We start from the raw sequence: 288,358 nt of genomic DNA, 5'->3' as shown, positions 1-288,358 counted from the left end.
AGGGGAGTATTACTTGCTTTCTAAGCACTTAGAGTGTTTGAAAGTTGTTTGCGTATCTGAAGCATTCTCTCTGTGATTCTATGTTTCATAGCTACAATTCAGTTGTAGGGGAAATGATCAGAGATTTTTAATAGCTCAGTCTGACTTAATTAACTTGTCAGGCAATTAAAGGTATTTAATTGCCTCAAATTTGTAATTTATAATACATTGCTAGGAAGTTAAATTTAAGCATTAACAGCCTTGGTTCTCCTTCTCTCTGCCCTTACAAGACACAATTCTCCGTGACCGAAGGGGAGACTGATGCAGAGGCTCCCACCAGAAGAAGGGGAACTCAACGCCCGCTCAGCACTTTCTGTGTGTCACTTCCAGTGACAATGGTGACAAATAATTAAATGTATAGTGACTTTCTGGTATTTGATAGTCTTTTAGAAAGCTTCAATTCTTACTTATGATAGAAATATTTAGATGCTTTCATCTTTTTTGATGTTCTATATTGATGCATTTTTAAACCTTTTTTAAATTTTAAAATTCAATACAATAAATATATATTATCCATGCCATGAATTTCATAGGTTCACATGTTTCTGCTCCAGATATCATTGATTCCCTTGGAAAAGTATACACCTCTAAAATGTAGATAATTTAGAGAAATATTTGATTTGTTAAACCTTTGCCACTAGTCAAAACTTCTGTAAAAATAAAGACATTTCAGGGAAAGAAATTGTTTTTATATTTCTGATTGTTGGCTTTGGACTTCGAAACGTAAAAAGCTGATTCTATGCAATTAACAACTGGGAGAGAACTAATAATGAAATACCCGTTCACACATATTGAGTCCAACTCTTAGCAATGCACTACCTTTCTTAAGCTTTATCTCACTTCACTTTCACAGGTGGGAAAATCTATTATGTCTTTCCACCTACCTACTTACCTGCTACTCCCCAACCCCCGTTTTACAATACAATACAGTGTTATCAACTATAACCACCATGTTTTACATTATATCCTTAGAACTATTCATCTTATTGCTGAAAATTTGTACACTTTTACTACCCTCTCCCTACTCTCCCCTCCCCCCAACCCTTGAAAAACCACTCTTCCAATCATTATTTCTAAGAGCTTGACTGTTATTGTTTTTAATTCCACATATAAGTGATACTATGCAGTATTTGTCTTTCTTAGTCTGGTTTATTTCACTTAAGCTGCTGCTTTTATAATTATGACTTAACAGATGAAGAACCTGAGGCTCAAATAATTTAATAACTTGCCTAAGCTCAGATAGCTTATAAATGGAAGATAGGGAAATCAAATGAGGTCTATTGACTCCAAAGTGCAAATTCCAACCTATATCCATTATATCATACTTATTTTTTTCATTTATCCTACACATATGATATTCTTCCTAATCAGGGTTCATTGGAGCTATTTGATGGTTTAGGTATTATTATAATTTATTACTATAGCATTATTATAGTTAGGTATTGTTATGGGTAGTTAAGTTGTGTTCTGTAGTTAAAGCTTTTACCTACTTCTACCCCAGCACTAAGCCACCTCCATAAAAATTATTGCTCTGCCATTTCCAAAATGTTTTTGTTTCCATTATGAGGAGACACTTTGAAGAATAAAATATACTCATGCTAAGTGATAACAACAGCTTTTCATTGTCATTGAGCACATAATTGAATTGTATTTTAGCTCTAACTTAAAAAAAAAATTATTGATTTCAGCAAGGAAGGGAGAGGGAGAGAGAGATAGAATCACCAATGATGAGAGAGAATCATTGATCGGCTGCCTCCTGCACGCCCCCTACTGGGGTCAGAGCCCTCAACCCAGGCATGTGCCCCTGACCAGAATCAAACCTGGGACCCTTCAATCCACAGGCCAACGCTCTATCCACTGAGCCAAACTATAACTTTTAAAAATCCTTTGTGTCCATCTCCAATTGTATGATGCCTATGTGTCCAGCAGAGGGTGATGTTTCTCTACAAACTTCCAATGAGACTTCTGACCTGCTTTGAGAAGATAACCATTTAGAAACCAAATTTCTTAATGTAGAGTCAGAGTGTTAGTTGCTTAAGTGCTTTAGGAGGAAAATGTTTCTTCTAAATATTATGTAGAGAAGAGAAACATTTTCTTTCTCAACCCCCTTATTTTAATATAAGTTGTTCTTTCAACTGGAAGTCAAATATTCTATTGAAGTTCAGATTGTAGGGGAATATTTCAGAATCAGTTCATACTTCAGTTACAAGTCTATATAATCCAAAGAGAAGAATGTAGGCTTTGTGTTAGACAAACCTGAGTTTGAATGCTGTCCCTACTACATCCTAAGCTCTGTGACTTCTGACAAATTGCTTGGTTGCTAGAGGCCTCAATTTCCTTGCATGCAAATTAGATGAAGAGCCTAATTACAGACATTTGCTCAATAAAGGGCAATATTCTAAATTTCTGAATCAGCAGCCAATCTGAGTAAAACTATATGAAATCTGCCTTTAGGATGAGCCTTGCCATTTCTATTGTGTTGCATAAAACACAGTGCTTGGCACATACTACATATTCAATAAATTTTGTTGAATAAAATATTTTAAAATATGAAAAGAAACCAGGAAGCTCAAGATAAAACTAATATTGGAGTATAACAGGTGTATTTCCTTTCCTTTCCTTTCTTTTCCCTGCTAAAAAATGAGTCAGTTCCCTCCTTTCTTCTTTGAGTGGGGATAGTGAATTTGACCAAGTAAGAGTAAGGTTTGGGGAATGAAAGAAGGGAAAAGGAAGTAAAGGAGGAGCACAGGTGCCCAGATCTGGGCAGGAGTGAGGCACTCCTGGTTGGGCTATCCAACTCAACTCCCACCACGGAGACATGGAGGTGAAGGGGAACGAAAAGGCATGTGAGCCACAACATCAGAGATTTAGATTAAATGCTTCATTTAGAGCCCCACGGGAAAATAATATCAGGAGAATTCCTTCAGAATAAAACTGGAAATAAAGAGCTCCTGTGACTCTCTATGCAAAGGCCACCTGAGCAAAATCTGACCATGGTTGGGTTTACCAAATGCATTTTCCTCCCTGTTGTCCTATCTTATTCCAAAGTTCCTACCTACTCGGCCTGAACCACCAGAAACTATGTATCCGATTCACTGGGTCCCATCAAGGAATACCCTTCAAGAATTTTCTGAAAACCAGGGTTTGGAGAGAGTCTAAATATAAAGAAACAAACCTGAGTTGTTGTTTTTTAAATTTAGAAACAAGGTGGAATATTGTTTTATTCTTTTGTATAAGTCTGAGCCAGGTCCCAGTCTTATGAGCTAGGTGCTCCAATTATTTCAATTTGAAATTCCATGCAATAGCTTTATTTTGTTCATTCCTTTGTCTGAGTACCTGCACACCGGCTGACTAGGTAAACATGTTGATTCAATGAATGAAGTTAAGCAATATGCATAAGCCACACCATTGGTTAGAGGTGAAGCTGGGGTCACACCTAGGCTGGCCTAACTCCAGAGACTGAATTCTAGACAGTGCCCAATCTATTCCAAAGTGAACAGAGTTTGCATCTCTCTGTGTGATTAGCATCAAGCAGCCTGTGTTGGTTGAAAAGATTCATTACCTGGAGAACTTAAAAGGCAGGATGGACAACTTCAATTTAGATCATTGTTGGATGTGATGGAGTGCTCTTCAAATGGGTTTGCATGGAGTGAGGGCAGGGGTGGGGAGAAGCACCATCCACTAAGCCCTGGAAAAGTGCTCAAAACCCAAGGCAACAAATACCTAAGTGGAGGAAGCAAGACATATGGGATCAGAAGCCCTGAGTTTCAGTTCAGGCTCCATTACTACCTGAGTAGCCTCAGGCAAAATCACTCAGTGTCTTTGAGGTCAGTTTTGTCATTGGTGAAAGTGGCAATGACCATGCCTAACATTCAGGTTGTAAGGATGCAGTGAGATGGCTGAGGATGCCTTGTAAGTGCTCTGTACAAGTCTTAGAATCATCATCATCATCATCATCACTACACAAGGTTCAACAGTCTTACAGAACCTGAAGTTAGTACAATCTTGAGGGCCCCTTAAAGGAAAGAATATAAAAGTATAAATAACAATTCAGTATACTGTTTGAAAGGGCTTTGTTGGGTCCATAGCAAATGCACCTCTGCCTCCGTGAGAAGTGGTGTAACAGTTGTCAGGAGCATGGACTCAGGGAGGCACACTACCTGGGTTCAAATCCTGATTTAGCTGTGGGACCTTGAGCAAGCTACTAAACCAATCTGTGCCTTAGTTTTTTATCTGTAAAAAGGGTTGCCATGAGGATTAAATAACATATGTAGTGGTGTTGGCACATAGTATGAAATATATGTGCTTACAGCCATCATTTTTTCCAACCTCTTTTCAAGGATCATTTCACCTGGAAGAATGCAGAGTGTAGTGAGAGCTGTAAGGAAGTACAAACCTTGAGTTCTGGGCAGAGGAGAAGTTATATCTGCTTGGACAAATTAGGAAAGACTTCATCAAAGACAAACAGGGAAGGTTTCAAGAGGCAGCACATTTGAGGCAGGGAAGTAGCCCCTACACCAGTGATGGCGAACCTTTTGAGCTCAGCGTGTCAGCATTTTGAAAAACCCTAACTTAACTCTGGTGCCGTGTCACATATAGAAATTTTTTGATATTTGCAACCATAGTAAAACAAAGACTTATATTTTCGATATTTATTTTATATATTTAAATGCCATTTAACAAAGAAAAATCAACCAAAAAAATGAGTTCGCATCACCTCTGACACGCATGTCATAGGTTCACCATCACTGCCCTACACAGACTTGGAGGCAAGACTTGGTTGACCTATTTGGAACAACAAAGGTCTACACTCACAGATGAGGGAAGAAGTGAGATGAACCTGGAAGTTAGTACAATCTTGAGGGCCCCTTAAAGGAAAGAATATAAAATTTTAAATAACAATTTGAAGCCAAACTAATGATCTAAAATTATTCATTTCTTTAATAATCACTCTCCCCTGCCCTGTATCAGTTATCTATTGCCACATAACAAATTACTTTGAAACTTAGCAGCTTAGAATAACAAGCATTTATTAACTCACCCTTTTTGTGGGTCAGGAATCCAGGTGTCACACATCAGGGTGCCTCTAACTTAAGGTATCTCCTGAGGTAGCAGCAGGTGTCAGCTGGGGCTGCAGGCTCATCTGAAGGCTCAACTGAATGATTATTTGCTTCCGAACTTTAGGTAGGATTCCATTCCTCATGGGCTGTTAGTGGAGAGCCTCAGCTCCTCCCTGGCTGTTGGCCAGAGACCTCCCTCAATTACCACATGGTCTCTGCATAGAGCAGGTCACCATGGCAGCTGGCTTTCCCCAGAGTGAGCACCTGAGACAGCAAGACCAGAAAGCCCAGTGCAGAAGCCCCAAATACATTGTGTAACCTAATCTTGGAAGTGACATCCCATTACTTTTGCCATGTTCTATTCATCAGAAGCAAGTCAAAAAGTCCAGCCCACACTCAAACCTCTTTTCAAGGATCCTTGAGAAGAGATTACAAAAGGGTGTGCCCATCCAGAGACTGAAACCACTGGATCCATTTTAGGGTTGCCTCTCACATATCACATGCCCCAAATTAAAACTGCATCTTCAAGACACTTAGGTGAAATAACTCTAGAGGTCAGGTTATTATCCTTCGGTTTTTAAGGAAAAACGGGGGCGGGGGGGGGGGGGGGGAATTGTAAAGCAAAGAGGACTATTCATCCAAAAATTATAACTGGCAGCTTGTTTGATATTTTGAAAGCATTGTGCAAAGTGGACACGTCTCCCAGAGGGATCGCTCTGTGATTCTGCCATCCATCTCTCCCTCTCCTCAGAGCATGCTAATTTCATCATTTTTTTCCCTTTCCATCTGAACTGAAAGTCTTGCCTTCCAGACAGCACGAGTGAATGGCACTGCCTGCATGTCAGAAATTGCTACTGACATTTCAATTTTGCTTAATTTTTTTTTCTTTCTTTGAAAGTATTATGGAGAAAATTTACATTTGAATAAAAAGCAAATAGTGCATGTCAGAGTAAGCATCAGGGAATGTCAAATTGTTTTTTTCCAATTACAACTCTATTTCAAATAGGGTAATGCAATTAAAGGATAATTACTAGAAGCACAAAGCCAAGGTTACGATCAGAAATGGTTACCCTTTCACTTTAAGTCCTGTCTTGCTAAATAAAATATTCCTGAGGGGCAAGTTACTGTTTGAAACTAGAATACACTCATCCAGGAACAACCAAACACTTGGCAGTGTTGACCAAAACACGTATTTGTGCATAAATACGAGTGCTTTAAAGAGATGAAAAGACAAAAGGTGAGCTGCATTTCCCTTGGCTTTATCGCTCTGATTAATAATGTGATAAACTAGCTGTAGGATGCAATATTAATTAACAGTATATTAGTTGCATTTTATTGCCAATAACATAACAAGCTCTGAAATAGTAGTCAGACTAAACTGCTGACGTGGGCTCTTCTGCAAACTGAGCTGTAGTTTGATTTCTCGTTTGTCCAAGTGAAGCATCAGCAACTGAGCAAAACCAATTACCTCCAAACCCACCAAGCCCTGGGCAGCAACTTAGTGCATCTGAGCTTTGCCCAAATGTTATTGCTTTCGAATTAGAGCCCGGTCTGAGATGGGGCACTGAAGAATTTCTACGGCTGAAAATAATTCAATACGGCAGTCTAGTTGTGCAACACTTCGCAGAGGCAAATAGAAAGCGAAGACGCCCTCCCACTTCCAGACATTTTGAAGCCAAGTGTGTCCACTTCTGGAAGGCAAGCCTGGAGGCACAGAAGTCAGATATGAAAAGAGGGGCGTTTTGCTGACTCCCTCAAGTCACACTGTTGTAGGAGAATTTCCAGGTTGTAGTGTTCATTTCTGAGGGGAAGTCCTGGGTTTGGGTGGGGACACTTTAGGAAAAAGATGCGAGGCCAGGAATGGAAAGGAATGAGGAGGCTCAGATAACTAGGTAGTGAGAACCTCTATAGCACAAACATTCAGGTAAAGAGAGAAATAATTGTGCTAACATACGGTCTGAGTAATTAAAACATGGCAAGGTGCATTATAGGTTCCTGGAGAAATCCCTATTTGTTTATTTATTTACTCCTCTCCCCAAGATCCCTTTATTTCTCAGCTTCGCTCTGTCTCTCCCTCTCGCTCTGCCTCTCACGCTTACACACGTAGAGTCATTTTCTATCCCCTTATCTTGCTCAGTTTCTTTCATAGCACTTACCACTCTCCTAAATTACATTTCAGATAGTTTATTTCTTTTTTTTTTTTTTTTTAATTTAAATCTTTATTGTTCAGATTATTACATTTGTTCCTCTTTTTTCCCCCCATAACTCCCCTCCTTCCAGCTCCCACCCCACCCTCCACCCTCACTCCCCACCCACTGTGTTCATCCATAGGTGCATGATTTTTGTCCAGTCACTTCCCGCATCTCCCACACCCCTTTTTCCCCCAAGAATAGTCAGTCTATTCCCTTTCTATGTCCCTGATTCTATTATAATCACCAGTTCATTCTGTACATCAGGTTATTTATTCACTTGATTCTTAGATTCATTTGTTGATAGATGCATGTTTGTTGTTCATAATTTGTATCTTTACCTTTTTCTTCTTCTTCCTCTTCTTAAAGGATACCTTTCAGCATTTCATATAATACTGGTTTGGCGGTGATGAACTCCTTTAGCTTTTCCTTATCTGTGAAGCTCTTTATCTGACCTTCAATTCTGAATGATAGCTTTGCTGGATAAAGTAATCTTGGTTGTAGGTTCTTGGTATTCAGCACTTTGAATATTTCTTGCCATTCCCTTCTGGCCTGCAAAGTTTCTGTTGAGAAATCAGCTGACAGTCGTATGGGTATTCCCTTGTAGGTAATTGAGCCTCTTTCTCTTGCTGCTTTTAAGATTTTCTCTTTGTCTTTTGCTCTTGGCATTTTAATGATGATGTGTCTTGGTGTGGTCCTCTTTGGATTCCTTTTGTTTGGGGTTCTCTGCGCTTCTTGGACCTGTAAGTCCATTTCTTTCACCAGGTGGGGGAAGTTTTCTGCCATTATTTCTTGAAATAGGTTTTCAATATCTTGCTGTCTCTCATCTTCTGGCACTCCAATGACTCTGATATTAGACCGCTTAAAGCTGTCCCAGAGGCTCCTTACACTATCTTCACACTTTCGGATTCTTTTTTCATTTTGCTTTTCCAATTGGGTGTTTTTTGTCGAATCTTTTGTTTGATTATTGTACTCCTCTGGTCTGCTATTGGGTATAATATTCTTTATTTCAGTCCGTGTATGCTTACTTTCTAATTTCTTTATCGTAGCATCGAGGGTCTCATTAGTTTTCGTGAGGCTCTGCACAAATTTATGGCAAGCCCTCAAAATTGCGATTCTTAGCTCCATATCCTCCATTTCTGTCATGTTTTTTTGTCTCCGCATCTTTTATGCTTTCTTGGTGCACCCCCTTGTGGTCTCTGTGCGCAGTCTTGTTCTAGCCAAGCCTTAATTGTTGTAGTTAACACTAGAGGGATTTGACCCCCAGGCCGACTGGCTATAGGAATCAGCTGTAAGGAAAACGTCTGCCTTCTGGGGAGGCGCTAATCCAGCCTTTGCCTGAGGCGATCGGCAAATGGCTGTGCGCAGGGTTTGGGCGGGGCGGGATCAACAGGGCGGGCGGAGGGAGCAGTTATGGCCACGCTCAGTCCCGTTCCCGGAGGCTCTGCTTCTCAGAACCCTGGCAGCCGCTGCAAACCTCGGAGAGAAAGCTGACCTCAGGTTCCAACTGATGCCGGATAATCCCGCTTCTCCCGTTTGAGTCTGGGTCCCTAGAGACTCGCCCGGATCTGGAGCCCAGAGTCTGAGACTCACTCCCGACAGAAAACGACAACCGCGCCCTCAGCCACCAGCCCGCTTTGCGCGCGCACCTCGGTACCTTTGTATTTTCCACACTGCGCCGCCTCTGAGCCTCGATTTGCTGTTCTCTTTCCTTCTAGTTGTAGAGTCTCTCTTCAGCCAGCCTTCCTGTGGTTCTGGGTGATGTCCGTTCAGTCTTTTAGTTGTATTTTTGAAATGGTTGTTTGCGGCAGCGGTCTCCGGTGTTTACCTACGCCGCCATCTTGGTCTCTCGATAGTTTATTTCTTCACTTACTTGTTTATTGCCTGGGTCTCCATCAAACTATACGGTACACTCCATGAGGTCAGGGATGGGTCTGCCTGTGCGTTGCAGAACAGTGCCTGGCACATGCTAGGCACAGAACTAGTGGAACCAAAGAATGAACCCATTCACTGAACTTACATGTACCAAATACCCAGCTCTGGGTGCAAAGGATTCCAAGATGATGCTAATCATAGCTAATCATTCGCTGAAGTTTACTAAGTGCCCTCATGAGCTCAAAGCTTTACATACAGTATCCTATGTAATCTCACAGCAACTCTGCAAAGCATGTGTTTCTATTATCCTTTTAAAATTATTTTTAATGTATTTTTATTATTGAAAGTATTGCAGATATCCCCTTTGTTGTTTTTTTTTCCCCATTGACCTCCTCCAGCCCCACCCATTATTTTAAATTCAATTTTTTTTTCAAATAAGAACATAGAGGCTCAGAGAGCCTGGTTTACTTAGTGCAGCCGTGGGCAAACTATGGCCCTCGGGCCGGATCCGGCCCGTTTGAAATGAATAAAACTAAAAATAAAAAAGACCGTACCCTTTTATGTAATGATGTTTACTTTGAATTTATATTAGTTCACACAAACACTCCATCCATGCTTTTGTTCCGGCCCTCCGGTCCAGTTTAAGAACCCATTGTGGCCCTCGAGTCAAAAAGTTTGCCCACCCCTGACTTAGTGCCACTCAGCTAGAAAAAGGTACATCCATGAATTAAATGGTGTTTGCCACTCCGACTCCAGGCATTGTATTCCAAGATGAATATGATACAAACATCCTCCCTGACAATCTCACAGTCCTATACAGTGGGGCCTTGATTTACCAGTTTAATTCGTTCCAAGACCAGGCTCGTTAAGGAGCTCATTAAGGAGCTCGTTAACTCAAATTACTCTGTCAACTCAATGCAAAAAATCTTCCTAGAGACGGCTGGTATCTCAAAAAACTCGTTAGTCGGACACTCGTAAGTCAAGGCCCCACTGTACTTTGTCTTAGAAGCATCTTTGCCTTGCATGGCCAAGGGGAGAATGCAGTCCTGAATCCCAAAAAACTGGACATGGACCTTTGCCATCTGGGAGCTCCAGGAAGGTCCCCGCTTCCAGCAGGACCTGATGTTCCACGCTGTTTTTCCTGGGTGAGGTCAGATGCTGCTAGAGGCTCGTGAGAGCAGCCTACATCCTCACCTCCTGCTTCCAGGTCTGTGTGTGAGCCCAGCAGCTGTCAGGGATCCTATTTACTTTTAGTAAAATCTAACAAATGGAGGATAAATAAGTGATGAGTCTTCTGCCTCAGAGAATCCAGCAGGGGCAGGACCCAGCCAGGTGCCTGGGAAGCCAAACTCTTTTCCAGCATTTATAGCTGAATTCCAAACAGCCGATACTGGTTCAGACTGCGAAGTTTCTATGTATTTTACAGGTCACAAAACCATTCCTCTCTCTGGTCCTCTGGAATAAAGAAAGTCCCTCAGCCTAGTCATCCTACGTATTTTTTTCTCAAAAAGATTGAAAAAGGCCTCCCTCGGTTACAATGTTGTTCATGTCCTTTGACCAGAAAGACTTAGAGAAAAACTTCAGGATTGATCTGAGGGACGCAGAGCCCAGGTTCCATTAAAGTATATTAATGCCAAGGTCTGTGCAATTAGTGAAAAGTCAATTCCCATTACTAGTTAACACTATTGAATATCTGCTTTCTTTAATAAAAAGCCATGTCCAGCACAAAGAGAATAGATCAATAGGTTGGCTGCATTTAGATCTATTCTGCCTTCTTCGAAAATGCACAGAGAAACTCCCTGTCAGAGCTCCACTGTCTGTCTGCCAAGCTGGGGCTGTGAGCTGGCAGCCAGCCCTGCCGCCTTTGCCTGGAGTCTTTCATTAGCACGATCTCACCTTAGCTCTCCTTTCTCTAATCAGAAGAGTTGAGTTTTACCCTGTGCTTAAAAAAATCCTTTGTGTGAGCTTAACCTTGATCTGCCTCTGATTTGGACTTGTTCAGAAAACAAGCCATCGGCAGCTATGGATATACTTCTAGACCCCAGCTAGCATCAGCCCTTCCTCAGGCGAGGAGAGTGTGGGGTGGACACAACCTCCTACAAGAGGCCAAAGAATCCTTTGCAGTTGTTCTCAACCTTCCTAATGCCGCGACCCTTTAATACAGTTCCTCATGTTGTGGTGACCCCCAATTTCATTGTTACAAATTGAACATAATTAAAGCATAGTGATTCATCACAAAAACAATATGTAATTATTTGTGTGTTTTCCGATGGTCTTAGGCGACCCCTGTGAAAGGGTCGCGACCCACAGGTTGAGAACCACTGCTTTAGGGTGTCCCTTCAGGCACACCCTTTCCATTGTTTTACATCTGGAGAGCCCTATCCACTGCCAATTTTGGAGGCAGCTGGAATGTTCCAGATTTTCAGTTGCCAAGAGAAAAAAGAGATACACCTGCCCCTTGAAGTTTCCAAGTCCTGTTTCCAGGACCTCAAGCAAAGTATGGACATTCACCCTCTACCATGGAGACTGCCCCTCTGTAGCTACGCCTGGCTATCCCTCTTCTTCCGTGTGGCCCACGAGAAGGGGGAAGCTGCTCATTATAATACTTAGTTTATTACAGATCACAAGGACCCTTGAACTCCACTGTCTCTCATGTCCTTGATGATTATATGTAAGTTACCCTTAAGTTGGTACATTGTATTTCCATGAAAGTGAATCACATTTCCCCAAATCATTTTATTTTGTTTACTAGAATGCTCAGGTTTTTATTGAAAGGGGATTAATATCATTTTCTTCAGCTCAGATTTACTGTGCAGAATTATTTGGTATTCTTTCTGTATCATTTGGTCCTTATTTTTATCTGTTGGTCTGTATGCACTGGTTCAATACTTCCACACCCATTCTCCCTCCCAGAGCATGTGTTTGCAGGGGTTAGTAGGCTTAGTAGTGATACTAGTTTTTGTCATGGTTTCAGTGAAAGAAACTATTTGAATCTCATTCCTTTCAAGATTCAGCAAATCAGTATAGATTGCTCTAGGTTTCTCAATTGCTTCAGGCCTATTATTTCTCCACCGAAGAAGGTAGACATATCTGAAGGAGTGAGAGCTGGCTGAACCTATATCTGCTTGTTCCCGCTGCAGGGACCCCCCTGGCCCCATTTATCATCCTCAGGTTTGGTCTGCCATGCCAATCAGCACAAACCAGATGCTACACCGTGAAACCAAAGAATGAGCCACACTCCTGTTGTGGATGCTTCCAGAAGCCACTGAAGTCATCCACTGTGGTTGGAGAATTAAGGGGATGGATTTCCTGTGCCATCTCATGGAGCAGCTTGTGGGGTAAAAGTAACTGGAGCAAACAGTGGCAATTCATACCACGCTAATACAAGGAGGGGAAGTGTTCGAGCATGAGGAGGCATTTATGGCTACGCAAATAGCTAGTTTTCCTTCGTAATCAAGGTGATAGATTTTGAAAAGGCAGGTTTATTAGGTGACAAGGCAAGATCAGACAGCATGGCAGAGTGTTCCCAATAGTTCCGATGCGTCTGCCAAAGGGATGCTGCCTAAGGAACAGGTGATTGGATCTTTGTCATCCGAAGTAGATGAAGACTGTCTACTTGGCCGGAAGCAGTGACTGAATTCCCATTTTGGGGTGGAGTTCACAAAGTGATAAGCAGGCATTATCAAGAAATGAATACAGGATGAAGTATGGTAATTAATGTTGGGAAATGAATAAATGCAGTCCCAAGCATTCTGTCTGTATAATGTTTATATAGGAAAACTGCCTGTTATGGGTTTGGCAGCTGTCTTTGGTCCTTTAGCAAATCCCCCTGAGATGACACTGCAGTGAATAGCAGGAGGCAGAATTGGATTAAACAATTTCACTTTTGCAAAATATAAAGAGATGTTTTAAAACTTCAAAATTCACAGAATTGTCTCAAATGCTGCAAACCGTATGAAACATCAAGCAGTTGACCTTTCTTGCCTTCAAGACAGTGTGTGTTGGGGGGGGAGGTGTTGAGGGGGGCTGCGAAGGCTGTGAGAGAGGTTCCCCACTCTGTAGCGCTCATCTTTGCAGGAGGCTCAAGTTGCCAAGCCAGAGCTGGCAGAAGAGTGGCCCTATAAAATAGCACAGAACGGAATGCACTCTCACCTTTGAGTTCAAGTGCATGTTGAGATTTTTATCTGAAATGAATTCTGATTAATATCAACTTGGACTGAAGGGGAAAAACATTCAAGCATGTGTTTATACTTGTTGATATGCATAAAGGATATACCTTAAATCTGAGTCATAACCTGGAAGAAAAGACTGTTGAGAAATGCATATCACAGATACCGTCTTACCAAGAAAGTCAGTCTGCCATATCCTATAAGAGAAGGGAAATTTGTTTCCATGACATGTGTAATCTCCCTGCAACCATAAGAGCAAGCTATGGTTGAGGATCCTCAACCCTCCTTACAACACTTGGTTCTTTTCAGTTATTGATTCAGTTCCGCACTCTAATACTTCATTTTCCAATCATTTTGGAAATGGACATACCTTCCATGGATGTTTTAAGCCTTGTTGCTAATACAGAGAGAGGAGAGAGGGCTGAGTTCCATGTTCTGAAGAGAGCATTCATCCATGACCATGGACATCACACCCACAAACAAGAGGACAGTAAAACAAACCCACCTATGGTTGATGATAGCAGATTCATACAATCTTCTCTCTTTATTAAACCTGAGCCTTTGCCTTCAGCCAAGTTAGATCTCTCAGTGGAGATAAGATGGAATTTCCAAACTGGCAAGATTTGGAGCTTGGCTGGATAAGCCAAGAAGAAATAAGTTGTTTCTACTTCTTCACTCTTAGCTTACAGTTTTCATTCCTTGGATAGATAATCTTACATCATCTATTCCTCTTTCCATGGTTTTTTTTACCAGAAATTATTTTAAAAGCTACAAATGAATGGTTTCCCATCTCACTCAGAGTAAAAGAAAAGTCTCTATAAGGACCTCATCATCAAGCCACCAGCCAACCCCTCACCCACCTGCATCATTCCTTTTCCAACCTCCAGGCACCATGCCCTATGTGTTAGTTCTTGAACATTTAGTGCATGTTTCTGTCTCAGGGCCTTTGCACTTGTTATTTCCTCTGTCTGAGTTGCTCTCGCTGCAGGGTACACATGGTGAAGTCAAGTCCTAATTGTAACTTTCTCAGTGGAGACATCCTGAGCTACATTACCTAAAATTTTTACCTTCCCCACCTCCCAAGAAATTCCTATCCTCTTTTCTGACACACCATATAATTTACTTTTTCACTCTTATTTAGTCTGGCTCCCCAATGGAATGAAGACAGTGTTTTATTCATATCTATGTCCTTGGTGCCTAGAACAAAGCCTGGTATGTAGTAAGAGCTCAATAAATATGTATTAAATTAGTGAATGAATATCAATAATTTACCTTGGAGATTTCCATCTCTTCTTCATTCACATGTAAAGGCCAGGTCTTTTCATTGGAGACTAATAGCATCAACACCATGGACTTCATCGCAAATGACTACTAGCTCTTACTATGTGCCAAGCCTTATGTGAAATGCCATACATCAGTTATCTTATTTAATCTTAACAACCAACCCCTGAGCTGAGTGTGATCATCCCTGCTTTAGAATGAATAAATAATGAGCCAAGGAGATCAAGTAACCTGCCAACGTTAGCATATTAGTATGAGGAGGAGCTCAAATACAAGTTGAAGTTAGTTTAACACGAAAGGGTCTCAACGAGAGGGTAATTGTGCACCCTTCCCTGGACATTTGGTAATGTCTAGATTTATTTTTCACTGTCACAATGGGGGAGTTGCTATTGGCAACTAATGGGCGCATATCAGAGATGCTGCTAAACTCCCACAATGCACAGGGCCATCTCTCCCACAGTGAAGAATTATCCAGCCCCAAAGGCCAATTGTGCTGAGGTTGAGAAACCCTGGTGTAACTCCATAAACTGTGTTTGTTCACTTTGCAGTTTTGCTTGATTAGTTGCTAGTGGGAGTGAAAATAGCACCAACCCATTTGTAAAGCAATATGACAGTATTTCTTGAGGGTACCGAATGTTTTCATATCTTCTGACGCTGCAACCCTATTTCTGTAATTGTGGCCTCAGGAAATAATATGAAATGTGGGAAATGCCCACAAATATTTATCATGACATTATTTGTAAGAGCAAAAATCAAACCACCTAATGTCTGGCAATCAAGGAATCATTAAGTAAACTCTGGGATACCTATTTGTTGGAATATTAAGCAGCTATTAAAATTATATTTTTAAAAGTTTGTAAAGAGATGGAAAAATGCTTAGAAATGGTAAATTTAAAAAATTAGGTTTCAAAATTACCTATGCAGTATGATTGTTAAAAATGACAAAAATTATACATACAAAAGAAGTGAAGCAGAAATATACCCAGTGGTCGGCAAACTTCGGCTCGAGAGCCACATGCAGCTCTTTGGACCCTTGAGTGTGGCTCTTCCACAAAATACCACGTGCGGGCGCGCACGTACAGTGCGATTGAAACTTCCTGGCCCATGCACAGAAGTCGGTATTTTATGGAAGAGCCACACTCAAGGGGCCAAAGAGCCGCGTGTGGCTCGCGAACCGCAGTTTGCCGACCGCTGCAAACTATTAACAGTATGGTAAGACAAAGGCTGGTTAATTTCTTCCTTTTATCTTTCAGTACTTCCAAAATGTTCTCTAGTAATAATATACTCATTTTATAATGGGGAAAATATCATTTCAAAAAAGTAAGGGTTTTTTTGTGTTGTTTTGTTGTGTTTTTTTTTTTTGTAAAAAGAAAGAGAGGTAAAGAGAACAGCATAGTACCTAAAGTGAACTTCAGACCTGTCATGGTGGATTTGGCTCTTATATGGGTTTATTAACTGTGTTTAATTAGTGTGTGTTATTATTCATTATTTCTTTTAAGTAATAAAAGGAAGAAAGGCATGTTAGTTATGTTGTGGTAGCTGGAATTAGCTTCATCATTGCCAGCTTAGAGCTACCGAAAACATTGTACTCGCTTACCTGGCATTTGTTTTGTAATGTTTTAAAAACATTTGATTCCATTAAATCAAAGAATTCCAGTCTGAGAACCAGGACTGCTTTTGGGGCAGTTCTCTTTGGGGTCCAAAGGAGCATGTGGAGGGGAGGATGTGCCTGGTTAACCTCCTTGTGTGGACATCTGAAACCGAGAGCTATGAGTCAGGTGGCTAAGAGCGTGAGCTCTGGACTCCAACAGACCTTCACTCAAATCCCAGCCCCATGCTCCCCAGAGTGTCCCTGAGTGAGTTCCTAACCCTTCTGTGCCCTCTCTGGATCCCAGGCCTATGTTTAAAACCTCTAGGAAATGCTGTAATACCTAACACACTCTATGCTCTTTGAATGCTGTGACTTGGACCGATCACTTGAAAGCTGTCCTACAACCAGCCTAGTTCTTCATCCTCATCCTTCACCCCACTTTCCAGAGATGCCTTTAATCTCAAGAAAACTGGAGGCTTAACACACAGAAAACATGACACCACCTCTGAAAGCCTCATCCAGCGTGCTTTACCTTTTAGACTTTGTTTTCAATTCAACCTGCCTGCATCCTGTGGACTGATGGGGGTAAGGCTTGGCTCTCTGGTCAACTACAGGCTGAAGCCTAGAAGGAATAAGAAGAACAGACAAAGCAGCCACAGGGACGGCATCCTCACTCACTCAGACACTCTTTGGGAAATGAAAGAACAGAGAACTCAGTTATTTAATTAACCCTCAGAGTCTCTGGAATGTAAATATTTTCTTTGTAAAGCCCCGAGATCTCTCTTGTTTTCAACCCACAGGCCTTTATTTCTGCCTCTCCTTCTATTCTCTCTGCTCTTGACATCTCCCCTGTCCCCTGTAATGCATTGTTAGATGACTTGCTTGTACAGAGGGACAGGATTTCCCCCCCTCCACCACCCCCAAATTCTTTAGGCGTTAGAAATTTTCTCCCTTATCAATTTTCCATGGACTGGCCCTCTATTCCCTAATGGCACTGGATTGGTACACACCGCAGACACTGGCCCAGAAACAAAAGGAAAAGCAAGAAGATAGAGATACACACAGCCAGCCTCCCTGGCTATTCCCAGTGTGTCCCACTGACAATGCTATGTGGAAGGGAAATTGTTCTATCAGCGACTGTGTTAGATTCATGACCCCACCACAACCTTGAATTGGCCTTTAGTTGTCGCTGATGGGAACTGAAGAACAGCGCCTGTCGACATGATTGCTACTCTCCAATGAATCAGAACATACAGGGCGAGGAGCAGCACATTAAACCAGCTACAGAAATATATCACTGTACTTTTATATAGATGTATTGCTTTTGCCCAAGCATATAAATGATTGGGCCAGCCACTTATTTTTTTTTCAAGGACTATAAATTTAAAATAAGCTAAGGGTTTTAAAATTATGTTCTTTTTAAAAAATCAAGGTAGCTATTTTAAGGCAACAGTCAAATATTTAAAGATCATCTTATATGGATATTTCAGCCACTGTCACTGGGAGGAAAATGAGCACTTGCCACGGGCACTCAGGTTACTTAACACGCAGGCACCGACTGATCATGCCTTGTCATTTGCTAATTGATCTTTTAAAAAAGTAAATGTTTCCCATATTTACTTCCCTACCTGCTTACTGGAGAAAGTATAGTTCACAAATTTAAGCTGTGATTTCAATGGACAGCGAGCATATCTACCAGCCTAGAACAAGGTGCTGTAAGAGTCAAGGCATTCAGAGAAAGCTAAGAGCTGGCAATCAATGATTCTTAAATGTGGAGGTTAAAGGGTCCTCTTGAGACTGAAGCCAATGGACCCTCTTCCCAGAAGTGCGCTTGTATGCTTTCACTTATAAGCAAAATTTTTCATTTTACTTCAGGGTCTCACAAACTTTCTGAAGCCCCTCCCTGGAGCCCAGGTTGAGATGCCCTGCCTCTTGAGATTATTTTATAAAACTACTAGAGGCTTGATGAACAAAATTCATGTAAGAGTAGGCCTTCCTTCCCCTGGCTGCTGGCACCAGCTTCACTCTGGCACCCGGGACCTGGGCTTTGTCCAGAAGGTCGTCCGGAAGGAGGTCCGGTCTAATTAGCATATTATAGATAAAGTTGGGGCATACTGTGATGAGGTGATCAGCTGTAAAACATGGCTCAAGGGGTTGATAACTACTAATAGGTAAAGTATAGATGCTTGCAAATGGTTTACTTTGCAGAAGTATGTACAGGTGAGAAGATGCAAAGGTTTACCTATAACTGCATCAGTCTCACTAGTCACCATCAGTAATAAGACCTTACGTGGTCTAACTCCTGCCTACTTCCCTCACATTACCTCTGAACTCTTCTCCTCACTCCAAAAGTGCCACATGACCTCCTTACTAATTTCTGGCTCACTAAGTTTTTTCCTGCCTCGGGTTATTTTTACTGCTGGGCAAGCATTTTTAATGTTCTAGGCACAGTTTGAACAAGACCACAATATCCCTCTTTTGTGGATCTCATATTCTGTGGAGGGAAACAGACAAGAGATGCATGAATAAATCTATACGTTTGATCATTTCAAATGTTAGGAAGCAATTAAAGTAGGATGATGACGGGATGGATAGTGACTGATGAGTAGCCACATAATGCCTTTTTGAGGAGATTTTAGCTGAAATGGGAGAAATGAGGAACCGCTGCAGATTAAAGAAACCATTTTGCTGTAGCAAGTGCAAACGCCCTGAGGCTGGAAAGAACCTCATAGTTTGGAAGGTCAGAAAGGAGGCCATGCGGCACCTGATACGCTCTCTCAAGGAGAAACTTAAAATCTATGCTGTTGCCCAACTCCTTGGCATGCCATAAGCAGTTGTGGTAATTACAAATTCAGTGCTTTATTTCCCTGCAATAATTTTGAGTTTTTGTTAGAGTCTGGATTTGGAAATTGAGGTAATTCAAGACATAATTTGAGACAGAGTGACATGAGGCCCAGAGTGGTTAAGTAATTTGCCCAAAGTCACACAGCTAGTTAAGGAGTTAGCTTAGTGGAAGAGACCAAAGGAAAACCCTGGCTTCTACATTTGCAGGGTAATGTTCTCACACCAAACCACTCTGCCTCCCAATCATCTTCATATAATTTATCAAAGTTGCTTTTTCCTGAAAACCAGCCTGGAACTGGGTTCCATATGCAGCTATGGCCCTGAGACACACCATCATTACATGGTTTTTAACTTTTATGAAATTTTGTTAAAATCTAGCTCAGGGTTCCTGATTTTGTGACTTTACCTGTAGCTATAAATCAGCTAAAAATCCCTCACCCCTAAAGGAAGCCAAACAGCACCATCACTCTGGGCCAGGCATTATGATCAATGAGACTATTGCAGGTTCTGAGTTCTCACGGGCCCCTGCTTGGGCCTGCAATAGAGACAGATGGCCTCCCAGTACTGGGTGTCCATGTCAAAGAGGGTGACCATCCCCCCACCCTCCTTTGTCCCACTGAGCTCCAAACAGTAACTGACCTGACAGCAGTCTTGATTCTCAACAAGCGTGGGAATTTTCTGATCTAGTGGAATCAAATTATTTTTAAAATGTTAAAATATGGAGATGGATGAGTGAAATATTTTGGGTAGCTATAAACTGGCAAAAACAGAGCTTAATTCCAGTCACTACTATACAATTAACCATTTTTTGTACCAGTACTGAGTTCTTGCATGAAAAAATGCTAAGAAAGGTTCTAGTCCAGTTCAATACTGTATTGAAATGCCCTTTGGGTAACAAAATGTTAAGAAAAATGAACTCTTCTCTAGTGCTTCTGATAAAGTTTAGGTTCACAGTCCTCTCCTTCAGCATCTGAAATCTATTCTCTCTCTCCAGCCAATTTCTCTCTCCATTTTTACCCTGCTGGTGGGAATGTAAATGAGCCGTTCCTCCACAGCCACAATTTGGCTAGTGGATATCAGGAAACTCTAAAACACTCTGTGGACTTTGACCCAACAATTGTACTTCTAAGATTTGATCATAAGGAAACCAGAGATGCCTACACAATAACATGGCAAGATTTATATGGCAAGATAGTTACAGCAGCTTTATTTATGACTAGAGGCCCATTGCAGGAAGATTCCTGCAAGAATAGGGCTTCCTGAGGCCAGAGAGAAGCAGAGAAGGGAGCAAAGCCCACCTCGCTCCCTCCTGTCTCCACTGCCTCACTCCCTCCCTTCTCCGCCACTTTGCTCCCTCCCGTCTCTGCTGCCTCGCTCTCTCCCATGTCTGTTGCCTCAGCTCCGCTCCTGTCTCTGCTACCTCAGCTCTGTTCCCTTCTCCATCACTTCGCTCCCTTCTGCAGCGCTTGGCTTCCTTCTACGCTGTCTTCAGTCTTCGCTCCGGGCCTCTGTATGCAAATTAACCATCATCTTTGTTGGGTTAATTTGCATATCACTCTGATTGGCTGGTGGGCATAGCGGAGGGATGGTCAATTTGCATGTTTCTCTTTTATTAGTGTAGATAGTGAAAATAATCTAAAGGAGATTGGAATATCACAAAATATGTTATGTAGGGAGAAACCAAGATGGCGGCATAAGTAAACACGGGAGTTTGCTGCCTCGAACAACCACGTCAAAAATACAACTAAAAGACGGAACGGACATCATCCAGAACCACAAGAAAGCTGGCTGAGTGGAAGTTCTACAACTAGGAGGAAAGAGAAAAGCATACCGAGGCTCAGAGGAGGCGCAGTGCTGAAGTAAAATACTAAGGTTCGGAGTGCATGCGGAGCGGGCTGGAGGCTGAGGGCGCGGTTGTCGTTTTCAATCCGGAGGGAGTCTCAGGCTCTGAGCTCCAGTTCCAGGCGAGTCTCTAAGGACCCACACTCATACGGGAGAAGTGGGACTGTCTGGCATCGCTCAGAACCCTAGGGCAGCTTTCTCTCCGTGGGGCTTGCAGCGACTACTGGGACACTGAGAAGCAGAGCCTCTGAGGGCAAGACTGAGAGCAGCCATAATTGCTAATCCCGCCCTATTGATCCCATGGGACCCGCCCCGCCCAAGCCCTGCAGGGAGGCTTTTGCTGGATAGCCTCAGGCAAAGGCTAGATTAGCACCTTCCTAGAGATCCAGGAGCCAGGAAGCCCAGAGGTCAGAGTGGGACCATCCAGTTTGCAGCTCCCTGGAACCATAAAAGACACACTCAGGGGGCAGACTCAGTGAGCACCAAAGCCCCATTGAAGCAAGTCTAGCCCCAGAGGTGTGTCTCCAGCACAGAAGTTCTCCCACCGCAGACACAGCTGATTCCCACAGCCAATTGGCCTGGAGGTCAATTCCTCACAGTGATAACTACAACAATCAAGGCTTAACCACAACAAGACTGTGCACAAAGCCCACAAGGGGGTGCACCAAGAGTGTCTACCTCAGGTAATTGGGACACTTAGCACAGAAAGGCACTCTTTCGACACAGCGAAGCATAAAAAATGCCGAGACAAAGAAATAGAACACAAACGACAGAATTGGAGGAAAGCAAACTGTTGGATATAGAGTTCAAAACCACACTTTTAAGGTCTTTAAAGAACTGTCTAGAAGCCGCCGATAAATGTAGTGAGATCTTCAAGAAGACTGGTGAAACCCTCGATGTTGTGATAAAGAACCAACTAGAAATTAAGCATACACTGACTGAAATAAAGAATATTATACAGACTCCCAACAGCAGACCAGAGGATCACAAGAATCAAGTCAAAGATTTGAAATACGAAAAAGCAAAAAACACCCAACCGGAAAAGCAAAATGAAAAAAGAATCCAAAAATACGAAGATAGTGTCAGGAGCCTCTGGGACAGCTTCAAGCGTACCAACATCAGAATTATAGGGGTGCCAGAAGAAGAGAGAGAGCAAGATATTGAAAACCTATTTGAAGAAATAATGACAGAAAACTTCCCCTACCTGGTGAAAGAAATAGACTTCCAAGTCCAAGAAGCGCATAGGACCCCAAACAAAAGGAACCCAAAGAGGACCACACCAAGACACATCATAATTAAAATGCCAAGAGCAAAAGACAAAGAGAGAATCTTAAAAGCAGCAAGAGAAAGAAAATCAGTTACCTACAAGGGAGTACCCATACGACTGTCAGCTGACTTCTCAACAGAAACTTTTCAGGCCAGAAGGGAGTGGCAAGAAATATTTAAAGTGATGAATACCAAGAACCTACAACCAAGATTACTTTATCCAGCAAAGCTATCATTCAGAAGTGAAGGCCAGATAAAGAGCTTCACAGATAAGAAAAAGCTAAAGGAGTTCATCACCACCAAACCAGTATTATATGAAATGCTGAAAGGTATCCTTTAAGAAGAGGAAGAAGAAGAAAAAGGTAAAGATACAAATTATGAACAACAAATACACATCTATCAACAAGTGAATCTAAAAATCAAATGAATAAATAATCTGATGAACAGTATGAACTGGTGATTGTAATAGAATCAGGGACATAGAATGGGAATGGACTGACTATTCTTGGCGGGGGGGGGGGGGGGATGTGGGAGGTGAGGGAAGAGATTGGACAATAATCGTGCACCTATGGATTAGGACACTGGGTGGGGAGTGAGGGCGGTGGGTGGGGTGGGAACTGGGTGGAGGGGAGTTATGGTGGGAAAAAAGAGTAACTAATATAATAATCTGAACAATAAAGATTTAATTAAAAAAAAATGTTATGTAGAAACTGGTCTCCTAATAGTCTACACACACACACACACACACACACACACACACACACACAATTGTTTAATTAAAAATATTTGAGATAAACATACTATAGCCCTCTTTTGAGGAGTTACAGACATATTAGCAAGAATTTTCTCTATATAATTTCTGCAATAAAGAAATCTAACAATGGTTGAATTTACTGTTTCTCAAATTCATTTGGTCATGGAGCCTCTTTAACATAACATTTCATGATATGCCCTGCAAAACATACATCAGGAACTGCTAGGTTAAATGAATTTCTATACCTGTATTATGGAATGCTTTGCTTCTATTGAAAACAATGTTAAAGAAGATTGATTCTATGGGATAAGTGCTGATGATGTATTGTTGAGTGGGGGGGGGGGGGGGGAAGTAGATCACATAACATGAATATTTGATCAGTCTAATTTTAGAAAGAAGATGAAGGTGTATGTAATTATAGCAGATTTGATCTCTCAGTGATGGAATTACTGATGGTTTTATTTTTCTTTGTGCTTTTCTAAATGTTCCCAATTTTCTATAATTAATAGGTGTTAATTTTCCTAAGAGAAAAATATTATAGACCTTTAAAGTTTTTATTTTGAAATAATTTTAAGAGTTACAGCTATAAATTGAATGTCTGTATCCTTCCAAAATTCTTATGTTGAAACATAATCTGAGCTGTGATGGTATTTGGAGGTGAAGCCTTTTGGAGATGATTAGGTTGTAAGAATGGAGCCCTCACGAATGGAATTAATGCCCTTATAAAAGAGGCCCCAAAGGTCCCCTTACCCCTTTCTCCATATAAGAATACAACAAAAAGACAGCATCTATAAACCAGGAAGTGGGCTCTCACCAAGTCTGCTTGCACCTTGAACTTGAATTCCCCAGTCTCCAAAACTGTGAGAAATAAACTTATATTGCTTATAAGCCACCAGGTTTATGGTTTTTTTGTCACATTCTGTGACAGTTTTTCAGTCTTTTTTTGTCTTTGATGAACCTGATTTTTTAGAGTCCTGCCGAGTTATTTGTAGGATGTTCCTCAACTTGAGTTTGTGAGAGTGCTTTCAGGCTGTGTTCATGTATTTCTGACATTTTGGCAAACAGTATCATGGAAGTTATGGTGTGTCCCTGTCAGCGCATCATATCAGAAGTTACATGATGTGGATCTATTTTATACTGCTCTTGTTAACCTTGGTCACTTAATCAGTATCTATGGGAAGATAGTTTGAAATGATGAAAATCCTGTTTCTCATCACACTTTCACCTACTAATTTTAGTATCCATCATACTGTTTGTCTATAAAAGTTATCACTGTTGTGTTTTCTTAATGGTGATTTTTCTATTTTTATTATTCCACATTTGCTAATCAGGAATCTACTGTAAGAAAGAGTTGTCCCTTTGCCTCCATTTATGTACTCAATTATTTTATGTAGGTATAGACTAATGATTAGTTATTTTGTTCATTACTATGATATTTTTCTCAAATGAGACCAGAGTTGACCATTCAGAGCCCCTTCAAGTTCATTTCTGTGTCCTTTTAACATGCCCCCATCCTTTTTTAGTATTTATTTACATCCTGGCACACAAAATATTCCAGAAGTATTTTGTGCTTTCCTTTCCCAACCCTTGAATCAAATATTTGTCTAAAGAAAAACCAAGATCTGGGCACAAGATATGCCTGTTGCGACCAGGGTATCATTGCTTCCAGGCCCTATCGGTGGACAGAACTTGAAAATATACAAAGTGTTCTCACACATGCAATCATAAATATCTTCATTTTCAAGTCTACTGTGTATCTATCTATCTATCTATCTATCTATCTATCTATCTATCTAATCTATCTTATCTATCTATCTATCTATCTATCTATCTATCTATCTATCTATCTATCATCTATTACCATGACTTCATGCTGATACCTGATTCTAATCAAGCTCTAAAATATTCATTCTGGTTTTCCCCCTTTTCTGTTTTAGAACCATTTTCTCCCACAGTGAGAGACCTGGCTCTCATTAACCACAATCCATTTATTTATTTGTTTAAGCATAGAATATATGTAAAGAGTTTCAGAATTGCCAGCTCATATACCCCTGTGAGAAAATTAAATTTGCCAACTGAAATACAGTATCTGTATAGAATTATTTTTGTCTTTAGCTGAATAATAACCCAGTACTGCTTTCCAAAGTTACCTTGGTTCTTCTCTTCTCTCTTTTTCAGTATATATATTATTATTTGTCATACAGATAGGTTCATTTTTATTATTTGTATTCCATTGGGGATCTACTCACATCCTGGTTGATTTTAACTTTTTAAATTTATTTTGGGGATATGCTAAATATAACAGAGCTATTTATTTAAAAACTAGAGGCCCGATGCATGAAATTTGTGCAAGAGGCTCAGCCCTCACAGCCACGGCTTTGTCTGGAATTTTGTCTGGAAGGATGTCCAGAAGGTTGTTCGGCTGTCCAGTCTAACTAGCATATTATGCTTTTATTATTATAGATACACCCAGAGAAGTATTACTCTCCTCCACCCCAGCTACCCCTTTCCCATTATCCCATTCTTTCTATCCTCTTGCCACCCACCACCTCTCGGTAACTAATTCAATTGATTTCTAATTTTGCCTTTCTGTATTTCTTTTGCACAAATGAGCAGATGCATACATATATATTACTATAAATACCCTTTATAATTTGATTTTTTAAATTTAACAACATATTCCAGAAGATAATCCAATTCTTTTTTTTTTCATGGTTATATAGTGAATGTGCCAGCTCCATATGTATGAGCATTTAAGTTCTTTATGATATTTTGCAATTACAAGTAATGAGGACATAGATGACCTTATGAATATGTATTTATAAATTGCTGGACATATATATTCAGTATAAATTCCTAGAAATAAAATTGCTGTATCAAAAAATAAGTACATAGATAGATTTGTTAGGCATTGCCAAGTTATACTTAAGAATGGTTGTACCAATTTGGATTCCCATCAGTAATTTATATGAGTGCTTGTTTCTCCATAGTCTTGGCAACGGGATGTATTGTCTACTGGTTAATTTCACCAATCTAATAGGCAAAAAAATGTATGTAAGATGAATGTTAGTTTAATTTGCACTTCTCTAATAGTGATTGGTGGGTATTTTTTTTTATGTTTAAAAGCCATTCTATATCTATGTTTTATTTTGCATTGTTGCATCATACATTTTATTCTTTTATCCTTAACATTTTAAGAGTTCTTTATGTTCTTAAGTGGATTAACCCATGTGGTATATATTGCAAATATTTCTTTCCCAGTTTGTAAGTTATTTTTTGACCTTTTAAAAAAGTGTTTCTTGACTTGAGAATTTTAAATTTAATTTTATGTGGTCAAATTTACCAAACTTTTTTTGCCTCTAAATTTTATTATATACAAGTAGAGTCCTGGTGCACAAAATTTGTTCACAGTGTGTGTGTGTGTGTCCCTCAGCCCAACCTGCACCCTCTCCAATCTGGGACCCCTCGAGGGATGTCTGACTGCCCTTCCCTGCAGGTCTGGTCCCCCCAACTACCCTCTCTTTCAGGCCTGGTCCCCCAACTGTCCTCCCCTGCAGGCCTGATCGCCTCCAACTACCCTCCCCTGCTGGCCATCTTGTGGTGGCATCTTGTTTCTACATGGGGGTGGCCATCTTTGACCACATGTGGCTGGCCATCTTGTGTGTTGGAGTGATGGTCAATTTGCATATTACTCTTTTATTAGATAGGATTTCAGTGCCAAGGAAAGTAAGAACTTACTCTAGGACATTTTACACCTGAGAGAGAGTAGGGAAATGGAAGACTCAAACACTATGTAATCATGGATTCTATTCCTGATAAAATGCTCATACATATGGAGCTGGCACATTCACTATATACCCATCATTTTAGCTGTCAGATCTTTAACAAAGTATTTAGCCTTTTGGAGCCTAGTTTTTCTCATCTGTAAAATGGGATGGTAATATGTACCTTTTACTGCCATGAGGATTTGAAACACTTAATTCATTGCTTGGTACTAAGGAGACATTATCATTATCATCATCATCATCATCATCATCATCCTTCTAATTCTGATATTTTGTTCTCAACATTATCTTTTCAAAACTCCACCCCTCCATTACCTTAGAGATTTTCACCCATCCACCTGTATGTTCATTTAAATTGTTCTCTTCCCTTCCTGAAATACTTTATCTTTTGAAACGCTCTCATGTCTTATTCTATAATAAATTTAGAGAAAGTTCTGAGGATGAATGAGTTAACATCCATGAGGCACTCTGAGCTGGGAGATAATAGCATCAAAATGAGTTCCATAAAGAATCCTAATTAACCCAATTTATTATCACCTTATCTCTCCAAAGCCCTTTCCTGGCCTCCAGCGCCAAGTTCAAAGTTTTGTGGTCATTCCCGAAGGACACATAATCCAAAGAACCAGGAATCGTCAGCTGACTCTGGTTATTGTCAGTACCATAAAGATACTCATTGGAATTCCTATGGTCAAATGCACTCTTCCTTAACAGGCAATTCCTTTTCAGTTTCCCTGTGAAACAAAACAGATGCCCACAGGGAAGTCTGATGACACCTTTGTTTTCAATACCATTCGAAGCAAACACAACCAAGACTATTCCCTTAATCCTTTGGCAGCTGCTTCTAAATTATTTGAACATGATGAAGTTCCCATCTACCAATAAGTTAAGTAGGTGGAGGTGCTTCCTTATAGAACACAGATGTCTTACAGGAAAACAAAAATGTCTAAGGGCCCTGTGGGTGAGAATGGATTTTCTTTTAGTTAACTGATGTTTGCTTTTCTCATTGCCTTATTCTCAAGGCGGTTATTTGGACATAGTTGTCTTTCCACCCTTTTGTAAGTCCTCAGTGCATGCAAATGATGGAGGGAAACTAGAGTGGAAGTGACAAATGAAAGGTAACTAACTTTACACCTTTGCTATAATCTAGGCACTACACAAAAGATGTATTATTTCAGTGGTTCTTATTCAAAGAAATACTACCCCTAAGTGACATCTGGAAAATATGTGGAGCCACTTTTTGTTGTCATAATAATTGAAGAGTGCTATTGACAGTTACAGGATGGTATAATAAAATGTAAATATTTGTTCTTTGCCCAAGTTTCCTGGCACAGAGACCCTAAAATCCTTGGATTCTTCAGAGTAATGAGTGTCTTTTATGTTCTAATGAGATAGGTCTTAGGCGAGAGAGTGGGGGATGAGGTGGGGGTATGGTCCCTAGATAGCTTTAGAATGGATTCTAGTCACCAGAAAGGCAAGCCATAATTAGAGAATTAGAATTTTCAGCCCCATTCTGTATCCCAATTCTACCCCCACCTCTGGGGAGAGGGGAGGGGCTAGAGTTTAAGGTCAATTACTCGTGGCCAATGATAAAATTATTCATGCCTAAGTAATTGTTAACATAAAAAAAACATTGAAACCTGTAAACAATTTTTGTGAGTTTATTTGAGCAGAACTGTCGACATATGCCGGGAAGCAGAACCTCAATGAATTGAGATAATGCTCCAGAGAATGGCGGGTTACATCTTTGACTACAATGTATTATACATTGTAGTCAAAGGAGGGATGTAGGTGAGTTACATGAAATTCATTGGTGATAGATTAAGGAGATGGAAGAAAGCAAAGTGGGGAAACCCCTGGGATTGGGTAAAATGATGGACACTTACTTAGGTGGGTGCAGGAATAAGTAACATGATAATGAAGGAATTTGTGGTATCTGTCCTGGTGCCCAGCACATTTGGTTGTGCCCTACAGGGGTTCCAGAAAAAGGGAAGTTACAAGTTACCCAGACATTTCAAGGGTATGTTATCATAGATGCAAAAAGACAGTGTCAGTGAAGATACCGGCCCAGGACATAACTGCCCACCATAACTGCTTTTAAAGTTTAATTTCAGACCATCCTTTGTGGTTACTTTAGGTCTCTGAGTTTGCAAGACTCTCATGCAGGCCTCCCCTGAGCTTGTCAGGTCAGCATGTGGCCCCTTTCATCCACATAATGAAACCCCTAAACAATGGGATTTGGAGAGCTTCTGAGTTGGTGAACACATTTCCATCCAAAGGGGTGGCATGTCCAGAAATGGCATGGAAGTTGTGCACCTTCCTCCACCCCATACTTTGCCATATTTCTCTCTTCTATTTGGCTGTTCCTAAGTTGCATCCTTTATAATAAATCTTTAATAGGAATTAGTATAGCACTTTCCTGAGTTCTGTGAGTCATTCTGTCAAATTATTGAAGTTGGGGTGGGGTGATAGTAGTGACTCCCAAATTTTGATGGTTGAGAAAGATGGAATTATCTTTCTCTTCTTTCCTTAGAAAATACTACAAAGTCATTGTCAAAGAGTTGTTTAGAATATTGATTCAAACAATGTAAGAATAAAATGTATCAGAGAGGCGCCCTGGTCCGTGTTGCTCAGTGGTTAGAGTGTTGGCCCGCACACTGAAGGGTCGTGGGTTTGATTCCCAGTCAAGAGCATATGCCTGGGTTGTGGGTTACATCCCTGTCCCTGGTCAGGATGCATGCAGGGGCAACCAATGAATGTCTCTCTCACATCAATGTTTTTCTCTCTCTCTCTCCCTCCTTTCTACTCTCTCTAAAAATCAGTGGAAAAATATCGTTGGGTGAGGATTAACAACAACAATAATTAATAAGTAAATAAATAAATAAAATGTATCAGAGAGGTAAAGGTTGTAAGCATCCAATTACAATGTGTGGCAGTGGGATTTCCTCCCACAAAGCAATTCTTGTACACCAGCTGGGTGTCTACAATTCAATCCCATTCTGACACTGTACCTACAGATAGCATCAGATCCCACAGGCTAAATCCCACAAGACTGCCTCACTCCCCTTCAAACACCACTGGCAAGTCCAGGATATTAGATAGGCTTCTCACAGACCAGCTACAGCCTGGAGCTTCCCATGACCCCCTCCTTAGGTTCTATTAACTTGCTAAAGAGACTCACAGAACTCAAACATTTTAGTTACTAGATCACCAGTTTATTATATAAGGATATAACTCAAGAACAGCCAGATGAAAGAGATGCATAGGACAGGATATGTGGAAAGGGTGGAGAGCACAGCACTTCCCCAAATTTCCACAGGTTCACCAACCCTATGTTGTGGGGTTTTTTTATGGAGGCTTCATTCCATAAGCAACATTGATTAAATCATTGGCCATTGGCATTGATTCAACCTTCAGCACCTCTAGTCTCCCCAAAGGTGTGTCTTGAGGGGGGTTTTGGGATTGGGGATTATGGACTGAAAATTCCAACTCTCTAATCATGAGGTTGGTTCTCCTAGCAACTGGCCCCCATCCTTAATTGCAGTCCAAAGTCACCTCATTAACATAACAGAAGACACCTTTATTATTATCATCACTTAGAGGAAATTCCAAGGGATTTAGGAGCCTTGTGCCAGGAAGGGGAGGAAGATCTAATATATTTTTCTTTTTTTTTTAAAAAAAATATCTTTATTGATTTCAGAGAGGAAGGGAGAGGGGAGAGAGAGATAGAAATATCAATGATGAGAGAGAATTATTGATCAGTTGCTTCCTACATGCACCCTACTGGGGATAGAGCCTGCAACCCAGGCATGTGCCCTTGACTGGAATCAAACCCAGGATGCTTCAGTCCTTAGGCCAACTCTCTATCCACTGAGCCAAACCAGGTAGGGCTAATACTAGTATATATTTCTTTTTCTTTTTTTTTTTTTTAATAATTTTTATTTCTTAAAGTATTACAAAGAGTATTACATATGTCTCCTTTTTCCCCCCCCCTTGACATTCCCCCCGCCCCTACCCCCCGCCCCCCCGCCCCGTGTCTTGTGTCCATTGGTTAATCTTATATGCATGCATAAAAGTCCTTCAGTTGGTCTCTTAATCCCCCCCCCCAACCTTCCCCAGGCTTCCCACTGTAGTTTAACATTCTGTTCAATGTTGCTCTGCTTCTGTATCTACCCCTGTTCATCAGTCCATACTGGTCCCCTTTATTTGTCCCAACCTCACTGGAGTAGTCTCAACCTCACCAGGGCCGTCTGAGCCTCACCAGGGCCGTTTCAACCTCACCGGGGCCGTCCCTACCTCACGGGGGCCGTTTCAACCTCACCGGGGTCGTCCCTACCTCACGGGGGCTGTTTCAACCTCACTGGGTTCGTCCCTACCTCACGGGGGCCGTTTCAACCTCACCAGGGTCGTCCCTACCTCACGGGGGCCGTTTCAACCTCACCGGGGTTGTCCCTACCACACCGGGGCTGTTTCAACCTGACCGGGGTTGTCCCTACCACACCGGGGCCGTTTCGACCTGACCACGGTCGTCCCTACCTCACGGGGGCCGTTTCAACCTCACCGGGGTCGTCCCTACCACACCGGGGCCGTTTCGACCTGACCAGGGTCGTCCCTACCTCACGGGGGCCGTATATTTCTTAATATAAATCACAATGTCACAGAGGTGTGTTGGACAAATAATTAATAAAATTATGATTTCTTTTCTGGAGTTTGTGATATTTTGGACTAGTGTCAGCTTTTTAAGATGTATATTTGTTGTGATTTCTTTTCTTATTCAAAATAAATATTTACTTTTGTACCTCACTTTGTATTAGTAATTTTATGTCTTTTTTCTTACAGAGGCCTCTCAAACTGTATAAACTTCAGGTTTCACAAAACTTGGATTCATCCCTGCTTAGGAAGCCTGAGTTAGCTATTTTCAAAGTGCTATCAGGCAAATATGGTTTGTTTCATATGGTACTAGAACTTTAATTAATGATGGGAGCTACGAGGCAGACTTCAGGTCAATTTAAGAAAAAACAATTTAATATTCAAAGCCTTCCAAAGATGAAGAGGGAAATTATGTGGAGAAGTGTGTTCCATGACAGTGGAACCATTTAAGTAAGTTTCATAATCATTTGGCATGGCCATTGTCATGTGGGCCCAAGCTTCGCAGGCTGGTTAGGTGTAATGAGCTTTCAGATATACCTTGATGCAGAGTCTGTGCTTCGTCTTGTCTGTGTACCTTGGACCCCTCCTCATGCCCCCAACTTGGCTCTCACAATAGACTCTCAGGGAGTAGTGAGACAGGTCAGAGTAATGAGGGCAGAAAACAAGGAACACAGCAAACACAACAATCATTTTACGAAGAAGAACGGAAGTGAGCTTAATGGCGTGGCAGATTCAGCAGCTGAGAGAGAATCCACAGCAGACAGTGTCTAGAAACACCTCCTACCAGCTTCCCAAAGACCTAATCGCGTCCTAAGGGAAAGGCCCAGTTTCTCACTAACAGTGAAGGCAGTTGCTTTGCCATTAACCTTTTCAAGGGGTCATTGCCACACCATGAGCTCAACATGCCACCCAGAAAATGTAACTGAACATCAGTTTTGCTGTTCCTCTTGCTTAACTGTTTTAAATGTCCTTGAACTGCATTTCTCCACCAGGCTTAATTTTATGGATTGTGGATTACATTTACTGCTCAGCACTTCTTGCTCAACCCTGGACAATCGCAGGCCTACTGAGTTGTTAACTCACATGGTCAGCATTAATGGCTGAGACTAGTTATACCAAATGACTGCAGCATAGCGTCATTAACACCTGGCCTTAGAGCATCCCAATGAAATCAGCACTTTGGTTCTTCTTTTTCACCCAGCAAAACCCCAAGAGATGTGTATAGGAGTAATGACTTGGGGTTAACTGTGCTTATCTTCCAAGAGTTCAAATTTCTACCCGAGCCTTACTAGCAGTCTTATCTTGGAAAATTGTATTTGAAAGCTGCAGGGAAGCCACTTTTTCCATCTTCTGGGCTAGTTATAGAATTCCAGAGACATATGTGACTTCACTGTCCATGGAAATTCAGTAGGTTATCCTGCTCCATTTGTTTTTTCCACTGGCTCAAATCACATGGTTAGAATTCCAAAAAGTTATTGTGGAAGCTACACAAAGCTTTAGGATAATATAATTTTATTTTTTTATTAGAGGCCCAGTGCACAAAATTTGTATATGGGGGGGGGGGGGGGAGGAGGGTCCTTCAGCCTGGCCTGCACCCTCTCACAATCCGGGACCCCTCGGACATCCCTCTTGCAATCCAGGACTGCTGGTTCCTAACTGCTCGCCTGCCTGCTTGCCTGATTGCCCCTAACCACTCTGCCTGCCTACCTGATCACCCCTAACCACTCACCTCCCTGCCTAATCGCCCCTAACCAGTCTGCCTGCCTGCCTGATCGCCCCTAACTGCTTGCCTGCCTGACTGCCTGATCACCCTTAACTGCCTCTGCATCAGCCCCCGCCATGGCGGCTTTGTCCAGAAGGACGTCAGACATCCAGAAGGTCATTCGGCTGTCTGGTCTAATTAGCATATTATGCTTTTATTATTATAGATTTGTGTTGATCCTCACCCAAGGATATTTTTTCATTGATTTTTTAAGAAAGAGTGGAAGAGAGAGGAAAAGACAGAAAAATATTTATGTGAGAGAAACACATCAATTGGTTGCCTCCTGCACGAGCTCTGACCAGGGCCCGGGCCAGGGAGGAGCCTACAACAGAGGCACGGAATTGAACCAGGACCAGTCCACACGTCGATGCTCTATCTACTGAGTCAAACCGACTGTGGCAGGATGATAGAATTTTAAAGTTGAAAAGAACCTTAAAAGGAATTTATTATTTGCATTGCTAGGTCTGAAACATCTCAAATAAAGGTGACTCAAACCTGCGCATATATGACCTACAGCCTAAACCACCATATCTACAGATCAGGATGAACACCCCACTCCTGTCAGATGAATGAGCCCAGGAGAGCATAGTGCAGTGAGCATAACTCGTCTCTGAAGGGCATTTGAAATCATTACTAAAGGGCTCCCAGTTCAGTGCTAATAACTTTGTCAACTTTTCCAGGTCTTTTTCTCATTTTGTCAGTCCCATTCAGAGGAGATTGTTGTTCTGTGAAAGGCTGACATGTGTCGGGATGCTCAGGTTAACGGTGTCTGCAATTCTATTTAGGAGGAGAGCGATGTGCAGCTGCTGAGTGGCGAGTGGGGAGAGAATCCTGAAACGTTCTCTCCTGGTTCACTCAACCATCCCTCCCACTGCTCCCGTGAAGGGGAGGTTGACAAATTCCTGATATCAAAACCAGCTGTCAGGACAACACAGCCTAATAGCTGTCCTTGTCAAATGCACCAATTAATTCACCTGACTGTCAATGCTAGGATAATTGATAGACTGCACAATCTGGCTGAGTAATGAAAGTTGAAGGCATTACTAAGTCCATTTTACCTCCTAACAGGTCTTGTGGTAGAACTGGGGCTGTCAGAACTGGACCAAGAAACCTGTGTAAAAGTGTGTGTGTAGGCAGTGAGGGGAACTATAACTATGTGATTAGTTCCCCCAAAATATTGCCAGAAAATGCTCAAAGGAAAATATGGCAAATAAGTAAACATTCTACTGCTTTATTCTAAAGTTTGCATATAGACACATCACTGCTTGGGGATGCCATTAAACACTGCAGTTGCCCGGGCTTTCTGCACTCTTTACTCACTTTGCCAGAAGTAGAAAAGAGAAATCTGGATCAACAGAAGTCTAGCCAAGGGATTTGGTAGGAAATATTCTTTATTCTTATGACAGGATAATTCAATGACTAACATGCAATGAGAACACTCTCATGGCTAGAGAGTTTTGCTGAATATATGAATGAATATACATATAGCTAATATGCAAAGTGTCCCCTCAGGAGTTCAACTGGGAGATCAGAGTTTGATCACTCGCTATGACGTGTGCTGACCACCAGGGGGTGGCGCAGAATGAAGGAAGGCCCTGGATGGTAGACAGAAGGCCCCAATCGGCCCCGATTGCCAGCCAGGCCTAGGGACTCTACCCATGCACGAATTTTGTGTACTGGGCCTCCAGTATAATATAAAACATTGTGGAATTCCAGGGTGACAGTCCCTATTACAAAGTTCTGGCAGGGAGGATAAGAACTATCTGATCTGGTAGACTCCCTAGTTCTGGTAAAGTTCCTAGGAGAGCAAAGGGTCATTTCCAATGAGATCAGCTAAGAAAGGGCAAGTAATATAAGCATAACCAATGGACACAGACACTAGGGGGTTGAGGGCATGTGCTGGGGGTGGGAGTGGATGGGGAGAGGTCAATGGGGGAAAAAATGAGACATATGTAATACTTTAATCAATAAAGAATAATAAAAAAAGAAAGGGAAAGTAGGTACAGTAGGTCTAAGCAGGCAAAATGTTGAATGTAAGGGTCCCAAGATTCTAACTTTGCTACATGTTTCTTATACTAATTTATACTATTTGCTGAATATGGACCATCCTCAACCCAAAGGTGATAGTAATAACAATAATGTGATTTATTGAGCATTCACTACATTCAGGAACTTTGCTTAGATTTTATATACATAATCTCATTTTATTCTCACAACAAACTTATGAAGTAGATGTAAGTAAATAAACATTTTTAATCTTCCCAGACTTCTAGCTCAAAAGAAAGACACCTGTGATCTCCATCTCAATTTTCTCCCTATTTCTCCTTCCCAAAGAAGAGGGATTCTTCCTTGCTAGCAGATGGGCTAAACACTAATCGAATCAATTAAATTCTTATAGAGGAGAAAGGTGGAAGAATGCCTTGTTGATGGTTTTGAGGGGTGTAGTGTTTAATTTTTCAGAAGTATCTGAGGAGAGAGGCTTGGAGCAGCTGCAGGAAGTAGATTAAGTGGGAGGGAGAGTGTAAGAATTGAATAAATATTGCTGTAATCCAAGTATTTAAATCATCTATAATGTCCTTTGAAGGATGCCAACAAAAACTAAAATAAATTTTCAACTCCTTTTGGGCTGTTGAAATCAGGGCTTATTATATGTGACATCACTCTGAGATAGAACTCCATGATCTCTGAGTTCATGAGGATTAGGGCATAAATATATGTCTACCCATCGAAAGACAAGGATATTGAAACTCAGAGGAATATCATAACTCACCCAAAGCTTTCAGTACCTTTGTGAAACTGCGATTTAGCAGCACAGATGAAAATACCCCTTTTTACATTTTTCCCGGTGTTATTCTGAAACAGCCCCATATTCAACGATTTTACTTGGCCTCAAAGCCTCAACTCAGAATTTAACTGCTTTTCTCTCAGTAATAATACTTTTACACGTTGAGTACTTACTATGTGACAGGCTATCCCAAATACTTGACTTGTATTTTCTCACACAGTCCCCTGAAGTGGTTATTATCTCTGATAGACAGAAGGGAAACTGAGGCTGCGAGAGATTATGTACCTTGCTCAAGGCTGCACAGCTCCAGTAGCCAGTGGTCGGCAAACTGCGGCTCGTGGGCCACATGCAGCTCTTTGGCCCCTTGAGTGTGGCTCTTCCACAAAATACCACGTGCGGGCGCGCATGTACAGTGCGATTGAAACTTCGTGGCCCACGCGCAGAAGTCGGTATTCATATGGACCCAGCTCTGCATAACTGCAAGCCCCTGTTCCCTCTCCTGCTTTAGGAACATTGTGATGCTCCAAGGAAATGCAAATCCTTACTCTTGGGAGTGACAGGATCTTGAATCTTGCCCAGAAACACTCTAGGCATCCTTCTCACCTTGGCCTGTTTTCTTTGTGATTGTTTGAGTTGCCAGTTGGTCTAAAATGGCCACATAATTGGAATAACTTGTGTACACAGAGGAGGGGAATGTCCAGCAGGGGATCTGGCCCTGGGGATTAGCTTCCTTGGAGGAGCCTGATGGATAAGCCGGGATTTGTGTAGGCAGGCAGTCTTCAATTTGGATTTGTCAGGATCAGGAGGACTTGTTTCTTTTCCAGCAGTAATGTGAGGCTTGGGGTGAGTTCAGTGTAATGTTTATTCACCTTGACTATGATCTTTAAAATCATGACCATATTTCTCAAGCCATCCACTTAAGAAAACACAGGCATAGATTTGTGTAGTGTTCCAGTGGAAAGTTTTTCTTGAAAAGTAAAACATTTTTCTTCTTACACTTCATGTTGAATGAAGTTATTTAATGAGGGGGAAAAAAGGAAGCAAGGTCCTGTCTTGATTTTCGCCCTAAGGATCATGACTATGAGGTCTCCTAATTGTACCAAGGTTCTTGCACTAGTGAAAAATAGATATTTAATGCCCAATAAATTTGTCCTTCCTCTTCTCACCCACCATTCCAATTCAGGAGGCTTTCATTTCATTTCATTTCATTTCATTTCATTTCATTTCATTTCATTTCATTTTTACATTGGCCAACTGAAGCTGTCATGTTTGAGAGCTAAATGTGTTGTCCTGCGTAGGCATCGCATCCATCAATTAATGTTTCTGCCTTCTGTGCTACAGGAATTATCTCCAAGTTCATCTTGATGAATTTTTCTCTCTACCTCATTACCCAAGCTAGCTACAGCAGAGACTTGTCATGTTTAATGGCGACTATCTTACACACATTCTGATTCTTTTGAATGAACACATGCCTGTTTTATGGAGGCCCATGAGCAACTCACTGGCTATTTTTGCATTAAAAACACTTAAATTGCAACAGCCATCCAAGACCCTTGTAAAATGAAATAAAAAAATTATAGAAGTGTTGTTGTTTTAAGTGAAAGCCCTTGAATAGAATTTCTTCTGAATGCACAACTGAGAATCGAATCACACTATATTTATACTAAGGACCTTTGATTTTTAACTTACTTTTTAAAAAAATCTGAATATATAGTGGTAAAACGAACATTAATAACTACTAAGCCCCTAACATTTTCAGAATGCATTTAAGTTTTATAGCACATTCACACTTAATTCTTAATTGCTCCTCAGATGGACCTAAGAGATCTTATTAGAGGAGACCCTCAGACACTAAGATTCCTAAGGTAAATTCCTTATATGTTTCTTTGTGTTTACTTGCCTATTTTCTGGGTCTCTCAGTAGAATGCAAACTTCATGAAGGCAAGGGGTCCTGTCTATATCACTGTTTCCCCTGGTATATAGTAAGTGGTCAAAAATATTTGTGTACAATAAATAATTTATTCTAAGTAGCTCTATTTTCTGGATAATTAACAGTGTGGATTTAAAAAATCTAAATGAATTTATTGCTGAGATGTACAAAAGGCTTTCTTGCCTTTTAAAATATAGCATATTGTTCATAATCTAGCTATTTCTTGGGTGTACAAATTATTGTTGAATTATTACCAATTACCTTGTTATATATTTTACCACCATGATTTTAGGGTTCAAGACATATCAGGGTCTTTGCCTCTACCTTAACTGACCTAGACATTTATTTAATTTTTTTAATTCTTGCGTTTTCTGACTTTAATAGTCAGTGGCAGTTGGTAGCATCGATTTTATTTCAGTAACATATATTGAGTGCCTCTTATTTGCTAGATGTCATAATGGTAAAAGACAAAATAAACAAACAGACAAACAACAAAACAAAGACACAGTTCCAATGCACAGGGATCGTGTAATTGTGTATCCTTGATGTCAGTGCCCAGGAATTCTCATTTAAATCGGCTTCGACTCAGTAATGAATGTTATGTACTGAGTTTGGGAATTAATAACCAAGTGTGTTGGCAATGTGTGTAAAGTATGAGAAAGCAGGTTTAGAAATAAGGTGCCTTCTATTTGTCCTGTTAGGAGATTTTGTGTGTGGAGTGGATGCTAATATCTAGCCTGGTGTTTATGGAGGACTTTGTTTAATAGCATCTGATTCTCAACCATGTTTAGGAGTCCATGTTCTTTTTATTTTTATTTATTATTTAGTTTTGTTAATCCTAACCCATGGATATTTTTTCCATAGATTTTTTTTAGAGAGAGATAAACGTCAATTTGAGAGAGACACATTGATTGGTTGCCTCCCACACTCGCCACTACCAGAGCCGGGGATAGAGCCTGCAACCAAGGTACATGGCCTTGACCAGAATCAAACCCAAGACACCCACTGAGCCAAACCAGCTAGGGCGAGACCATGTTCTTTTTAGAAGAGGAGACCCATATGGTAGAAATGAAACTGAAACCTGAAAGAATAAATATCTTGTCTGACTTTACATTGCTAATTAGAAGCAGGGCCACAACCAAACTTTACCTTTCTTGATTGCTAATTCTATATATTCCCTACCAGATCACAGAATCACAAGAATTTGTTACGAAATGACAAGGCACATGAGTAAGCCTTGTGTGCATCTCTGTGTAATACGCCCAGTAGCTTTCCAAAATAGGGGATAAGAGTCACTTGTCTTTTTCTTCATTAAGCAGCTGTCTTATGTGAATCTGTTAATATCAAATCACATAAGAACAAAGAGTTGAGGCAAAGTTTTTCAATGTGTGTTAAAGGGACAAGGACTAAGGATAAACAGTAACAGACATGGTAGCCAATTCAAAAGATAGTCAGGTGTAATCTCTTGCTATTCTCAAATCTTAAGCTTTTATAGTTGCCCTAGGTATTTGTTTAGGTGGAGCAAAAGCCCCAAGTTTGGAGAGAATGCAATGTCAATATAGCTTCACTTCATGTGACCTTGTGCTCAACACAGGCCTTTCTTGGGCTTCTTGTTCATATCTGTTTCTGGAGTTGGGTCTCTCATGGCTCAGTCTCCTATTGCCCTGCTTTCTGACTTTTCATGGTAAGTGTTGGCATTTATGTTGATGGATGTTGTGCTGGCTCTTCAGGCAAGTGCACTGTTGCTGGACACAGTAGCCAGAGGATCTGCCCAACATACAAATCAAATCATGTCATTAGACTACTTAAAACCTGCCACTGTCTTCCTGCAGAAATCAGAATAAAATGCTAAACTGGAATTTGCTGTGTGAGTAGAACTTACATGTTTTCCACAACATATATATATATATATATATATATATATATATATATATATATATATATATTTGATGTATAGATATATATATATAGATAAATATGAGGTGATGGATGTGTTAATTAGTTAGGTGAAAGGAGTTCTTTCACCTTGTAAGATGTATATCAAATCATCATGATGTACAGTTTGAATATCTTACAATTTTATGTGTCAATTAAAACTAAATAAAGCTGGAAAAAAAGGAATGAAATCCTAAGTCTAACCAGGGCTGCAAGGACTGGGATGATTTGGCACTTGCTCATTTCCCTGCCTCTCTCCTCCCCCACCATGCTCTGGCCTCGTGGGCCTTCCTTTCTCCCTCTTCATTACTGGGAGCTCTGCACTTGTTGGCTCCTCTGCCTGAGCCCTTTTCTTCTACATCTTCATGTGGCTGCCTCATTCTCATCACTTATGTCTTCACTCAATGTTCTCTCATCAGAGATGTTTTCTTTGGCTACTTTCCTTAATATCACCCACCCACCCTACCCAGTCCCACCCTTCTACTTCTTACTTGGTATTTTCTTCATAGGGTTTATCACAATTTGAAATCAGTTTTTAAATTTGCATTTTATTGTCGTTCTTCCCCAAAGGAATGTGAATTCCACAGGGGCAAGGACTTTTAAATTCTTATTTTCTGCTGTTTTCCCAAAGCCTAGAACAGTGCCTAGCTCATAGCAAGGGCTCAAAATTTGGCTGTTGAATAAATGAACAGAACACAATTTAAATCACCTTCCTGAACTTCAGTAACTCTCGTCACTGCGAATCCTTTGTCTTGCTCTTGAGCTCTTGATCTCATTCACAAGTCTAGCCCTTCTGATTGTGTGCTGAACTTATAGTCCTTTGTTCTTGCTCACACTCATACCAGTAGGATCATTATTAAAAAACATACTAATAAATGTATTTATAGGTCACACGTAATAACAGTAAAAACAATCACCATCATCAATTGAGCACGTGCTAAATGCTGGACTCTACACCCGTCTCACATTTATTTCTAACCGTCACCACAGTCCTGCTAAGTAAGTGATAGAATCCATGTCTTGTGGCCACATATTCATTATATCTCCAAAGTATGTGTAGGCTGCTATGTTCCTCCAGCATGCTTATCAATGCTTATCAATAAACTCCTATTCTGAGCAGCTATTCTGTCAGGGACTGAGGACAAAAGAGGCTCTCATTGGAGGGATAGGAAGTGAGAGTGGCCTCAGTGCTCTGACCACATGGAACTAGAGAGGCACTGTCACCATGCTCTGCTCCAACCAGAAAAGGAGCTGAGCAATGGGCTTGGGAGGGGGTGGGAATGACCCCCATTGCAACCATAACTAATTTCCTGTTTTGGGAGCTTGCTAAGAATTCTTTGGATCCTACAGTGCACAATTCTATCTCCTCTCTTGTTTCAACAGAGGCCTATCTGCAACAGGAATTTCCATGGTGCCCCCCTTCTTTACAGCCCTCCTCCACTCCACTGCACTCTACCCTGTGACAGCCAATACCCAGACCTGGCCCTTTCAGGGTTCAGAGGTAGGGACCGGGGGAGGGACGGCCAGGTCTTGTCCTTGGCAGATGCCTGTCATTGATGTGGGGGAGGGCTTTGTGGAAAGAAGATGGGAGCCTGGGTGTGCCCAGCTGGAAGCCGCCAGTAATTTAACACTCACAGATGGAGACTGAGGGTGATATGATACCCCCAGCTGTCTGCTACTGCTGCCTTCAAGGCCCCCCTCGGCTGCCTGGGACTCGGGATGCTTTGGGAAGGGCCCGGTGCGGGTGGGGGCAGTCTAATAAAGCAGCTGGTCTATTAGAAGATAAGCTTTGTGGAGAATCACACAATCATTCCGAATCCCCCTAATCCCAAACTTTATTGCCCTAGATAATAAGCTTTGGTGGCGACGCTCCATTGAAATATGGAATTGTCTGCAGGCTGGAGGCACCTGCTGTGTCACTCAGCTTTGGGCCGGCAACTGCCACGCACAATTCAGGGGCAGGTGCACCTCGCCTGCCTCAGCTCCGGAGGGACAGAGGACAGCCAAGTGGGCCGGCTATGCTCCCACGAAGGGCTCCACTCTGTACCCAGGAGGCCTGACCAGGGCTTGAGAATGCTCTCTCTGTGACTCATGTATTGAGCTGTTTTGAGAAATTGGGAGAAAAGGAGCAAGAGGGAGCATTTTGGGACCCTAGGGCTTAGAAACCAGTTCTGTCTGCAGACAGGCCTCCATGGTCAGGGACTGATGGGTGTCGCCCTTCCCCCAACTCCTTCTTGCTGCTGCTTTAGGGCCACCTTGGCTCAGGCTGTTAGCTCTTCCTGCCGGGTCCTCCCCTGCCCTCTACCTGCATGTCCACCCGGGGAGATTCCCTGTCCCTTCCTCTGTGAGGCCTCTGTGCCCCCACGCAGATTTATGTGTCTTCTGCTATGTGCCTCTCTAGTTTTTGATTCATGTCAGGATTGTTGCTCACATGACATAATTAATCAAATCATCAATTAAATGCTTCTATTCCTGTCTCCTCCACTAGACTAGGAAGTCTTTGAGAGCAAGGACCATATCTGATTCAACTTTTTATCCACAGTACCTTGAAGATTTAAAAAGAAAAAAAAGATCAGAAGCAACCTAAATGCATATAATGGAAATCCTAAGTGGCCACTGAAAATAATGAGGCAGATCTACACAGTCACAGGGAATGAGGTCCAAAGCATATTGTTAAGGGAAAGTAATGCAAAGAGCCAAACCACTGTAAGCATGTTATCTTATGTGAAAACCAATAATAATGACAATATGTTAGTAATAGTTGCCTCTGGGCAGGGCACTAGAAAAGGGGTTATGATGGGTGGAAGGGAGATGACTTTTAAACTTTCAACCTATTTGTGAGATGGAAACTTTTAGCATGTGTGAATATTACCTTTTAAAGAGGTGGAAACAAATCCACTTGCATATGTAGAAAGGTATTTGTTGAATGGAAACATAAACACACCTTATGGTCAGGTTGCTTGGTCTTACTCCTCTTATGCATTGTCCAAACGTGATCTAGAACAATGGGATGTGTCCAGCCAAAGGTATTTGCAACAGATAAAGGAGATGTATGATATGAGTTCCTTCAATGCAGATGAACATTTGGAGCTGGAACAGGAATTTGTCAGTTACCGTCAATCAGCTAAGAAGCAATGGGTGAGAAGCTTGAACGGTGCAATGCAAGAGCTGCCGAGATGCTTTGGGGAGGCCCTGATGCTACCTGCTCCTGAATGGACAACTACGGGAGGGAAGAAACCAAAGGGGCATTTAATGAACCTCAATTTGAGGAATGCTAAATCTGGCAAGAAACATCTGTAAAGAAAACTGTCAGAGATCAACTGAAGGACTTGTATGCATGCATATAAGCATAACCAATGGACACAAGACACTGGGGGGTAGGGGAGGCCGGGGAATGTCAAGGGGGGAAAAAAAGGAGACATATGAAATATTCTTTGTAATACTTTAAGCAATAAAACAAAATTAAAAAAAAAACTGTCAGCTTTTCCTAATTGCTCTGGTTAGGATAAAAATGTTTAAGTTCCCCTTATTAATATATTCTCACTTCTCCTTCTCTCAACTACAGTTATAGATGCCCTTTCTAGAATGTCTGCCCTCCCTCAGATGAACATGACCTAAATTATTTGGCTCCCTCTCGGATGGTGTATTGATTACTTCCCCATTCCCATAAACAACCTCTCAGCACCTCTCCAGGAGACTGGCTGTACTAGGTTAAATTAAGAGCAATCTTGGCTTTTAACAGAATCTCTCCACCAAGCAGTTGCCTTCCAGGAGTAATTCGTGAGTTTAATTTATGATCATAACAACCTCTGGCAAGGCTGACCCCTTCCTCTAACATAGCCTTTAGTTATAGAGACTGGATTTGAAGACCCTTGGTTAAGGTTGGGTACATTCCCCAATCCAAGAGATAGAATACAAGTGAATTTGTGAATTTCTAATTTCCCACTCGAGTTCAAATAAGAAATTCAACAATATTTTTTGAGTGCTGGCATGTAGTGAGGATGTCCCTCACCAAATGTGTGGTCACCCGCAGAACCAAATTGAGAGCTCCATTGAGGCAGAAGTGGCGAATCCTTTTCTTTGCAAATGGCATCATGGGGGTTGCCTATCCTCTACGGGTTAATGTGGCAATGAGTACTTTGTGGGCCCCTGCTAAGCTGCCGTGTGAAATTTGCTTCTATGTTTTCTTTTTTTTTTTAAATATATTTTATTGATTTTTTACAGAGAGGAAGGGAGAGAGATAGAGAGTTAGAAACATCGATGAGAGAGAAACATCGATCAGCTGCCTCCTGCACACCCCTCATTGGGGATGTGCCCGCAACCCCGGTACATGCCCTTAACCGGAATTGAACCTGGGACCCCTCAGTCTGCAGGCCGATGCTCTATCCACTGAGCCAAACCGGTTTCGGCTGCTTCTATGTTTTCATAAAATATGTGGCATGTAGCTGTGGTCATGATTCTAATGGGCAGAAATTCAGGAACTCCCTGCTTCCTGTCTTCAGGTGGGATTTGGTTTTAAAATAATTCTCAGTTAGCTAATGAAGAATTCAGTAAGTCTTAATGGCTTCACTAATGTATCCCATTAGGCACCGTGCCTCCACATTCCCCTGTTTTTCTAGAAAGTCCCCTATTGTTTTTCTATGGACTGCCTACTGAGTTTAGTTGCCTTTTCCTGCTTCAAGGAGCTTCCAAGAGGGTGAGTCAGTTACTTTTCAGTAACTGACTTGAGTAGATAGGGCACCCTTAGTTTTAGCAACTCCACGGCTTACCTTTTCCCCAAGGGCAGGATAATAACACAACCAGAGTTTGGGACATTGGAGTAGAAGTTAATCCATCAGCACACAAAAAATGTGCAAGCTATTCAAGATCTTCATGGGCCCCAGATCGCCTACCTTTTGGAAAGAACATCCCAGATCATTGATTCAGGCCTGATGGTGCACATTAAGCATATCTGTATATTAAGTGTTGAAATGCAAGCAATTAGTTGGAATACTATTTGCAGATATGCAACTAAATATTCATTAATTTTGATTTTCAGCACTCTTTGAAAATACTTTCCAGACCTCAAACATTGTAGTCTGGGTGCCTTGCCTATGCTGCCCAAAGGATTAAAGAGTCCTGAAACCATTCTTTGTTCTCTGGCGGAGTTTATGGTAATGAGGCAGGATTCAGAGAACATAATTTTCATTGAGTGCATTGGGGCAGCCTGTGAAGTGTGCCACAGAGGTGTGTCTGCTGAGTATGCACCCTCACATTGCTCTGAACTTCAAAGGAACACTTCCAGTTCGTCTTTGCTCTACAACAGACTGTCCCAAAATGTGGCTTAAAACAATGATTTTCATTATTTTTCACGTTCTGTAAATTGGCTCCAATTTTGCTCTGCCAGATTTGCCTGCATTCACTCAAGCAGTAGCATCTAGGTGGAGGATCAGCTGGACTCAAAGGTTGAGACGGTGGCATGTGTGGGAGTGGGTGCTGGCTGTGGGCTGGGAGCCTCACTTCTCTCCCATTTGGTCTCTCATCTTCAAGGGTAGACTAGGTCAGCTTCTTTGTATGGTGGCCTCTGGGCAGCATTCAAAAGGTGTGGAAGTAGATGCTCAGAGCAAGTCATACCATCAGTCCAGCTTCAAGAGGGTGGAGAAATAGACATCTTCCTGGGTGGGAAGGGTGCAGAGTTACAGTGCAAAGGGGTCTGGACACTACAGTGGAAGGAATTCGCAACCATTAAACAACATACCACAGCTGCACCACAGATGGACTATAGGTCCAAGGAGCGAGGAGAAGGAAGTGTCCAGAGCCTTCAAGAAGCAGGAACACTGGGTCTGAAACACAGACCCTGTGGCTTTACTCACCGCCCCCCCCCCCCCCGCCCCCCACCTCCCTGCCCAACCTCTCCTTTATAAATGGCTGGCCTGATGAGGGTAGCTGAGCAGCATTTGGCTGAGCAGCTTGAGAGACAAAGGCTAAAAAGGCACTGGTCTCTCAAGTGGTCATTTTGTCCTTTCTCTTGTCCTTCTCATCCACTCTGTAGTGAGTCTATTCCTTACCAAGGAAATCTCGGACAGGTGCTTGGAGAAAGAACAAACAAACATGGTCCCGAAATGATACAGTAGGCAAAAGTAGGCTTTCAAATCAAAATGCCCAGGTTTGAATAGAGATTCTATTACATGTTGGCTATAATATATGAACAAGAGACATAAATTCTAAGCCTCAGCTTCCTCCTCTGCAAAATGGGGTGGTTATTGTATCTTTAACAGATTTTAAATCATGTGTATGTGTTTATATGTGGATTCAATGAGATAATGTGATTTTGCTTCAATATCTTTTTGTTAGGCATTTGTTAAGTCTTAAATATTAGTTCTCGTTATTTTTCCAAAGACATAGAAGTCAAACCAAAAAGAGTTGTCTGAAATGAGCATCTTAACGCATATTTAAAGAATGCCAGTACAAAACAAAAATAATAACAACAACAACAAATGAAGAAAAATTCAACCTCTCCAGTTACCTTGATATTTAAAGCCCTACTGTTGTGCTTTAATGTGGGCTGGGGAGTAGTGTGAAAATGGTATGCATCTTGTGGTCAAACCAACCTGGGTTCTAATCCTGGCTCTGCCAGCTACCAACTGTGTAATTTTGAGAAAAATACTTACCTTTCTAAGTCTCAGTTTTCTCATTTGCAAAGTACACACAATAATATCACATACTATTATATTAAAGGCATAGATATGAAAAAAGGTAAGGTATGTGAAGCACCTAGCACACAATAGGTATACCAGTTCCCTTACTTCTGCTTTTTGAATTTCTAATTTTCCAATTGAGTTCAAATAACAAATTCAACAATATTTTTTGAGTGCTGGCACGTAGAAGATGGTGATTGACTTGACTCTCACAGTTTTTGTGTATGTTTGACTTGGGGTCTTTGCCAGGAGCCACAAAATAAGCTTCCCCTCTCTTGAAACATCAAATACGTTTTTGTCCTATTGACTGTTTTCACTGTTCTGTCTCTTTAAGGAAAAGACCCTGAACAGGCTGCTCACCTCATTAATGCTAAAGGCTGTGAGTTTTTTCAATTCTAGTGAACTCTGCGTGACCCTCACAGACAATAATTGCTTTAACATAGGGTTAGGCAACAGCAACCAACTTGTCTAAATATAAGCCAGGGCTTAAAATACAACTTAACCTGGGAGATTTAAGTAGGTAAAGAAGATGGCTTCTCTCCGGAATTGCTTCTTGATTAATCACCCCATCTGAGGCCGTTGGAAAAATGACAGTTTTCAAACAGGGCTTTAAATGTCTCCCGCTCTACTTTTCCCCACTGGCAGGAAGCCAGTCCCTATAAGCCAGTGGTTCTTAAAGGGGACAGATTCCCTTGGATTTTCTGAGTTACACAGCTCAGGAAGAGAGTGAGGTAGTGATGGGAGGGAGTGTTCATGCTCCTCACTTAAGATTTGCTCATCTTCAAGATAAACTCAAGGAGCAGTCTTGTGTTTAAAGAAGCGATACCTGGCGAAGAAGTGCACATTTTCAGCTGAGCTCAGGGCTTAAGGAAAATAGGCCGCACTATGCCCACCAGCTTATTGCCAGACACATTATCCAATACCTTGCCATCTACACTTGGATCCAAGCATTTCATCGACTTGGCTCTGGTCTGCCTTCTGTCCCTCTTGCTGGCCTGTTAATCCTAGGGTTTTTCCCAGCCTCCACTTCTCTGACATCCATGCCTTGAGTCTGAGAACCTTTAATTTGTAGCCAATCTGGAGATCATCTCCCATCTATAGTTGGTTCTCTTTCTCAAATCTGGGTAGTCTTACCTCCCCTCCCTACCTGCTGGGCATCCACGGAACCCCTAAAAGATACCAATGGCCAGTCTCCTTCCCTCTGTGTCCTTGCCAATGGACAAGCTGAATTTTGCTCTTGACATCGTCTCTGTGGTCTTTAGGTGACTTTGGCTTTATCATCTAGGACTAAAGTATGCCTCCAACTGGTGGGATTTTTAGACCAGAGTTCCATCTTGGCCTTGGGTAAGAGATTTTCTTAGCCAAGAAAAATTTCTTCTTGACCTTAAACCAGTAAGCTCTGTACAAGGATAGGTTGGCTAAGTGGTTCTCACATTGTGTTTCTCATCCATGCCCTAGGGTTCTGCAAAAGATTCTCTGGGGATCTCACACTTGGTTTCAACAAGAGTAGTTCTTCTCTGACCAGGCTGGTTTACCATAGTGGAGTTTCATCTAAGACTGCCCTTTTTGTCCACATCGTTCATCCCAAAATATTTGCATAGCTCCCTCCTTCTCATCCTTTGTGTCAAGAGTTCAACTGTTTTCCACAACCACCCTATATAAAACAGCAACACAAACACAACCTCTAATTTCCTATTTCTCTTACCATAGTATTTATGCCCTCTGCCATACCATATAGTCATTGCTTATGGTGATTCAAGTTCCCATGAATTTTTGTTATGTTTAGTACTTCATTCCCTGCACCTAAAACAATGTATACACATAGGAAGTACTCAGTAAACATTTGTGCAATAAATGAAACATCATAGTTACAGAAAGCATGCCCTAGAATCTTAGGGTATTATGTCTTGTTTATCATAAATCAGAGTGCATTCTTGATGGATTCATTTTTCTTTCTTTTTATTTTATTCTATTTAAAAATTAACATACAGCCAATTTGACTTTTTTTTGGTATGTTGTTCTATGAGTTTTAACACATGCATAGATTTGTGTAACCATCACCATTACAGTCATGGTACAATACAGTTCCATCATCCTCCCAAAACTCCCCCATATATATGGTCCCTTTGGAGTCAAATATTCAACCCCGAATCCTTGGCATCCATGGATCACTATAGTTTTGTCTTTTTATCATATAAATGGATTCATACAGAATGAAATCGTTGAGACTAACTTTCTTTTCTTTGAGATTCATCCATGTTATTGTATTAAAGATTTGCTCCTTTATATTGCCAAGTAGCATCCCATTGTATGGAGGCCAAATTGTATTTTTAATGCCAAGGAGCATTCCAATGTATGGATATACCACCCTTTGTTTATCCATTTACCTGTTGATGAACGTTTGAATTGTTTCCAGATTTTGGTGAGTATGAGAAACAGTGCTGCATACATTTGTGTACAGGTTTTCGTGTGATCCTAAGTTATCATTGTCTAGGGCAGCAGCCAGCAAACTGTGGCTCGCGAGCCACATGCGGCTCTTTGGCCCCTTGAGTGTGGCTCTTCCACAAAATAACGACTTCTGTGCATGGGCCATGAAGTTTCAATCGCACTGTACTTGTGCGCCCGCATGTAGTATTTTGTGGAAGAACTACACTCAAGAGGCCAAAGAGCCACATGTGGCTCACGAGCGGCAGTTTGCCGACCACTGGTCCCAGGTAAATACCCAGGTGTGGGATTGCTAGACTATATGGTAAATGTATTTTTAATTTATAAAAAAGTCTATTAACTATTTTCCAGGTGGCTATACCATTTTGCATTCCTATCAGTAATGCATGTATCCTCATCAACACTTGGAATTATCAGATTTTCATTTTTTGCCTAGTTTTTAGCCATTCTCATAGGCATGTATTGGTATCTCACTGTGGTTTTAATTTACTAGTAGTATCAGTTGAAATATGTTTCTATCCCTTCACCATAACCATACTGTCTTGATAATCTATCTTGATAGTAATTATTAAAATCAGGTAGAATGAATCCTCCAACTTTGTTATGGAATAGTTTTCTAACCTCTATCATCACAGGAGAAAGGAGAAAATAAAAAAAGAAAAAACAGTAACTTTTACTGAGCAATGTGTATGTCATAGGCAGTGGATCAGGGGAACTTACAATATTTAATTTTTAAAACAATGCATTCCAGGTGGATATTATTTTCCCATTTTTGAAAATAATTGAACCTCAGAGAATTTTAATAATATGCACAAGACTGTGTATTTCACATAAGGCAGAGCCAGATCTTAATCACAGGTCAGAATGACCCTTAAGCTCACGCCCTTTCTACTGCACAATAGTTCATGCCAACTCTTCAAATTCTGGAGGTATGGAATACGCCTGAGAATACCTTGGATGTTCTGCTGGATTTAATTTTTAAGAACTCACTTATGTTTAAAAAAAAAAGAAAACACCCTCTCTGGTTTCCCAAAGTTATTTCGTTCCCATGGTTAAGATGCAAACATATTCTTATTTATACAGTCTGAACAGAAGGTTTCGTTTGGCCTCTTGAAAGACTGTGCCGAGTTAATAATCTAAGAGTAGATTGTCACACTGGCTGCAGGAAGATAAATAATCAAGGATTATAAGTCTTTAATTTAATATAACTTATTCTCATTAATTAAATGCCAATTACCTGCTTGTCTTTCCTGGGAACTGGCCTTTGCAATCAATCTTTTCAGAAACGTTGTACACACATGCTCACAGAGGTATTAATATCACTCAAGATTTACAGGCACTGGACTCTTTGGCTTAAACCATCCTCAAACACTCTACACTGTAACCGCAGATAATCGTCATAAATTTTCTGATCTTTGACCTAACTGGTTCTTAAATTTCCATTCCCTAACGGGCTTGAGGAGTTCGTATTTATCATACTGAGACGCTTACTTCTAAGGATCAATGCGTTCCAGCAAGGCTCTGGATTTCAGAGCTCTGACCCATCCTCCTACTTGGGGTTTTTGCTAGTCACAACAGATGAGAATCCTTGGGACTAAGAGAGTACTCTGTCCTGACTCCCCTGTGCAAATCATTTATTCACAGACAACATAACCTTGCAAAGTATCTGAAGCAACGACCCCTCAGAAGCTTTTTGAATGCCCCGCCTGAGCCGATTTAAGCATTCAGTGGCAGCATACATCACTGCTGAAAATATTCCCATTCCAGCCTTTAGCAGTTAGCTGTGTGTATCTGTAATTTTTATTACATTTCTTATCCTCTAGACTGCTTATTCCTCATGCTTGTATATAACTATAACTTTTATTAATATTTTTAAAATTGATTTTTAGAGGGAGAGGGAGAGGGGGAGATAGAAACATCAATGAGAGAGAAACATAAAAAACGATAGGCTGTCTCCTGCATGCCTCCCACTGGGGATCGAACCTGCAACCTGGGCATGTGCCCTGACCAGGAATAAAACCAGTGAACTCTTGGTGCATGGGTCGATGCTCAACCACTGAGCAACACCAGCTGGGCTGGGTGCTATAAATTTAAGTCTTGCAAGTGACTGGTGGTTTTCTTTTCAGAGTTATGTCTTCTAATTCTGAGTTTAAGCTCAAAACAAGGAGACAAAAGAGGAAACCAAATTTATTGAAGGAAATCCCAGGTTTACTTGCAAGCTCAGAGTCTTAGCTTCCTACATGTGATCAGCTTCCACTCTTTCTTTTCTTAACATTTTAATTTGAATGCCCAGAATAGAATTATTTCCATATCAATCATTTGTTGACTTTTTTTTGTTGGCTTATTTTAAAAATTAAAATAATTATGTATGCACATGCAAAGTAGAATTTAGAGCGTAGAGAAATACAGGGGAGATAAGTCATACAGCAACCACTGACATGCATATGTAATTTATTTGAAAATGGTAGCTCACATGCAGGCACTATTCTCTGCATTCATTTTCTCGCTGACTTTCTCAACAATCCTATGAGATCAATACTGTTATCATTCCTATTTTAATGATGAGGGAAGTGAGGCTCAAAGAGTTTAAATAATTTGATCAAAACCTCATAGCAGGAAAGTGGTAGAATCCTGACATGAACCAAATCTGCCTGTTTGACTCCAATCCCATGCTCTAAACATGGTACTAAAAACATGAGTTATTTACCACCATTATCATCTCAGATTCATCTTTTCAACCTGTGACCTAGCTTACCATATAACCAAAGATCAGTCAATTATGGGTCTTTAATGTGGGCAGGTTCAAACAACTTCTAAGAAGCACTTCACAGCTTACCATGACTAATTCATTCCTGAGTTTGACCAATTCATTTCTCCAATTTGTAGGAAACAAAGGAAACTGGGCTGGGGATTTCTTAACAAGTCATTATTCTTGCAAAGAAACATGATACTATTGATTCCTATCAGTACATAAAAAGCCTATAAATTATTGTAGCTTTTCCCCCTTCAGTAGAAAAGGTAGATTGGCATCAATTTACTTATATTCTTTCAACCAATCTCCATGAGTTATTAGTAAGATGGTAGGGCTAAAATTGTTGTCCTTGTCCTCATTAACACACTGCTCTGACCTAAACTCAACCTATTCCACTCATTCCCAAAAGGGCGTACTTCTAGGTCTTACATAAACCTGGCTATTGTTTAGATTGGGGTGGTCACATGACCTGGGTCCCAATTCATTGACCAGGAAGAAGCTGATCAAATGATTTTTTTTAACTGAATATCAGATAGAAGATCCATGAACAACTACTACTGAGGTACCTAGACATTCTTGGTTTGTTCCCTCCCTAGACTTGCTTGTTTCTTGCTATTTTTAATGCCTATATCCTTCTTTAGTGAATTGGAGCAAATTTGGGTTTCTTGTAATGAAATGTCACCTGGAAAAGAGAGGTGTTTTAAACTTTCTTTAATATCAGAAAGAACTCTCTGGAAGTACAAATGGGTAAAGGTCCACCCCCTAAAGAGCATAAGATGGTATGTGTCAGACTTGAAAGAGTTATCTTGCCCACAAAGCACCAAAGGGTTGCCTCCCTTCACTTCAGTTGGGCCCAGATTAATTTTGGTTGGTTGTAAATGGTGTTTTTATTCAGGAGGCATGGGACATATGTGGTAAATGTGAGGACTATCCTATGTCTTATAAAGAGCTAATTGCTTGTGAAAGATGCTTTCCCAGTGACACACGAGTCTGATGTACCCTGGCTGCTGGCTCTTCCACCACAATTTCATGACACCATCAACCCTTACACCAGAACCTAATGTGACAACATAGAGGTTGTCGTTTTTGACCTTGGCAGGATCTGGAGACATTAAAGATCAAATTCTCTATTTTTAAAAACTAAACAACTTAATGAAGACCTAATCACCCTGCATACTAAATTCAAGCACAGGACTTAGAAGCCAACCATTTTCTCATTAACACTGTTGCTAATTTTTCATGCTGTATCCAATTTTCTCCATGTCTCAGACTAACCATTTACTCTAATTTATTAGCTTAGGAATTGCCAAATTACAAAGGTGAGAAAAAATTATATGTTTTGCCTTTCCTTCAGAATTAGACTCCCATCCCTAGGAAATGGAATTCTTCGCTCAAGATATAATTTCTTTCCATCCTTTAAATTGGTATTTTATCAAATCTCTGGCCTCTGGAATGTTGGCAGGCATTACCCAGAGTAGACTGTAATGTACTGTTTCATGTCTTTGTAAAAGTCATTTTGCATTTATCTTCAGAATTAGTTTTATCATTTTATGAACAGTTTAACATATTTACTCATGTGTAAATGAACTGTAGGTGAAGATTAGAGAGGCTTCATTTGCAGCAAAGACCTCACTAGAGTCTTTAAAAAAAAGATTTTAAATTGTGGATATCAAATTATGGCCATAATCTCTAAACTTTAAGATATTGCTTTTAAACAGAACAGACAGAAAATTTCTGAAGAAAAAAAGAATACATAAACACACACACACAGAAACAAGTATCTATATCTGTTCTCTGTCTCTCTCTATAAAAGGTAATATGCAAATTAACCCTAATGCCTAATGCCATCAAAAGATGGTGGCGTGCACAGCAGGGGTGGGGCTGGCTGCTCTGTGTACCTGCCGCTGCAGTTCCCATGGCCCCGTGGCAGGGGTGGCGGGAAGTCTGGAAGCCACTCTGTGTGCCTGCTGCTGGGGTTCCTGCAGCCGCGCCAGGGGGCAGGTCCCTGCTGCTGCTCCCTGCCGCTTCCCCAGAGTTCCCTCAGCCCCTCCGGGGGGCGGGTCCTGGCTGCTGCTCCAGGTGGCTTCCACTGGGGTGACCAGGCTGGCAGGGGAGGGCAGTTGGGGGTGAGATCAGGCTGGCAGGGGAAGGAAGTTAGGGGCAATTGGGCCAGCAGGGAAGGGCAGTTGGGGGTGATCTGGTCAGCAGGGGAGGGCAGTTGGGGGCGATCAGGCCAGCAGGGGAGTAGATAGGCGTCAATCAGGCCAGCAGGGGAGTGGTTAGGGGCAATCAGGCAGGCAAGTGGTTAGGAGCCAGCAGTCCCAGATTGTGAGAGGGGTCCCAGTTTGAAGAGGGTGCAGGCTGGGCTGAGGGACACCCCCCCCCCCCCGCCGTGCACAAATTTTGTGCACTGCGCCTCTAGTGTGTGTATATGTGTGTGTGTATATATATATATATATATATATATATATATATATATATATAGTCCTATATCATAAAAGCCTAATATGCAAATTGTCCCCATGAGAGGTCATTGGACCTGGAGACCGGGAGTTCGACTGCTCGCTATGATGTGCACTGATCACCAGGGGACGGCACAAAACATGGCGGGCATCGGTGATACGCTGCGATCTCTTGCTGCTACCTGGGGGTGGGAGTGATGGGGATGGAGGTGTGGTGAGAATGCAGGGTGTCTGCTGAGCTCACTGTCACTCCTCCTGCTACCCTCCCCCAGGACACCAGAGCTCGAATGAGTCTGGTCGGGCTCCCGGTGGGTTTGCGCAGGAGCCGGTCTGTGAGGCCAGCTGGGAGAGAGTGCGCTGCCTGCCTGGCTTCTGTGTGGCGCTGCTGGGTGGCCTAGAGGCCCACACTGCACCCCGGCCTGCAGTGTCCAGCTGCACTCACCACATCTCTGAGTGGGGACTTGGGCACTGTGACTCAGGCAGAGGGGGGCACGTGGGGGCTCGGGGGCCCAGGTGCTGCCCAGGACCCAGAGGTCAGCTGGGACCTGCCCTTCCATGCCAGACGCTCATGCTTCAATTGCCAGCCAGGCCTAGGGACTGCACCTGTGCATGAATTTCATGCACCAGATATATATCTATATATCTATATATATATATATATAGATATCTATATATATATAGATATCTATATATATATATAGATATAGATATAGATATCTATATATCTATAGATATCTATATCTATATCTATATCTATATATATCCTATCTAATAATAGACAAACATGGTAATTAACTGTACCTCCTCGACACGTTTCCCCTTTGGCTAATCAGGGCGATATGCAAATTAACTGCCAACCAAGATGGCGGCCGGCAGCCAGGCAGCTGAAGCGAACAGGAGGCTTGCTTGCTCCAGTCATGGAGGAAGCCAAGGTTCCCCGCCTGCCATTGCTGGGCTCTGAGCTGCACTCTAAGAAACAATGTTGCAATTATAGAAGCTAAACAAACCCCAGAAACCTGCTTTCAGCCAGCCGGGCCTCAGCCAGCAGGACCGCAACAGTGTTTCAATTATAGAAGCCAAACAAACCCAGATACCTGCTTTCAGCAGCCGAGGCCTCAGAGCTGGAGCCCGCCTCAGAGCTAAAGCCAGCTCTCAGCTCCAGTGACAGCCATAGAAGGTAAATAAATCCCAGAATTAAAAAAAAAAAAAAAGGGGAGGTTGGGAGCTTCAGCCGCCCACCTGCCAGCCTGAAAACGGCCCTCAGCCCCTCACCCAGACTGGCCAGGCACCCCAGTGGGGACCCCCACCCTGAAGGGGGTGTGACCAGCTGCAAATAGCCATCATTCCCTCATCCAGGCTGGCCAAGCACCCAAGCGGGACCCCCACCCTGATCCGGGACACTCTTCAGGGCAAACCAGCTGGCCCCCACCCGTGCACCAGGCCTCTATCCTATATAGAAAAAGGGTAATATGCAAACTGACCCTAACAGCAGAACGACTGGGAATGACTGGTCACTATGACACACACTCACCACCAGGGGGCAGACTCTCAATGCAGGAGCTGCCCTCTGGTGGTCAGGGCGCTCTCACATGGGAGGAGCTCTGCTCAGCCACAAGCCAGGCTGATTGCTGCCAGTTCAGCGGTGCTGGTGGGAGCCTCTCCTGCCTCCTCAGCAGCGCTAAGGATGTCTGACTGCAGCTTAGGCCTGCTCCCCGCTGGCAAGTGGACATTCCCCGAGGGCTGCCAGGCTGCCAGAGGGATGTCTAATTGTCATCTTAGGCCCTATCCCCTGGGGAGCAGGCCTCAGCCAGCAAGTGGTCATCCCCTGAGGGGTCCCAGACTGCAAGAGGGCACAGGCAGGGCTGAGGGACCCGCCCCCAGTGCACAAATTTTTGTGCACCGGGCCTCTAGTATATATATATATATATATATATATATATATATATATATATACATACATACACACACACACACACACACACACACACAGTGGGGCCTTGACTTACGAGTGTCCCGACTAATGAGTTTTTCGAGATACAAGCCGTCTCTCGGCCGATTTTTTGCTTTGAGTTGCGAGCTAAAATTCAGGTTACGAGCCAGCTTCAGATACCCCACTGCTAGTTGGTGCAGCGAACTTCACAGTGAACGCCACAACATCAGCCCAGCATCACGTGTCTCACTCGTTCACGTTATGATTTGACATACGAGTAATTTGAGTTACGAGCTCCATCATGGAAAGAATTAAATTCATAAGTCAAGGCCCAACTGTATATATATATATATATATATATAGAGAGAGAGAGAGAGAGAGAGACAGAGCATGCAAGATATATCCCTTCCTGACAAAGAGTCCTGAAACTCAGCACTGTACTAGAGAAATATTAAATACTTCAGTTTATAGTTAATTCTTCAACTATAATTAGAGAGACATGTTTGTAAAAAAAAGTTTTTTGACTGACTTGGAATTCAAAAATGTAGGAATTCCTAAAACTGTAGGAAACTTCAGGAATTGCCCCAAAGCTTTAAAGCAGTCAAGGCCCTGGCCTATGGGAGATACATTCTATTCTTATGTGGGTGTCCATTTCAACATGACTTTGCAGATCAGTCAAATGTTAACATTAGCCAGAGAAGTTCTAAATCCTTAAAGAATAGATCATGTACTCATTAGCCTATTTTAAGATGGATCATCCATGCAATGAAAGTTTAAAGGCTTAAAACTTTAATTTCTGAGATTTAACATTAGCCAGACCTCTGTGGCTTACATATGTGCACTCCTAACTACATGGTCCAAGGGTCAATTGCTTTGTATTCATTTATTTTTTCAATAAAAGGTATTTATTAGCAAACATTCTTAAATAAATCTACTGATACCTTTTCCTGTTTATAGACATCATGGCCAAAAACTGAGCGTTATGAAATATAAACCATGGTCTGCAAAAATCACTACAGAAGATTGAGACTGCGTTTTGCAGGACAGCAGGTGGAGCAAACAGAGCAGCTGCGTCTTAGGAGGAAAACAGGCTCTTCTGCTCTGATGCAGGTTAGACTGCTGTGGTTAAGGCTTTGGTTGCAGCCTCTTTTTGGCCCAACTCTGGACTGAATCTTATGCTAAGCAGAGTGCCTGACACAGAGTGGCCACATGATAAATATTAGTTATGTGGTGCATGGCCATAGAGGCACAGATTTGCATCCCTGACTTCAATCTAACATTCCCCAGGTGCATGTTACTGGCCACTAAAAGCACCTGAAAAGATACTCTATTGCAGTGGTTCTAATGCCGCGACCCTTTAATACAGTTTCTCATGTTGTGGTGACCCCCAATTTCATTGTTACAAATTGAACATAATTAAAGCATAGTGATTAATCACAAAAACAATATGTAATTATATATGTGTTTTCCGATGGTCTTAGGCGATCCCTGTGAAAGGGTCGTTCGACCCCCAAAGGGGTCGTGACCCACAGGTTGAGAACCGCTGCTCTATTGGGTGTGCCATCCCACTTCCAAACCTCATTCCTGAAAATGAGGACTAAAACAGAATCTCTTTGACTTCAGGTGGGTAGTAGAAACATTTCCTAACAAACTCAAAGAACTGTACATAGACTCAACTGAAGAATGGCAATGACAATTTTACAAAACTTTCATATGAAAAAGAACTATGTAAGATGGTCAACATACATCTCCCTCTAGAATGCCTTGAGGTCAGCAGTCAGCAATAATTATTTGGGGGGTTGTGAGAGAAGAATGCCTCTACTGAATTGCTTTTAACATTGGTCCAAAGTGGTGGTGATGAAGGGCCTCTTTAAATAGCTTTGAGAATGCCGAGCTTTAAAAACAGTAGGTGATGTCCTCAGCATCCCATCCCAGCTATTCACTGCAACTACTACCCACAACCACAGAACTACTGGCATGGATATAAATATTCATATCAGTAAGTGAGATATTGCTGAATCCACAAGTATAGCTGGAATAGCCTGCAAACTGTCACTTCACTGGAGATATACAATTTATTTCTTGGAAAAATTCTTTTTTAAGAGTAACATCCTCACAAAACAGTCTCCCATGTGCCACTGTATTTTTTGTTGAAAAAAAAAAATACCACCACATATAGATTGTGATGAGGGGTCCAGCTCCCCTGGTCTTCTATAAAAGCCAGCAGACCTCCTGTTAATGAAACAACCAGGCTACTCACTCAAGGATATCCTGATGTCTGAGAAGGTAAATTCATTAATTCATAGTTTTGAGAAAGTAAATGATCAAAAAGCATACATAAGTCACACATATTGACCTGGGAAATTATTCAGCTTTGGGCCTAGATCTTTTGCTTTCTCTCCTTCCTATTCTCATGTCCTGACTCCCACCTTCCCTTTTCACTGAGTAAATTTCTCTGCATAATCTCTGAACTCAAACATATTTTATGGCTATTCTGGATATTGTACCCATAGACCTCACCCTTCTGGGAAGATGATCTATTAAATACAAATATAAGAGAAATGCAATGCCTATCTACCATAGTGGCTGAATCTTTTCAGATTTCCTAAGACATGAAACCAACTTCCTGCTCCCACGGCAACCAGTGGTGTTATAACTAGCTCCAGACTTCTTATTTTGGTTATTCAGCCCTTTGGAAAACAATGTAAGGAAAATCCTTATCCTTCTGTACACTTATTTCAATTCCATTGGTACCCAGAACTATAGCCAGCCAAGGAAAAGGGTTAACTTGTTATATGCTGGACATAGTATTGTTGAAGTACACACACACACACACACACACACACACACACACATCCATTCATTCTTTCTCTTTCACCAGAGATTCTTTAATGCAGAAACAAAGTGTGATAAGTGTGATGAGTATCACTATTTTTCTTATTTGTATAAAATTGATTTTGAGAATTTTTTTCAGGTAAAACCCTCTAAGTTATATTTTTCAGCTTTTAAAGATAAGAACTCAGAAGATAAACATGTTATTTCAAATCTTGCAACAATTAATGTTGCAGATAAGAGTCCTGTGTTTAACTTTCTAGGATCTTGTACTCTTTATACTTCAAACCTTTTCTCTTCATTATCACCATCACCTAATAAGATAAAGATCTTTATGAATGTCCCCTTCTGGTGTTTGAATCAGTACCAGATCTTACTTAGAGAATGCCATACTCTGTCTTCTCTCAAGGAGCTTCCAGAAGAAAATAATTATCTTTATGTTCCTATTTATCTTCTATTTCTGATCTGATCTATGCAAAACTGAGGAGGGGTGGAGCCAGATATCTAGCATGGGAGATAGAGTTCAAGGAAGTGGGATAAATTGAAAGAAGGAAACTGCACTATACATGTAATTCCCGTTCTGTTCCTGGTATGTGTGAGTTCAAGAGAGCTTATGTGGGCATCTCCTTACTTGTCAAATGCCCACACACACAGCATCAAAGGCCAAAACCCTGGTTTCCACACCCTAATCCAACTCCAATAATCATATCCGCAGGAATACAAGCTCTTGTATCTGAGAGTTACAGACCCCAATGGACAACTGGACCTACTCCCCAGGAAACACTGGTCAGCAGGATATCAATGCAGCCCAGGCCAAAGTCACCCTTCAATACAGGTTCAAAACAGCATAAAGAAACACGTGCTCAGGGCAGTATTTCTCCGGGGAGCTATTTCAGATTCCACATCAGAGTAACTGGTGGCCTTGGATAAATCATTCCTCTCATTTATGTGCTGAATGGGAGAAAACAAGTCAACAACTGATGCATGCAAAAGCATTTGGAGGTGATGGATGGAGACATTATGGTGCATTTCGTCAATGGCATGCCATTAGAGAAAACCATTTCATAGAGTAAATTAAGAAAACAAACCAGCTACGTGACACACTTGAAATTGCCACTGACCAGACCGGTTTTCCTGGGGCAGGAATGAGGCGGCATGGACTGATGTTATCATTGTCACTCCGGATCCATTTCCTAGGTTAGCTGCCCGTGCTTGTCTGAGACTTATACCCCCAGCCCGCACTTCCCCACGATGATGGCCACTCACCTGACTGGAGAAACCTGTGTATCACGGACCCTGACTTTCTTTATTGCTGTCTTGAACTAGTATTTCAATCTCTAATTGCTATTTAGCCTCATATGTTAATATCTTGTTTTCTTCACCAAATTATGTAAACCTTTCTTGGCAAAACCTGGGTCTTACAAATAAAGCTTATTACTAGCACAGCACTGGGCTTATAGTGTTCAGTAAATATTAGTTGATTTTTATCTGTGATTAACTTCTCCTGTCTTTCTCACACACCTGGCTATTGTCTGGCAAATGCTGATTAACTCATTGAGAAAGCATTTCTTCAGACCTAGGTGCTGGGAGTGCAGAGACAGAAGACCTGGTCCCTGCTCTGACTTCAGGGAGCTCAGGCACACAGCAACAATCAGAACCTGGTGCAGGTGGAAGTATTGTGGGCAGGGAGGGGCAGCAGGTGCTAGGACAGTGGGGGAGGGGCGAGGAGCGTATTAAAGGATGCTGTTCTGGGCAGGGGAATTCAGGGAAGGCTTCTAGAAAGTATTAGTCCCTTTAAGATTGTTGTTAACTAAGCATTATAGCTGGTGTGTGAAAAGGCATGTTAGTGAGCCCAAGCATGGAGCACTGGGTTCCAAGTCATTTGCTATTTCAGGAGCTTCTACTGCAAAGCTCAACCTATTGCCAAGGTCAGCCACTAAGGTCAGGACAGAAATGGGCTATGAAATCTCAGGCCCTTCCCCTTGGTAAGCAGGCTCTGAGAGCATTCGGATGCACCTCATGGTAACTGTGGCTTCATAAAAATCAAAGCTGATTGATGGGCGCAGGCCCTCTGCCTCCATGTGTTTAGTCTGCCCGTGCTTTTAGTACCACTGTGGCTGTGCTTCCTAATGGAAATGCATTTCTCACTCTCACCATTACCCAGATATAGATGCTCTCAGATCTAAAAGGCCACTTACCTCAAGGTCTTTGTCTTGTAAGGCATCCCTAATTCAGGAAGGAAGTGAGAAGGAGTCGAGAAGAACCCACCACAAATGTTTTGTCGGGTAGTTTAGAGAGAGAGAGGAGAGAGAGAGAGAGAGAGAGAGAGAGAGAAACAGGAATTTAAAGAGTTCAATTTATGTTTGGCTTGAGTTTGAAGCTCCATTACCCTGACTCAGTCCAGTTTGAGGAATTCACTTTCTCTAGTGAAGGGCACTCACACAGAAAAATAAGCTAAAGGCTTCTTTTTGCTTTTTCTTTTTTTTTAAAAAGATACTATGATTGACAATTTAATAAAACCTTCCATTTATTTAATAGCTCAGTGGGCCCAGGACCCTATTGATATTATCATATCAACTTTGACATCCATTGTGAAGTAGGAATTATTCCCATTCTATAGGCGTGGAGTCAGAGGCTGAGAGAAGCAAAGCAGCACCTCCAAGGTATCCAGATGGCATAACTAAGATTTGCAAACAAGCATGCCTGATTCCAGCGCTGGGCGCTCTTACGACACCCAGTGTCTTCCAGACTGGATATACACATGGATGTTAAAACACATGACGAAGAGCTGTCCAAGTTCAGAGTTAGACAAGGCAGAAACCATACATCCATCTCCCTTTCAGGAGGAGGAGCTGGGTGCCCATCAGAGTTGTTGTAGATGGACTGGTGGACAGGAACACTCAGAGGTCAGATTCTAAGGTTTCTTTTAAGTAATTTGGTTTAATGATAATAATAAGCCACAGATAAGTGGCTTAGTCTCTGCTATAAAATCACATTATTTCTGGCCAAACTGAGCTCTCCATCCAATTATCCCTGAATGACAAGCTGAAAAAGCAGTTCATGATAAACAATGCCAATGTGGGGCTATATCTTTGATTTGCTGTGTGACCACGGTGGTGCCACTGACCCTCTCTGAACTTCTCATGAGCTGCAGAGGCTGACTTCATACGGGCACTGGGAAAGGCTTTTGAATCAGAGGTTTTCTCTTCTGTGGAAAGACAGGATAGAGACAGAAAGGTAGAGGTGAAATCTTCAAAAGGAAGAGATAGTAGCGTTGAACTTCTGGAAGAGCAAGCACTCATAGCACTCATGCAGTGATCCTGCTACTTCTCTAAGAAGCTGACGTGCAGAAATAGCCTGAAGCCGCTTGTGAAACCACCCATTTATTTAGGGTCAGAGAAGCAAAGACTGTCGAGTCCTGGAACCCTCAACACATGGGCCCTCTACCCCCTGCTAAGCAGTGTTCCCAAATGCCTCAGCTCATAGTCAAATTCTCAAAACAAAGTACAACTTAACTCACGCTAGTTTAATAATTCAACAAAATGTGCCCAAAACTTTTAGGGAAGTGAGAATAGGGCATGAAAAGATACTGGGAAACCAAAATAATATATGGATGTAGACTCTGTCGAAGCAGCATTTCCTTGCAGGATAAGGGTTTGGGGAGGGGAGCAGTATTCTGGGCACAGCAAGTGTTTTATCTGCAACTGACAAATCCCAAATCCTCCAAGCTTCTGTTTCTCCCTACTTAGGACCTGGGTCACAGTATTTATTTACTTAAGTGATGGAGATGAAGGCAGGCTTAACGCTGGCCACCTGTCGGAATTAACAGTAACCTGCCTCTTAAAGCGATTTCAGCGACCCCGGACACCCAACAACTTTATAAGACAAAAGGAGATTGGGAGAAAAAAAAATTCACTATGGCGAGATGTCTTGAAGGGGAGAGAGATGCTGAGATCCACGGGTGCCATTTAAAGCAACATGAAAGAAGACAGGTCCCTTCCTATTCAGAGATTAGAAGGGATTTTGCAAACCATGATACCCAAACTGAAAAGACAGGCCCTCTTATCTGCCTCTTGCAAATGTCCTTGGGGCTCTTCATATTCTTATGAAGGGAGGTTCAGTATGGTTTCCAAGGAATGCAAACAAACACAATTTCTCAGAAATAGTGCCACTGTGCTCTTGAGGGTGAAGAGTCAACAGACAGGTTCTGCCCGGAGAATCTCGAGGCAGATTGGGGGACCTCATTTAACAAACGCACATGCACCATTCCTGGATCCTGGGCAGTGATCTCCAAATATTAACTCATATGACAAGTTACAACAAATTCACCATCACCCCTGAGACCGTACATACCTGGCCCAAGCAGCAGGGTGCCAGTTGGAGGTGGAGCCAGGACTCGCAGGCACCTGGCTCTAGGCTCTGCTGCAGGCAGAGAGGAGGTGGTTGGCCGTGATGTTATCACAGAGCTATGTTGATAGGAAATATCCCCAGTGTTCTATCAGCTCTGATTTCTGCTCCAGGGACAGGGTGATGAAAAGGGCATGAACTACGGAGTCAGACAGACCTGGTTTTGAACCTTCTACTTTCCTAGAGAAAGTTATTCAACTTTTGGAGCCTAAGTTTCCCATCTATAAAGGGAGGCTTAGGTAACCTCTCCCAAGGGTTTTGTGAGGATTAGAAACAAAATCTGAGGCCTGCTCAGCCGAGTGCCTGGTAATGGAAAAACAGAAAGTCTGTCAAAGCCATTTCTAAGGTTTCCTTGTTCCAAGGCCGAGCGGAGACAGCCTCCGGCCTTTGGACAGTCCTTCTGGCCCCGCTGGAGGCAGTTTGTGCCTAGGAAGTGGTGAACCTGGAGCGGCTGAAGGAAGCTCTGTCCCTGAGCCTGTAGATTCTGCAGACTGGCTGCTTCCTGCCCCCACACAGTGAAAAGCAATTTTAGTAAGTGCTAAGCTGAATTAGTTTGTGTCCCGACGTGCTTTCAAGGGCTGTGCACGCACACCTGTCATCATGATCAGCGCCCTGTTTCTGGAACGCCTGCTTTTCCAGAAGTCTGAGCCTAGCTCCTTGGTACAGTGACTGGATGAAATATCCATCCAGTCCACCTCTCACTCCATCTCCCTAGAAAGGGCCTGAAGTCACACCCTCTTCTGCTGATGGAGCAGGTCAGAGGAGGGTTCACTGCTCACAGAACGTCTTAGCTGCTTCTGTGGTTGTGAGCCACCTCCGGGTGGGAAGCTGGGGTGTCTGCTCTGCTGGCTCAGACAGCGTCCACCGCAGGCTCTCGGTGGAACTGAGACAACTATGATGGCCCGAGATGACTCTATGTGAGTCTGAGCTGGACTTCTGGCCTAGAACATTCTTTCTATTCTGCTGGTATTGAAATCAAGAATCGCTTTCTGGAATTACCCCAAAGAATCGCCAGTGGGTGGGAAGGATGGGAGGTGTGGATGAATGCAGCTCCACAGGCACCGGAACGTAGACTTTGGGGATCTACTGGAGATTCGAAATCATGTTGCTCCTCTTCAATGGCTCTTCAGAGAAAATAAAAAAAGAGGTAACACTGTTTTCCCTACCCCACGGCCTGCCACCTCCTGGCTGCTGCAGCATCCTAGTGGCACACATCATTAAAAAAACAGTGAGGGGGAGATGACCACTGCTCCTGGGGACAAATGGAAATGTGCAGCGGTTACTCTATTACCCCCTGGTTTGCTTTCTCACGACCACTCCCGTGCACAGTGGAAGCTCCAGACTTCACTGCATGGCCACTCTGTTCCCACAGAAATGACAATGGCCAAAGAGAAATCTTCATCCTCTGAAACCTATGGCAAGATAGATGACAGCGTGATGGAAGGAGAGAGTACACTGAGTGCCTTATCGATCCACCTGCCAGCCCGTGAATGGTGGGTAATAAAAATTTATTGAAAATTAGAAAAAAATGTCACTGATTCTAATTCTTTTAAAAGGGAGCGCTGATGTTGCATATGAATAACCCCTTCCCCCCTTCCACAGGGCTCAATCACCATCCTCCCACCAGCCAACCCTCCAAGCAGCACCGTTTTAAAAATCTTGCAATTTTATTTGCATATAAAGGCCGCTAGATATAGAATATCACAATAAATTTAAAGAAACAGCTGCTTTCCTAAATTTCATTAACAAGGTAACATAAAATAGAATAAAGCTCAACAGCATTTACAATGGGAAAACAGAAATGACTATTAGCGACAATATTTTGTGCTAGCGAAGATTGCATCGACACACAGTGCAAAATGGGGGGAGGGAGAGGAAGTAAGAAGACAATTCAGGGTATTTAAATATAAAGGACAACTAAGCCTTATTTTCGTTAGCTTCCATTGCATCCATTTAAGTCTATACACGCCTGTAACTGTACCTAGATTTGACTCAAGCTCTTTAAGACCTTGAGTTCTGAGAAAGTGTGTGAGCTCCTCAGCCTCCGGATGCCCTGCTATACAGCATCCCTTGCAGCTCTACCATCCTTGGCAATAGTAAACTCCTAACTTAGTCATAATACACAAAAAATACTTATATATATAAACCCATATTAAAAAGGAGTCTTGCACACTCTTTTTTTTGTACTGCATGAAATACCTGCTCTTGACAGATTCCATTTCCATATTTTTTAAAGCTAAAATAATTTAAAAGCAACAAACAAGGAGACCTTGCATAACCACAGTATGGATCTCACTAGCTAAGCCATCCTTTAAGACGTGGGCTGTTTTCTTCCCTTGACACAACTTCCTTTAGAGTGAGAGTGTGAGGGGAAGTCTATTTCCACGCCGACTTTTGTTGAAAAGATTCCTATAAATCTGGGCCCCATCTGCAGAAAAGAAGCATGACCAAGAAAACAATAATAACAAAACATCAAAAAAAGTAAAACAGTTCAAACAATACTCTTAAACAGTTGTGCAAATCTGGTTGGTTTTTAAAACACTGCCTACCTGTTTTCTTTTTTTCTTCCAGCTTAAAGCATATTAAAATAAGACTTTTATCACCTTTTAAAAAGAAAGCTTGGCTGTCCTTTGGCGAACACTAACAATTTACAATGGCGTGGCCTTTGAGAAAACAGAAGTCATTTTACAAATTCACAATGCTCCTCTGATTTCAAATGGATACCCCATTTAAAAATAATAATAATAATAATAAAGAAGAAGCACAACCTTTAGCATCATTTTTTGTTGTTGTTGTTCCAGCAATTTACAAAAAGAACTCACAGGATTTGGAAATAAACAAGTCAGAGAATGTAAATTTATAATTAGAAAAAATGGCAGTTTATAGACCTTCCCTCACATTCCAGTTGGGCATTCAGAGCTTCAGGAATTCTGTGGGTTTGGAAGGTCAAATATAATTGGAGGGTTGGTCGGTTGAAAGCTGACTGTACACGTTGAGGCATTGATGTAGGTTGTGTAACCGTCGGTCATGATGCCATAACCTGTGGGGAGACAGTGTCACGCTTACTGCCATATACATAAATAATAGTGACTCAATGCAGGGCCATCAGGCAAGGAAAACAAAACAAAACAAATCTATGCCAGTGGGAAGTGAGATGAAATTCACTGGAGCCTTCTCAGACATAACTGCTTTCAGAAGCGGCCTCCAGATTTTATTCTACTTTCTTAAAAAGGAGAATTCTCTACTTCAAAGAAAAGTGATTCATTTTTCCTTATTTAAATACTAGATCTGTCAGGGAAAAGGCTGTAAAATGCCTTTATTAGGGAGAATATAAAAATTCCCGCCCCTCTTTTTAAAATAGGATTTTCATTTCAAAGCCCTATGCTAAATAACTGCTGAGTTCTAGGGGACAGAATGAGTAACATAAACTCAGGGACACCCACACCCACACCCCACCACACTTCCAGACGAATGAAGAAGGAGGGCGTGTTGGGAGAGGAGGCTATGAAAGAATATCTACACTTGCCTCCATGGAAGAAAACAGGAAGTGATCATATCTTACTTGAAGTGTGTGGCTTTGGTCTGAATTCCATTTCATTCAAAAGAGTCAAGTAATCAAAGGTCCAAGTGACTTGGAGAAACATCACATAGGACACTGCTTCCTAAGCTCACCTGGACACCGGCTTAAGCTAAAACACTCCCCATATGCAGTATAGATCCCCTGTGACCTATTGGAAGAAAGCTAAGGCATTTTCTCTGGGTCTTTGGTAGGTACAAATCCTTTTATAATGTTTGACACGTTGAAAGTTTCAGCATGTTTGCCAATTTGCCCATTTCCCTGGATAACTTGTTTGCTTAGAGCAGTGGTTCTCAACCTTGGCTGCACATTAGAATCACCTGGGAATCTTTTTAAAATCCTGATTTCTGGGCCTCATCCTCTGGAAATTCTGTTTCTTTGTTACTAATGTGGCCTCACCCCATAACAAAGAAACAGAATTTCCGGAGGATGAGGCCCAGAAATCAGGATTTTAAAAAGATTCCCAGGCGATTCTAATGTGCAGCCAAGGTTGAGAACCACTGGCTTAGAGCCTCTGCAATGAAGTTTGTAACTCCATGTTGGTATCAGGCTCCACAGCACTAAAAAATATGCCTATGAAAAAATAAAATGACCAGGACTTACAGAAATAACTGAAAAGGGTTTTTTTTCTCCCCCTTCCAAATTGCTACAATTTCTCCAAGTAAGCCTGTGGAGAGCTTAATGAGGGTCAATGGAAAACTCTCTTAAGAAAAGAAAAGAGGCATTTAAACTGTGCACTGTTTAGTTCTGGGGTCAGAAAGTCTTGTTATCTCTCTCCATCAGGAGGCTGGTATTTGCCCTCTCTCTGCCCTCTTCAGCTGTCTTAAGCGAATAAAATCGAGACAAGTTTATTTGAATATGATCTCTTCCTTTTCAAGCAAGGTTATTATTTTGGGACTTCAGTGGAATTCCTCAATTGTCTAGCTAGTTTAAAGCTAATAAATGATTAAAAAAAAAAAAAAAGATGAAATGCAAACCCATAGGCATGCTGCAGGAATTCCAACCTGATCATTGCCCCTAGAAATGCTGTTTAGACATGAACTCCCATTCCCCCGCCCCCATATCATGCATCAAGCCTTAGAGAGGTGTGCGACTTTTCAGGGAACACAGCTCAGTCAGTGCAGGGTGACACCCACCCTTGGGGAGCTGCACCCCTGTTTTCCATCCACTCAGCTGGGGCCTATCCTTGGAGCTCGCTTACTATTTCTGGCCTCAGTAGGATGATTTCCAATATGCTCTGTATTACCTGCCTAAACCAGGAAGCCACTGGATTTGTGGGCTTTGAAAAGCAAACATGTTTGTGGGTGGGTTTTTTGCTTTTGTTTTTTTCTTCATCAGGTACACAGACCTAAACACCTCAAATGCAGATTGCTGAATAACTTTAGAGAACAGCTATACACAGGGGATGGAGAGAATATGGTGGTTGCCTAAGTACACATACCCACTGCACACAGACGTGTGTAACCAGGAGAGACCAGCAGGGCCAGAAAATTGAAGGCCCACAAAAGAGGGCTCAGTTCCCACTGGTTTGCAAAATGGAGGACAGACAAAACCTAGAACTCTGAAGGTCCTTGGAAGATTTTCGGTTCTGTGAACGTGACTCTAGCTTACTCGGAAAGGCAGAAAACGGCAACTGGACCAGTTCCCATTTAGGGGAGATTTAATTATTCTGTTTAACCTCAGCTGGAGCTAATAGTGCTAACGATTTCTGAGAAGTCTGAAATGGTTTTCTGAGGTTAGCAAGAAAATGTCTATTTGCAAATGTACTGGTTCCTGCCACTTCTGTTACACAGCTCTCTCTGCATGTCCAAAGTTAGTGTGTGTGTGTATTTCAGAGAGGAAGGGAGAGGGTGAGAAATAGAAACATCAGTGATGAGAGAGAATCATTGATTGGCTGCCTCTTGCATGCCCCTGACAGGGGATCAAGCCCACAACCCAGGCATGTGTCTTGACCAGGAATTGAACCATGACCTCCTGGTTCATAGGTCCATGCTCAACCACTGAGTCATGCTGGTTAGTTTTTGAAGACTGTCTTGTTTTCCTGAGTTGTTATGAAACACAGTATTTAAAAGTAGGAAGAGGCCATGGGAGTTATTTAGTCTAACAACCTTGAAGAGAAAGGCTGTCTTTTATTACTTCACGGCTGTTCTACTCAGTGGTTATCAAAAATTCATCATCAGAGCCCTGAAACTCCAGAAGTTGTTTAGGGGAAGTCTGGGTTTTCTATAAGGTGGGCTAGACCTGGTTCCTTCTCTCTACTCTGTTTAAAATAGAGCAGCTCCATATAAAATATTTATCAGCTTATGTGCAGGTGTTCCTCCTAACATTTTATGTGATGAGAGGGTTCCGCTGGTAGAAAGAGTTTGAAAACCACTGCTCCAGTTACTCCCAGGGCAGCCAAGGTCCCCACTGTGGAAGGAGATCATGGTTAATGACACAATATGTCATGAACTCCTTTCTTCTGGTCTTACCTTCGTGAATTCCACCAAACACGTGGAGCTTGGGTCGGACCCGCCTCTGCACTGTGTTTAAGAGCTCCACGCAGCCCACTCTCTGAAGCTCCTTTGGAACCCAGTCTCGAAAACCTAAGGGCAAAATGCAATCAATACTCTTAATTTTCTTTCTTCAGGTAAGGCTTCATTTAGACTTTCAGGAAGCCATAACTCACAGAAGGTTTATTACATTATCTGTAATCCTAGCCTCCCCATTAAAGCTCACAATGGCTTTTAAGGAACTTTTCACTTGTCACTTTGTCTTCTTTAGGTTCTTGAAAAAAAAAAAATTTTTTTTTGGTTTCCTTTTTTTTTTTTTTTCCTTCCTGTTAATTAACTTTTTTTTTTTTTTTCCTGTGAGGGATTTGATTTATTCAGCCATGGGTTTCAAATCTTCTTCATGAGCTCAATGACACTTATTCCTGGCAGCCCCATAATATCTCTTTCTATCCCAATTCAGTACCTTTCCTTTTTTATTATACGTTAGCAGTTTACTTCCAAGGTAATTCAGAGGAGACAATGTGTGAGGCACTGCCGGCAAACTGGCCACAAGATACCTAGCTCTCTTTAGATACATCAACTCTTAACCCTTCGAGGTTCCTGATGACCAAAGCTTGGGAACGCCAAGTTCCTCCTCCAGCCTCCTCTCTAATGATAGGCAACAATGGTGACCTTGTGGTGGCATGCAGGGAGCCAGGGCTAATTGACTATCTTTATGTAAAAGCCACTTAGTTCTACACTTAATGCAGAAAATCCATAAAAACTGACATCAATTATAGCAAAAGTCAGCTATTTGAATGATTATGATCCACATGCCTCAACAGGAGGGGGCATCAAGAAGGCAGGTGGGATGAAAGGCTAAATCATAATCAGTGGGAATCCATTCCATACCTCCATTAGGTGATTTCTATTATTTAGAAATGATCCAGCACAAAGGGACAGACAAGTTTATCCCACTTTGGCGAGACTGGGGAAATGAAGATTTAGCATCTCTGTAAAGACATGTTCCTTGGAGTGTGGGCAATGGCCAGAGAGTCTGGGAAGAACATCAGATAAAAATGGGGGCCCCATAAAAATCCAACCACGGGTTTTAAATTTTGTTAATTAGAGGGAAAAGTCCTTAGTTCACAGCAATTGGCATATTCCCTATTCCTTTGTGGATGTGTTTTTCTTGAAGGGGGTAAATATCTCATTTCATATACAATATCCAGAGAAAACATCTTGCTCACAACATAATAGTAAAGTCCTATGTTGTGGTGGCTTCCCTTCCCAGGAGGGGAAATTTCAAGGTCAACCCTCAACCCCCACTCCCACCTCCCTATCCAGCATTTGCATAAGAATCCCAATCACTATACTTTTATTTTGGAACTCCAGAGCTTACTCAACTCTACGCACAGCCACTCTCTGGACACTTCATTTTTACTATAAAGAGAGAGATGGTAGCCTCCCTTTTAAGGACACCTGAATTCTTAGGAGGCTAGAATTCAGACTCACTGTTATTACCACTTACTTTTGTACCAAAATTAATGACTCGATGAAGTCTGTGGATCACTCCATCTGTCCACAGTTATATTCCGAATAATACTTCAGGCATGTAAATGTTTCTATGCCGAGGATGCCCAAGTCCCTCACAGTAAACAGCCAATGGGGAATCATGCCTGCACACAACCAGGCTGCTTGGGGAAAGCACCAAGTTGGCTGGGATGCCATCGCTGGAGGATCTCACTGGGTAACTCAGAATATTTCACTAGCAACTTAATGCTGTAATTAGTCTCCACTGTTGCAAAATACGAAAATGAATTAATTATGACTTGATAAAGATTGTGCATAAGTAAAATCTTTTAAACCATGGGATGGGGTAATACGGAGGAGGGAAAAAGCACGGGAGTGGTGGTTCTGAAGCATTGAAAACGTCAGAAGTGTACAAATCTACAGTCTCTCATCTGCAACAGACCTGGTGCCCTTCTCTTGCTTTTCCAGCATTAAAATGTGCCACCAGTTCATGGCCTGGTTTGCCCTTCCGCTGTGTCTTTGTGACACACAGAACACTGTAATGGCGGGAAAGCAGCACTCGGCAGCTCGGAGGTGAAAATATCCACAAAGATTAAATTCCTATTAGGGGATGACTCTTAGACTTTTATTTTGGGGGCTCATAGGGGAAGAAAGGGACATGGGCAACAACCCCAAACCACAGGGAAAAAGTTGGTAAAATCACTTATTTCTGTAGTAAGTGTTCCTTATCCTCCTCTTTCCAAATCAATGTGATCGAGAAAACTTTTCTAGTACACCTACACATCTGTTAAGAGGGTATGTGTTTGTTTGTTTGGTTGGTTGGTTGTTTTTTTTTACCACAACTTAGAAAGAAAATTATCCTACTAAAAGGGAAGCACCTGAATTTCTGGAGCACAGCCTAGTTTGACAAGGGAGGATCCTGAGTAGATGGGGGTGGGGGGGGTGGGAGGGGGTGGAGTCAAGGTGGTAGTCATGCTTGGAATATCTGTGTGGCTAAGCCAAATCACTCACAAGCTCATGAGTAACTAGAGGATCATTACATAAGTCAAATGATCACCTTTGGACCTATAATCTGGGTAACTAAAGGTGGTCTGGAAGCACCCTGGCAATCTACACTTGGATTCAAGCTCTATCTAGGATGAGTATCCTTAAGTAAAATTCAACGTAAGTCCTTATTTAACACCTTGGCTAAAAGAAACAATGAAAGGATCCTTTTCTCACATAATCAGCGCAATGGCAAACTTTAAATATTTCCCAGGTTATACTATGATATGGGGAAAAAAAAGAGCTCCTTTAAACAAAAGTTTCCTTCATTTCACTACCATGCAAAAGCCCTGTGACTGGAAAGTCCCTGTCTTCCTTCCATTCCCCATCCCCTTACTCCAAAGTGAATACAGTTCTTAAAATAAATTATCAAGCTCAAAAGACTGTGGCGCTCCATACTCATTTGATTCTCCCTGACTTGACTAATTCAAAAAATTTAATTTCAAGAACACCTGTAAGCCCAGCAGAACTGCTGAGTTTAATTATCATACTGGGTTTCTTTAAAGACATCCACACTTTTCTTTTTGTATTCACTTTTTTTTTTTTTTAAGAAACATTATTATGGCCCTGACACATTTATTCATTATGCTTGGAGGGAAAAGGTGTCTCCTACCACAAAAGGAAAACCATCCCTTCACTTACCTAGAGGAGGTCCATGTGTCATGAGAATGTCGATGCCCTCGGGGATGAGGTTCCATTTGTCCAGCAGAGACTGACCTCTGGGTAGGTTAAAGCCCCATCCATTAAACCACGGGGTCCTTTGGGGAGATAATGCACATGGTATCAGGCCAGCAGAGCCTCGTTTCTGCCCTGCAATATTTCTCTCTCGAACATTCCCCCACGGTTTGCATGGCTCTCTTTTCTCTTTTTGATGGTTGGCCCTGGCAGCGGGATGCTTTTTTGTTGTCTGCTTCAAAACCAATCCATCCGAGAGCCAGTGTGGAGCCTGCGAATTGTTCAACTAGAAACGGGCACACTCGCCTTTGCAGTGGAGACTTTCCCAGCAGACTTCTATCAAAATCTTAACAATGCTTTGTCTCCCCCCAAACCTCAGAGCTTCCTAAGATGCTCTGCCCAGATCCGAAGCATTTCCACCCTTCCTGTAATGCCTCAGAGCTAAGAAATTCCATCCGTCAGTACCTCTTTTCCCCATCACTGTGGAACTACTTCCCCAGATAGATGCTCACTGAAGTCCTTGGAGAGAAGGACAAGTGCTCTGAAGGCAGAAACTGCTGTATGTGGGGAACACCTTGGACTGAGAATGCTGGGAAAAACATGGGGGCTCTGAGAGGTGAGAAGGGACGCAGTGAACAAAAGGCCAATGTGGAATTTTCTTCCTGATACCAAAGGGAAGGTTTTTGGGGACATCCCTGGTCACTCTGGAATCTACTCTCCTGACAGTGAGTATGAGCAGCCCCCGCCCCCCCTCAGGAACTTGTGCTCTAGAAATGAGGGTTTGGGATCAATGCTATTGGGGGGGGTGGGGTGTATTTTTATCTATCCAATAAGCATTTCTAACTGGAGCTGAAAACGTCTCTACCATTTATCATAACAGGAGAATGACCAATTTTTCTCTACAAATACCACAGGCTAAATGACATCAGAACAAAGCAGTTCCCAGTGCTGTCCTATTCCCAAACATCTAGCTATAACCATTAGTTTTTGAAACGGATTCTTTTGTTCTGTAGGAAAATTCCAATTTGCTACAGTGTACATATAAAAGACAAGTTGGCCAATTTTCTGGGTTAGCCTTTTCTCCTTCAACTTAAGCTGCCTCTTGCATGCCTACTGGAAGAGGTAACCCTGTGTACAAAGCCACCTGGGCAGTCACAGCTAATAACACAAGGTGCATTCTTATTCAAAGCCAGTCTCGGCCCAGACCAATCAGATTCTCTCAAGACTCTGAACTCAGAAACGCTGACCCACCATTTATTTGGTGGTGGACAAGCGTAGTCAAGGCAACTAAAAGCCATGTGAGAGTCCACGTAAACAGGTGAGAATCTCAGTTCCCTGAGGAGGTTTGAGAAAGTTCCAGAGATAAGAGACTGTGTAGCCCCAGTGAGAAAAAGAGAAACCAAGTAAGTATCTGACTTGGTTCCTAACTGCTTTCCAAGTTCCTAAGCCATCCTCAGGAAGTTTACTTGTGATAACAATAGTAATACAATAACAATAATTAGAATAATAGTTATTAAAGCTACTATTTATTGAATGTTTATGTCAAGGTACTATTCTAAGGACTTTGTTTAACAAGCTCTTGATGTGGGTACTATGATTAACCCCATTTTACAGATGAGAAAACTGAGGCCCAGAGATTTCAAGTAAACACAACCAACAGATTGGACATAAACCCAAGCAGACTAGTTCCAGAACCCATACTCTTTTTTATTTTTATTTTTTAAATATATTTTTTATTGATTTTTTACAGGCAGGAAAGGAGAGAGATAGAGAGTCAGAAACATCGATGAGAGAGAAACATCGATCAGCTGCCTCCTGCACATCTCCTACTGGGGATGTGCCCGCAACGTAGGTACATGCCCTTGACTGGAATCGAACCCGGGACCTTTCAGTCCGCAGGCCAACGCTCTATTCACTGAGCCAAACCGATTTCGGCCAGAACCCATACTCTTAACCACCATGCAATTCCTCTTTATACACTACCTGAATTAACTTACAACTTTCTGGATCTGTACTCTTCTGTACTCTTTCAAGGTTGAATGTTTTGTTGCTTGAAGCTAAATGTATTCTTAACTGGAATAATATATCTATGGCATGGTTCTGAAATCCAGCAATAAGATGGTGAAATAGACAGCAGTAAGATGGTGGAGTGGACACCAATGGTTTTTCCTGTTCAGTTCTTTCCTCTTTCTTTTGGTAACGGCATCCGAGTTGCCTGGGAACTGTCTTAGCCACCGCACAGATAACCTGGGCTTGAAAACCAAACCACCGCAAAGAAAGCCAAGTAACAGAACGCCTTGATGACTCTGCTGGACATGGGGATCCAGCTGCGCCTGAAGCCAATCGCCAATCGCCAGTCACATGTTACTCCCAAGTGCATAAACCAGAACCCCCCCTCCGCCCCTTTTTTAAATCAGCTTGAGTTAGATCCTGCTTCTTGCATCCAAAAGAGTCCTAATATGTATTGCATTTAATGTAGAAATGACCTGTGTGCCTACAATAGGCAATGATCTCTCCCCACCCCCAAGATGTTTACGTTCCAATTCTTGGAACCTGAAAATATGCTACCTTACATGTCAAAGGGGAATGAAGGTTGCCATGGAGTTCAGGAGCTAATCAGCTGACCCTAAGTGAGGGCGATTATCCTGGGTTACTAGGAGGCCTGGTGTAGCCACAAGGTTCCCTGAAAGTGGAAGAGGGAAACAGGAGGAGATTGAGGGATGCAGGTAAGAAGGACTCAACCTGCTGTTGCCGGCTTTGAGGCTGGAGGGAGAGGAGCACCAGCCAAGGAATGTGGGCAGCCTCTAGGAGCTGGAAAAGAAAAGGAATTCTCCCACGGAGCCTCCAGAAAGGAACACAACCCTGCTGACGCCTAGATTTCAGCCTAGCGAGACCGTGTCAGACCCCTGACCTACAGATGGTAAGGTAATAAATATGTGTTGGTTTAAGCCACTACATTTGTGGTGATGTGTTACAGCAACAATAGAAAACAAATGCAGAATCTAAAATGACTGAGCTGGCTATACAGTTCAGGGACTGTGAGTGGCCCTGGCCTCATGTGCTACCCAGCATACGTTTAATCAAGGCAGCCCTTCCACCGGCACACGGTCTCGCTCAGTTAGATACAATGCAGACGGTTTCCTCAGAGGAGAAGGCAGTGCTGGCTTCCTTACACAATCTGCCAGGGAGGCACCGGGCGTTGCAGGCATGTGGACGATGCCAGGTAGATCCTTCCAGAGCTCGAGTAGTCTGTCCCGTTCTCTCTTGTCTTCTAGGCCTCCCTGCCTTCAGAATCTGACACATTTTTATTAGGGTCTAAAACAGAGCTTTCCCAGTGTGAGATGCCCATCCTTTCCCCTGCATTTTACAATGACCCTTTTCCAAGATTTGTCTTAAAAGTAAAAAGAAAAAGAAAAAAGGCAAGTTCAGAACCCAAGGAAAACTCCAGTGAGCATTTTGGCCCATGAGAGAGAAAAATAAGCAAAAACATCTGTTTTCCTAGATTTTGAAAACAAGCGTCTGGGTCTATGGTTCCTGCCTGAATGGCAAATAAAGAAGGGCTTGAAAGAGCCCCAAGCACACCCAAGTCGCTGGTACAATGAGGGGCTCTGACTTCGCTGCCAGGGTCTGACTGCGGGCAGCCTCCAACCCCTACGGCATCCCAGGGGCTTCCAGCCTCAAAGAAACAGGACTTCATTTTTTCAGTCTTTCCCGTTTTCTCGCACAGATTTTCTTCTTAGAAACCCACAGCCCTATTCCCCCAGGAAAGGCTCAGTTTTACAACGGCACTGCCAAAGATTAAGACAGGCCCGTGGTCTACAGACGCCCCACATTTCATTTGGCGAATGTTAAGCTTGTGACAAAATCCAGAAGTTCCCGAGTTAAGGGGACACTTCAGAAATGCCTGGCTTTTATTTGGACTCAAACCTTGCATGTGTATGAGAGCAACAGAGAGTTAAGTTGTAGGAAAGGGAACATTTATCAAGGCCCTGATACGCTTTCCATAGGGGTTGTGCACAGACTATTAAATTTGATTTCTCACGACAATCCTTGAGCTAGGTATTATCAGCTTTATTTTTAGATGAAAAAAAAAGCTGACGATTAGTAATGTCATGTAACTTGCAAGCTCGGATTTAAACCCAGATCTGCTAGCTCAAAAGCCTGTGCTTTTCCCTTGCACAATGCTGAAATAAAACCATGTAGCCCAATTCCAGTTAGGATATAAAGTAAAAACAGGGCTGCTCCATATAGTCTCTCAGGCTGTGCACTGTACAACCTCAGAAGGTGCCTGGCATCGTAAAACAAAGTGTGACTTCAGCAATGTTGCTATGGCTTTTCTGGGATGTATTTTTGTTCCTCTAGATCAGGGGTGGAGAACCTTTTTACTGCTAAGGGCCATTTGGATACTTATAACATCATTTAAGGGCCATACAAAATTATCAACTTAAAAATTAGGCTGCTATATTTGGTCAAATGTTTAAGTAATTCACCCTAACGCTTTAGCAAATATACCCCTGGGCCGAACATTCCCCACCCTTGCTCGAGATAGATCCTTTAGGTAAGGCCTTTTTCACAAGACAGTGGCCAGGCAATGGGAAAAGCAGCCCAGGGAAGGGTTCCAGAGTTATCCCAGCCTGGCGCAATAAATGGGGCATACAGAAGTGGGGAGACCCGTGTGCTAATTCTCATTCTGGCATCAATTCACTAACTCACGTGGACCTTAAATAAGAGAAGGATCCCCTGTGGGCCCGTTTGCTCTTCTGAGACAAGAATGAGTGGGTGGGTTTGATTACTGGTTTTCAGGATTGCTTTTAGGATTGCAGACATCCTTTGCAGAAGCCTGTACCCAAAGCGGATACCAGCAGGGGCGCTCTTGCTGCGGGACTGGGAAGGAGCTCTGGACCTGCTGGCTCACTCAGCCCCTCCTCCTTCTGACCGACACCTCTGAGCACACCTGGGAAAGCCTGGCCCTTCATGATCTTCCTAGGAGCCCAAATCCTAACAGTCTAGAATTCTGTGCATACCATCCATGTTCCGAGTAAATGCTGTGAATCGCTTTCAATGAATTATCTAAATTGCCTGTATGGGACTGAGTCCAGTGTGGGAGAACTAACTACATAACTACCCAGAGTAGAGACAGAATGTGTCAGCATCAACGAAGGATGCCTTATGCAGTTGAGTTTCCACCCATGACACCCCAGCAGAGAGCCCATCAGGGGTTCGCTGGCACACATGTGCTGCAGTCGCATTGCATTCAACCTCCAGCGCCCCACAGTGGGTTTTGTTCTGTAGCGATGGGGTCAGGGGAGAAGGAGGAGGGAGGAATCCAAGGGAACAATGTCTGTTGCCTCAGCCAAGGACTTAATAATTAGCGGTGACTAACAAATACCACATGGGAATCAACTTGTAAGAAAATGTCCCACAAAGCGCCCTTTTGCCAGTGGGCCAATCGGAGCTCACAACCTACCTCCTCCTAGAGAGGGATGAGAAAACCCTGGAAGAAAGGGAAACTCTGCAGCTGCCTGAAGCTATTGGACGGAAGAGTCGGATGGATGGAAGCCAGGGGTGCTTTCAAGGTGCCCTCCCTCTTGCTCTCGGAATTAGAGGCACTTGGCCTCTCCCGGCTGAAAGTCAGGAGCAGGCGCTGAGGGAGTTCGCCGAGGCAGAACTTGTTTCCAACAATGTCAATACAAAACAGGTTTTCTGGGAGGAAGCAGGTGGAGATGAAATCACAGCAAAGGTCATCTGTGTTTGCAGTACACAGTGCTGTGGGCAGCAGGGAGGTGCCGGACCATAAATCCTAGGCTTGGACAGGTGAATGGCTGTTTACTCCCCCGCCAACTTCAGTGGGGGCTGGGCACACTCCAGGAAAGCGAGCAGTCGCTCAGCTCAGGTGGGCTGCTCGGGTTCAGCCCTGGTGTTATCAGTGCCAACCATTTCTCCAGGGACAGAGGGGTCCAGGGCAGGCTATAGCACAGAGACCTGGGACTCCTGCTCAGACAGCCTCCCAGGTGCCTCCAGCAGAGATGAGGACTTGGAAGCCCCAGGGGGCTCCACTGGAATTCTGCCTGGCAGCTGTGAAGGAGAAGATGCAAGGACTCACCTCCCAGACCTAAGAGCTGGTGTTCTAAGCATATCACTTAGAGGTATGTGACCCAGAGGGTTCTGTAAAAGTGAGCCACTCTTGTTTTGGAGACAGTGGGTCTGAGCATGGATCATGGAGTCCAAAGACCCATGTTCAAGTCCCACATGTGCTACTTACTGGCTTCCCTGAGCCTCGGTCACTCATCTTTCAAATAGGAGCAGACTATCTGCCTATGTGGATAAAGTGAGACACTTTAATGTAAAACTCTTGGCAGAGTATTGGCACAAAGCACTAATGTGCAGCTTTTAATTTGCATACAATATATATTAGCAGTATGATTGCAGGTACACACATATATACACACACACGCATACACACACGAGTTGCTCATGTTGCTTTTTCTCTCTACAATTTCCCAAGCTATGGCTCATCAAATCAGAGACAGTCCAGCTCCAGACTTTTTGAAAAGTCCCCAATGAATAGGCAAGCATTACTAGATGGCTAGATAGAGCCTGATTTCCTCCGGCTGATTACTTATTAAACGGCACTTCCTCAGTTCACTTCTGAGTGGAAGTTTTTCAGAAAGGCACTCCCTCGCTCGCTGCCTGGCTCAGTCTTGCATAGACAATCCGGTGAAATGTGCGAGCACAGGGCAAAACGGTTAGTCAAGGCTGCTTAGCCGCTAGTACAGGTGGTTAGATTTTGACAGGATCTTAAATGGGGGAAGTTCAAGGAAGAAGGTTACTTCGGGTCCTTGGAATATTTATAATAGAGGGGTCGGAGAGGTTCCCTGGAGGAACTGACACGCCGCTTATTAATGACATCACCGCCGCCTGGCACTTCCACTAAACGAAACCCAGGATCTGGGAGCTGGTTAGTCCCCATGTACACTTTCTTTTCTAAATGGTGGCGTTTCAGATACCTTCTCCATGTCTGGCACTCCCAGCTGCTGTGCCATCAGCCGGCCCATCTCTGCGGGCACAACACACCAGGTCCAAGAGGAGCTAATTTAACCACCGCTGGTTAGAATCACTCCGCACTTCACAGCGCCTCTCACATGCCATGGGGCTGTCATGATAATTCTTGATCTCTAGCTCACCTGACAGCTCAGCCCTCCCCTGGCTGCACAGCCTCCCATCCGTTAGAAAGCGCAGCTTCCCTGGCACCAGATGTGTCGTCCTGAATATCCGACGAAAGGCAGACACCTGGCCCGCTCCCCACCCCTAGCTTCTTTCCTCTGCTTGCTCTGGAGAGCCAGCCTTCCCCACCCCAGGTCCCTCCACTCGGCAGCCTGGAAGTTACTCACTTTCCCACGCAACTGGATAGATGCCTTGCATTAGCCCACGGAGGGACTTTGCACCTTGTGCAGCAACAAAGCGACAGAGGAGAGAGAGAGAGAGAGAGAGAGAGAGAGAGAGAGAGAGAGAGAGAGAGAGAACGAACTTAACTTCAGGGTGAGATTTACGCTCCTGTGCAGCTGCCTGGCCCAAACCTCGGAGGCTCAGCGGCCACCAAAGGCAGGCAGTGCCGGCTTCTCTTCGTTCTGACTCTGTAACTTGGTCTTTGTTACGAGGGCCTTGGGATGAAAAGAGATACTGTTTTGATAAAGGGCAGGCCTGCGTGAGTAATGTGGTCTGCATGCCGGGACAGGACAGAAGTAATCATACCCGAGATAGTCACCTGAGGCCCATGAGCCCTGAGCAGGGGCTTCATAAACCGGGGCGGCCCACACTGCGGCCTTTACAAACATGCCGACGGGGTCCCCTTTGTGTGACTAATAAGGAACGAGTGTCAGAATTAAGCCTCTGCTGCCCATTTTCCTTCCCTCTTCCCTCTCCTGGAAAGGAGATGATGTCAGCAGAGTTTGCCTCAGGAACCAACGGGGAAAATCACTGTGACCTGTTTTTGAACTTGGTGTGCCCTGAATTATTAAAAATCACAGCGCCCGCCCGGCCCTCCCAAGCATACCTGCCTTTAATCTTATAAACAAGTTCATAGCAGGAAGAGGAAGGTTTTCAGTCCATTTCCTTCCCACAGGGATGGGAGGGAGACCGTGCCCATCCATTACACGGCAGGGCAGGGGACAGACACGCAGGACTTCTGCCTGGGCGGGCAGGTGAAGCCGGTGTCACACATGCCTTGGTGCTTCCAGTTGTGTCTCTCTGTTTTGTGGCTGAGGAACCCAGGGGACCAGTGCCAGGGTGCCTGGCCAGAGGGTGGGCTCTGGCGCAGCAGCTCCCGAATGGGAAGTATAGTGACATCTAAGCCTCAGCTGGGAGAATTCCTCACACAGGACATCACAGCACCCATCATCCGGGTTTCACAGAAAAGAGGAGGCTCAGTGGATGGCGAGAAGCAGAAACAGAAGAGCAGCATTCACCGTTTCCCTTTGTGTTTGCAATCATTTTTTACCATGGTCTAATATAGATAACATAAAACTTTCTAACCATTTTTAAATGTATAATTCAGTGGCATTAAGTACATTCACAACATTGTGCAACCATCCCCACCATCCCAAACAGAAGCTCTGTGCCCATTAAACAGTAGCTCCCCATCACGCTCTGCCCACAGCCCCTTGCAACCAACATCCTACATTCTGTCTCTATCACTGTGACTATGCTGGGCACCTCATCTAAGTGGAACCATGCAACATTTGTTCTTTGTTATCTGGCTCATTTTCCCCTAGCATAGTGTGTTCAAGGCTCACCCAGGCTGCTGCATGGCTATGCTCGAAATTCATTCCTTTTTATGAATGAATAGGATTCCTCTGCAGGGGTATACAGCATTCATTTTCTCAGTTAAGGGTTCTGAAGGTCTAGGATGTGCCAGGCACTAAGGTAGGCACGGATGCTAAGTCTGAGTCCTTATCTTCATGAAGTGTGCGGTTCCTGGGTTGAAAGCCCAGTGAGGATGGGCTTGGGGTGGTATTTGAGTTGAACTAAGTTCCCAGGATAAACCCACAGCTCACCACGTCATAGGTAAAGTTGCCCTGGACAGAAGTCTTTAAACTCTGGCCTTTACTTCCAAGTAACCTCATTTCAGAGTAACTTGGGGAACATCTGAATGACCTGAGAATTCATCCAGCAATTCCAAGTACAGACTGTCCCCCAGGCCAGGAGCTGACAAGTGGCATATTTGGCAGGATTTCCCTCATTTCCTCATGCACACACGTTCATAAGGCTCTTCAACTGAAACCAGGACCACAGAACACAAAACCACATCCTAGTAAGAGATGGAGCCTGGAGGGCAGCGTGTGTCACACACCTGGCTGGTTCCGAAGCACAGGACAAAGAGGACAGTGGAGGAGGTGGGAAGGTTGCCAAGTACTCAGGCAACTCGGCAGAGAGCACCTGCAGCTGCCTCACCCCCCTTCCCCGCCCTGGAGACATGTCACAGAAACGTAGCAGGTAGAGAGTGTTTTTCTAACTTAGATTTCCCAAAAGAGGAGAGAGAGAGAGAGAGAGAGATGAGTTCAGGATTAGTTAGATTTTGTCTTTACAAAGCTAACTCTTAAAAATTGATGGACAGATGAAATCTCTAGTCCCCAATGGAGAATAATACATCATTTTATTATGTGTAACTTTGTTTAGAATGTGTGAGTGTGTGTGTGTGTGTTGTCACGTACTTTTACATCACTAATGCTGGTTTCCTTTTATACTATTTCATATTCTAGGGCCCCAGACATATAGCTGGGAGGATTATGCTGTTAAGAAAGTTTGCCACTTGGAAAATAGATCCAAAGAGAATAAGTGATAAGTGGACAATAAAATACTAGGTAGCCATTAATTAAACATAATAAGGAAGCCTGGAAGCTCAGTGACTTCAGTCTGCTTCGCCACTGTGTCCCTGGCACCGGGCACAGAACAGACACTTAAGGATTTGAGCTGACCTGAATTAAGAATGAATGTTCATGAGGAGTTTATAACTTACATGCAGATATGTGTATTCTTGGATGGTCAATGGAAAAGCAAAGTATCAATTTGCTTTTCAGTATGAATTCAAGTCTGCAAAAAATGCTAGGGAAAGAGAAACAGACCAACATGCTGAATGAATGGCTATCTTAGGGGTGGGAGAAGGATCAAGAACGACTTTTCCCCCCTTCTTTCTGTTTGTCTATTTTCTACTTTTTCTATACTGACTTTATATAATTTAGGAAAAAAAAATCAGTGTATAAATCTCCATTCAGCCAAATGTAAGTGGAGCGTGGAAGGAGATATCTGGAAATTCATTATCTGCTTAGACTAGACTCTGACTGCAAAGCAATTTCCTCCTGGGGGTGAAGAAATTGGTGGATTTGGGGCACTTTTGCTCAGGAAGATGATGTGGGGCTTGCCTTTTCTTTCCCCTGCTCACCACCATCAGTGGGAACAGAAGGGCTTCTTCAGTAGCAAAGGTCTTGTGTTCATTCAAGTATTCAATACACACTTATTGAGCGCCTGCTGTGTGCCAGGCATCCTCGTGGTGGTTCACCTCGTGATGGTTAAGCTGAGGAATTCCAGCTTAAATGTGGGCAACATTACATAACTGCATAGTCCTTTTGACAAATCAATCTCACATTTACCAGTTCACAATAAACCCAAGTGGTGGGCAAGGTATTCATTTGAGAGAAAGTAATATACAGAAATAGAAATTTCAGTAACTTGCCCAAGGTCATTGACGGCTGAGACGGCATGAACGTAATTTTGTAGTCCAGTGATTCCATGTAAAAGGTTAAACAATAGGTCTGGGTTCAAATTCTGACCGTTATCTGCTCAGCAGTGTAACCTTGGGCAAGTTTTTCCGTCTGATCTCAGATTTCTCTTCTCTAAAGTGGGGATGATAATACCAGTCACACAGATTGGGTGTGAGAATCGAATGTGATAATATATGTAATGCATTGAGCAGAGTGGTTGTCCTCTACTAAGAATCAGGTACCAACTCTTATTGTCATCATCATTATGGATGTTACTATTATAAATATTAATATCACCAACTCTTTGGTTTTTGTTTTCTATTTTATCTTCTTCGTATCCCTACCAAAGCGTACCTTCTCTCCATTTCTCAGATTTAGAATGTGGGCACCAAAGAAGTGGCTGAATCTGTCTCGAAGCAACAAGTGATGGGATAGCATTCAGGCACTGTGGACCAGCTTCGAATAAGGGAACAGCACCTGGCTCTTCCAACTTACTTGCTACATAACCTGGAGCAAGTAAGCTCTCTGATCTCCTGCTTCCTTAACTGCAGCGGGGTACCAATTCCTATGAAACTTGCAAGGTCACCAAACAAACATGTGTGTGTAAGTGAGTAGCAACTACAGGGAAAGTGTCTTCTAATCCCCACATCACTGGCTGCCCATGTTGCCTGTTTTTGCCATTTGAAAAGCTCAGAAGGACTGGACTAAGTGACAAGTAGGTCAGATGTAAGTTAAACTGTTGGCCCCATTTATCTACCATTTTGGCTCGAAACGACTCGTTTCAGTCCAGGCCATTTAGCAGAGTGAGAGAGCTGTGACGGGGCACGGGCAGTCCACACCATCAGAGGAATGAGTGAAAAGCTGAAGCTGCCCCTTCAATTCAGAGGTTAAAGCAAGCAGACAGACCTGGTGTCTCCCTGACGGTGTGCCAGCCAGCCATGTATTATTAATTGGGCTCAGCAGACATTACTGAGCACCTTCCCCTGCAAGGCTCTGGCAAGGCCTCCAGGGAGATCTGAATACAATGAGAGACCATCCCAACCTGCCATCTGGTTGGGATAACGAGATAGTCAAAATTGTTCTCCTCTCTCTCTGCCCATTAAAATTCTACTCAGCCCTCAAGGCTCAACTCATCTTCTCCCCAAGAAGCTTTTCCCAATGCCCTCAGCACTTTGTTTAATTGTCATTTGTGAAATTTATCATTGTCTGCACTACTACTGGCCTGTGTGCGCACGCGTGTGGGTTTTAACTTATTTCCTTCATTCCTACAAGCATTTGAGGCAAAAGTGGGGTTATGAATATGTCTGTCTTGCCCAACAGATTGTGAGGCATGTCCTGTTTACAGCAGGTCCCCAAGATCTAACACAGTGCCTGATACATAAGAGATGTCAAGAAAATATTGACAATGATAAAAACAGCAAGAGAGTTTAGAGAAAGTGCCCAAGGGAGTAATGGGATGGGAGGTTAGGATGGGGCAAAACAGATTAAGGTTGGGTTTTTAAACAACAAAAACCATTTAAAAATACTTTACTATCACGTGGGCCTTTGCTGCCAAATATGTGACTACTCAGAACTCAAAATATAGCTTAGTGTGAATTGCGATGGACTGTAAATGTGAAATGTCATTTTGGAAGCTTCTTACCAAAAGAAAAGAATGTAAAAATACCTTGATTTATATATATATTACATGTTTAAATGATAATGTTTTGGAGACAGTGGGTTAAATAAAATATATTATTGAAATTAATTTTACTTGTTTTTACTTTTTAATTAGGCTATCAGAAAATTTTAAGTTACATATGTGATTTCTGTTATATTTATATTAAAACATGCTATCACAGACTGCATAAATGTGTGTATTATGATTCAGAAATCTCTGAGTACGGATTATCTATACTAATAAAAGGGTAATATGCTAATTAGACTGGGAGACCTTCCGGACATCCTTCCAGACAAAGCCATAGTGGCGAGGCCAAGGCAGAGGCGGTTAGGGGTAATCAGGCCGGCAGGTGGGGGCAGTTGGGGGTGAGCAGACTGGTGGGGGGTGGCAGTTGGGGGCGAGCAGGCCAGTGAGGGGGGGAAGTTGGGGGCGGGCAGTCAGACATCCCCCAAGAGGTCCCAGATTGGAGAGGGTGCAGGCCGGGCTGAGGGACCCCCCCCCCCCCCACCCATGCACGAATTTCATGCACCTGGGCCACTAGTATCCTAATAAAGTAATCCAAAAGCAAGGAAAAATGCTATGTGCAGTTATTCAACACAATGTCATTTTTAAGAGAAGATATTAGAAACAAGTATATCCTAAACTCTCCATAAAAATGAGAATGATTAAGAAAATTACTATGATTGGAATATACACTAATATGTATATTATGCAACCACTAATTATGAGGACTAGGTAGCAACACAGAAATCTTTAAGACAACATTGCTTGGAAAAGCTAGCCCCCAGCACAGTGTTTGAATTTACATATAATCTGCATGCAGTTCTTTCCATCACTCACTATTCATTTGCTGAATGATCACTACATACCAGGTTCTGCATTCAGGGAAGATGGGAAATGAAAGGGGACCCGGAGACAGCTAGGTAAACAGACAACTGGATGTACAAATGGAAATGTATACAGGCGAGATGGCCACCTGAAGGAGGTCACACCTAACCTTCCCTGTGATGAGCAATGACTGGAAAAAATGTGAGGAAGAACAAAGTAGCTTATTCTTTGGGTCAGGAGTGGGATGGAGTTTTCCGCAGATTCCCAAGCTTTCTTGAATTTTTATTTAAAAAAAGGCAAGATGGAAATCAGTGTCTGACTCCACGGTGAGCCTCTGGCACTGAGCAGATGTGCACTGTTGGCTCAAATAGGAACTGAATGGTCCTTAAGAGCGAGGCTCTGGAGTCAGACTCATGTTTGAACTGGTGTTAACACCTCCTGGTGGACCTCTCTTGAGTCTCAGTTTGCACATCTGTACAATGGAGATGATCCTGGTATCTACTTCATGGTTGAGTAGATACTTATACATTGTTGAGAAAATTAAATAAAATCATCCATATAAAGTTCTTAGCATGGGGCTTGGCACATAATAAGCACTAAATTAATACTGATCTGATTTTATTTTATTTTTTAAAATATATTTTATTGGTTTTTTACAAAGGGGAAGGGAGAGGGATAGAGAGCTAGAAACATCGATGAGAGAGAAACATCAATCAGCTGCCTCCTACACACCTCCTACTGGGGATGTGCCCGCAACCAAGGTACATGCCCTTGACCGGAATCGAACCTAGGACCCCTCAGTCCGCAGGCTGATGCTCTATCCACTGAGCCAAACCTGTTAGGGCTGATTTTATTATCATAAAGATTAGAAACCGAGCTCAATATAAAGGATCAGGATGACAGAATAGAAGGGTGGGACCTTGCCTGCTCCTAATGCTACTTTCTAGTTATACTGAGTCACTTATTTTTCACTTTAGAATCTTTTATAGCCATTGAATTTATTCAGCCATGGTTTCTTCTTCATTTTCTCTATACCTTGAAGGATGATGAAATTATAAATATTCTATATAACATGATAGTGAAGTAATTTAACCGGAGAATTATTTAGGTCTGCTCTCTCTCACTCAACAGCATAACTCTTACAAAAGCCAGACTGTACTCTCATTTCAAATTCCACTCCACTAGCCCCCTCTCCCCCAGCCAGCATGTTATTCATTCGGTTCTAATCCACTCAGAGTATTGAGCACAATTTATCAACCTCCAGGTGATCGCCTGTTAGTCGAAAACAAAACCAGGTCAATCGTTTTGTCGGTGTTTAAAGAGCGGTTGATGAATTCAAGAAATTTGGAAAAAGAAACATTTCATTTTTCTGATACCCGGTCCTGCTCTTTCTCCAATAAAAGACTAAACACATTTACAAGAAAACAGACCTTTTGTTTTATAAATAGAACATTGTTCAAGGTTTTCTAGAGGTGTCTGCTAAAAATAAAGAGGGCTACAGTTTACTTCTTTATAGCTTTCAAAACAAAACCCAAAAGCCTGAGCTTAACTAAACATGTTATATTTCTATTTTGAAAGGTATCTTTATGTGAGCCAGGCCTGATTTCTTGAAATGAAATTCCCCCGAAATTAGATTTCCTATGTTTCTATAAGGTGTGCCTATGTAAAGTAATGGCACCATAGTGGTTTTTATTTTTTGACACCATAGTGTTTTGTTTTGTTTCAAGCATATGCCCCAGAATAAATACAACTGAATGTTATACTTCCATCCTATCAAGTACTCACAGAATTCCTCTGAAAATGGCTTACTTCGAGGAGTATAATAACCATTTCGATGTACAAGTCTAGGTTACCTGCTCACAAATTAACAGCATTACTGGGAAACTGAACCCACTAGTCCCTGAACTGTGGACTATGGAACAAGCTGTTTCTAGGTTGCCTGGTTGGGACTCAAGTGTCATGTTGCAGAAACAATGCCAGGTTCCTGGGCAAGTCCCCAGCGGCCAAGCGAATTCATGTGACTAACCTACAGTGACCATGACAGTGCTAAGAGCTCTACCACTGCCTAGACTGTGAGTGGGAAGAAGGGCTGATTTTCAGCTCTGAATGCCAGGAACACAACTCTCCTTGCCCTGGTGGCACTGGTGCCCAGTCTGCAGCGCAGGGGTAGCTCTGGGGCCAGGAGTAGAGATTAACCACTTGGGCAGAAGTGAACTAAGGCTTCCAGGTGTAACTTTCCAGGGAAGTATTTCCCCTACTAGGTCCAATAGATCAGACCTGCTGAGATCGTTTGAAATCACAAAGGGTTTTATGGTTAAACTAGAGGCCCGATGCACAAAATTCATGCAAGAGTAGGCCTTCACAGCCCGGCTGCCTTGGCCCTCGCAGCCCCAGCTTCGTCCGGAAGGGTGTCCAGAAGGTCATCTGGACATCTGGACGGCCGTTCCACTGTTCGGCCGTTTGGTAAATTTGCATATTATCCTTTTATTATTATAGATAAGTTTGAGAAATACTGTTGCGTTCCCCCTCCACTTTGGGGGTATAAAGTGAACATTACCATGGAAAGAATCTGAGAAGCCTTGCTGGACAGAACTATGTTTAACTTGATGTAACTGAACACAATCCAAACATATTGGGCCCCTATGAATCCTGTCCCAATTTCTTCCATAGTGCCTATTAACAACAGCTAACATTTATAAGAGCTTAAGATGTGCCAGGTACTGCTCTGAGCACTTTACATACATGAAATCATTCAATGCCCACAGCATTCCTTTGAAGAAAAGGGAAAAATGAACCGTATTTGTGAATGTGGACACTGAGGTAAGGGGAGGTGAAAGATTTCCCAAGTCACACGGAGACCCCTGTTTAGCCGCCATGCCCAAATAAACCCTGGAAAGCAATGGGCTTGAAGGTCCCTTTAGGAAACGGTCCAACAGGTAGGCCCAGGCCGGCTGCAGGTCACTTTCTTTTCCTTCATGTTCATGTCCTAGCCCAGGAGTCCTTGGAAGATGGATTTGGAAACTTTCTAAGAGTGACAAGTCTCCCTCTTTTGCAACAGAGAAAGAAAATCTAACAACAGGCTTTTATTCATAAAAGACCTGAGGAAGAGTCACCCCCACCTCAGCGGAAAGGCTTACTTGATCCTGGTGTATTCGCTTCCTATTGTCGCTATAACAAGTTACTGCAAACCTAGTGGCTTAGAACAACATACATTTATTATCTTACAGTTTGGGAATTCAGAAGTCCAAAATCAGTCTCATTTGACTAAAATGAAGGTATTGGCAGGGCTGGTTCCTTTTGGCAGCTCTAGGGGAGAATCCGTTTCATTGCCTTTTCCAGCTCCCAGGGGCTGCCTCCGTGACTGTGACCTCTGCTTCTGTGGTCCATGTTCTCCCACTCTGACCTTGCTGTGTATCTCTTATAAGGGCCTTTGGTATTAAACTGGGCCCACTGAGATAATCCAGGATAATCTCCCCCTCTCCAGTCCTTAATATAAAAATATTTGCAAAAGCAATTTTGCTTTGTAAGGCTTATAGATCTGGGGGATTAGGATGTGGTCATCTTTGCAGGGGCGGGGGCATTATTCTGCCTATCACATTGGCATTGCACTGCTGGGGAGCTGAAGTGGAAGGTGAGTCTGAAATTGGCAGGGGGTGGGAGGGAGGAAATGGAGATTCCTCTGGGGCCCCCAGCTCCCACTACATGGGGAGAGGGAAGGGACAAGGTCATGGGTCTTCTCCCTCCCTCACCTGACCCCTTTCCCATCACCGCTCAGTCAGCTATGAGGGCCCCTGAACAGCAGAGGTGAGATCAATGAACAAGGCAGGGACGCACTTCTCAAATAGGTGTGTGTTTACGCCCCCAGGGGCATGCTTCTATGCTGGGAACACCTGAATCCATAGATCATCCTGATTCATCATTCAGGAGCAATAATTTTCCTTAAAGATACTGAGCTTTCAAAAACTGAAATCACTGTTTTCATAATATTATAAGTACAGGTATGTTTCTGGTTCTGCTTAAAAACAATACTTTTTTAATCTTCCTGGTTGGCAGAGTGTACCAGGTATAACACACTGTACCTTCATCTGGCAACAGTGATGTTTAAATAAACTAATACCTGCAAGTGTTTAGATCAGTGCCTGGCACCTAGGAAGCTCCCAGTAAGTGTCCCGATTCGATTTGTTGCTGCTACCGCACCATTATTAAAAAAATTTTACAGTCACCTGCCAGGTGCTTTCAACACACTAGCTCCTTTTAGCCTCACAACAACCCTATGAGATACGACTCTTATTTTCTCTGTTTTATAGATGATCAAATGAGGACAGGTCTACAGTGTTTAACTCACTTGATTAGGATCCCAACTCTGCCCCCAGAGCCCACAGTTTCGGTGTTTCCACTTCTCCTTGGAATCCACAGCCCAGCTTCCTCTGGGGCCAGCAGAACGGGTCACATTTGCCAGTTAAATCAGAGTTAGAGCTTTCAAGAGAGCTTCTAAGAGGCTCTTGTCTGTAGGCTTTCTGAGTTATTAATTCTTCAAATAACAAACTTCTGCTTACTTCCTTGTTGGTGCCAGGGTTTTAGAAAGTGAGTGAACCAGAATTTGTATGCCCCACTCTTCCTCAGTCACAGTTACTCTCTGATGACCCGCCCCCCATCTCCTGTGTGAAATGGCCACAGCCTCCTGCTAGTCAAATACCTTTTAATGAACAGTATCAAAAGTGGCGTTGTCTGACTTTTCAACAACTGGAAAATCCTAGGAGTCAGAGTTTTGCTGGCTTTCCCTAAAACAGAAAACTTTGAACTAGTAGTGGCAGTGACAGTCAATCACTGTGACTCTGCATCGGGAAGAACACCTGACAACTTCACTCTGCCTCTGAGGATGCTGGCTGAGCAGCATGGCACAGGGAGAAAGAGAGAAACACCTCTTTCCAAACTTGACAACAGGGACAAACAGGCAGCTTTGGAGTCCGAGAGCAGAGATACTCAGCCCATCATTCATATCATATCTCTTTCTAGAGTGGAGTCTTTCTTGGTGTCATGAGCTGGAAGTAACTGAGTAACTGGGGCTCTGCCTCTACCAAACTCCCCATGCCAATCACAATGGATCAATCCCTAAAAGCAGAGAAGGGATTTGGTCTCAGGTCAGCCTGTCTATAAATTTCATGTTTTGTTTTGTTTTCTCCCCTGACAAGACACAGGATGAAGGAGCTCGGGAGAGCACACTCAGCATAGTACAGCGGAAAGGCACTACTGTCAGGCATCAAGAGACCGGGTTCTAAACCTGCCTTTGAGTTAGAAACAGTGGTGTCTCTTGCGGTAACTGACTGAACTCCTTCATCTGCCCTGGGAGGTGGGTAGAGTGCTGATGGTCAGTATATATTTTTTTCACTAACTGTCCACATAACCTGCCAACCTGAGATAACAGAGATTGGTACACAAGGTATGTGATTTTCTTTAGTGTCTGTCTTAATCTCGAAACTGTAAGCTCCTGGAGGGGAGGCATTTTGGTCTCAGCTATAACTCCAACGGTGCTTGCGCCTGATAAACATTTATGAAACGCAAGGACAAATTCTGGAGAGGCAGCATGGTGCAGTGCAGTGGTTCTCAAACTTCAGAGGACAGGCCCATTCCAAAGTTCAGTAGGTCCAGGTGGGCCTAGGAGTGTGCATTTTTAATAGGGTCCGGAGGTGCCTGGGACCAGAGTTTGAGAAGCACTGGCTTCGTGGTAAAGAGTTGGCTTCTGTGGCAGGCTTCCTTTGTTCAAATCCTGGCCGTGAGCTTAACTTAGCTCTGCACACCAGCTTCCTCATCTGTAAAAATGCAGATTACAGCAAAACCTACCTCACACACTTCTGTATGTAAAACACTTCCAACAGGACCTGGTATTTCGTAAATGTTTTATCTGTTGTTATGATCAGGAGATTTTTCTTTCCTGCCTTGATGCTTTAGTCTGTGTTTCTATTAGCTTTTTCCACACACACACAAAATGAGTATGTGTAATGTGGAAATCCTAGCCTTCACCCCAACAGTTACTCCGGACAGGGCTTGGACTCACATTTTCTCCATTATGATCTATGTAGATTCGGGTCTTTGCTGAGTAACAGAAAGAGATTTCTCACTTAGTCAGTCAATTTTTAAAGTGAGCACCTTTATCTTTCAAATCAGGCAATATCTAGGTTCCAGCGAATAATAAAGACACTGCCTCCTGCCTGGAGAGCATGGCCATGGTGGTCATCTCTTGATGGTCAAGGTCCTGTAGACATCACTTCTCTGAGCCTGCCTGGGCTGGCCATGGGAGGTGCAGAGAGCTTCCTCTATTTAAGCTGAAGGAAATTAGCAGTGGAGCAAATTAAAACAACAATCAGATTTAAGTGGCCTCTACCAGGAAATTAACTTTAATGGATATTGTCATCACCAGGCCTACCTCCGAGTTGCTCTGCTCACAGCATTGGGATGCAATAAAAACTAGAGCCTAAATGCCGAGTTACCCACCCACAGCTCAGAATGAATTTTCTTTTTACTACCTTATGTTTGTTTTAATATGTTCCTTTCCCTGTTCATTCAAGCTTTTCTATGATTCTATTAAACTGATTGCACACCTCTGCAAATGATCGCACACGTTGCCTGAGTTGAAAGCTCAAGGGGATTGAGAGATGGATTCCTTGCTTTCTCACTTTCTTTTAAGTGAGATCTGAAAGGTTCCTTTTCTCCATCACATCCCAATCCTAGAATGGCAAGGGTGCGTGAAAGGACTGCTTTCTATTTCTACATGAGGCCTGTTCTTGTAGGAGAACAAACACCTGCCTTGTTATCTGGGTGACGTGAGCCGGGGCGCCTCTGGAACCACACTTCCTTCATTTCTAAACTGAGCCTAGTCACCAGTCTTCCTCTACCCACCTGGCCTATGAGCCACCTCCCTTCCTCATCCAAAACACCTCTAGATTCTATATTGAAATATAGGCTAGGGGTTCAGCTGTCATCTTGTCTAGCTACCTCAGAATCAACACATCAAGATCAAGAGATCAAGAGCAATTCAAAGAAGGCAGACAGAGGAAATCAGACCTCTTGGGAGAATCTCTGACTTATTAACAAAACTAGAGGCCCGGTGCACGAAAATTTGTGCACTGGAGGGGGGTATCCCTCAGCCCAGTCTGCACCCTCTCGCAGTCCAGGAGCCCTTGGGGGATGTCCGACTGATGCCTTAGGCCTCCCTCTGTGGGAGGCAACCAGCAGGCCAATTGGCCCCACTCCCTGATAGCCCCTCCACCGCCGCTGCTCCCTGATGGCCATCCCCTCCCTCTGCCCACTGGCATCTGCCTTGGCTGGCCTGGCACCACCTGCTAGCTGGCCCTGCCCCACACCAACCGGTCATTCTGATATTCAGTCGATTTGCATATTAGGCTTTTATTATATAGGATGAGTCTCCAGGGCCAAAAAGCAGGAATTTTGGGGGAAACAGAGGTGATGGGCCTGTCCAGCCTGTCCATCTGACAGCAGCACATGCTTGGTAAACAGTATGTATTCTGGAGCCAGACAACTGGGTTTGAATTCTTGTTGGACCACTTCTTAGCTGGGAGAACTCTGCAAACCTCACTGTGCCTCAGTTTTCTCATCTGTATAACTGGAATGGTAATAGTGTTTCTACCTCAAGGGATTACCATGAAGCTTAGTTAAAATATGTAAAACAATGAGAATGTCCTTGACACATATTTGTTAAAGGAATAAAATGTATTGAACCCTACTGTGTATGAGAGATGACAAAGAAATGTTCTCCAGGAGTTCATGGTCTGGTACAGGAGGCACACTTGAGAAGAAAGTGGTGTGTGTGTGTGTGTGTGTGTGTGTGTGTGTGTAGAGATGAACTCTAGTTGGAGGATAATTAGAGTAGCTTCCATTTATTAAACACTTATTAGGTGCTTTTACCATTTGTCCTCTATTTAATCCCCATAAGAGTTCTTTAAGTATTATAGTCTCAAGTAATTTATGAAGAATAAGACTAAGAAAGCTTAAGTTACTGAACAAAGAAGTCACAGCCAAGTGGCTGAGCTGAGACTTGAATACAGAGCTGCCTCCCTTCAAAGTTCATACTTTTTCTCTTGACCAGATAAAGAGGTGAGACACTTGGCAAACCATGTGCCATTCATCTCAGTAGAAACAGCTGGGGATAGTGGGCAAAAGACTAGTTTTTCTTTCTCTCTTTAACCCACAGATAACTGTGTGACCTTGGAGAGATTACCGGTCTCCCTTGGGTTCCAGGGTGGAAGACCGTACTAATCTGTGTCCCTCTGGCTCTGCCTTGTAGAGTTACTGTGAGATTAGTGGTGATAACCAGGGCAGCCCTAGAAGCATTTAGAATGCCAGAGGAAAGCAAGATGCTCCAACTCTACACCTCAGCATACAACAGCCTTAGCTGCCTGATCAGCCTCCCTATCTTTTTCGAGTTTATTACTTGCAGTCTTATCTCCTTACCCAAATGGAAGCTCTAGGGGGCACGGACAGTATCGCCCCTTCTTCTTATAATCCTGCAGCAGTTTGCTTGGTGTTAGACACCCAGAAAGAACACATGTAACAGGGGTTAAGAAACAGGACCCCAGCAAGGGAGAAAGATTTAAATAGAAAAAGCCAAAGTGTGTCCAAGAACTCATAGAAAGATAAGGAGTTTAGTAGAACAAGTCAAGCAGGACTAAAACAAATGAACTGGGAGAGGAACGCTGTCTGGTTCTGAAATAGCCCGGGTTCAGACTAACTCAGGTTAGGCTCTTGTACTTCCAGATTCAGAAAAGAACGAGCCCTCTAAACCTCTAAAGGTTTGCCAATCACTAATTATGTGGCAATTATTCTATTTTGGGCTTTTGCTAATGAGATCTGGGAAGTGTCTTAATTACCCAAAATTATGAAAATAATTTCAAACTTGACTCTAGGGCTAGTTTTACTCCACTTAGGAAGAGAAATATAAATGAATGTGCACGGGGTTATTTTTTATTAAAAAACAGTCTGAATTTGCTGGAACGCCAGGTCCCTATTGTAAAGTCAAATCTATAGCATACAGACAACTTTAATGTTTCTGGCTCATTTGTGGTGTCACTATTATGTTTAATAAACTGTTAGTGGATTTAGGTAATTTCCAGAAAAAGGCTCTAGAAAGAAATTCCAGTCCTTGCCAAAGGAAGAGAAGGTAAATAACACTCTGTGCTCAAGGTGGCTGGAGGTGGGGGGTGGGGGAAGCTGGGGCATAGTTTAGAGGTGAGAGTAGAGAGGGTAAGAGGGAATAGTAAGCTTGTCATATAATATATGCTTCTCCCTATGAATTTCTCCCTATAGCCAAGTAAAAGTGAATATCCTCAGATAACACTACATCCTGTTTGTATATACCTTTGTTATGTATAACCTGTTTTTGTGATGTCATTGCCTCAGTTGCCTTGAGTATAAATCAAGGTGTTAATTGCATCACCCCACGGAGTTAATTAGAGGCAACACACAGGGTGTCCAAAAATTGCATACACAATATAATAGCTAAGAGCTCAATTTTGAAAAAGAAATGTATTTTAATAAACACTGCCTTTATAATTATTTGAAGTGTGTGTATACATTTTTGGGGGATCCTCTAGACCACTATAACCTGTGGGCCAAATCTGGCTTGGTGACTACTTTTGTAAATAAAGTTTTATTGGGACACAGCCATACCTATTGTTTTGTGTTTTGTCTGTGGCTACTCCCACACTGCAATGGCAGAGTTGAGGGGTCACGGCACAGATGATATGGTTTGCAAAGTTTAAGATATCAACTGCAAATACAGTTTGCAGAAAAAGGTTCCCTACCCCTGTTCTAGACACTAGCACTGAGTGGATAAGGGTTATGAGGGCAGCAGCAGAGGGGGTAGGTATGGTTATGGCATTTTACAGATAAAAGAAAAAAGCCCAATAGGGTAGCAAAGCTAGTAGGTGCCTGGCAAAGGCTAGGCCCGCAGTCTGACTCCAAGCCCAGTGCTTTTTCCACTACACTCTACTGACATGCTCATTTCACTCAATAAGCCACCAGGGCTAAGCTGGCACTGCCAGCAGATCAGTGGCCTCGCCTCTGACTTCTGTACGAGATATGCCTGCTTATAAGTCCTGCTTACTTGGTGTCACCACAAGAACGCATCCAATGGACACTAAGAAATCCCGACAGCCATGCTTTCCAAAGTGTGTTCTGTGGAATGATAATAGGTCTTGAGTTAAAAACAGGGTGCCATAGTCAAACACATCTGTGAAGAGCTGAGTTACAGTAAAGAGGTTTCTTTACTCCAGGACTTCTCAGAGCCCTTGGTGTATTAGCACACAAGGTGAATCCCTAAGAGGACATGGCAGCACCTCCCATGGTAATCTGTCTTTTCCCCTCCCCCTCCATTCCATGAGTTACCCAGCAGGACCGGTGGTCTGCAGAACACTCCTTTTGGTCTCAGACATAATATTTCCCCATTTGTAGGAAGGGACTACACCCGGATGATATATTTCTTAATTAATGAAAAGAAATTAAAACTAAGGAAATGCCCTTTTAATTACAACTGAAGCATTTACTGACCAAATAGTTCCCAGGAGTTATTACTAGAAACATATGCCTTCCAATGCTGCCGAGAAGAGATTTAAGTAGCAGTTTCTGCTCCTTCTAATCCTCCCAGACCTTCCTAATTCTGGGTTGACCATGAGACAATCAAGATCATCTGTTCCATGTGGCAAATGAGAAATGGAGCAAGTGAGAGATCGTGTTTTTATACAGCAGTTGCCACAATCCCCTTCTTTAAACCAATCACTTTTAGAAACATCTGTAATGTATGAAATACTTCCAGTTGACTACAATCTTGTGGAAATAGCTTAATTATGCCTCCAAAAAAATGGCCCCTCATTCCAGGAGCCTGGCAACAGATCTGCAATTCTGTGGTTCGGTCTCATATTTCTCTCCCTCTATGTCCTTTAATTCAATCCCAGTGATAAAAATGGGAAGCATTTCTGAAGCTTTCATCCCCCAATGCTGTTTCAGTGACATGGCCTGCATATTCTTGGACCCCTTTCTCTTTGACATATGTTTCCCCATTCCTGAGACTTAATGAGGACAAGCTCGGGGTGGGTGGGAGGGGGGGAAGGCAGCTCCATCAGTCTTCAGAGCCCCGTCCTGTGGCTAGGTTAGGCTACCCTCTGGCTCCCTACTTATCACGTGGAAACATGTATCTCCCTTGAATTGCTCCTGTACTGCAGTGTAAATCCTAGAAGGCAGGTGTTGTTTTCCACTGAATCCTTACAGTCTGGTCTAGTGCCTGGGCTGAGCGGATATACAAGCAACATTTCTGTTTGCTGATCTCTGGCTCCTTGGAATAATGGGCTCAAAGATGATGAGAAGGGAGCATTTCATGTATGTTTGAGACAGCTGGATACATAGACAGTAAGCCTCGTTGGGGACCTGTGGAAGGAGGTGGGAAGAATCTGAAGAACAGAAAAGCCCCTCCAGCATGGCATTTCAGAAGAACACCTGAGGCCTTGGAAGGGGAGAAAGAAAGAAGGCTACTCTCCAGACAGAATCCACTGGGAACATTCTGGGGAACATGGGGCCCAAGTAATTAAGATCTGTGATGTGGGTACATAGTCCAAAGAAGTCCACGTTGGAGAACTGTCTCTGATAGGAGAGGTCTACAGAAGCAACAGAAACATTTGCTGATCGCCTACCACGTGTGAAGTATGTCAGAGCAGCAGGGCTGAAGAGTACGAGATGAGACACTGCTCCAGATCCCACCAACCTCATGGTCTGATAAGGGAATCAAGTGTAAAAATACTTTAAATACTGTGCTAAGTGTGGGCATCCATTCCTTACTCCATCCATTCAGTTACTGAGCAATCACTGTGTGGAGGCCGGAGGGACCACCCCGCCTGGGAGAGTGCCAGGTGACAGTTCAGCTGACTGTCCACTGGGACTTTTTTTTAAAATAGTTATCACTATTAAACTTTGATTCTAATCTGTTTGGATCAATCATTTGAGAAATTCCTTAGATACAACATTAATATTTCTCTCTGCTCGCAGTAACACAGATTCTTAAAACCAGTTCTCCACACCTGCTTCCCCTTCCACTCTGCTGGGATAGGAAATGATATATTTTTAAGAAACCATAAAATAGAAATAGCAGTTATGTGGTGAAGATAGTAAAAATGACAGTGGTAATCATTAATGAGAGTTTCCTCTGTGTCAGGCATTAGGCCTACGCTTATGATTTCACTAGCAGTCTTGTCTCTGTCTCCAGCGGAGGCATCTGAGGCTTGGCAAAGTTAAATAACTCGTCCAAGGTCACCCAGTATAGGTGGGAGTCAAGCTCTGGTCAGCCTGACTTCAGGGTCAGTGTCTGGTCTGTCTCCTTGAGCTCCTTTCACATGGTTGGAGGGGAGGGAGTGAAAAGGAGGGGCCAGAGATGGCAGGGGGCGGAGGGGAGGGGCGGGGGAGAAGACAGAGAAGGGACAGAATGTGAGTGAGAGAGAGAGGCTAAGCAGTTCCCAAAGATGGCACAGAAGAAGGTGGAAGGTAGCCAGGCTTTGCAGCCAGACAGAGCAGGGTTCAAATCTTCGCTCGGCAGAATGAACTCAGGGAATAGGCAGCTCTTTGTATGCAATTGGGGGTAATAAATTGTAGATCCCTTCTCTGGCACTTTCAGTCTCAAGAAAATCACCAGTAACTAGTTTGATGGAATTCTGTCTACTTGAAAACTGAATTGGTGACATTTGTCATAAGAAGGAAGACTGCATCACTAAATACTAGGAAACTCATTTAAAGCAGGGATGAGCTCACCTTGGGCTTCTCCCCAGCGCCCAGGTGCTTGGAACTGGGCACTGCTCTCAATTCCCGTTTGATATGTGGGTGAGCCCAAACTGCTAAGGGATGCAAGATGTTCTGGGGAAAAAACAAAACCCTTTCAAAGCAGAATAGTTTTTTGGTTTTTTTTGTTTGTTTTTTTGAGTACTTGTTATTTCATGAGAGTTACAGCAAAAGCCATTATTTGGAAAGAAAAGTGATTAAAGTTTTTTGTAATGAGCTCTGAAACAAGTAAAGTAACAAATGGTTATTCAACAGGAAAGTAAAAAAGAAACTAGACTGGATGGAATCGGAGTGTCAGGTGAAAAGTTTGGTCTTAAAGCACAGAAGGGTAGAAGATAGGAACTGAGACAGGCCACATGCTGTGCATGCTACCTGCATTGTAAGCTAATGAAAATAAAGCCACGTGCTGGGAGCAGAGCTGTCACTTTCGATTGCTCCAAATTGTTTTGCTTGTCTCACAAAGTGCTTCAAACACATCAAATGCACTTGCCTTTCTGAAGACGCTGCCTATAACAAGACTGGAAATTAATAGTGGTTTCTGAATTACTCTCAAACACACAAACAAAACATCATCCCTTTTTCTTTTTTTTTCAGATGGGACACTTTCCCAAGATGACCTAACTCTAGGATAGCTAAATCCATTTAAAATAAACATTCAAAATAAACTCACCTCAGGGCTGACACAAGAAATAAAATACACATTTACTGGGATCCCAAATAATGTTACAGGTTAAGGCTTAAAAAGAATAAATAAATAACTCACTTTAAAAAAAAGACTTTTAGTATAATCTTACCCCATTCCACTTTTCTTTTTGGTTTTATATCTGTACTCTTGGGCTGTGCTGGTTTGTTGGAATTTTCCCCACTTGTTTAATTTATTCTAGTTAAAAATTGATAAACTTTTCAGTAATGCACCCAAACATTAAAAACTTAGATGCAGTCACGACAGCATTGATTTCTTGAACTCCTATAACTGTGTGCACCAAGGAACTAGCCGCGGCACCTCCTTAATTAAATAAATTCCAGGATGTCTGCTGACTGGATTTGTCAAGACTTCGGGGAGTCAGTGATCACTCACGTTGGGATGAAAGGACAGGACACACAGCAATTTCTAACGGCAACTACATTAATTTTTCCCCTCTTTGGGAATTGTGAAATTAAGTTTGGGGGTGAAGAGCAGTCCTTTAAAGCTTCCATCTTCTCTTCTCCCCTGACAACACCTGGTCTAGGTTTCAGTCGCTGCCTGAATGACCTGTGACAAAGGGAAATGCAGAAAGCAGAAACCAGGTTGGCCTCATTCAAATGTTAGTGGGAGAACTAGGAAGATGAGGAAGGACTGGGAGGGTGAGGCTGGCATAGTGGGGTTATTGTCCAACCCCTCACAGCACAGATAGAAAATAACGCTCAAAGGGTGGGCTTCATTTGTTGGGAGGCCCTCAGAGACCTACATTCCACACTTTCTGACTCCTAGGCAACATCTTTCCATTCCTGAGCTCTTCTTTCATCTGTCACTAATTAATGTAACCTTTATTTTTATTGTGGTAACATATATATAACGCACACTTGACCATTTTAACTATTTTTAAGTGTACAGTTAGTTCGGTGGCATTAAGTACATTCACATTAGTGTGCAATGATCACCATCTTACATCTCCTTAACTTTGTCTTCTCCAACTGAAAATCTGTATCCATTAAACAGTAACTCCCCCTTCACCCTCCCTCCGCCCCTGGCAACCACCATTCTGCCTTCTATTTCTATGAATTTGCCTATTCTATGTACTTCATATAAATAGAATCATAAAAATCACTGTCCGTTTGTGTCTGGTTTATTCCACTTAGCATGTTTCCAGGGTTCATCTATGTTGTGGCATGCATCAGAATTTCCTTCTTTTTAAGGCTGAATAATATTCCATTGTATGTATATACATTTTGTTTATCAATTCATCTGTTGGTGGACATTCGGGTTGCTTCCACCTTTGGTTATTGTGAATAATGCTGCTGTGAACACAGATGTGTAAATATGTGCTTGAGCTCACATAACCTTCAATCTAGCAACTTCCCCCTTCTCTAGGGTCACTATGATCATCTCTAAAATGATGGTAGAAGGACACAGACCTTCTTGAGTACTCCATTTTCTACTACTATGATCATTCCTCCATGGACCACCCAGTATTTCACTAAGCTGGCTGCAGATAGCTGTTAGCCCAGCCCAAATGTAGGGAGATACAAAATGAATGGCTTTGCACTCAATGTCAAAGGTTTCGAGTTCCTTCCTGGCCCTAGGGATTCCAACTGCATACAGGAAATGAGATCTGCTCGAGGACCCCGGCAAGTTCCCTCTCCTGCTCTCTCCTCCGAGTGTTTCCTCCATTGGGAATTCATCCTGAGCAAAGACGCTTAATTCAGCTCAACCGGACAACCACTATCGAGCACCAGGATCTATGCTTGGTATTCACAGACTTGATCTTGGCATCTCTAAAGGTATTTTTCTTTGGAAGATCCTGTGGTGGAATGGTACATCTTAAAAAGGGCTAGCTAGCTGTCACACAGCATGGCTTAGGAAGAATCAGTTAATTCGCTGCAAAGGAAAAAGGAAAAGTATATGGAAGCATAAGAAATATCTCCTGGCACGTTTGTTCGCATTTGCTTGACTGCAGAAGCCTCCATACTCTGCCAGGCTGTTCCACCCTTCCTTTCAGGCAGGATTTAAAATATCTACTGAGCTTGCTTTGCAAAGCAATAAGAGAGCCCCCTGTATATCTCAATCTGGCTCCTGGCTTCCCTAGCCATCCTCTCCCTCCTACAAGTGCCCCACAGCAGAGGCGGGCGCTCCCCTCTGACTCCACACTCCCATAATGAAAAGCAAGACTGTCCAGGCCCCCACCCCAACCCCCATGCGGAGTTCCAGTCTAAAATGACTTTTTATGGCCAAGTTACTGATTTCCCTGAAGACAGCGACTTATAATGGAAAAGTGGGCATTTAACGCAAGTGCTCTTTGTGTAATGGTTTTGCATCAGCGTTCTGAGAAGCAGGCAGCCACAAAGTTAACATACCGTGTTTTCTAGCAGGGGCAGAGGGGAAGGCGGGAAAGAAAAGCTGCTGAAAACAAAAGGTCATTTGATTTGATAACATTAAGAGAACGTTAGGTGTGTGCTCCATGACCTGGCCTGCATACGCACAGGGTCATTCTAATCAGACAGGCCAGTGTCTGTCCTGTGGGCTCACCCTGCCCTGGAGCCCGTGGCATCGAGTCCTATTAGTATGTGACAGCCCAGTGGACCAAAAGCCGTGGAATTTCACATGAGTTCAGAACTTCTGACAGCGTGATTTGATAAAACTCCCAAACCCACAGCAGCCCGTTGTGTGGGCAAACTATTCATTTTATATTCACCTCCTTGTCGTGTTAGTGCAGAGGTCATCTAAAGAGGAGGCCTAATTAATCACACTGTCAGAGGCAATGAGGAGGAGCATGTTAATAGGACTTTTATTTCACCCAGGAAAGCGGCGGCCTGACAGGGACCAGGAAATATGGCCTGGGTGTTGCTGTTTATTAGCGATGCTGGGATCGGTGGTAACAGGAGCCACGCAGTGTGCGGTTGATAAAGTGCAGGGTGTCAAGCAGCAGCAGCAACTCGAAATTAGACTGACAAGAGCCAGCACTGGGCTGATATTGATAGCTGATAAATAGGAAGCCAGGTGCCCAGGGGCACTGCGGGGAGGGTCCACAGCCAAGAGGGGTCCGTGCAGTTAGGTGGGGGCAGGGAGAAAAGGCAGAGCTTGGATTCCGTCCTCTGCTGATAGGTGAAAGGGTCTGCTTCCCAATGGATCATTACTTCATTCCACCAGTATTTCTCCAAAGGCTCCTTGCACCAGTCCCTGTACCAAGTGCTGGGATGCAAAGATACACAAGACGCCAATGCTATGGTTCTGTTGGGGAGCAGACTTAAAATATAAAGAAAGCTATCTTTATTCAAAAGAGAAATTCATATCTGCACTCAAGATACAGAATTAACCGTGTCGGCGGTTTACAGAATTGACACTCAGGAACATGGCTCAGAATCCCTTGTCCGCTGTCAATACCTACTACTGAGGGAGTATGTTGTCAGAGGTGAATGAGCATCATTTGTGGGGAAAATGAGCCAAATCACAAGCCATTTTCACAACAGGGATCTCCAGGGGGGGACTGAAGATGTCTTCATGTCATTCACACTGAAACCCATCTATGCTTCTGCAGCCACATCCCAGATGCTAAGGAAAGAGCCGTGAAGTTCAAAGGAATCAGCCAGCGAAGGAATCAACAGCTCCTGGCTCCTGAGGTGGGCGGGGCTCTCAGACTGGACTTCCTTCCATAAACCTGGCACCGATGCCAGGTGCCCACTGGGCAACCTCATTCTCTGCCACTGGAATGTCACACAACTTCAGAACTGTTTTGTGGATTCCACAGATGATCATGATACACACTAAAATGTTACAGCTTTATACACTGATTCTTACAACAGCCTTTCGGGGGGCTGCTGCTAGGCATCCAATGTGATCTATAAGAAAACTAGAGTCAAAACCGGTTTGGCTCAGTGGATAGAGCGTCAGCCTGCGGACTGAAGGGTCCCAGCTTCGATTCTGGTCAAGGGCATGTACCTGGGTTGTGGGCACATCTCCAGTAGGAGATGTGCAGGAGGCAGCTGATCAATGTTTCTCTCTCATGGATGTTTTTAACTCTCTATCTCTCTCCCTTCCTCTCTGTAAAAAATCAATAATATATATATATATTAAAAATAAAAAAAAAAAAGAAAACTAGAGGCCTGCTACACGAAATTGTGCGGGGGGGGGGGGGGGGGGGGTCCCCTCAGCCCAGCCTGCACCCTCTCCAATCCGACATCCCTCTCACAATCCGGGACTGCTGGCTCCTAACTGCTCACCTGCCTGCCTGCTTGATTGCCCCTAACTGCCCCCCCTGCCAGCCTGATCACCCCTAACCGCATCTGCCTGCTGGCCTGGTCGCCTCCAACTGCCCCCCCCCCCACCCCCCGCCAGCCTGGTCGCCCCTAACTGCCCCCCGCCAGCCTGGTCACCCCACGCAGCCTGCTGTTCAGTTGTTTGGTCGTCCCTTACTAACCCCCCTGCAGGCCTTGTCGCCCCACTCAGCCTGCTGTGTTCGGTCGTCCATCCAGTTGTTTCGGTCGTGATGGCCCCTGGCTTTTTATATATTAGGATGGACAAGCCATTTTAGACAAATTTCTTCCACAAGGACACAATGCAAAGGGCTAATGTATGTTTGTAGAAGGCATTCGCTGACAGCCGAGAGGAACATTCCCCCATGATATTTTTAATCCCCTTCCAATGTTTCTTCATAGCACTTGTTCTAATTGATAACTGCTTTTGTTTTATTGATCTGTTTACTTGCTTTCTCTTCAGTCTCCTCTACTGGTTACCACAGCAGCATGATATATATATCATATGATATCATATATTATATATATATTTGTCAATATATATATCACAGAGCACAGCACATTGCAGGTACTCCACAAATTTTTGTGGAAGAATGAATGAGTGAATGTACCTAAGTACAGCTGAAAATAAAAGTAATCAGATTATCATGAATCTTAAAGTTCTGCTGTGTTTGACTATGATTTCATTGCTTCTGTCCAAAATATTCAATAAGCGTCTATTACTGCCAGGCCTTGTCAGACCTGGGGCTTCGGTTAACAAAGCAGCCTGGAGTCTGCATGCACGGGGCTCCTTGTCTAGACCAAAATAAATAATAAATATAATGACTAAGACACTATCAGTAACAACAGGTGTGTTAAATTGGTCCTATATTTCAGGATGCATAGTGATTTGTACATATTATTTCACTGATGCTCACAACTGTCTTATAAATTAAACGTTAAGGGTCCCATTTTACAGGTAAAGATCGGAGGTCTGCCGAGATGAAGTAACCTGCCAATGACCAGCCTTGGGCAAGTGGGGGTACTGGGATTTGACTGCAATGCCTGGATTTGTAGGATCAGCCATAGGGCTGCACCCAGGTGTGTCTAAAAGATCCGAACAACAGACACAGAAAAATAATAGCTACATATGTGAACATCCTTGGACCCTACTCTGCACCCAGGTTTTGCAGTCAACACTTTAATGGCATATGTCTTAATGGGGGTTTTCAATTTGCAAAGAATTTCCACACAAGTCACATTTCACCCTCAGAGACGCTCTCTAAAAAGGAAGAGAGAAAATATTAGCCCCTTTCTCTTGAAGAGGTAATGAGCTTGGAGGTCTGCCTCAGTGCCACATGGGTGGTAAGCAGGACAGTCCTGAACTTGGTCTCGTGGCTCTCTGCCTTCCCAGGATCATTTTTAATTTTTGCATTTACAGGATTCAGGAACTATCCCAATGGATCCTTGGAAAATAATCTGTGGGCAGCATGGTACCATGAGATGGGAGAGTAGCAGCTTGACACGTAGCAAGAGTCACCTGGGGTCTCCTCCCAGCCCCACCACTAACTAGCTGTGAGGATTTGGGCAAACCTCTGCCCCTCTCTGGGCCTCGCTTCTTCCTGCTTGTAAAGATGATGATGGAATCCTTGACAACATGGTCTGTAAGCTACTTTCCAACTCTGACACTCAATGGGAAGCTCCATCTCACTCCTTTTTGCCTTCCTTGCTTCATCTTTTAGTGCCTTTACAACATTCTGGAATTAGATGTGACAACGCTTGGCCCCCCTGCTGACCTGACTCACATGCAGCAGGAAGAGAGGTCTCAGACGGAGGGCAGTGGTCTTTGTGGGCAAGTAGCATCTGTTATGATGAATAATGGAGAGTCTGAATGCCCAATGCCCTCCTATTTATCATGTACACCAGGCTGATTCAGAACCTTTGCTACTGAGGAATCTCTATCTTAGGGCCACAACTTCTGTCTACAGGGAAACCCCTACCCTATCATGTCACTCCATGGAAAATGCTATTTTAATATTAAAGGAAGCTTGTTTCCAGGAATGTCTGCTGGACTTTTACCACTTTCATGTGTGTTCCAACAATGTTAGAGGAACTTTCCAAAGAATACAGTGCTTTATGCAGTGGGCCTCATTATCACAGAATTGAAAGGGCTGGAGGTGGCATTTTTTAAAATCTCCCTGACTGACAGGCTGCAGTGGGGGCAGGGATCAGTTGGAGCTTTGGAGGCAGGAGGCCTGTGCCCTAGTTCCCACTCTCCATGTAACTCGATGCCATCGTGGGCAGGTCGTTTAACCTTAATTTCTTAAATTGAGAATGGAATCACACCAATTAAGCCTGCCTCAAAGGAGCTGGGGAGTAGAAGGGAGCCCTGAGATCCCATTTCCTGCCTCTTCTCATTTTGCCCTTTCTGCTCATTTAATGCTGCCTCAAACCACCGCAATTGGTCACTACTGAATAAAAGCAGAAATCAGTCCGTTTCATGTCTCTGCTTAATCTTCAAGGGCTTTTCACTGCCTAAGAATAAACCCCAAATTCCTGATCTCCGCATAGAGTCCTGGCCGGCACCTACTGCTCTGGCTGCACTGACCCCTGGGCGCCCTTTACCCTTTCACCCCAGTCTCCTTCATCTTGTTATTTCCTGTTCCCAAGGCCTCCTCTCTCCAGCATTGCCAAGTGGCCAGAGTTGAGTCATCCTTCAAGATCTGGCTTAAACAGGACCCCGTCCAGGGGTGTATGGCCCTGTCATGGTCCATCTTGCAGTATGAACACTTCTCTGTACACATCCATGAGGACCTTTATCAGGGCAGTCTCTGCAGTATTGTCACTACGATGTTCTAGGTCCTCTCCCTCCCCTCACTCTATCAGCATTTCTCTTGGGGTCCTTGTATCAGGATTACCTGACTTGCTCGTTAGAAACAAAGACTCTTGGGTCTCATTCAAATTCACCGAATTACAACCTCTGGAGGTGGGTGCGACTTGTGCTTGTGGAAGGTGAGAATCGCTTCACTTGGGTGTGAGCTCTCAATGTGGCAGGAATCATACCTGATTCGCTGTGTGTCCCAGAACCGAGCACCGTACCTGGCACTCGAACATTTGTGCAAGAGTGAACACAGGCAAGTGAAGTCTGAGGATTTGAGGTGAAAATGAGTTGCCCTAGGATGTCATTCTGTCTTGCAGTGTGGGGCTATAGAAAGAGCTCAGAGCGCATGGCCCCCTTCTCTGCACAAGGACAGTGGGAATTTACAACAACAGTGGGATCTGAGAAAGGAGGGCATTGGGGGGTGACCGCCGATGGAGACAGTGCCGAGGGGATCCGCCTGGCTGAGGATTTAGAGCAGACAGGACCCCTCATCCAAATGTGACTTCCTAGAAAAATCAGCAGGCGCTCCTTGCAAGGATGTACAATCCAGTCATGTGCTCTGGACCCCGAAGGGAAACAGCCCCTGTGACAACTCAGAACATTAAATAAATACAAAAGGCTAGACTACCTGTAGCTAAAATCAAGCCTCTAGGGACAACCACATAGAAGCCGATGGATTCCCTGGACCCTTCCACTGAAAAGAGAATGTGGGGTCCAAGCCTGAAGGAGTCTGATGTCGCATCAAGCTGAGGCTCAGCCTGGGAAGCCTCCACAGCTGGAAGGGGCTCCAGAAAGGCATAGGGAAGCGGCAGGGGTGGGTGAGCTGCCTCGGTGTTATTTGCTGGCCCTCAGGCATCCTTTAATTTAGGTTTCTTCTAAACAAAGTCTTTGAACTGAGGCTTTGCAGGGCCCCTAACAAAATGAAGATGGAGACCACTTTATTTTATTTTGGGGACAATCAAATTTCTCTCCAGTAGGCCAATTTCAAAACTGCCTGATTTTGTAAAAGGTATACCGCGGCCCCGACACTTGCCTTTGGCTGCCTATGGTAACATTCGCACTGAATTGGTTTCCTTAGACATTAGGAAAATAACTGATTTTCCCTTCTTCTGGGGAAAATTTCTGGTCATTTTCTACAGTTTGCTCTGTGATTTCGAAATGGCAGATTTCACTGGACACTGATCAGACCAAGCAGAGAAAATGGTTTTTTCGACTCTGAGCTTCCCCAGTTGGCTCCAAGGGGCAGATGGCCTCCTGCTATGGCGAACTTGATCACGGCTGGCTGGCCAGGAATCCCGTACTTGGTCTCTCTGGGGCTGGCTCTGTTTCCCTGAAATACTGGGACAGCATTTTAATGACATCTGCATGCAGCAGGAGTCAAGGAGGAAACTTCCGGTGCTCTCCCAAGTTGCTGTAGTTCACAAAGGAGGTCAGGGAGTGTCATTTCTTTCCCAAAGAGGTCATCCCGGATCTTGTCTTCCTGCCACACACACCTTTTGTTTCATGCATTTCTTTGAGCTGGCAACTAACTTCTTCACAAGATTCCAAAGAGAAGGGAGCTTCTTTTTCTTTTGGCAAGGAGACTATTATTGCTTGAAAACTAAAGAGATATCTGCATCTTAATTCCCATGACATTGCTCCAGGAATCTTATTTACAGTATGATAAAAACCCCGTCCATTCTTACAGCCTCATTAAAGCCAAGCCTCATTTAACTAGTAGGACATTTTTACAATGGGTGTACTGGCGTACTGTGATAAATGGCTGTCTAACATCTTTCAACAATGGCAAGACTACAGCCACACCACGATGTGTATAAACACAGCATCAGTTTAACAATGCACAGGGCTGAATAGCAGGAAGCGAAGGCAAGCATTTTCCTTGAACATTTGTGTGTGTGTGTGTGTGTGTGTGAGAGAGAGAGAGAGTAGGGGTAGGGGGAAGGAGGTGGGAAATTCACTGGAGGAAAAATTCATGAATATTTTTAACAAGTTTAATATTTTGCTGGGGAGGGTAAAGATGACCTTTGAAACTCATGACCCAATTTTTAAAAAGTTTTCCTGAAATTTGATCATTTGATTCTTGAAAGATAAAAAGGGCTGGAAATAGAATGAAAATGACCTTGTTCTCTCTCCTTATATAAAAAAAATCTTATACCTGAGAAATGAATAGAATGACTTGTGAGTCTAGGCGACTCACCATTCTGGAAGCTGAAGTCCAACTTGCTTATTCAAGAGAAGGGACAGGTTGCTGGGCAAATCAAAACAACCGGCGCCAAGCTGGATCCCGAAGATCAAAGACTTTTTTATTTAATTTTAACCAGAGGGTCTACAACAGGCGTCCTCAAACTTTTTAAACAGGGGGCCAGTTCACTGTCCCTCAGACTGTTGGAGGGCCGGACTATAGTTTAAAAAAAAAAAACTATGAACAAATTCCTATGCACACTGCACATATCTTATTTTGAAGTAAAAAAACAAAACGGGAACAAATACAATATTTGTATTTGCATGTGGCCCGAGGGCCGTAGTTTGAGGACCCCTGGTCTACATGCTCCGCATTTTTTCTCTGTGCTAGAGAATCTAACCATCACCTTTACATTAAATATCACTGGGGCCTCTTCCAGGTACCCGGGTGCCAAAGGGTGAAGCATAAGGCTTCCTAAATTAGGGAAGAACCTTAAATGTACTAATACATTTAGATCCTCCCCGGATTCTCACTGGCTTCTGATATAATTTCATACCAAATACTGTTGCATAACTGAACAGAGTAAAGCCTCTAGTGTTTACGCCGGGGACTGGGGTCTGACTTTCTGTCTAAATGAGATTCCCCAGTTGTCCCACGCAGTCTTTACCTGGATTCCACGCTAGCAGCTTGAAATGTCACGACGTATTGCTTCAGTGACAGGTGAGCCAAAGCCAAAGCAGTTGGCTGGCACTCAGAGCAAACAGACCTGGGAATAGGCTGGGGTGCTCTCCCCCCTCTCCTTGGGCGCTGGCCCAGCCTCTGCGCCACCAGGCGGCACTGCCAAAGGGAACCCAGAAGCTCTGCAGGGACCCTGTCACAGGCTGACCGGGAGGGATGGTGCACCACTGTCACCAAAAAGAAAGAACACTTGATCTCTCTGTCTCTTTCCCTATCTGCGCTTTAAGGATAAAAGGCTGCCTTTTGGAGCGAGTTTTGGCAACAGCCCTATTTTTGTTATTAGAATATACATTTAGAACTAAAATTAGTATTCCATCAAGCTAATTTTCATCGTGTTAGAAGAATTTCAAAAGCTAAGTACCTATCTTTAGGTTACTTGCAGTGCCTTGGTGTTTGTCTTCTTTTTAATACCAAAAGGCAGCTTCTAGAACCTCTGCCTTCCTTCCCATAGGGGAGGGGAGGTAATCAGAAGGCATGTCTGCGGGCCTCAACAGTGTAAATCAATTAAGCATCGCTATTCCCCCCAGGAAGCCATCCCCTTGCAGATCAGCCTGGCTTAATATGATGAGATATGGGAGCTCCCTGCTCACAAAGGTACAGATTCCTCACCTGGACAGTCCTGCCATGACCAGAGCAGCCTTTGGGCACATCCAAGACTTGCTAACCTGCCAGGCATTCTCTTCAGCTCTTCGAGACTGATATTTGGATGCTCTGTGACTCGGTTTCCCCTCTCTGACATAGACAGAACACTGGCCTGGGTAATGTTTCATCACACCCTGAATTCAAAGCGTCCGGGTCCTGCTTTTGAGGTAGAGCATCCATTCTAAGAATTTAAAACTCTTCCCAGACATGATCTTAGTCGTTCTTTACAAATAACAGTTTTTCACAGAAAACCTGAACTAGTATGAATAAGGGAGGAAATTGTGTACAAACTCCTTTAGTTTTGCTTGTTGTCCCCCATAAGAACGAGCAAATAAAGAATCTGGGGGAAATTCACCTGGAGAAGAGACAACAAGGAAAGCACTAAATTCCCTTTGAATGTCGGAGGAGCTATGGGACATGTGGACTACGGCTTAGATCAATGATTCCCAAAGTGGGCGCTACCGCCCCCTGGTGGGCGCTGCAGCGATCCAGGGGGGCGGTGATGGCCACAGGTGCATTTGTTTTAACTTTTTTTGTATTACCTTTCTATTCTGAGTTCAATAGTTTCATAATTTCAAACTTCAATGTTTCTAATTTACACCTTTCTTTACTATATTTTACGAAAAAGGTAGAAACATTAATACATATATCTTTCTGTTTAATTGCTATTAAAATTTTTAAAAAATTAATTTCCAGGGGGCGCTAAATAATATTTTTTCTGGAAAGGGAGAGATAGGCCAAATAAGTTTGGGAACCACTGGCTTAGATGGATATGGGTTCAACCAAAGAAGGTTTGTGTAGAACATAATGCCTTGCCTAATGCCTTGCCTGACGAATGGTCCCCAGTTGAGAGGAACAAAGGCAGAGCAGCGCCAGAGGAGGGGATGAGCACCCAACCAGCAAATCAATCCTGACCATATAGGGGGTAACAAGTGTCCTGGCCACATTCCATATACTGCTTGGGAGGTTAAGCAGAGACTGGATGAGTTCATTCTCATTCTGTCTCTGTCTCTCTGTCTCTGTCTCTCTGTTGTGTGCACATGTGTAATAAAGGTATGCTGCAGAGGCACTGGATGACTAGATAAAATTTAAGAACTGTTGCAATCTGAGATTTTATAATCCTAAAAATCAAATGGAAATAAGAATGGAAAGAAATGGCCTAGCCTCCATTCCCATTTTTTTAGCCCACTTTTATTTTTTGTAGGCACAGTATATCTACTTTAGGCCTTTCCGATGTATTACAGAGTGCCATAATGGTTTCCTATACACTAGTAAGACCCTTTCCATCAGTATTGTCTTTCCAGGAAGGTGAGGCTCTTAAAGCACTATGCGAGCACTGATTATTCATGCAACCACACAGCAGCAATGTGAACAAAAACTGGTTAGACTGACAAATACACAGTAATAGGCACTAATTCCCACCTGGAGTAAAAGTGATCTACAGCCCTGTTAAAAATTAATACCTCATCTAGAGGAATCAACTGTAGACAGAAAATTCAGTGCCTGGCAGGGGTCGATCTTCTTCTTAGGCTTCATTTGATAAATTTTATTTTCAGTCCTTTAAAGGGGGGGGGGGGGGGCCACTCACAGGGTTTCAGTCTGTCTGAGAAAAAGACTCATCAGCGTTTATGGAATGAACCCACGTGGTCTGAGAATGCACACCCAACACTACTTCCTGGACATGTTCTAAGGAAAACAAGAAAAGGTGGGGACACCATGGGGTAGGTTTTCCCTCTGGTCTGTGACAGGGTTCTCTCTGAGACTGGATCCTTTTTTTTTTTTTAATATATTTTATTGATTTTTACAGAGAGGAAGGGAGAGGGATAGAGAGTTAGAAGCATCGATAAAAGAGAAACATCGATCAGCTGCCTCCTGCACACCCCCCACTGGGGATGTGCCCACAACCCAGGTACATGCCCTTGACCGGAATCGAACCTGGGACCTTTCAGTCTGCAGGCCGATGCTCCATCCACTGAGCCAAACCAGTTTGGCAAGAGACTGGATCCTTAAAGATGATATGCACCCATGAGAAGAAAGCTCACAAGGATTTTCTCACTCATATGTTAGTCTGACATTTTGACTTTCACTTTTTCAAAAACAGTCCTTTCTTTTTAAGTTGCTGAAAGCCGATATTCTCCTTAAGTCACCTTAAGTCATGTGAATACCTTAAAATGACCCCTTGGTATTCTTAAATTGTTGATATGTGCCCCAAGTTTTTAAAGTTTCAGATCCTAATCATATATCAAAAGTAAATAAAGCTCCATGGAAGAAAGCTAGTATTTACTCAGTGCTCACTAAATTCCAAGAATCGTTACATACACGATCGCATTTAATCTGCAAACTAGCTATTTCACAACCTTTATGTTGATGAGGCTCAGAGAGGTAAAGTAACTTGCTTAGGGTCCCACAGCTAGTAAATAACTAAACCAGGCCTCACACACACTTCTATGTCCAAAGCAACACTCTTCCCAACACACAGCGGTTCTCAACCTGTGGGTCGTGACCATCGGAAAACACATATAGCATATCAGATATTTACATTACGATTCATAACAGCAGCAAAATTACAGTTATGAAGTAGCAACAAAAATAATTTTATGGTTGGGGGTCACCACAACATGAGGAACTGTATTAAAGGGTCGCGGCATTAGGAAGGTTGAGATCCACTGCTAGAGGATTGCAGTAACATCTGCAGTATAATGGCATTCTCGAGTTAGCAACAAGCATCATCTTGGGTTTATTTGTGGGATGCCACATTCTTATTTGGGGGTTAATTCAGAATCTATGTCCCCAGAGTGAAGATACAGTTGGGTAACAGAAATGAACCAATATGTATTAAGTTCCCAATTTCCAAATGTCCAGTGCAACCTCTGATGCTGCAGCACCTAATGTTCACTGTATAAGGTATTCCTGGAATGTAAGACAGGGAACCCTTCCCATGGCATGTGATTCACGTCACAGTAGAAGGAGTCCCTCACTTGAGTGCCAAAGCCCTGCCTGGGCTCTCATTCTGGCTCTTCCAGATCAGCACCTGCCATCACTTCTCAGTCTGTTTTCTCTTGTGCTAAATGAGAGACGTAGATCAGATGATCTCAAGGGTCCTTTTCAGTTTCATGCATGAGAAAATATTTGAGGTTGGGACAAAAAAAGTTAAAACATGAAATAAGGAAGCATGAAATGTTAGAGATGGAAAGAAACTCGGAGATCAATTAGTACAATATTTTGATTTTATACTTAAACAAAGGGAAGGCCAAAGCCATCCAAAATTACACCACTAGGAAGTGGACCATGTATATAACTGAGTTTCCATCAACCCTCCTTCTACAACCCAGAGTAGAACCAGCTTAAAATGACACATAATTGAAGGGAAAATATTTTAAAAATCAGTAAAAAACACACACACCACAATTGTTATATCTCCACCAATACAGATCATGAATTAACTGGACTTTAATTTATTTTCTCCCCACTTTTATAGGAAAGATGTCCCCAACAGGTGTCAATTTATAAAAAGTGATCCTGCCCTAACCAGTTTGCTCAGTGGATAGAGCATCGGCCTTCAGAGTAAATAGTCCCAGGTTTGATTCCGGTCAAGGGCATGTACCTTGCTTTCGGGCACATCCCCAGTAGTGGGTGTGCAGGAGGCAGCTGATCGATGTTTCTCTCTCATCGATGTTTCTAACTCTCTATCCCTCTCCCTTCCTCTCTGTAAAAAATCAATAAAATATGTTAAAGAAAAAAGTGATCCTAAGAATAAATACACAGCCAACTCAAACACCTATAGCTTCAAAGGCAGCTGTTCTCACATTTTAATGAGCATAAAAATCACCCTGCGTGCTAAAGTGTGGGTTTCCTGCCCCCGCATCCCAAAGGTTCTGATTCACGTTGAGGCAGGACCCAGGCATGGATTAGAGGAGCGGAGGTTGAGATGGAGGCCTGTATTCAGGAACTTCATGTTCGAAAGCTAGATAAGTGGGGTCAATAAAATTTTGTTAATTATGGTCACCTGGAGGCAACAGATGACCCTGATTTAAAATTCATAGGGCAATTGTGAACAGTTATTAAAATAAATGAGTTTTTCATTTAATCTTCAGAAATTTAAACTTTACCCAAACACTCCACCCACCACAGAAGACTGTTTATCAGTGTTGGGTTACTTTCTGTGCACAATGTTATTCAGCACATTCATAAATAAACCCAGTTTCCTAAAGTGGGACTTTCATGGGACCATGGAATATCTGGTTTAACACAGACAAAGTCACTATGACAACGCTAATTGTATAATAAGAAAACCTATAAACATCCAAGCAGAGAAAAGAAAAGCTAAACTCTAAGGTTTAACAATACCGCGTCTCGTGAGGTTTCTCTGCAATTGGAAATGTTCAGTCTTCATAAGAAAGAAGCCTTTGCAGCCCCTTTAGGTCATGTTATAAGGAGAGGCCTTGACAAGATCATAAAATATTCAGTGTAGCAGCTTTCGAATCCACCAAGTTTCACACAGAAGCCCTTTCTCTGGGTCATATTATTCCAACATGTACCTCGAGTTACCAGAGTTACATGAAATTGGCAATAATAATTCTCTTGCCCTTCCTCTTCAGCCCTAACTGCCATGCGTGCGGTCAGGTTGGATTACACAGACCAGCATCAAACATTTTTCTCTCTGGAAATCCTGGGAACATGTGTATCGGGACAATCAGTTTTGTCCAAGGGTGGCAACTGTTTTCAGAAAGCCAAAAAGACCCTCTTTTTCCAGAAATGAAGAGACATGGTTTGAACTATCTGGAGACCAACAGCTGCAAGGAGCGCTTAGGTGAGACTCAGGCTGGTGTCGGTTCCATTTTGTAGGACCCTGGGCATTTTATACTTGGCACAACCAAGACCAGGTGTGCCCTAAAATGAAGCAGCGATGGACAGATGAGAGTTCCATGCCCTGCTTCTAGCATTTTCTGTTTATATCCAGAGGATCCTGTGTTCTTTGTGAAAGCTGGGTTTTCTTTTTTATATCTGTTATGCCATATTTTTTCTTACCTTTTTTAAATTTCCAAATTGTTATTTGGAATGGATAGTGATGTACATATTCTAAAAATATCCCAATATCACAGCATCCAGAATTAATCAATTATGTCTTTTAAAAATTTTTTTCACTTCTTTACTTTTTAAAAAAATTTATATTTATTGTTAAAAGTATTACTGATACGCCCCTTTATTTCCCCATTGACCCCCTCCACCCTGCACCCACCCCCAACCCAGGCCTTCACCACACTATATTATCTGTGTCCATGGGGTATGCAAAAATGCATATAAGTACTTTTATATTTTTTTTATGCATTTCTGCTTTCCTTGGCCACAATGAAAATGTGGAGTCCAATCCCCCACCCTCTTAAAATGGAAGAAAACCCTTACTGACGAGAATCAGGAATCTACAGTCCCATATTTCTGGGGGGTAGGGTGGGGTAGGAATTCTATCAGCTAAAAAGAACCTGATAGATTACAGATGGAAATGTAAAATGGTGCAGCTGCTGTGGAAATGGTATGGTAATTTCTCAAAAAATTAAACATGGAATCACTATGTAGTCCAGCGATTTCACTTCTGGCTCTATACCTCAAAAAAGTGAAAGCAGGGATTCAAAAAGATACGTGCACGCTCATGTTCGAGGTAGCATTATCCACAATAGCCCATAGGTCCATTGACAGATGAACTGATAAACGAAATACAGCCTATACATACAAAGGAAGGGAATTCTGACACATTCTAGAACATGGATGAACTTTGAAGACATTATGTTGAGTGAAACAAGCCAGCCTTAAAAAGACACATCCTGTATGATTCCGCTTACATGAGTTACCTGGGTAGTCACACTTATACAGACAGAAACTAGAATGGTGGCTGCTAGGGCTTGGGGGTTAAGGGAAATGGGAGTTACTGTTCAATGGGTATAGAGTTTCAGTTTGGAATGATGCAAAAGTTCTGGACACGGTGGCGGTGATGGGTGCACGACAATATGAATGTACTTAAGGCCACTGAACTGTACACTTAAAAATGGTTAAAATGACAAATTTCATGTTATGTATTTTAATCACAATAAAAAATAACCTGACAGGGAAATAGTGATGCCAGACCAGAGAGCCCATGAATGGGACTCGGTTAGCATTTCATTTGTGCCACAGCACAGTTAAGTCTATCCCTGCAGGAGTGGAAAGGATACTCTACCTCCTCACACCCCAACATCAGGACGACGAGTAGAAGCCCTGAAGGCTGTCAAGATTGCTACAGGATAAAGAGATGGATGTGAATGGCTCAACAGTACAAAGCGCAGCACCCAGAGACAGGAGTAGGATGAAAAGGACCTTAAAGAAGAGAGAATGTCCCCTGGAAGTTTACTACAACAGTTAAATCTTCTTTAGAAAGAGTGAATGTTCTTTAAGTCTTCCCATATTTAAAGGAGAGCAACTTGACAATTTAATCTCCAGATTTCCTTAAGTCTTATTTCAGGTTCTGCAGGTCATGTATTTCTTATTACAAATAGAAACGTAGCTATGTTACAAATGATCCTGTGTAAACATTTAGGCAGAGGTGCTGGGCACTCACTGTCTCGCCTACATTCATCTGACCAACTTGTCAATTGTAATTCAACAAGTTTGTAATCCTCCTTCATGTGTTGCCAGACTCAGGGGGGTCTGGGAAGTGGGGTATGTGGGGAGACCAGGGAAAATATTGCAGTTACCCATACAGCGATCTGCATGAAAGAACCCGGAAAAGTTTGCCGTGGTTCTGGGCACATTTTGAGAACGTAAAACCTTAAGTTCACATTCAACACCTGTTCTTCATTACCCTCTATTTTCCGGGGTAAAGACACCCCCGTTACCAGGGAGCAATCAAAGATACAAACATTCCTTTAACTTAACAATCATCTGAAAGCAGCAAAAAGCAGAATGCAAACAAAACCAATCCTGCAGGCACCGATCCCCAGCACGAGCTCCTTTAAGTTATTCTATAACCCATCTGGAAAGAGAGAAAAAGAAATCATCCTAACTCCCAGACCCAACCTGGGCATGAAGGAATATGAAGACTTCAGTTTCTGCTCTGCATAAAAACCAATGCATAAGAAATGCAAATAATTTAAAATAATGCAAAGTTACCAAGGGTCTTTTTCAAAGTACATTCAGAAATATTCCTAAAAAGGAAAGGGGAAACAAGTCACGCTTAAGTATTATGTTAAACAATTACTTCCTTCATTTAGGGGGGAAAAATTCTGTTTCTATTTCTGGCACTCAGTCTATTTTCCTGGAGTAGATATCCAAAAGAAGCTTACTAACGTCCAACTACTTGCAAACAAGGAGTCCAATAATATCCCATTCCCATCCACTCTAACATCCATATAACTGATCAAATAAAAAGCCACTGTAGTAGGTTTAATTGATGGAAACTGAAATAAATAGATGTATTTATTACCCACATGGCAAAAAGTATGGAAAAGGGCACAGTCCCTATCATCTGGGATTTATTTGATGGATGGAAAGTTTAATAAGAATCTAAAAAGGCACATATGAAGAGATTTTAAATCTGGGGGAAAAAAGGGTCATACAGTAGGGAGTGGGTTGGGGAAAAGTATTAACTGTTGGAGGAAAGAAAGATGGATTTTCCTAAAGAACCTGTGGTTTAGAAAAAGACAAATACAATAGTTAAGAATAGTTGAGTGACTTTAGGATCGAATCTGTCAATGTGCACCCAGGTCCCTACCCACGCCCTGCAGAGCAGATCTCTGGGCCCAGGTGGGCATCGGCAGCACTTTCATATTCTCCATGTAAGTCTTCTGTGCCTTCCAACTTGGGAAACCCTGGCCGGGGACTTTAAACTTCCAAATATTCGAACTCATTAAAGAGAGAGATGTAAAAAAAGTCCCTAACACATGGTCTCCGTACAGATTTGTCACTCAGAAAGGTTTCTCAGCCATGTATTCAGGCCAACTGTGAAATATCAGTTACAATGGAATACTGAGAACCACTGAAAAAAAATAAACACCAAGTAATTGTGATTGTGTAGAGGAAACGAGCTTCAAAGGGGAGCTGTCCACTTCCTGCTCCCCGTAAGCAGCTCAGAGTGGGCCCTTGTTAGTTGCTTTCCCACGCTCATGCTTCCAATTCCCCACAACCCTGGCTTCCAGTTGGGGATCCATGGTAAGCTGACTGCACGTCACGCCCAGCAAGGTACAGCTTGCAACCGAGGCTGAGGCCATTAGTGCATTCCATCCCTTTATCCCTGACTGTGGGTACAAGGATGGAGACATGGCCCAAGTCAGCCCACAGGGCCAGCTTCAGGATTTGGCTGAGTCTGCCTCCGTCCTACATGCGGTCTCTTTCCCTGTTAGTCCCCAAAGCCAGGGGCAGCCACTTGGAAAGCATGAAAAGACATTATGCCTGAGAATAGAGCCAACCTCTAAGAAATGGAAAGGGAGGAACAGTGTCACAGTCACTTGTTAAGACCATCTTCAAGCCTCCTCTAAGGCCATATCTACCTTTGAATTTTTCTAATAGGTGAGCCAATACATTCCATTTGTTCAAGCCAGTATGGGTCATGGCTACACTTACATTTTTTACTATAGTAAAATATCATTCATCTAAGGCTAGGTTAAAACTTATTCATACAATGTCTAAAAGAACAAGTTTCAAAGACATTGAAACCATTAGACTGTAAGTAGTATATGGAAAGTATTCAATAAAAACTTGATCACTTACATCGATATATGTTATCTTAACCATACAAGCACTCATTACAATTAAGTGAAATGACAAATACATATCAGCCTCTTTGATTTGATCTTTTTCCAGAGCCACAGGTTATCAGGCTTGAGGATTTCGTGGACTAGTAAAATTTCAAGGAATGTTTTAGGTACCCACAAGCTGTTTTTATTCTACCATGAAAGGATGCTAAAACACAAACATGCATACACACTCACATACACACATACCACACTGGTCCATCATCTACTACATTTCATTAAAAAAACAACAACACACCTAACGCTTAAAATGTAGGGTGACCATAATTTCAAAATAAAGAATAATTCTTCCCAAGAAAATAAGTTGATAACATACAATGAAAATACAACACACAAACACACATTTTTCCCCCCTCACTTCATCATCATACCATGAAAGTTTACCTTTTGTTTCTTGATATACTTGACTTAATAAACCATTCTAAAACTTAGGATTTTCACTAATTCAGACGGCTACCTCTCAATCATCTGGACAACCTGTAAGCCTTTCATGTGTCTGTTCTGAGAAGAGTCTCCAATCAAGTTCAGAGAAAAATCTAGGAATAGTCAAAGCTGTGACTTGTTGTTCACCTTCAATCAATTCACTTTTATGGTTTAAATTTTATAAAATCATATACTTTTTATAATTTATTTTATGTTTTAGCTTCTTTTGTGAGCATGCAAGGATTTAGATGAGAAAGTTCTCAAGGAACTTATTGGGTTGGGAAACCCATACTAACACCCATGAGATACCTGGATAGCTGGCAGGCTTTCTGGTACAATCCAACTCAGGTTTGGTATTAAGCAAACTGAGTCTTATTCCTGTTTCTACTACTCACTAGCTACGTGATTTTAGACAAGTTCCCTGTGGGTACTGGCCTCAGGCTCTACACAATGAGGGTTAGTATACCTTCCTCATAAGGCTGTGAAGATGAAATCAGATGTTCAGCACAGTTTCTGGCACATGGTACACTTTGCACATTAAACGTATCTCAAGTAGTTCAGGCTGAAACTGCATTTAGAGTTCATGCAGGCATGTTCATTAAATAGGTGAAGCTGGAATATTAGAGTAATTGGAAAAAGTGATGGGGTCTATGGCTCATTGGGGCATCCGTGTACCACAGAAAACCTTTAAACTAATTTATTTATTTGCTTAAACAAAATACTGTACATGGAAAACAACACATCTGGAGTTCAGATATAGCCCTAATTTCTAGTTTTGGGCCTGTGGCAAGTAGAATGTGAAAAGACAGTGAAAAGAGTTGAGGGTTTCAGTGGACGGAATGTCTTCGAAAGCTACATCCAAGCTTGTAGTAATTACAATGCCTTCCCTGAAATAGCCACTGGCTAACGCATACTTTATTCCTGTGCACAGCACTATGGGTATCTGATATTCTCATTTTACATTATTTTTATTTTTGGTCCACCTATTTCTTGTTAGAATGGAAACTCCATGAGAGTACAGACTTTGCTCCTCAGCCTGGCAAAAGAAGGTTTCCCATAAGTATTTGTCGAGTGACTAAATGAAAGTTCTTATTTGTTCCTGTGGATTTCTACACAGAATCGCTGCTTTCAAATTCAGAATTTTAATTTCTGGAATTTAACAGGTTTATCTCAGCCCCTCGAATGATGACCCAGCTAGGAGAGCAATGTCTGACAGCCAGGTAATTCAATACAGGAATTAACAAATGGAGAATTAGTTTCAAAGGTGTTAGAAGAGGAAGTGGATTTAGTAATTAATTGTAGGATGCCACTGTGCCCCCTGGGGCATAGTGACAAAGGGAGGAGGTGTTGTTGCTGGAGGCCAGGACCACCCTGACAGCTGGGACCATAAGGACTCACCCAGCTGGGCCCACTGAGGAAAGGGCTCCCCAGGGAAGCCGGACTCCAGAGCCCAGCTAGAGGTCAGAGAGCAAAGGAGCTGGGAATCCTAGCTGGCAGCGGCCCGTCTGCCCTGTGCTGCAGAGATGGGCAGGACAAGGACCAGAACAGATCTGAATGCAAAGCGCAAAGGATCAGTGCAGCCTCAGTTTTAAAACATTAATGCTTTAAAAAACAAAAATGCATTAAACATGTGCTCATAAAAGTAAAAAACAAAACAAAAAACCACAAACAAAAACCATGAATACTGACGGTGCAAGGACACACAGGGACCCAATCAAAGGCCAGGGCCTGAGCTGGCCCTCTATGATCTTCCCCCACTTTAAATGCTTTTGAGAATTCAACTAAAACAGGTCCCAAATACCTATGGAATACCTGGATACATGCACTTGAAAAGATAATTATTGAGGCCTGTACCTCCATGCCATTCTGATTCCTTACTCTGAGCTAACTTTACTTGGTAAAACTAGGAGACTATGTCTAAGGCTAAATCTATGTGAACACACTTCTGAGCCTCTGGAGCGATTGTGTGTGTGTGTGTGTGTGTGTGTGTGTGTGTGTGTGTGTGTGATGTTATAACAAATACTTTAAGCATATACACATAGCTCACATTTTTCCCTTCACACATGACAGACTAGTCAGCAGAAATATTAATCTCTGTTTGTTGTCCTCTGTTTTTCTCTCCCTTATTCCAAGAAGGCCTTTGTGTTCCTTTGCCTCAGGGGTGTTTATATCATGGTTTAAATAGAAGTTGCCAGAAATACCACCTGCCCCCACCCTTCCTGACTTTTGTTTTCACTGAAGCTAGGTCAACACGCTGGGGAAGAGGGCCCTGGGGCCAGGGGTGGAGGTGAAGGATTACAAGAAACAGTCAAGATAAACTGGAGGGGGAACTCTGCAGTTGAGACCGGACTAGTGAGGCCTGAGCTGGAATTCTGGGCAGGGGGCGGGGTGGTGGTGGTGGGCGACAAGTCCTCAGTGAGGTGTCCTTCAGGAGGACAAATCATGTCCTAATTCTCAGTTTGTGCAGAGATACCCCCCGCCCCCCCAGCCCATGTTAGGGAAAACAAAGCCATCATTTGATTTCAAAGGACCTTTGGAGGCCAAAAAAGGGCCTAACAGCAGTGGACCAAAGTCCAGAGGGCCCCTCCAAATGTCCTGAGAGCCAGGGCAGAGGGAGCCTCAATCAAGGGTAAAATCTAATTTATTCCTGCACTAAGGGGCGAGGACTCAGATTTAGATCTATTTCAACTGTGAAAGCAAACAAACGAATAAGCTGATGTGCAATGTCTTGCGCCTGTATATCACAGCGGAATAATATTCACACCTGCTACACATTTAAATGTTTAAAAACTTAAGTTGCTGCTGCAGAGTTATAGCTCACACCTCGGGCTTTCATCAGTAAATGCAGCTGTGAAATTGCTGGGGGTGGAGCGAGTGGCGGGGGGGGGGGGGGGGGGGGGGGCTGGTGACATTATCCTTATCTTGGAAGTGGGCTTGCTGATGGTGAGACAGCACGAATGTCCCTTAGACTTGGGGGGACCAATCCCACATTCTACAGAGAAGGCAACAGAGCCAAGGCCCCGAATTCAAGGCAAAGATGCCACAGATTACAACAGTGTTTCCCAAACTCCAGTCCTCATGTACTAGAGGCATGCTTCATTTGCCACATCTGCGCACCACCTGTACTAATATTTACCGAATATTTCTCTACATATGGACTCACGTTTATTACTTAAACAAATTTATTCTCACCCTAAACAACAATACTCGTGAAGGCACAAGGTTGGTGTGCTACATATACACATATCACACGTGCGCTTTTCAGTATGCATGCAATAAACACGAAACTACCAAAGAACAAATGTCCGTCTGTGCACGCCTTACGATTATGTCATGCTTCGTTAAGTGGCATAACTTAGCACAGTTTGGGGAACTGCATCGCATGCATTTCCGTAAGAACTACCATTGCTCTGGGTGTTCAGATGGTATTTTCTCTTCCCTTTGATCAGAGCTTCCATGATAGCCTTCTCATGATTATTGGTCTGAATACAAAATGCTACTGAGAGAGGGAATGAGGTGGGAGGGGGGGCACGGTGAGGGGGGGAGAAAGGAGAGTCAGAAGAAGGAGGAAGAGATGAAATAATCAGGAGAGAAGGAGAGAGAAGAAAAAGAAAGACGCTCAGGCGAGAGATCCAACATTGACAGCATAGGAACCTCTGTATTAGTGTATTTTTGTAGGAGCAACATAATCACACCCGGAAGTCTGTTTATCAAAAACACGGTTATCTCATCAAGAGGCAGAATTATCCCTAAACAATGGCACAAAGCTGGTCCCAAACATAAACGTGAAAATAAGAAGCATTTATGCTCTCATCGTCCAGATTCTCCCAGAGCCTCTCAGAGTTCACCCCGTTACTTGGTCTTGGCCTTTTCGATCTATGGAGGCTTACCACACAGCCAGCCCTCCCTCTGCACCTTCCCCACTCACCGTCCTTATCGGCTCAGGAAGAAATTTCTGCAAAGCTCTTCCTCTGGTCACTGATATCTGGGAACCAAATCCATTAAGATATTTTTGATACTTACTCATGCTATTTTGAATGTCTGGTGCACAGGAAGGAACTGATAAAAATAGAATTACAATGCCCTTACCGCCAAAGTAGCAAAGGGGCTGATTAAGATTGATGTCTGAATAAATATACAATAGCAGGCCCAACATTTTAATAGCCTTTGATGGAAACAGAAAAAGAGTGCACTTTTCCCTGACTGTGTACATTTCTATTCCCTTACCAAGTACTTTTTTCCTAAAAGATGACTCCTCTTACTAGTATTTTCAAAGTCATGTAGAATAATAATGACAATCATGTAAAATAATGACTAATATTCTCTGAGAACTTACTGGATGACAGGCATGGTCTGGGAAGTTTACATGTGCTAACTCAACCCGATAGGGAGGCCTGGATACTGTTATTTCTTTTTCATAGATGAGGAAACTCAGAATTAGAGATGCTGCAATAGCATAATGGAGAGATCCCAGCCCAGTCCTGCTTCTCCAGATAAATATATTAGCATGGGAGTCACTTAATCTCTCTTCATCCAGCCTCCTCTGTAGTGAAAGGTATCTAAAATAAGGGGTTTTTGAGGACTAAATGAGAGGTACGTAAAGTCTTTCAGAGAGTGTCTACCACAGAGTAAGCCCTCAAACACTACTCACCACCACCACCACCACCATCATCTTCATCACTACCACCACCACCACCACCACCACCACCATCTTTCTTCTTCCAAATCATCCACTGATTAGAAGGAATATTCATTCTCTCTCTCTCTCTCTCTCTGTTATAATATATTAACCTTTCTTCTGTATGTTGTTGGATTTGATTTGCTAAATTTTGTCAAATATTTTTGTGTCTGTTCATGAGGCATATTATTACGTAATTTATTTTTTTGGGGGGAGGATAATGCCTTTGTTAGATTTCGGTATTAATGTTATGCTAGCCATCAGATATTTAAAAAACATTCCCTCTTTTAATTTCTGCATTTATGCAAGTTTTTGATATTTCTTCTTTGTATGTGTGATGAAATTCATCATTAAAGCCACCTGGGCCTGAAGTTTTCTTGTTGAGAGGTTTTCGAAAATGAATTCTATTTCATTATTATATATAGGACTTTTCAAATTTTACATTTTATCTTGTGTCTTTTTTTTAGTAAACTGTATATTTGTAAATTGTCCATTTCACCTAAGTTTATTGGCATGAAGATAGTCATAATAATCTCTTATTATATTGTAACTAGAGGCCTGATGCATGAAATTCGTGCAAGAGTAGGCCTTCCTTCCCCTGGCTGCTGGCACTGGCTTCCCTCTGGCAGCCGGGACCCGGACTTCTCTCTAGCTGCTGGCAGGCACCTGGGACCCAGGCTTCCCTCACAGCCCTGGCTTCGTCTGGAAGGTTGTCCGGAAGGATGTCCTATCTAATTAGCATATTACGCTCATTATTATAGGTGTTTCTAAGAGCTGTAGTGATAACTCTTTCATTCTTGGTATTGGTGATTTATATTCTTTGTTTTTCCTTGATCAGTAGAGGTTTATCAGTTTTGCTGATCTTTTCAGAGGTCAAGTTTTAGCTTTGTTACTTTCTGTTTTCTATTTCACTGATTTCTGCTCTTAACTTCAGCAATTCCTTCATTCTAGTTACTTTGGAGTTGGTTTTGCTTTTCTTTTCCCAGGCTCCATAGATGGAAACCTGAGGTAATTGGCTCAGGTCTTTATTCTTTCCTAATATAAACAATAGAGCTAAAACTTTCCTTCTAAGCAGTGCTTTATCTGTACTCTGCAAATTGTACTGTGTTGTATTTTCATTGCTATTCATTCAATTTGAAATCATTACTAAATTTGGGCATCTATGACTCATTTAGAAGCATGTTGCTTAATTTCCAAATATTTGGAGTTTTCAAATGTGTCTTGTTATTGATCTCTAACCAAATTTCATTGTCTTGAGGGAATGATTTTAGACTTTAATGTATTTTATATATATATATATAAAATTATATATATATATATATATATATATAAATAATTTTATTGATTTTTTTCAGAGAGGAAGGGAGAGGGATAGAGTTAGAAACATCAATGAGAGAGAAACATCGATCAGCTGCCTCCTGCACACCCCCTACTAGGGATGTGCCTGCAACCAAGGTACATGCCCTTGACCGGAATTGAACCTGGGACCCTTCAGTCCACAGGCCGACACTCCATCCACTGAGTCAAACCGGTTAGGGCAGACTTTAATGTTTTTAGATTTACTGAAACGTGTTTTATGGTCCAGCATATAGTCTACCTTGGTGAAAGGACCATATGCACTTGAAAAGAATGTAGTTGGGTAAAGAGTTCCACAAATATCAATTAGGCCAAAGTGGTTAGTGATGTTGTTCAGATCCTTGTATGTTTTACTGATTTTTTTCTTTGGGGGTTGGGGGGGTCTAGTTTTACAATCAATTAATGAGAGAGATGTGTTAAAATCTATTATGGAATTGTCTCTTTCTCCCTTTAACAATGTCAATATTTGCTTTGTGTATTTCTAAGGTCCAATGTTAAGGATATATATATTTATGACTGTTATGTCTTTCTCATGAACTGATCCTTTTATCATTATGTATGTCCCTCTTTATCTATGGTAATACTCTTTTTCTTAAAGTATATATAATGTGATATTAATTGGGCTATTCCAGCCTTCTTATAGTTGCCATATGCCTGGTACACTTTTTCCCATCTATTTACATCAACCTATTTGTAGCTTATATTTGAAGTGCATCTTTATACTTAAAATGTATCTTTTTAAAATAAAATATAGGTGTTTTCTTATTTATTCAAATAACCTCTGCCCTTTAAATTCATTTCATGTAATTATTCATGTGAGCAGATATAGGTCATCTCTTATTTATTTTCATTTGTCCTTTGTTTTGTTTTAAAATATGTTTTTTATTGATTTTTTAGAGAGAGAGAGAGAGAGAGAGAGAGAGAGAGAGAGAAACATTGATGAGAGAGGGACATTATTGATTGGCTGCCTTCTGCACACCCCATACTGGGAATTGAGCCTGCAACCTAGGCATGTGCCCTGAATGGGAATCGAACCAGAAACCTCTTGGTTCCTGGGTCAACATTCAACCATTGATCCACACCAGCTGGGCTCTTTATCCTCTGTTTTTTGTTCTTCTCTTCATCCTTCCTGGCTTTTTTTTTATTATTAGTTAAAATTTTTGGGATTCCATTTTACCAATTGGCTTCTAAACTATACATTATATTTTTAGGGGTTATTCTAGGTTTATAGTATACATCTTTAACATTTTACAGCCAATTTAGAATAATATTGTACCATTTCACATAAAATGTAAAAGTCTTGCAATCATCTAAGTCTCCTTACATTATTATATGACATAGTTGTCATATCCCATCTACAAATGTTATGAACACAAGAATATAACCAGACATATGCAGTTTTGAACATAATCAGTGGGAAAGTAGATTTTTATATCCATCTAGATATAAACCATTCGTTCCCAAAGATCTGAGTTCTCCTCTAGTCTCATTTCCCTTCAAACTGAAAAATGTCCTTTAGCACTGCTTGTGGTTTGGGTTTGGTAACAATAACTTTTCTTTATTTCTTCATTGGAAAATATTATTTTGTTTTTATTCTTCAAGGATATTTTCATTGCCTGTAGAATTTTGGGTTCACTGTTTTTTGCCCTCCACGATTTCTGATAAGAAGTTTGATGCCATTTAAATCAATGTTCCCCTATAGCAGTGGTCGGCAAACTGCAGCTCGCGAGCCACATGTGGCTCTTTGGCCCCTTGAGTGTGGCTCTTCCACAAAATGCCGACTTCTGCGCATGGGCCACGAAGTTTCAATCGCACTGTACATGCGCGCCCGCATGTAGTATTTTGTGGAAGAGCCACACTCAAGGGGCCAAAGAGCCACATGTGGCTCGCGAGCCGCAGTTTGCCGACCACTGCCCTATAGGAAATGAGTTGTTTTTCATCTCTCTGCCTAAACTATTTTCTTTGGTTTTCAGCAATTTGACTATGATATCCCTATGCAGTTTACTTGATATTTTTCCCTATATGGAGTCCACTGGGCTTCTTAATCTGTAAATGTATGTCTTTCACCAAATTTGGGGATTTGGGAGCATTATTTCTTCAAATAAATTTTTGGTTCTACTCTCTCTTCTCCTATGGGTCTCAATTTTCCTTTATATTAGACCTTTGATATTGTCCAATAGATACCTGACAGAGCTATTAATTTTTTCAATAATTTCTATTCTCTTCTTTAGACTGTATAATTTCCATTAATCAAGCATGGGGTTCATCCACTCTTTTTTCTTTCTTTTGGTCTATCTGCTATTAAACCCATGCAATGAATGATGTATCCAGGAATTATACCTTTTCCAAAATTTCTACTTGGTTCCTTATTTTTTATATCACTTCCGATATTTCCTAGCTTTCTATTCACTACAAATATATTTTCAACCCTCACTTCGCATAATTATAAGAGCTGCTTTAAAATCCTTTTCTGATAATTCTAACATGTGATTCATCTTAAGGTTGGCCTCTGCTGATTGTCTTCTGCCTTGACAATGGCCCTCCACATGTCAATTAATACTGTCTATTTTGGAGGTTATGTTGTGGAGACTCTGGATTGTGTTATATTTCTCTGAAGAATGTTCATGATTTGTTTCAGCGGCAATTCACTTGGCTAGAATCAAACTCTAAACTCTGTGGTGGGTGGTATAGTTCAGTTCTCAGTTCAGACTGCATTCAATCTGTCCATGCATGTGTGGCTCAGGAGTCGCCCAGAGACCTGGGCAGAGTTTATGTACAGATCTGGGGGCTCCTTTTAGTTCTCTTTTTTTTTTTTCTGAAACTCTCCCTCACTTGTTGGTAGCTCTGGTTATTCTAAACTCTTTCAAATAGTTCCTCCTGCCAAAAAAAAAAAAAAAAAAAAAGGAGTGCAGGCTCTCCTTTAGAATTTTAGTCACCTCATGCCATAACTCTAACTATGGCTGCCCTCAGGGCAAAAACAAAGAAATGGAAAACTCACTCTATGCCAGTTGCTTCCTCTAAGTGTCAAATCCCCTCCAAAAATCTCTCTGTGTGTTTGTTCTCCAAAGCCTTAGCTGTTATTTTTTGGATTTCCCTCCCCAGAATTTATAGTTATTTGTGGATGGTTCAATCTGTTAGGCGTTTATTCTTCCATAATTGTAGCAGAAACTCAAAGTATCATTTTTATAAAGTTCTACACCAATATTTAGATATGTGTTCATTAAGATACATTTAAAAGAGCTAAAAAAGGATAAAGATAAAGTTCAAATTAATTTACCCCTGGAGAAAAAAGATAGAGGGATAAGAGGAGGGAAACACATAGATAAATACAAATTATTGTCTGAGTTCTAGTGCTCTGGCTGTGTGTGGGGGCTAATGGCTGTTCACTACATTATCCAGAAAAGGATAAATAACATGATAATAATAGGGCTATGCAGAGACCCGTGGTGGCAGTGTGTCATGAACCAAGGACTTTGATTAATTTAATTCTGTCCATCTAAAAACAAATGTGCAGAGTCCTCATCTTGTCCTTAGACTCCTAAAAAGTCTCAATACCGACATGATTCTGAGAAGCTCCAGTCACAGGGCCTATGAAATAGCTAAGGATTTATGAGATTCATTGATAGGTAAAATTTATGGGCCATTCAAATTTAGGCACATCTTGGACACATGTTTAATAATGAGAACCCCCCTAAATAACGTTGTGGTTTGAATGAGAAGGATAAAAAGACAAAACCAGGCATGTGTGTATTGTTTCTTTGTTCACAACACATACAGGCTGTTTGAGACAGGAAAAGTTCCTAAGGGTTTAGAAGCAAGGAATAAGAATGAAAAGAGACTAAGTGTAAGAACGCTGAAGCATTGTCAAGGCAGGAGAAACCTTCAGCTCGCATGCTTAAAAGCTTGTCCACATGTCAGGGACCGTGGGACATTTTCCCAGAGGGGACTGGACAGGGAGCCTCTCTGGTCTTAGTATCTTAAACTAGGCTGAATGGAACACCAGGGAATATGCTGGAGGGAGGGAGATCACACTGGCCAAAGGGGTGGAAAAAGTGATGTAATCAGAGTTCTTTCCCATCTCTAATTTTATGACTCTCTGTAAAAAAGAAGAATTCAAACCACTTCAAAATAAGATCACCGGAGACCTGGCTTGAAGACTGGATCTATTGAGAAAGAAGTTGATAAAGACCTACTTTCCTGGTTGATAATCACATACCATGCTAAAATATACCTCCACCTGACTACTGCTTCTTCGTAGCAAATACAGGGTAAATTTATAAACGAACACAGACGACTTCTCTGGGAATCAGGCACAGCTGGGGATAACCCACAAACAATATCACTCAAAATTAGGGCTCTGTTTCCCAACAACCAAAAGCTTGGCAAATCATGCCCAATGTTATATTTCTCAGGCTGTTTAAAAGAGCACAAAAGAAAGCCCTTTTTCACCTGCTTGCTACCTGGGTTGATTTTAAGGACTCTCAATGACAAACCACTAGAGCAGTGGTTCTCAACCTTCTGGCCCTTTAAATACAGTTCCTCATGTTGTGACCCAACCATAAAATTATTTTCGTTGTTACTTCATAAGTGTAATGTTGCTACTGTTATGAATCGTAATGTAAATATCTGATATGCAGGATGGTCTTAGGCGACCCCTGTGAAAGGGTCCTTCGACTGCCAAAGGGGTCTCGACCCACAGGTTGAGAACTGCTGCACTAGAGAAAAGAAGTACCGTTAGATTTTATTTTCTTTTTTCCTACTTGTGGCCATTAATAGTAAATTGTCTGTATTTTACCAAGTCAAGGGGGGAAACATCCTTTTTGTTGCTTTCACTGGAACATCCATAAAAACACATTTTAAAAGCTAAACTTTATAAAAGTACATTTGTGTGTGTGTGTGTGTGTGTGTGTGTGTGTGTGTAAAAAGGGGACTGAGAAATTTGCTAATTGCAATCAAATTCAAATCTCCAATCCAGTGAATACCCCTGTGGGTGTGAGGAAATGGCGCCTCTTTGGGGAAAGGTAATCCTAATTATGTGGCATGCTAGAGAGGCACCCAAGTTTATGTCAGGAGCAGATGCTGATAAGATATGCTCCAAAGGAATCGTGTCTGGACTGTTTCAACTGGGAGGGTGTTGGCGTAATGTTGGTATTTAGCTGTGATCTAGAGGCCAGCAAAGGTTAGGTCGGACAAAGCAGAGCCTAATGAAGCTGCTAGTGTCTGGGGTGAAGGAGCCACAAAGCCTTTCAAATTAGCAGCTGAATACTGACACTCATTAGTGATTATATATGCAAGGGCTGCAACTTAAGCCCCAACCACTAAAACAGCCTAGCCGCTCTGCATACACACAAAGGAAATAAAGTATGTACAAAAATAAAGAACTGGAACCTTTTCAATGTCTTCCCTTTCACATTTTGACATTTTCCTTTAAAAAAAAAATTGACAGGACTGCAGTTACCTTCCAATTTGGTACTGAAATAATTACCACCACGACTAAAATGAGACTTCATTTATTTTTAAATCAAGGAAGGTCTAGTCAGAAATTGCTTCTGCTAAGTTCTGTACAAGACATAATACACTCTTGTTAACTAACAAAACCAATAAATCAGACTGAAGCACTTATTAAAGTATCTTGCAGCACTAAATTTATCACTGATGACAAATTTAATTTGGGACTGTGACAGTTTGCTCCGTGCATGTACAGTACTCCAACAGATTTTTTTAATTTTGGGGGAGAAGGGGCCTGCAGAATGGTCATTGCTGAAATTTACTAGAAATTTTTAGAGATGTAAAAGAATTCCAATAGGAAACTGTGTTTTTCCCACAGCGTCACTGTGCTTAGGAAAAGTTATGCATTAAAGTTCCTTTCCAGCCAATTCTATCATTCGATGTTAGAGTTAGCAGAATTTTAAAAATGGTGATAATGAGCATTTTACGAAGCAATTTATAATCATCACTCAGTTAACCCACACTCTATCTCCATGGTTAGGTCACTGCTTGTCCCTTGCTAATGAAGATAAGAAAACTGAGATGCGGACTTTCTCCCTATCTAACAGGTAGAATAATTTCTATCTGTGGCACAAGGGAGGGTGGGAAGAAAAAAAAAAGAAAGGACAATCACAAAATTGTGCTGGGTTTTATGGTTAGTCAACACTGTAGTTCATATTCTCACTTTAAGTGTCAAATGAGAATTACATCCCAAATACACATAAAGTCATTATTAATAGGCAACTTTTGCTCAACAACATACTTCTAGATTGCCTAATATGAATAATGCCTTATTTTCTCTTCCAGTCAACTGCCCTGTGCAGCTTATTGTACAACACAGCCAGGCTACACAAGTTATATTTTCTATAAACTTTTCCTCCTCCTAAACCACAGCTCTGCAATTGTACATTAGCATTTTCTTGCTGTCTTTTCAAACGGTATTTTCTTTCTTGACAATGCAATCAGCATATAAAAACCAAATTTCACCGCCTGGTCCCGTTTAATGCAAACTGAACACCCTAAACCCCAGCCTGACAAGGGGAATGCGTTAAGCTCCGGGACAAAAGCATCCAAGTCGACCTGTTTTGCAGACTGATTAATAGAAACAAGCTCCAAGGACTAATCACAAGTCAAGCGAGCCCTGTTTTGCAGATTAATAGAACAAAGACACCCGAGAGGAGGGGAGGTTACAGCACCGGAATACAAATAAGCAAAGGTAGGCACCAGGCTTTCCTCCACTGAAGTCACATCCTGTAAAGCCAGACCCACAGACCCCAAGTCCCAGGGTGCCGTGTTCAGGGATAAACCAAAACGTGGCACCAAAGAGGTCTGGGTTCCCTCCATCACCCCAGCACTAAATGAGCCATCTAGGTGCCACCTTCTATGGAGATTCTGATGTAAAGGAGGAAACAACATTTTTCCTCAGAATGAGGCTGGCCCTGGGTGCTCTGGGGAATCCTTCCATGTCACCCCGGCAAACCACAGCACTTGTTGGTTAGGATGGACGCTACCACCTCCCCAGCAATGGTAATCTGTGAAGTGTGTGTGTACAAATATACAGGAACTGTACACACAGGGTTCAGCATAATGTTAGAAGAGAGTCCATTGCCAAATTACCCCTCAACACAGATTTTACAAGAGAATGTGGCCTTTTTTTCCTGACTGTAAAAAACAAAGACTTGCCCACTGTAAGAATATTCAAAATCCCACGGAAGTAGAATGAAAGAAAGAAAAAAAAGAACATGCATAAGGGAACATCGCTGTTTTACTTGTGGTGTAGTACCTCTCAGTTTTCATTTTCTCTGTATATTCATATGTTTTTGGTAATGCTATGAGCCCTCTGTATATTTTTAGTGGAGATATGGCTTTTGAAGTGCTTACTGCTAAATATGAGAAGAAAAACATATCACTGCTCTCTGATGACTGATGCTAATTCTTGAATGACTAAAACCAGGTGAATGTGTGAATTTTTACTGGAATTGTACAGTCTTCATCCGTGTGCGTATCTGGTTCACTGAAGAGAGTTTACACAGCTTGGGAAACAATCTTCAGGAATTTAGATGTCTGGCTTTTTGCTGTTGTTGTTGTTTTTGTCTCGGTCCCAAGAAGAGGATTAGGTTCAATGGACAAAGAGAATGCATTTTTCCCTGGCATACTTGTATTCCGCTTTATCAATAATCTGATTATTCTGTTTATTGCAATAATCAAGTAGGGAAAAACATTTGTAATGAATACCATAAAGATCAACAGTTACAAATCTCCGAACTGACTTCCGTGTACTGTTAAGCCTGTGGTCTTCAGGCCAGCCAGACTGCAGAATTTCCAAAGCAGTGATCCTGTTTCTCTCAGGCTTTTCAGAACAGAGTTCAAACTCCAGAGAAGGTCATTTCTATAGCAAATAACCTAAAAAGCAATACCCTTAATACCCTTCTTGGTATCAGATTTTCCCTTTAATAGAAATACTGAACAGCATATAAACAGGGCTTTTGAATGTACGAAGGTGCTCAGTACCCTGAAAATTCCCTCGCCTTTCATGGGCCTGTCTCTGAAGCTGCTGCAAGCCACAACTATACAGAACTCGTCTCTGGAAAGAGCTACTTAAAAGCACAGAGGTCAAGGCCACACACTCCCTTAGGTTTCCTCCCATTTTTCCTACTCATGCTGCTGGACCAATAGGTAGATTCTTCTCCTTGCAGAAGTATATCTTTTTAAAGGAGAGGCTGAATTTGGATTAGAAAATAAACTAATCTTTGCTGCTTCATGTGGGAAAAAAAGAGAGAGAAGCATGAGGAATGTACACTAACGGAGGCATCGTAAGCATAGCCTAAAACCCTCATTCTTTAATGCTTCCTCTGTATTAATTTATGTAAATAATATAAAAGCAAACCCCACAAATGGAGCTTCTGAAATTTCTTTTCCACAGTATTTTATCCCTTAAGTCATAACACCAAAGGTTAAGAAGTAAGAAAAAAAAAAGTATAACAAAGTGGCTAATAATTGCCCAGTGGCATTATTTCCAACTAGTTTTGCCATTATCAATTTGTGCGTAGGTTTTAGTCTAGCATCTTTTGTTTATTCTGAAAAGATCAAAGCAAGAAGATGTTTTCTATTGATTCTTCATTCAAAATAAAAACAGAGGCCAGATGATGGCTAGTGAATTGGGGATTAGACTTTTAAATCATGAGTAGAATACCCCCCCCCCCCCCCCGCCCCCACCCCACAGCCTAAAACTTGTCTTCCATAATCCTCTTTTTAGAACCAGGATACTCCGAGCCACTTCCCATGGCTCACAAAGCCTTGTGTGGCATGAAAACTCAGAACATCTTATTGGACTCAGTGTTCAGATTGAATATGTCCCATAATTTCAATACATACAGTAGCTTAAAATATAGTGAGAAAAAAATAGAGTCATCTCCAGTTATGAAGCCAGGCAGGCATCAGAGCCATTTAGTCTTAAGTGCAATCATTTTGTACACAGTATGTAAAAAAAAAAAAAAAAGTGCATAGCCAATTTTAGGAAAAAAAATGGAAAACCAGTGTACCTAATCTGGACTATTTTTTTTGCCCTTGCAAACATAGTATTGGTTTTACTTAGTCTTCAGTGTTGATTTACTAGGAGTTCATATGAATTTTTAGCACCACTTTTTAAAAAATGTGAGCTATCATAAACCCACATGCCAGACATTTAGACCTGAAAGTATCTAAATTACCCAATAAATATCACCAGCACCTTCAAATGCTGTCTTGGGACGTTGTATTCTGGGAAGGATCTTATTTACACTAGCTAGTTCTTAACTATTTTCTCTAATTTCCCTTTTATATACCAAGTGCTTCTCTTTGTTGACTTTTCATTTTTCACTGAAAATTTCATACTTGGACATTACTAGTCATAGTAACTGTATTTACACTTTAACTAAGCTGATCTTTTCTAATATATGAGCAAAACTTATATCCTCTCCTGAATTAATGCAGATTTGTAATTCATCTTTTCTACATTTTACAGAATGTAGACACATTCTGCTAATGCAGAGGCTGTCAAATTTGTCACTAATTTCCTGTGTAAGCAGTCCTCATGGAACATTCCACATTCAATTTATAGTCCCCATCCAAGATTACCTTTATTTTTCTTGGGTGAAAACACAGTACCAAGTGTTACTGATATATTCAAAACGATATTCATGTAAGTGACCTTAAAAATGCCCATATGTCTTCATTTAACAGACATCCATTCACTCTTCTATGTCTTTTGACTTAGTGCGGCTGATATATGGAGTTCCTTCCTTAAATGGTTTGCAGTTATCCAGATCATAAGCAACTTGCTGTGCAAAGAAACTGTATAAGAATTGCTTTTAAAAATTCTCTCTCTCTTTCTCATACACACACAAATAGGGGTAACCATTTTCCTAGACTAAGTTTTCTATTCAACCTCATTTCTGCTCCTTTTTATTCTCCCCTTCTACACTGGTATACCATCATAAAAAAAGAAAAACAGAGACAACCAAGATGGCGGCATAGGTAAACACCTATACTTGCTGCCTCTCACAACGACATCAAAACTACAATTAAAAGACAAAACAAATATCATCCAGAACCATGGGAAATTTGCTGGCTGAGTGGAAGTTCTACAACTAGAAGGAAAGAAAAAAGTGCATTGAGACTGGTAGGAGGTGCGAAGGTGGGGAGGTGTGAAGGTGTGCGTGAAACGAGCCAGCAACTGGGTGTGCTGTTGTTTTTTTCAATCGGGAAAGAGATATAAGCTCCCGATTGCTCTCAACTCCAGTTCCAGGCGAGACTCTGGGGGCCCAGACTCACACAGGGAGAATCTGGACTGTTTGGCATCGGGCCGGAACACGAGGGCGGCTTTCTCTCAGAGGTGCTCACAGCGATCATTGCTCCTGCATGGGGCCGCGGGACACAGAGACCCAGGGACCTCTCCGGAGCAGGGCTGACTGGCAGCCATTGCTGTTTACTCTGCCCTGGTGATTCCCTGAGACCCTGCACCACCCAATTTACAACCCCACCCAAGCTATGTGCAGCGGCTTTTGCATATCAATGGCCTGTCCTTTTGCAACCTAAAAACTAACAAACTGCAGCTGGGTCAGAGAGCTCCAAAGCTTCCAAAAGAAGGCCTAAGGTCTGGCAGCAGCAGCAGCCTGCATTGCTTCACAGCTGGGCCTCATCTGGGCACTTCCAAACCCCAAACAAAGAGGATATAGAGTTCAAAACCACGGTTATAAGGTTACTCAAGAATCTTCTAGAAATCTCCAAGAAATTTAGTGAGACCCTCAAGGATATCAAAAAGGACCAATCAGAAATTAAGCATACAGTGACTGAAATAAAGAATAATATACAGAGATCCAACAGTAGAGTAGAGGATCCCAAGAATCAAGTCAAAGATTTGAAATACGAAGAAGCAAAAAACACCCAACCAGAAAAGCAAAAAGAAAAAAGAATCCAAAAATATGAAGATAGTGTAAGGAGCCTCTGGGACAGCTTCAAGCGTACCAACATCCAAATTATGGGGTGCCAGAAGAAGAGAGAGAGCAAGATATTGAAAACCTATTTGAAGAAATAATGGCATAAAACTTCCCCTACCTGGTGAAAGAAATAGACTTACAAGTCCAGGAAGTGCAGAAAACCCCAAACAAGAGGAATCCAAAGAGGACCATACCAAGACACATCATCATTAAAATGCCAAGGGCAAAAGACAAAGAGAGAATCTTAAAAGCAGCAAGAGAAAAACAGTTAGTTACCTACAAGGGAGTACCCATACAACTGTCAGCTGATTTCTCAACAGAAACTATGCAGGCCAGAAGGGAGTGGCAAGAAATATTCAAAGTGATGAATAGCAAGAACCTACAACCAAGATTACTCTACCCAGCAAAGCTATCATTTAGAATTGAAGGTCAGATAAAGAGCTTCACAGACAAGAAAAAGCTAAAGGAGTTCATCACTACCAAACCAGTATTATATGAAATGCTGAAGGGTAATCTTTAAGAAGAGGAAGAATGCCCTAACCAATTTGGCTCAGTGGATAGAGCATCAGCCTGTGGACTCAAGGGTCCCAGGTTCGATTCCAGTCAAGGGAATTTACCTTGGTTGCGGGCACATCCCCAGTAGGGAGTGTGCAGGAGGCAGCTGATCAATGTTTCTCTCTCATCGATGTTTCTAACTCTCTATCCCTCTCCCTTCCTCTGTGTAAAAAATCGATAAAATATATTAAAAAAAAAGAAGAGGAAGAAGAAAAAGGTAAAGATAAAAATTATGAACAACAAAGTGACAACAAATACATATCTATCAACAAGTGAATCTAAAAATAAGTGAATAAAAAATCTGATGAACAGAATAAACTGGTGAATATAATAGAATCAGGGGCATAGAAAGGGAGTGGACTGACCATTCTTGGGGGGACGGGGGTATGGGGGGTGCAGGAAGATATTAGACAAAAATCTTACACTTATGGACGAGGACAGTGGGGGGAGGGTAAGGGCATGGGGTGGGGGTGGGAACCGGGTGGAAGGGAGCTATGGGGAAAAAAGAGGAACAACTATAATAATCTGAACAATAAAGATTTATTAAAAGAAAAAGAAAAAAAAAGAAAAACAAACAGCCCTGGCCCATGGCTCAGTTGGTTGGAACATCATCCCATATACCAAAAAGGCTGCAGATTTGATTCCCGGTCAAGGCAATAACTAGGTTTTGGGTTCAATCTCTGGTAGGGGTACATCTCGGAGGCAAATAATCAATGTTTCTCTCTCACACTGATATTCCTCTCTCTCTCTCTCTCTCTCTCTCTCTCTCCTCTCCTCTCTCCTCTCTCTTCTCTTCTCTCTCCTCTCTCCTCTCTCCCTTCCTCTCTCTCTAAAATCAATGAACATATCCTGGGGTGAGGATTACAAAACAAAACAAAAGCAAACAAACAAAAAACCTAGCCATTACAGAACTACACAAGTGCTACTTTTCAGGGAAGAAAATAATACTTACTGAGCATTTCCTGAGTGCCAGAATCTTAGCAACATCATTACATTTTAATTCCATGAAATATATACTGAATAGTAAAAAGAAAAAAAAAGAAAAAGAAAAAGAAAAAAAGGCTGTGGGGTTGAACTTCTTGGGAAATGAGCATCCTTGGGTAAGTTATTTAACTTCTGTAACCAATTTTATCGCATCCCATGTGGGGTTTGTAAAATTACCTTCTCTATAGGGTTGCTGTGAGGCTTTGAAACAATGTTATATGAAGTACCTGTATGTGGGTGATGCTCAATACATAATTATTAATTGCATACCCATTTGACAGATGAATTTGCAGTTCAGGGAAATGAAATAACAAGGTAAGTGAGTTAAAGGAACTCACGTAGTTACCTGAACTCACTTGTGAGAACATCTGAGCTATAGGGGAGAAGTGCGCCCCTGGAAGGCAAAGCAGCAGCAGTGTATGGGAACCTGGCAAAGATGGGTCAAGACTGTCAATGGAGCCCCAGAGGACTCCCTATCTGGTAACACCTGGAGAAATTCACACTACACTTAGTGTTCAGAGTATAAAGTGAGAAATCCATGTTTGCCAAATAGCTTGAAAATAAATGGCACAGAATCTACATGACTTCAGTTTAACTCTAAGAATTCAACCACTGAGAATCCCACCATTGCAAAGAGAATATTAAATACTTGATAACTGGTTTCTAATGTCCAAAGGACTTGCTGAGGGCCCATCTGGTTTAGCTTCCTACCAAACTCACACCTTCATGCTGACTTCCTTTACCACAGCTTGGAGAGGCAGTCTCCAACTCTAACAGAGATTTCCACGCTGCTCACAACCTGGAGATAAGGCATCTGAGGGGAAAAGATGGCAATGAAGAGCCTAAAACTATTGTTGGAGTCTTTCTTTGAAGACTCTAACTGCTTTCAAGTTAAGTTTGTCCAACTACTCCCATTCTTCACCTTGACTAAACCTGCACACCTGGAGAGATGCCGCTATGCTTTCTGTATTGTTGAATGTTCAGGAAGGATCTAGATATGTTCATGAAGCTCATGAATATAATTTAGCACTCTGATTGATTCCATTACATTCTACCATCTCCGTCCTCCTTGTAGATTGGTGGCTATGGTAGATCTTGTATTGGAAATACTTTCTTTACTTTTGTAACTGGGTGTCTCATTGTGTAGACCTTCAGTCCATCAACCACGGGCACATCTCTACTGCCACCGCCCTTACTCATTCATTCATTCAGCAGATATGGACTTAGCATCCACTCCATGCCAGCACTGGGCTAGCCTAAGGTATGCCTAGAGAACAAAGCCAACGCGATTTCTGTCCTCATGGAGCTTATAGCCACTGTAGAATCCCTTCTACCCACCAGCAGCAGCTCTGGGTTAAAAAGAAAGCTGTCAGTTTAACATGAGAGGTTGAAAGAACACCCAGCAGCCAGCCAGCTGGGTCTCAACGTGAAGGTCCAGGCCTTCTCTGTAGCCTGGCGTCTGGACTCTCGCCAGGCCTGACTTCAGTGGGGGCACGTGGCCAGCGCTTTCTTCTCGGTGCATATGCCCAGGGCTGCTGTCTCTCTCACCTGCTACTTGGTTCCTGGGAGGGAAAAAGCCACATGCACCTCACACCCGCCCCCCTGTTGGGTGTGCAAAGCAAACGGAAGCTGTCTCTATGGAGCAGAAACACCAGAACGACCTGGTCCAGGTCTTACAAGAAGTAGATTTTTCATCTTTAAAACCCTAGTTTCCAGAGCACACCATGTAAGAGATAATGGATCGTCCCTTGGTTCTGTCACCTCCACATTCCTATTTCCCCCCGCAGGCACCTTATCACTGGGTCCTGAGAGCTCCTGAAGCTTACTGGCTTGGACTTCTGTCTGCCCCTTTTGTCACTAGATGGACACAGCCGAGAGCTCTAAGTGGCTACTTCCTGCGTTGTCTCAGGTCAAGGAGCAGAGGGACATCAGCGGTTACTAGGATACTCTGGTTTAGTCTAAAGAACTCAGCAAAGGAACTCAGGATTCTAGCCCCTCTTCTCCCCAAACTAACTCCGTGACTTTGGGCACGTCACCTTCTCTGTTAAAAACTCTATCTTGATCTCCTGCGTCAACATGGGACAATGCCAAGGAGACCTATAAACACTTGTAAATGCTGGTTATTGTTGCTTTCAATACATACTCTGCTGATTTTGATTGCTTAGAATTGCTTTTCTACTTAAATTTTAATTATTTAGGATGATTGTGAAGCCCAAATGTGATAGCACGTGAAAACTCTGAATGAAAAAATACCATCCAAATGTCAGTTTATTATCGTTGTCTGCTGATTGATTTTGTCTCTCAGAATGCACAGGCAAAAACTTAAGGTATGCCAGTGGCTGATACACAACCAATACTTCTATGCCCCATCTGTCTATACAACCACCACCAACACATCAGAGAAAGGCACAGGACAGGCCTCCCAGGTTTGGACAGAGTGGGAGGAAAGGTAGGTACAAGGTGGCTTCAACATCACCAGGTCTGCATACACCGCCTTTCGAAATGGTAGATACTGACACGGCTGTCACTGGGAGGTAGGAAGCAAAGGGATTGGCTTTGCTTTCTCCTTTTTCAAATAAACAGGGCAGTTGTCAAACCAGAAGTGAATCGGACCCCAGGCAGCTTTAAGAGCAGTCAGCTGTATTCTGAAACAGGCAAAAATGTAAACAGAGCCTGAAACTTTAGAGCAGGACAGGCCTGACCATAGGTTTCATTATGGGAGAGTCTGTGGGCCCTGAGCCAAGGAAAATGAAATGCTAGCCTGGGCCTTTAAACAGAATCATGTAAAAGTGGAGTGCATATTTGTTTAGCGCGCACGCGCGCGCGCGCACACACACACACGCACACATGCACACACACACACACACACACTCATACACACAGACCTTTTCTGTGCCAATACCTTTCTGAACCCTCTTGAATAAAAGCCGGAATCCTGAGAACCTGGTACAGAACCAACATTGTGTGTATAGTTCTGGTTCTTTAGTGTGAAAGGGCTTTCCTGCTGAATATGGAGATGGTTGGTTTTTTTTTTTATCTCCTCCTCCTCCTCCTCCTTCTTTTTTTGGCCAAGTTAATGACAAAGTATGACTGCGATCATAAAATAAATGAGCCCATTCCACCGATCCCCAAATCTGAATTCTATCATATGAACTGCCAATTGGTTTTCGAGTCCGCTCACTCAATATCTGCTGTTAATTTGTTTGCTATTTTGAGAACTTGAAGACTGTCATCAAAGTACATGATGCATTACAAAACTTATAATTGGAAATTAAAACATCTGACGCTTTTCCGACGGGGTAAACATAAAGCACTCTTGCACTGAACAGAACAAGGAAACGTGAGCAACCTTGTGGCTGTTGGTATGCAAGCACAATTACCAATGCCGCAGAGTGGAATCAACACTTAACTCCCACTTTGAAAAATGCTGAGAAAATTACATTCCAATGAATGAATGAACTCAACATGTTTATGATCCTAAATGGGGGGAAGCAAGAAGGGGCGGGGGCGGGTCCTACTCACACTTCCTTTGAAAATGCAACTCTATGGGCTTTCTCTTGCTATTTCAGCCGTTTCAGAATTACGCTGGCTGCCTAGGCTCCAGATCTAATTTTCCTGCTGCAGAAGTTAAGGCACTTCCTCCACAGTTACTAAATCTGACAAATTACACCTGGGTCTACTCTAACATGAAAAAGTGTGCTCTTTGTTCCTGACCCCTTGGTCAGCCCAGAGATCAAATTCCTGCATGTCGGAAAGCCCCACTCATATTCATTAAAAGCCACGGGAGACCGGCTCTGCACTGCTGTGGAAGAGGGGACCGAGGTGCAGGCTGCTGCTGAACCCCACAACCGCTCTGCTCAGAGCAATATAGACTCTTCTTTTTGTAGCTGGGCTGCTGGTCAATTAGCACCTGGATTTTTTTTTCTCTAAACAGTACCTTAGAAACAAAAGAGCAGTTGAAATCAGAAAAAAAAAAAGGAAGGGGCCAGTGAGTGTTTACATGCCAAGTTCCATGAGTGAGTTTGCCAAAACTTGCTTGCACTAAAATGCTGGCTGCACAGAACAGTAACCAGAAATACAAAAAATGATTTAAAAATGCCACTGTCCCTCTACCCTGGCCAGACGAGCAGTTTGTTACCACAGTGGCTAATACTGGACAGATTAGAGTGTTGTCTCCTCTTTCTAACCATCCTCAGCCTTTGGAAAAGACGTTACAGAGCTGAGTGATCGTAAAGAGGAAATCAGGAAGCATCTTGGCGGCAGAGAATCAACACGAGGGATACAAGAAACCCACAAGCTTTCCTGTGGGGACAGCAAAGTCCTAGGGGGACCTAGCTGCCTGCAACACAGACCCTCTTCTTTGTCCCCCGAGGAGGGGGAGAAAAACATAACAGGAGAAGTTAAGAAAAGGTGTGGCTGAACTGCAGTTCCCAAAGACGACAGAACATCCTGCCTGATCCCTTTAAGATTCCTGGAATAACAAGATGGTGAAGGAAAATAGACAGAAGCCACAAGAAGCTGTCAAAAGGCCTCTTGAGTCAGAGGTGTCCCCAGGAAGGCATCAACTTTCATCCTCCTCCCAGGGGAGCACCTTTCTCCCTGGACAAGGCACCCCACTTACAACATCTTCAGTGTGGGCCACTGAATCTCCCCAGACCCAACAAACCATATCCAAACTGCCTCCTTGGGCATCTAAGTAGTACCGTGCACTCCAATTGTAAACACACGTGAAAGCGGTGCAGTTGTCTGTTATTTTCCACATACATGTTCCCACTACATGGTAAATCAGGAGATACTGCTTTCATCCTCCCTGATCTTTAGGAAGCTCTCATTACATGTTTATAACTTGTAATATTACAAGCTGTAAGCATGTAATGAATGTGGACTAATATTCCTTTTCTGTAGGAGACCAAGTCACATTTTTTAGATACATGAGTCATAGCTATCTTCCTGGTCAGATGGCAATTACTTTTGAGAAACCCATGACAGGATAGAAATCTTTAGTATCTAGGTTCTTATTTTGATTTCTGTTTTATCGATTAGCACCACTAGCAAATCAGCAAATCAGAGAACTTAATATTTCCTCCAAAAAAAAAGAGTCATTGGAAAGGTATGTAAATCAAATGTAAACCTGTTCCCATAGTTTGGGGCGGGGGTTACAATATCTAATGGGTAACTAAGCAAGCATTCACCAATGGGAGAATCTCAGGGAAGGGAAAACTTAACTTCTGAAGCGAGAAAAGTGGTAACTTAGCTTCTAGTTGAATTCTTAATAGCGAAAGAGGTTTAAAAAATGTATATAAGATATCAAAATAATAAAGCAGGCCCGCGAAATCCCGACTTTGAAGATTCTGACTTTGGTGACGTTAAAGTGAGTGGCACAGGAAGAGACCAGTGCAGAACCCATTGCCCCTGTTTTTGACAAGAGAGAAGTTAAGAGATTCACCTTGTCACCCAATCAGCAGAGGCTAGAACCCACCCCACCAGACTCCTAGTGCAATAGTCTTTGTATGGAGTGGACAAAGGTACAAAATAGACTGGAAACACCAACCCCGCTCTATCAGTAATAGCTTCTCAAAGGCTTACTCGATGCCAGGAAGTCTTCTGCATGCTGCAGATACATTAACTCATCTATCCTTCTAACAACAGCGTGAGGGACGTCAGGCTGCTATCGCCCACTTCAGAGATGAGCAAACAGATGCATGGAGATGTTCAGAAATGCACCCCAGGTCCCAGAGCTGAGTAAGTGGGATATCTGGGAAAATCTGCCCTCCCTGAACAGAAATGCTCCTGGAAGCTTCCCTAAGTCAGTGTTCAGATGATCAATAGTCCTGGGAATATTAATTTGGACAAAACAGCTTCACAGTACGATCCAAATTCCTGAAGCCTCCAAAATATAGGATGAGACTGAAATTTCCTTTTCACCAACCTCTGCATTTCTTGTCAAAAGACAAAGTAGCAACAATTCCTATGGATGAGACAAATTCCATGTAGAGATCTCCTTTGCTGTAGTGAGGTGCTAGGCAGGAAGTAGTTCAAACTTTCTGGAAACCCCAACAAAATATGTACAAAACCAACCTCAGGACAACATTTCAGATGGCTAATGGTGCCTATTATTTTGACTTTACCACCTTTTCCAATATTCAAATGAAATTCCTGAATAATATGAATCCAGTGCAGACATAAACTTTGTCCAAAGTTTGTACCACCACCAAACATGAATTACCTGTCATCACATCCCATATTTGAATTACAATGGTATGTTTTTTATTTCTTGAGATGCTCCAAAATCTGCCCCAGGATCCAAAATCACTCCCTCATTCATCACAGCCCTAATCTGATTTAGCTAAACCAGACGCTACACGGTCTGGGTCTGCACAGAGAGGGAGGAAGTTTGTTTGCTATCATCACTTCCTCAACTATCAACCCAGGGATCTTGGAAAGTTCTGCATGTTCAGGAGTAGCCCTCAATCTTCTGTGCCCTTTGAAGATTTTTTCTGAAATCATCTGAAGTTATTGAATAAATGACCTGGACTCCACACAGAGCTTCTCTGTCAGTCAGAGGTCATGCCGCAACTACCAGAGAGTCAGGAAGAAGTGGCTGAAACGCTCCCTCTCTCTCCTACTGCTTACCCAGAAATGCTCATATCAACCTCCCGCTCTACCCTGAGGTCCGTTTTCAGGTTCCTGTTTAATAAGACTAGTTTCTGCTGTTTATTCTCTTTTCCCTTTAGCGCCTTCTCACATATAAAGTAATTAATTGACATACATCAAGAAAGCTGGGTCTAGCCCCTGCAGATAATAACCTCTGATTCCCACACCATGACCACCGCCACCCAGACATTCCATGTACCCTGCCGTCAGACTCAAATCAGGAGGCTGCCATTTGGTACCTGTGTGATTCTTGAGCAGTTCCTTAACCTTTCTGTGCCCGAGTTTTCTCATCTGCCAAATAAGAATCATAACAGTGCCTATCTCTTAAAGAAAGGTCTTTTGAATAAAGGAGATACTAGATATAAATAGGATTTAGAATAGTGCCTGGCATGCATAGTAAGGACTCAGTTAAGAGTTCAAAACCATTGCCAGGCTGATTTTAACACAGATATACTTCCTGTACCCACTCATCAGTCCTTTTGGATGCCAAATAAAATAGAAAACATCTCAACTTTCTATGCTACAGAGGACAAACCAAACTGTCGAATGGAGTAGCCAATCTGAATGTACTCTCTTTGTCCTCTTCCAGCCTTAACCTGCAACTCCTGGGGCAGGGCTGGAGTACTTCTCCAGGTTGGGTGGGTAAAAATTAATTCTTCTGCTCTATATACACATGGAACGCTTAAAAATTACATAAATTATAAAAATCCAAGACTTGTTTGATATGGATGATCTGAACTGTCCCATTTTAAAGATGAAAAATCTGGCTCTGAAGGCTCCAGACCCTATAAATACTTAGCGGCAGAGCCAAGGCCAGAAAATTATTAATTATTATCCTAATCAAACCACCAGGGACTCTTCTAAATCCATTGCAAATGTCACATGACTTCATCATAACGCTCTAAAGTGGGTATTATTTTCACCCCCTTAGAGATGCAGACACTGGGGCTCAAACTCTGTCAATTAGCTTCTTCAAAACCAGACAACTGATGACTGATAGAGCCAAGGTCAACATACTTCTTGACTGGCCCCAAAGAATATGCCCCTGCTCCCAGCTTTCTAGATCTCAGTGCTGAGGACTCTAGGACTGAGCTCGCAGCCTGTGACTTCCTAACTGCCGCTGCATCCGCTTTTGAAAAACTCGGACTCCTGGGCTCCACTTCAGGAAGCAAAATCAGTTTCCGTGGGCAGGGCTTCAAAATCTGTATTTCGTCAGAGTTAGTGATTCTGATGTATTAGTCAGAGTTGAGAAACACCAATCTAAGCAAGGTATTTTATGAGTGCTCCGGTTATCAGCTGAGAGGGAAATGAGTGACCGAAGGCTGATGGAATGTTCAGAGCAGCTGAATCTGCATGGAGAGGAACAATGGAGACCTTGCCCCAAATTCGTCTGTGTCCCACTGAGGCACAAGGAAGCCTTACCCACATCTGCCAAAGCCCAGCTCCCATCAACATTACCTAAAGACATCTGCATCACAATGCAAACAATAAACACGGCCCTCCCCAGCAGTGCCAGACAGAGGTGCTCTGTCCGAAAATCAGCAAGAAGGTTTATTTGCAGCCTCGTCCTTTTCATTAAAGCACCAAAGTCTGCATGCACCACGCTTTCTTAGCGCTGAGCAATTCAGAGGGCAAGACTCTTCGAATGAACACTCACCAAGGTGCACCGTATATCCTGAATCCCTTCACTGTTACCTCCGAGTCTTGTAAGTAAATACTGTTTGTCAGGAGGGACTGAACGTTGTCAAAGTCCTCTGGTTTCAATTTGGACACAGAGGGGAAACGGTAGTAGTCCTGTTTAACGAGGTCTGCCATGAATTCCTTATCAAATGTCAGTTCATGATTCCCAGCAATCACTATTTTATATTCATACGGCAGGTTTCCTGAAAGAAGAAAAAAAAAGAGCACCAATTAGCACGTTCATTTCCCATCACGAAGTACAACAGCCGAGATTGCGTGATTAGCAGCCAGTATGCCCAAATGAAATAGCTCATGCATTCCTTTATATTTCCATGGGAACCAAAATTTATGACTACTCCTTTATGCTAACAAAAATGACAATAAATGGGAAACAGAAAGCTTCTAAGAAGCTAAAAAGCTACTAAGAAGACATTAAGTTTTCTGGTTCCATTTCCCTCTTCTGTATGCTGCAGAGTCACTATGATGAATCCAGCAAAAAACACTTTAAATCACGATCCTTAAAAGAGGTCTGGACTTGGTTCAGTCCTCAAAACATAAGCAGACCACACTGTAAGGCATGTAGACACAGAATCACTATGTTTTATGCCTGAAACCAATGTAATATTGTACGCCAACCGTACTTTAATAAAATATATGTGAACCAACTACTCTTAACAAATAACCACTAGATTTTTAGCATATCCTTCATATAAAAAACGTGGCATAGCCAAGCATTCCACAATTTAAACAAATGAAAGGAACTCCGTAATACAATTTCATATGTAAGTTAAAGTCTACCTTTGGACTCAGGAATAAAAAGAACATTAATAATGCCTCTCCCTCCCCCCATTAGCAGGCTAACTTTCCACCCACTGGGGATGGGAAAAGAAACTGTAAAGCTTAACCCCCTTTTAATATTTATGGAATGGAAATGGGAGTTCTCGGTGTGTGCTTTTTATGCAAAAGTTTCTCGATCGAAATGAGATAATTCTGGGAAGAAGAATGAAAGCTATAAAGGAAAACCCAAACACCAGACTTCTGCATAGATTTATAATGTTTGAATAAAGTACAGATCATACATATTAATAACTCACCGTGATGCTATAAGAACCAAAATCCAAAGGGAGATAGTGTCGGGCAGCTGTCCCCATCCTGAAATTAATGCCCTTTCTATTCGTTTTCATTACCCATTCCTCAAGCCTCACCGCTGGGCTGCTACTCATTTCATTTTATTTTGAAAGGAAAAAAGGGCGGGACAATGGTGCCTGTAATTCCAGCTTCCCGAGGCTCCTGGTTCCAACGCAAAATGAATGTTCCCTGCTATCCCAGGAAGAGTGAAAGTTACCACAAGCAGGACACTGGATACACTTGTAAAGAACTGGTCCTCACCAGCAAGCCAGAGTCAATGATTTCATTAATGAAGTTTAGTGAGGAAGAGAATTCTTTTTGGGGTGGGGGGAAGGGGCAAATTTTGTCATGGGCCCACATGGATTTCAGCAATGCAAACTGTAGCGATTACACTGTGAAGTCCACAATCCCAGTAGCACACTGCAAACGTATCTGCCAACAGTGAAGGGATTTTTAAGATTGCTAAAATATGCTTTGTAATGCTACTGGTTTTTCTTTGGCTTCTACTTTTTAGGCGTCTAACAGTAATAAAATAGCATATACAGCATGTAGGTTAATGGGGAGGCTAAAGAGAGCGACGAAGGAGTCAGAAAATAAGAGAAAGGTGGAACTGAAAACACAGTGGCCAAGTGTCAATGGGTACCCTTGGCTACCAGCCCAGGATGCTATGACATGCCTTTGGCCTCAGTTATTTGCAAGGTGGACAGCTCGTGGAAAATAGAAAGCTTCTCTCAAATGCATGTTTATGTGAGCTTATAATCTGCACTAGCATAATTCAATAAGGAGTGCAATGCATATATTGTAAACTACCCGGATAATGATAATATTCTGCACGATTCCTTGCAATCAAAATACAGATGCAAGATACATAACAGGCTGCAAATTCCCAGCACTGCACACGCTGGAAACTTGTGAGATGCCACACAATTCTAATATCAAGGCTCTGTGACCCCACTGGCTTAACACGACACCCCCAGGTTCACCTGTGTTCCCGAGGCTGGAACGTTTTCCTGGACAGTAATCTGTTCCAAGGCAGGTCCTACCAGAGGGAATCTTTGAGTAACTGTATTTGTACAAGTCACACTGTAGCTGCCCGGTTTCCCTTTAATCATTCATGATGATGGACTCACTGTAAGCCTTTTCTTTATGCACCACCGCTCTTGCAAGAGGGCTTGGCCTCTCGCTTTTTCTATTTTAGAGCTTTGGTTCAGAGATGGCAAGGGTGAGATTGGGAGGCAAGGCAAAAGGAAGTACATGTTTCCCCTTCAGACCAGTGTAAAAAAATAAAGTAAAACTGCTGCAAAGTAAATCTTCCTCAGGAAGATAGGACTCCTCGGGGTCTTTTAAATCAAATTGGGAGACGCGACATAAAGAAGTAGCCACCAAAATGAACAGCCGCAGAAACCGTGATGAAATTTACACACTGCCAACAAACTCATCTCTTCCTGAGAATCCAATAGTACTTTCCAACTTCCATTTTCTGTCACCTATGTTATGAGATTGTCTGACATATTTTCTTTTTTTGCTGAACTGACCTTTCATTTATAATCTGCCAACCTTTATGTTTTATATGAAAAGTGTAAGCAGGGCAACTGACAAACCTCCTGTTACTTGACAGCATTTTATTTTTTTCCAAACCAGATTAATTTGGAAGTTTCTGCAGTCAAGCTCCAAACTTCTTGGTATTCAAATAGCATCAAACAAACAGATGCCTGCTTTTATCCATTTTATTCAGACCTGCCTGAATAAAAAAACCAAGACCACATGAAAAAAATTCTTGCTTTAAATGACCTAAGGAACTCAACCAACTAACCAGTCCCATCTTTCCCAAGACATGATATATGTCCTACTTGTGATATACAAAATTATTTTAGGTGGAATGGTGATAAACTTTTGGCAAAATGTCAATTTTTTTTGTATGTTTTAAAAATACATATTTGAAAAGTATACTGTAATAGTGCAAATAACATATAAATTCACTTTTCTCTTTTTCATTTTTATATAGGGTGGGGCAAAAGTAAGTTTCAGTGGTTCATATGGAAAATAGTACAATAATTAATAAATAATAATACAAGAATAAACTGTGTTTTGCGTACTCACAACTGTAGACCTACTTTTGCCTCAGCCTACATATAATACATGAGATGATTTAAAGAAAACTATTGAACAAATGATTGTACAGATAATTCACAAATATGGTAAATAAGAGCACAGCTAATTCACAGATATGATGATGGTAGCAAGTGATGCATAATATGTGGGAAACTAGTCCGTTGGGTCAGGTTGGAGCTATAGACCATGGTGAGGCCATAACTTCTTAGAAGCAGCAATTAAGTCTTATTCTAATCTGTATCTTGTATTGTATCTGTTATCGTCTAGTGCAGTAGTTCTCAACCTTCCTAATGCCGCGACCCTTTAATACAGTTCCTCATACTGTGGTGACCCCCAAACATAAAATTATTTTCGTTGCTACCTCATAACTGTAATTTTGCTACTGTTATGAATCGTAATGTAAATATCTGATATGCAGGATGTATTCTCATTGTTACAAATTGAACATAATTAAAGCATAGTGATTAATCACAAAACAATATGTAATTACATATGTGTTTTCTGATGGTCTTAGGCGACCCCTGTGAAAGGGTCGTTCGACCCCCAAAGGGGTCGTGACCCACAGGTTGAGAACCGCTGGTCTAGTGGTATCATATAAATAGATGCTCACTTAAAATCTAAAGGATAATGAAAGCCAGCTGGGTCCTCACTGCTGCTCTGCAATCCTACTTGTCCCACATTCCTGCTGCGGCCTGTCCCCTAAGCAGTCACCTCTTTAGCTTGCAGGCTCCTTTTGACTCCCCTCTTGGCATACAATGTGCCCTCTGACCACAAGGTAGGCTCTCTTCACTCCCTCCTAACTGTCCTATCACTCTGTTTGCATCATCTCATCTTTCTAATAATTGGCCTCTTAATCCCATTCCTCCCACTCCCACTGGCACTTTCCTTTTCCAGACAGCTCTCTGATTATATTGGATCTTTCTCTCTATTCAATCCTCCTCCTTAGTGAGTTTATGTTTCCTCACCCCGAGAAAACAGAAAACAAGCAGCCCTTCACACACACACACACACACACACACACACACACACACACACACCTCACCTACAATCCTAAACCGTCCCTAACTTTTGCTTCTTCTTTGAGATGATTCCTCATTTCACTTCTATACTTCTGAAAAGAGAATTCCAGAGTCTAGCAACTGGTAGTAGGCTAAATTCAGCCCAGGGGTATATTATAGTTGGCCCTCAACTGTTTTATTTTACTTCTTTAAATTGAACTAATATTTAGAAATCTGGATATCTGGGTTTCTAGCTTATTTTGGGAAATTAAAAGATCAGGCAATGCTGACCTTCAGCCTGCCACAGACCTCCCCACTCTCTATTACTTCTCACATCTGGCCTATTTATCATGTTTGCATTGCCTGGTGGGTGACTCTTATCAGAATTAGCAACTTAGAGACAAATGGTTACTCAGAATTTACCCAACAAAATCTGGCTTCTGTTTCTATTCTCTTCCAAAAGCTTACCCTGGAATGTTGATAATAACCTAATAGCCAAGCCAAGACTTTTTTCTCCATTCTCATCTCTATTGATCACACTGCAGTGGCATTCCTGTCCCTCAAAGTATCAGTTCCCTTGAATCCTGATGTCCCACTCTGGTTTCCTCCTCCCTCTCTGATGTTGCCCTTCCCCCCTCTTCTTCCTCAGCTCCCTTTGCATCTTGGCTGTTTCATTAGTTTCTCCCTCTTCATCTTTACTTCTATGGGTATTACTTAATATTTTCTGATGGCATGTTTCCCATTTCTGTTCTTTGTGATTCAGTTTTTAAACTAGTACAATTAAACCATGGAGGTGGCCTGGACTCAACAGTGGGGACTCCAGACTTTGCCATGTGTCAGCTGCATAACCTTGGATGGAGTCCTTATGTTCTCTTAACATGCACTAGCAAACGTGGGAAATAACTGCATCCCCCATAGGTTGTTTTCAAGATAAAATGAGAAGAAGCTTCTAAAGCACGTGCATGATACGGAGCACAAACAACCCATGCATGTTAATTATTTTTCACTCCATTTTTTAAAGTTTTGCTCTTTGCATATGACATGTCTCCCCCTAGACAGTGAGGTCTTTGAAGGCATGAAGCGTGGCTTGTGGTTCTTTGTTTTACACAAGTTCAACACTGTCCAAATGGCAGGCACACAGCTAGTATCTGTTGAATAAGTGAAGGAAGGAATGAACCTCTCTAAGATCTGCCAGGAGCTTCCTTAGAATTCCAGGAACTGAGCTTGCCATCTGGGCTATGACAAGATTTAAACCAGGGTCGTGCTGTCCCCCTGAAGTGTCCTATTCCCTGCTTCCAAATCCAGTCTACCCAAAGAATCTCCAACAACTATTTTTTAATGCAGTTTCCTGAAATATAAGCAGGAGGAAAATAATAGTACTACCCCCAAAGTTTGGTGAGCATTAAGCAAGATACTGCATGTAATGAACCTACAATTTCTAACACTTCATAATCACTCAGTAGTTGCATTATAATAATTATTATAACGATTAACCTTCCCAGTAGCTATCCAAGAAAAATATCAGGTTATCCACAGATTGGATCACTCCCTGGTCACAATGGCAATAGTCTTAAAACAAAAAACAAAAAAACAGCATTTGAAGATGAGAATGAAAACTTGGATTTTCCAAAGGCAAGAACTGGCATGGTCCAAGGTGTCCTTCAAGTTGACAGAGTATTGTTAAGGTCATTAAAGCATCTGGATCTAGAGGTGGGTGGTCTATGAGGCCTCCAAACTACACACAGTACAAACATACCCACCTCTATCGAGATGATTCTAATCTTGCAAAATGTATACCTGAACACACCACTTCTTTCCTCCTTCTGTTGTCCCGTCAGTCAGCCATCCCGTCTAATATTTACTGAATAACAAAAAAAAGTGCCAAGATCAGCTTCTCATTCACAGTGACTAGTATAACCTGGGACAGATAACATCCAGATTCCATTTCTCTCCAGTGACTACTCATTCGGAGCATCCCTAATTATCTTCATAGAATCAGATGCGTGTGCAGAGAGGAACGGAATATTCAGTAAAGTTTAAGATCTTCAGGGACGCACATGTCTGATAAATCCACAACAACTTTAAAGCGGACATACAGCAAACTGTGTCAAGGTCAGCCTCCCTTCCTTATCAAAGTCTGGACATTTAATCTGTCACTTAACGTGGCTCCTATAAATCACAGCACATGAACCCAGAAGGAGCAGCAGACAGCCTGATGGGGTGATTTGAAAGCTGTGCCCCATGAGCCTTGGCGACATGAGGAAAGAACCAAGGGCGGAAGGGAGGGCCCTGCTTCCCTTTATTTTACAGTTCAGGGGAAGATTTCATTTGACAAAAGGTATCACTGGCTTAAAAATTTTTTAAAGAAAAACCACTGATTTATCCAATTCCATTTTAGTGATGAAGAAACAGTGCGAGGGAGGTGCTGCCACTCACTAAGCAGAGTCACAGGCAAGGTTGGTGGCACCAGAGGGACAAGAACAGCTCCTTTGCCTCCTGTGCTAGTTTTTCTTTCAGGTGATTTCAGATTTTTAACAACCCTATGACCAGTGGTTCCCAACGTGGGGCACACGTCCCACAGGGGGGCAATTTGATTTTTAAGGGGGGCAATTGGAGAATGAGTTATTAACAGTGAATTTTTTGCATTTCTTATGGTTCTCGGGGGACTCATATAGAGTATATAAATACATATTGTGACATATTTATGCATTTCAGTTCTCTATTATATGTTTTGAAACTGTATTTGCTATTTTTTCACATCATTCATATTATTATTATTAACAATGTCTTAGTGATTTCTTCCTCAGTACTTCAACTGTCCTTTCCTTCTTTTATTTTTCTCTTTCATGAGTGCCATTTTCTTTGGAAGCTTGTTTAGACCAAGTTAATGTCCTTTTAGGCTTTCTCCACACGAATAGAAGTTCACTTTTTTGAATAATAAGAATTATTTGTCCTGGGGGGGGCAATCAAGATTTTAGAGATGCTTAGGTGGAGCATGGCCAAAAAAGGTTGGGAACCACTGCTCTAGACTTATCTCAAGTCCTCCTCATATCATTCTTCTACCTACGGTGATTTTTTCTCTAGTTCCAAGCAGCTATGGCCCTTTTTGTTTATGCCATGAAACAGAACTCCCCATTTCTAGATGTTTGCCTGGCTGTGTCATGGATTTCTCCTCCAGGGGACATTGAGCCATGTCAGCCTCGCAACTATGATAACACACATCCTGGCTCATTTAAGGCATTCCCCAAATACTGCAGCTATGGGTGTAATTTCTTGCCCTCTAGCTCCCAGAAGAATTTGGGAGCCTACCCAAGAAGGGAAGGTCACAGACTTGAGAAGGAGAAGGGAAACAATGCTCCTCTGCTCAACTTTATTCAGGGTCCCAGAATTTAAAAACGTGTTGGTTCTATTAGGAGAACTAAGAGGAGACTATGACTAGAGAGTAGAAGTTCAAGGTAATAAATCTAAATGCCTCCGGGAGCCAGAGAGGGTAAAACAAAAATGTGACTTGGGCTAGGGAGAAGTACTAGAGAGCAGTAAGAACTAGCACACATGTGCATCACCATCTTAAAATAAACATATGTAAGTATTGCTTTGGCGAATAAGTTTCCTTGCTAACTTGCCCCTACCCGTGACACACCACCAGTAAAAATTAATGTCCCTCAAGATTAAGTACCATACAAATGCAACCGATTTTCTGTTACAAATCATTATAGAATGTATTCCTCTAGAAAACTCAAGTTCAGGTCAGATAAAAATCCAAAGTCAATTCCAGAACAGTCACTTTTCTTGGGAATCTTCTTGCCCCCCGCTAGAAGTCAGCTCCTGCACCATTCTCTTCGTTCCTCATGAGTAGGGAATGGTGGGAAGTAGGCGCAACCACATGGCTAATGACAGATACCACCTTTCCTATGCACCATTTTAATCAGGTGAATTGATTGCTCTCTCCTGTTTATTCTGCTAAAACCAAGAGGGGAAATAAAGGAACCAAGAGCACAACAGTAGTTCTTTGTGAAGGAGAGCATCCCAAAGCAAACACCGCTTGTTGGGTTTCCTGGGTAAAAGAAAACCTAGTTGTATAAAGTTGACACATTTCAAGATCTCCAATCCTTATGCCCACTCCCCTCCATACTCCTAAATTATAGACTTTGAAAATAAACGAGAAGATAAAAATTGTTGGTGGCTTAACCCTCATGTTAAATAAAGCTCACTATGTAGCAAGAAGAAAGCAACAAATGACAAGACAGAAAGAGAACCTGCTATGGCTCCCAGATGCCAAACTCACAGGGCACAGCCTTTCGGGCTCGCTTTCCCTTGTCAAGGTGCAGGAAAGAAACTAACTTTCTGAGATTAAAAAGAATAAAACAGATGTATAGTCAGGTCTGTCATCATGGGACTGGTTCTAACCAAAAGAGACAATCCATCACATCTCTGAAACCTTCAGCCTGCATGGGGCAGTGCCAGGGGCCTGTTTCAAAACACTGTGTACTTATGCCAATATTATAAAGGGTCCTTGCTGTACCCCCAGGTGGATGAAAGAAGGCAATGTCTTCTGTTTAAAACGATTATGCCTTTAATATCATGACTCTAGCAGAGAGGGAGAATGTTCAAACCCTTAAAGTCTCTCTATTCCACTGAGGAATGAATAAGAATAACTTGGGCTTGAAAACTAGCCAAGCAGAAAATTTTGCAGGAGTAAGAAAGGAATAAAAAATGCCAATGCTTTGAGGAGAAGAACTCTGAGGCTGTGGAATGGGCTAGGAGATAAGTCATCTACCAATAAACTCCATCACTAACAATTATTGGGGGCTAATATCAGAGAAGGGCTGAGTCCAGGGAGGCAGGGAGAGGGCTCTCTTGGCTGTAACTGGGCAGAGCCAACCTTTCCCTGCTAACACCTAGGAAAATGCTTGGCATTGAGTTGGTGCACACTGCCTACCCCATTAAGTGAATGAATGAACCTCCAGCAACCCCTCTCGGCTCCACGGTTTGCACTCACTTGCCTGGGCTGCAAAGCCACCAGAAACATTCAATCTGGGTCACGCTGTCTCTGACCTCAGTCTGTCCCCCGTCAGGCTCCATTAATGTTCACAAGTCCTGACAGCTCTAACGTTAATACTCACACTTGCTGATGGAGCCACACAGCAGGTTCAGACTGCTACCTTCTCCTCTGAAACTCATGCATTAGGGTTTCTTCCATGCTTGCAATGGGAAACCAAGTCTAAGAAATATTAAACACAGAAAACTATATTACAATGATGTCAGGACTGGCCAGAAACCCAGGAGAAAGCAAGAAATGCCAAGTGAGAGTCCAGTGGCCTGCTGCAGGAATCAGGGCTGGGGTAAGAAGCCACAGCTGAAACTCTCCCTCCTCTTCTTCGGCCTTCCACGAGAAAAGAATCTCAAGGCACCAGGAGAAGTTATAAGCCTCAACTTATACAAAGGAGACAAAACTCCATCCCCCATGGAGGAAAGCAGACCCCCTCTGGACCTGAAAAGTCACCAGGATATGGCACCGAGGACAGGTAACGTAACGTAGGAGTGTAAACCATGAGAGGACAGGCCATACTAGTATGCATAACTATGTACTAGGGACCTGCAAACAGCTCAGAAATTTCATTCTTGCTCAGCAGCAACTGGTTTGCATGCATTCCTATCTCAACCACAACCGTATCCAACAAGATTCTTTGTGATTTAAACACACACACACACACACACACACACACACACACACACACACACAATACAGAAACACTCATTCACGCTCATATATTTTAAAAGACAATCATAACATAGTAAAAATGAACGACAACATCCTCTTCATTTCCCAAATGAGTATCTCTAAGTTGCCACCCAGGCCAGCATGACGTGTTCTACAATGTGAAGCTGTGGTGGTAACTGTTACCGGTAGTGTGGCTCCAATTATACTTGAGTATTAGGATCTGGCTGGACAACTGGAAACATAGCTGGTTTCTTCACTGTTTTTTGTTTATCCCACCTTCTCCTTCCAAATGAAAGCCCTTTCTTGTTGGGACAGATTTATATCCCATACAACAAATTCGATCTGAACACACTAAACTGGATCCAACTGAGGGTTCCACTGTAGAGTCCACAAGAAAAATTCGGTTAAGACTTTGTCAAGACTCATCCCCACCAGCTGTGTGCATGTTCATATCACTCAAATGTATTGGAATGTAGGGACAGATGGGTTTGGGGGTCAGACAGATTTAGGACGAACTGTCTGGTTCACTCACTTCTTACATATGAAACTCAAACTTAAAACATGTTATTTAACTTTCCCTTTATCAGAAAAAGTGAGAATAATTGTACAACCTACATTACAGAGTGGATATGCAAATTGAGAAAGATCCATAAAGGACCTAACCCCACCAGGGCACAAAAAGGGTGATTGTTATTATTATGATTTTGATCTTGTCCTCTGTTTTGCATTGTCACTTCATTCAGGATAAGGGGTCCATCTCCTACTTCCTACCACCTTAAAGGAGTATTCAATGAGTATCTTTAACAAACTGGTAGAGTTAACTGACAAAGTCTATGGTGAGCTGAAGAATAGCATGTTGTTTTTTTCACCATAAAGCCTTTAAAAAGTAACTAAGAAAAGGTGTTCCTTCCAGCAATAATTATAAAAACAAGTGCCAATTATTCTACTGAATAATTAGAGGAACAAAGGCAAATCCTATGTGTTTGCACTGCAAACCATTCAGTATGGTGGAAACAAAATTAAATAAAAATAACACTGGTATCAAGGCCATGTTCATTACATCCAATAATGATTTTGAGGCTTTTTAGATTCCCTCCCCACCTTAGCCCTGTGTAGAATAATGAAAAGATCTTTCCGTACTACGTGGTATGATTTTTGCATGCTGAAACAATGCCTGGGCAAATGAATGCAGGACATCGCTGTGCCGTGATTCCAAGGGGCTGCTGGTCCACAGAAGCCAGAGCAGAGGGTTGACAATGGAAATAAAATCTCTGCCTTAACAGTGCCACTGGGGCTAGATGAAAATGGTCTTCCAGAACTTGATTAAAACTAAATTGAAAAAGAACATATTTGGCTAATATTACATTAGACTAAAATATAGAAATGAACCCTAATACTCTAGAAATCTAATAAGAAAGAGCCATCTCAATTTCCAAACTTTCAAAAGCATATTCTTTAAAAGCATCACAGATCAATTTACATGGTACTTTTGCCAATAAGCAAAACCAAGTCCCAGGTTCCAATTGGCTTATATTGGAAAGTGTGAGAGCAAATGCTAGAAAATGCAATTACTGCAAACAAACTCCATTTTCTCTCCTCTGAAGGGAATTTCAGAGAATATTTTATTGCCATCAAATAATATTTCTGAAGGCATCAATACACAATTCTATTTTCTCTTCAGAGTCCCTACTCACTGTATAATCTAATCCACTCTACAGAAGATCTTGAAATTTAGAGAGGAGCCTACGAAAGGGGATATTACCTTGCACATACATCCTATGTCAATTTCAATAATTTGCACCCTGGACAGGAAGTTGCATACAGCAAAATTTAGGGCCCAATAAAATTGACTTTTTCTATTTTATAACTTGAAATTTTAATGAAGCATTCCAAGAATAAAATTTTAAAAGAAATCTCTCAGGGAAGGTTATTTTGATCAATAGTGACAGCAATGAGATGGAGAGAATGGAGACCACATTCATTTCCTCTCCCATTTCTGCTTCTCCCCCGCCCACAACTGAAAAAATTTTCCAATAAAAACTCCAGATAATCAGAAGCTACACAGAAGACTTCCTGGGGAGTGTGGAATCATGACGTGTCCTACTGATAAGGTTTTTGTTTCACGGAAACACTAGTTCCAACATCTCTTTCCTTCGGAATAGCTTTGTGGCCTAAATGCCACCAGCCTCCCCTCTAGGAAGAAGGAGCTTAAAGGATGCTGCAGGAGAATTCCTCAGGAAGAAAGGACTTCTGCAAAGTCCATCATGGCATCGGGGCCCAAGGTCTATTCCACATTTTTATTCCTTACCCATATATTATGCTCTGAATGTCTGTGTCCCCCTAAAATTCATAGATAAATCCTAATCCTCAAAATAATGGTATTTGGAGGTGGGGCCTTTGGGAACTGATTAGGTCTTGAGGGTGGTAGCTCCCATAAATGGGATTAATATCCTTATAAAAGAGCTCCCTAGCCCAGTGATGGCGAACCTTTTGAGCTCGGCGTGTCAGCATTTTGAAAAACCCTAACTTAACTCTGGTGCCGTGTCACATATAGAAATTTTTTGATATTTGCAACCATAGTAAAACAAAGACTTATATTTTTGATATTTATTTTATATATTTAAATGCCATTTAACAAAGAAAAATCAACCCAAAAAATGAGTTTGCGTGTCACCTCTGACATGCGTGTCATAGGTTCGCCATCACTGCCCTAGCCCCTTTCACCATATATAGGCACAGTGACAAGGAGCTATCTATGAACCAAGAAGAGGGCTCTCACCAAACACGAACATGCTGATATCCTAATTCTGGACTTCCTGGACTCAAGAACTGAGAAAATAAACTGTTGTTTAACTCACCCAATCTGTAGTATTTTGTTGTGGTTGCTCAAGCAAACAAATATACCTTCCTATAAAGTAGACTTTGTTTAATCTATTTTACACACTGAAGTTGAGGTAATCTTATATGTGTCTTTTTGTTGTTGTTTGAATTTTTTTTTATTGATTTCAGAGAGGAAGGGAGAGGGAAAGAGAAATAGAAACATCAGTGATGAGAGAGAATCATTGATTGGCTGCCTCCTGCACGTCCCACACTGGGATCGAGCCCAGAACCCAGGCATGTGCCCTGACCGGGAATCGAATCGTGACATCCTGGTTCAAGGGTCAACACTCAACCATTAAGCCATGCTAGCTGGACTGAGGTAATCTTATAATACAGATCTCATCATGCATATTCCTTCCACATACTCGGCCACTTTAAAATCTTCCTAAATTCCCTATTTTTGCCTACAGACAAAAGACCACACTCCCTGCATGGTATGTGCAACTTATCGGATCTGGCCTCACAGCCACTCCTCCAATCATATCTTGGGTGGCTCTGAGCTTGCCAAGTGCTTGCAGTTCATAGAATGAGCATTTGTCTACAGGGCTCTCTGTCCCACTTGACTAAGACCTCAGGAGGGTCAGACTCTATTCCATTCATCTTTGCATTCTCAGCAGGCTTTAATAATTATTTATCAAGTGAATGAATAATTAAGAAATAATTTTATCCTGGCTAAGAATCATGTGATATATATTTGGATTCCAGATGGCCTTAAAGTGTTACAAATCCTATTTTTATTTATCCAGGGATGGCACCAATTATATCCATTACAAGGTCTACTATTCATTTGCAATGGAGAAACTAAATCTGATTTTTTTAATCTGTTATAAAAGGGCTTTTTGGGAGGGGAAGGCAGATGGAGTAAAAAATATTGGCTTGCAATAGTAAAAACTCAATTTTGTTGAAGGAGTGAACAAATCCTATCTAATAAAAGAGAAACATGGTAATTAGCCATGCGGCCGCTACCCTTCCCATTGGCTAATCACTGAGATATGCAAATTAACTGCCAGCCAAGATGGCGGCCGGCAGCCAGGCACCTGATGCGAACAGGGAGGCTTGCTTGCTTCAGTGATGGAGGAAGCCAGGTTCCCCGCCTGCCTTGCCAGCCTCTCAGCTGCTCTCTAAGAAACATTGTAACAAATATAGAAGCTAAACAAAACCCCAGAAACCTGCTTTAGTCAGCCAGGCTTCAGCCAGCAGGACCGCAACATTGTTTCAAATACAGAAGGTAAACAAAGCCCAGAAACCTGCTTTCAGCAGCGGAGGCCTCATAGCTGGAGCCAAGCCTCAGAGCTAAAGCTGGCCCAGAATTTAAAAAAAAAAGAAAAAAAGGACAGATTGGGAGCTTCAGTCACCCGCCAGCCTGAAAACGGCCCTCAGCCCCTCACCCAGACTGGCCAGGCACCCCAGTGGGGACCCCCTCCCTGAAGGGGGTGTGACCAGCTGCAAACAGCCATCATCCCCTCACCCAGGCTGGCCAGACACCCCAGTGGGAATCCCCACCCTGATCCAGGACACCCTTCAGGGCAAACCAGCCGGCCCCCACCCGTGCACCAGGCCTCTATTCTATATAGTAAAAGGGTAATATGCCTCCCAGCACCGGGATCAGCGGAGCCGCGAGGCCTCCCGGCACCAGGATCAGCATGACAGGGGGCAGCGACCAAACCCCCTGATCGCCCTGCGGCTCTGTGTGTGACAGGGTCGGGGCCACAACCTCCCTATCCGCCCTGCTCTGTTCGTGACAGGGTGTGGCGCCCCAACCCCCCGATCAGCCCTGCTCTGTGCCTGATAGGGGGGAGCTCCCCAACCCCCTGATTGCCCTGCGGCTCAGTGTGTGACAGGGTGCGGCGCCCCAACTCCCCTATCGACCCTGCTCTGTGTGTGACAGGGTGCAGCGCCCCAACTCCCCTATTGGCCCTGCTCTGTGTGTGATGGGGTGCGGCGCCCCAACGCCCCTGATCAGCCCTGCTCTGTGCCTGATAGGGGGGAGCTCCCCAACCCACTGATCACCCTGCGGCTCTGTGTGTGACAGGTTGCGGCGCCCCAAACCCCGCCCCCCCGGGCCCTGCTCTGTGTGTGACGGAGTAGAGCCATAACCTCCCCATCGGCCTGGCCCTGAGTGTGACAGTGGCGGTGCCCCAACCCCCTGATCGGTTCTGCACTGTGGGTGATAGAGGGCGGCACCCCAACCCCCTGATCTGCCCTGCTCTGTGTGTGACTGGGGGCGGTGCCCCAATTCCCCTAACGGCCCTGCTCTGTGGGTGACAGTGGGGAGCTCCTCAACACCCTGATCGGCCCTGCTCTGTGCATGACACGGGGGAGCTCCCCAACCGCCTGATGGGCCCTGCTCTGTGCGTGACAGGGGGGAGCGCCTCAACCCCCTGATGGGCCCTGCTCTGTGAGTGACAGGGGGCAGCGCCCCAACCCCCTGATCGGCCCTGCTCTGTGCATGACAGGGGGTGGCACCGCAACCTCCCCATCGACACTGCCTTGAGTATGACAGGGGGTGGTGCCCCAACCCCCCAATCAGCCCTACCCTGAGCGTGACTAAGGGTGGCATCGAAACCTCCCAATCCGCCCTGCTCTGTGCATGATGGGGGCAGCGCCCCAACTCCCCAATCCGCCCTGCTCTGAGCCCGACCAGGGGCTGCACCTAGGGATTGGGCCTGCCCTCTGCCATCCGGGAGCGGGCCTAAGCCAGCAGGTCATTATCTCCCGAGGGGTCCTAGACTGCGAGAGGGCACAGGCTGGGCTGAGGGACCCCCTCTCCCCCTCGAGTGCACAAATTTTTGTGTCCCGGGCCTCTAGTAAATAAATGAGTGAACGTACTGTAGGCATCACACAAATAATGTTTCGATTTCAAAAGAGAAGAAAATGACTGCTGTTGCATGGGTTAACATTACTCATTTAAAGATTTTTGCAGCCTTTGTTCCCAGGATTGGGTAGTTCAGAGGAGATAATCAATAGTGGAGTTAATGGAATAGCCATTCATTATTTGAGTAAGTTGCCTGTATTTCTTCTTTGTTGTATCCCTTCATCTGAAAGTTTTCACCCCTAGGCCTCTCAGGCAAATCACTGCTGTTTTGACAGCTGGCTTTGCAGAGGCCACTCTTTACAAATGAACCTACTACCCTGGCCAAACAGGTCATGTGTGTGCATCTTCTCAGGCCCCCAGTCACTGGGTCAGCTGAAAGAATCCACTCGAACATACTTGCAGGGCCAGCTCTTCCCGTTTGCTTCCAACAGAAAAAAATCAAGAGGCCTTTGACATCTTATCCTAATTCAGGCTCGCTGACATTCCAACCTGAGCGAGTCCTCAGAAAGCAGAATCATGCCTTCCATGGAATGGAAAACTACCATCCAGCAAGGCTATAAGGACTCCTCTAGGTCACCCAATGAGTTAGCTGCAACATGGAACTCCTGCTTTGCAGCCCAATATTCTACTCCTTTATCATGTCATGCAGTTACACAGTCAGTTTTTGAGTCAAAGAGTGTTGAAATGATTTTCTTTATAGATCAGGAAACTGAGGTTCAGGGAAATGGAGAGCCTTTTCTAAAGACCACGCCCACAAGCATGAATCCTGACTCCTGAAACCAATCTGCCACTACCTGCAAATCCCGTCCAATAATCCCCAGGACATATGGCCACTCATTTCTTCATATCTCACAACACTCAGGACTGCTCATGTTCATGGCTCAGATGCTTATTCTGTTCTATTTTTAAACCTCTACTATTATAGTTGAAGACCATTTTCTTACATTTGACCCATGGACAAAGCATCTGTTTTGCAGCCTTAACTGTGAGCTTAGAGTAACTTAGGATAACAGAAATGACCTCTCTGGATCCAGCCACTGTCCTCCCAAACTCTCCTATCTCTGGTACTATTATTGAGGCATTTTTGATGAAATTCAATGGTAAAAATCTTCCATAAGGTGAACATCCCAATTGTTACTTATTTTTGTCCATCAGTAACTAAAGGGCTATGTTTGCTTATTCTCGGCCAATGTGGCAAAACTTTTCATGTCAAATATCTAGGTGGTTTCTCAAGGTTCCGTAAAAAAGGTTTTCTAGACAATATGTTCTTATAATACACTAGAGGCCCGTTGCACGAAGATTCGCGCAATAGGCCTTCCTTCCCCTGGCTGCCAGCACCGGTTTTCCTCCGGCACCCGGGACCCAGGCCTTTGGTCTGACCCCAAGCCTCAAGGCTAGGCTTCTCCACTGCGGCTGCAGCAAGGTTTGGCTTCTCCGCTCTGGCTGCAGCCAGGCTTGACTTCTCCACTACGACCGCAGCAAGGCTAGGCTTCTCCGCTGCGGCCGTTGCGATGCTTGGATTCCCCGCTCCAGTCGCAGCGGAGAAGCCAAGCCTCTTCAGTCTTCAGTCTTCACTCTGCACCTGCATATGCAAATTAACCCACCATCTTTGTTGGGTTACTTTGCATACTCATCCTGATTGGCTGGTGGGCATAGCGGAGTGATGACCAATTTGCATATTTCTCTTTTATTAGTGTAGGTAGATTCAACTCAACCATAGTATTTCATTTCCATTTTTCTCTGAAACACTACCAGCATTTTTCACAAAGGTCATTCTTCTCCCCACGGGAGGTTAGGCCAATATCATTGTTCTTAAGTGCTAAAATTGCAGGTCAAACTTTTTGAAAAAACAAAAAAACTATTTTTTTTTCCAAATGAATTCCTTTGCGGTGTGTTTTGGCTAGAAACTGGAGATAAGATACATTAGTAGGAAAAAGAAGCACAGTGTATTTTTGCAGGGTCTAACATAATAATTCACAACTGAGAATTCCAACCACTACTATTCAAACTCATTCAAAGCTTGTGAAGTTGATTCCTTACTAGGAAGATCTGGCCAGATTTCAATGCTTTGGGTTAAACTGTTCTTACTTTTTAACTCTGTCATGTGGCATTTCACTTTCAACTCTACATTCTCAGATTCACCCACGTTGTGGTTTCCTTTCCCTGTTGGGCTCATTTCAAAGTTCTGCAAAGTCAAGTCATAACCTCATTTTCTAATCCAGTAGCCTTGGGGAAAATAAATCTTATTAGGTCCCATGAAATCTCATTAGATTCCTGACCCTTTCGAAAGTCAGGATGAGATTTGATAATGAAATGGGGTCCCAGAATGCCCATGAAATGATCACAGTCTTTCTACAACATTCAACAACTCTTCCCTGGAGACCTAGGGTGAGACAGGTAGTGTGTTGGGTGTTGGCTAGGAAGGTAATGAATAAACAAAATAGAAAAGGGTCTCTGCCCTTGGGGAGCTTACACTCAGCTGAGAGCAACAGAAAAAGAAGTAAATACTTACTAACAAAGCTCAGATTATGATCATTGCTAGGCAGAGAATTAGCAGCTGCTACGAAAGAGAGTAACAGAAGACATCTGATCAAAGGAGGTAAGTGTCAGTCAACATTTGCAATCTTGTCCAGGCTTTTAGCAACAATCAGTTAAGATATACAAGAAACAGACTTCCCGATCATGTGTAACATAATGGAAGGAGGCAGGAAGCATGCACACACACAGATGTGAGTGCACCCACCCCAACCACCCCCAGAGATGTTTACAACAGTATTCATGAGAAAGAGGAATATGATAGAGCAGTGATTTTCAAGCGATGTGCCTCAAGAATTGTTAAAACATGCACTATCTGACTATTTGGTTCGGGTACTGACCTCTTTTCCCTTAGGTTGTCAAATTAAAAAATGACAATAGGCAACCCAACAACAGCTGTCAATGTGAATGAATTAAAACTATACCAATTTTTTTTTTTTTTTGATTGGCAAAAAGCATATTTTGGGGTGTGTGGCAGATTTTAGTAATCAGTCTATGTGTGTCATGAGATGAAAAAGGTTGAAAATCGCTGCTGTGAGCAAAAGAGAAAAGTGACATTTTCAAGATGAAAATAGGAAACAGGTAATAAGCATCTTAAAGTGCAACCCAAGGCTGCCTCAGTCCCCAACCAAGCCATGCCACTGTACTTGTCCCTGAATTGCAGCAAGTCATGCCACATGGACTCCATTCTAGGAAAACAGTAGGCTACTCGCTCCAAAGTCCGATGCAAAGATATTTCATTACCAGACTCATAAAGCAGACACTGTTGGTGATCTACTCCAACCCTCACCCCAGCTTTCCGCAACAGCAAGCCCCTAATTTCATCCATATATTCATCCCTGGGAAGCCATGTGCCCAAGAAAGGTGTGCCTATTCTTACACCCCAAGGGGTGGATCTTGATGAATTCTATTTCCCTTGTCAGTGACTGGTTTGAAGAGGTGCATGTCACCCAATCCTAGCCAATGAGACATGAGGGGAAGTCTGCTGAAGGGCTCCCGGGAAATGGTTACCACCTCTACAAACAGACAATATAATAAGGGAATGGTCCTGTCTTTCCACTGAATATTGTCATGTCTTCATAACAAGCCCGGAATTTAAACAGTCACACTCCAACCTCAGGGGCAAAGTTAACATGTGAGAACAGGAGAAAGAAATACCAAATACCTTGGGTCCCTGGAAATCATCACTGGGTCCCTGAATTACAGGATTTTAAAAAATGCTTTACTCCTCCCAGCTTCTTCTTATCTGAGATACTAAATCCCTTTTTATTTAAGCCATTTTGTTTCTTCCAGTCAAAAGCCTCCTTACTGATTTAACTAACTATGTTTACACTTCCACATATGCTTAAGTAATACCATAATGTCTCTCTCAAACAATGCTACTGCTAGACCCTCTACTCCTCCTGACAACAGCCTAATAAGAGATCCTAAATCATGATTTCTGCCTCTGGCAGGGACACTCAGAGTCCCTGTAAACAAAATAAATGATGATGACAATTATGAGGCTTAGAACAGATTCAAGTAATACTTACCCTCTAATGGGCACAGCCCTAAAAAAAATGTATATATTAATCCATTTAACCCTATGAACTAAGAACTATTATCCGCTTTTACAGATGAGGTAACTGAGGTACACGAAGGTCATGATGAAAAAGAACAGCTTTGCTAAGGGTGATGAGAATATGCAGACTATATCCCTGAACTTGACCATAGACACCATCATAAGCAAGAACAGGGCAGTGAATTGGCAAGAGAGCCACAGAAGAGTTCATTAAAGTTCCAATTATTTGCACGCACCAGTAGAGAACCTGATTCACTAGGTCTGAGCTAGATTCCAGGAATCTGAAGTTTTAACCAACTGCCTGGTGTTAAGCAGTCAGGTTTAGGAGATAGGAACTCGAAACTAGAGAAAACTGAGCTGCCCAAGATTTGTGGGACTTAATAAGGTAAACTGAGCTAATCTATTAACTCCATCAGATTGGTTCGATAACCTGAATTCTTTATAGCTTGGGATTTAGTGAACTTGTTTCCTAAATCCTACAGGATACAAAGAGTTCTGTGCGTTTTCTTGTCTTCCTGACAGTCTGATTCACATACTAGCCTCAACTTGCTTCCAAGATATGCCAAGAATGCCCTGCAACAATGGGAAGAAAATTTAAAAACCCCACCAAGCCTAGGTCACAGTCGTTTTGGGAACTTTCTAACACAGACACATGAAAGTGTGGATTGGCCAGAAAGAGTTAAAATAAAGCATGTGGACATGGTCACTATGGCAGTTTTCTGTCTACCAGAGTCACAGAGCATGAGTGTGACCAAAGACAAATGATGCTAAACTGACCTGCAAATGCATGGCACAGGAGCAACCACCTCTCTCCCCATGCCAATCAATCATAACATCTTTCCCACTGAGTCTGGATGAGCCAGGAAGATCCTTCTTAACAAAATGCTTCTGGGCCGAAACTCAGAACACGAATAAAAATTAAGATCTCTCACGAATAGAAGCAAGAGAAGCAAAAGAAAAATATTGTGTGTTCATTTTCCAGATACTCTTCTGGTGTATCCAAGTCTTATTATTACTATTTCTATAGCTCCTCATGTTCAAAAAGGGCACCTGGATAAATGTTTGCTGGATTTAATTTGTTATTTTTCCCCCTACTACTTTGGCCAAAGGATTCAGCATTTCCCTAACAGGAATATTAAACTCAGCATAAGCCATGAAGTCCTGGAACCAAAACAGTTAATTAGCAAGTCACCAAGACTTAGCAAGAAACAGGAGACACGGCTTAGGAAGCTGCCCATTTTTCTTGTAATAAAGAAAATAAAGACAGTAATTCTGAGAACGTTTATTAACCCCCCAGTATGGGTAACTGCCATCAGCTGTGGGTCTGTTAGTCTTGCATTAACATAAGCTACTGGATCTTGGTTTTCAATGGCACAGTAATGCCCATGATACTGCCGATAAGTGCTAACGCTGAGTTTTGGAAACCAAGCCCTGTGTCTAGCAAATGCTTTTAAAGGAATTTCACTCTCAATGGTTGCTTGCCCAGGAGAAATTCATTTTATGCTAAAAAAAAAAAAAAGTAAGAAAGCAAACAAGGAGGCTTTCAATTGAGCAAGCGTTTTCTTAACTCATTTTAAGATAATCTCTTGCATTCATCAACAATTTCTCCAGTGGGCAGAACCATAGAAAAACACTTTGTATGGTTTGGCTGTATGCTCGTTCTATATTGGTAGACAACCTAAAATAATGAAATGGTGATAAAACAAAAAAAGGAAGGCTTTATAACAGTCAGGGCACGCCAACCAATTTTAAATTGAATTACACAGCCTGCTAATCTTTATGATGGGATACAATTTCTTTCAACATTATGCATTATACTAAAATTTGCAGCGTTTTCCCCTTCCCACTTCTTGAGCTGAGAGCCACCCCCACACACCTCCCCAGTGATACAGCTTCTCTTGGACCCCAAAAGCATGGTTCCTGCTGCCTGGAAAGGCAGGGCATGGCTTGTACAAGATTTCATTTTTATAGCTATTGTTAGTTGTGTGCATTTGTATTTCACACCAGGGTATACACACAGTGTTACGAACACTGGGCATATTTTCCTAAGACACATTTCTAAAGAGGATAGATTAAAAAACACACATATGGTAAAAGAGATTTTTAAAGCCAACAATATTGAGGAGCTTGTTACATTTTAAAAACAAACGTGCAGAACACTGCAGGCTGCATATCTCATGAAGCCGGTGCACTTCAGAAATCTGAACTGCCCAGGGTTAGAATGGAAGGAACTGCACTGACGCAGAAGCCTATCTATTTGGATCGTGTTTTTGCTCTTTCGGTGTGTTTTTCTCACTCTTGGAGTAGAGAGGGGGCAGAGCTTATTCTGTAGGCATGGTCGAGCTCAGGCAACACCCTCTAACCCTGATGAGGAGAAGGAAGAACTGCCTTGACAAGTTCCTAATCCTTCCTCCTGCCATGGGAAATGGAACTTTCAAATTCACCTTAGTAATATTTCTAGGAGACGTGACCCTTCTTAGAACCCCTTTATCTTTGAATATGGAATCTTACTGTGTGATGCATTGGGCTTATCGATATATATAAAAGCCTAAGCGACTGGCTGACCGGCTGACCGGCCGATAGCTATAACATGCAATGACCACCAGGGGGCAGACACTCAACACAGGAGCTGCTGAGCTGCGGTGATTTGGCAGCTGCGTGCATTCTCAGGTGACGCACCCGGAACCAGAGAGGAGGGAGCCTGATTCCAGGGTGCGTCGCCCAAGAACCATCTCCTCGCAATCTGGGACCCCTTGGGGGATGTCGGAGAGCTGGTTTCCACCCGATTCCTGCAGGCCAGGCCGAGGGACCCCACCGGTGCACAAATCCATGCACTGGGCCTCTAGTTTATAATACAAATAAAAGACAAACCTGTATACACTGCCTTGTGAACAAATTCATGTTCCCTATCACGGAGCTATACCTATGACTTTTTTAAACGTGCAAGGCAGGCAAAGACTATACCTATGACTTTTTTAAATGTGCAAGGCAGGCAAAGAGACCATCTATAAGAATAAAAACTTAGGTCTTATTGTGGGAGTATATGGCAAATGATGAGCTACAGAACAACTACTAGAAACCACACACAGTTTCTGGTTTAGATCTTTCTAGAAATTCTAGACACTCTATTAACTGACACGCTCCAGTCCCTGTGAGATACATATCGACTGCTGCTCACAACACGCTGACTAGTGACAGTCACAACTGTCCCTGGTGACACCAATGCACGCCGGCTCCCATGTACAGCATCCCTAAGCCACTTGCATTTATCTCCAAACTAGTTTATGCCAGCTGGACTTTTTACCATAATCATCTAATGTCATTGTGTATTACTTAAAATGATGACATAGGAACATTAAAAGAGTATATAAATTTGCTGTTGCCTAGGGAGTAATTGACACCACTTTAAAAAGGAAGGGGGAATGGATCATAAAAATCTAGAAATATTTGGCACTCGGAGTGTTTCACAAGCATCTTTCCATTCTGACTTGCCAATACATACACTAAAATGGAAGCATGACAAATATGGTGAATTTTTGATAAAGATGATAAATTATGTGGGATTTTCCCAAGAAAGACAGTGCTGATCTCCAATCACTGTGAACAAAGAAAGGGCTTTGGCACAACTTCAGAAGACTGGCCAAACCATGCACATCTATATGCTGCAAGTTACAATAAAAACATCCAGCTACGTGGTTATCATATGATGGGTGCCTGCTTTGCCTGACTTTCTCATTAACTGTACCCTTTCCAGTCCCTGTGACAGGGTAAGGGGGCTTTGGCTGGAGGAGGAGCTGTGTGTAGCACCTGCTATAGTCGTGAAGATGGAAATTATTCCCGGTGCCACCTCAAACCCCACGACCTTATCTAGAACAAGCATCCAGCCCTGCCAGCGTGACTCAGTGGTTGAGCATCGACCTATGAACCAGGAGGTCACAGTTTGATGCCAAGTTGGGGCACAGTTTAGTCTCTTCAAAATGAAAAGAAAGTTTACTTCCCAACCTTATTTTCAGACAAAAGAGAACAATACAAACTAGAGGATAAGTGAGATTTAATTTACTGAAATGACAGACAAGAGAAGGGAGACAACACAGTTTAATTGTACAACTTTACCCCAAAATTAGATGGGGGGAAAATGTGCTATTTCTTTCCTGCTCCTGAAATTTCAACAGAATTTAAGAAACACGAGGGAAGTAAGTTTATTTCAGTTTCATGGTGCACCCAAAACTTGCTGCAATAACATCTAAATCCAGTAGATCAATAATGCATGTTATAGTTAGCTGCTTAATTATTCATTTTGGATGTACCAAATAGGGTTTTAAAACAAATTCCAGATGTGAAAAGAGCTAGGCAATGCAGGCAATGTAATCAAAACTAAAAGCCATTTTCCCCAATGTTATTTTTTTCCCTAGAACATCACAAAAATCTCTAATTCTCAAAATTAGGAAGAGACATTTTGATAAAAACTTTACATATATATTTACATTTGTGTTCTATGGACTGTTACAAATGCTAAATAAAATGCTCTAATATCAAAAGGTCCCCAAAGTGACAGAATAAGAACAGTAACCAAGGATATGCAATAAGAAGTAAAAAAAAATAAAGGCAAGAAAAAAAAAGAATGTTAAATGGGGACAAATCAAAATAGAAGACTAATTAAAGGTTGCCGTATGGGTTGCAAAGGTTGCTTAATACCCAAGAGTGTGAGTGGGAGCTGAATGCCATTCCACAAGCATGTAGTGCCAGGTCTAAGGGACACTTCTTCAGACTTTGTACAAAAGCACCTCATGGGCTAGCAGCAACCCTGATCAGGAATAACATATTGGAAAAACTAAACATTTTTTAAATGAAAATGCACAACGATTCCAATCTCCTTCCCCCACAAGAAAGCCAAGAATAAACAAAACCAAAACCAAATATAGGGATCTAACTGTGAGTTTTGCAATAAACCTCCCTCTCCCCCCTTTAGGCTAAATTATGAATGCCCACTAACCAACTATCTATGTAATAGCCAGAAGGCCTTCAGTCCACAGCTCTGGAATGTGCCTTCATGTTGCCACAAGGACAAACGCAGCCAGGCCAGACACACACAGAGAATCTGAGTGTGCAAGTTTCCAGGGCCAGCAACCAAGCATCCCAGGCTCTTTGTATCTCATGACTTAGCACTTTTTGACCAGCAGTCCAAAAGCCTTCCATCAGACAAACCTAGTTTACTTAACATTCATTAATGATTTCACTAATTCTTAAAATTAGTTGTATCTCTTGGAGCAAAAAAATGAGTTAGGTAACTTTCTGAGGTAAATGTATTTTCTGGCCCTTACCAGGACAGTGTAAAAATTAGAAACAATAGAAATATGGCACCCCTTAATTCCCCATTGCCATCCATCCCTAGATCCTGGGTCCCAGTCTCCCTGGGTACCATGGAAGGAATCAGGATGCAGAGCACAGCTACTGCCTCCTTGGTCTCTGTGACCTGGTCTGTGGTAGACTTCGGTGTGCTTGCTTGAGGATCGAATGAGATAACAAATATGTTAGCAAAAGACCCACAGCATCTTGTCACTAAACACATAGACATACTAATTTTATAGGATCAAGTTTCTATTATAACCCCTCACTCTTACTTAAGGGTAAGAAAATGAGAAACACTGTTTTGTTTTAGCTTGATTTGGCTTGACTTTTAAAACGGATTGCAGTGCATTGTAGAGCCTGCACAGAAAACATTTCTATAAAAGACATTATTGGTTTTATTTGGAAAAATCTGAAAAAAGTCTGTAGATTAAATTATAGAATGGTATCTATTTATATTTCATTTTGAAATCGGTAGTGAGTTAATGTAAATGAATATCCATGTTCTTAGAAAAGACACATTGAAATACTGAAGGTAAAGGGGCATAGAGTCTGTAGCTTACACACAAATACTTCAGGAAAAATTATATAAATAGAAAGACCTACAGAGAAAGAGAGAGAGAAAGAAAGAAAGAGAGAATATGCAAATAGCAAAATGTTAACATTTGGGGAATGGGGCTATAGGGTATATGATAGGTCCTTGTATTATTCTTGCTACTTTTCTTAAGCTTGAAATTAGATTCAAAATAAGTATAAAATGTTAATTGAAAAATGATTCATCAAATGGGACTGCCCATTGGTGTGGGAAGTGCTGTCTGCACATAAATGGCTCTTCTGGCACTTCACTTTGGAGTCCACACTCTCCTTTCCCCTCCCCCGCCTAGCCTGCTCCGGGTGCAGGAATGGCTGTGCTGAATTATGCAGACAGTGCTATAATTATGTCCTCTTCTCTTTCATCTTCCTTGCACTACTCCAAGGGAGCATGTGTAGGGTGAGCTAATGATTTGCTGCGTATCTCCGATGAGTACTATATTATTTGCATCATAATATTTTCATTTCTTCCCCCTGCACATAATGCCATGTTGACAGCAAGGTCAGTTAAGTTACTATAAGGGATTTTTAATGAAAACAATTATAAATTAAAAATAACTGTGTTTAAAGCATTTAACAGTCACTAGGGTCAAGTGATTACAGCAGTTACAAGACCCATGGGACGTGTTCACACCAAAACAAAGTGAATAAATTACCTCAGCTGGCGCATGTAATCACTAAGTGACCACAGGGGTCAGGCAGAGTGGAACCCTGAAGACTTTCACGCAAAACCAATAATGAAAATTTATCAGTCAAAAGGTGGGGGGGGGGGGGGGCACATCAAGAATTAGTGAGTCGAGCCATAGACTGGAAGCAGAATGGACTCCCCATGCAGCTTGAAGAGCCAGGAAAATGACATTCAAAAACCCAGGGGACCACTGGGGAAAAAATTCCAGGAAACAATATGCAGATAGGCTGGGAGGATGTGGGAGAGCTCAAATGGAAGTGATCTATTCCATATTGGCAAGATAAAAGCCAAACCAAGGGCTACCTACCTATAAGAATAACTGCCCTTATCCAGAAACCCGTAGTGGGGTGTGGACATGCATTTGGAGGTCTATAGTACGAGATAATGAAGGGTGTGATGTTAACAATAAAATGATCACCTCTAACAATTACAAGGTACTTGACAGCTGAGGATGCCCCTCAAAAGTCACCCTCACAGCTCTGTGTCTATTTCTCCTTGTTGTAGAGAAAAAGTGGCTGAAGATCAGGGAAGCAAACACATTTTGTTGATCAAAATACAACACGGAAGTGAAGAAAACCAGACATTTATTGACGAGCCCTCTGGGAGTGTCATCTCAGGAGACTCATCATCGAAGGAGACTAGAATCCCTAAACTAATGTGTGCTAATGGTCTGAACTTAGTATGGAGGGGAGAAAAGGATGAAGTCCAATTAGGGAGGCAGGGCCAGTTTCCTAACAGATAGAATCTTTGATGTAGGCTTTAAAGAATGAACAAGAGTTCACAGAAGAAAGGGAACAAGACTGGCAGGCAGGTGGTGGGATCAACAGGATTGAAGATTCAGTTACTCAGCAAAAATGTAGAGTGCTTTGTACACACATAGCCCTGTGTTTGTGACCTCATCAACAATATAGAGGCCCACCCGTTCTCCTGTAGAGACCCACCCCCTGATCTCGTGGAGCTTGCTTTCATTCATCTATCCCTTCACTCAATGCATGTTCTGAGCCGCTCCTATGACTCAGGCACTGTCGTAGGTATAGAGGATACAGATATCATGGAGCTTGCATTCAATGGAGGAAGACCAACAATAAGTAAGAAGACACACAAGTAGCAAACGTAAGATCTCACCAAAGAGTTGGCATTTGAGCAGAGACCAACAACAGAGGAAGTGCCTGGGTTAATGATCATGTGGATCAGAAGGGGAATGAGGAGAATGAGCAGTATTTGGAGGAGATGTTAATTCAACATTGTGATATATTGATTTTGAGGCATCTATCATCTATGGTAAAATAGTTAGTCTCCAATTAGATGTAAATGTGTGTGTGTGTGTGTGTAGAGATTAAGATTAAATCAGTACTCTATTCCATAAATCAAACCTTGAAGAATGAGAATAATCTCCCAGGTTTTGATGTGCAAAATTAACATAGAAATGGCATCACGCCCAGGCAGAAGACAAAGCCTCTACGCCTGGGTCCTCCACTAACAAATCTGTGTGAAATTGGCTAAGACACTGAAACTCTGTGAATTCTAGTTGCCTAATTTATATAACAGGGAGATAATATAGACAAGCCAAGGCTGGATGCTAAGGGCAGTAACACCACTCTCTTGTTCCCTTCTACATTCTCCGTGGCGGAAGACTGACAAGACACTGAGATCATATGCAAATAACCTTTTGAGGATGAAGCCCCTTCATGCTCTGGTATGCAAGCATCCTGCTCTAGGATTTAGGATCACGTAAATTCTGAGGGCTTCAATTTTCCCTCTCAGGCCAGAGGGTTTAGAAAATTTGGGGACTTTTTTGTTTCCAAAGAGCTCCTTTTCCTTTATTTATTTGTAATAGTGACAAAATTGTCATGTAGTGAAATTCAAAAATATTTTGCCCTTTTCAGGAAAGTGTGTACCTGGCTTTCTCTGCTAAACTGATGAAGCAATGGTTATATGAGTCTCGCCCATGCCTGTTTCTCTAGGCCAGTGATTCTCAACCTTCCTAATGCCGCAACACTTTAATACAGTTCCTCATGTTGTGGTGACCCCCAACCATAAAATTATTTTCGTTGCTACTTCATAACTGTAATTTTGCTACTGTTATGAATTGTAATGTAAATATCTGATATGCAGGATGTATTTTCATTGTTCGTGACCCACAGGTTGAGAACCGCTGCTCTAGGCGATGGAGATATTTCAGCAAAGGAGAAAGCAGGAAGTTTTAGAACTGAATTTTGGAAGAGTAGGGACAACACCCAGGGACATTAGCTCTTGTCCACAGCATGACCCCAGTCTGTCCTCCCACCTTTCTGGATCCCCATCCATCCATCAGCAAGACAGAGATAATGCTGTCTGCCCATATCGACTTCCCCGCACCATTATAAGCATTAATGATCTAATATACTCCAAGGTACTCTGAGTCCTTTGGAGAAAGAAGCCATATGAATTAGAGGCATTATAATTAATGTAATTTAAGAAAATGGCTGGCCATAACAAAGAGGATTTGGTTCACATGGATCACAAATGACCTAGCCTCATGTCCTCGGGTCACTAACAATCCTTTCTAATGAAACAAAGTCCAGTCTTACTTATTTGAGCATATTCAACTATTCTGTATTTATGTTCTTTTTTTAAGTACTTTATATAATTCTATATCAAAATTGAACTATACTTTCAAGTTAATTTTGTTCTTATGGGAGGAAAAGTACTTACCTATGAATAAGACCATGAGATAATTCACTTTAGCATAAAAGATTCTTTAACATAAAGAAAGACAAGTAGATAATAAGCATGAATCTGTTATTTGGATTAAACAAATATATGACAGACAAGAAAACAGGACATTTGCATCCTCATAATAGGATATGCAGTCAACTCCTAGACATTTTTGGAAATTCTAGAATCTCTTTATTTTTTTTTACAAACTTACTTTTTTAATGATAAATAATTTCCTTGCATAAGCAATTTTGTCAGAGTGTAGCTTCACAAGTTATACGAATGAAACAGACTGAATGCAAAAAAACACCCTAAATAATTGTGTGACATAGAGAAGTTTTTACATAAATTATAGCTTGAGGATGGTAATAGGGGAAATCAAATTATGAATCACAAACTGAAAAGTCTAGCATGTTAGATATGGTTTTTGTGAGCAAGTTAATGATTAAGAAACTCCTTTGACATTAAACTCCAGACGATGAGAGGGAGAGAATTCTAGGCTGTAAGGAACTCTGGTAGATTCTCCTCTGCAAGTCCTGGGGAGTCATCTTATTAAAGCCTCAAACCTTCGCCTCTTTATTAGCTATGACTATTCAGTTGCTATAACCATTCCAGCGAGGCTCCCCTGCTCAAATCACTTCTGAAGCGCCTTTTCTGGGAACTGTTCTGCAGTTGCCATTAGTTTATATCATATATTTTTTTAAATTGGAGATTGTCCATCTCCACTTGCCCACTTTACAAGCTCCAGTTCCTACTGGTTTTGTGCAATTGTAAAAATCAGTAGCCTTAAATGTGCAGACCATGCCTGGAAAGCATGGGGTGTCAGAGTTGGAAAAGTCAGCTGCAATCTTCCTGCAGCCTGGCGCGCCTGAGTCTGTAAGACAAGAGCTGGTGTGCAGAGGTGACTTCCAGAGGAGGAGGGTAGAGGGTGGAGAGTCAGGTTCAAAATGGGGCAGGAGGGAGATGACAGGAGACTGAAACAGGGATGGGAAAGTGGAGACCTGGCCCCTCCGGTGTAGTTGAGCAGTTAATTAGAAGTTAATTAAAAACATATATGTGTGTCGGGGTCTGGGATGCTTGGAAAGGAGATGGTGCCACGTTTCTGGTGGCCAGGCAGGGCCACGTGGCTCACCATTCTCTCTGCTCCACAGGCAGACTGGGCCACATGCCTCGGGTCACTGGGGCACAAAAGACTGTAAGGCCACTCGCCCTAACGTCCTGCCCTCCCAGGGAGTAAGAAAAACTCACTGACAGGGCAGGAAGGAGGAGTCATGGCACTGGCACACTTGGATAATGTAATTTAGCAGCAGGTAACATTACTGACCATTCACTACCTGTAAACACTGGATACATGTGCATTCACACACGACACAACAGGAAATACACCCATTGTTAACAGTGATCTGTGACTTGTAGGATACACTGGTGATCTTAATACTTTTTCTGTACCATTATCTACACTTTTCACAAAGAATATGTAAGATTTCACAATTAGAAAAAGAGTTTGTAGTCATTTTTAAAAAGCCCTTACAAGGTGAAGGTTTTCTGCCACTGACGATATTCAAAAACATATGACACAAATTCTTAAAAACTGCTGAGGCTATTATGGGGAATCTTTAGAGGGAAATTTGACAATATATAATAAAAGGGTGTGTGTGTGTGTGTGTGTGTGTGTGTGTTTAAAGTATGTATCAATTGGAGCAACAATTCTAATTATAGGAAGATATCCTACAACTATAATTAAAGACGTTTTCAAAGAGAGAGCAAAAAGGATGTTCATCACACCAGTGTAGGTAATAATAAAAGAATGAAAACACCTTAGGTCTTCAGTAATAAGGAGAGCTAAATAAATTAGAGCACACCCATACAACAGGATGCTATGCTGACACAGAGCATGACGTGCTACATTTTTTAAAGTTACAGGATAATAAGAAAGAGGTGAAGGGATTAAAAGCTAAAATTGGAAGTTACAAAATAACCACAGGGATATAAAGTACAGCATAGGGGATATAATCAATGTTTAATAACTATGTGTGGTGCCAGGTGGGTACTGGAAATATCAGAGGGAATACTTTGCCAAGTCTAACCACTATACCGTACCCCTGAAACAAACACAGAATAAGGCTGAACATAAATTGTAATAGAAAAATAAAATCTAAAGCTCTTTTTTTTGTAAAAAAAAAAAGAAAGAAAGAAAGTTGTTTGGAAAAATAAAGTAGTGAAAAATTTTTAAAATAAAAAATAAGTTAAAAATAGTAATTAAGCAAAAAAAAAAAAATCCTTAAAGCATAAAGACTGCCACTATTAAGGATATTCAACATAGAAATAGAAAATAGAAAAATTTCTCAAATTCTATACACCAAATAGTAAATACTCTGAAAAGAGGATTACAGATGAATGCATATTTTCTGCTTTGCACATGTTAAATACTGAAAATTTTATAATGTATATGTATCTCATTTATATTGAAAGTATTCTTTGGGGGGGGGGAAGTCTTACTTATTGATGTAGCCATATTAATTGATGTAGAAAGTTATTTATAATATAGTGTTAAGATGAACAGACTATGACACGGTATTACTGTAATCTCTCTATTTGGTAAAAATATGTGTTGTGTGTATGCATATGTATTAATAGAAAACAGTCTATAAAGAGCCACACTAAATGTTAACAGTGGTTATCTCTGGCCACGGGTGATTTTGTTTTCTTCTTCCACGTATCTCTATTTGCTAGGTTATCAGGAATGAGCATATGTTACACGTATTCTAAGAGTAAAATAAATAGCTCAGGCTGTGAAAGCTTCTCCGAAAGCCCAGCTCCAAAACTCTGGGCCAACAGCACAATCACTGGAAAGGAACACAGTCTCCCAATATGATGGTTGTGAAAGGGACAAAGTTGATTTGTATGTCTAGGATCGGGGATGTGTGTTGCAGTCACACTCCGTTACAACCATGTCTAATACAATGCTTCTACAGATATGAATAATCCCTTTCTTGAGATTTTCCTTGGAAGCATTTTCTTTTTTAAATATATTTTTATTGATTTCAGAGAGGAAAGGAGAAGGGAGAGAGAGATAGAAACATCAATGATGAGGGAAAATCATTGATAGGCTACCTCCTGCATGCCCCCTACTGGAGATCAAGCCCGAAACCCTGGCATGTGCCCTTGACCAGAATCAAACCCAGGACTTTTTAGTCTACAGGCCCATGTTCTATCCACTAAGCCAAACCAGCTAGAGCTGAAAGCATTTTTCTTTCTTTCTTTCTTTCTTTTTCTTTCTTTCTTTCTTTCTTTCTTTCTTTCTTTCTTTCTTTCTTTCTTTCTTTCTTTCTTTCAGGCCTGGAGAAACTGAAGTTCAGAGCTATTTAATGACAACCGAGACCAAAGAAAAGCTATAATTAAAAGTTCATGGCCTTGGAGTTTGACTGACTAGATTGTTATATATAAAATTTCAGCTGAAGGAAGAGGCCACCCAAGAACCCTGCCTTTCTAATTATAATATTGGAAACAAAACGACAACAAGGACAAATCCTTGTTAAGTATTCCTGCACAGTATAAAGAAATGATGAACAATAGCCAACTGGCTGTTATACTCTGAGGAGTAAAGGAAAAGGAAGTGAAGAGAAGGGAGATGTAGAGAAAGGAGGATAAGACAGTATATCTCTATTAAGAACTGCATACTTTTAATGTTTGAGCCAAAAGGCAAAGCAGAAAAAAATTATTATACCTTTAAGTTCATTCATTCACTCAGAGATTCAACAACCATTGGTGCTCCCCACTATATCCCAGGCTCTTTATTCAGAAGTGGGGGTACAAAGAGCAATGGTTAGGAGACAGACAAGCAGACAATCACATGGCAACTATGAGAAGGGCTGGCTGCACACATGCCTGACCAATGGGTTAAGGGGAGCAACCAGCTCTTCAGGCAGAAAGGATGAATGAGTTCTCCTAAAGGGAGGGTCATTCCAGGAAGTAGGAACGGGGTCCGCAAAGGGAAAGAGTGTGAAAAGGCATAGGCATTTGGGGAATGGGAAGAAATTAGGGGCAAATAAAAGTGGAAATAAGAAGGTGGATGTGCAATCAAATAAGATTTCCTCAGGCTCATTTGTGCAGCATCCATGGGCAGATTAGCAATATTGAAGAGAGAGGCTGTTCCACAAAAACACCTCTAGCATGACATCAACCCATCTTAGACCCTGAGTGTGCCTATATGTATTAAAGGAGGCTGTTAGTCAAAGAACAACATTTTTACCCAGGTGATGGTCCCTTCAGTAGGGATCCCAGGCCCCCGACTGAGAATAGAGAAAGACAGAAGAACACACTTGGCAAGTGGAGTCTGGTGGACCCAAGTCCAAATCTGGAGGTCACCTCCTAGTTGGGTAACCTGAGGTAAGTTAACTTCACCAAGACTCAAGTTTCCTCATAAGTAAAAATCAGAAACTAATACTTACTAAATAATTTAGTATGAGGACTGCATGAAATGACACGTGATTGAAGGGTGGAGAGGGGTCGAGTATTTAGACCCCACCACCCAGACAACACATGATAGTCCAATCCCTCCTCATTTAAGCTGGACTCTAGTCCAACTTGGCCATTCATTATTTGAGTGGCCCCAGACAATTCATTTAATGTCTCTCCTGCCTCAGTTTCCCCTTCTACTGAATTTGGAGGTGGGACCTCCAAGCCTCTTACAGTCCTAACATTCTGACCAGCTAGTATAATTGTTCAGAGGGAGGCTTCTTTCCAACCTCTATTCTTATATCTGTTGGTGCCCCCTCTTCCACTCTAAATCTTTTAAAACTCACAGTGCCAGAACCTTCTAGTGTCTGCCTTTTGGATTTTTTGACACTGGCTCTGTTGTCTCCCTCCACAAGATTTGTTGGAAGTCGTCCATAGGCCAAGGGCTGTGTTAAGAATGATACAAGCTTTATCACAAAGTCTATACAAATGAGGACATCAAGGCTCAGAATATTAAGCAATTTATCAAGGGTATGGAATTTAACGCTGGCTCTTCCCAGCTGCTCCTGATCGTTATAAGTTACACCACCTCTCCATCCTCTTAGCTATATCTAGTTTGAGTTCTATCTTCTTATGGCCCTGTGCTATGCTAGCTTAGCCCATAAATTACTTTGTATTAATAACATCATGTGCTACACCTGCCAGATGACATATGCCCATATTAACCAGGACCCATCATCTCTGAACCAACAGGGAACTCATGATGGGATTCTCAGGCCTTGCAGCTGGTAGGTCAGGGTGAGATTCTAGGCACGCAGGACTTTAATACATCTCTCAAATAACAGAACATGATCAAACAGCTACTCCACTTCCACCTGAACCTGCCAGAAGCTATGGCATTTTAGTTCAAGCCTAAGATCTACGAGCCTCCCAGCTGCCATAAGCGTACTCATATCACAGACAGATAAAGGAAGAGGGCTCATGCTGTGGGGTAAGACAACTCCAGGTTTACTAATTGAGTGCACTTTGGTGGATTTTTTTTAGCTTCTCTGAGCTACCTGTCCTCTAAATCAGTGGTTCTCAACCTTCTGGTCCTTTAAATACAGTTCCTCATGTTGTGACCCAACCATAAAATTATTTTCATTGCTACTTCATAACTGTAATGTTGCTACTGTTATGAATCATAATGTAAATATCTGATATGCAGGATGGTCTTAGGCGACCCCTGTGAAAGGGTCATTCGATCGCCAAAGGGGTCTCAACCCACAGGTTGAAAACCGCTGCTCTAAATTATCTTGGGTAAGGTAACCCAACTAAGCTTCAAGTTCCGCATCTATTAAATTGGAATAACATTCACAACCTTAGAGGGATATTGTAGAAATAGAGGAGTGCCTGGCCTGTAGAAGAAACAGATGAGTCTATTGGGAGAATAAAGGAGCGTAGGGATGGTCAGGTTGTTTCCAAAATCAGGGTAGTCTAGACTAGAGTAGAAAGACGGAAATCAGTTAAAGATTCATTAGACTCTTAAGTAGCTGCTGAATCTGAGGACTCATGCTGGTGGAGAGTTGGATACCCTATTATGGCATAAGCCCTAACTGATCTGATCCTTGATTCCACACTGCCAGGCCGCCTGGCAGCTGTTGCTGGAAGTATTTTTTTCAGGTAGAGAGGTTCCCAATTGAGCCAATGGGTAGAGTGTAATCACACACCATCTCTCCCTCTGAGCACCATGAGGTTGCCAGGGTAACTGCACGATTCTGGCCTTCCCTGTGGGATCTCAACTCCTCTATCCACATCCCAGCGGGCTCCCTTCCTTTGGCCTTACATTCTGCACCCCCAGCTAAGACCTCGCCCTCCTGCCTCAGAAGATCAGAGAGGAAACGGGAAGAGAAGGAACGGACCAGGCACCTGGATCTCCACATTTTACTTCCTTATCATTTTATTTTCTTAGTTACGGCACATTTCCATTTATGAAGTACTTTCCCTTATAAAATATCTCACTGTTGACTTCTAACCTACTAAATAATTCCTCTCACCTATTCTTGTTTTTACCCTCTAAATATCTGTTGATGGTTCATGCACCACATTCCCCATTCAGTTATTAATGGCCCACAAAAACTTACTAGCAGCAATCATTTACTGATTAATCTGCACAACAATCCAGAAAGACAGGTAGTATTAATCCTTTGTTCTGCACAGGGAAACCAAGGGGAAAAGAGAGGTTAACTCCGTTGGCCAAGGTCAGTGGCTAAACAAGATTATAACCAGGATCTATCTTGTCTTATATTTCTGTGAACACTTCCCACTGTGTTATTCCCTTTCTGCACAAATCAATGTTGTCAAGGCAGCCAGATCATTTCTATGTTGAGGTTCAGTTGTCACAGAACATCTTAAAAATGTCAAAAATTCAACCCAAAATAATTTTGCCTGCTAGTAGCTCATAAATAAAAGTTGCTAAAATGAAGAGATGATCGTACTTGAAGGCAAATTGTACAGAGGCAAAAGAGAAGTGAAAAGATGTGGATTATAGACCCAGCTTCTGCCACAAGGAGACACTGAGAAGTCACTTAACTTCTCTACCCCTCTGAGTCAGCTGTAAAAACCTAGATTATGCTGAATGACAATCACGGTATGTGGCTGTTTTAAATGAGATGATTGAATACCTATGAAACCAGCACAAAAAATAAAGCTCCAATATCCAGTGCTGCCAAGACTGTGGTAAAAGTGGTATATTCATTTAATTAGTTAAATGCACAGCTATAACCCCCATGGAAAGCAAGATGCCAATAGACAACAAGAACCAGAGAGATTTTCATATCCTTGACTTAGTAATTTAACTCATACTTTATTTTAGCTTAAGAAATAAGTCAATAGAAGCAAAAAGACATATACAAACCAAATGCACATTTCAGTGCTAGCTATCAGAGGAAAAACTGTTATCGATTGCAATGTTCATTTTAGAGGGATGTTTTATTAAATAAAAGCATAGAACCATATACATGTCATGTTGCTATTACAAAAGATAAGTATGAAAATTAGACAAAATCATTTAAAATCTTATGGATACTATTAAATGAAAATAACCAAAAGTAAAAGAACAGATATGTAGTCTGATGTCAACCATATAAAATGTGGACTGATGTGTAAGAGCACAGAAAAACTCAAAAGAGTTATGTTGTTAGTTATACTTATTAATTTTTAATATTTAACTATTTTTAAGGAATTTTTCATTAACATATACATTTTCTCAATTATTTAAAAATTTTTCTGACCCTGCTTTAAAATTTCGACCTGAATTTCTGTGTTTTTGTCGGCTGACATATTTATTCATGATATTATTTTTCCAGAGTGATTTTTGCTTTCTACTCTATAATTCTTTACTGTCTTTAGATATTTTAAAATCTCAGAACCCTTGCATTTCTTTCCTGCACCTAAATGGATTCTTACAAAGATCTGTCATTTAATCTAGCTATGAATAGCCAACCCCATGATTGCCTTGTAATGTTAATATTTGGCAATGCCTAACCCAGGAGTCAAGATGCTTCCGATAACCCTGAGCAGTGAGGGGCCTCTACAGTAACCATAAAGTTGCCATTGCACTTTTCAAAGTGCAGAGGCAGGTTTCATATTCCAGGTTTTTGGAGTTCTACAGCAGGACATTTTATATTTTCAGGGGTCTAAGACACCCCTCTGGTTCTCTTAAGAAAGCTGCTCTCAGCTACACTGTGCTAGGACCTTCCCTTCATAGACTTTTACATGCTCCTTCTCTCCTTAGAAACATTCTCTTGCTAGTAGGTCATTTGTACATCTTTGCTCATCATATCTGGGAAAGATTGCAGAGCCAATGAATTAAAAATATGATTCTAGGTCTCTTGTGTGCCAATGAATGCCCTCATTAAAACAGAATGAGTAGATAAGATCGGTTTCAAAGCTTTCCATCCCTCTGCCCCAGAGCCGCCGAGGCCAGGCTCTGAAAGGATGCACAGTAAAATTAAATATCTAAAAATTCATCTTTAATTAACAGAATTGGATTAAAGCTAGACACCACGGCATATCATACGAGAAATGGCTGAGCTGGCTTCCAAGTGCTCTAATTCAATTAGGACGCAGTGAGTGACACTCGGACGGGAAAGGTTAATTGGGGGCGCCAGAACGCAATCATTCCTTACCTAACCAGTCATTAAACTTCTTAACCTCTGAGGGCAGTCCCAGCTCGGTGAAATCGCCTGTGTGGAGAAGGATGTCCCCATAAGGCATCTGGATACCATCTGTTCTGGAGTGTGTGTCTGAGATGCAGACAAACCGCGTGTGGCCCGCTGGTTTTGGAGTGTCATATGGGATGGGGTCGACCCTAAAGTAGACATAACAGATCCCGTAACAGTTAAATATATTAGAACCCTCGTAATTGTCATCACACATACATACCAACTGATATCCGTGAACGCACCCAGACAAACTGATGCAACGGCAGAAGGGACCATTGTAACGAGGGGACACTTTTGAGTGCAAAGGAGATAGCATCACCCACCTACAATCCCAATGGGCAAATTTAAAAAGTCTTACTTACCTGGTTTGAAAATTAAAAAGACTATCTTACGGCAGAGGTGGAATTAACCCAGGAAACTGATAGAATGATTAATGGTGAAGGTTAGGGATACTGAACCCCAACTGGGGAAGCAAAATTATGCTATTTTGTCTCTCATCATGCTCCAATTGATCCCACTACTCATTAGGAAATGAATAACTAATTTATTCCTTCTTAAACATGCATAAGTCAGGCAATGAACTAATTTACGAAGAACACGGCACGTGCTTTGCCAACTGAGATGTGGAGAGACATACTAGATAGTACTAATATTTAATATCCTTTCCAGAACCATTTGTATTTTCAAGAATCTTAGGATCTTCTTGTGTTTGCTAAGAGATTCTCAAACCAAATTGTGGGGAGGGAAGGTGATGCCAAAATAACATAGCTTTTAAAAAACACACAGCATTCTTTGGATGTCCAAAAACGTTGTCAGCTCCTTCTTTACCACAATGAATTATCTGCAGCCCCACTAACACCTGAGGCTGCTTGGAATGCCTTGGGCAGAGATTCCATTCAGTACAAAGAGTAAGCCTTTTAATGAGTGTCTATAGATACACATACGCATTAATATACGTATAGTTTTAGAGACCTAAGCACTGTGAAGTGACACTAGGGCATAAGAATCAAAAGGCAAAATGATCAACCCAAAGCAAAGAAAATGAAACAGAACATTCTCATTTAATTGAGTGTAACAAAGTGTGCTAAATAAACTTGGTAAAGAAATGCAAATCTGGCTCTTCAAGCATACAGTTTTAATTATTTAAAGGGCTGGTAGCAGAGTTAAGGATGCTTTAACTATATTAACTCTATGCTGACAGCTTCCTTTAATTTCTCTGTAGGAATGCACACTTATTTTGGATCATGGGTGAAGAGAAGCAGTTATAGCTATAAAGACAAGGTCATAAGAGAAGCAAACATGCAAAGCAGAGATTACCGTGTGAAATGTTAAGTAAGGACCAATATTTCATATCATATTTCATATCACAGCCCTACCTTGACAGTTAACATGTGGCAGAGAACACACGGAAAGTCAACATAAGAATCCCTATACATCTTGCTCTGCAGGCTTGGTTTGATTTTTCTTTCCTTTTCCCACTTTTTAAAAAGAAAGAACCCATTTTAACAATGCAATTGTAGTGAGGGGAATAAAGACATCCGTATACATCCTCGTTGGACTTGCATTTCTTTCACAGTTTACCTTTTAATTTTATTTTATCTTTGACAGAGAAGAAGGAAAGTCAGAAAGGAGAAAGCTTGAAGAAGACAGAAAGAAGGAAGGAGACAGGGAAGGACTGTGAACTGGTTAACACAGTGGATCTAACTGGAAACTCAAAAGGAAAGTTTACTTTCTGCAAAAAAATGAATAGATGTTCCCTGTAAAGGTTAGAAATTAACAATGCTGTTACCATGGAGAAAATGCACTAATCCACTGAATTTTGTAAGTAACCTGGAAACCCTCCTGATTGTATCCAATGTTGATTTTTAAAAAAATGTATGAAGAAGTTTGGTACCTTCTTTTTCATTACTGAGACTATTCCAATCAGTCCCAGACTCTAATCTTACCATGATATCCTGTCTTCTAAAAGTAGTTCACTCAGAGAATGAATGATTGGGTTGTTCCCTGCTGCAGGAGACCGTGTCACCCTCTGAAAGCGACAGATAATATTCTATCCCTCGACCTACACTTAGGATGCTCACTGGAATGGGACCATGCACATTTCTACACAGCCCACCCACATCTGAATGAAAATTAAATAAAGTAACCACTGGACTTTAAACACATAAATAAATTCAATATTATGCATGTCTTTATTCTCCAGTTCCCCTCAGTAACTCAGATAAGCTACGGGCACAAGTAGTGTATCAACATCCTTTATGAGCCCATCCCAATTCATCAAAGGGATGTCACAGTCATCATTTTGAATGTATTACACAGAAGGTAGCACAGATATAAACCCTTTGCTGTGAATAGGTCCCTGTTCTATGAATCTACTCAATTTAAAGAAGCACATCATCATGTGGTACCTAATATTGTTTCCCAGCTTAGGTCTATATTGAGCAGTAACTTTCCAAGACTATTGGAACACCAATTATTGAATGGCTTAAACTTCCTTCCCCATGCCTCCACCTCCTCCAGAGAAATTAGTAACTATCCAACAGATTGAACATGAAATAAAGGCTAAGGAATAGAAAAAAACAGAAGGCAAAAAATAGGGAGAAAATGTCTTGTTATTATTGAACTGAAATAAAATGAGTCAGAAGTATACAGAAAGAGTGGCAGAGAAGGCTCACCCATCACCACCACCAACTTGATGTAATCAAAGAGAAACAATTTGTAGGCACTTAGGGGAGACATGGAGAATTGATGTAGGTAGCGGCCTGGGGAAGGAGGAGGCCTAAAGACCCAAATGTGGAATTTATATACATCCCCTGACCCAGAAACACTGATGTCCTTTGTTACCCACAGGACTAAGTACAAGAAGACAAGACAGTGCAGCCTGTCAGAGCCAGCTGCATGATAACATGACAAATGTCACCTGGGGGGGTCATAGGAAGGAAGACATTTCCACCCAAAGACATTCAGAGTTGCAAATAAGACGTCTAGTAGAGTAGGCAAGTTGCAGTGAATATAATTAAAGTCGAGACAACCCTAGGGAAGCTACTATTTCCAAGTTGGGCATTTGGTAAACACTTTGAAAAGTCAAGACAGACAAACATTTTCACTGTAAATGCGTGTGTAAGGGGAAGCCTGATGGCCATTGCAACGTTTACCTATTCACATTGTGTGAGACCCTCCTGCTACATTTTCCCTCCTAGTTAACATCTTTACTGCTTACTGTTTATGCTGCAGACTTCTCAAATGACCTAACATTTCCCCCAAGGCACCATGTCAAATATCCCAGCAAGTAAGTCTCTTACCAAGGCAATCTAACCCCTAGAGCCAGATTCAAATATCAGAATGAGATTTGCACGTACATCTGAGTACACCCAGGGGAAAACAAGATGACATGGGAAGATGAGAAGAAAACACGGCATCATAAAATCCCAGAGCTGGACAAAACCTTAGGGGGCATTGGGTTCAATGCTTTATACAAAGCTTGAACACCCTCCCCTCTTCCTACCTACCTTCCATAAATTTTCTTTCCAAGGTTTCCAGAGAAGGGGAGGTCCTGGGCCTTCTCCCCTCCCCCAGGGCAGCCCATTCTGGTTTTTGATAGCTCTCCTTGCTAGAAACTTTTGGATCCAGAGTCTGCACCTCTGAGAAAGCTGAGCACGGTCCAAAGAGACTTGGCCTGGAGCCTGAGGACTGAGTAACAACTTTGGCTGCGTTACTCACTTTGGACAAGTTATTTCATTCTTTTGGTCTTCATTTTTTTTCTCATTTGTAGGATGGGAATAATAATGCCTAACCTGGTAAGTTGCTATGGGGATATAAATTGTCAAGCACTGGGTCTGGCACACAGCACGTGCTCAGAACATAGAGGTGCAGAATGATGTAAGGGTAGAGCATGTTCAGCTACACAGCCAGACTGTGTGGCTCTGAATCTCACTCCATATTTATTCACAGTGTGACACCAAGCAAGGTGCTTAACTCCTATGCCTTGGTTTCTTCATCAATAAAATGGGTATAAATATAGTACCTTATCTCATAAGACTGCTGTGAGGATGAAGAGGGATAACGTATTCAGAGCATGCAGAACAGTGTCTGACACACAGCAGACAATAAATGTTAAGGCTTTTTTCACTAGCTAGTAGTATTTTTACAACTATTAATAGTAGTATCCTTCAGTTTCTCTGACCTCCATTTCTTCTGTTACAAGGAGATAATAACAGCTACCACACAGACTTTGTGAGAATTAAAGGTTACATACACATCACCTAGCACGGTACAGGGCACAAAAACCACAGTAAACAAACACATTTATTTCCTACTGTCACTTCCTTAACCCTACTTCTGAAATGACAGAGAATAAGAATTCAGTCCCTTTTCCATCTGATAGTCCTTCAAATATTTGAGGACACGTATGATAATCCCCTGAAAGCTTCTCTACTCCAGTTGAGGAGCCACAGTTTCTTCAGCATTCTTTGTGTGATGGGATTTCACATGTCCTCAGAATCTTGGTGATCTCCCAGGTGCAATCCAATTGGTCGGAAGCCCTCCCTCTGCAGTGTCAGAATTCCCACGGGCCATGGGAATTCCTGGACCAGTGAGCTGTTTCTCAAAGACAAATGCAAGTATAGGCGACAGAGAGCGGACAGTGCCGGACACATGGGCAGACTTTCCTAGAGGCCTGAGCTATCATCTTAAACCATTTTTTAATCAAGTCTCTAGGTTTTGTGCCAAGCCGCAAATCTTCCTCTTGAAACTCGATTGTCAAATGTTTACATATCTCATTGCATATTCAAATAAATAAACCATTCTCATTTATTCAGTCTTGGCACATTAGGCTTTTTTTTTTTTTTTTACCCATAAAAAAAATAATATGACAGTATTATTGCTTCCACTATGGAATCCTCTCCTGGCCATATGTGTTATTTTTTTCCAATAACAAATTCATACAGCCTTGCAAGTTCCGTTGCTAGATCTTCAGAAAAGCTGTTATCATGTGGTTTGTTATGACGTGGGTTTCTTTTTTAAGGCCATGTGCGCAATAAAAGCCTCATGTACACAATTAGCCTAATAATTCAGTGTCAGAATAGAATATAACCCTTACAAAGCATTTTAGAGGGATCTGAATGTATTTACCATCCCCCTTGGAAATCTTGATGTTGTTGCGTATGCACTCCACTGACTTTATTTTTAAAAAGTTTTCCAATGTGACATTAAAGCTTTCATTTTTACCCAGAACATTTAGATGGCTTGAAAAGCTAAAATTATTTGTGATGTTACACCACCCATTCTATATATAGTGTTAGACAAAGATAAGCAAAACCCACTAGCAAAACAATGAATAAACAAATACTAAGCTTAAATTAGTAGTAGAATCACAGAATTTTGGGATTGGAAGGGACCTTAGAGATGATCAAATCCTGTGTTTCATGTCTTTAAATTCCCTGTTCATGGTTTTTGCCCTACTCATGTATACAATTATTTAAATTTTGTTGTGTCTTACAGTTTTTGCACAGTTTTTTTTTAGTTTTGCCCTAAGTAATGGCATCATGAAGCCGTGAATTGGATATGTGCTGGTTGGGTTTTCAACCACACATTAAAATAAATAGTAACTATTAAAATTCTGTCTAAGGTTTGTCCACTCTATGGAACCAGAACTCAGGTTTTCTTCCTTCTACTTCCCTTTCCCCCCCACTTAATTTTGGGAGATGAAAATATGCCTGCACTTGGAGAATGAAAATGATACAAATTTAAAAATGCCAGCAAATCAATCGCCTAAACTCCTATAGTCATGAATATCTACAGAGACTGCTCAAAATGAATGGAATTCACTATCAAACAAAAAAATTCTAAGTTTTAGTGCTCTGGGAACTGACCCCTCAAAGTTCAATGGAGTCTCTTAAAACCTCCACTGAGGGAGTGAGCAACATCGAACTTGATTTTTAGAATACTGATAAAGATAAAAAGTATTCGTGCTCAAGGATGTCCAGGCTGATGTGGAGACTGACTGTGTTCCAAAACATAGGTGTCTTCAGAGGAACTACTTGAGTTAACGGAAAAGCCCTCATTAAAAACAGCCCAGCATGTAGAATCCGGGGCTGCCTGCACTCTCGCCACGCTGGTTGGCTATTAGCTGTGACCCTGAGCAAGTCATTTCCCTTCCTCTAGCCTGTTCCTCAAGTGTGAAAAGAGGGACAGAACCAAATGATCCCCAAGTGATGAGCTGCATGGTTTCTATGACACTATTAACTTGTACAAGACTTCAGAAACAACCCACTCTCCTTCGTAGCTGAAAACATGTCCTTTTCCTTACAGTTTTATTTTGTGTTCCAGGCAATCTATAATAATAAAAGAGTAATATGCTAATTAGACTGGATGACCTTCCAGACAAAGCCAGGGCTGCGAGGGCAGAGGCAGCCCACTGCGGGGACCCACGGCAGAGGAGGCGGCCACTACTGCGGCGGCGGCGGGAGCCGAACCCCTTGCACGAATTTTGTGCAACAGGCCTCTAGTGCAAAGATAAATGCAGTCCAGATCTCTCCAATTATAATCAGAATTAGCAAGGCTACGTATAAAAATATGTGGAACTGCAATTTAGGACTATAGACAGAACGTCCAGGTATATCTAGTGTAAATGAGAACAAAGGAGCCAGAGTTCCAGTTACCACAATAAAACCAAAATGAAAATATACGTGATTGCCAAAACCGGTTTGGCTCAGTGGATAGAGCGTCGGCCTGCGGACTGAAGGGTCCCAGGTTCGATTCCGGTCGAGGGCATGTACCTTGGTTGCAGGCACATCCCCAGTAGGGAGTGTGCAGGAGGCAGCTGATCGATGTTTCTCTCCCATCGATGTTTCTAACTCTCTATCTCTCTCCCTTCCTCTCTGTAAAAAATCAATAAAATATAAAAAAAAGAAAAAGAAAATATATGTGATTTAACTAGGTGCTTCAGAAACAGGGCTGCTCTCTTTTTCCTAAAACTAAGAGCTGGTAAACTTCTCCTAGCTTGGACCTCATGCCCCAGAAGAGAAATGGTGCTGAACCACATAAATATATTCACATTTGTACCAAGGACACCACTTTCCTTTAACCGCTGAACTGCTGTATCAACACTGTTCTATCACCAACTAATTACAGCTAACAAAACCCACTGCACAGAGTGTGTCTCGTCTATTTTTTCCTAGTACAAAAGTACAGTGCTGACATTCAATGAATATTAAGTGGTAACGATTTAATTCTTTGAGCACTGCATATAATATGAATTCATGGTCCTTGTACTAGTTCCATTTGAGGTGTTTGGTGTCCGTCAAGCTAGCTACTGTGCAAGCCACAGAAGCCTCTCAGATGGCATTCTGTTGGGGCATAAGTATCCCAGTGGATAGAGGTGCACTGGCCAGGGTTAAAGGTTTCCACGCCTTTAACCTAGCAACCAAGTCAATGGGCTTACCTGAGGGTTGGCCTTGCATTTGAGAAAAGAAGCCGTGTGACACTGTACTGCATGTGCCATTCCATACTGTCAGTCAGTCAACAACCATTTCTTAAGCACCTACTTGTGTGCCAGGCGCCACAGTAGGCTCTGGGACGATAAAGAAGCAACAAGGGTGGGTCCTTCCGAGATTCTGCAGTTCATTTGTCAATTCATTATTCGACAAATGCTTATTAGCATGCCTGGTTTCTGCTCAGTCATTTACGGTATTCATTTCACAAGCACTTATTAAGCACCTTCTATGGACCAAAGGTGGTGCTAGGTGCTAGGGAGACAGCTATAACCAAGGCAGAGATGTCCCTGGGATATGTAAATGGGTGACTTATGCAACAACATGCAAAGTGTTATAATACAGGATGTTCGAGGCACTGTGGGGAAAAGGAGAAATGCCTGGCGTCGCTTTGAGAGCTGGGAAAAACAGGGGATATTACTGTGGCAAGAATATAAGGTAGTGTGTCAATTTCAAATGCCTGGCACAAAGGATCTTAGGCTCAGAAAGGAGAGGCATGAGAGTGGCCTGAAGCTGGAACTTGAATTGGGACTTAAACAAGCACTGAACTTAGGAAATCAAGTGGCAGAGAAGAGCTGATCAGGCAACAGCAGGGGGGTAGGGACGAGCTTAGCGCATTTAGGGACTTGTGAGTAAGGAGGCATGGCTGGGGCAGAGTCTCTGTGACAGTGAGCAGTGGAAGGTTTGAAAAGCTGGTGGGACTGGGGCCAGACCACAGAAAGCCAGACTGTGGGGCCTGAACCAGCCCTGGAGGCTGTGAAAAACATCCTCCTCCTCCTCCATCATCCACTGAAAGGTACAGGGTGGGGAGGGGGTCACCAAGAAAGCTGGCTTTTAGGAAAGGCACGGTGGCCTCGTGCAGGGTGTGAGGGTGGGAGGGGTGGGGTGGGAGGGCATGAAAGGAAAGGAGGCTGGCTGGAAATTAACTACAAAACCCTAGACTTACGATGATAGAGCCAAGCCCAGTCAAAATGAAAACAGAAAGGAGAGGACATGAAAAAAGGCAGTAGAAACCCGATGATGGTATGATAAACAGAAACTATCATGAGTTTGACTGTAAATGAGGGTTGGAGAAGTAGTCCAAAATGAATGACAACATCCTTCACCATTAGGTCTCCTGGAGCTCCATCCTGTCCCCATTTTTATCATTGATCTGGTGCTATGACTGAAGGTTTGTCTCTCTTCCTCTAAAATTCCTATGTTGAAGCCCAAATCCCCAGTGTGACAGCATTTGCAGGTGGAGTCTTTGGGGGGTAGTTAGGTCATGAGGGTGGAACCCTTGGAAATGGGATTAGTGGCCTCATAAAAGAGGCACAAGAAAGGTGATCTCTGTCTCTCTCTGTCTCGGCCATCTGAGGACAGAGCAGGAAGGTGGCCATCTAACAAGCGAAGAAGGGGGTCAGCGGAGTAGCCCATAGGCAAAAAAGTCCCAATGCATGTTTGTAGGAAGAAAGACTAGAAAGAAAACACAATACATTCCTCTAAATCTTGTCTCTGTCTACTTCTGAGCTACAGCAGCAGAGCTTCAGAGTTTTGACAGACTCCATCCATACAGCCTACAAAGCCTAAAATATTTGCTATCTGGACCTTAATCGGAAAAAGTTTGTCCACATCTGATTTTGTCACTCGATAAACATTTGTTAAGCAACACTATATGTTAGTCACTTTGTTACTAATAAGCTTACCTGATAATTAGCAGCATCTACTATGTGCAATGGGATTTTCCTGTATTATTACATTTAATCCTCTCAAGATCTTCATATAGGGTGTATGTGTGTGTGTTTGTGTGTATGTGTGTTCTGTATTCTTCAAATTTTGCTTAAAGTTACCTAATAAGTTTGGGACTTTGGCTATGGAGCCTGACTAAACCATGATTTTCTACCTTTTGCTATGCAACTGTGTTTCTTCAAAGATTGGGGAAAATTTTAAGATTTTGGAATAAGCATCCTTTTAAAAGAAGGCTGAGCCCTCTGGGCATTATCTGGTCCCATAGGGACACAAATTTTTATCCTTTGGGCTAGGTTACAAATTTGTAACTAACTGATAGATAAGTGAAAGCAATGCAAATAACTCTTATCTATAAATGCAAATGAATTCTGCCTAATGGAGGTTCAATTGACTCCCTCCCCTCCAGGTTTGCATCCATTTGTAAATTCATTTCAACATTCTTTTATTCCAGATGAATTTGAGGTTTTGATTCCCTCATTTATTAATGAGTTAAATAAAATTTTTAAGAGTAGATTTTATATCTGTATGAGAGTCAGGATTCTTAAGAATTCTTCTTTCACAGAGGTCACCAAGATGACATGTTTACCATACTGAACATCCTATTTTTGATTGGGAAGGCATCATCATACCAAAATGTAACCAATGTGACCATAAATTACATACACCTACATATACCTACATAGGTATGGGGGTAGGGAGAGTAGGAGAGAACAAAGTGATGAAGGGTCATGTCAGGGGTTCATTTATGTCACCTACAGCATCAACAAAACCTGGTTTTGGACCACAGCTCTGCCTTCGCCTAGCTTTGAGAACCTGGACAAATTACTAAACTTCTCTAAGGCTCAGTTATCTCATCTGTAAACGGGGGATGATAACAGCAGTTGCCCCATAAAGTTGATACAAAGATTAAATAACTATTGCTTAGAGCTATTTAAACAACTGGTTCACATTAAATGCTAAATAAGGGTTAGCCATCATTATTAAGATGTTTCCATGAGAATATTGATGAAAGGAATTAGTTCTAGTTGGGGATGGGAGGTCTTCACACAGTGGTTATATTTTATCTGGGGTAGTAGGAGTTCACCAAGCAAACAGCTAAGGTGATGTCATTTGACATAAAAGGAGCAGTATTTTTTTTAAATAAAGACAGGAATGAAGATGAGGAAGGTGAGTCAGAGTGCCAAGTTGCCAGAAGGTAAAATTCCCTAGTGGATACTGCATTTCTAAGGTGACCTGGGCTTTCCTCAAGTTGTTGAAGTTTGTACCTCTCTACTTCACGGCTGTATAAGGATTCCTAAAGCCAAGTAGGGATGCGTCATCCAGATACCAATTTTCAAGAAATTCAGACACCAAGTCAGCATGACTATAGTTATGACTACTCACCCAGTTCAGGCAGCCATCAGGAACAAGGGGTTATTTTATTCCAAACTTTATAAAAACAATAAGAAGTATTAGCCAAGAATGGCTGAGCCCAATGTACAGACCACATTTTATAGAGGCCAAACTTCATTAAAAGTACTTTAACAGCTTACATAATCTCTCTCTCTCAATACATCTCTCTCTCTCAATATCTCTCTCTCCCCCCTCTCTCTCCCTTCCTCTCTCTCACTCTCTTTCTCTCCCTCCCTCCCTCTCCCTCTCCCTGTCTCCCCTATACACCCAAGAAAAAAATACACAAATCCAACAACTGCAATTATACACTGGTTCTTATCCTGGCCAGATGCAATTTCTTTCTGTGCCTGATTACATGTCATTTCTACATTCTTTATTTGTCTCCTAACAGTTCACATATAAAATTACCCTGTTGTATTTCAAATCAGTGACTTTCCTGGATACTTGGGATAAAGGGAATACACTTCAGGTAATTCTTACTTAGTTCTGTGTCTTGACATTTGCTAAAAAAATTACTGGAAAGCACCATGTGTTTGCGTAATTCTATCTGCTCCTTTTCATCCCTGCATATAACCATTTAAATGCTGGCCTGGAGTGTGAATTCTGCAAAACTGCCTATTGTAGCGCCCTGCCGCTCTGATAAGACCCTGGCACGTCACCCCTCTCTTTCTGCTAGACTAGAGCAATGGTGGATAAGATGAAAAGGAGGTTAGACCACTTTAGTTTTCTGGCAGGAATATAGCTTCCTCAAAAAGCCTCTCCTTTAAAAAAAAAAAAAAGGAAAGAAAAAACCTTACAGGTACTCCCTGTGCCCTACTGTCAGATACCATCCACCCCCAGTCTCAGGAGGTTCTGCTGTGTGATTCTTTCAGGCTCTCTCCCTCATGAAGAGGTGAACACGTGACCACCGCCATCCATAAAGGCTGAAGTGAGTGTACTTAGCTAAAGGGCATTGCAATAATTTTTCTCTTGCACGTGAGAAAGTTAGCCTTGAAAATTCTCTGGCTCACTGCCTGTTTTTAAATCATCTTTTTACGGAGGGGTGGCCAATGGAGCATATTACATTAGAACCACACCTCTCTCATTCCCATATTAATTGCTTTTAAAAACAACAACAATAACAATTATGATGATGATGATGGTGATGATAATAATAGTAATAATAATAATAAAGGATGGTAGCCCCTATCAAGCCTCCAGGCTTGCTTTCAAGGCAGTGCTAAAGACTAGATGTTTTAATAGGCAATGCCTCCAAATGCCCACCTTAGAAAAGCAATCCTGCCTGACAAATTAAACTCCATCGGGGCTGGCGGTGTTCTGTGCAGACGTGATTCCTTTGGAATCTAGGGTGAGTGGTGGCCTGAGAAAGTCACTGAAAAGATTTATACCCCGGCTACAAATCAGCTTCTGATTGCAAAGAAATGATTGTCTTTCCCACCCATGTTTTAGCATGCATATACCAGAAAAAAACAGTGAGAATCATGAACCCATGTCAGTAAGCACAGCCTATCTAAAATACACTTTCTCCTTCCTTGTCTTGACTCTTAAAGGGGAGAAAGTGGGGGGATATCTGTAATACTATCAACAATAAAAATAAATGTTTGCTACAGGACCCATGGCAGGGCAGAATTCCCATGATGGCCTGGTGGAAGGGATGAGAATAGCCAGGAATTTTCATGTGGGTTTGCCAAAGCAAAACTTCGCTGAGGGCTTATGGCAATTTAGCACCCAGATAATTTTTATAAGCACTTGGCCCAAGAGATATGGACAAGCTCACACTTGGTGCTCCCACAGCTTGCTGGACTGAAGCAGTGGGCTTTTTGGTTCCTCTCCTCACTCCTTTGTGAAAGGGGAAACTTCAGCCAGGCTGGGCAGAGAGTCCCCAGTAAGAAAGGCACAGCCCTCTCCTAGGACCTCCCTCAGGGTCTGATTCTGGCCGGCCCTTTCTCGATAAGAGAGCACAAACCAGGTGAATCTGTACATAGTGCTGCCGGGTTTCTGGGTTGAAGCATTTTTTCACAAGAGTATAACTCACTCAACTTGTTCTCCGCAAACTGGATTCCTGTGGGAAAGTTCCAGTTACAACTTAAACCCAGGTCAACTATTTTGCCCTTTCTGACCTGCCTACTGTTCTCTTCATCTTTAACTCTTGCATTGGTACAACCCTTCATGCTTTTCCAAAAAGCTGCTTCATAAATAATCGGATCTCATCCTCACCTCTATGTAAAAAGGGCAGTGTTATTATTCCCATTGGACTCTAAGGTTCAGATGGGTGGAGTGACTCGCTCGTGGCCAGTGTTACCAACAGATCGGGATCCAGGCTCTATGCTTCCCAAATCCCAGTAATAAAAATAATGGAATATAATGAACATAAATTGATGAACAAAAACAGATGCAGAGACAGAGAAACATCGATCAGACTGTCAAACCTTAGAGGGAAGGTAAGGGAGGGTGGGGGTAAGGGGGAGAGATCAACCAAGACATGTATGCATGCATATAAGCCTAACCAATGGACACAGACAAGGGGGAGGGGGGGTGAGGACATGAGTGGGGGGGATGGAGGGGTAATGGGGGGATAAGGACACATATGTAATACCTTAATCAATAAAAGAAATTAAAAAATAATGGCTACCATCAATGAATGCTTCTTACCATGCATCAGGCACCATGCCAAGCACTTGATGAACATTACCTCATCCATTCCTTGCGTGAACCCTATAAGGTGGTTTTATTAATCCCATTTTACAGATGAGACATACTGGGTTTATGAGGCTAAATAATTTCCCCAAGGTCAAAGATGCCATAAATGATGAAGCCTCAGTTTCAAAAGGGAGCCTGTCTGAGTCCCGGCTTAGTCACTGTTATACTGACTCCCAGTCCAATACTTTTTTTCTACACACATCTAATGGTAAATTCAAGCAGTGAAAGTTTTCTCCAGATCTGAAGTATTCAAATATTAGGTATTACTTTTAAATACCTAATAAACGTTTGAAATTCCAGTTTTACCCACTCTGATGCTGTCCAACAGAAAACACTCCAAAACTATAAAGTGCTATTTTTGACAGGTATGCTTACCGGTCCAAATACCATTTGGTTCCATCTCTTAGTTCATTTCACAGAAAAACAGATGTTCCATATAAATTCCTGCATGAAATTTACTAGAATCCCCAGAAAACTTTATGAACATAGTAAGTTCTCAAGACAAACAGCATGGATTCAAATCCCAAATATTATGAACTGACAACCTCTGGAACGAGAGCAAGTTACTGAGTCTCAGGCTTCAGTTTTCTCATGTTTGCATTAGGGATAAAAATACTTACCTCCTAGAGATGTTGGGAGAAAGTAAGGAGAAAGCACGGGGCACAGTGTAAAGGACCAATCATTATCCTAACTATTATCGTTTTATAGTTATTTCTGGCTCTGCAGAATTTCTCAGGATCGCCCTAGTTTCACAAAGTTGACAAAACCCGACTCCTCTCCTTAATGAAGTGTTCCAACACTCTCTTATATCCTGATAATAAAGCACGCAGTACTCTAACTGGGAGAGAACATACCATCTCGTCATTTATAATTCAGCTCCGACTCTCAAAATTATTATTCACCGGGTACTATTAAAACTGTCAAGTCCTCTAGGTCACCCAAGTACTCGTGTCAAATGGGTGTTATTTTACACAAAGTAATGTGTTAATTCAGTCAAATAAGAGCCACCTGAGAAACCAGAATCACAAAGGACAAGCCAATTCCCCTGACCTACACGGGGGAGTATGCCCAAAATATGAGAAATGATTATTTTACTGTGGAAAAAAGAGCTTTTCCCCCCTCCTGATTATAAAAGATATGCTTAGTAAAGTTAGCAAAATTAAGAACATGTGCATAAAAAGCAAAGAAAGCTGAACCCCAGAAATAGTCACCAGTAACATTTTGGTATCTTTCCATTTTGTCTTCCCGCTGTGCATTTTTAAAACATAATTGGCATCATTCTGCACTCAGAATGTTATATTCTGGGATTTTTTTTCTTTTTGCTCCACTTAAACCATTATAACATCAGCGTTTTCAATGTTGCTGCAGATTCTGTATAAACGTTCTCACTGGGTGCAGGATATTGCATGAGTTAGTGTTGTCATAATTTTCTTAACCGTTTCTCTTTGCTGAACTCCCCCAAAAGGCTTTTAAGCTGTCAAGCCCAGGCAAGATTTCTAGACACACCACCTTAACAACGGGGCCTGCCTGTGGTCATGGACTGGGCCATTCTGGAAACTAGCTACATAACTTCTCACCATTAAGTGAGAAACACCGTGAGTCCTACTCTCCAAATGCCAACAGACCAGAAGTTCAGCGATGTGTGAACCCCAAATGCCAGCAGTTCTGGGCACAATTACAGCAACTCCTCTAAGATAAATAAAATCATGTTCTCCACGGTCCTGGCCACCCACAGTGAGCAGAGGGAAGAGCACAAACACCTCCCCCACTGAAGTCTGTGCTCCAATGCAAACACAGGGCACAGACGTATCTGCTTTTCTCCTCTTCCCCTCCACGGTTCATTTCAAAAAATCGCTGTTCCATCACCACTCAGCACCATTTGCCATCGCCAACTGCACCATAAAACCTACTTTTAAAAATCACGTATCATGTTCGTTATATATATTTTTTTCAGGGGGAAAAAAAGAGAGATCTTAAAAATTCTCACCACAAGAAAAAAATTGTAACCATGTGGTGATGGATGTTAACTAGACCTATGGTGGTGATCATTTTGCAATATATACATATGTCAAATCATTAGATTATACATCCAAATGAATACAATAGTATATGTTACTTATATATCAACTAGAGGCCTGGTGCATGAAAATTGTGCACTTGGGGGGTCCATCAGCCCAGCCTGAGGTTGGGGGTTTCACAGTCTGGGAACCCTCTGGGGGATGCCCAACTGACGGCTTAGGCCCACTCCTGCCACCGCTGCTGCACTCGCCAGCCATGAGCTGGGCTCAGGGCTTCTGGCTGAGTGGCTCACCCCCTGTGGGAGCACACAGACCACCAGGGGGCAGCTCCTGTGTTAAGCATCTGCCCGCTGGTCAGTGTACGTCATAGTGACCGGTCATTCCACCATTCAGTTGATTTGCATATTAGCCTTTTATTATATACTAGAGGCCCGGTGCACAAAAATTTGTGCACTCGGGGAGGAGGGGGGTCCCTCAGCCCGGCCTGTGCCCTCTCACAGTCTAGGACCCCTCAGGGGATGACCACCTGCTGGCTTAGGCCCGCTCCCCAGGGGGATTGGACCTAAGATGGCAATCAGACATCCCTCTGGCAGCCCGGCAGCCCTCGGGGGATGTCCACTTGCCAGCAGGGAGCAGGCCTAAACTGCAGTTGGACATCCTTAGCGCTGCTGAGGAGGCAGAAGAGGCTCCCACCACCACCGCTGTACTGGCAGCCATCAGCCTGGCTTGTGGCTGAGCAGAGCTCCTCCCATGTGAGAGCGCTCTGACCACCATGGGGCAGCTCCTGCATTGAGAGTCTGCCCCCTGGTGGTGAGCGTGTGTCATAGTGACCAGTCATTCCCAGTCTTTCTGCTGTTGGGATCAGTTTGCATACTACCCTTTTACTATATAGGATAGAGGCCTGGTGCATGGGTGGGGGCCGGCTGGTTTGCCCTGAAGGGTGTCCCGGATCAGGGTGGGGGTCCCGCTTGGGTGCCTGGCCAGCCTGGATGAGGGAATGATGGCTGTTTGCAGCTGGTCACACCCCCTTCAGGGTGGGGGTCCCCACTGGGGTGCCTGGCCAGTCTGGGTGAGGGGCTGAGGGCCGTTTTCAGGTTGGCGGGTGACTGAAGCTCCCAACCTCTCCTTTTTTTCTTTTTTTTTCATTCTGGGATTTATTTACCTTCTATGGCTGTCACTGGAACTGAGAGCTGGCTTTAGCTCTGAGGCTCGGCTCCAGCTCTGAGACCTCGGCTGCTGAAAGCAGGTATCTGGGTTTGTTTGGCTTTTATAATTGAAACACTGTTGCAGCTCCAGCTCCAAGGCCGGCTGGCTGAAAGCAGGTTTCTGGGGTTTGTTTAGCTTCTATAATTGCAACATTGTTTCTTAGAGTGCAGCTCAGAGGCCGGCAGCGGCAGGCGGGGAACCTTGGCTTCCTCTATCACTGGAGCAAGCAAGCCTCCTGTTCGCTTCAGCTGCCTGGCTGCCGGCCGCCCTCTTGGTTGGTAGTTAATTTGCATATTGCCCTGATTAGCCAATGGGAAGTGTGTCGGAGGTATGGTTAGTTATCATGTTTGTCTATTATTAGATAGGGTTATTTAATAACTATAAAAATGAATAGGAAAAAAAAGGTGGGGGTGAAAGCAGAGGGTAGGAACAAACAACATGGACCTTGTGTATAGTCACAGAATGCAATTGTCATGCTCACTCATTACCTTCATGCTCAGCCGTGACCATCATCTCAAGATCCAAAATTTAGTGCCAGGCCTTTCGAAATTGGGATAAGTGGTGTCAAGAAACAACTTGTGAATTACTTTTGCATTTCCCACAGTTAAAACAAAAAAACAAACACAGATTTTTTTTTTTCCAAGCAGTGAAAGTTTCCACGCAGAGAAGATATTTGTGAAATTCTAGGCACAGTAGCTAGAATTTTAAACATCTTCATTGCTCCTGTTAAAAACAAGACTGAGAAATAGGATAGAGATTACTACTTCAAGTTGAAAGTCAGGATGTCCTGGTGGGAAAGAAGAGGCCTTGTCGCAAGAAAAGCTGGGATTGAATTCTGATTCAAGTCTCATCAAGCAGTTTTTTTTGAGTATTAAATATGGCATCTACACCTCCAACCACCATCACTGGCAAAGAGAATGTATGTCTTCCACTCTAAGGATTTCAGTATTATCAAGGAAGATGTCAGTGGTCAGATTGCACTAACAATTCATGAGTACAAATGATCATGAACAAAGTCAAGGACCTAGAGATTAAGAAATTGAGGACTACTGCTTCTCCTTTAAAAACACACACGTATAATTCAAACTAAGAACTAGGGAGGTTAAGCATGCACACCCTTCCTAGACTTCTTGGCTTGTCTTGGGGCAATTCACCCAACTGATCCTCTGGGCACTTTGTGAATTTCCTAACAACTGCAGGGCAAGGTTTCCTGTCCCCACATCAGTCCCCAAACCAAAGCCACAGCAGATTCATGCCACCACTCCGCTCAGTCCCAGATCTGGTGTCTGCACTGACCATACTCCAACCATAGATATCATTAAAAAAAAAAACCTAATCCATGCCTCAAGCCGCTCAGGGACAAGACATTCTGACACCTCCCTCTGCTTTGCCTTCTCATTTCAGTTCTTGTTAATAGGCTCATCCTCCCTTCTGTTCTAAGCTTTTACAGTCTACTCCAGTTCCAGGCACTGCAATCAATTGGCCTTTGCCCTGTTCCTTTAAGGCTAGGCTCTGATTTTTAAATTTCTTCCCCCAAATTCAAGAATATCCACTAGAGGTCTGCCTCCTGTTACCACACCTTCTTTGGGTTGGAAGAGCCCCCACTTTTGCTTGTGCTTAGGCCTAACACCACATGCTGGCCTCCCTGACTCTGGTTCACTGCTACACAGCTCTACACAGCCACATGACTCCATCCTTCTAAGACCTGCAGCTCACATCAACCCTTAATGCAGACAGTCTCCGGGACTCCAAAGACATGATGGGCTGCAAGATGGTCACCTCCACCACTTCCTAGATGCTATTGTGTATGAGAACAGAATTATTATCACCTAGTTAACTCATCCCAGAGGACAAACCAGTCTCACTCAACTGTATATTATTTTTTTTTAGATTAGACTTTCCTTCTTCCTCCCCATAGGAACCACCTCAGTCCAGGTCCTCTGAATTGGTCATTCATCCATGACTTGGGAGCCCTGTCACTCCAAATACTACCTCATTATTGTCACTCTCTTGCTTAAGTGACATCAACTGACATACTGACAAATTTTTAGGATCAGAAAGCAGTTTTGGGAATCTACTTCATAACTTCCAGATAAGAAAACGAGGCTCAGATATTGAGAGCCATGTACAATCTCGAAATGCAAGTCAGTGGCATTTCTGAAGCTAGAGGCTCCCGGACCCTAGTCTCTCAGGCCACTGACATATTCTTAGATGAACTAGTGACCAAAAGAAATCCTTTCACTCTCTTCTGGAATCTCAATTTCTTCATCCCAGTTTCCACCACATCTTGATTTTACACTTGCATATTGTGTTCTTTGAGGAAATCTTTCTTGAAATGCACTTACTGTAAAGGTAGAGAACATCTTTGCTTTCTTAAATTTTTGCACTCAGTTTTGGGTGTTTAGTTGAAAGGGTTAGGAGTCTTGAGTGTTCACTCTGGAATTCCATGACCTGTGAGTGTGATGTTTCCAGGTGTAACTCTCCCCTGAATGATAACCAATCCCAATGGCCTTGGAGAGGAAAGTCCAGGAACTAATACAAGGAATTGTGAGTAACTTCAGCCTAAAATTTTAGAATGCTTGAAATGCAAGGATCCTTGGAGACCATCTGCTCTAACTACTATTAGTTCCATTTTACAGATGAGGTAACAGAGACCTAAACCATTTGATTCTCAATTCCATATGCTTTTCTCCATGGATCCCCCAGTCTCCTAATAATGCCTTCCTCCATTTTCTAGAGTAAAAAAGTTGCCCTCAGTCATGCTTCTCTAATGGCCTCAATTAGGGGAACTATTCCAAAAGCATGTTTGTGGATCTGGATTGTATTTACTTCACGCTTCTTCATGATTTCAGTTCCACATGGTTTTATCGTGAGCATTGTTTTGGAAAAGAAAAGAAAACAAAGTCCAAGTCCTTAATCCATGGATTTATCACTGTCTCCTTGATAGACTAGCATGACAAACTTGTATTTCATGAACCAACTGTGAAACCCAAGTCACACTGGGCAGCCTCTTCTAGACTTGGTTTTCTTTTCTGCAAAATGGGAACAATACCACCTCCTTCTGAGGGTTATGGTGAGAATTAAATAAGATAATGTACTAAGGCAGTTAGCATTTAGCTGGGTACATAACAAGCACTCAATAGATGGCAGCCACATCATCATCATCATCATCATCATCATCATCATCATCATTATCTCTGTGGATTTTGCCTTGTTCAGTCTGGCTTGCCTTTTTTTATATCTGGTTTGTTAGGTCTAACTTAGGCTCTATGCCCTACAGTCCAGAGGACTGAAGATGCCCTTAGGTAGAAAGAAAAAGTGTTCCCTAAAAGAAGTGTTTAACCAAGGCCAAGACAATAAAATGAAGGAAAAACACCAGAACAGAAAAATAGTCAAAATAATAAGGGTTAGTTTTAGACTCTCAGTTATAACAAATTTTGTATCAAACCTGAAACAGATCATGAATGGGCATTACATTGAAACTTTTTCCCTCATAATAAATTTATGAGATTATCATTTCAATTTGTTAAACAGACCCAGACTCAATCAGATTACCTAGAACATAGCAGGAATTCAATAAATATTTGAATTGTGAATTAATAAAAAATTACCATGCCAAATAAGCAAATATGTACCAAAATTCTAAAACAGCTGTATTCACCATTTTATTTATAAGACTAAGTCTTTTTTCAGATTTTTTAAAAAATATATTGAACTTATTGGGATGATGTTGGTTAATAAAATTATATAGGTTTCAAGTGTACAATTTATAATGCAGTTATATAGTGTATTGTGTGTTCAAGTCTCCTTCAATCACCATTTTTCCACCTTTCACCCTCTTCTACCTTCCCCACTCCTCAAGGCTAAGTAAGTTTTAAAATAGTTCTATTTTAACTGGGGGTGTCAATCCAAACCTTTTTGTTGGAGACAATGTATAATTTTATGTAATAAAAATATAAGATTTCAAATATATTTTTTGGAAATTTATGCACACTTTCACTTATTTGTGACTCCTGATAGCCCCAAAGCAGTTCTTTATAGCAAGACAAATTATTAGCTTTCACAATAGTATAATAAACAGAGCTATTTCACGTTCATTTGGAAATATCCTCCCCCAGTTATTGTGAGATTTAACAGTCATACATAGCCAAGTAATCTATTATGATTGTTAGTTTCCTTTCAAAAAATGGCCACTTGTTGGGTAACTAATCATTAAACGTCTCCATCAGTCAACTTGGTCACCTAAAAAATAGAATGTGCAATTATTTCAGTCTCTAAGCTGACAGACAAGACTTATTTCCCATTTATATAGGATCGTTTGGATCAACCGTTATATCAGCTTTCCAGTAGTCAGTCTAATACCTTTGTGGACAAGTAGAAAGCTGATATGCTACTATGTAATAAGAATTCTTAATGGCAATGATCATGAGGGGGGCTCCAACCAAATAAGACCTAGCCTGGTGAGTCTATGGAGCCTGTAGACAGAGTAAGAGAGTCACAGGTGAGAACTCACAAGTGAATTTTAATCCTTGAGTGTGTTGAACCAGCACTATAAGGGCCTCTTAGAAAATAATGAATGAATAGGAGTGAAAATGATTACTGGGGCTGGAAAATATAGTTATGTCTCCATAAACGGCTCTGAAGATAACTTCTAAAGAAATGGTTTCAGAACTATTCTCAGCAGTGTAGGTATTATAGGAATAGGTGATAACATCAAACAACCCTGCCCCCCCCGCCCCCCTCCCCCCACACACACACACACAAACACACGCACACATACTACTTTATTTATTCTGGTGAATTTCTTAAAAAAGAAACAAAAAATCTGGGTCGGTAGTTTATACACTTCAAGCCTGATTGTTTTCCATGAGCTGAACTTGACCTTTCTCTTTCCTCCAAAGCTAGAATTAAACTTTTCCCAGGTAGGAGCCGCCTTTCTTACAGATATATTGTCAACTGCTTCCCCCTTCTTTTTCTTTTGTTTCCTTCCCCTTTTCCTCCTTCTCTCCTTCCTTGTTTTCTTTTTCTCTTTTTTTCCTATCTGGGAACATACCAAAATGTGAAGAGAAAAAATTGAAAGTATAAAAATGCTTTACAGTCATAACCAATTCTTTTCAAACAGTTAGCAAACCTGGTCCTTCTCATTTTGGACAATTACAGCCGAGAGAAAGATCTGGTTTCAAAGTGCAGCTGCTCATTTGAAGTGGGATAGGCATGGTTAATTTTTCCAGTGAGAAAATGGTGATGAATGGAATCGAAAATAAAGATATCTCTAAAGCTAGACTAAAAAAAATATTTTAACTCAAGGAGGTCATCAATTTGGAAATATTACCCAGAGAATTTTCTAATCACAGAGAGGAGCTTGCAGAAAATCTTAAGTGACTACAAATGAAAAGTATGCCTTGGAGACCAGTTTAAATAAAAGTCACAGTAGTCACATATGCAACTCTAAACCCTGCAACATCCAGCTGCAGAGGGCTCCTAGGGAGGCCACTGGGATCCCACCGCATACAATTATCTTCTGTGTAAACCACACAGCAATAGTAACAAAGGGCTCTACAGTTTTTATTAATAAAAGCTTATTGCAGTTTGCAATAATATTTAAATTCTCATGACTTTAGAATATTATTTTGCAGCTAAAACAGATGATCTTTAAAACTACATCCCACAGGGGTCACACGCATATGCTCCTTTTGTGAATACTCATTTAGGCAAATACAGTTAATTTGTACACTTCTGTGTATGTATGCCATGCTTCAATTAAAAGTTGACTAATTTAAAAGAAGTTATACTCAATCCTCTCCTTCCATATGAAATGCTTTTTTCTGGATACATTTTTAAAAAAAAATACTGCAAAACTGCACATCTCCTTCAATGTCGTATGGAAAAAAACCTGTACGCTATTTAGAAATGTTAATTTTTCTTTTGGGTTTCGTATCCTTAAGTCTTCTCTTTTGATAGAAAAAATATACCCTCTCATATTTTAAATTCCCATTCATCACATATAATTCCTCCTATTTAGGCCTACTAATACCTTTCAGAATAACCAAAGATCACCATTGGTTATGGAGCGCCTTCGCTTTGTTGGTTTATCACTCTAACTGGCATGCTTTTTCTGAAAGCAGTCTTTACACTTACCAAAGGGCATAATCAGCACTCCAGCCTGCTGCCTTGTGGGATTTTATCAATAATGTAGTTAATAAACAGAGGCTTTGTGGATAACCGCACTGTTATAGGTTAGCTAAGAACTCATACCTTTCCTTCGACTTCCATCTTAAAAATTCATGAATTAAGAAAACCTCAGTGGAGGAGGGAGGTGATCTGTGAAATAGGGCATTCTCATTTGTCACTGAAATTACTGACTCTTGAAGTCGGCGTTTACTATTGGGTTAAATTATTTATTTTCAAGGAAATAAGCGGGGGAATCTCAAAATGACTGTGAAGGCATCTGCCTGAAAAATACCTTTTATAAGAATCAATTAAGATAGGTATGTTTATGCTCGCCACTAAAAAAATGGTAACGAACTGAAGTTTTTGGTTTAGTTTTATGTGAACCATTTTCTGTAGCCAACCGCCTGAAAAACGTCAGATTGCTTTATACTTCCACCCAACAGTGACTGGCATTTACTCTCAGTAAGCAGAAGTTGTCACAGACGACAGAAAGTGATTAGCAATCACTTGCTACACGACATGAGATAGTCTTAAAACTCCCATTTACCCCCTACGGAACCAATATCTCGGCTCATTCTGGAGAATGAGAACGAGGATTTCTCCAGCAACTAACATAAGTGAAAATATGAGCCCCAGCTCTGTAGAATGCAACACATTTGGTCACAAAGGAAAATGAAAGCAAGCCCCCTAATACTAACTCAAGACACTTTAGCTGGAGAAAAACAGCCTGCATCCCATAACATTTTATGATGGCAAATGAGATGCAGGCAATGTAATTTCACTTATGTGATTCACTTACAAGCAATGCAAATGCAATCTTGCTGATTACATTTAAAACAAAAGACTGAATCTGCTTATTTATAGAGCAGACCTATAGTCATGCAAACATCAGGCTCCCCCCTGCCCGGTGTGGAACAAAAAGAAAACAATCTGGCTGGAAGACCTTTTCATCACTGCAGAAAGAAAAATGATGTTAACGTGAACCCCGGCTTGACCCAATATGCTTAATAATGTGGCTTCTTGGTGCCCTTAATAGAAAACAAGGTCAGCTGTGTGTAATGTTAGCTGAGGTGTTCAACCCACATGTAAACAATGTCCGATGTTTTATTTGTTTTTTCAATGGCCATAAGAAAGTGTTCAGTAAGCACTTGCGCCTATGTTTAATTTTAAACCTTCATTTATCTGTGGGTGGGGGTGCCTGTGTACACACACGTTTCTGTGTATGGACAATAGAAATGCGTGATTTCCACAGTGAAATGTAGATTGCTACATCCGATGTATTCATTAGCTGACTCCTCACAATGCATATTTTATGAACTCTGCCCAGTAAGTTGGCATCTTGAGCATTCCACAACTACTCATTTTAATCATCACCAAAAGTAAAGCTTTCGTGAGATAATTTTTCTATTATGCAGTTCCCCAGTTAGAACTCTGTGAAAGGTGCTGCCCGATGCCATCTCTGACCTCCCCAGAAAAGCAGATCTGGAACAATTCTCCTACTTTCTGTGACGCTCAGCTTTTAAAGATCTAACAGTTATTTCTGGCTCATGACCAGCAACTGAACTGAACTGATGCCCAGCTGCCAGCCACTGCACCCGCATCCTAGGCATTTGGCTAGAGTCTTACTGATCACTAGATCTGCAGCACACTAGGCAAAGGATCGTGGCCAGAGCCAACTTGGGCCCAGCTACAGTTTTAACAATAAAGAAGTTGAACGTGATACCTCACACCTTCCACAGAGCCTTCTCCAAGAGAAAAATCGCATGTGGCTGGAAATGCTCCTTGTGGAATGACTTGTGGCCTTAGGGTTTCTCGATCTTAATGAAGAAGACACACTTCAGTGGTCTACCAAGTGATGCCAACACGAATATGGATAACAGAAGCAATTTTCTGGGCAATAGCACAACTTCTTTTTAGTCAGAGAGACATCACTTCCAAATAGTAAACTCTAAGAAATTCTCAAAAATGGAGATGCCTTTGAAGTTACCCTCAACCGTTGATATTTAACTACAGTCAGGCCTCAAAACTGTACTCAGATTGAACTCTGTAAAATTTGTGTTGATGCATCTAACCTACCAATCCAACCTACCATCTTCGTGTCTCTGAATGGAAAAGACCTAGAAGCACAGCACAGGTTTGCTCATTTCCACACAGCGCAAAGCATTGGGCCAGAAACCATTTCACTTGTTTGGAATGTGAGCCATTATCCAAGCCCACGGCATATGGTTGCACACTTCTCAACTCCCACATCCCAGCAAAAATGCAACTGCTGCCCAAGTGTGCAGAGTCTCCGAGTAATGGTTTCTGGAGCCCTGGGGTCCAGAAGCTACTGCCAGACCTGAGAGGAATCAAGGGACACCAGAGTGGTAAAAACAGGAAGAAATATTCTGAAATGAAAGCTAAGTGTGATTCTCCACTGCAGAAAATAGCTGCGCCTGTTTCATTCATACCACTTTCCATGGCAGGGTGCCTCCTGCAGAGAGCCTACCTCCTTTCATGTGTGGGACAAGAATCAGTCCTAAAGACACACTGACATTCTGGGGTATGTCTACAGAGAAAAATCAGGAAATGAAATGGGAAAGTAATGTAATAAAATTAAGTCAGATACCTGAAAAAATTCTTATTGCAGACATGTGCTTGAAGAAATTCTCCCTAGTTTCTCCTATTCAGTTAGGCCTTATTATCTATCCCAAACCGTAAGTTCCCTAAGTACTTTCTGCTCAGTAAGGGTCAGAAAGAGACACTGTACTGCAAACCAGCTGTCCTATGTGACCTTCATCAGGTATCTCAACCTCTCTGGTGGCCGATTGGCCATATGCAAAATTCTCTACACGTCCTTCCTCGCCGCAGTGAACACCAGCACATAAGTATACAAAAATATGCCTTGATATTCTATTAATTATAATTCACACATGATATTTTTATCAAATATTATTTAATTCAGGCTCAATTGATTGTCTCCCTAAATAGGCAAAACACCCCTATTGATAGATGAAGACTGGGTGGTTCACAGTTCTACATTTTTCTGACAATTAGACCCAAGAAGACATTCATTTCTTCATTTCTTCATCAGTAACTACTTATTTATCGTGGCAGTTACTGCGCTGTGTCCTGGGGATAAAAGAATAAGCCGAACAGCCACGAGCCCTGCACCCCCATGCTACTTCCAATAAATACTTATTGATTTATTTAACTGAAACATTTTCAATGGCATCCAACTTCCCCAGAATTCCCACGCATCTTGCTCATTTACTCCATGTCCTGCAGATGGTATCCAAAACTCCCATCAAGTCTAACGATTCTTTTCCCTTATTCATTTAGTTTAGTGGTTCTCATTTCCCCATAAAGGTATTAGAGGTCTATAGACTCACAAAGGAGGCCTTAATCACTTAATGCCAAAATATGAGAGCTGCCAACAAACCATTCTTCAGATATTGATGCGTGAGTGACAGGAGGGGGCAGGGTAGTCAGCAAACTGCAAGGAGGAATATGAAGCAAGTGATCTGGCAACGACTAGTGTGCTTGGGTGAGCATGACAGCAGGGATGACCCTCTAAAGAGGATGGGAAGATTTTAAACTCCTTGATAATTTACGGTGAAGACAAAACAACATAGGAAATACACATGCGAGACTGTTTATTGATTTGTCAAAGCTGTATTTGATTACTGAGTCCCTGGACATGGCAGAGGTTTCGAGATCAACCAGCATCAACCCTGCCCTGGCGGAGTTTCCAGTCTAGGAAGGGAAATACTGACGTCTTGGCTGTCCTCTTATATTTGCAAATGTAAATTTCAACATGGAGGTCGACAGTGCTGGAATGTTTGTGAATTTAAGTCACATGATCTTCCCCCCACGTGAAGCATTGTTCTAGGCTCTGAGAAACAACTAGGAAAAGGAGAGGTTACACACACTTTCTTCTACTCTGGCCAAAGGAATGCAGCAGCTGCCTCTGTCTTGATACCTTTTACCCTTGTTCCAAGACCTCATAGTTATTTCCCTGGGTTATGTGGACCAGAAAGATACACAACCACTACGTATTTTATATCTTTAATGGCTTTTCCCAATTCACCTCAATCGTTATTGGCTTTGCCTGCCCTCAGCCTCGTGTATGTGTGCACTCAAGCACACATATAACCTCAGTCTCTGGGGGTGCCATATCTCATCATCCCCAGCTGTCGTGGAAGCTGTTCTAGCTCTGATAACAATGATAACACCAATATGAGCCAACACTCTGATAGGACTTACTGTGTCCCAGGAAATGTTTTAGGTACTATGCATATATCAACTGACTTAACACTCACAACAGCTATCTGAGGTAGGTACTAACCCACCCCCCTCATCTACAGATGAGAACCCGGAAAGGTTACGTAGCTTGTCCAAAGTCAAACAGCTAGTAAGAGGTAGATCAAGACTCAAACCTTGGCAACTTGGTTCTAGAGTTCATATTCTTAAACACTGCACTGTACTGCTTCTCTATCTCCTCACACAGTAAAGCTCAGGAACACATTCCAGACCCTTAGGCATTTATTCCAAAACTACTTAGTAAAGCCTTGTATGATAAACTCGACTACATTTTCTTAATGTACTACACGTTCACACATATTTCTAAAATCTAACAAAGTGACCACAAAGAGGGAGAGGATGGTGGAAACAAGTGCACCCGATTCTATGTACCTCGAATGCACTCATGGCCCCCTAATCTGACTCCACATGTGAGCAAACAAGATACATAAATCTGAGTAGATTGGTTGTTCATATAAACAATTCAGAGTCTTATCATGCCTCTGTGAACTGACTCCAATTCATCAAAAATGTAGGAACAGGTTATATATGTCACCCTCCATTAACTGAAACACACCAATAAATTTCCAAAATGTAGGACTCAGCACCAAAAACATATATATAAATATAGATATAGATAATGGAGAAATCCCCACATCTATTGCAGAACTCTGTGCAGCCTGTGTCTCCTCTGTGCAGTCTGGGATCATGCATAATGCAACACGGCGCTGCTAACAGCAGGCGCGCAGCAGATAATTTACACTTGTTTTTATGGACACGAGGAACTGATCTTTGAAGCTGTCCCTAATGAGATTCCGCTTGGCCCTAACAGCATCCTGAGAGAGTGTTCCGGTTTTCTACTTGGCATCCGGTGCATATTTATAATGCAGAATACAAGCTCATTTAAATTGCACATGTGGATTTTGGTGTCTTTCCTATTTTACAGAAAGATTTTCGTATACTAAGGAACACTGACTCCTCAATTACTAAACCACACTTTACCTAAACAGTGTCACTGCTTGTAGCTACAGGTCACGTATCAAAGAGGCAGGTCCATCAAAGCGCTTCTACCTATAGGCCAAGAGATCCCCCAACATTCTAGACCACACTCAAGTCCAGAAACTCAATTACAGCCTCAGCCAAAGGGCATCTCCAGAAAGCCTGATTATACAACACCTTCCTTGGGAGACACAGTCACAAGGGCAGTTAGGGAGAAAACCAGAAGTCAGCCACCTAAACTGAAAACTTCCTGCCCCAAAGTGCTGGCAATGCACACCTCTCTTTCCTATTATCTCCTCTCTTTTAAGTTTGGTTTCATGTAAAATTCTTCCATAAGCTCAGCACTTTACACGGGCTTCTTTTTTTTTGATCATTTGGTTTTCAAGAGGCTTGTAGGTGAATCACCCATAATTAGAACTCCATTACATACTTACTTTAACTTTCATTTGTTTTACCTTTAAATCAAAACTTTCAAAAGGTTTTCAATTACTATATCACACTAATGTTGTATTATCCGCAACTAACACAAATCGCAGATTTCTGTCAAAGTAGTTCCTCTGTAAGAGCTTGAAGAGCTTACTATTTCAAAAGAAAAAAACAAGCCAAGTTGTTAAAAAACATCCGAGTACAGAATAAAATTGCACGATTCCCATGATAACAAATGACCCATTTTCATGGTCTTCATTTCCTGGTAAACTCCACATGTTAAGGGTAGGTAGTTGTCAGTCAGATTCCCACTAATCTGGCTGAAACATATCCTAATTAATTTCACACTTCTGATAATTGTTGACTTCAAGTAGGATCAATAAATGAGCATTTTATAAGGAGTTTAAACAATATACTTCCTAATGCCTCAGTTTTTAAGTTAAAGAACAATATAGGAAATTCAAATATTTAGGGTCTGTTGAAAATGAAACTGATTTTTTATCCTGAGAGCTTACTACTGTCAATGTAAAAGTCAGCTAAAGGCAGAATAGACTGTAGAGTTCATATAGGAGTATCAAAAATACTCACTCTGAGCTTCATCCAGCTCCATCCTGAAAAAAACATGGAGACTTATGTTATCCTTTTTTAAAAAATATATATATATTTTATTGATTTTTTACAGAGAGGAAGGGAGAGGGATAGAGAGTTAGAAACATCGATGAGAGAGAAACATCGATCAGCTGCCTCCTGCACACTCCCCACTGGGGATGTGCCCGCAACCAAGGTACATGCCCTTGACCGGAATCGAACCTGGGACTTTTGAGTTCGCAGGCCGACACTCTATCCACTGAGCCAAACCGGTTAGGGCTTACGTTATCCTTTTTAAAGTCAAGTCTAAATACATGCTCTCAAAATGAATGAATGGTTACAAGGGAGCACACAGTAAGAGAATACTGAATCATTGCACACCCAACTTTCATTCATTCATTCAACAGGTACTTGGAGCATGTGTAGTGTGCCTAACGCTGCGACAGTTGCTGTAGATGGAGGCAGGCATAAAATACAAGAAAAAGTAAGAGTTGCTGCCTTCATAGAGTGTAGAGCCTAGAGGGAGAAAGTCTTTTCACAAACAATTAGAAAATACATTTATGATAAGTGTGACTGTGGGAAAGCATTACTTATAGCTACTCTGGGTTCACCTAATCCAGAGAGTGGGGATCAGGAGTCTCCTAAAGAAGCGACAACGGTGGAGGGAAGGAAATAATATTTAGGGAGGAGGGCTGTGGACATCATTCTGAACCACAAAGTTTGGGACCAGCCTGCTCTCTCCCTGCACCTCTCGGTACCTCTCCACTTGGAGAAATGAAAAATACAAAATGCAGGGGGCATGCCTACAAAGTTGGATTTACAACGTATGTATTTCCCCTTCCATGTCAGCACTGAATCCAGACAGGATTGAAGACCTTGGGAAAAATCGGCGGACAGATCACCAAAGTTGGCACTAACTGCTGCCAAATGTCTGGCTGGCACCAATGTACAGGCTCAATTGGCCATAAAAAAAACTCACTACAGTCTTGCTCCTCTCAAAGGAAATCATTTTGCAATCCACAATGAGGCTTACCCAGAGGCCAGTCTTAGGGGGAGGCCTTGAATTTGGAGCTTAACTCAATTGCACGGTTTAGGGCAAGAGTTTCAGGTTTCAGATGGGCAGTCAGGTAATCTGATCCCATCCGACTTTTAATGGCTTCTAAGAAATCCAAAGTGTGAAATCCTTTTCCCAGCCTCCCCCAGAGCAGTCTAAGGCTGCTTTATGCCAGCCTCCATTTTCCTCCTCCCTGTCTCATATTCTACCCAAACTGTAATAAGGTCTGAGACATTAATTTAATACTCATTGCTTAATCTGAAAGTCTGATCGAAATCTGTATTCTAGTCCCATTTGTTTATTTTTCGTTTGTTTTTCTTGCCCTACGAGATATATCAGTGAAAATATGTGAGATGTCTGAGATTTTACTGCCTATGTTTTCTTCTAGGACTTTTATGGTTTCACAACTTACATTTAAGTCTTTTATACATTTTGAGTTTATTAGTTGTTATCAGCCCATTCAGGTTTTCTGATTCGTCCTGAGTTTTGGAAGATTGTATATTTCTAGGAATTTGTCCATTTCACCCAGATTATCCAGTTCTTTGGCATACAGTTGTTCATAGTATTTTCTTACAATCCTTTGCATATCTGTGATGCGAGTTGTTACCCTCTTTCGTTTCTGATTTGATTTGAGTCTTCTCTATTTGTTCTTGATAAGTCTGACTAAAGGTTCATCATTGTTGTTTCTCTTTTCAAAGAACCAGCTCTTGATTTCATTGATCTTTTATACTGGTTTTCCGGTCTCTGTCATTTATTTCCATTCTGACCTTTATTATTCCCTTCCTTCTACTTACTCAGGGGTTTTCTTGTCATTCTCTTCCTAATGCTTTTAGTTGTAGGGTTAGATTGTTTATTTGGGTTTTATCTTGTTTCTTCAGGTAGGACTGTAATACTATGAAGATCCCTCTCAGGATTGCTTTTGCTGTGTCCCAGAGATTTTGGGTTGTGTGTTCATTTTCATTTGTCTCCAGGAAGTTTTTATTTCTTCCTTGATCTCATTGGTAAACCTTTCATTGTTAATACCATGCTATATAGGCTCCATGTGTTTGAACATTCTTGAGTTGTTTTGCTGTAGTTGTTTTCTAGTTTCATGCCATTGTAATCCAAGAAGATGCTTGATATGATTTCAATTTTCTTGAATCTGTTAAAACTTATTTTGTGTCCTAACATGTAGTCTATCCTTAAGAATTATCCTTGTGTCCTTGAGAAAAATGTATATTCTGCTGCTCTGGGATTAAATGTTCTGCAAATATCAATCAAATCCATCTGATCTAGTGTGTTGTTTAAGATCGCTATTTCCTTGTTGATTTTTCTATCTAGAAGATCTATCCAGTGATGTCAGTAGGGTGTTAAAGTTCCATACTATGACTGTATTGTTATCCAGCTCTCCTTTAAAGCCCACCAAAAGGTTTTTTATGTGTTTAGGTACTCCTATGTTGGGTGTGTTTATGTTTACAGGGGTTATATTTTTGTGTTGGATCGATCCATTTATTTATTTTTATATATATTTTATTGATTTTTTACAGAGAGGAAGGGAGAGAGATAGAGTTAGAAACATTGATGAGAGAGAAACATCGATCAGCTTCCTCCTGCACATCTCCTACTGGGGATGTGCCCGCAACCCAGGTACATGCCCTTGACCGGAATCGAACCTGGGACCTTTCAGTCGGCAGGCCAACGCTCTATCCACTGAGCCAAACCGGTTTCGGCAGATCGATCCATTTAGTATGAAGTAGTGACCTTCTTTGTCTATGGTCATGGTCTTTTTTTGAAGTCTATTTTATTAGATATGAGTATTGCTACTTCAGCTTTTTTTGTTTGTTTCCATTTCCATGGAATATTTTTCCCATCCCTTCACTTTTAGTCTGTGTGAATCTTTTATTCTGAGGTGGATCTTTTGTAGATAGAATATATATGGGTCATGTTTTCTTATCCAGTCAGCTACCCTATGTCTTTTGATTAGAACATTTAAGGCATTTTCACTTAAGTTTATGATTGCTAGGAACTTATTTATTGCCTTTTTTACTTTATACCTATGTTCCTCTCTCTCTTCATTTCTTCTTCTTCTTCTTAAAGCTGTCCCTTTAACATTTCTTGCAATGCTGGTTTGCTGGCAATGTACTCCATTAGCCATTTTTTTTTTTTTTTTTTTTTTTTGCTAGAAAGCTCTTTATTTTACCTTCAATTTTAAATGATAGCCTTGCTGGATAGAGCAGTACTGGATTCAGCTCCTGGTTTTTCATTACTTTGAATATGTCATGCCAACTCCTTCTGGCCTGAAGTGTTTCTGTTGAGAAACCAGCTGACAGTCTAATGCAAGCACATCATGTTTGACATGTTTGGTCTAATGGGAACTCTCCCTTATAGGTAACTGTCTCTCTCTTACTGCCTTTAAGATTCTTTCTTTGTCTTTAATGTTTGTCATTTTAATTATATGTCTTGGTGAGGGTCTTTTGGGGTTCATCTAATTGGGACTCTGTGCTTCTTGGACTTGTGTGATTATTTTCTTCACCAGGTTAGAGAAGTCTTCTATCATTATTTCTTTAAACAAGTTCTTTATTCTTTGCTCACTTTCTTCTCCTTCTGGCATCCTTATGTTGCAGATGTTAAGTTTCATGTTGTCCCAAAGTTCCCTTAAACTATCTTCCTGCTTTTCAATTTGGTTTTCTTTTTGCTGCTCTAATTGGGTGTTTTGTTCTACCTTGTCTTCCAAATCACTGATTAGATCTTCTGCTTCATTCAGTCTATTTTTAATTCCTTCCAGTGTATTCTTTTTTTTCTTGTATACTCACCTGAATAGTCAGGGAACTTCACCTATTTTATTTAGGTTTTTATTTTTTAAAATTCCAACCCAAAGCTAAATACAATTGGAAACCAGTAAGCACTAAGTTTGTTCCAAAGGAGTAGGATCATTCAGATCTACTCCAGTAAAGTATACAACGCTTAAGAGCAAAGCTTTCCAGTGTATTCTTGATCATAGATATGGTAGCCTTCATTTCCAACTGGTTCTCATTCATGGTTATAGTTTCCACTAAGTTCCTTGTAATTCTCACTAAGTTTTTGAGCATCCTTACAACCAGTACTTTGAATTCTATATCTGATAAATTGCTTGCCTCCATTTCATTTCACTCTTTTTCTGGAACTTCTTCCTTTTCTTTCATTTGGGAGTTATATCTTTGTCCCCCATTTTTGCTGTCCCTTTGTTCTTGTTTCCATGTATGAGATTGAACTGCTATGCCTTCCAGTCTTTGCAGGGTGGCCTTTTGAAGTAGGTGTCCTGTGGGACCCAGTGTTGCAGTCTCTTTGATCTCCTGAGCTAGATGCTCTAAGACTGCCCCTTGTGTGGGTTATTTGGGCTCTCCTATTGTAATTGGGTCTTAACTGTTGTCCCATTCATGGGTGGGTTCTCCATTAAGGCTGGCTGACTATGAGGCTCAACTCCAACCATGTCATGCAAACTGTTACGCAGGTGCTGACAGAACAAGACAAAACACAACAATACAAAACAAAAACATATATAACAACAACAAAAACAACCACTACAGAAAAGAGAAATTAGGAAAGAGTTAAGAGAACAACAATAATACAAAAGAGAAAAATACTCAAAGAAATGAAGGGGAGGGGGAAAATATGAAAAGAAAGAAGGAAGAAGGAAAAAAAGAACAAAGAATAGGAAAAGAAATATAGCATAAAAGAAAAGAGGAAGAAAAACATATGAAAATAAAAAAGGAGAAAAAAAGTAAGAGAAAGAAAAAAGTACACAAAAACTAGAGTAAGAAAAGGAAAAAGAAAAATAAGACTATGAAGGACTAAAGAGAGACAAAAACAATAACAAAGCAATAAAAAATAAAGAAAATAATGCAAAACAAAAAGCAAAGTGGAGTTCATCTGGGCAGTGTTTAGTACCGCCTAGCAGCTCCCTTTGGATCTTGCCCTTATGTTGACTGAGGCTGACTATTTTGTATGCCGTTTCTGGGCCTCCTGGGAGGTAATTTGGTGCTAGCCACTGTCAGAAGCTGCCCACATTTTGCTCTTGACAATGTTACTGAACCTTTGAGCGATCCATGGTTTGTAGCTGCCTCCACAGGGCTTGGCTGTGTGCAGAAGGGGCCAGGCTGTGCCCTAGGGTGGGCTTGTTATCAGCATGGGGCCTTGAGGCTGATCAGCAAACATCGTAAGTTACCTACATATCCATCTCCATCCATCTCTGCCTACTGGCCGGCTTCCAGACTTGATTACTGAAAAGGCTGTTTCTGAAAGGACTTTGGGGCAGAATCAGGAGGATGCGACCTCTGGGTCTCCTGTCAGGGGAGGTGCCATTCAGATTTCAGTGAAGATGGTGGGTGTGTTCCCCCATCCAAGCGCCACACGTCTCAGTCTGTCCCAGGATATTTCCCTGACCTCATCCAGACGGAACCCCTTGTATGCAGTCTGGTGGAGTCTGCTGGAAGCTGGGAGTGTCTGTCAGTTTTCCCACGAGGAGGAAACATACTAGGATAGTGGGGGGAATGGCCCCACCCAAAAGTCAATCATTGATGCCCCCTGATACTATTCAGACCTATAGGCATAGCCTCTGCTTCTGCCTCCTCAGCAGAGATCAAGATGCAAGGTGGGGCAAGCAGGATTTCTTAGGGTCTACATCAAACTAAAAGCTTCTGTACAGCAAAAGAAACCAGCAACAAAATTAAAAGTGAGCTCAGTGTATGGGAGAACATATTTGCCAATGATATATCTGATAAAAGATAATATCCAAAATATACAAAGAACTCATACAACTCAATACAGAAAGACAATCCAATTAAAGAATGGGCAAAAAAACCTGAATAGACACTTTTCCAAAGATAACATACAAATGCTTAATAGACTTGAGAAAAATGTTCAACATCACTAATCATCAGATAAATACAAATTAAAATTCTAATGAGGTATATCACCTCACAACTGCCAGAATGGCTACCATCAATAAATCAACAAACAACAAGTGCTGGCGAGGATGCGAGAAAAGGAAACCCTAGTACACTGCTGGTGGGAATACATTTGGTGCTGCCACTGTGGAAAGCAGCATGGAGGTTCCTCAAAAAATTAAAATTTGAACTGCCATTTGACCCAGAGAATGGAAGTGGAATATGTAGAAATGATGTTTTATTTCAGGGACAATACTATATGAGTCCTTATGAGTCTGGAAGAACATTTTCTGGTCTCGTGGAAACCAAAGACAGCAAACCCAAGCAACATCTACAACTCTGGTAAAAGGCACATCTCTTAGAGTTCCACTGTCCCAGGCAGAAGGCAGTAAACTGAGATAAGTGTTTATTAAGTCCATGCCCTGGCTAACAGTAGGTTAACACAGACTCAATTCCTCCCTCCTAGTGTGGGAATCACTTGGGAGAATCCTAAAAACATTAAGAGCTGGAGGTGGGGGGGGGGGGGGGGGGGGAGGCGAGAAACACTTCTCAAAAGTAAACAGACACATCAAACTTAATGACATTTATTATTAATTATCGTACTTAATAATAGCTAACATGCAGTGAGCACTGAGATACTGTGCTCAGTCCTTTCCTAAGCACTAAGCATCATGTGATATAACCTTCACCATTACCTATTAAAGCATATTATTATGATGCCCACGGTAAAGACGAGACACAGTAGAGAATATAACTAAACACATGCAAGGAGCATGGGGATGAAGAGACAGACTGGATTCTGAATATACTTTTTTTGGAACTCTTCAAGCGATTTTTAAAATATTTTTAAATGTGCCTACATGTCTGCTTAGCAACCACCACTCCACGCCCCAAACTCTCCCCTCCAAAATATACGCATTCAATCTTCCTCTCTCTCTATCCTCTTCTTCTGTTTACGGCTTTATTAAGATACTAGTCCAGCCCTGGCTCTTGCTGCCTGTGGTACAACACCTCGCAAAACAGCACTGCTGGTTTATAAGGTGATACAACCTTCCCTGCAGAGTGTGGGGGCATGATTAAAACCGACTAATGGCCAGAAAGCCCATTTTCATTCTACACTTGACAAAATAAACACCTCGTAAAGGCAGGTAAGCAGAAGCTACTTTTCACTCTGGGCTGCTTGGTCTTAATAACCTTTGAAAGGGAGGAACCGATTGCAGGGAACTTCTAGCCTCTGGCACACACAAAACACAATTATGGCACAAGGAGACGGCGGCAAAACCCCTTATGTAAAGTTAAATCATTACCCCACCCCCTCCCCGTCTCCTCACTACAGACCGGTGCTGAACTGCAAAGGTTTTTTCTGGCTGCAGTAGTGGGATCTAACCCAGCCTGTCTTTAAAATGAGGACATTTGATTTCCCTGAAATCAATTCCCCAAAAGGGCTATTTCCCCCCGGGCTCCCCTCTTTTGTCCACAGCAAATGAAGCTCCACTTACATGTTGGAGGAAATATTACAAAACATTCCTTTTTTTTTTTTTTTCTCAAAGTGCAGAATTTATGGTAACAGATAATTAACAACAAATGACAAACAATCTGAGTAGTAAAGGTCCCAGTTTGGTTGCCAAGATGATGGGATCAAATTCCAAGATAAACAGTGGAGCGTGCCGGCTGCCATTAATGTGGTGGAGGGGTCGAGATGGACAGATGCAAAACAGACTAGCCATCCACCATCAAGGCACACAGTGTGGGGCAAGCAACCTCCCACGGGGTTACTATTTCCCTCTGAATTCTCCAGAGTGTCAGTGGACGAGGGGGTGGGACAAGGCTCACTCCACTGTGCTGCACAGGACACCCAAGCCTTTATATTTCACAGAGAGAGAAAAATAGCTTCTTCTTTGAACTGCATTACGGAAGAGTCAGAAATGCATACCCTTTAGGAGCCAACACCGCCTTCCCAACTCTGTTGCTTCTTCCCAAAGGTTTGCCCCTCCCATTCCTCTTTCCTTTAAGCTTGAGACAAAATAGGTTTCAGTGCTGCCAGCTGTGCCCAAAATGTGAGGGTTAAGAGCCAGGTGAAAACAAGTTAACCTGTAAAAGTCAGAATCTGAGCACAACATATGGTCAGGCTCCTTGATACTAACAGATGGCGAACCTTGGGAAATCGCAATTGCAGATATTCTTACATTTCTCAAAAGCAAGTTCATGGTTTGCTATTTGTCAAACAGATTTTTTTTAAAATACTGAAACACAAACCTAAAGTGTTGAATTACCTAACAAATTGTTCCTTCTCAGAGATCAAAACAGGCAAATGCATCCAATATTGGTATTTTAATCCTTTCAAATGCTGGATTCATTGGTATGTAGAATTAGCATGCATACCCCAGAAAGCTGAGATGCAGTTTATCTTATCTCCCCGTTGACTCATGTTTGGAGATACTGACACTCTCCTGGTGTTAGTCAAGCCCAAGACCAGGGACATCATAATTGCAAGAAAGAGTTATGAGCTAATGAATATATCTGCTAGGCCCGCCCTCCCCCTCTCCCTCTCTCCTTTACACATACCCTCAGTTTTCTCTTCGTCATAAAACATGCATCTTCTCATTACACGCCCTGCATATCCAAGCAGGACTAGTATATAAAAACTAGTAATTTTAAAAAAGAAGAAGAAAAAAAAGGAACACATTAAATATAAGGCAGAACCAAGAGCAATGGGTATGATATTTGTGATTTAAAAAAAAATCAATCTAATATAGTCTAGTAGGGTCTGTGGTTATCTTTGAAGTCTTAGGGCAAAGCAAAATGAAACAAAAGGGAGAAAAATTTTCCGAAACTCAGACCCAAAATAGAGCTGGTAAAATGTCTCTGTCGTAGCAAAAGGCTAAAATCTTTCAGGAAATTAGAGAAACATGCTGAGGTTGCTTAGCTGGTGGGAGACTTAATTTTTTCTTAATTTCAGCCTTTTAAGCCTTTGTGCAAAACACATTTTTAACTAAGTGTACAATATGTATTGGTTTGTGGCCCAAATACCACAAGTGAGCCACTTTCCTTAGCCAATCAGCATAAATGCCAAAATAGCCCACTGCAAGATGGGAAATGATATTTTTCTAACTCAAGAATTATCGAGCTGGAAGGTTTCAGAGACTAGCTGTACAAAGAAATAAATGGGTCTAAGTAGAGTCCATGTCATGGTGTAGGGCCCTGCAATATTTTAAGGAAGCAACTGCCAACAGAGGAACTTCAAAAATGGTTTAACACGCACATGGAATTTTAAAGCTCAATAGTATCGACTACTAAAAATTTATCTCTGTTTGCTTTATTAAATGGTGTTAGTTTTTTTTCCTCCCCAAATAGTGTCAAGAGCTTTGCTACTTAATATAAAACTCCACAAAAATTTAAACCAACTAAGGGAGCTTACATTCTTGATTTGTGGTAAGGAAGAGAAAAAAAAAAGCCTACAAAAATGCATTTTCTTATTTGCATACATTTTACCCTTCTACAGGGGCAGAAATGGAAAACAAGAAATCTTCAAAGCAAAATAATACAAAAATATGCAGACCCAAATACTGCAAGGGCCAATAAATCCAACCGAGTTTCCTCTCTGTAGAGTTAGTGTTTCTACACAAAGTCTCCAACTGTACTTTGTACATTAAAACACACACACACATACACACACACACACACACAACGGCAGACTAACATGGTGGTCTGCACAAATGTGGTAGTTTTATCCGCACTGATATTGAAATAATAGCCTAATCATGCCAGAGTAGCTCCTGAAACGTCTAGTTTCCAGTATGCTATGAAAATCTAAAAGCGAAAAAGACAATGGGAAGGAGAGAGCTAAGGAAATACTGCAAAGGAATCAAAACGAGCTGATGGATAGATCTTCTGAGATGCAGGGAGCTTTCTCTTCTTTGTGAAAACAGTTCAAAACTACCTGGGTGTTTTTTTTATACAAAATGTGGTAGATATACTACCCCTACTTTGTTTTTAGATCTTAAAATATGCATCTCCATAAGCTCTGAAGTCTCCAAATTAAAATTAAATGTCTCAAATGCAGACTCTGTTACATTACTTCCTGGTCAGCTAGCCTTGCCATTTTGTATATTTTTATAGAAACATTTCCATGAAAGATGTTTAAAAAAAGCCCTGTATTTTGAACAAGGTACAGATTCAATCCTTAAGCAGAAGTGATATGATTGTTTTCGTTTTATATGTCTATCCATCGATGGCGGCCACACTCTCCCTGTGATTCTTGTTTTACCTCCATAAATGTAGGTTAAGTATTTCAGAATCTGAAATCCAGGAATACCATAATACAGAGGATCTGCTTTATGTATCAGAATTCTTTACCCTCCCAGAGAGTTAAATAACCAAAAACACAAACAAAAAATACCACCCAGTTGTGCAACATACAGCTAGGGCTCTAAGAACAAATCCATATGGACAAAAAAAAAAAAAAAAAAAAAAGATATGTCTGATTTTAGCCTGGCTTTCTAATGCTCGAATGCAAACAAAGAAATCTACAGAATAGGGGAAAAGTCAGCTGTACAACAAAGTCAACTGTCACGGACCACAAGACCAGTACCCTCAGGGAATATAGAGGAAAAAGAACTTATTTTAAAAAAGAAAGGGGAAGAGGAAAAGAAAAATACCCTGTGTTTATATATGAGTGCAAGCTAAAAGGGCCATTCAGCATCTCCACGATGAATTTCAGATTGAAAACATTAACAAAAATTATGGCCATGCTAATGTGCGGGCCAGTGATAAATTTGTAATGAGAATGAGAAAGTGGCTTACCAAGAGAAAAATGTTTCGAATTTTTTTTTTCCAAACAGCTAATGTAGCCCAGCTCCGTAGGAAAGGATGAAATTCTACCTTCTTTAGCATGTGCAATTTTACAGAGCCCCAGACATTCATTCATTCATTCATTGATATTACTCTTCCTCCGTCTGAGAGTTAGGAGTTATTTTTCTTCTCCCCCCACCATATCTCTATGATGCCTCCCTATTATATTCTTTCCTGCAGAATATCACTAATGATGAGGGATTTGTGTTCTTAATTTCAAATAGACTAAAGAAAAGATAAAACATAGAAGAAATCCGAAACTGCCAGAGTGAGACAGTCTGATGCTAAAGGGTATCAAATCCAATAGCTGGGGAGGAACCCGAAATTCAGAGAAGGCCAAATTTCTAAGGATCAGAGACCTAACTAGTGACCAAGTCAGGACTGGAATCCAAGTTCCCTTAAACACCGTCAAGTCGTGTCCTACAGCAAGCTGTTTATTCACTGATACTATAGAATGCCAGCTTCCAAAAATGAATTTGAAGATACTTCTTAAAAAATTCCACTTCAGGTAGCGGACTAAGAAGTAGGCAGCATCCTTGGCACTGCTCTCATCTTCCCACACATGAGCAAGTTGAATTCTATTGAACCAACGAATAAATAGCCTTTGGTCTATTCCTTGGTACCACCTAAGGAAGTGAGGCCCAAAGTAAGTAGATTTGCAGCAGAGGGAGCTTTTATTGCATATCTTGCAGACAAAGCAGAGGGACTTGTAGATAAATTATATTTTTGTCATTCTTTAAAAAATGTTTTCATCAAAAAAGTATTACATAGTTGTTAAGTATATAAAGTAAAAAATGAAAGGTCTTTTATCCAACACTTCTTTAGCAAATTCATTCCCAAATTTATTCCCTACATAATCATCAGGAATGTTGGTATTTATCTTTCCACACTTATATATTTTTTTAAACCAAATAACACAATTCTGTAATGCTCTTCTGTAATTTTGTTTTTGTACCTAAGGATACCTAATACAGCCCTGAAATAAATATTTACTTTCTACCACATAAGAATGAAACTTCAGATCAAAGAAACAAAATCCTTTAAGAATTTTGGCATGGAATGATCACCCAGACACCCTAAATGCTTCAGATCAAAATGCCCAATTAAACACTGACATGCTATAGAATTCAACAAAGCAACAAGTACATAAGTCATTGTCAGGTTTTATACCACCAAGCACTTCAGAAATAAAAATATTAACCAACAATTATCTCATGCTCACCAAGTAGTGGAAAAGACCATAAATTTTATCCCAACATCTGTTTATCAAGTGCTATCTTTCCATTATATGTCATATGCATCATCTCATTTAATGCTCACAATCATTATAAAAGGTCATTAAACCCATTTTACAGATGAGAAGACTGAGGTTCATTAATTTGTCCATCATCACCTAACTAAGCCTGTAACTAACTGGTGGGATCAGCATTTGTAGAGATCTATTATTTCAGACCTCATTCTCAGCCACCATATGAATATTTGTCCTCATTTCCCAGCTCAAGCTGTGCCCTTTGCACTCAACCCTAGTTATTATGATGAACTCTTGATGCTTCTGTTTTAACCTCTGTCAAGTGGGGAGTCTAAGGCATTAATTGGGGTTACAAGGACCTGAGACCAGTCCACATGAAGGAAGGCCACTGTGATACCCTAGAGAACAACCAAGCAACACTCAGCTCACTGGATTCCTTCTCCTTTGGGACTATCACTCCCATGGAGCAATTAAAGGTAGGTAAGACACTCCAAAGCTGTGATCTAAAAAATCAGGATACCTGCCAACCCACCCAGAAAAGTTTGCTGGACAACACTTACCAGTAAGTTATTTTTTTTTATTCATTTATTTATACTCTACTGGTTTTCAAAATGAATGGAAACAACTTATAATTAAAAACACAAATGCAGAATTTATAAAACAACCACTGATGATAATATCTACCATTTATTGAGCATAACCAAGCACTAAGCACTCCTCTAAGAAATTTACAAGTAATACTGTTTGTAACCTTTTGAGATAGGCACTACTTTATTGTCCACATTTTACAAGTGGAAAAACAAACAAACAGAAACGTGGATACATTTCTCCATGTTTGGTTGCACTGCTAGTAAGTGGTGCAACCAGTTTTAAATCCAACAATCTGATTCCCCTGGAGATGTTCACCACTGTGCTATAGTGTCTCCCAAAACAATTGCAAAAGAACCAGAGCTAAATAAAATCCCAGGATCACTTTGTAAGGTCATATATGATTGGCTAATCACTGTCCTATACATCTGGAACTAATATAAAATAACATTGAATGTAAACTATAATTGAAAAATAAATTATTTAAAAAAAGAAGACCCAAGGGGTGTTGACAACCAAAAATATATACAAATAAACTAACTAAAACTGAAAATAAAATTTGTTTTGAGCTTCTTAACAACCAACCCTCAAAGAAAAAGGTGAAGAATTAAGCAAGTGACCAACCATCCTGGTTAGTGTGTGACTAATGGTCTCTCAAAACAGGTCTTTCAGTGCAAAAACTGAGATGGTTGGACACTCTACTACAAAGTCCTGAATCTATCTCTATATATAAAAGCCTAAGCAACCATTACAACAGAACGACCGGTCGCTATGACATGCACTGACCACCAATGGGCAGATGCTCAATGCAGGAGTTGCCCTCAGCCCATAGGCCCCCGGCTGAGATGGGGAACCATGGGGTGGGTGGCAGCAGATGTGGGCGGAGAGGGAAGGAGGGGGAGAGGCGGGAAGGCGGGGAACCTGATTGGCCCTGATCACTGGCCAGGCCTAGGGACCACACCCATGCATGAATTTTGTGCACCGGGCCTCTAGTATATATAAAAAAACCCTAATATGCAAATAGATCAAATGGTGGAACAACTGAACAACGGTCACTATGATGTGCTCTAACCACCAGGGGGCACGCGTGGAACATGGCGGGCATCAGCAGCTGGTGGCAGAGCACGGAACATGGCAGGCATTGTCCACAGCAGGATGGTGGAGCAGGTGAGCAGGGGCACCAGACCAAGGCGCGGTGCCAGTCGCTGTCATCGGGGCGAGCCTCTGGTGGTTATTGAAAATTCTTTGCTCCTGCGTGCCGCAGTCCTGCCTGGTGCTCACACCTGCTGCCAGCAATAGAGCCACCGCTCACACCGGCTGCCGATGTCTAGCGCTGGCCCAGATCACTCGGCACCATCAGCAGGTGCAAGCAGCAGCTGCTGGCCCCAAATGCCCCTCAGGGTTTCTCCACCTCCCCCTGCTTCTGATGGGCAATTGAGGCTGGTAGCCGCCTCTCACACCCGCTGCCGGCGCTGGAGCCATGGCTCGCACCCACTGCCAGTGCCCGGCACCAGCCCCCATCGCTTGGCACTATCAGTGGGTGCAAGCAGCGGCTGGCATTCCCGATCACACCTCAGGGCTTCTCCACCTCCCTCTGCTCCTGAGGGGTGATCAGGGCCAGCCCTGTTCGCATCCGCTGCTGGCACCAGCCCTAATCTCTCTGTGCCATCAGCATGTGGGAACGGTGGCGGTGGGATCAGGGTTGCCGGCAAACAGGGGGTTGGGGACCATGGCAGGAGGGGCCGGGTGGGGGGCATGGAGGATGGGCCGAGACCCTCCCCTGTGCCCATTGCAGCCTCGAGGCCCACAGTTCCTTTCAAGGTGCACGAATTTGTGCACTGGGCCCCTAGTATTTTATAAGGCTCTCAGATAATTAAAAACATACAAAATCATTACAGTGCTTTCAAACCTACATTGGTTCCTTTAGCAGCTCCTCCCACCATCATTAAATACTAAATAATTCTCTCAACAGTCTTCTTGGGAAAGATGAAAGGGTTATAGAAAAATAAAGCCCTACTAATTGTTGGTTTTCAATCAGCACATCTCTTAGTGTGTTCAAGAGTCTGGGAATGCCGAAACCGGTTTGGCTCAGTGGATAGAGCGTCGGCCTGCGGACTGAAAGGTCACAGGTTCGATTCCGGTCAAGGGCATGTACCTTGGTTGCGGGCATATCCCCAGTGGGAGATGTGCAGGAGGCAGCTGATCGATGTTTCTCTCTCATCGATGTTTCTAACTCTCTATCTCTCTCCCTTCCTCTCTGTAAGAAATCAATAAAATATATTTAAAAAAAAAAAGAGTCTGGGAAGAGGGGCACACAAATTCTGGGTTAAATTCTGCCCTGCCAACTCCAGCTGTGTTTTAATTTTCTTTCCCAAGGTCACATTGGATTGCTTTCTTTAAAAAAAAAAATCTTCCTGCCTGGCCAGCATGGCTCAGTGGTTGAGCATCAACCTATGAACTAGGAGATCACAGTTTGACTCCCAGTCAGGGTACATGCCTGGGGTTGTGAGTTTGATCTCCAGTGTGAGGCATGAGAGAGGCAGCCGTTCAATGACTCTTTGCATCATTAATGTTTCTCTCTCTTTATCCCTCTCCCTTCCTCTCTGAAATAATTAAAAAATATTTTTTTAAAAAACTTCTCTACGTCACAGAGATGCAGGCCAGTGTTTTTTTAGAAAGCTTGGTGGCAGCCTCATCAGAACTCACAGGTAACAGCAAACCAAAACCAAGCAGTAAACTTCTTAAAGCCAGTTGAACAACAGCTGCTCCCATCTTCATGATGGACTTCATGAAGATGGGAGCAGGTCTTATGTTTCTGTGTCCTCCCAAAACAACACCTTGCAAATAAATACTGTCTTGGTTGCCATCTTCATCTTAGGATGTCAGAGCTGAAAGATCCATAACTATCATTTAGTGCAAATGTTCACAGATGAGTAGACTGAGGCCTGGAGAAAGGAAGTAAGTTGACCAAGGGAGGTCACAAGGCTGAGATGAGACTAACTGAATTAAATGGGAAGTGAACTACTAGTAGTCCTTAATTATGGTGAGAAAACCCCAACAAGGCTGCATGAAAGAAAACCACGGATCATTTAAGGAAGCAAGATTGCAACTCCAATCCGGGTGATCTGTCATGGGTCTTCATAGGCCTCAACTGTAAGTGAAAAAGGAAAACAACTGTTTTAAGAATCCCATGCAAAATAAATGAGTAACATTTCAAGTGGAAAAGACAACATATCTTCAGGGAGAGGAGCAAAGCCCTATGTGACATGTTAAAAATTTCAAAAAAAACTGAAGAAAAACTAAATATTGTATAGATATTTTCCAGCCAATTTAAGTTTCTATTTGGACTAAGGGCAATCTTTTAAAAAAATAGTGGAAAGTAACATTAGCACATTTCACCAAGATATTTGGATGCCTAGTATGAACCAGTCACTGTGTCAAGGTATGAAACATGAAAAAGTAAAGGCAAGGAAAAGGCGGGTCAACATCTTGAAAACAGGATACACCGTCATTCAAACACTGATGATGTTAAAACAGCTCAGAAAAATTCCAATGAAAATCTCCAAATCTCAAACATTAATTTCTTATCTCAATGCACAATCAGATCAATAGATGGATTGAGCAATCAATCAGTATTTCTTGAATACCTGTTACCTACTCGATCCCTGCCTTTAAGAAATAAATGAGAGAGAGAGAGAGAGAGAGAGAGAGAACAGTAATAATGGAGTTAGTACTGAAGTACATGCCAAATAACTAGGGGCATCATGTGTGGGGGCAGGGAAGGCACAGTCAGTTCGGACTGGGAGAGACAGAAGAGGTTTCATAGATGTAGAGGAGCCTGAACGGGCTCTGAGGCATTTGATGAGCTGAGCATGGCACCAAGATGGAAAGGCTCAGGGTGTGATCAGGTGACAGTGAACCAACTTGTATGGCTGGAGCAAAGGGTTCAGGTAGGAAGCCCTCAGTGAGTGATAAAGATGAAAAGGCAAGCTGGACCCAGACCATGGAAGAATCCTCTACTCCAAGGTAGGAAGGCAATCTGGAAAAAGGGCTCCCCAGATGTCTAGGCTACCATTACAAACCCCATTTGTCAAGCCTTTTTTTCAAAAAAGGTATAATCTGGTCCTTCGAATATTTCATGGCTATATCTAAGCAGATCAGTTCTAAGGTTAAATCACCTTTAAAATATCTCTGTGTATCCACAGTTCAGGAGTGGAATCTCATGGCAACCAACAAGTGAAGACTAAGCTGAGATTCCCTGTCAGTCATTTTCCCAGAATCTAGGCCAAAACATACTTTCTTTTGCCTAAAAGGGAACATAATCCAGAAAGTACTTTGCAATTCTTTAATGCAAAATGTCACCCCAGCAAAACAGAGCTAAAGTATCCTATGTCCACAAATCCTGTCACATACTAGGATTTGAAAAAAAAGAAATTATTAGAAATAGGAGAATAAAAGAAATCTTGAAGTGAATATATAGTTATCATTCGGAAAAACCATTTTAACAAAAAATATGATTTACCTTAAAACTTTTCCTTAAAATCATGCTAGTAATACTTCATAATCATGAATATATTCTGATTTTAAGCAAGTATAAAATTCTCAGAAATAGTTTAGCATACAAACCATTTACAAGGATTTCTTTCTCTTTTTTGTTAGAAATCCCATCACATGGAAATTGAGTGGTTCTACTGGACATATTTGCAAAGTAACATCCTATTATACACTAATATCCAAATAGACAAAAAAAAGATCTTGTTTGGTTAGTGTTTCTAAATTTCAGTGTGTGTGTGTGTGTGTGTGTGTATGTGTTGAGGGAGGGCAGTCCCACTATTTTTTTAAATGCCCAAATAAAACAATTACTAAAAAAACAAAAAGAGCTTGTGACTTAGATATGCCCTGAGTTCAATTTTGCCAGGGATGGCAAAAACAGTCAACAGAGCTCTAACCTCCTTTCTCTCTCGACTATACAATAGTTTTCAAAGAGGTTTAGTCCTCCTATGAAAGACGCATGTTAGCCATTGGAAGGGTCTCATAGAGAATGAGCACCAGGCCTTGAATAAACAAGGGAGATGGCGACCTTTTGCCCCATCTGCTGAATGCCCCGCACATCCTGTGGCAGAGGAACAGAAAAAAGCTGGTGTGCATCCAGGTGCTGCAAAATCCTCCCTCTTGATTTCTCCCACACTTTGTCCCTGAAACAGTTTAAACCGCACTTGATTTAAACAGTATTAGGGAGTGGGAGAAAAGTACAATTCCTGTAACCAAGTGCTACACTGTCCCTTAGACCTTTGTTCCCTGTTTGAGAGGTGCACATGCGGTACACTTTCCACTAGCAACAGGCAAGGCAGCGGATTTGGCAGGGGCTGAACAATTAGTCCTGATTAGACCTATTTCCCAGCTGAATGTAAAGGGGTAGTAAATGAGGTGAGGGGGGAAACTAGAAATTTTCAAGAAATATTTCCTCATGGAGACAAGCAATACAATGTAAAGCAAACTGAGCGAGGGGATCAGGAGGCGACTCTGCCAAAATTCACTGTGTGACATTAGGCAAATACCTTAACCTCTCTGATGTTATCCATAAAACGTGGGCGACCTACCACCACCCAAGAGAGGCTCTGAAAATCAAATTGAAAGTACTCTGACACTCTGAGGTGCTACACAGATGTAGGGTATCCCTCCAAGCGATAGTGAGGACCACAGATAAGCATCTGTTTTGCGAATCATAGGTCTTTTATTCTCCCCGGCAGAAGTCATCAGTGACTTTCTTATTTTATGTCTATTTTCTTGATTGCTAGTTTTTAAAAGTTCATGAGCGATACTCACATATGTACATGTGGCGGCTGGAATCGGCTCTGGTTGATGTTGTAGTGCGTGAATGCCTGGGTGGGGTTAGAGCTGTATTCATCCACCGAGACGGTAACTTTGCCTTGAGAAGGAATCCCATGTGCCATCCTTCCTCTCTATAGGCATGAGCAATTCACAACTTTCCGGAGCGAAGGATGGAAGCAGGCATGGTGCGCTTCAGCCGACCTCTGAACCCACGGATCTACTCATCAATACTGCTGTGCGTTTCTGGGGGAAAAAAAATTATAAAATGAGAACAAAGAAAAAGAGGGTGTTCAACTGTGACACCCGGACATGAAACTGGTTCCAGAAAAAAAATCTCAATATGTATTGCTGTCTCGTGGATACCCCCTCTTCCAACTCTCTATCCTGCGAGCACCTCAGAGTGGACATTGCACTCCATGCGACACCACTGGCTGCTAGCAAATCATTTCAATGGTGTTCAAACGAAGATTTCCTCTTTAATTATAATTATGGCACTTAACATGAATTACAGAAGGGCCATATCCCCAGTTGCCATGGAGTCTAACTATAAATGGTTTGTGCTCGAAGTGGGAGACTCTTCCTGCTAATTGGAATATCGGGTCCGTACAAAGTTGGTGTCATATAATAATTTGAAATCTCAATGCTTAACACAGCCGTAACATGCAACAACATATGTAAGTTTAAAAAGCTGTGCTCATAACAATACCTGTGTGTACCCGTACTACACGCATCATATATGCACACATTAAACATATTTTTTTCTTTTATGAGGTAGCTCCCAAAATACATAGGTACTCAATGCCTACTATACATATGCATTCAACTCCTGCAAAGAACTTTAGGGTAAAGCAAATCTTTTATGCTAAATCGAACATCATGTCTCTAAAGACTGCGGTCACTTGGGGGAAAGGCAAACACATCCAGGCTTGGACCACCGCTTTGGATGCATTCATTACCATCCCTCCTCCAGGCGGGAGGGAGCACTAAAGGAGGGGGACCATTACATCTCCCACCTGCCTCGTTCCTGCTTGTTGCTGCATAATTCTCAGTAATTAATTTCATACTTTTTTTTTTTAACCTTTCCACTAGTTTTGAATCTTCTTTTAAATGTCAATATATGATTTGCTGCACTGGGTTCAGAAATGAGGATGTTTACTTTCATAGCAGGTGTGCAAAGACTGAGGAAAGCACAGCCCTGCGTGGAGGCTGTTTTCAGCAATCAGTGCAGTAGAGGAGCAGTGGCGGGCAGCACAGTCCTCGGGTAACCCTTGGGTAACCCACGCTCTTACGTTCAGTGCTCCACATCTGAATCCGTTTGCCATTGTGCACCATTAAGCTTCTGAGTCTTAGCTGCTCGCTCAAATCAAAATATGTAGAATGATAAGATTAGATTTGAATTTGGCATGAAACACCTTAAATATCAAGCAAAAGGCAGATGGCCTGCTATAGGCCATTTATTTTATTATTTTGCAACCCGGGGCTTGTGTAGTCCTCCATATGCTAGCTGGGCTGAGAAATTCCACAGCGTTCCACTCAAGTCATTGCCTTGTTCATCTTAGCAAAGCGAGTTGAACAACACCCAACCTTGCCTGCGTTCCTAATGTCCAAAGACACTGCCCAGAGAGGAATCCCTGGTACGCTGGCATTTTAAACAGTATCCCTTTGGGTTCTCTTTCTTCTTCCTGACTTCATGGGAGGTATGAGTCCTTTAAGCACCAGTTGATAGACAAGCAGGCCAGTAGGATTAACGAAATTAAAGTCTTTCCCTGCCCCTCTGATGTAAGATATCTATAAGAACTGCTTACGAATCATAATGTAGCAGTTTTCATACCAAGTTTGCAGCTGTTTCCTTAATTTCCCCCACAATTATATTTTACTGTTATTTTGCAGAACAGTAAAACACAACACCTGCTTCAAATTGCAGTCCTGTTCTAAGTACTGTAATTCTCTTTTGAGACACAAAGTACCGAGACAGTACTGAAGCGCAAAACTGCATAATTGTGCCATGCTGAAAAGTAAATACAAATGAAAACATCTTCCTGTTATAGAAATGACTGCCATTAGCAAGAATGTTAGCCATCAAAGCACAGAGGAAAACACACACACACACACACACACACACACACATTTCCAGACTGCGAGAACTTAAAGTGTTAGCACAATTAGAGAGTGATGTAAAAACTGCATGGCAATTCTCATGTTCCTGCCATCGATGTCTATTGTGTGAAATACAGAACATCAAGAAGCGAAGGAAACCAAATTCATGTCTAGACCATGGTGACCTCTCAGGAACAATCCTTGCCCCTCAGTGCCAGAAACAATTTAAATATTTCTGGAACAAACTCACTAATTCAAATAAAATATACACACCCATTATGTAAATATCGATGCCATGACTTATAGGCGTGAGCATTAGACCCTGCCATTGGAAGCCTAGAAGAGACAGGACTGAGAAGGTGATCAATTCACACTCCTAACGTCAACGTAGGGTTGCCTTTTCTATCAAGTGAACATCTGTGCCTCTGCACCTTTGCCCCAGCAAGACAAACAGAAGATCTTTTCATCCGCAAGCACAGGCCCCTATAACTCTGAATGGCTAAATGGGTGGCTGGCACCTCATTTGAATCCATCTTAACCATGTTCTCTTTCAAATGTTTTATCAAAACAGTGCACCTGCAGTGTCTATCTTCTTTAATCTGGAGTCCTTTGAAGAAAATGTCAGACTGAGGCAGAGAGCTTCAAAACTTTCACAGGAACCTTTACAGAGAAGTCAATAAAAAGCTATTTTTTAAAATGCTATGTTTACCCCCACTCACATCACAAAATGAACTTATCCTAAGAATTTTAAACACCAACACCTGGGAAAAACCTTTTTTGGGTAAATTCTCAGAAACGGGACGAGGGTCTTCCCTCCTCTACCTGAGAAATCTGTTAAAAGCTTGAAACAAGACACAATGATACACTGCCTAGAACTATCAAGAAGCTACATCACCCTGCTTCACATATTTGGGCAGTAAAACCTTGCACATGATCAGATTTTGAAGCATCTCATCACACTTTCATTACTTTTCACATATAATAAAGAGACCAGTATTCCTTTTTAAATTTTTCATTTTTCAACACATTTGCTCCACAAAACAAAGGAACCCAGTACTAAATGCCAGGAATCCTAAAGAAAAATAAAAAGGGACTAGCATTGCCAAACATTCATGCTGGCGTTAGTTTGATTTTCTCTTTAAAAAACAACAACAAAAAACACAAAAAAACAAGTGAGCACATTTTGCATTTCCTAGACAGCAGTCATTTCTCCTGTCCCTTAAGCCCTTAAGCTGTGCAACTTGCAATGTCCTCCTCCCCAGGAATCTAGTTGGAAAACCTTTTAAAGTTTGCTGGCAATGAAAGGATTAAACGCTGAGGAATTAAATAACTGTCTCCACCTCCTAGACACCAGAAGTCCAATTTACCAAAAGTTTCAAAGCAGCAACTCATGACCCCTCTCCCCGAGCACAGCTCGGCATAGCCTATGAGAAAGGAGCCCGTGATTTCGTCGTTTAAGGATGCTCATTTTATTCACTTGCCCTAAGAAGATCGCCTGACCGCCTGGCCAGACTTTGGAGCTCGCCCGCTCCAACTGCGCCAAATTTCCTCCTCCTCCCTCTGCTGCACAGATCCAGTGATCGCTGAAACTCCCGCCTTTGCTCTTTTATGCCCACCTCCAGTTACTCATCCCTGCATCCCAGAGCGATCCTCACAAGCCTTCCTGGCGGCTACTCTGCCAGGGTTTCGGGAGGGATGCAAAAAGTTCCACGTGCCGCTGTCCACAGAGCGCCCTCCCTTCCGCCGCACTTACACCTGAACTTGTCTCCAGCACTGCGGACACCGGGCTGGCACATTCTTTGGGAGAGGAAGGGCAGGACTTTTCTCCTGCGCCTCTGGCTACGCGTAGAGTCTATATACGGTGGGGCGGGGGCACGGAATTCCCTACTTTGGATTGGTGTGTTTGTTTTAAATCGGGGGATGGTGCGGGAGGCGGAGGGGGGGGGGGGCTTTCACCAACTACACACACACACACACACACACACACACACACACTCACTCACTCACTCACTCACAGGCTCGCCCTGCCCTCCAGGCTCACGGCCGGCTGTCCGGGCTACAGCTCCCCCTTCCTTCCTGGAGCACCAGCACACCTTACTCGCTTAGTCCCCGGTTGCCACTGCCGTCGCCTCTGCCGCCGCCGCCGCCGCCGCCGCCGCTGCTGGCACTGTTGGCGCTGCGCTCGCGGCCCCGGCTCCGCCGAGCGCCTGTCTTTCTTTCTCTCCCGCTCCCCCAGCCCCGGGTTGATTGATGACCACTGGCGGCCAATGGCTCTGACACCGCGCCATCCTCGCAAAGGCATCATAGCCCCACGCCCCCGACGTCAGTCTCCGGGCGCGTTGGCATCCCCGAACCCTCAGAGCGGAGCCCGCGCCCGGAGCCTCCGCCGTGGCCTCCCCGCTCTCCGCCCCGGAGCTGCCGGGCTGCTTCCCAGAAGCCGCGGAGAACGGAAGGGGGAGAAGCCAGCAAGGGTTGGAAGGGGATGTGAAAGCCACGGATTCCCCCCTCCTTGGGAAACCTTTTCTTTCGCTTAAAGTTTTATTTGTGTGTGTTTTCCTATCCTGACCTGTTTGTGTTTGTTTGCAGCATCTCAAATCAATTACATATTTTTCATGACCCGAATTTGCACTTAATTTGGGGTGTGCTGGGGGGGAAGGTAAATATGCTATAAATCTACCCCATTGGGGCATCCTTAATTTCTTTTCTTGCTGGTGGATTCTAACCCCCTCTCCAATCTCCATAAAATGCCACCTTCGTCTCCTAGGCCGCAAACCCCCGGAATTCAAAGGCTTTACAAAGATAACCCTGTTAACGTGTAAATAGCAAAGAAACTCCTGCCTCTCTCCAGAAGAAACCGTGCGGCAACGTTACTTTTTCTCGCCGCTCGTCCCCAGTCGCCCAGCCCGAGTCACCGACTCGCTCCGCCGGCTGCGATCGTGGAGACCGGAGGCGGCTGGGGAGAGCGAGGTCGGGGCGCGGGGACCGGGTGAGAAACAGCCCCGCGCGAGAGCGGCGCGCGTGCGGGCGGCCCGGGGGCGGCGGCGGAGCGCAGCCCGAGCACAAAGCTGCGCGGCGCCTTCCCGGCCACCGCACCGCGCCCGGGCCGCCGCGGGCGCCCGGGGTGCGGGCCAACACAATGCACCCGGGCCTAGGCCGGGGCGGCTCGAACGCACAACCCCGGGACTTTCTAGTAAACAGCTCGCCTGGCCCTCGTCCCCACCCCCCTCCCCGCCGCCCGGCTTTAGCCGCTGCCCCTCGCCGACACCCTCTCCTCTCCACCTAAGAAATCCCGGCGGGGGAGGGGGCGGGGACCTGGGGACCCCGAGGGGTCGGGGCCGAGGACTGGGGGGAGGGGAGAAGAGCAGAGGGGCAGGATGGGGAGTGGGAGGGAGACGCTCCTAAAAAAGACTTCGCTTTCGTTCGGGGGTAGAAAGCGAGCCCTCCTCGGGTTCCGAATGGCCCGGGAAGCGCCCGCTCCTGCGAATGTCAGGGGCACCGGGGCAGCTGCGGTCCTCCGCCTCCGAGCCCCCCGCATGCGCCTCTGACAAGGCACCTCTCACCCGGGCTCCGCTTTGTGTGTGCATTTTTTCCCTTCCTCTCGCGCTCCGCACCGGGCGCCCGGCTGCCTCCTCCCCCTCCCCCGCCCTCCGCCTCCCTTCCCGGGGTGGATTACCTTTCCCGGGCTGCGCTCCGGGTCCGGGGGATGCCTTCAGCGCCCGGCGAGCAGGCGATCCATCGCTGAGCGGCCGGAGCCGGCGGGAGGAGCGCGGGGGGCGCGCGGGGGCGGCGAGGGGCGCGGGCGGGCCAGAACCTTCGACCTCCGAGGTCCCGCCGCGGGCTGGGGCCGGGGGCCGGGGGGCGCGGCGCGAGAGGGAGGCGGGGGTGCGAGTGGGGGGGAGAAAGGACAAGAGCAGCCTCGATCTGGGGAGAGAGCGAACGACGAGGGGGCGAGGAGGGAGAGCGAGGGCGCGGCGAGCCGGAGGGAGCGGTGCAGTGACAGGGACTGCCACTGGGGTCAAAGGAGCACAGCTCCAGGAAGCCCGGCGGCCAAGGCGCCGCTCCGTGCGCGCTCCCCGGCGGGACCCCGCGCCCCCGCGCGCCCCTCCTTCAGCCCCGGCCCAGGCTAACCCCCGTCGGCGCCCCGGGGCTTCGAGGTTGCAGGAGGAGGCGGAGGCAACTGAGGGCGAGGCCGGCAGCCTGCTGGCGCTCCCGGGTCAAACAGGCGGCAGGAAGCTGAGCTGCAAGTTCATCATCAGGAGTGTGATCAGCGTAAAAATGATCGGGGGTCGGGGAGGGGTGCTGTGGAACCCCAGGACAAATAAAGGGAGTTTTCCCTCCAAAAGGGCGTCTTTTGCAAAGAGAACACCCAGGCCTCCCACCCACCGACCTGCCAAGCGCTGTCTGGAGTCCTGGCACAGCTACAGGGCGCAGAGCTCGCCGCTGGGGCAAGGCGAGAGGCCTGGGGCACTGCGCTCAGACCAAGGCGACCCTGGGTCCCCTCCCATCGGCTGAGCTTAGGCTTTCCTGGGGGAGAGCTATGCTCCTTTTCCTCAAGCCTGTCAACTCGCCAGATACACACATACACGCACACACCCCTTTCTCCTTGCAATGTTGTTCCTGGGAAAGAAAAGGCCAACCCAGCTGATAATTTTTTCACCTTCATGAATTAAGCCACGTTCAAGAAAGGTAGTTGAGGAGAGGCAGACCCTAGCTGTTTTCATGTTTGTCTTTGGGGCACATTTCCCCCAAAAGATAAGCCCTTCTAAAAGGTTTTAAAAAGCAAAGTTCATCCTATTTTCTCTGCTACTTTGGATAATGGCTGGTGGGTAGGGGTGGGGGTGGGGGGGGGGGGGGGAAAGGTTTTCAGAATTGTATGCAAACAACATAAAACAACATAAGGAAAGGGAAAGCGGCTGAAATGATAGAAGACAAGGAAAAGGAGGCTTTTAGAAAACTTGGTTGGCAGGGCTGTCTATGAAAGATGAGGTGGCCCTGTGATGTTATGCCATTGTCAGAGCTGAAGGAATTGGACGGCAACCAGATTAATTCCTTTCCAGGAGTCAGACTCAAAGATCTAGCCATTCTCCAAAGGGAAACCCAATGGGTGTATGTGAGAGAGAGAGAGAAGTGTGCTAAGTAGACTATGTGACAACTGACTAGACATGCTGGCTGAAATTATATCCCCTAAAAATAAAAAGGAGCCATTTCAACCTGGTCTGTGGCCTCCGTGCTGAGACTAATTGGTTTCCAGGGTAGGGGGAGGAAGGGAGAGAGGCTGGTAGGAGCCCCTATAAAAAAAAGATCAAACGGACTTCACTTGAAAATATTTCCCTTTTACAATAGGCTTTCCTGGCACTTGAATTTTAAGTATCCTATCCCTTATGCCTGGGCTGAAATGAAGGAGGAAAGGGTCTTGCTAATGTATTTATTTTGTTCTACAGTGTGCCTAGTGTCAGTACTTGTCAAATGTGCTGGGATCAAGGGACAGTGGCTACCCTTGCCCAGCACAAATCACAGCAAGCGACACTGACATTCAGAATGCCAAAGATGGGGTGGGGGTACCTTTTTATTTTGTTTTTGTTTTCCAGCCCAGCAGCAAACACTGACTAGAGTCATGTAAGAAGTGCTTAGTTTTGTTTCCCTTATTCTGTGAGTTAGCCTGTACTCCCCTTATCTAAATGTTTTGAATTTTTAGACTGATTTGGGATAATTTAATCAGTCAAAAAAAAAAAAAAAAATTGGCACCAGCCAAGCCAAATAACTTCTGTGGTTTTCTAGCTTTTTCTTTCTTGAACTGATAGTCAATCAAAACAGCCAAATAGTTTGTACATGATTCTAAATCTATGCGCACACAGATTGGCACATTTTACATAGATATTTAAAGCTACAGAAAGTCAAGTGAGTGATCCTTCACAAAGTTGATGAAAATCTGTATATCATTTTGCTGACTGGGGAAAATTTGTAACTTGCACTATAGGAAGAAGTCAGCTTCTACTGTGTCCCTGCTGATCAATTATCCACTGAGAGGTAGTGGCCAAGCTGTATTAGAGTTCTGAAATACATTAAGCTACCAAAAGAAAGCTACCAAAAGAAAGAAGCTGGAGAAACGTAAATGAATTTAAATAGTAAATCAGGAACAAAAGGAATTCATTTTTCAAATAATTCTCATGACATAGATTTGCACATATTGTGTTTTGTTAAATCATATTCTCCACCCATATAGCTACCTACACTAAAAGCGTGTTTTAAAATGATTGGTTGTGAACCATGTCTGTCCCCTGACATCAGCTTTGAAATATCAAGCCTCATTATACCAAATTGTAAATGCTAGAGGCTGGTACTTTTTTTTTTTTTTAAGATAAGTGAGCCTATAAGCTCCATTTTTTTGGTTATTGTTGGTAAATTCAATTTTTATTGTTTATAATGGAAAAGAAAAGGAGGACAAAAATCAAACGCCAAGTTTATGATTGCCTCTATGCAAATACTTCACATTTTTTTCTTTAATGGAATGTAAATCTGGACCCTTCCTCCAGTGATTTCATCAAAGGAACAGGCAACTATGCTTTCTGATAGCCTGCTGCAATGTATTTTAAAATACCTTTTCAGAATGTATTTCGGGAAGAAAATGAGAGAGAGGAATGTGGGAGAACTCTAGGTGGGAGCTGGGAAAGTGAAAGCTGCTTCCCTGGAAAGCTCAGTATTTAATTTGGAGTTGGCTTTCCTGCTCCTTATAACAGGTTTTGCAGTAATCCAGGGGTACCTGTGTATAACAATAGTGTGGGTTTTCTTCAGGAAAAAGAAATTTGTTGAAACTATTGCCACTTTATGGAGTAATTTTATTGAACTTTTATACACTAATCTAACTCTAGGAACAAACAGCAACTATTTTACTTCTTTTTTTTCTTTAAATTGTCTGCATTTTTATCATTTTCCAGCAAAAGACAAGATATATCATGTGAAAAATCAGAGCTTGTTAGTAGAACTATTATTATGATGCTATTAGAAAATAACCTGATCCAACAAACACCTTTACTTTATTCAAATTCCTACCGTTATTACGTTTTTTGATCTGTTTAGAATATTTTCACTGTAACCCCCTCAAGTTTAAGAGCTATGTCCTATATTCCTTTGTGTCCTTTATTCTTATGTGCTATGCAAACAGTAGAAATTTGGAAGTATTTGTTACACAATTGTATGGGTCGGAAAATGAGAAAGTGAGTAAGAGAATGCATGCGTGAATGAGCCAACTACACAATGAAGGCAAATTCATACCAGATAGGCAGGGATGGAAGTGAAGCTATGAGCCCAGTGTTGGAGGATAAGAACTAAGGACTTTCCATGGAGTTCACATAGCACATTTAAAGGAATTTGCTAATAGCTTTAGAGACATGAAATAATATATGCCTGTTTCAGAACTGATTTTCTCATTGAGAAAATGAAGATTGTATGTGTCACATCCTTTTTTAAAGGCAGCCTTTAAAAAAAAAATCCTCACCCAAGGATATGTTTTTTAATTAGTTTTTAGAGAGAGAGGAAAGGGGAAAGAGAGAGAGAAAAAAACATTGATGTGAGAGAGAAACATCGATCCTGGACACACCATGACCAGAGATAGAATCTGCAGCGTAGGTATGTGCTCTGACCAGAAATAACGCACAGCCTTTTGGTGTACGTGAGGACCGACACTCCAACAGAGCCACCCAACCAGGGCAAAGGGAGCCTTCTTATTAAATATAGTAGGATGCAAAGAAAACAAAAATAACAATAATCTTGGGTAAAAGTTATATTTTAAATTTTACAGAATAAATGTACCAAGATGTGGTTTCAAAAGAAACTTATGTGATTAACCTGACTTTTGGATATATTGTTTTTTTAAGTCCTCAAGATAAATATATACATTTTTTTTGTCCTTTGTATTCAAAATTTCCTGTTGGTTAACCAATAATGATTCAGGAAGCACTAGAACTGATGATATTTCATTTCATAAAATAAATTCCATAGGCACTACCTTAGAAAGACTAAATTTAATCCTGCTTTGCCAGCCACGTAAATAATAAACATGGAGGCTCTGAAACACTAATTCTTACCATTCTTACTAACCAATATTTTGTATGCATCAACAAAGCAGACTAATATTATTTATGCAACAAAAATTGTAATAATTAGTTTAAAACCGAGGTAAAAAGCATGTATTAATGTGTTTTTCATCCTAGGAAGGGTGTGTTCATTGAGGTAAAAACCAAAGTAATCTCTTTTGACAGATGGGCAGTATGGAAAACCCATAATCACCTGATTAAAGAAAATGTATGTGGGAGTTTTCAAGTTTAATAATTCAATTTGACAAGATATATCAATATTTTGAGTATGCAATATATAATGTAATTTTTCTTGTCAGCAAAAGTAAATAAATGAATACATACCTTTTTTTAATTGATTTTGAGAAACCAGTAAAATCGAAAACCCATTCCTCTCTGTATTATTACTGTAATGGTTCTGTTATTCAACAACTATTTTTTTAAGCTCTGCTCTGTCCCAGTCAGGGTGCTTAAATCATGTTGATAGTCTAATGATGCAAAAAGCCGAGTTTTTCCTCACATTATGGAGTTTGTAATCTCAGGAGCTTGGGAGACTGACCTTAAATAATCACATAAATAAATAAAGAGTAGATCTATGAAAAGGAGAGGCACCTGGTGCAAAAAATAAAAATTCCACACACATTTGGGAGACTTTTTCTCCTCTGAAGTTGAGTGAAAACTTCCCTGATGGAGGAAAGGAATACAAGGATGTCATAGGAAAAAGAGAAGCAGTGCCCTGACTAATTTGGCTCAGTGGATAGAGCATCGGCCTACAGACTGAGTTTGATTCCAGTCCCGGGTTTGATTCCAGTCAAGGGCATGTACCTTGGTTGCGGGCACATCCCCAGTAGGGGGTGTGCAGGAGGCAGCTGATCGATGTTTCTCTCATCGATGTTTCTAACTCTCTATCCTTCTCCCTTCCTCTCTGTAAAAAATCAATAAACTATATTAAAAAAAAAAAAAAAAGAAGCAGTGTTGTGGGGTGCTGAGTGAGGAACTGCATGGTATGTGCAAAAGGGATCTAGATCTGGATCTGTAGGCAGAGGCCAGAACTGAGGGGCCAAGTTTGAAGGACCCAGCTAAGGCCCTGTTCAACATGTTTGACTTTATCCTGAGGGCAACTGGAAGCTGTTTAAAGATCTTAAGTAGAAAGGCTAACATGATTACATTTGTGATTTGAAAAGGTCACTCTCCTCCCAGTGTGGAGAATGGATTTTAGGGACTAGAGTGGACATTGGGAGGTCATTTGGAGGTGATGGTAGGCTTTAGCAGGAGGAGATGAGACATGGAGAGTCATGAATGGATTTGAGATTTGAATAAATTTTATGTAATGAAAACAAAGTTTTTGTGTGTGTTTTTTTTAATCAGAATCTTAAAATACTGGCTGAAAGCATGGTAGTACCCAGACAGAGAGGCTGGGTGTCATACTTACCTGATGACTTCCTTTCTTAAACCCAGTATGCCACTCACAGGCAAGACTTCCTACGTCTCCAAGCCATCTTCATTCTATCCCGTAACCACTTTTCAGAATCCCATCTTGACATGAAGAACTGCACTATTAAATGCAATACTGGCATAACGTGTCACTAATCTAAGTTTTTTTTCCCAAATATAAAGATCCTAAAATTTATCCCCCTATTTTTGGCCCACAAACGGACATGTTCTTATTTCATATGAGATATAAATTAAGTCGCTATGGTCCTGCTTAGCAACGCAGACTGCTGAGAAAAGATGCAATGGAAATATATTCAAACATTTTATGACTTCTTTAATGACAATTATGTTTTCTAACTTTACCCCTTTCTTGGCATTTCTACATTTGGAAGGCTCTACCGGGTTCCTTCTTCTGTTCTCATAGTTCCCCATCATGACCTTTCATAAACAAAATAAAATCTGCCCACAAGAGAACAGTTGAAGAGCCAAGATTTAAGGCACATGCTTTTACTAGATGCTAAAATAAAAAGAAAGTTACTGGAGGGTAGTTTAAAAAAAATCACAGCACTATATCAAAATCCCTATTTCACAGAAGGAACTTTAAAAATATTAGTTTTTTTTCTTTTCGTTTGTTTTCTTTATCTACTCATTGTTTTGTGAAAATTGGAAAACACAGATAAAACATAATTTTTTAAATTAGCTATAATTTCATCATTCAGAAATGTTCACTGTTAACCTTTTGTTATATAATTTTTCTAATCAAATTTATTTTACAAAAATGGAATAAAGTTTGGTTGCAGTTAAGGGTATAGTGTAGTAATGAAGAGAAAAGCAGGGCTGGAATCCCATCTCTCTTTTACTACCTAAGGTTGCTTAAACCTTAAATGTACCTATTTCATAGAACTGTTACAAGGATTAAATTAGTTAATATTTTAAAAGAGCTTAAAATAATGACTGATACACATCAAGCAATTATTATACAGTATTGTAATCCATTTCTAAATATTTTAATTTAGAAATGCCTTGGTAGGTTGCTCAGTGGTTAGAGCGCTGAGCCAGGGGACTGAAGGATCACAAGTTCAATTCCCAGCCAAGAGCACAGACCTTGGTTGCGGGCTCGGTCACCATCCTGGTCAGGGTGGGTATGGGAGGCAGCCAATTAATGTGTCTTTCTCACATCGATGTCTCTCTCTGTCTCTCTCCCTTCCAGTCTCTCTTAAAAAAAAAAAAAAAAAGGAAAAAAAAGAAAAATCAATGGAAAAAGTATCTTCAGGTGAGGATTAACAACAAAATTAATATATACTTACTGTAAGTGAATTAAATACCTTAGTATATTAAGAAGTAAACGCTGCCCTCTTCCTTCCTCATATCCCACCACCTATATAACCTACTCTTACACATGAATAGAAGACTATGAACATCTTTCCATGTCATTAAACATCTTTCTATAGCTCTATATACTATAACTTTCATGAAAAGAAGTGCTATGGATGTTACAAGTTCAGAATATCCAACAGTCCATATTCCATTTCAAATACCGTACACATAGTACAATCATAGAGATTACTTTAAAAAATGCTCCTTAAGAATTCAGTAGTCCTAAAACATATTAAGAAAATTCTTCTGATATTCATATTAATGGGAATGATTGAGTTGTTTTTTTTGTAAGACCAAAATATTTGCATGTCATTTATTGTTAGTTTATTAATTCCCCGCTTTTTTTTTTTTTTTTTTGAGGCATGAGCAATATTCTAAAAAAACAAATGAAGGAATTTACATTTTGCTAGCTGCAGTCAGTTTTTGGTTATTTATACTGCTTAAATTTGTAAGTACACAATTAAGCTGATAGTTCGTTGAGAACTGGTGACTCATTGATACATCAATTGTTGATATAACATGTATTTGCATACTTCAGAGCTGTCAAGAATATATAATGGGCCCCAATCTATAGCATTCATTTGACAACAGGAGGTTCAAGAAGTGATGGCAATAACATGGGAAAGTTGTAGAATTTAAGGAAAGGCTGATGTAAGAATTTTTTGGAACTTGGCAGTTCTTTGGCAAATTGTATGGCTGTTGCTTCTCCACCATCCGGATATGAAGTATATGGAAGTGTGTATGACCAGTGTTTACTTTAAAAGATATGCACATCAAAACTAAATCGTCTGTGGTAATCCTCACCCTGCAACATGCGCACAGGTTAATCTAGGTATATAAATATGAGTGTGTTTGGGGCCAAGAAGTTGGCCTGGTGGATTCTAAGATTTTCATTTTAGAAATGGTTCCCCTAGGAGAAAAATGTGTTCCACAGCAGCTAGTATCTGCTATCTGAATTTGCTGTTGGCAAACTGGTTCTTGCATGTCTTCGAAACATATGGAAATTGATGATGAAAGTGGCTGGTGTAACTAGAAATATAATTTGATGAAAACTGAAGCAGTGAACTGTGAGAAACTGTTAAACCAGTGTCATCCAACAGTGCTTCAAAAATAATGAAACAGAACCACCAGCCCTTTATGAGTAATATTGGGTCAAAATGAGAAAAGCACATGGTATATACAAAAAGTTGAAATATATGAGGTAATGCTCTTTTTAATTACTATTATTACAAAGACCACTCCAAAAGTCTCCACCCAGACTCCTTCCCATTTATCTCTAAGTAGACAATGACATCACGTCTCCTCCAAATCATTCAGACTCAGGGGCCAGAATTGGCTCATTCAATCCGCAATGCCATGTTGGGTGTTGGCACGGCACTTAAAGCCTCTCTCCACATTATCCTCAAACTGAAAAGAGCATTTGATGGTGGCCAAATGATTTTAAATTTTTTCCTCTAGACTTGAAACACTCAGAAAATCTGAAGACCAAAAATAGGGACAATTATAAAACGTCACAGAAGGAGAAAACTTAAAAAGTGAAAAACGCTCCCGTCACCTGAAGGCTAGCAGTTCGTGAAGTCCTTAGAAGTCATTCCGTACGGGCTGAGCTGGAGGAAAAGTCAGAGGTTGCTTTGTTCTTGACTCTGAGTGAAATCAAAACCTACCCCGACTCTATACAAAGGCAACCGTGGGCCGCCTTTTCCCTGCTTGGTAGATGCCACTAAGCACACGTAAATGACTTACATCCAGAGAAGCCTGTGATTCTGTTCAGATTAATCCATGTCTCGGGCTGGCAAAATGCCTAAGTACAATCAAAGAGGGGGGTAGAAGGCTGCCTTTTCAAACAGGCTAGAAAATCTGTACCAAAAGATCACAGGGCGACAGAGACAGCTGGAAAAATTGGAGCTGGGGCTCTGATTTTCGTGCCAGTGGGACACCTAATGCAAAGGGAATGTGGAGGATAGATGGAGAGTTATGTATGTTGTGTAGTTCCACGATACTGTACTTACACAGAAGTAAAAATGTAACCATTTAGAAGTAATACTGTAACATAAGACAAAAAAGCTTTGCTGTTGCGATGAATGAATACATCAGAATCCAGCAACAAGTGGCTAATAAAATAGGATGAACACATACAAAGAAAAAAGAGGGAAGCAATAACTCCAAACTTAGTCAATAAAAAGGTGAGGTGTCTCACGCATGCTCCTTAATAATCATTTCTTTGGAAAAATAGTCATAACCAGTGTTTAAACATACATAGAATTTTCTGTAAAGCTCAATATAATTAGAGCACGAGGGGTTTTCAAATTAAAGATTTTAGGACATTTGTACTTCTTAAGGAATGTGTATGATTTTTTCTTGGGGTTTAGTAGTGATTTTCCTCAAAATGGAGACTAAAAAAAGCAAGCAAGGTATGCAATTAATTCTCTGTATGATCTCTTTTTGAAGGAATCTTTTCATTCAAGGTGCTGTTCCCTATAATTTTGGTCAGATGCAGGGTGTCATCCACAGCTGCAATGCTGTGTGGAAAATGAAGATCACTGCAAGTTTTATTGAGATGTGATGAAAGTCTCTGGGGTCCATGTTGATTCAGGCTATTTTTTCAGTCTCTGACACTCAGTGGCAGGAAGACAAGGAAGACCAAAACAGTGAGAGAGAGAGAGAGAGAGAGAGAGAGAGAGAGAGAGAGAGAGAGTATTTGAACACTGAAGGTAAAAATTAAATCCTTAGCTGAACCGGTTTGGCTCAGTGGATGGAGCGTCGGCCTGTGGACTGAGGGGTCCCGGGTTCGATTCCCCACTGGGCACATCCCCACTGGGGGGTGTGCAGAAGGCAGCTGATCGATCTCTCTCATCTATGTTTCTGGCTCTCTGTCCCTCTCCCTTCCTCTCTGTGAAAAATCAATAAAATATATTTTTTTAAAAATTAAATCCTTAGATATATCAGTAGCTGGACTCACAAGCATATACTTTCCTCTTCTCTTTGATCTCCAACAACTTTATTAATAAAAGAGTTTAAAAGTAGAGATGGCCAATCAGACAATTACATTAAAAAATCCTTCTGGCATCTTAGAGAAATTGGCTAATAAGTTCCAGGAGGAGAAACGGAATATTCCTAAAAACAACAAACATATTCCCTTCCTTTATTATTTATTTAAAAATTTTTCATCTTTAATAAAGCAACCTCATATTTTACGTACTAATTATATCATTTGCTATTTTTCTAACATGCTTTTCTGACATTCATGTGCTCTCACGTTAAAATTCGATGACCAATAATAGACTGATAATACTTATTGGAACTACATTTTAATTTTAAATGTATACACATTCCCTGAAGCTTTTTTAAAAAAACAGGATTCAAGTACTCTAAACACATATATACATAAACTCATGCACATCTACTACGTAAATTCTTTAAGCAAGCCTGGTGCAGATAAAACCCTAAAGCTAATAGTAGCGAGGCCTCCATCCTGCCATTCTCTCGTCACTTTCCCCACCCCCTGGTTTTCCAAATAAACAGCAGGCCCTCAGGGCTCTTTGAACTCACTGGAGTGTTTAGCGCCAGCAGTCACTGGTTCATGTAGCTTATCTTTTCCTGGTATTTCTATGGGATATAATAGTTCCAGGCTGGCGGAGGGAATGAAAACTTCTGGGTCTGTTTCTGGAAGCACTGCACTCCCCATTGCCATCTGTGATAAACCAAATAACCTTTCTGAGCCTCAGCTATTCTCTTCCAATCGAGTCTGTTTTGCAGCAATGGAGGGAGACTTGATAAAACAGCTGGAGGTGTTCACCAGTGAAGCGAAGTCTTCTGAGCTGGGTAGGTGTGCCCAGTAATTAAGTAATGAGTAAGGACCAACCTCTTGATGGTGATATTAATTAAATATCCAACATTAAAGTGGCATTTACTTGCCAAGGGATTAATAAAACAGATCCTTAATCTATCAGGTTGGGATTCTTTAGTTATAAGTAATAGAATCTGACCCTGGCTAAGATCAGCAACAGGGATTTTATTGAAAAGTAACAGGGTTACATCAATGGGAAGGCTCAGGGTTAGGGATTAAATTTTCCAAAAATGATTGCACCAATATCTATATATTTTGTCCCAAATGTCCTTCTTACAATGTGATGTTGACTAGACTCTGTGGAGAGGTGGGAGGGTCCGCGTTCTTTCCCCTTGAACGTGGGTGGATTTTTTACGAAGTTTCAACCAAGAGCACAGCAGAAATGACCTCACAGGACTTGGAAGGCGAGGTTAGTAAAAGAGATAGGGTTTCTTGTGAATCTTTCTAGAGGGGTGGAACTTTGGATCCCTGAGCTGCCACGTAAGAAGTCTGGCCACCACCCTAAAGCCACCAGGCTGGATAGGCCATATAAAGATTTTGAGAGATGCCCAAGGAGCCCCATCTGTTCTGGTCCCCAGCTGTCCCAGCCTTCCCTGCCAGGCGCCAGACATGTGAGCAAGCCTTCAAGCCCTGCCTGCAAGCCACCCCAGGCAAGAATGAGTAGAGGTGAAACTAGCTGACCCTGCTGAGGTCTGCCCAGACTGCAGTCTGCAGCAAAATAGATGTTGTCATGTTCTTGTTTTAAACCACTCAATTGGGGTGGACTGTAACAGCCATAGTAACTGCAACTCTTGAGAGGAAGCAGGAATTGAAGAGCAAAGAGCTGGGCGCTAAGAGCTAGAGAAACATCCCGCAGCACTGGACGTATGGTTGTAGTATTGCCACCAGGATGACTCGACTTAATGTCTCTTCAATCCTGTATCACTTGCTTAAGAGTCTCAGTCCTGGAGGGTACATCCACGGACCCAAATGTGACTGTAAATGCACCTTCTGCCTGTACCTGAGAGATGCTGGAATGGTTTGGTAGGAAAGAGCTCCCAGCGGCTGCTCAGACTCACCTCCCAGTAGGGAAGCACGCACCTGGGTTTGTGATCCCCACCAAGACTATAACATGGAGGGAAAGAAATTGGTGTGTGTTTCAGAACAGCAAATGGATGACAGATGTCAAACAACGGTGAGTCCCGTCAGACCACATTTCATCCTACTACAATATATAATTTTCTTTAGTTATAACACCCTTAGATACAAATTAATTGCAAGTAAAATGTATGTCTTGTCTGCTAATTGTGTTTTGGGAATAACGTTATTGAAATAGTCTTCCAGATAAAGTCATTTACTGGGTGTTAGAAGATATTAGGCTTCTTCTTTCCTTTTTAAGTGATCTTTAATAATTTAGTATTTAGCACTCAGTCCACAAAATATTCACAAACGTAAAACAACAGCCCGCAGATTATAAAAATACTCAGAGCTGCCTCAAACCTTTTTTTGCTGTAATTAAACTATAATCGTTTAGTATAGTGCCTTCCTGAGTTCTGTGAGTTGTTCTAACGAATTACCAAACCGGAGTGGGTAATGGGTAATTTTGAATTGTAACCAGCAGCTCAGAAATCAGGGTGCCTGGGAACTCCCAAATTTGTGGCTGGTGTCTGGAGTGAGGGAAGTCTTGTGGAGGACTGTGCTCCTAACCTGAGAGGTTTGGCTTAACTCTAGGTGGCTGGTGTCAGAAGGCATAACAGGCACTCCGAGGCATCTGCAGTACCCTGTTGAACAAAACATCGTTTCCTAGCCTCATGGAATTTAGAGAGAGATAAAAATGAAAATATCACCAGAAAGTCAAACATAGAAACTCCTCTGGGCACAGATGAGGTATATTTCCAAAGGCTATTTACAAGCCTATTTGTTCCAAAGTCCAAAATGATGCCATACAAGGGTTGAACATATGCTCATCAATTAATGGTATGTTTCACTGTGTTTCTGTCATAATTCTAGGCCACTAATTAGTAGTTTTCATCATTCTCACTGCTTGTACATTCACTGGACATAATGAGATTAATAATGCTCCCAAAACACCTCAAAATTAAGCACAAACATAGCAGGCACAAGAGAACTAAGGAAATTAAAACAAAAAGACTAAGATTAAAATGACTGGATGACCACTTCCCTCTTCAGTCGTTGGTGAGCAAAACTGATTTGGCCTTGTTCCAGGGCAAAGCTCTGTTTATACCAACGTCTACGAATTTAAGTGGAGCTTCACCAGGAGAGGATATACATCCACCCAGATAGGTGCATCAGTGAGTGGCTTACTTAGGTGGAAGCATAAGGAAAGCTTCTCAATGACCTGGAAGGTGAATACAAATGAGTCAGAGTGGGGACAGCACCACTGAAGGAAGAAGGTTTAACAGCTACAAAGATCCTAAGGCAGGAAAGAGCTGGGCACATTGAAGGCAAAGGGTAGTCTCCGTTGGGAGTGTGTCTGAGAGTGAGGAAGCAGTTAGGGAAAGGTGTCTGCCTCCGAAAGCTGGCACCAAGGCTGAAGTATCAGATCTAAGTGCTTTACTTGACACACACATCTAATCCTCTTAACTCAATCCTATACATGCCATTCTTATACCCATTTTATTGACAAGTGAACTGGAGCACAGAAGACAAACAACTCATTTAAGATGATTGAAGTGTAATTAGGATTTGGACCCAGGCATGTGACACCATACAGGGCATCAGCTAACTTACTGTGCTACCTGCCTGAGTATAGGTGGACACAGGGATTTCTCTAGAAGCTCCTTGTCATGACCTGAGTCTTTTTGTTGCCCCCCTCATAATACCTTTCTTCTTCATGCCTCTCCTCCAGTTGACTTTCTGTGCTGCTAAGTTCCAATTCCTTTTCTCCTCTGCTGATTTTCACTATTGAGATACTTACATAACATTAGGAAGTATGTGGGCTTTATGCCAAAACAAAAGAAAAAAGAAAAAAAATCTTTATTGATTGCATAGTGAACTTTGGAAGCACCTGGAAAAGAAAATTGTTATGTGAATTCAATAAGCAGACAATCCCAAATCTCAGTTTCTCCTTTATTTTTGCCAGTAGAGTTTTGAAGTGGTAACAGAAAAAGCAGCAATGTTGCACTGAAGCTCTAATATTATAATTTCTGTTAAGAGAGTTTGGTTTTAAAAAAAAATCCATTGTAACTTTCTGCTTCTAGAAAAGCTGTAGTTCTCAGAACTCCAATATTTAAGGATATTAATGAGAAATATCCAAGGCAAACACTAATCATTTGAGGGGGGAGATACATTTTCTGTGTCAAAAAAAAAAGATATTCCTGCGTTGTAAGCGGGCCAAATTATGAGAATTATTCACAGACTTTTTTTAATAGCACTTAGCAGAGCCGTTAGGATAATCTATGCTCTATTGCATCATGTGGTACGTTCAGAATTTGGCATTTAAGTATGATACATGTTAAATTGAAAATATCCACTTGTTAAAAAGAAAGGGTAGGAGAATTCTATGAGTGATTTTTCACCTGTCAGAGGTTATCGGAAGCTGTAATTCGGGAAAAAAATGGAAGAAAAAGATGTAGGTTGCCCAATAGATTAATACTACTTAGTGAACTTCCAACCTCCTCGGTAGGTTTTCCATTTGATTAGCAAAGAAGTGAGACTTTGACAATGACAATCATGGGAATCTGCTGCAAAAGTGTTCAAATAATATGTAGAATCTGTGCAGAATTTACAAAATTTGTAGAATATGTACAGAATATGATGTCAACTTTATAAGAAATACATTGATTTTAATAGGGGGAACCATATGAAATCGTCAATATTTAACTGTTTTTTTTTAATCTACAAAACGTCAATTTTATAGGGTTCAAGTTAATATTTTAAGATGTGAATAAAACACAAAGCCATGATATTATTTTTGGATTCTAACAATAACTGCAGTTGCCCTGGTATTTGTTCCAGTTTTCAGAAGCTATGGTGATTTGAACATTTTTACTTCCTGCTTGTATTTTGAAGTGATGGCCTGAAAAATAAATAGGGTTTAAAATGTCCTTTCACTTTCTTACATATTATATCAGATTCGTTTGACAGAGCAGACACTTTCAGAATTATTGTGGACCCAAACAAATAAATCATAAATAGATAATGCACAACATCTATTGATTGGGTTGAGTAATTTCTGTATCAACCTGAATAGCAATTAAATGGCAAAGAGAAGCAAAGGCAGCTTTGTCTCCTAGGAAACTCAACAGCCACAGCAAGGGTCCCTTGTTTATATGATAACTAGAGGCCCAGTGCACGAAACTCATGCACTGGTGTGGGGGGGAATCCCTCAGCCCGACCTGTGCCCTCTCGAAGTCTGGAATCCCTTGGGGGATGTCCGACTGCCAGCTTAGGTCCGATCCCCAGGAGCACAGCTAAGCTGGCAGTCGGACATCCTGCTTGCAGTCCGGGACCCCTTGCTCCTTATCGCCCACCTGCTCGCTGCTCCTTAGCGCTGCCTTGGAGGTGGGAGAGGCTGCTGCCATTGCCACTGCACTCGTCAGCTGTGAGCCCGGATTCTGGCTGAGTGGTGCTCCCCCTGTGGGAGCACACTGACCACCAGGGGGCAGCTCCTGCTTGAGCGTCTGCCCCCTGGTGGTCAGTGTGCATCATAGCGACCAGTTGTTCTGGTCATTCCACCATAACGGTCACTTAGGCTTTTATTATATAGATAATTATAGAAATTAAAACAAGAAGAATTAAGGAAGTACTTAAGACGTTGGTCCCATGATTTAGACATATGGGATTCACTTTATCATTAAACTGTACAGAGAGACCTCTCCAAGAGTGAAAATAAAGTGACTCATTCAAATGTCAACTAGTTGAAAGAGCAATTAACAAACTAGCAGATTATTTCACCCTATATTTTATTTTGAAATATTTTAAACCTTCAGAGAAGTTTCAAAACAATACAGTGATTATGCATGTGCTAACCTAGATTCACCAATTGTTTAATTTTTTATATACATTTTTAAATATATTTTTATTGATTTCAGGGAGGAGGGGAGAAGGAAAGAGATAGAAACATTAATGAGGAGAGAGATTCACTGATCGGCTGCCTCCTGCATGTCCCACACTGGGGATCAAACTTACAACCTGGTCATATGCCCTGACTGGGAATCAAACCATGACCTCCTGGTTCATAGGTGGATGCTCAACCACTGAGCCACATAGGCCAGGCTAATTGTTACTATTTTGTTCTCCCTCCCTAAACCCTTCTTTCCTGTGAATGGTTCTATCTCTGACAGTCAGAAAGAAGCACAGATATATTTTAAGGTGGTTTTCAAGGATCTTTTCATGCTCTTCATATCAGGTGTGAATGTCTCCCTTTTCTCAGTTTAAAAAACACATCAAAGATTCATAGATAGACCTGTCTTTGGAAGGTACCAAGTTGCCTCAGGAATTCACTCCTAATCCAGCCCTTTCCATACCACAAAGTTCTAAAGTTCATTCCTTCAAGAAAGAGGAAGCAGGGATGGTAATTTTATCATTTAATCCACAGGGCATGTCTGTGACAGTGATATATTCACTTGTTACCCTCGGTGACAAAACAGAATTCCAACAAATCAATTTAAAAGGGCGAGGGATTTTATTATCTTCCACCTATCAAGGTAAAGTCTAACTCTCACAGCTAAGTCCTTTGGGGAATTTGTGTGTGCTTCTCACCTGATCTTGTGCCTCTTCTGGAATAACCTGCTAATGGAGCTCCCTGCATCCAGTTTCTCCCTCACTCTCCAACTCCTCCTGCACACAGCTGCCAGGCCAACATTCTGGAAACTCTACTTTGATCATGTCATTCCCCTGGCTAGAAATTGTCACTGATGTTCTATGTCTAACAGGTTAGATTTCAAACTTCTTACTCTAAGACTGACATTTGGCTGGTGTGACCTGATATGTCTGTTAAAATATTAAAATACTGGCTGGTGTTGCTCAGTGTTGAGCTTTGAACCAGGAGGTCACCATTCTCTTCCCTGGTCTGGGCAAATGCCCAGGTTTCAGGCTTGATCCACAGTAGACGCCGTGCTGGAGGCAGCCAGTCAGTGATTCCCTCATCATTGATGCTTCTATCTCTCTCTCCCTCTCCCTTCCTCTCTGAAATCAATAAAAATATATTTAAATACGTATTTAAATATATTTTTATTTATTAATATATATTAAAATACTTCCATAATGGTTGGTAAAGAGGATCACTCTACTGACTGTAAATTACTTACTGATCTAGCCCAGCAGCAGATACAGCAGAGAGCAGGGGGGCTTGGTAACGGTACTGGTGTGAAGAGGGTGGTTGACAGTGATCGCTAAGGAGTAAAGGTAAAGGAGGTGGTGAAAATGGTGGTGGCCTGCGCAGCTCCTGTCAGCTCCAAACCAATATGTCTTCCCTGTTTTAGGTCTTGCCTTCAGACCACACATTCAGTCCATTAAATATAAATAAGTAGATTTAAAAATCTGTCCGTGTCTTACCATCAGCCCCACCACAATCTAGTCCAGCCCTCCATCAGCTCAGTCTTCACATCAGTACATCCTCCTCCATTGACCAGCCAGAGTGACCTTAATGCTTCAATCAAACATACAGGGCACTGCTTAAAATTCCCAGTGGTGCCCCACTGGTGTGACTCAGTGGTTGAGCGTCAACCCATAAGCCAGGAGGTCACAGTTTGATTCCTGGTCAGGGCACATGCCTGGGTGGTGGGCTTGATCCCCAGTAGGGGGCTTACAGGAGGTAGCTGGTCAATGATTCTCTCTGATCATTTATGTGTTTTTTTCTCTCTCTCTCCATCTCCCTTTCTCTCTCTCTGGAATCAATAAAAACATAAAAAAAAATTCCCAGTGTCATCCTTGCACATAGTAGATGATTCTTCCACTATGATGCCATAAGGATCCCGCCTACTCTCTGAGCTCATCTTCTCCCACTCTTCCCTGTCTCTACTCACCCTGGCCTAATTTCCATCCCTTGAATATGCCAAATTTGTAGCCAGCTCAGAACCATTAGTGTTTGTTCTTTCCACTTGGAGAAAACTACATACATTTTGCTTCATGATTGCCTTCTCTCCCAAGTCATGTCTTTATTCAAAGACACTTCCTCAGAGAGGTCTTCCTGGGCCACTTTTGAAAACTCTGTCTCTCCTATTCTAGTCATTCTCTACTTCATTACCTCATTTACTTTATTGTATCACAGAGCACTTGAAATCCTCTTCTCTCTCTCTCTCTCTCGCTCTCTCTCTTTATAATAGTTTACAATTTTATTTTCCATCTCCCTCTACTGGACTCTAAGTTTCTAGAAGGCAGGATTCTGCTTTATCATTGCTGTACTTCAGCACATAGAACAGTGCCTGGCCTAACACGTGTTTGTTGACTGATTGTCTGAGTGACAAAAGCACAATGCCTGGCACATAGTAAATACTCAATATCTATTTTATCATTATAGTATTCTATTTGTTTATATATTCTTTGTCCTCCCTCACTTTTTTGGCCTCATCTTTCTCACTTTTATATACAAGCATCAGTACTATGCTTGGCACTAAGCTGTTTCCTATTTTTTATTATAATAAACTAGAGGCCTGATGCACGAAGATTCACGCAAGAATGGGCCTTCCTTCCCCTGGTTGCCAGCACTGCCTTTTCTCTAGCCAGAGCCGCCTTTCCGCCTTCCCATACTGCCCAGAGGCCCAGAGCGGCTGGGGTGGTGTGGAACACCTGTGTCATCGCCATGGCGACGATGCAAGCATCCCACCCCGCCCTCCACTGCTCGGTGCCTGCGTACGCAAATTAACCCGCCATCTTTGTTGTGTTAATTTGCATACCCACTCCTGATTGGCTGGTGGGTGTCATGAAGGTATGGTCAATTTGCATCTTTCTATTTTATTAGTGTAGATAATTATCAACCTCTTATAAGGTTCAAACAGAGACTTCTTGGGGTAACTGTGTCCTTTTCTTTCTTTCAATTTTGACTTTGGAAAAATAAAGACCAGATTTCTTTTAAAAAATTTAGTTATAAATTCCTCAAGTTATACATATTTCCCATAAAACAAATGTAAACTGGCAGCCTGGGGGTTCAATATAGCACTTGCAGATGATTTGTTTTTTCAATGTATATTTAAAAATAAAAAGAGCTTGCGTTTCACTTTGGAAAAAAGTATATTTTCAATTTATCTCTCTCTCTCTCTCTCTCTCTCTCTCTCTAATAAAAAAAGAAGAAGATCTGGATATAGTGAACCCGACGTCATGCCACACTTGGCTGGAGATAACAGCTGCTTACTTCAACCTGGGTATGAGTGCTAGGGGTTGTTCTGGTCCTCACCCATCCTTTCTCATTCGTGTGTCACCTGCTTGGATCCCTGGAATAATTTGAGTTTGTGATTCCTATTGTAAAGAAAGTTTCCATAAGGGGAATAGTTTATTTATTTTTACTTCTGGCTAGATGGAATTAGAATTTTCCCAGCTCATCTCATCCAGGATCCTGACTTCATTTGATGAACTCAGAGTTAAACAAGGAAATTTGAGAAAGGAAGCTAACTTGGATATAATGGGAGAGAAAGGGGAGCAGGTAGAAAACAAAGAGATTTTATGGGACAAGGTTTTTAAAAAATATATACAATTACAAATCATGCAACCAAAGGTTTTACTCATTGATAATGTGCCATGATTATGAATAATTATAATTAAAAATAACATGATGAAGACATCAGGTTCTATGTGAGATAATTTGATAAGCTATGAGATTAGCAGTATCTCAAATAATTCCTGGAAACACATCTCAAATTCTGGGAAATTATCAAAAGTAAACTAATCTTTATTCATCACTACTTCAAGATAGAACTATTCAGAGCATGTGCATTGATCAGAAAGGCTAACATGTCACTTCTGGGTTTACTAGATGAAATATGCAGATATTGTTTTAGCCACTAGCCAAGTCTTGTGACATGAAAACTAAGTTTGGATAAGTGCTATGCTCAAGACACCAGCAAATCATTTCCTGTTGTGTCTCAAGAGGAAAAATAATGTTTCAGATTATAAGAGGGACACAATTATGTCCTTGGTTAAAAACAAAAAGAAGTAAACAAAACAACAACACATTCCAATCATAGAATAGCAAGAACAATAATAAAGCAAAGTAAAATATGAACTAATATTCAAAAGTGTATTGGCCACTACTTGATGCACTGCCAGAGTTCTAGCATACCTGACGATATTGACGCTTCCTAACAAATGCTTGTGTTTCAGAAACTTGCTTCTAGGGCAATTGTGTGCAATCAGAAATAATTTTCCTAATTTAAGCAAGTTTGTAAATAGTGATTGAGTTCTACGTTTAAGCCAGAGAAAACCTAGAAATATTATTTTCCATAATTGAGGAAGTGGCTTAGCAGTCTTTTATGATTAGGGAGCGATGCAGAACAGGTCTTAAACTTGGGAACAGAGGGAAGTAGAGACAGGAAATTGCAGAGGCTAGGACTCTGGTGGGGGCAATAAAAAGTCCAAACATGAATGTGAACAGAATTTCTTTAGTGGTTTTTCTAGAAAAGCTCTTTAGAGGGGACTAACTCAGCAGATAGGAACAATCTATTTGGTCTTCTTTGTTTTTCCTGCCCAGAGTGCAGAGGTAATGGTTGGAGCAGCAGTGGCCATCTTGGAGTTGTGAGCTGACTTTAAGCATGGAAATCATGTACTAAAGATGAAGAAGAAAGACAGAATGACCCTGGTAAATTTGTGAATTCAGGAGCTCTTTTACTAGCCTGAGTCTGCCTGCCTTTAAACTTCATTTACATGAGATAAACATGGATCTTATTTAACTTGTTCATAGTTTAGGTCTTTGTTCCTAGTAACTAACACTATTTGTAAGTGATATAAGGGACATAAAGAAAATTTATTGAGACTCTTTTCTTTGCCAGGCACATTCTGAGGATAATAAATGAAAGATATTACTCTTACTTTCATAGGACTTAATTTCTAGCAAGCAAAGGGGTGACTATAATAATGTTATGAATGCCTGTATGTTAGAACACTTAGGAGGGACACTCAATCGCACTTTGGGCATTCTTTTAGTCCAATAAAAATGTTTGTATTATTTGGTCATGATGCTGATTTAGCTAAAAAATGTTAATATTATGCAGCTGTATAATACTGTACTGAAAGTATTAGATTCTTATATCTGATCAATCCCCCCACACCCCTAGTTTTCTTCAACCCAGTGAATGGCATCCCTCCCCCAATTAGGACTCTCATTTTGTCTTTGGTGATGTGTCTAGCTGTGAAGTATTTTCATTTACCTTCTTAGGAATAGTTGGGCTTTTTGAATCTGTGGATTGACATCTTTCATCAGATTGAAAAATCTGTAGTTATTTTCTCTTCAAATGTTGCTTCTGCTTATTATCTCTTTCCTATGCTCCTGACAGCATTAAGTGTATATTAAACCTCTCCCTGTCTACTCTTATGTCACTTTTGCTCTCTTCTGCAGTTTCCATCCTTTTGTCTTTTCCTGCTTCATTATGGTTATTTTCTTCTAGATCAGTAATTATCCCTTCAGCTATGTCAACTGCTCATTGAATTCTTAATTTTGAAGTTGTAGTTTTTAATTATTGAATTTCTATTTGGTTTCTTCTTAAATCTGTTTTGTCACTTTTTTAGAGTTTCTGATTCCCTATTTAAAATTGTTAAGACTGAATTTCATAGTCGACTTATAGTGTGTGATTTAAAATGCCAGGCTTGAGATTGTTAGTTGGTCCATTTCTTTTGGCTCTTATGTCTACTAGGTTTGTATTCTTATTTATCTAATCTCTTTGATTCTATGCTGGGCTTGAAACAGTATTGTAAAAAAAAAAATTGTGGAGGACATTTTCTTCCTCTAGAGAAGATTTTCTTTTGTCTTAGGCACCTGTGCATTAGCAATTAAAGATCATTCTAATCCAATTTCCATGCCTGAAAATTTTCTGGGTCTCCCAGATGACTAGTAGCTGATGCCATCTGTGCAAGGGTTGATTTGCTTCCAATTCACCTAACTTTAATAATGCAGCCCTTCAGGGTCCCAGACTGAGGTAGAAATGGCTCAGCAGAGTTCCCACTTTTGCCAAACTTTAGACTCTGATTTTTATTCTCTCCCCCTCTCCCCCAACACAAGTCAATTTCTGGACCTCCTGTCCTAGATGGACAAATACAAGACAAAAATAAGCTCAAATATTCGGCTCACATCTTTGACTTTTCATCATCGTTTGACCTTAGTCTATTAATTTCTCACTTATTTGTTGCCTGCTTGGTTATCTCTAAAAGGTTAAAACAAAATATGCATCCCACCAGCATTAGTAGTCTTCAGTAATGACTTGAATGGTCTAATCTGCTAGTACCAAAAGTAGAAGTCTAGTTCCATATGTTTTGCTCCAAATTATATCTGGAATCCATCCAATTATTTCCATTTCACTATCAACATCCTAAACACCATTATCTCTTACCTAGATCACTGAAATAGTCACCAATTTTCTGGAGACTTTGGTTGCTTCCTTGAATCTAAGGTATCTCAACTCAGACTATGAGTTTTAGGCAGACTACATTTTTTGTTGTGGATTGCAGCAGGGGAGGAAGGAGCTATCTTGTGCATTGCACAGAATGTTTAGTAGCATCCCTGGACTCTACCCACGGATGCTAATAGCACCCCTCCCCCTTGATTCCCAGTTACATGAATGAAAAATGTCTGTAGACATTGCCAAATGCCCCTCAGGGACTAAGGTACCCTCCATTGGGAAACACTGTTTAAATCTACCCAAATACACAGCAACAAAAGTAAAATTTAAAAATATGTAAATTGTTCGCCCTCCCATTATTAAAAGCCTTTTAATGGCTCTAAAAATTATTCAAACTCCTTGTAAAGGCTTTCAAGGCCTTACACACAAGGGTTTCTGCTTATAGTCCTAACCACATCTTACGTCAATTTTCTGTTCAGACTTTATATTGTAGCCACATTGATCGTTTTCCTCCACAAATTTTTCCCACCTATTGGGCTACTAAACATTTTGTGTAATGCACAATATTTCCTTTGCCTGGAATGCTTGTACTTTTGCTTTTCATCCTGTAGAACTCAGCTTAATTGCCATTTCCTTAAATAGACATTTTGTGAATGAGTGAATGAATGAATGAAGCAATTTTAATTCTAGGTCAGATGAAACATCTTGTTCAAGACCCCCTTAACAAGACAAGACAAGCCAAAACACACAAAATGAAACATAAAACCTACCAGCTACTCTTACCCCCTCTAACAAGGTAACCTATGATATTTTGATTTGCTGAGTCTCAGAAAAGGAAGTTCAGAAAACACAACTGGCCAGTCCTCAGGACTTTTTTTCTGCTCATTCCCCCTCCGCTCCCTGCCCCCCGCCCCCCAGAATTGTTCCTCAGACGGTTTCACAATTCTATGCTTTATGACCAAACTAATGGTTTCTGAGCAAGTTAAAAACAAACCATATTTTTTATTTTTGTATTTTTGTATTTCCTTTACTCTTTCTTCATATGTCTTCATAAACTGCCATTTTAAAGCACATGCTGAAATTATATAGGTCATATTTCTCAAAGGGAATGATATCAAATGGATTTTACTGCATGCTTTCTTAATAAAAAACATTAATTCAACTTCAAATTTCTTTCTTTTGTATTTAGATCTGGAAGAATGTTAAGTGAGGGAATTTCTATTTAGCCCATTATCTCAAGTTTCAACATAATGATGCTTCTGCCTTGAGGTACAGGGTAGTTTAATTCTTTAAATCTTGGTTGAAAGAATTCTGGAGCACTCTATTATAATATCCAGACATTTACATTAACTAACTTCCTGATGGAGGATAAACAGTCTGCAGATGCTGAATATGGAAGGTAGGAAATAATACTCATTCACAATATTTTCCATTATTCCTCCTGCACTGGGATTATAAAAGATAGAGTGTTAACTTCTATAAAAGAGGGTTTGAATTGACAAGACTTGTCCAAAAAAATATTTTGAAACAGTATCCTGTCTTTTCATAGGTACAGTTTATCATCGTTACTTACACCAGACTATGAGAAACAGATGTAAGATGTCTGTAGTTGTCTCTTGGGAGAAATAAGTAATACTAATGAAATACAGATTACGCTTAAACAGATAATCAAGAAATTAAAATTTATGGCACTGAGCAACTCTTGGCATGGGAATGATCTACTTGAAGCTTCTGAAAACAATATGCACCTGAGAAGAAGCATCAGATATGCTGACAAGAAAAAAAGGCAGTTGATCTATACACTCCTGAACTATTAAGATACAGCCCTAGGAATATCCTGAAGTACAAATAGTCTAATTCGCATGTTCTCAATATGAATAATATATACAGCATTAATTAGCATGTAACTATAGGAACATTTGGGAAATTATGATTCACTTATGAAAGAGTAAATTACATTCTACAAAGGAGAAGGCACATGACAAATAAATATTTTCTCAGAATAGGAAACCAAAATAAAAACTGGCAGAAAAAATGGGAGCTTGGTGTAATGGGAAGATGCTGGGCTGAGAAAAAGGAGTTCTAGCTTCAAATATTTGCTCTGGCTCTGTGACCTTGGGGATGAGGCATTTACTTTTTTTCTTCTAAACTAATAAAGTTTAGTTTTTAGAGAAATTTTAGGTTTGTGACGAAATTGAGCAGAATGCACAGATAGTTCCCATATACCCACTGTTCCCACAGACAATCTCCTGACAACCAACATCCCACACCCGAGTAATACACTTGTTACAATCGAAAAACCTTCACACATCATTATTCCCGAACACCCCTGGTTTACATTGAGGTTCACTCTTGATCTTGTATGTTCTATTGGTTTTGATTAATGTGAGATGATGTGTGTCCACCATTGTAGTATCTACACTAATAAAAGAGAAACATGCAAATTGGTGTCACTCCGCTACCCTTCCCATTGGCTAATCAACATATCCTTATGCAAATTAACTGTCAGCCAAGATGGCTGCCGGCAGCCATGCACTGAAGCGAACAGGGAGGCTTGCTTGCTCCAGTGATGGCGAACTCCAAAGTTCCCCGCCTGACTTGCCGGCCTCTCAGCTGCAACTCTAAGCAACTATGTTGCAAATATAGAAGCTAAACAAAACCCCAGAAACCGGCTTTCAGTCAGCCGGGCTTCAGCCAGCCTGACCGCAACATTGTATCAATGTTTTCAGCAGCCAAGACCTGAGAGCTAAAGCTGGCCCAGAATAAAAAAAAAAAGACAAAAAGGAGCGGTTGGGAGCTTCAGTCACCCGCCAGCCTGAAAACGGCCCTCAGCCCCTCACCCAGACTGGCCAGGCACCCCAGTGGGGACCCCCACCCTGATCCAGGACACCCTTCAGGGCAAACCAGCCGGCCCCCACCCGTGCACCAGGCCTCTATTCTATATAGTAAAAGGGTAATATGCCTCCCAGCACCGGGATCAGTGGAGCAGCGAGGCTCCCGGTACCGGGATCAGCGTGACAGGGGGCAGTGCCCAAACCCCCTGATTGCCCTGCGGCTCTGTGTGTGACAGGGGGGAGCTCCCCAACCCCCTGATCACCCTGCAGCTCTGTGTGTGACAGGGTGCGGTGCCCCAACTCCCCTATCGGCCCTACTCTGTGAGTGACAGGGGGGAGCTCCTCAACCCCCTGATCTGCCCTGCTCTGTGCATGACAGGGGGGAGCTCCCCAACCCCCTGATCGGCCCTGCTCTGTGTGTGACAAGGTATGGAGCCCCAACCCCCCTGATGGGCCCTGCTCTGTGAGTGACAGGGGGGCAGTGCCCCAACCCCCTGATAGGTCCTGCTCTGTGAGTGACAGGGGGCAGCGCCCCAACCCCCTGATTGGCCCTGCTCTGTGCATGACAGGGGGTGGCACCGCAACCTCCCCATCGACCCTGCCTTGAGTGTGACGGGGGCGGTGCCCCAACTCCCCAATTGGCCCTGCTCTGAGCCTGACCAGGGACTGCACCTAGGGATTGGGCGTGCCCTCTGCCACCCGGGAGCAGGCCTAAGCCAGCAGGTCGTTATCTCCCGAGGGGTCCCAGACTGCGAGAGGGCACAGGCCGGGCTGGGGGACCCCCCCTCCCACCTGAGTGCACAAATTTTTGTGCACCGGGCCTCTAGTCTGTATATATAAAAGCCTAAGCGACTGTTACAGCCAGACGACCATCAGTAGCTATCACAAGCACTGACCACCAGGGGGCAGACACTCAACGCAGGAGCTGCCCCTGGTGGTCAGTGCGCTCCCACAGCCAACCTCCTGCGGCCAGCCAACCTCCCACAGTCCCTCCCCTCCCCTCCCCCCCCCCCCCCCCCCCCGCCCTGGCTGTGGTCCATCCCCTTGGCCAGCCAGTCCCTGTCAACCTTGATCGCCAGCCAGGTTGAGGGACCCCTCCCTTGCATGAATTCATGCACTGGGCCTCTAGTAGAAGTCTAATACAGAATAGATTCACTGCCCTAAAATTCCTCTGTGCTCTGCTGGTCCATCCCTCCTTTTCTCTTAACTCCTGGCAACCACTAAGCTTTCATTGTCTCCATGGTTTTGCCTTTTCCAAAAAGTCATATAGTTAGAATCATACAGTATGGAGCCTTTTCATATTGGCTTCTTTCACTTAGGAATATACATTTAAGTTTCCTTTGTGTCTTTTTTATGGCTTAATAATTTTTTAAAAATTTTTATTTAAATGCTGAATAATATTTCATTGTCTAGAACCTCATTTATCCATTCACCTACTGGTGAATTACTTCCATGTTTTGGCTATCTGGACTAAAACTATTATAAATATCTATACTGGAATACAAGTTTTCATATGGACATATGTTTTCTACTTTTTTAGGTAAATACCAAGGAGTATGATTACTGGATCAAATGGTTATTAAAAATTGATTCAATTTCTTTAATAGTATAGTATTATTCAGATTGTCTATTTCTTCTTGTGTAACTTTTTAGAAATAGTGCCTTTCAAGGAATTGGTCTATTTCATCTAGAATATCAAATTTGTGGGCATAGAGCTTTTTATAATATTCCTTTTATTGTCCTTTTAATGTCCATGGATTCTATGTTAATGTTCTCTCTTTTATCCCTGATTTTAGTAATTTGTGTCTTCTCTTTTCATAGTTAGCTTGCCTAGAGACTTACCAATTTTATCGATTTTTTTTTCAAAGAACCAGCTTTTGGTTTCATTGATTTTCTCTATTGATTTCCATTTTTTTAATTAATTTATGTTCTAATTTATTTCTTTTTTTCTGCTTACTTTGAATTTAATTCATTTTTTTATTTTCTTATAATGAAAACTTAGATTATTGATTTTAGATCTTTCTTTCTTTCTAATATAGAAATTTAATGTTATAAATTTTCCTTGAAACACTGCATCACACATAAATTTAATAAATGATATTTTTCATTTCATTTAGTTAAATATATTTTTAAATTTCTCTTGATGTTTTCTTCTTTGACCCATGTATGATTACAAGTGTGTTGTTTAAACTCCAAATATTTTGGAGCAGATTTTGTATAATTTATCTCCCTTTAAGTTTGATAACATGTGTTTTATGTCCTACAATGTGGTCTTAATTGATGAATGGTTCATGAGAGCTTGAAAAGAATCTGTATTCTGCTGTTGTTAGATGAAGTAGTCTAGAGATTTCAATTACATCCTGTTGATTGATGGCGCTGGTAAGTTTAACTATGACCTTACTGATTTTCTTTCTATTGGATCTGTTTATTTCTGATAGAGAGGTATTGAAGTCTCCAAATATAATAGTAAATTTATTTATTTTTTCTTTGCAGTCCTATCAATTTTTGCCTCATGCATTGTGACACTCTATTGTTAGGCATATACACATTAAGGATTGTTATGTCTTCTTGGAGTACTGATTTCTTTATTAATATGAAATGCCCCTCTTTATCTTTGATATCTTTCCTGTTCTAAAGTCTGACCTGTCTAAAATTATTATAGATACTCCTGATTTCTTTAATTAGTGTTAGCATGGTATCTCTCTCTCTCTATCCATTTACTTTTAATCTACCTGAGTCTTTTTATTTTTAAGTGGGTTTTTATAAACAAGATATAGTGGGGTATTTTTTTAATATACTCTGACAATCTGTGTCTTTTAAGTGGTGAATTTAGACATGGTGAATTTAGACAATTGCCATTTAAGGTAATTATTGAAATAGTTGGGTTAATATCTACCATATTTGCTACTCTTTTCTATTTATTGCTATTGTTCTTTGTTTCTATTTTTGTCTTTCTCTACTTTTCTACCTTTTATGGTTTTAATTAAATATTTAATATGATTCCATTTTCTTTCCTTTTTTGGTATATCTATTGTATTTCTATTTTTTCAATGGTTGTACTAGGGTTGTAATATATGTTTATAACTAATTTAAGTCCTCTTTCAGATGACACTACATTGCTTCATATATAGTGTACTTTATAGTAAGAAAATGTTTATTTCCTCTTCCTATCTCTTATATCATTGTCTTTCATTACACATAAATGTAAGCATACATAAACATATATACATACATAAACATACATAAATTAACACATTGTTGCTATTGTTTTGAACAAATGTTTATCTGATAGATCAATTGAAAATTTAAAAAGTTTTATTTACCTTCATTTATTCATTCTCCAGTGTTCTTCTGTTACTTACATCGATCTAAGTTTCTGATCAGTATCATTTTCATTTTCTCTGAAGAACTTCTAACATTTCTTTCAAGACAGATCTACTGGCAACCAATTTCTTCAATTTTTGTTTGTTGAGAAAATCTTTATCTCTCCTTTACTTTTGAAGGATAATTTTGCAGGGTACAAGATTCTAGTTGGGTATTTTTTTTTAATCACTCAACACTTTAAATATTCCACTCTCTTTTTGCTTTCTTGTTTTCTGAGAAGTCAGATGTAATTGTTTCTTTTGTTCCTCTATAGGTAAGGTATATTTTTCCTCTGCCTTTTTTCAAAATTATGTTTTATTTTTTATTTTCTGAAGTTTTAATGTGATATGCTTACATGTATTTTTTTTAATTTTTATTTTTTTTAGCATTTATCCTGTGTGATGTTCTCTGAGCTGCCTGAATCTTTGGTTTGGTGTCTGAGATTATTTCTTATTCATTATTGCTTTAAGTATCACTTCTTTTTCTTTCTATCTTTCTTTTCCTTCTGGTATTCCAGTTACACATATTGTTATAACTTTTGTAGTTGTCTCCCAGTTGTTAAATATTGTGTTTTTATGTTTCAGTTTTCTTTCTTTTTCACTTTTGGTAGTTTCTAATGTCACATCCTCAAACTCAGCTGTGTCCTCAGCTGTGTCCAGTCTACTAATGAGCCCATAAAAGACATTTTTAAATTTCTGCTGCAGGGTTTTTGACATCTAGCATTCTCTTTTGATTCTTTCTTTGAATTTCCATCTCTCTGTTTATATAATCCATTTGTTCTTGCATATTGTCTACTTTCTCCATTAAAGCTGTTAGTATATTAATCATAGTTTCAAAAAAAATTCTGGTCTGATATCTCCAACATTCTTACCATTTTGACTTTAGTTTTGATGCTTGTTTGGACTCCTTAAACTGGGGGGTTTTGTCACTGGGTAAGACTATTAGACCAAAAGATGCTCCTACAGCTCTTATATTTAGGAAATTACAAGGGTTTTAGGAGCTTTGTGCCAGGAACCTGGGGCAGAGACTAAGACATATATTCGCTTTTATTTCACAGGGGGCTAGCAAGCTTTCTGGGCCTCTTTTATAAAGCACCAATCCCATTCCCAAGGGCTTCACCCTATGATCTAAGCACCTTCCTATCATCTCCAAATACCATCACATGAGACATTAGGATTTCAACCTAAGAATTTTGAAGGGAAACATTCAGACCACAGCAGTGAGACAGATAGGAAAGAGTGTGTTGCCTTCTTTATACTAGTATAGTATTTGGCTTCCTGACAAGCCAACAGGGCTGACTTTATTTTCTGGCCTAAACCCTCCTCAAAGATGTACTTTTATTGTTAGAATCAAGGAGTTCCCCGGCCTAGTGGAGAATAAAATATAAGATCCTTTTCAATCTAATGACCATCTATACTCATAAAAGGGTAATATGCTAATTAGACCAGATATCTTCAGGACATCCATCAGGACATCTTTCCGGACAAAGCCACGGTGGCAGGGGCTGAGGTAGAGGCGGTTAGGGGCAATCAGGCTGGCAGGGGAGGGCAGTTAGGGATGACCAGGCAGGCAGGCAGAGGTGGTTAGGGGCTATCAGGCAGGCAGGGGATCAGTTAGGGGCAATCAGGCAGGCAGGCAGGCAGAGAGGTTAGGGGCTGTCAGGCAGACAGGGGAACAGTTAGGGGCAATCAGGCAGGCAGGCAGAGAGGTTAGGGGCTATTAGGCAGGCAGGGGAGCAGTTAGGGGTGGTGAGGCAGGCAGGCAGAGTGGTTAGGGATGATCAGGCAGGCAGGTGAGCGGTTAGGAGCCAGCGGTCCTGGATTGCGAGAGGGATCGGACCTAAACTGGCAGTCAGACATCCCCTGAGGGGTCCCGGATTAGAGAGGCTGCAGGCCGGGCTGAGGGACACCCTCCACCCACCCCACCCAGTGCATGAATTTCTTGCACTGGGCCTTTAGTATTATATAAAAGATGGTACATGAACATGTAGCAAGGCTTGCTAACTTAGATGTTGTTGAGGAATTGCTGTTTAAGCTGAGAATTGAAAAGTCAGTAGAATTTAGCTAAGCTAAGAGTATAGGAGTGGGGATGGTTGGTGCAACTTTTATGGAAAGCAAACTGAATACATAGTGGAGTGACTTTGAGGAAGAAAGCCTAATTTGTAACAAAAGCTGAAAAACCAGTATGACTGGATCCCTAGAGAATGATGGGAGATAGGCTGGGAAGATAAGCAGAGGTTAGACCAAGGAGAACCTTACAAGTCACTGAAGTTTTAAGCTGAGTGACCAGGCACTTAGCAAATATTGTGATTGACCATCACAATAATCCCAAAGTTGAGAAACAATTTCAAAGTTCATACATTTCCTTGAACTTTGATATGGCAGACGCTATTTCCATGGCAACAGAACTGCAGTTGATTTGAGGCTAGCAACATACCCCCAGGGGATGAAGCAAAATAGATCTAATACAATCATGTCTATTTTCTTCCTGTTTGCCAGTTACTTATTATCTCAGCTTCCTCTGTGTTGAGGAATAGCCTATATATAGCCTGTATTTGGCCAATCGGATGTAAAGGAAGTATGGTGAGGGCTTGTATTAGTTTCCTATTACTGTATTTCTATAGCAAATTACCACAAACTTAGTGCCTCACCACAAAAATGTGTTTCTTTGAGGTTCTGGAGACCAGAAGTACAAAAGAGTCTCATTGGGCTAAAGTTGAGATTTCAGCAGGGCTGCTACCTCTGGTAACTCGACAGAATCAATGCCTTTTCTAGCTTCTGGAAGCCACCTGCATCCTTGGTTTGTGATTCTTTCCTTTCTTCATTTCAACCTCCTGCCAGTCATTATATCACCTACTTCCCTTCTGTGTCAAGTCTCCCTCCAGACTCCCTCTCATAAGAACAATTGTGATTATATTTAGAGCCCACCCAGGTAAGCCAGGTTAATCTCCCTTCTTAAAATTCTTAACTAAATCACACATGCAAAGTCCTTTTGCCATAGAAGGAAACATTCACAAGATGTGGACATGGTGGCCATTATCCAGCCCACCAGTTGGCCTCTGGGTAAATTTTACTTCCTGGCAATTGGAGAGTCCTCTCTTCAGTATCCCCTTCCATGCTAGAAATTTTTGGGAGAAACTTACTTTTTTGTAGCTGTGCCTTTTCATTAAAAATTTTTTAATTTTTCACCATTATTGAGGTATGATTGCCAGGTAAAAATTGTATATTTTTAGGTGGTAGAATATGATTTTTTAATATATTTTTATTGATTTCAGAGAGGAAAGAAGAGGGAGAGAGAGATAGAAACAGTAATGATGAGAGAGAATCATTGATTGACTGCCTCCTACACGCCTTCTACTAGGGACTTAGCCCACATATTGGGTGTGTGCCTTGACCGGGATTCAAACTTGGACCTTTTGGTTCATGGGTTGATGGTCAACCACTGAGCCACACTGGCTGGGATAGAATATGATTTTTTAAAAATATGTTTTTATTTAGTTCAGAGAGAGGAAGGGAGAGGAAAAGAGGAATAGAAACATTAATGATGAGAGAGAATCATTGATCAGCTGCCTTCTGCTGATGTTGTTTTTTTAAGGTGTACAATGTGATGATTTAATCTACATATACATTGTGAAATGATTACCACAATCAAGTTAACACAGAACACTTAAGATCTATTCTCTTAGCAAATTGTAAGTATACAATACAGTATTATTAACTATAATTATCAGAATTTAATCATCTTATAACTAAAAATGTGTACACTTTGACTAGCATCTCTTCATTTTCTCCATCCTCCAGCCACCAGCAACCACCATTCTACCCTACAGTTATTTCAAGTGTGCATTTTTAGATTCCACATAGAGGTGAGATCATACAGTACTTTTCTTTTTCTGCCTGGCTTCTTTCACTTAGCACAATGTCCTTCAGGTTCATCCTTGCTGACACTTTGTTGCCTGGAGGTTCTGTAACCATTTTATAAGCAGTATGTGATCTCAAAGAATGAAAACCCCACACACTGAAGACAAAAAGAACCTGTGTCCTTGAGAGCAATGCACAGAACCTTGTGTAATATGCCTCCAGATTTCCTGTTAGGTGAGATGATTGTCTTTTCTGTTTATGCCAAAGTTAGTAGATATTGTTACTTGCATCTGAATACTTGCACCCTCAGGGCTCCACTTGACAAATGAGTTTTGGTGCAGTTTGAAGCCAGGAAAATGTTATGATCAAGATCTTAATATTAATATAGAAACAAAGACTTCCAGGGATAGAAGTAAATAAAGAGTACATTGGAATCAGCCTCTTTATTTTAGAGATTACTAATTTGAGGCTCTGAGAGGTGATAGAGTTCTGCCAAGTCAATTAGTTCACAACTGGATTGTACTTTTATCTCCTGGCTCCTGATTCAATAATCGCTCCTATGAAGCCTTAGGACAATTGAAATGGTAGATTTGAGGGGGAAAAGGCAAAGAACAAATATGTTAGGCTTCCCCCGGGGTGCAGGCTTTAACCAGGTTTCGAGTTCTTCTAACATGATATAATTTAAGGAGAGCTCTTGACATTCAGAGGCAAAATTTATATTTAAAAGGCTAAGATCATGACATATTAAAGCACTCCAAGGATGTGGGCAGCGAATACCACGAAAACTGATGGTTGTTATTATACAAGAACAAATAAGTTGAATCTCTGCAATTAAAGGTGGTCCCATGTCATTGTTGCTCGTGGGGAGGAATAGGCACCTGGATTTCTTTTTTTCTCAGGACAGCGCTATCCAAACAAAACACGGTGTGTTTCATCGCCCATAATGGAAAGTGCCCGTCACTCCTTGAACATCATCATATGGTTGGTGGCCGGCGGATAATGGAGCTCTGAGTGTCAAGGTGACTGGCTTTCAATGCACACAAAACTAAAAATTATAGACCTGTCATTCCAGAGGCAGGCCACAATTAGCTGTCTGTGCAACTTGAAATTTCCATTTTGCCAGCTGAGTAATCAGCTGAAGGGAGGTTTTCATTTTGGGTGCATTTCTGAGTCTTCTGTGTGCCCATCTTTTAAAATGTGGATTTTAAAGTCAATAAACAGTGCACTTAATCAGATGGAATTCTTTCTAGAAACACCCCTTTCCCAAACATACTGGCAAACTCCAATATTGTTATAATAGTAATAACAATAATGTGACAAAACAATATAAGCCTTGGCTATTTTATTTAGGTTTAGTAAAAGTTCAAGCTAAAAAATTAGAATCACGCCTTACTATCTGGGGATCTAGGGATGAGAAACAGAAACTGGTATTTTGGCAGCAAATAACTTGATAAAGTCACCAAGCAAGAAGTAAAATCAGTACTAGAAATCAAAACTTGGGAATTTCAGTCTTAGAAATGCTCCCGGACTCAAAACTGTCCATTTACCTGCTTTCTATTTAGATCTGGTTTCTCGTTCTACATCTGAATTCTATCTTTCCTCTATTCCAGGCTTTTAGAGAGAGAAAATGATGCCAAAGTGAGGTCTATTGGAAAATTGTATTGCAATTTCCATTCAATTGCTGTGAATACAGTAAAATCCAGTACTCTGCAATCTCAGATCAGACTCTGGACCATTTAGTTGAACCTGGATCTTCTCTGCCTGCCTTGTCTCAGGCCCCTAGTCCACATTACTCTCTTACTCAGATGATCCCTGTCTAAATTTAAGTTGCCAAACCACAAGGACATAAGTGAAGTTGACAATCAATACGAACTAAGAGCAGGTCAAAAGTCTGAAATCAGAAGTCTTTTAGGGAAATTCTCTCTACAAGTCTTGGAAATCTCATGATTTTATTGAACTTCCATCCTAGTTTTGATTATTGGGAATATTAGGAAAGGTTACAAGGAATAGAAAAGGTTTGCCTGACATAGTAAAAGAACTAAATTTGTATTGTATTGAAATAGGTCCTAACTAGACTGTTGATAATGAAATATTGACCATTCTATTGTTTTGAATGACCAAGTGTCATATATTTTACTGCGAATTGATTTCTGAGCCTCAGTCAAGGAGTGATTGAATTTACGAATAGAGTCACTCTATTGTGTAACTCAGATCATCCTACAACAGCAACTGAGATATAACCTAGAATTTGGTGCATGGTTTCTCTTTAATTTCTCTGTTTTTGTCAGTGTATGTATTTAGTTTTTAAAGGACCAAAAGACTTTCCTTTTCATCTCTCTAGAAAAAAAAAGAAAAAAGGATATAACATAGGACTATAGGTGCTTTGACAATCTATTTTACAAGACTCTAAACCCATCAATCGGTTAATATTCTGTCTTTTGCTTAGGAAAATAGTAAGCTTTGTCGTTGATTCCTAATGATTAGCACAAAAAGGGGAAAGCTTTTCAAAACCAAGATAGAATCTCTTTAATTCCAAAAGTATCCATTTAAGGAATATAAACTGTGAAGATAAGCAAAGGGGATTTTCTCTAAAGAAAATCATTTTCAAATGAACAGAACAAGTAAATGTGGACTTAATTAGGTGGAGTCAGATGGCTATTAATTATTCACCTTTCCAGGCGAGAATGGCGTTGTTGCCAAAGAAATGAAATAAGGCATGCTGCTGGCTTCTTTCCCTCTCTTTCTGTCGCTGCTGCTCCGCTCTGGCGTTGGTGGAAGAGGAGATAGCAGGAAGCAGAATGAAAATCTGCCTTTCCCTTCACAACTGGGGCAGATTGCCTTTGGAAAAGGCAGTTCCCTCCATTTGAATGAAATGTTACTATCTGCTTTGAAACATATGTTTGGAGCATACACATACTCACATGTTATACTCTCTTTAATACTTTAAAAATAGCTAAATAAAGGTTGTCTTCATTTTCATATATTCTAGACTTGGGGATAATAGCCAAAGTGGCCAATCATTCAAATGGATGATAATCACACAAGGATTAAATTTGTTTACTTTGCACAATCTCTTTTAAAAGCATTTGTTAAGCACCTGCTCCCAGGTAACATTTGCATGATGCATATGGACCCTATAAATGAAATATACTTGAAACTAGCACAATAAATGATCAGCATTTATCTGAGTATCAACATGGTGTTAGTTCCAAGTGGCAAAAAGTGGGGTTTGAAAAAATCTAGGAATAAAACTTAGCAAATTTGGTTTCTAGTCCTGATGGTGATAGTGACTACTTGCTACCTACCTCTCAATATTGGTCAAATTATTTGTCAGGGTGTATATGTATGCTGGGTGGCGATGAAGTGTATGACAGAATGGGGCTGGAGGGAGTACAGGCAGAGAAAAAGTCACCAAACCTGAATAGTGTTTCTAAGAAGTGAAATGACTATGTTAACATGCCTACATTCAAATTATACTCGTACTGTGCACCCTTTTAATTCTTTAGGTCAGCGGTTCTCAACCTGTGGGTCGCGACCCCTTTGGGGGTCAAACAACCCTTTCACAGGGGTTGCCTAAGTCCATCGGAAAACACATATATAATTACATATTGTTTTTGTGATTAATCACTATGCTTTAATTATGTTCAATTTGTAACAATGAAATTGGGGGTCACCACAACATGAGGAACTGTATTAAAGGGTCGTGGCATTAGGAAGGTTGAGAACCACTGCTTTAGGTAACCAAATGTTAACTGCCTTCTATTGCCAAGGCAACCAGTACCCATGAAGACAAAGTGACTTGCCCCACATTGGACAGCTTGTCAATAGCAAAGCTAGAACTAGATCCCTAGACTCTAAGCCTCTGATTTCCTGGGTCGGATACATTTTTTCCTAAACGAGTTGTTTCAACTGTGGGACTCTGAAAATAAGCAACCTTTTCAAAGTAGCACCAAGTCCTTGTGTGTTGTTTCAAAGAGCTCCTTTTAAGAGTTGAAATAACTGTATCATCTTAACAAGACCGTTGTAAATTTTAATCCAGTATAGAAAAATGTGATTTAGTTATATGTTAATTAAACCATCTTTTAAATTCCATGACTATAAGGGAAAAGAACTGAAGATATATAGTTTAAAAATCCATTCTTTATTCAAAAACAAGTTGCTGGGGAAGAGCTCATGTAAAGAATAGGAGTCAAAAACAGTGAATCAACTTGTGCAATGGCTGTTTAGGGAAGATTCCTTGGCAGAGCTGGGAAACTGCTCAAAGAAATACTTGTTTGTAGATATGTGCCAGAAGCTTGTCTTAAATTTAAATCAGCTATTATTTTTAAAAACAGTATTCCTTTTGGTAAAGTTTAGGAATCATATAAGAAGTGTCTCTTTCTTAGGGAAAAGAGTCAAATTAGACAACAGTTTTCTTAAAAGATGGAAAGATCTATAAAAAATATTGTGTCACACTAAATGTTCTATTTCTATTAAATATAAGAGACTTTAGTCTCTAAATTAAGAGAATTCCAATGCACATCTGCAAATATATATTTTTTCTTATTAGTTTCTGCATTTGTAAGAAAGGTAGGTGAGTCAGAAACAAAAGAAATGCTATGGGGAAGGTTATTTGTAGACAATGTAATGAATAAATTAAGCTACAAATTAGTTCAGTACTAATAATGCATTCTACTTCTCTTCCAAATCTCAATTTATTACTAGTTTGTAACAGACTCTCTGCATATTATAACTCACTGATGTCATGGTATTGTTTTTCAGGGGAAAAGTGCCATTTTTTTTTTCCCAATGGACTAGAGGTTAACTGAATTTTACAGCTTAGTTAAACTATTCCTTTTGTAGTTCCAGAATTATGCCATTACTATAAATTTTCTTAAAATTATGTGTACTTGAAGATTGGCCATTTAATGAATGTATTATTCTTTATTAAGATTATAGGTGGGCTTATATCCCATACTGAAGTGGTCATAAAATAATATACTGATTGCTAAGTCACGTTAATATTGAAAGCAGAGGTTTGTGGTACATCTTAAATACCAGCATTCTTAGTCCTCTAGTTAAAAATAAAAAGTCATGTAGTAGTGGTTTATCTCTCCCTCCAACCCTCCCCCCCGCCCCCTGCCCCCGCCCCAATTCATCTGGCTAAGTTTTGTGGGGCTCTTTCTTTTCATGAAAAGTACTGTCACATCATGTGCGTGTATCTGTCACGGGATCTGAATTGCATGTGAATTCTACCTTGAACAGAATCCCCAAACTGGAGAAGGGAAAATGTCCCCCTCCTGAATATTTTAGACTCGTATGAGTTCTCTAATATTTTTGTTTTTGTGCAAGGCCGCTCGTAAGGCAGCCTGGAGCCTTAGACGCTGACAGCTACCATTAGCATTAATGCTGTTCTCTTATCTCCCCTCTGCTCCCCCCTCGCCCTTTCTTGTCTGACGGTTCCCTAACATCGTTGACAAGGCTGACACCACCAATCAGCTTCGACTCAGCAAGGTCACTGCTCAGACTTGACTCGTGATTGGCTGCTGCGCTTCAGCGTGTTATTACTGTCTGATTTGATCGGAGGCAGGGGGTGGTCTCCAATCAAACAGAGAAAAGGTCCTAGAGAAGGTAATTAAATCCTGTCAGAGGCAATTATCGGTTCCAGGGCCATGACTCTGGCCCTGAATGCAGATGATCTGAAACTGTATTCTTGTAGAAATTCAAGAGGGCTCCTGGCAGGGTTCAGCTAGGCATAAAGGAAGCAGCAGGCTTTCTGCAAACAATGCTGCTCTGTATTTTGAATCTTTCTGCCTTTTCCCCACTTTCCCCGAAGCCTTCTGTTTTCATGATCAAAAATATTCCTTCTCAGGTCACATTCTCATTAATTTAGTAGACAAGGTTTTCCTTTCTTGTAGTAAATAATGACAAGTTTTACCAAAGAACTTCTGCCCCCAACACGGGCTGTAACAAACAGCCTTTATCAAGGCAAACCAAAGCATTCAAGGGAAGGCGTCAATCTGTAGTTTAGGGCAAGGGAGAAAAACATTTAAAGCCTCGAACAGGGATGTCCTGCCCGAGGTGGACCCTGGCCTGTCTGTTTACACCTTACCATAGGGCATGATGGAGTTTGCTGCTGTGACAAACCTAGAAGTTTCTCCAAGGTAGTCTGGTGATGGCAGCATGCATTTAATGGCTAGAGTTTTTAAAGGATAGAAAAAGGCTTCAGCAGATTTCAGTATGTGAAAATAATGCCTTTCCACTCCCCGTGTCCCCCCTCAAATTTTAAACTGACGCCTGGAAAATGGAAACAGAAAGAAAGGAGCACAGCATTTTTTATTGGAAAGGGAAAGCAAAGACAAACACTTAAGTGCACTTTTGTTCATATATAAACAGAAGACTTCAGTTTTGTTCCCAGTGTGATTTCTCTTAAACTGTCATAAAAGATGCTTTGAGCTCTACTGGCAAAACTCAGTGATTGAGCATCGACCTATGAACCAGGAGGTCATGGTTGGATCCCCGGTCAGGGCCTATAACCGGGTTGGAGCCGAATCCCCAGTGTGGGGCCTGCAGGAGTCAGGCATTCAATGAGTCTCTCCCATCATTAATGTTTCTATCTCTCACTCCCTCTCCCTTCCTCTCTGAAATAAATAAAGATATATATATATATTTTAAAAAGGTGGTTTGCAATGTGCTTTTTGTCCAAGAACCCAGCACTAGAATGTAAACCTCTCTCCAGAGTCTGAAAAATATTAATTGTCTTAAATAGTATCAATCAGTTTAGCATGTGTGAAGGTACATAATAAAGTTTCCATATGCTCACTCTGTTGGCTTTAACAGACTTTCTGAACTATTGCACTCAATAAATGTCCACTTTCCAAATGGAGAGCCATGATTCCACTCTTTGTGTTTTGTAAGCATGCATATTTTTTTCAAGAATTAAGATGTTCCAAACACCATTAAAACAATTTCTGCATTGTTGCTGATGAAACAGTTTCACCACTAGGGTTTCTCCCGAGGGAACAGTTAACTTTCCTCTAATCTTGCTTGTTTTCTTTCTTTCTAAAACACCATATTCCTTAATATGTCTGACTGTTTTCTTGAAGCATAAACAGATGCTTTAAGCAAAACATTTTTAAAAAGTAGTCCCTGCTACTAGTCCATTACTCAGGATGAGGTATCAGGCTGGGAAAGAAATTAGAGGAGAAGATGTTAAAAACAATGAAAACTGCTTTGGACACTGGAGACCTTAAAAAAAGGTCTCAAATCCAAAACTGCACACATGACTGTGAAAATGATGTGCAATTCATCCCATATTGTGTTTTGGGAACATCAAAGGTTTCATCAACTTCTCTAATAAAGATAAAATAGATATGTAGATGGGAGCAAACTGCTCAGGAACCTGGCAGCATATTTTAGAACCAAGGTTCGCTGCTGTTTCAGAATCATTTTCCTTTTCTTCTGTAGGAGTGACAACTCTGTTACATTTCGAGCTGGAGTGTATATTTTTCTTTGGTTGACCATTGTATATTATTGCGGGGTTAGTTTATTTGGATTAGTTTGGTTTTGTATTGAAGGGGCAGCTGTTTTAATGAAGACACCTCTTCTGAAAGAAATCCTCATCTGTGAAGAAAAGAAACAGCTTTTGTAAGTAAAATTTTTAAAAGATTCAAATATTTCCCCCTGATAATTAAGATCAGTCGTTCTAAAAGAGAAAAGGATAACATGTGCTTACTTACTGAGGAGCTCTCTCTACTCAACGTGTCATTATTGCCTTTGCCCCAGATACATCTTTCAAGCTCCCCCACTAGAGTGGGAGCTACTTGAGAGCAGGGATGGTGTCCTACTCCATCTGGTATACCCAGCAAAACCAATAAATAGAAGACAGTATCAATCCACAGACCTTTACAGGACACCCATAAGGGCCTCTGTGAGATGGGAACCACTTCCAAGTTGAAACCCTGGTAATGATCAGTAACTATATATTTAATAAAATAATTAAACAGGATTTAATCAGAGAAAGGGGCTAACTAAAATGTCCTGTTTTGGAGTAGGCCCTGATCTGACGGCTGTTACCTAGTTTAATTGGTGCTCTAAATAAAGGTGGAAGCTTCTTTGTGCTGTTACTTAATCCTGTGGCCATTTAAGCCCCGACCATTACAATAGCCTTCCTGCAAAATAGCTGAGGCCATTAGAATCATAAAGGTGGGCTGTCTGCATGATGTGCCTTTAAAAGGTTTGTAAACAGAACTCTCCAGGAAACAGTGTGTTGTATTCAATATTCAAATGCATCTTAAAGTTGACAATGTTTATGCAAAACCAAGAAAATAAGTTACATTTACAGTAGCTCATGTTTGGTTGCTTGGTTCAGTTTTATTGGAATGGGAGGAGAGGATTCACCTTTTAGCTAGTTTTTTCCAGATTTCTGGTGAGGTTCCTACTAACACCGCCATAGAAGTACAAAGCCCATAGGGGTACATTTTCAGGATGGTGCATAAGGGAACAATAATTTATGAACAGTAATAAGAGCAGGGTATGCAATATCCCTGCCCAACACCAGGAAAAGTGTACCCCACTGATTGCTGAGTGCACTGAAAATACTTGAGCAAATAAGATAAAAGCCATCTGCAGTTCCTTATTTGTAAGTTGGAATTCCTCAAAAGCAATTGGAAAAAAAAAAAAAAAGACGTGACATGAAAATCACTATTAAGCAATGTGTACTAGAACTGTATATTTTTTAAAACGGGGGTTGGCAGTGAAAAATTAGCTGGGCCTTCTACATAGGAAATGAAAAAATTAACTTTCACTGTTCTGTGATGTTGCTATAAATTTGCTATGGTGCAAGCTGCATACGGACCCCTCAAGGGATCTGAAAAGTTATCAGATTTTATTAATTTATTGGCTCTGCACTGAGGTATATTGTAAACCAATTTTAAGTACTTCATTTCGGTATTTATTCACTGCTTACTGAAAGAAGCAGCCTTTCCTACAAACCCTGAGGGTTTCCACAACCAGTTATATTATGGCTTTCCTTATCCTCAGGATGTGAAATATAAATACATTTAAATGTTTTATTTGATGTTTCTTAAAGGGTACTACCTTCATTCTGATTTGCAAAATTAAGGACATATTCTCTCAGAGGTAGCATCAGGATTGTGGATTGCGGGTGTAATTGATGAAGGATCCCCTTTTCCTATTTATAATAGATGCCAATTTTACTTCCTTCTTTTGGAGAAAAATTTCAGAAAATGTGGATGGCAGAAATAGTAATTTTAGAATGAGAGTGAGGTTGACTAAAAAATATTATTCCATTTTTATGTGACATTCAAATTTTATGGGTATTTTCTATGCTAAATCCGGTAATTCTGCTGCCTGACCCACAGTGATACCTGGAGCCACAAAGTGTAGGCAGATACAGAGGTTCTCCAAACATGATGGCCACTCTGAGTGTCAATATGAAAATTGTCCCTTGTTCAAATTTTTACTAAGAATTTAGAAGTTAGCTTTGTGCTTCTTACCTTTGTCATCTCTTTTTAAAAATTCTTTATTGTTTAAAATATTACATATAGTATTACATATGTCTCCTTTCCCCATTGACCTCTCCCCAGCCATCCCCACCCCCAGCACATGCCCTCACCCCCCTAGTGTCTGTGTCCATTGGTAAAGCTTATATGCATGCATACAAGTCCTTTGGTTGATCTCATACCCCCTTCCCCCTTCCTTCCCTCTGAAGTTTGATGGTCTGTTCGATGCTTTTCTGTCTCTGGATCTTTTTCTTTTTTTTTTAATTGATTAAGGTATTACATATGTGTTCTTAGCCCCCCATTGTGCCCCACCCCCCCGCCGTTCATGCCCTCACCTCCCTGGTGTCTGTGTCTATTGATTATGCTTATATGCATGCATACAAGTTCTTTGGTTGAACTGTCCCCCTTACCCCACCCTCCCCCACCTTTCCTCTGAGTTTTGAGCATCTGATCGATGCTTCTCTGTGTCTGGATCTATTTTTGTTTATCAGTTTATGCTGTTCATTATCTTCCACAAATGAGTGAGATCATGTGTTATTTTTCTTTCATTGACTGGCTTATTTCGCTTAGCATAATGTTCTCCAGTTCCATCCATGCTGTTGCGAATGATAAGAGTTCTTTCTTTTTTACAGCAGCATAGTATTCCATTGTGTAGACGTAGCACAGTTTTCTAATCCACTCATCTGCTGATGGGCACTGCACGACAGTTCCTTTTTCTCCACATCCTTCCCAGCACTTGTCATTTGTTGATTTGTTGGTGATAGCCATTCTGACAGGTGTGAGATGGTATCTCATTGTCGTTTTGATATGCATCCCTCGAATGATTAGTGACTTAGAGCATGTTTTCATATGTCTCTTGGCCTTCTGTATGTCCACTATCAAAAAGCGTCTATTTAAGTCCTTCGCCCATTTTTTGATTGGATTGTTTATCTTCCTTTTGTTAAGATGTATGAGTTTCCTATAAATTTTAGAGATTAGGTCCTTATCGAATAGAACATTGGCAAATATGTTCTCCCCTGCAGTAGGCTTTCTTGTTTTGTTGATGGTTTATTTTGCTGTGCAGAAGCTTTTTTTTTTTTTTGTATGTAGTCCCATTTGTTTATTTTCCCCTTAGTTTCCATTGCCCTAGGAGCTGTAACAGTAAAGATATAGCTACAACATATGTCTAATATTTTGCTGCCTATAGATGTTTCTAAGATTTTTATGGTTTCCCGTCTTACATTTAAGTCCTTTATCCATTTTGAGTTTATTTTTGAGTATGGTGTAAGTTGGTGGTTTAGTTTCTTTTCTTTTTTTTCATGTATCTTACCTTTGTCATCTTTAGATACCACTGCAAATATTTTCTCTCATGTTCTAATCCCTAAACTTGTTTGTCCATCTGCTGACCCAATGAATCATTCCCCTTCCTTTCCTTCTCCCAACTCCTTGCACAATATCCCCAGGAGGCCACAATACATTACTGACAAAGTCCTCTTTATCTAAAGAGGATTGAGTCTTCCAGTTTTACCAGAAATCCTGCTCTTCCTTGAGGATATTATTTCCTTTGTAGCTTGAGTGGAGGCCACTCTTTATGGATGACCAAAAACTATGGAGCAAGGAAGCAGAGAGATAAGGGGTGGTTTCATTGTTACTTACAAATTCCATGCAAAAATTTATAGCAGTCTTGTTATTTGGAAGTCTATTCCATCTGTCTATACCAGTGGTTCTCAACCTGTGGGTAGCAAACCCTTTGGCGGTCCAACGACCCTTTCACAGGGGTCGCCTAAGACCATCCTGCATATCAGATACTTACATTACGATTCATAACAGTAGCAACATTACAGTTATGAAGTAGCAATGAAAATAATTTTATGGTTGGGTCACAACATGAGGAACTGTATGTAAAGGGCCAGAAGGTTGAGAACCACTGGATACCATCCTCTTCCTGGCAACTTTATTGGCAACTTCTCATCTCCTGTCCATTCTCCACAGGTAATAAACTGTCAGGTGATAAATTGCCAACTCTCTCACCCCCTTCCATATCTATCTGATTGTCTGTCTATCTATCTATCTATCTATCTATCTATCTATCTATATCTATCTATGTATCTGGGACTTCTATCATTATCCATGAGAATTTTAACATCCACATACAAAGTCTACTGACACCCTTGCTTACATAAAGAGGTGGAATCCACTTTTTCATCCTTTTGAAGTATAGTAGCAATCATCTCAGATAGAAACGATAGCTTAACTTTAACCCTGCTGTTTGGCTCCTGTATTTATTTGCTTTGTTTAACAATAGAAAAGTTATTGTGATTTTCTGAATTGTATAAATCACCCCATTTGATTGAATACTTTATTAACTGTAATGTGAATATCCCATTGATTGTGATCTTCCTGTTTATCAAAGCACATTCTTCTGTACCTGGGAAACAGAACAGCACTATTATCCTAAATTGTCTTAAGTGGCCACAGATAATGCATTCCTGGTTGACTCAGTGGTCCCAAGACCAGGACAGCACAATTACTCTAAATTGCCTCGATGGCTCTAGATAATGTGTTCCTAGCAACTCAGTAGTTTCAAGACCCGAGGGCTCTAGATAATGTGTTCCTGTCAACCCAGCGATCCCAGATAACGTGTTTCTGTCAACTCAGTGATCCGGAGACCCAAGACTATAATTAACATGCTTAATTCTGCTCCTGTAAACTGCTTTTTTGTGAACCAGGTTCTTCATTCCAAACCCTGGGATGTAATCAATACCTTTGTGGGTTAGGGTTGCCTATAAATCTGGTGGTGGGCATGGGGAGGGCACTTCGAGATTTGGAGTGCATAACTCCCTCATAGTCCCGGATTGCAATAAATGTGACTCTTTAATTCGGCTTCTTGAGGCGTCCTTTTGTGATTCGTGGGGTACATTATAATACTTTTAATCTTGCTGAGCCTCGAGATGTTTTTGTCTGATTGAATATGGAATGTGTCAGAAAGAACATTGAGTTACTTCTGAGCCAGGATTTTAAGAAGTCTTATGCAGTGGTTCTCAACCTTCCTAATGCCACGACCCTTTTAATACAGTTCTTCATGTTGTGGTGACCCCCAATTTCATTGTTACAAATTGAACATAATTAAAGCATAGTGATTAATCATAAAAACAATATGTATTTATATACGTGTTTTCTGATGGTCTTAGGCGACCCCTGTGAAAGGGTCGTTCAACCCCCAAAGGGGTCGCAACCCACAGGTTGAGAACTGCTGCCTTATGGCCTTCAATCTCTCTCTCTCTCTCTCTCTCTCTCTCTCTCTCTCTCTCTCTCTCTTTCTCTCTCTCTCTCTCTGCCTTTATCTCCATCTGTCTCTCAGTCCCTGTCTTGCTCTTCATCAGAACATTTCCACTTTGTAAATAAGCTGGTATATTATATAGGAAACAGAGACCAGGTGGAGCAGAGACAAGCAGACTCACTGGGATCCAACTCCCAGGCAAGTAAATAAGGCCTTTCTAGAACATCCAGCCCCATCAGAACAGTAAATGGACTATAAGATCAATGGTTTCCACCTAGACCAGAAATGCTGTCCCTGTCTTTTTGGCTGTTTCAGTTATTCCAGCAAACTTAAAGGATATGAGCTAAATAATAAATATTTATAGTTTCTACTTCTAAGTTATGGAGTGATTAAGCAGGAAAATTTAGATGAATGCTTTGGTATCTGGCTCATCATTTTCTTCTTAGGTGTGCATTCCTATCATTATCCTTGAGAAATGTCATCATCCATATAGAAATTCAATTGACATCTTTTCCTTATATGATTTGGCTTCTTCGTCTTCAAAGAAGTTCAGGAGAAAAGGTTAGAGGAAGATAAAGGGGAGTAGGACAAAGTCTCTAGGCTGTGATCTAAAGACGAGACATCCTTTTTGGATTGACAGCAGAGCTGATGACAAGCAAGTGAGAAACCTTCTGTTAAAGGAAGGACAAGTCTAGACACTTTAATTAAACTTTTCTGTCTAAAAAAATATCCTTCTCCAAATCTGCATGGTTCATACTTCTCTAAATTACCGAGCAAAAAAACTGGACAATTGTGGTTAAGATTTGGTTCAAATAAGTTATAATTCAAGAGAGTCTATAATTATGGGGTTTCAAATAATCTAACAATTGTGTGATAACAATGATTTTTTAAAATTTTAATAGTCACTTTGAGGTCTGAGGAGATGAGGTGCCAATAGATATATTTCAATGGCTTCCAGGGATTTGATGAGAGTGATGAGCCCTGAGTGGCGTTAGATACAAAAAGTAAGAAATAATGTGAGGACGGGAATATGGAGGTAAATTCTGTGAGCTAGTGACCTGGTAAAGAATAGACATTAACAGTGCCCTGAAAGGGCGAGGGCTAGGCCCTCCACCTTGCCCCAGGGTAAAGGCTACGCCCTCCATCTTGCCCCAGGGTAAGGGCTACGTCCTCCATCTTACCTTGGCCACGTGCTTGGCAAGGAGCTTCTTCCCGGAAGTCTAAGGCTCTGCTAGCCACACCCAGGAACAAGACATCGACTTGCGCCTGGCCAATCAGCAGAGCACAGTCCTTTCTCCTCCTCTTACTCCAACCCCCCCTTTAAAACCCGTCTCTACTCGGGGTTCTGTCTCTCAGCCACTTGGCTTGCCCTTGTGTCAGTGGGTCTGGTGGACGGGGAGCTCAAGCTAGCTTGAAATACAGATTCTTATGCTTTTGCATCAGATTGGCTGGCTCCCTGATGTGGTTTTTTGGGGATCTTGAAATCTGAGCATAACATGCCCATCTGCTGACCCAATGAATGCTGAAGGAGAATGGGCACTGCTGAGCACTGGGTTAATCTCATGAGATAGCAAATTCAACCCTTTCTCCATTGTAAAATCAGTGGGTTGGATTAAAATCAGGACAGCAAATTTTTGACATGCTTACCACCACTTCCCCTATCCATGGCCAACCAGACTTTTATAATCAATAAAAGTCCTGTTAAGCGTAGAGATGGCTCCTGCATCTCTTTCAGCCCAGCAATCCAGGCAACATAATTAATACATTAGAAGTTACAGACCAGATGAAAACCTATTCTTCCATCCTAGACTAGATGATGTCAAAAAACTTTTGCAGTATTAAATGTCATGTGGAAAAATTTCAATGCTTCCTTTGATCTCTGCTTTAGGAGATGCTACAAACTGTGGCATATTATATAACCTGACCACTCACATCACATCACTTGAGGTTCCAGAAAAATCAGTATAGATATTTGTTCTCTTCAATCTATTTTTCAAAATTCTAAACATAGAAAACCAAAATAGACATTTAAATTTAATTTTATCAAGATGAAGGGGAAAATTGATTTTTGACATGCCTAACCACCATATTATCAGATATATAAATTTCAAGGACCCGACATTCAATTTTGTGAGCTTTTTTTCCTTTCTCATATATGTCATATCATAAATCCATTTTGAAGATAACAACAGGTTTTTTGTTTGTTTGTTTGTTTTTCTGTTGTTGTTTCATTGGATTTTTCTTAAAGCAGAACCCAAATCTAGCCTTGAAAACAGAACAAAAGTCTCCTCTAAACAGAAAACCAACCCTTCTCTCAAATATTATCTGCATTTCTCCTCTCTGTTCTGACAGAAAGTGGCACTTCCAAATTACACGTGTTGGGAAATTGTAGAGCAGGGGTGACACTCAGTTTTTAATGGAAGCTTATTAACATATCTTGACTAATCTTACCCTCTGCCTATGACACCAAAGGTTGCAGAAATGTAGGATGTCTTGTTTCGAATTTTATTCCACCAAACAACCTTGAGAAAAACCAATATTGAATATACAGTATATTGCATGTATAGATGAATTACATGAAAAACCTGTCTTCTTAAACTAACAACTTTTGGGGTTATTTTACACTTTTAAAAATATGTGTTGTTGTCTTCACAAGTATAGTTAAGGCTTAATGTTTAACACTTGGTACACACAGAAAACACAAAGGAAAAAATGACAGATTTCTTCCACCCCAAAGTTGACATGTTTATCATACTTTATGTCTTTTAGTCCTTCCTTCTCCCTCTTCCCTTTCTTCCTTACCCCCTCTCTCCCTCCTTCCCTCCCTCCCTCTTCCTTATCCTCCCTTCTCTGGCATCACAAAGCTTCTATTGTCACCTTTAACAACAGTCTATAAAAACACTTCAACATAAATGCATATTCCTTCTCAATAATTTTTTATTGAGGCAAATCTTACAGTGAAATACACTGTAAAATTTTATGAGTTTTACAAATGTGTATAACCATGCAACTAATACTACAATGCAGTATTTAGTCAATTCCCTACCCTCACATAATTTCCAACACTAACCCTAATATAACTAATGTCTAGTTTTGCTGTCTTGAACATATTCAAATGGAATTACATAATATATAATCTTTTGGAATTTGTTTGTTTTGCTCAGCATGTTTTTGAGATTTGTTCATGTTGCTGCACAAATTTGTTTAAAAAAAATTTTTTTTTTTAAATCACTAAGTAGAATTTTATTGTGTGAATACACCACAATTTTGGTTAGTTTATCTATCCTTCTGTTGCTAAACATTTGATTTATTTCAAAAAATTTTTTTTTTATTATTTTGAGTAGAGGGGCTGGAAACATTTCTGTTCACACGTTGTTGTTGTTTTTCCTATGCACACACAATTTTCAGTGGTTGCATAGTATACCATCGAACTTATATAATAATATATCTTAAATCAACCCTTATGTTGGTCAGTAATTTATTCTCTGTTTTCGCTATTATAAAGAATGATATGGTGTAAATATTTGTGATAAAGCTAGAGGGGCACCTGAAGGCCAAACCATGTAGGGGATGGCTGGCTGTGTTAAGGAATATTGTCATCGTCATAAGAATAACAGGATAGCTTTGAGTATAAGTGGCATGACTCCATTTGCACTGTATGATCATTTTGTGGTTTATAGAGAACTTTGGGGAGTGGACTGGAAGTGAGTGTGAGTAGACAAGTCAGTACAGCCTTGTGCTATGATCTAGGCAGAAGACAAGAGGATTAGTGGAAGAAATGTGGAGGAGTGGATGGATTAATCATTGAGAAGTAAAATTTGCAGGACTGAGAGGATATCAGGGAAGAGTTGTGAGGGGGAGTTAGATATTAAGAGCAGGTTTCTGGCTGGTTTATAGGTAATAAATACAACTGATGGGGGTTGGTATTCATTCATTTAGAGTAGAGGTCAGCGAACTATGGCCCGTGGGCCAAATCCTGCCTGCTGCCTATTTTTGAAAGTAAACTTTTACCGTAACACAGCCATGCTTATTTGTTTATGTGGCATGTACAGCTGTTTTTGTGCTATAAATGCCAAGTTTAGTAGTTTTGACAGAGACTGGCTCACAAAGCCTAAAATATTTATTCTCTAGGCCTTTGCAGAAAAAATTTGCTGACCCTGGATTAAAATGAATACTGGAAAAACAAAATAAGCCTTGAGATTGGGAGAAAGATAATAAATTTGATTTGAGACACATGTATTTGAAGTGCTTTAAGAAAGCTAAGAGATGAAGTTACATACGGGACTTTAGAGATGGTATAAATGTATGAGTCACTGTATGAAGGTGAAACTGGACAAAGGATGGGTCTGGGCTGTGTGTCACTATTTGAGCCAATTAAGCAGAGTCAGCATTGAATCGTATGTGAGCATTTTATTTTCCAATATTGCCAGCAACATGGAAGAGCAGTAGGTCATTATATTGGGTAGAAGGACAAGCATTACATGGGGACGTAGACAAAAGGAATAAGAAATAGTAAAATGGTTACAGATTACAGGCAATGAGGGCTGAGGGGGTTGGAAAGGGCAGGCACCTCTTGGACTCCATTGTTTTGAAAAAAAGATTGTTAATCTTTCCATGATGATAGGCAGTTCTCAGATATGGAGAATGAACCCCATTTTGAGGCTAACTCCCAGGTCCTAGTGTGTTCAACTCCCAGCCAGGTCAGAATGCACTTTCTTTAATCAGAGCAAAACAATCACAGTTAACAGAGCATGATTAATATTTCTTATAACTGTGGCTACTCCCCACTATTCTATTTCTCCCTCCCGCCCTAGGTTGTAATGGAAGTCAGGAATAGGAGTGAGGTCAGCCAGGGAAAGATTAGAATGAGAAAAAGGAGACCTCTTGGATAGAGCCTGAAGAAACTGCATCATTTGAGGGCCAGGTAGAACAGTGGTTAGACTGTGGCATTACAGAAGTTAGGTCTATTAATTTCCTAGGTGTTAGGACTATAGGGCAATACAACCCTTAACGGCCATTTGTAAGCTTCCCACCACAGGAGAACAAAAGACCAGGGAAAACTCATTGGATCCCGGGAGTCAGACCGTACAAGGAATGGAAACTGTCCTGAAGGCACCTTGATTGCACACCTGGATTCCATCTGCATTACAAGTGCACCAGCTCAGCCCCCAGACCCACTGATGACAGTTTCCCACCAGCAACTGCAGGTAAGAGTGAAACTCCAGCTCCTGGGGGCTGCCATCATCGCCCCAAAATCCCCTTGGCTCGGTGCTGTGCAGCCCTTCCCTTTGGATATCTCATCCCCCATCCCCTTCCCTTAATTAAATTCAATTTTCTTTAATCACCCTCTGAAATCAAGGTGTCGGCAACATTGATTGGTTCCTTCTTAGAGGCTCCATGAGAAAGTCTGTTCTTGGCTGTTTCTTAGTTTATAGTGTTGCCAGCAATCCTTGGCATCCTTTGGCTTATAGACACATCACTCCTTTTCTGCCTCTGTTGTTAATAGGAGTTCTCCTATATGCCTTTATCTTTGTGTGCCTTTTCTTCGTATAAGGACACCAGTCATTTTTAATTAAGGAACCACCCTACTCCAGTACAACTTTATCTTAATTAATTGCATCTATAAAGACCCTATTTTCAAATAAGGCCATATTTTGAGGTCTGGTGTGTACATGAATTTTAGGGGGACATGATCCAACCTAGCATACCAGGAAAAAAAAAATAAGTTCCAAAGGAGACAGTGTCAATAGCAGCTGATGCTGCAGAGAGAGAGGTCCAGAGAATGGTCTCAGACTTATTGGGATGAAAAAAGGGTCACATACTAAACCTGACAAGCTCAAAGGAGGCCTGCATGGTGGGCCTTACAAACTCACAGACTGAAAGTAACCACATAGGATGGTCTGAAATTAAAATTTTCTAACTGAAAGTG

At 41.7% G+C, this 288,358-nt stretch overlaps 1 protein-coding gene across 2 annotated transcripts; it reads right to left on the bottom strand.

Annotated features, from left to right (window-relative positions):
- Nucleotides 1-64,907: 64,907 nt before the first annotated feature.
- Nucleotides 64,908-237,481, bottom strand: MPPED2 (metallophosphoesterase domain containing 2). 2 transcript variants are annotated; one of them, XM_070428125.1, is made up of 7 exons: nucleotides 237,068-237,481; nucleotides 231,292-231,540; nucleotides 183,785-183,966; nucleotides 146,062-146,287; nucleotides 72,527-72,642; nucleotides 69,308-69,421; nucleotides 64,908-66,299 (listed from the first exon to the last, which is right to left on the bottom strand). In XM_070428125.1, the coding sequence occupies exons 2-7, from the start codon at nucleotides 231,417-231,419 to the stop codon at nucleotides 66,181-66,183; spliced, it is 885 nt and encodes a 294-aa protein (XP_070284226.1). In that variant the 5' UTR covers nucleotides 231,420-231,540; nucleotides 237,068-237,481; the 3' UTR covers nucleotides 64,908-66,180. The 2 variants fall into 2 exon arrangements, with proteins under 2 accessions (XP_070284226.1, XP_070284227.1); XM_070428126.1 differs by lacking the exon at nucleotides 237,068-237,481 and adding an exon at nucleotides 235,148-235,214.
- Nucleotides 237,482-288,358: the final 50,877 nt, after the last annotated feature.

Source organism: Myotis yumanensis, unplaced genomic scaffold, assembly GCF_028538775.1.
Source record: "Myotis yumanensis isolate MYYU_CA2020_CCGP unplaced genomic scaffold, mMyoYum1.0.hap1 SCAF_10, whole genome shotgun sequence".
Taxonomy (NCBI): domain Eukaryota; kingdom Metazoa; phylum Chordata; class Mammalia; order Chiroptera; family Vespertilionidae; genus Myotis; species Myotis yumanensis.
Note: the sequence above shows the minus strand (reverse complement) of the source record. Positions and strands in the feature narration are given on the sequence as shown.

What these genes read in the sequence shown, in the direction of transcription:
- MPPED2 (XM_070428125.1), bottom strand. Translation starts at nt 231,419, where the DNA reads ATGGCACATGGGATTCCTTCTCAAGGCAAAGTTACCGTCTCGGTGGAT. An exon ending in AGGATATACGGTGCACCTTG is followed by an intron (nt 72,643 to 146,061) that starts GTGAGTGTTCAT and finishes ATCTCCCCAAAG; the next exon opens with GACCCCGTGGTTTAATGGAT. An exon ending in GACACATGGACCTCCTCTAG is followed by an intron (nt 69,422 to 72,526) that starts GTAAGTGAAGGG and finishes TTTTGCCCTTAG; the next exon opens with GTTTTCGAGACTGGGTTCCA.